At 42.5% G+C, this 288358-nt stretch overlaps 1 protein-coding gene across 1 annotated transcript; it reads left to right on the top strand.

The window, feature by feature from the left end:
* Positions 1–52136: 52136 nt before the first annotated feature.
* LOC124594675 (Down syndrome cell adhesion molecule-like protein Dscam2) lies at positions 52137–228016 on the top strand. Its single transcript, XM_047133043.1, has 8 exons — positions 52137–52162; positions 81996–82252; positions 84511–84674; positions 117117–117222; positions 123918–124069; positions 142654–142843; positions 216613–216897; positions 227817–228016. Exons 1-8 carry the CDS (start codon positions 52137–52139, stop codon positions 228014–228016), a joined length of 1380 nt encoding a protein of 459 aa, XP_046988999.1.
* The last annotated feature ends 60342 nt before the right edge of the window (positions 228017–288358 follow it).

The raw sequence follows: 288358 nt of genomic DNA on the forward strand, positions 1-288358 counted from the left end.
TTCCCCCAATGAACCTAAGTCGACCACTCGCCTTTCCTACCAGTCTTCACATGTTCGTACCCTATGATATCGCTTTGCAACGTTACGCTCAGATATTTAAACGATGTGACTGTGTCGAGCCGGACTCTACAACGCTACAAATGCTGTATCCGAACATTACATTTTTTTTTTCCATACTCATCCACATTAAATTACATTTTTCAACATTTAGTGTTGTCATTCACGGAATCAACTTTCATCCCTCTATAGTCACTGAACTTCGACACCTTACCGTACACCACAGCGTCATCAGCAAACAAACGCAGACTGCTGCCCACGCTGTCCACCAGATCGTCTATGCGTGTAGAGAGCAATAGCGGTACTATCTCAATTCCCTGTGGCCCTCTTGACGATACAGCTCTCTCTGATGAACATTCGCCGTCGAGGGCAGCACAGTAGTGCCAGAAAAAGGATGACGGGCGTGCTGAGAAGATAATCAGCATCCGAAGAATGAAGTCAGCCGCTCACCTGAATCTCTTCTACATATGTAGATGAACCACACTTTTAGTGTGATGTGATTTTGTTTGCTCTCGCACATTTTCTGTCGGTGATTTTTCAGTTCCTCGAAGTCCTCCCCTGTAGTGGCCTTACTGGTGGTGTCTGCCTGCAGGCGGCCGGTACTCGGTGTTCCCGTCCGGAGAGCTGCACATCCGGCACGTGACGCAGGCCGACGGCGCGCTGCCGTACCGCTGCGAGACCAGGCACCTGCTCAGCGGGGAGACGCGGCTCAGCGCCGTAGCCGGCAGGTGGGTACGCTGTCACTTCGTCCTATTGTTCACACCATCCTGCCAGCACCGTCAATCGTTTTATTTCATGGTCAATTTCAATGTTTCTTTACGGCCCGTTTCGGTGTTTTCCTTTCTCAAGTTCACCGCTGGTCTCCTGTCAGTTACCTTTTTTTTTGCCAATTTCGGAGGCAGTCGTTTGTCAATTTAGATGTTACCTTTTTCCCAATTTTGTGCTATTCCTTTGCCGTTATTCTTTTGCAAACCTCGCTGTTATTCTTAAGTCAGCTTTGGTGTTACTCGTATGCCAATCTCGTTGTTATTCATTTGCCAAATTCGGTGTTGCTCCTTTGCCAACTTCCATATTATTTGTAGCTAATTTTAATACTAATTTCTGACGACTCATTTTAGAAGAACCGCAAATTCTTTATTTTTGTCTTATAGTTTTACAGTTTTAAGTTGAAAATGAAAATATACCAACCAATTACATTAGTATTTAAATGCTATTTGATTCGTGTCAGAACTTGTGAACTCCGCCGCCGTTAAAGAAATTTCGTGAATAGCGCGGCCACCCATACGTGCTTTTAAAAGTACTTTTATTTTTGAGCCATAACCAGTTTCAGATATTCATGCCCATCTTCTGATGGCCAATGTTTCCAGTTACATAGATGTTTTCAACAGCAACGTCTCGTCAGCTCCAGCGGCGAACAGGAATATTCGAGTACTTCATTAGCGTCGACTGCTTCACTCGCATAGACTGTATGGTCTGCACAGATTTTTTTTTTGTTTGTCTTTAATCGAATTTTTACGTTGTTCGCTGTTTGCAACACCTAAACTTTTCACGATAGTTAAGGCCTTAAAATCCTGGCCTTTCGCGAATGTACTATTGACCAAAAAGCGATTGTCGTACCTATAGTCAAGGTTTTTGTTAATCATGGCTTTTGAGTTCTTGTGGTAATGAAGATGAGCGTTTCGCGTCATTGGCTGCAAGGTCCCTTATGGGGCAGCTCTGGCCGCCTTGGTGCAGGTCTTATTACATTCGACACCACATTGGGCGACCTGCGCGCCGGATGAAATGATGATACAGACAACACAACACCCAGTCCCTGAGCGGAGAAATTCCCCGACATAGCCGGGAATCGAACCCGGACCCTTTAGGATGGCAGTCCGTCACGCTCACCATTCAGCCATCGGGGCGGGCAGTTCTTGTGCTGATATTTCCATAGAAACTATCATACCCTAGCACATATTTTATATCTCTTCTAGAGGTGAAATAAGAGTTTTCATAGATCTGCCTTTAAAATCTTTTTGTTGTTGTTGTTGTTGTTGTTATTGTGGTCTTCAGTCCTGAGACTGGTTTGATGCAGCTCTCCATGCTACTCTATCCTGTGCAAGCTTCTTCATCTCCCAGTACCTACTGCAACCTACATCCTTCTGAATCTGCTTAGTATATTGATCTCTTGGTCTCCCTCTACGATTTTTACCCTCCACGCTGCCCCCCAATGCTATATTTGTGATCCCTTGATGCCTCAAAACATGTCCTACCAACCGATCCCTTCTTCTAGTCAAGTTGTGCCACAAACTTCTCTTCTCCCCAATCCTATTCAATACCTCCTCATTAGCTACGTGATCTACCCACCTTATCTTCAGCATTCTTCTGTAGCACCACATTTCGAAAGCTTCTATTCTCTTCTTGTCCAAAATCTTTTTAATATATCGAAATATTTTCTTAAAAATTTACATGTCCTATTTCAGCCCCCTTAGGTGTTGATTTCCAAAAACTATTTGTAACAAAGAAGCCAAAAACGAAGTTTCGTAGATTTAGGTTTTAAAATCGCTTCAAAATCAAACATTTCATAAAATATTTCATCCTCTATTTCACCCCCTTAAGGTCTTGTGGTGTCACAGCCAGACACCACACCTGCTAGGTGGTAGCCTTTAAGTCGGCCGCGGACACGTGTGTCGCCACTGTCAGTGATTGCAGACCGAGCGCCGCCACACGGCAGGTCTAGAGAGACTTCCTAGCACTCGCCCCAGTTGTACAGCCGACTTTGCTAGCGATGGTTCACTGACAAATTACGGTCTCATTTGCCGAGACGATAGTTAGCATAGCCTTCAGCTACGTCATTTGCTACGACCTAGCAAGGCGCCATTATCATTTGCTATTTATCTTGTGATGCATGTGCCGCAGACCGATGTTCACCAATTATGGATTAAAGTTAAGTATTCCAGCAGCTATGTACCTTTTTTCCTAGACTCAATTCCTTTAACTGTTCCAGACCTCACGCCAGCCTGCGTGAGCTTAAACGCGTGCCTTTCGGCTACCCGTCACAGTGGATTGGCTGTCTTGTCAGTCCACAACAGGTCTGAATTTCCAAAAACACTGAAACACGTATATTTTTGTCTGTAACCTAGAAGTCAAACTACAATTTTCGTAGAAGTAGCTTTGAAAATTCTTTAGTAGTTATTTAATAATGATTTATTTTTAAAAAAAAATTCACCCAGTATTTCACCTACATAGGTGTAGTGTCGGCAAACTTGCCAACACTACGCACACTAATTGAAAGAGGAGGCCAAGATGCACGCGCTAACTCACGCAGGCGGGCGTTAGGTCTGAAACAGGATACGAAATGAATGCTATAAAGAAAAGTACGTAGCTGCTGGAATACTTAACTTTAATCCATCATTTGTATACAGCGTTCTTGATGATACAAGTGAGACTCTCTAGATAAATGCAATATAATGCTAATGGCGCCTTGCTAGGTTGTAGCCATTGACTTAGCTGAAGGCTATTCTAACTATCTGCTCTGCAAATGAGCGAGGCTTCGTCAGTGTGCATCGCTATCTAAGTCGTCCGTACAACTGAGGCGAGTGCTAGTCCGTCTCTCGAGACCTGCCGTGTGGCAGATCACTGACAGTGGCGACACGCGGGTCCGACATGTACTAACGGACCGCGGCCGATTTAAAGCTACCACCTAGCAAGTGTGGTGGCTGGCGGTGACACCACAATAGGGATTAAATTTCAAAAAACGTTCAAAAATGTGTTTCTTTATTTCTGATCTGGAAACGAAATACTAATTTTGTAGTTCTAGCTTCAAAAATGCCTTAACCCCTTAATGCCGATTGTTGCAAATTCGTACCATACCATTGTGACACTTTTATTGGAAGAATAAACGATTTCGAGCACCAGTACCTGTTGAAGCAGATTCAACACGATTCATCCCAGTGCGTGTGATACATATTGTTACGTACTCAGCGTTGGTTGTACTAGCACAACGACCTTCATTTATCATGTGCATGTTGCGAACAGAGTCCCAAGATTGTGTTCACTCCTTCGTGACATATAGCTAAATACAGAGGTAAGTTTCACTCTGGAAAATACATGCTGTTTTGATAATATCTATTAGGTGCTGTAATACGAGGTGCATTCAAGTTCTAAGGCCTCCGATTTTTTTTCTAATTAACTACTCACCCGAAATCGATGAAACTGGCGTTACTTCTCGACGTAATCGCCCTGCAGACGTACACATTTTTCACAACGCTGACGCCATGATTCCATGGCAGCGGCGAAGGCTTCTTTAGGAGTCTGTTTCGACCACTGGAAAATCGCTGAGGCAATAGCAGCACGGCTGGTGAATGTGCGGCCACGGAGAGTGTCTTTCATTGTTGGAAAAAGCCAAAAGTCACTAGGAGCCAGGTCAGGTGAGTAGGGAGCATGAGGAATCATTTCAAAGTTGTTATCACGAAGAAACTGTTGCGTACGTTAGCTCGATGTGCGGGTGCGTTTCTTGGTGAAACAGCACACGCGCAGCCCTTCCCGGACGTTTTTGTTGCAGTGCAGGAAGGAATTTGTTCTTCAAAACATTTTCGTAGGATGCACCTGTTACCGTAGTGCCCTTTGGAACGCAATGGGTAAGGATTACGCCCTCGCTGTCCCAGAACATGGACACCATCATTTTTTCAGATCAGAGAGCTGTTCCCAGAAATGCAAGTGCTAACAGTGCAGTGAAGAGACGGCTGCTGTGGAAGACAGTACGAGCTACTCGGAGCGAAAGAGTTACATCTGCTTGGAATAAAGAAGCACATGCTGTGTAAAACTCCCACAGAGTCTTTTCGCGGCTTTTTTGATGACTCGCTTTTTTAGCATGTAGTTGAAGAGACTAATATATTTGATGAAACTTCCTGGCAGATTAAAACTGTGTGCCGGACCCAAACTCGAACTCGGGACTTTGCCTTTCGCGGGCAAGTGCTCTACCAACTGAGCTACCCAAGCACAACTCACGCCCCGTCCTCACAGGTTTACTTCTGCCAGTATCGACTCCTACCTTCCAAACTTTACAGAAGCTCTCTTGATGTTCCGACTGACATAAATGGGCCACTAGAACTCACGAAAGATGAACTTGAGCAGTTTCTTGACACAGTTTTATGTATGTCAATGTATCGTCTCCCCCGCACCCGTATGTACTGGACAATGGCACGTCGACTGGGCCATGTTGCTGATGTTATGTCACGTAATTTGTGGAAAGACATCAAGAGAAATTTTCATTTCAGCGATAATGACGAAATGACGAACACTGATGATTCAAACAGGGATCGACTGTTCAAAATGCAACCAGTAATTGACTAACTGCTTCCAAAATTTGAAGCTAAACCTCAAACTCAGATGTTGTTTGTTGATGAGTAGGTGTTTCCATTCAAAGGGCAGTCTGCATTGAAGCAACATTTGCCCGAAAAAGGCCAATAAATGGGGCTAAAACATTTATTTTATGTGACTCAAAAGGAATGGTGCAAAATTTTGAGATTTGTACAGGCAAAATTATGTCAGTGGCAGGTTGTCCGAACACAGGGGCAAGTGGAAATATTGTGTTGCACCTAGCACAAGTTATTGAAGATGGCCAGAATAATCTTTTGTTTTTTGACATGTGGTTTTCATCTACAAATTTCAATGTTGCATTGATGAAAAGGTGGATTTATTCAATGGGAATATTCCGCTCAAACTGTCTTCAAGGTGGTACGTTTTCAACTGATAGCAACCTGAAGAAGGAGCCTTTCGGACAAAAGGAGGTTGCGGTTTAAGGTATAGAGGTCAGAGCAGTAAACTGGTTTGACAACAGATGTGTGATTCTTGCCAGAATATTTCCATCTGCTCATCCAGTTAGCACAATAGAAAGAACACACTCGGATATCATGCACTAGCATTGTTACAAACTACAATAAATCCATGGCAGGAGTGGAATTGTTTGATGCTCTAGTTTCATATTAGAGAATTTTCATAAAACCAAGAAAATATTATCAAACATTGTTTTTTTCAGTCACCGGCTTCTTGTAGTGAACCGTCGCTTGTTGAATAGAAAGGACTTTGATAATTTGGGAATTCTTCGTCACAAACAAAATGCAAAATGATCTTTTGGAATTCAAATCGAGAATAACAGATGTTCTCTGCAAGCAAGGGAAAGACAACACACGAGCAAATGGAGGTGGGCCCTCACTGAGCACGTAAACGGAAATTCAATATAAGAAGCGTCGGGGTGGACCAAAACCAGTACCAGATATGTCTACCCCTACTGATGGAGTAGGTCATTGGCCCTGTGTAACAGAAAGACAAAGATGCAAATGACCCATCTGTAAAGGGCAGACAATCATAATGTGTACAAAATCCAAGCTTCGCCTTTGTCTAAATAAAAATTCAAATTGTTTTCGGCATTTTCGTAAGTAACCTTAATGTCATGCATTGGCTTTAGACATAAACACAAATGTAATTCAAACGCATGTAAATTATTTTTTTCTTTTGAGTCTTATGAGAAAATTCAGTTAAACAATTTCTCTCAATGAAGAGTTGTAAGTCTTTTATTTCTCACACGTCAGTTGGCGCAAATTTTACAGATACCTAATTATACCAATTTTGTATAACATTTCTTACATTTGATATTATAAATGGTCTGACATCTCAATACTGAGCAAAAAATATGATTTTTGTTTCTTTTTTTTTTCTATCAGTAGAAATTAATTCAGGCACTAAGGAATTAATAGCGACATATTTTCAAACAAACCTTTCATCCTCTTAGGGGTGGAATTCCGAAAAATCCTTTCTTAAACGACGCCTATAGTATACGATCAATACCCTCTTCAAACTTCAAGTTCCTGTCCTTAGCGGTATAGACTGGGCAATGGTGAGTCAGTTAGGACATTTCCTTTAATAGACGTATACATATGAGAACTAATTCTTTAGCATTATGTTACTTAACACTAGTACCCTAGATTTTTTAAAAGCGTCGGATTCCCGTGCACAACACAGACTCAAACGTCTGATTACTTTACAAATGTGTTAATATGTTAATTATTTGACGATAAGGATACAAAAACTTTATAGGTGAAGGCGAAAAACCACATTTGTGTTGGTTTTACTAGATTCGGATCATTCAGTAGGTGAGTACAGTCTGGGTTATTTGTGCTCCGTTTTAAGGAAAGCTAACTTTCCACAGATATCAACGTTTATGATGTACCTCCTGAATTGTGTGACGTACAAAGATATAATTTTGCACACAAATACAGTGATATTTGCGAATACTTTCTGCAAAATATGGTGCGAATAGAGTTAATAGTAAAGCAGTAATAAATTAAAGCGTCAGGTCTGATGTTGAAGTTTTCCTAATTGAGAAGTGAAAATTTAGTAAGGGCCTTTATTATTTTTTGGGGAGTGACAGCGAGGAAAAGGTCTGATTATTATTTGAAATTATGTGTACAGTTCTCTAATTGTCAAATACCGGTTTGGGTAATTTGTGCACGGCGAGGTGCGCTGCCTCAATACGTGTACACAGTTTCTACCTTCAATACTTGGAATCTAGTTTCAAACCTGTAACGTAATATTATACCTGTTAATCAGCAGACCACGGCAGCATTTTAAAATTTTAAATTATGTCAGTAATATAAATATACGATATTTGTAATCAAATTTTCAAAACGCCCTTTGTCTCCTGATCCACCCCCTTTAGCAGTGGAATTTCTAACGATCCCTGGGCGATGATGAGTCATTGAGTGAGTCAGGCAGATGGGACATTGTCTCTTATAGTAAAGATTTCAGGCCATCTTTTACGTTGTTTCGATGGTAAAAATCGTGCTTACACGCCAGCTTCTGAAACTTCGTGGCAGATTAAAACAGTGTGCCGGACCGAGACTCGAACTCGGGAACTTTGCCTTTCGGAGACAAGTGCTCTATCAACTTTTTTTCGGTATTGTTCGTTGCGTTTGGTCTTGGCGGACGTTTCAAGACATCCGTTCACGTTGATCGTTGATTCCTTTAACTCAGTTTCTTTATTACAGAGGGTGAGCAGCCCTCCGACCGAACTCGCTGAGCTACTGAGGTACGCAAGCACGATTCACGGCCCGTCCTCACAGCTTCAAATCTGCCAGTACCTCCTCTCCTACCTTCCAAACTTCACAGATCAAGCTGCTGAAAGGACGAGGGAGAGTAGAAATCCTTGGGTAAGAGAAGAGATGTTGAACTTAATTGATGAAAGGAGAAAACATAAAATTCAATAAATGAAGCAGGCGAAAGGGAATACAAACGTCTAAAAAATAAAACAACAGGAACTCCAAAATGGCTAAGCAGGAACGACTAGAGGACAAGTGTAGGGATGTAGAAGCATATATCACTATGGGTAAGATAGATGCTGCTTACAGGAAAATTAAAAGAGACCTTTTGAGAATATCAATAACGCAGATAGAAAACTAGTACTAAGCAAAGAAGGGACAGCAGAAAGGTCGAAGGACTACATAGAGATTCTATACAAGGGAAATGTACTTGTGGGCGATATTATGAAAATTGAAGATGACGTAGATGAAGATGAGAAGGGAGATATGATACTGCTTGAAGAATTTGAGAAAGCACTGAAAGACTTGAGTCGAAAGGAGGGCCTCGCGGAGTGGCCGCGCGGTTTGAGGCAGCATGTCACGGACGGCGTGCTCACTCCCGCCAGAGGTTCGAGTCCTCCCTGGGGCATGGGTGTATATGTTGTTCTTAGCGTTAGTTTAAGTAGCGCATAAGTTTAGGGTCCGTGACCTCAGCAGTTTGGCCCCTTAGAAATTCACACATTCGAAACAAGGCCCCAGGAGCAGACAACATTCCGTTAGAGCTACTGATAGCCCTGAGAAAGCCAGGCATGACAAAAATCCTCCATCTGGTGGGCAAGATGTATGAGACAGGAGAAGTTCCCTCAGACTTCAAGAAGAATGTAATAATACCAATTCTGAAGAAATCACTTGCTGGCAGGTGTGAAAATAACCGAACTATCAGTTTAATAAATCACGGTTGCAAAATACTGACACGAATTATTTACAGAGGAATGGAAAAACTGGTAGAAGCCGACCTCGGGGAAGGTCAGTTAAGGTTCCGGAGAAATGTAGAAACACGCGAGGCAATACTGACACTATGACTGCTCAAAAAAGATAGGTTAAGGAAAGACAAATATACGTTTATAGTATTTGTAGACTTAGTGAAAGCTTTAGACAATGTTGACTGAAAAACTCTCTTTCAAATTCTAAAGGTTCCAGGGGTAAACTACAGGGAGCAAAAGCCTTTCTACAATTTCTACAGAAGCCAGATGGCAGTTGTAAGAGTCGAGGGGCACGAAAGGAAACCAGTGGTTGAGAAGGGAGTGAGACATTGTCCCCTATGTTATTCAATCTCTACTTTGAACAAGCAGTATAGGAAACAAAAGAAAAATTTGGAGTAGGAGTTAAAGTCCAGGGAGAAGAAATAAAAACCTTGAGGTTTTCCGATGACATTGTAGTTCTGTCAGAGGTAACAAGGGACTTGGAAGAGCAGTTGAACGGAATGGACAGTGTTTTGAAATGAGGATATAACATGAACATAAACAAAAGCAAAACAAGGATAATGGAATACAGTAGAATTAAATCAGATCATGCTGAGGGAATTAGATTATGAAATGAGACACCTAAAATAGAAGGTGAGATTTGCTATTTGGGAAGCAAAATAACTGATGATGGTCGAAGTAGGTAGGATATAATATATAAACTGGCAATAGCAAGAAAAGCGTTTCTGGAAAAGACTAATTTATTAACATCGAGTAAAGATTTAAGTGACTGGAAGTACTTTCTGAAAGTACTTGTATGCAGTGCAGCCATGCATCGAAGTAAAGAGAACACAAGAAGAGAATAGAAGCTTTCGAAATGTGTTACAGAAGAATGCTGAGTATTAGGTGGGTAGAGCACTTAACTAATGAGGAGGCACTGAATAGAACTGCGGAGCAGAGAAATTTGTGGCGCAACCTGACTAGAAGAGGGCATCGGTTGGCAGGACAAATTCTGAGTCATCAAGGGATGACCAGTTTAGTACTGGAGTGTAGCGTGGTGGGTAAAAGTCGTAGATGGAGGCCAAGAGATGGATACATTAAGCTGATTCAGGAGTATGTATTGCAGTTGCTACTCCGAGGTGAAGAAGCTTGTACAGGATAGAGTAGCATAGAGAGCTGCATCAAACCAGTCTTTGGACCGAAGACCACAACAACAACGACAACACTGTGTTCGAACATTATCAATTACCTCGAAGAGAGCGGTCTATTGACACATAGTCAACGCGGATTTAGAAAACATCTTTCTTGTAAACCCAGGAAGGATTGAGCGCTATTGCCAAGGGATTTCAAATTGATTCTGTATTTGTAGATACCCAGAAGGCTTTTGACACTGTACCACACAATCGGCTTGTAGTGAAATTGCATGCTTACAGAATATCGTCTCAAGTTATATGACTGGATTCATGAATTCCTGTCAGAGAGTTCACAGTTAATAGTAACTGACGGAAAGACATCGAGTGAAACAGAGGTGCTTTCTGGCGTTCATCAAGGTATAGGGTCTCTGCTGTTTCTTACCTATACAAACGGTTTAAGAGACAATCTGAACAGCTCTCTTAGGTTCTTTGCAGATGATGCTGTCGCTTATCGTTAGTAAAGTCATCATAGGATCAAAACAGATTACAAAAATATTTATAAGAGATATCTGTAAGGTGCGAAATTTGGGATCTGACCTAAACAATGAAAAGTGTGAAGTCATCCACATGAATGCTAAAAGGGAATCGTTCAACTTCGGTTACACGATAAATGAATGAGTCAAATCTAAATGCCGTAAATTCAACTAAATACCTAACACTTACAATTACGACCAACTTTAATTGGAAAGAACACATAGAAAATGTTGTGAGGAAGATGAACGAAAGACTGCGTTTTATTGATAGAACACTTAGAAAATGTGACAGATCTACTAAATATATGTGTACACTACGCTTGTCTGTCCTATTTTGCGGTACTGCTGCGAGGTCCTGGATCCTTCCCAGATAAAATTAGCAGAGTACATCGAGGAAGTTCAAAGAAGAGCAGCACGTTTTATATTATCGCGAAATAAGGGAGAGAGTGTAAGGGAGAGAGTGTCACTGTCACGATACAGGATTTTGCGGTGGACATAATCAAAACGAAGGCATTTTTCGCTGTGGAGGAATGATAATGATGAGATTCCATACTCCGAGGAGCCTAGGGAACGATGCTGGAGACCCGCACCGCCAACTAGGCAAGGACGTAGCGGAGGTCGTTTACCATTGTATTCCTCAGACCGTAAGGGGGATGAATGATGAAGACAACACAATAACACCCAATCATCTCGAGGCAGGGAAAATCCCTGCCCGCTGGGAATCTAACCCAGGACCCCGTGCGCGGGAATCGAGAACGCTACCGCAAGAGCACGAGCTTCGGACTGTGGAGGAATCTTCCCACGAAATTTCAGTCACCAACTTTCTGCTCTGAATGCGAAAATACTTTTTTGACCCCGACCTACATAGGAAGAAACGATCATATTAATAAAATAAGGAAAACCAGAGGTCTCTCGGAAATGCATAGGTGTTAGTTTTTTCTGTGCGCTGTTCGAGACTGGAACAATAGAAAAGTATTGTGAACGTGGTTTGATAAACCCTCTGCCAGGGTCTTAATTGTGATTTGTGGAGTATCCATGTAGATGTAGATGTACACTCCTGGAAATTGAAATAAGAACACCGTGAATTCATTGTCCCAGGAAGGGGAAACTTTATTGACACATTCCTGGGGTCAGATACATCACATGATCACACTGACAGAACCACAGGCACATAGACACAGGCAACAGAGCATGCACAATGTCGGCACTAGTACAGTGTATATCCACCTTTCGCAGCAATGCAGGCTGCTATTCTCCCATGGAGACGATCGTAGAGGTGCTGGATGTAGTCCTGTGGATCGGCTTGCCATGCCATTTCCACCTGGCGCCTCAGTTTGACCAGCGTTCGTGCTGGACGTGCAGACCGCGTGAGACGACGCTTCATCCAGTCCCAAACATGCTCAATGGGGGACAGATCCGGAGATCTTGCTGGCCAGGGTAGTTGACTTACACCTTCTAGAGCACGTTGGGTGGCACGGGATACATGCGGACGTGCATTGTCCTGTTGGAACAGCAAGTTCCCTTGCCGGTCTAGGAATGGTAGAACGATGGGTTCGATGACGCTTTGCATGTACCGTGCAATATTCAGTGTCCTCTGGACGATCACCAGTGGTGTACGGCCAGTGTAGGAGATCGCTCCCCACACCATGATGCCGGGTGTTGGCCCTGTGTGCCTCGGTCGTATGCAGTCCTGATTGTGGCGCTCACCTGCACGGCGCCAAACACGCATACGACCATCATTGGCACCAAGGCAGAAGCGACTTTCATCGCTGAAGACGACACGTCTCTATTCGTCCCTCCATTCACGCCTGTCGCGAGACCACTGGAGGCGGGCTGCACGATGTTGGGGCGTGAGCGGAAGACGGCCTAACGGTGTGCGGGACCGTAGCCCAGCTTCATGGAGACGGTTGGGAATGGTCCTCGCCGATACCCCAGGAGCAACAGTGTCCCTAATTTGCTGGGAAGTGGCGGTGTGGTCCCCTACGGCACTGCGTAGGATCCTACAGTCTTGGCGTGCATCCGTGCGTCGCAACGGTCCGGTCCCAGGTCGACGGGCACGTGCACCTTCCGCCGACCACTGGCGACAACATCGATGTACTGTGGAGGCCTCACGCCCCACGTGTTGAGCAATTCGGCGGTACGTCCACCCGGCCTCCCGCATGCCCACTATACGCCCTCGCTCAAAGTCCGTCAACTGCACATACGGTTCACGTCCACGCTGTCGCGGCATGCTACCAGTGTTAAAGACTGCGATGGAGCTCCGTATGCCACGGCAAACTGGCTGACACTGACGGCGGCGGTGCACAAATGCTGCGCAGCTAGCGCCATTCGACGGCCAACACCGCGGTTCCTGGTGTGTCCGCTGTACCGTGCGTGTGATCATTGCTTGTACAGCCCTCTCGCAGTGTCCGGAGCAAGTGTGGTGAGTCTGACACACCGGTGTCAATGTGTTCTTTTTTCCATTTCCAGGAGTGTAGATGCAGATGCATGTTCAGACGTAACTGACTGACATACAGGATGATTTCAGTTCTTGTGGGAAATCTTTCAACGTTGAAACTGCTTTCCTCAGGTTGAGTTTCCAAGTCTCTACAATGAGACTGCAAATGTGCACCAATATTTCGATGGACTTATTTGTGTCTAAGACCTCTTTTCAAATGGTTCAAATGGCTCTGAGCACTATGGGACAACACCTGAGGGCATCAGTCCCCTAGAACTTGAAACTACTTAAACCTAACTAACCTAAGGACATCCTGCCCGAGGCAGGATTCAAACCTGCGACCGTAGCGGTCGCGCGGTACCAGACTGAAGCGCCTAGAACCGCTCGGCCACAACGGCCGGCAGATGTCTTTTCCATTATAAAAGTAAATAAGTCACACTTAAGTGGTAATTTTAGTGCAAAACTCTGCGAAATTGTCGGCGTCTTTCTGTATAACGACAGTTTGTGCCAAATAAAAATTACATGATGTCTTCAGCGCGCCAGTAATAATTAAATAACACTAAACATTTGTTTTGTTTGCTATCTATGTCATTGAGAAACGTGAAATATAAAACCAAGTGGAATCAAACACTGTTGCGCTGGCATTTAAATGCGGCACGTTTTTCCCCTCCTCCCCTTTCTCGCGATCAGACAGTGTGGTGTGGCGGTGAGGGAAATGTGCAGCGAGGGTACTGTAACCGAAGTAACGGCATTAGCTAAACAGGGGCAGGGGGTCAACATTGTGCAGACAGGCCTGTGCCCACAGGAATTCTACAGTCCTGGCCACGTTTCCCCACCTCCCTGCCGAACACGGCGCGGTATGGCTGCCGCTGGCTGCGCGCTGGTATGGTACTCATTCTGTCTGCACGGCGTCCTCTGCAGCGGCGCAGCGCGCCACGTCAACGTTGACGTCGCCGCCGTTATCTGACAGGCGCCGATCGTCGATACGGGACGATACAGCGCGGCACGAGCCGACGGATGCGCAACCCATTAGCACGGCGGCGAACTCTGGTTCGTGGCTGCAGTGCAACAGCACAGCACACTATGGCGTAGTGGGGAGCGAGCAGTGGGCCGCGTGTGTACACTGCACACTTTACGATCAACATAACCTGCGCGGCCGTTTCCCTGCCTCGTATTTAACGCTCAGGGGCAATTCTGCTCGCAGCGACGCTTACAAATTTTCAGAGTTAATTGGAATCGTTTTTCTCGATGCAAGCGTTTGTTTGCTCGCTCTTAAATTCAAAGGTTTGCTGCTACATATGAAACCTGTCTGGCTATGTTGATGCAAGGTTGTTGCCTAACTGCTCAGTTATTATTCTTGGACACGCTTGGAAGAAGTACAGGGTAAGCCAAAAAGGACTTTACAGCTTCGGAATGCTGTAGAAATTTAGTAAAATAAGTTGCAGAATCGGTAGATGTGTCATTTTGCAGCAAACAGCCTCAAGTTTCACATAAAAGTGTCAAGTGTAATTTTGGTTCGATGTGACTACCATTTGTGGTATGGCAAACATCTCATCGGTAATCCATTTTTTGCCACAGTCCGCAGCTCGTGGTCGCGTTCTCGCTTTCTGAGCACGGGGGTCCTGGGTTCGATTCCCGGCGGGGTCAGGCATTTTCACCTGCCTCGAGACGACTGGGTGTTTGTGATGTCCTCATCATTTCATCCTCATTTATGAAAGTGGTGAGATTGGGCTGAGCAAAGGTTGGGAATTTGTACGGGCGCCGGTAACCGCGCAGTTGAGCGCCCCCCAAATCAAACATCATCATCATCATCCCACAGATGCGGCAAGTCGGGCGTAATTTTTGAAACGGCAGCGTAGATTCGATTTTTTAGGTCGGCTAAAGGAGGAACATACATACGGTCTTTAAAGAAAACCCCAGAGAAAGAAATACAGTAGTGTCAAATCTTGGAAGCTAGGTGACCATACTATCGGCCCTTCACTACCAATCCACCGATCTCTGGAGCGATTATCGAGAAAACCTCTAACATACTCGAGGAAATGAGGTCGTGCACCGTCTTTCTGGTAGCACAAAAAATGGTTCAAATGGCTCCAAGCACTATGGGACTTAACATCTGTGGTCATCAGTCCCCTAGAACTTAGAACTACTTAAACCTAACTAACCTAAGGACATCACACACATCCATGCCCGAGGCAGGATTCGAACCTGCGACCATAGCAGTCTCACGGCTCCGGACTGAGCGCCCAGAACCGCTAGACCACAGCGGCCGACTTTCTGGTAGCAAACCATCCCATCACGGTCATCTCCATCGACCTGTGAAATCAAAATTTTTTCAAGCATATCCATATACGCAATACCAGTGGCATTTTCCCCCGTGAAGAAGAAAGGACCATACACTTTCAGTTTCCTAAAGGTACAAAATACTGTAACTTAGGACCGGTCACGGATGTGTTTCAGGGTTGCATGTGGATTTTCGTTACCATATATATTACAATTGTGAGTTTTCACCATACCATTGATATGAAATGTTGACTCAACGCTGAAGATTATTGTGTTAAGGAATGTCTCGTCGTCCTCTATCGCATGCAACATTGCCGCTCAGACTTCCAAACGAGCAAACTTGCCTGCATCCCCAATGTGCTGTGCCATTGTGAACCCGTATTGTTTCAAGTATAAATGTCTACGCAGTACTCGCCAAACAGTCATTTGTGGAGTGTCAGTCTTGCAAGATGAACGACGCGTTGATTTTTGTGGACTGCGGGTGAAGCTCTCCCTAATCAGTTCGACAATCATCAACACGCGGGCGACTTAGTGATTTATCACGAACAGCCCATCTCAACAAAGCTCTTGTGGCAAGGGTAAATTGTAGACATGCTTGGAGGTTTTATAGCGTATTCGGTTCGAAACTTACACCGAGCACTTGTTGCAGATTTAGTTCCATGAGACCAAAACACAAAGGAGCACGCTATTTCTAGAGAACGTAGCAATTTTAACTGTACACTACGTTGGCGCATTTAGTGGTGGAATGGGGTACTGACGCACTATTTGAATCAAACTTGAGTTTGTTTTCTACAAACTGACGCATCTACCGATCCTGTAAATTATATCAACAAATCCAAAATTGTGAAGTCCTTTCTGATTCACCCCGTATTTAATGAGCAGAGTAATTCTGTGCACAGCAACGCTTACAAATTTTTACAGTTAATGGGAACCGTTTCTCATGCTGAAAGCGTTTCTTTGCTTGTTCTAAAACTCAGAAGTGTGTTGCTACATCTGTAATCGTGCTGGCTAAGTTGGAACGGAACTGTTGCCTAAATGCTTAGTTATTATTCGTGGATATGCTCAGAAGAAATATATGTACACAAATTCTAAATTTTTTACTCTGTAATTAGAATTCATCCATGTTAAACAATTTTTTCGTACAGAATTATCGTTGTTTACTATTACATTACAATATTTTTTATACTCTCCTTTCACAAGAAAATTATAATTATTTGTCATACATTTGCACATTTTTTTCTTTATTAAAAATAGCTACAAATCTTAAGTTGCGTCTAAATCTGGTAAATGATAATGTTCCTTTTTAAGTTCTTCTAAACTTTCTTTAAATTCTCTTAAAAAAGTATCCAATTTAACATCAGCTAATTCTGCTTTGTAAGGACTAGTAATCTTTTATTTCTGTTTTATAATTTGCTAGTAATTTGTCTAACACTTTTTATTGTTTGTGTATTGGAATCTAAAAAATAAGAAATTTTTGCTTTAACTCCATGTCTTGCCAAATTAAATTTAGAAAATCTAGATGTTAAACTGTTAACGCTGTCACTGTTCTTACTAAAATTCGTAAAATTTGTTTTCAAAAAGCGGTCGAAACTGGGTAGTTAAATGCATAGCACTGTACTAATCTTACCTACATGAAAAAGGGAATTAAGAAGAAAACATCCTCCTCATTTTTCTCTTACAATTTTATGCACATTTTATAGTAAAATTTATATTTTTTACAATTTCCATATGAAAAAGTGAGCCAGATATAAAAATTTGGGAAAGTAGGATAAAATTGTTGGCTCAGCCTAAATTTTTTTAAAAGTACACAAACTTTTTTACAAATTAAAAATGAAAGATTTTTAAAATGTTGAGCCGAAACCCGCAATTTTACCCTGCTGCTTTATTTTAAAATAATGGAAGCATATAAAAACAAAAGAGATTACTAAATATCGAAACACTTTATAGTCTCTTTATAGTGTCTATTAAGTACACAATTATCTGCAGTCAATATATTCCAGATAATCTCAAAATTTTATTTAAGATGTTACGTTTTAAACTTTATTATTCAGTCTCCTGATTGCAATACTGTAGTTATTTTTATTAAAAAATTATGTACAGAAATACGAATAAGTTATGGTACCTACGAAGTACCTGTTGCCTAAAGTTTACACACTATTAGCCTTGACATACCTCAATTAATTTTTACGGTAGTCCACTTGTGAAGGAACAATGGTCCCATATCATGCACTTACAGAAGATAAAGACGATAAGGAAAAAAACAGTTTCTACGAACACATAGAATCAATATATGATCGTAGGTTGTGAAAGAGTTCCTAGGTGATGCCAATGTGGAAGTAGGAAAAGAAGGCTTTCTGAGACCATCCATTGGCCCCCAAAGTCAACACGATTCCTCCAACAACAACAAAATGCGACTAGCTTCAAAGACGTAGGGGCTATGAGTACCTACTTTCCTCGCAAATTTATTTATAAGGTGGAAATCACCAGAAAAAACACACAGAACCAAACAGACCAGATATTAGTGCATGATCGATACAGAAGTATTATTAAAAATGTAAAATCTTAAAGAGATACAGCAATACGATCATACCACTATCTTCTGCTGACAACTGTTCGTGAAAGATTAGAATGCAGAAACTGCAGGAGAAGAAATGCTGACACGCAAATAAAGACATACCTACTGAAACAGTACCACATTTAGGGTGGATATGCAAATGAAATTTGAAACAAGTTTGCTGCTCTGGTAGAAGAGCGAGATGATGTAGATAAGTTATGGTCTACGTTCGAGATCGAAGTCAAACACGCAGCTGATGAAGTGCTGCAACCATTTGAGAGGAAGAGGATGAGCAGAAGATGGTTGAACGATAAGTGTAGACATGCAGTCCAGAGGAGAAAATCGGCTAAAATGTTATGGCTGACAAATGGACAGTGTGAATGATTAAGGCTGAGATACACTACTGGCCATTAAAATTGCTACACCACGAAGATGACGTGCTACAGACGCGAAATTTATCCGACAAGAAGAAGCTGCTGTGATATGCAAATGATTGGCTTGTCAGAGGATTCACACAAAGTTGGCGCCTGTAGCGACACCTACAACATGCTGACATGAGGAAAGTTTCCAACCGATTTCTCATACACAAACTGCAGTTGACCGGCGTTGCCTAGTGAAACGTTGTTGTGATGCCTCATGTAAGGAGGAGAAATTCGTACCATCACGTTTCTGACTTTGATAAAGGTCGGATTGTAGCATATCGCGATTGCGGTTTATCGTATCGCGACATTGCTGTTCGCGTTGGTCGAGGTACAATGACTGTTAGCACAATAGGGAATCGGTGGGTTCAGGAGGGTAATACGAAACGCTGTGCTGGATCCCAACGGCCTCGTATCACTAGCAGTCGAGATGACAGGCATCTTATCCGCGTGGCTGTAACGGATCATGCAGCCACGTCTCGAACCTTGAGTCAACAGATGGGGACGTTAGCAAGACAACAACCATTTGCACGAACAGTTCGACGACGTTTGCAGCAGCATGGACTATCAGCTCGGAGACCATGGCTGCGGTTACCCTTGACTCTGCATCACAGACAGGAGCGCTGGCGATGGTGTACCCAACGACGAGCATGGGTGCACGAATGGCAAAACGTCATTTTTTCGGATGAATCTAGGTTCTGTTTACAGTATCATGATGGTCGCATCCGTGTTTGGCGACATCGCGCCGTGAACGCATATTCGTCACCGCCATACTGGCGGATCACCCGGCGTGATGTTATGGGGTGCCATTGGTTACACGTCTCGGTCGCCTCTTGTTCGCATTGGCGGCACTTTGAACAGTGGACGTTCCATTTCAGATGTGTTACGACCCGTCGCTCTACCCTTCATTAGATCTCTGCGAAACCCCACATTTCAGCAGGATAATGCACTACTGCATTTTGCAGGTCCTGTACGGGACTTTCTGGATACAGAAAATGTTCGACTGCTGCCCTGGCCAGCACATTCTCCAGATCTCTCGCCAATTTAAAACGTCTGGTCAATGATGGCCGAGCAACTGGCTCGTCAGAATACGCCAGTCACTACTCTTGATGAACTGTGGTATCGTGTTGAAGCTGCATGGGCAGCTGTACCTGTACACGCCATCCAAGCTCTGCTTGACTCAATGCCCAGGCGTATCAAGGCCGTTACTACGGCCAGAGGTAGTTGTTCTGGATACTGATTTCTCAGGATCTATGCACCCAAACTGCGTGAAAATGTAATCACATGTTAGTTCTAGTATAATATATTTGTCCAATGAATACCCGTTTATCATCTGAATTTCTTCTATGTGTAGCAATTTTAATGGCCAGTAGTGTACATGGAGGTAGCTAGAGAAGCAAGAAAAGTCGTCCGAATGGAAAAGCGAGATTATATATACAGCAAGATAACACTGACAGAAAAGAATCGAACAGCAGGCAATACAAGAGACTTTTACAGGACTGTCTTCAAGAAAGGACGTAACGCTAGGATTGACGTGATCAAAGACCAAAAGGACGAATGGTAATAAATTAAATGAAAGCTGTGGAGGAATGGAAAAACTATTTCGAAAATCTCTTTAATGTGGACGACACGATCAACAGCGTTGTGACAGCAGCATCAGAAGAAGAAGAATTGGACGGAGAAGATAGAATAGCAATACCAACACTGGAGAATGAACTGCCGAGCATGGAAGACGTAGCAGAAGCCATAAAAATTCTGAAGAGAGGAAAGGCACCTAGAATAGATGGCATGCCTGCAGAGATGCTGATGGAGGGAAGAGATATCCTTGAAGAGAGATAATACCACGTAATCAGCTTAATTTTGAGGAGACAAAGGATCCCAGCAGAATGGAAGCAGTTTGTCATCTATCCAATACTAAAGAAAGTACACCAAATGAGTTGCAGCAACAATACAGCAATTACCTTACTATACACAGCTTATACTGAGCATGTTGTTGCTGAAGCGGCTAGCTCCAGCAAGTAGGGTTGAGAAAGGAAAGATCAGCCATAGACCAACTACATGTAATAAGGCAAATGCTACCAAAGAGATGGGAGTTTCGCAGAGATGTGCACTGTCTTTTTATGAACTTCTAAAACGCGCACGATAGTGTGAAGAGGCAAGTAATATGGCAAAAACTGGAAAGGGCGCAGGTTTCTAGAAAACTAATAAAAATACCACAAGCATGAATACAAGAGAGAACATGCATGGTGAAAGTGAAAAGAAAGATGTCAGAGAAGTTCAAAGTGAAGACTGGAGTGCGACAAGGGACTGCCTCTCCCTCCCTCCTCTTCCTTTTAATCTGGTTCTGGAAAGAGTACTGGCAAAAGTAACAAGCTTGGAGACAAGACTTCGGCTGGATAGAAGAACCAACACGCTCGATTATGCAGATGATGTAGTTTTAACAACACAGAATCAACAAGATTTGGTTCAGATGGCAAGAGTGTTAATGGAAGAGGCAATGAGAGCAAGCCTAAAGATAGATAAGACCAGTTACCTTGTTGTGAGCAGAGAGCACGATGACAACCCTTTAAATGTAGATGGTAAAATCTTTGGAAGGGTAAGAGAGCTGAAATGTCTTGGGACAGTAGTCAGTGAAAGGTTTACATTCCAAAAGTTGTTGAAGTCCCGGATTCTATCGATATCCACAAAGATTAGGAACTACTGGACTGCAATACAACTTGCCCTATACAGAGCAGAGACATCGACTTTGACAAGATCGAAAGAAAACTCATGACACTTAAGGATGCTGTTCTGAGACAAATTTATGGGACAATGCCGTATGGATACGACTGGAGAAAAAGCAAAAAACACGAACTGCTGGAATTGTGCAAGTCGCTCGACATAGTGGCTTCTATCGATGTATACAAAGAATACGAACTACAGGACTGTAATACAACTTGCCCTATACAGAGCAGAGACACTGACTTTGACAAGATCGAAAGAAAACTCATGACATTTAAGGATGCTGTTCTGAGACAAATTTATATGGCAATGAAGTATGAATACGCCTGGAGAAAAAGGAAAAACCGCGAACTTCTGGAATTTTGCAAGTCGCTCAACATAGTGGCTACGATTAGAAAAGACTGAAGTCGTACGGGCACTTAATGCGGCGAGAAGGCCACCTCACGAGGTAGGTGGTGGAAGAAGATATCAGAGGCAATAGATCGAGGGGGAGACCGCGGCTGAGATGGACTGACGACATCAGAGAGGATATGTGTAAGATGGGACTAGCTGGAGAGGACTACATGGACCGAGGAAGATGAAGGAGGCTGATCGGTGAGGGCAAATACCGAGTACGGTTTGTGTGAGCAACCTAGTAACTAAGTTGCTCTATAAATCTTGAACAAATAGTGCTATCACTAGCTGTAATTATCTCATTCCTTACGTCTCTTCGAGATTTAAATAAGAGTATCGCGTAACTTTGTGGGTTAGTATGTCCGTGTTGTGTGACTGGGTCCGCTTGAGGACGGTGACTGGCTGGAGCAGAGCACCCCCACACTTTCTATCTGGCTCATTCTGTCTGTCTGCCCACCACTGTGTCAGAGATAGCCGCCTCCACCTGCCGATCAGACGCTCGTGTGCGCCGCTACACGGGGGAAATAAACAGCGGGAAATGATAAGCAGACATAAAAAAATCCTAACGACATACGGCCAGAAATACAAGGGAGGTACACTCACTTGAAGACAGAGATGAAACATCTTTGACAGTGTAGGTTTCAATGGATGAAAGAAGACGCGAGAACGCAGCGCGCGAGTGGGAATGTTTCTTCTGTACTAGTGTTCTAGCTCCACTCTGAAGAAGGCAGCAATGCTGTCCACGATGGTAGCGCCTTCACGCATCCGCTTCACTTCTGTTGCCGACCCTGGTATGGAAGTGTGTTGTTTATTACTGAGCTGAGAGATAATGTCCCGGTATATTAACGGAGAACAGGGTGATATCATCTTTACACACAGCGTGGCAAATGACAGTGGGCGGGCGGCAGCATGACTTTACGGAGAATAGTACACCCGCCACTAGGAGTCCAACCACAAACAGCTTCCAGCGGTGTTCCGTCATCTGTGTGAGACAGGCTCACTTACGGGAATGGTAACCAAGAATAGCGGGTGCACCTGGTACATACAAAGTCGGAGGAACAGGTCTTGAACAGTACAGAATATGACATATGACCCCGCTGTCAGCATGTTGTAATACTTCCAGTTTCACAGCCAACATATTCAGCTACAAGAAGCTCTTCTTAGACCTGTTGAGAAGACTGCAGTGGGAAGATGATGTAATGAGTGAAGTATCGGTGACAGATGGTTTATTTGGTAGGTGTATCGTGAGGAAGACCACCTAAGTTGTGGTCCTTCTCAGCGACTGGCTGCTGCGTTCGGAAGTAGCGCGCAAAATGATAAACATCTGTTATTAACACTAGAAAAACTAAACAGTCAATTCACTTGCATTTCATATAAAGGTATCTCCCAATAGCAGACTATCCTCTCATTATTTCAAAAGTGTTAATTACGAGCAGAATAAGAAACAGATGCTAGACGAGAAGGTAGACTGTGCACTTCGGAGGTCTTTGGGTCGCACCCAACTTCGATGGCGGGCGAGGTGGCTAGGCTGTCATATCACGGCGCGATCAGCAGTCTTGGAGGACATACACGTTGTCTGCCGCCGTTGGTATCAGTTAAGACTTCAGTTGCAGTCTTTAGTTTGTAAATGTAAGAGCTCGATCGGTAGTCTCAGAGGACAGACATGTTGTCCGCCGCGGTCGGTAGTGGTGAAGAGCTTAATTAGCAACTTCTGGTGTTCTCGACACGTAATTGAGAACTAGTTTGATAGCAATAACGCAAAAACACAGGCAATCATTTTGTTTATTCTTTGTGAAAGTGAGAAGACTGTAACTTATTTGTGATTCGTAAAAAGGACTATAATTGTGCAGTACCTCGTATGATGCTAATAAAAGGCGAGTGGAATCACATTTAAACGAATGAATTCAAATTTTATTATTTATACGATATCAGTTCCTCGCTTAATGTTCGTTAAGCCTCAAGATAACATACGTGCTGTTTTCTGCGCAGGGGAGAACTACTATGGAAGACTGCAGGTTGGTGAACATCATTTAGAACTTATGCATTCCACTCAGAGCGGTGGAAGCAACTAGACACCTCGCGCGTACTGCAATCTTAATACAAATGAGATCAGAGCCACTGCATCCGTGGCAACGCAGAGGAGGTATTAAAGAAGAAAATATTCGAGGGAAGGAATTTATCGCATGCACACATAAATCCCCCTCGCTACATCTCTCTCTTTTTCTCTATTTTCCCTTTGCCGGAATATGTTGTGTGGCCCGCCAGCGTTGGGGAAGCCAGGCGGACATATGAAACATTCTTCACAAATACCACTATCCTTAGCAGTTATCGTGCGCAGACCTCATTGTCTACGGACTTGCTTCTACAGCGACGATTTTCTTGCTGGTTCGTCACATATTCCACCACGGTGCTTCGATTTCTGTCAGCCATCCTATTCACAAAAAAAAAAAGGTTCTTATGGCTCTGAGCACTATGGGACTTAACATCTGAGGTCATCAGTCCCCTAGAACGTAGAACTACTTAAACCTAACTAACCTAAGGACATGACACACATCCATGCCCGAGGCAGGATTCGAACCTGCGACCGTAGCGGTCGCGCGGTTCAAGACTGAAGCGCCCAGAACCGCTTGGCCACACCGGCCGGCCTGCACCTGAAAGATTTCGGGTATATGGATCCCACCTTGGACGTGAAGAGACTGTAACAGTGTATTCATCCTGTCTCTTACACCATTCGGCTGCAGGATACCACATTTAATCGTGTGTGTCAGTGGCCCTTTGGTCATGTTATTACGTTATTAGAGGCTCAGAGTCCCATTGTGGCCTCTTTGTACACATTTTACAGTCGACTCAGCACAGCATGCCGAGCACTGCATTTTACTTTACAGGCACGGAGAATTAATAAATACCTTACAGTAAAGAGAGCAGGTATTTCTGGTCTTATGTCCGTATCCTGTCAGGGATTGTTTCTGAAGTTGTTCCCCATTTAACAAAATCACCCTGTATTTATTGTGTGGCTGGCGCTTTCTCAGTGGTAACAGGACATCGCCAGACCAGGACACGTGACCTGCTGACAGACGATGGCTGCGTTCCACACTTCCGGCTGAAGCTGATCAGTGTCCTCGTCTGCTGTAGTCGGCTGGTGGAGAGCTGCTCCTAGGGGCGTGCTTTCACAGGACATGGCAGCGTTCGCGGGCTAGTACAGCCTTGTGACGTCGCAGCGACGAATTCCACTTCACACTATACTAAGCATAGAAGGAACAATATGCCTACTGAGAGAAACGCGGCCAGTGAGATGCCACATTTGTTTCACGTCAAACTAGAACTTAGGAGCTGCCATATTGGATGAAATAATATGAAGCTGAACTGTGTACTTGGCGATTTTTAAATTATAACGTATGCGCTATCAATCTACGCTGTTCCAGAGCACTGGCACTCTCGAAAACGCGCCGTTTTTTGGTACGTTTTGTTTCAATATAGTGACAGAAAACTAAGTACGTCAAAAGTTTCTCGTATTCGATGCTTTTAGTATTATAAAGTTCGTGCTGTAATTGTATCATGTTTCAATGCTATGGCGTATTGATGTTACATCAAAAGCGCGTCTTTTTTTGTTACAGTCTGTGGCACTTACACATTAAATAATATCTGTAGTTACAGCCTTCAAACATTTGTGTAAGTTGTATGTGTCCATGTAAATACACCGCTGTTTTAATTAAACTGTAGCGTAATAGATAGCGCCCTGCTCGTATACAGGGTAGTCCATTGATAGTGACTGGGCCAAATATCTCACGAAATAAGCGTCAAACGAAAAGCTACAAAGAACGAAACACGTCTAGCTTGAAGGGGGAAACCAGATGGCGCTATGGTTGGCCCGCTACATCCTGCTGCCATAGGTTAAACGGATATAAACTGCGTTTTTTTAAAGTAGGAACTCCCATTTTTTATTACACATTCGTGTAGTACGTAAAGAAATATGAATGTTTTAGTTGGACCAATTTTTTCGCTTTGTGATAGATGGCGCTGTAATAGTCACTAACATATGGCTCACAATTTTAGACGAACAGTTGGTAACAGATAAGTTTTTCAAATTGAAATACAGAACGTAGGTACGTTTGAATATTTTATTTCGATTGTTCCAATGTGATACATGTACCTTTGTGAACTTATCATTTCTGAGAATGCATGCTGTTACAGCGTGATTACTTGTAAATACCACATTAATGCAATAAATGCTCAAAATGATGTCCGTCAACCTCAATGTATTTGGCAATACGTGTAACGACATTCCTCTCAACAGCGAGTAGTTCGCCTTCCGTAATGTTCGCACATGCATTGACAATGTGCTGACGCATGTTGTCAGGCGTTGTCGGTGGATCACGATGGCAAATATCTTTCAACTTTCCCCACAGAAAGAAATCCGGGGATGTCAGATCTGGTGAACGTGCAGGCGATGAAGCTGTCATGAAATATGCTATTTGTTGTGGGTTGGGAAGAGAGCCAACACCGGGTTACAAGAGGAAGCCGAAAGGCACGCGTTTTAGCTCACGCAGACTGGCGTGAGGTCTGCAACAGGACAAGGAAATTATAACTTAGAAAAAACGGACGTAGCTGGTGGAATACTTAACTTTAATCCATAATGGTGAACGTCGGTCTGACGGTACATGCATCACAAGATCGATAGCAACTGATAATGGCGCCTTGCTAGGCCGTAGCAAATGACGTAGCTGAAGGTTATGCTAACTATCGTCTCGGCAAGTGAGAGCGTATTTTGTCATTGAACCATCGCTAGCAAAGTCGGTTGTACAACTGGGACGAGTGCTAGGAAGTCTCTAGACCTGCCGTGTGGCGGCGCTCGGTCTGCAATCACTGATAGTGGCGACACGCGGGTCCGACGTATACTAACGGACCGCGGCCGATTTAAAGGCTACCACCTAGCAAGTGCGGTGTCTGGCGGTGACACCACACTATTCAGTACCGTTCAACCGCACGCGAGCTATGTGCCGGACATCCGTCACGTTGAAGTACATCGCCATTCTGTCATGCAGCGAAACATCTTGTAGTAACATCGGTAGAACATTACGTAGGAAATCAACATACATTGCACCATTTTGATTCCCATCGATAAAATGGGGGCCAATTATGCTTCCTCCCATAGTGCCGTACCATACATGTTCAATTTGTCGCAGCCATTTTTCCGGTGCCTAATAGTACATACTATGCCGGTTTACGTTACCGCTGTTGGTGAATGACGCTTCGTCGCTAAATAGAACGCGTGCAAAAAATCTGCCATCGTCCCGTAATTTCTCTTGTGCCCAGTGGCAGAACTGTACACGACGCTACACGACGCTCAAAGTCGTCGCCATGCAATTCCTGGTGCATAGAAATATGGTAAGGGTGCAATCGATGTTATGTAGCATTCTCAACACCGACGTTTTTGAGATTCCCGATTTTCGCGCAATTTGCCTTCTACTGATGTGCGGATTAGCCGCGACAGCATCTAAAACACCTACTTGGGCAGCATCATTTGTGGCAGGTCGTGGTTGACGTTTCACATATGGCTGAACACTTCCTGTTTCCTTAAATAACGTAACTATCCGGCGAACGGTCCGCCCACTTGGATGTCGTCGTCCAGGATACCGAGCAGCATACATAGCACACGCCCGTTGTGCATTTTGATCACAGTAGCCATACATCAACACGATATCGACCTTTTCCGTAGTTGGTAAACGTTTCAGTTTAACACTGGTAATGTATCACGAAGCAAATATCGTTCGCACTGGCGGAATGTTACGTGATACCACATATTTATATGTTTGTGACTATTACAGCGCCATCTATCACAAAGCGAAAAAAGTGGTCCAACTAAAACAGTCATATTTCTTTACGTACTACACGAATATGTAATAAAAAATGGGGGTTCCTATTTTTAAAAAACCCAGTTGATATCCGTTTGACCTATGGCAGCGCGATGTAGCGGGGCAACCGTAGCGCCATCTGATTTCCCCCTTCAAGCTAGACGAGTTTCGTTCTTCGTAGTTTTTTCGTTTGACGCTTATTTCGTGAGATATTTGGCCCGGTCACTATCAATGGACCACCCTGTAAATGCGTATGATCTGCAATACTCGATGTTCTTTATTATAAATAATGTATTGTGCCGCTTCTCCTGTCGAGATGCTTGTAGTTGTCAGTGTGGCGTTCTACCTATCACGAAATGTGATTAAGTGATGTTCTTGTACAGTCTGCTTCCTAACACATTTCCGGTCCTGAATGCACAAAGCATATCAGTCCCGTTCCAGGTGAGACCACCTGCGCTAGTGGCCTAATATTAAATCCCTAAAGTGGCCCCAAATAAAATGGACTGCATTTTAGTTTACGTTCTTCCCTGCACGCCAAGTCTTGAGGTTGCACTTCACTCCGAATATTTGTCTCGTCTAAAAAGCAAATGCCCACATTAAAATAAAACTGTTCGATAATGAACTTTAGAAAGCACACTACAACAGTGTCGCTGAAACATCTTCAAACTACAAATCATCAGCAAAAGAACTGCTGTAATACAGATCCAATTATATTCTAAGACTTTCCATAATGCCTGCATTGCGCCGTGTATTCTCTATCATTGATTATTTAGTTGAAATTAAATTCAACCACAAACAAAACATAATATTGGCCTGGCACAATATCGTTACAGCGCCGAAGCGCTCTAACAAATATGCCTGAAAAGGCCGTCCGCGGAATCGCGTTTTCGGGGTTCTTGGTACTTGGTTCCTATTTGAGCTAGGAACGTGGGGCAAAAGGTTTTTGGTTTATCCGAGACCAGCAGCCATTTTTATTGCCATCTGTCGTACTATAGCTATGTGACAGTATACTCCAGTATAAAGCAAGGTTTCAAGGTTTGAAGGATGAACCGGAGCTGGCGGCCAGGCAAATTGGGGGAAAGGATTAATTCCTCTCGACAGAGGTTTTAATTTGGCTGAAGTTAATGCTCAGTTAATGGCACCATTTTTATACGCACTTTATATGCAGATTTTACATGCATAAACAGAGTCATTCGTTCGAATTTAATGCAAGATTGTCACCATGAAATAGTTTAGGACTGGAGCGAGACTGATGGCTCCAATTTGGTTCAACGGTGTATTGGGCCTTGGTCTAATGAAAGTTTTAACCGTCTGAAAATAACTCTTGCTCTTCTTTTGTATTTTAAAAGCAATAAACAAGCTTTTCTGGGAGGTTTTTGAAGTGTGCCACTAAACTTGTACGAATTGGTTCAAACTTTGCAAGATGGTAGATAAACAGATAAAATCAAAACGAAATATTAGTTCTCAAGGAACCTTTATCCGCTGTCGAGGTGGGATGTTTTAACTTTTTTAGGAAGTTTTTGAAGCGCGCCTCTTCTGTACTTCAAATTTGTACAAATTGGTTCAAGCTTTGCACGAAGGTAGATAAATCAGACAAAACGATTTTTTTAAAGAATAATTGTTGTCTACATAGTTCCGTGCAGTCAGCATGTACATAACTTTCCCAATAGAGCGCGCCCCGGTAAGCACAACAGCGCAGGCACAGCGCTCGTCCGTCTCCGCACTACGAGATGGCGCTGTCTTAGAGACAGACCAAATTCTGCTTCCGCCGATCCGCGTATTAATATACACTCCTGGAAATGGAAAAAAGAACACATTGACACCGGTGTGTCAGACCCACCATACTTGCTCCGGACACTGCCAGAGGGCTGTACAAGCAATGATCACACGCACGGCACAGCGGACACACCAGGAACCGCGGTGTTGGCCGTCGAATGGCGCTAGCTGCGCAGCATTTGTGCACCGCCGCCGTCAGTGTCAGCCAGTTTGCCGTGGCATACGGAGCTCCATCGCAGTCTTTAACACTGGTAGCATGCCGCGACAGCGTGGACGTGAACCGTATGTACAGTTGACGGACTTTGAGCGAGGGCGTATAGTGGGCATGCGGGAGGCCGGGTGGACGTACCGCCGAATTGCTCAACACGTGGGGCGTGAGGCCTCCACAGTACATCGATGTTGTCGCCAGTGGTCGGCGGAAGGTGCACGTGCCTGTCGACCTGTGACCGGACCGCAGCGACTCACGGATGCACGCCAAGACTGTAGGATCCTACGCAGTGCCGTAGGGGACCGCACCACCACTTCCCAGCAAATTAGGGACACTGTTGCTCCTGGGGTATCGGCGAGGACCATTCGCAACCGTCTCCATGAAGCTGGGCTACGGTCCCGCACACCGTTAGGCAGTCTTCCGCTCACGCCCCAACATCGTGCAGCCCGCCTCCAGTGGTGTCGCGACAGGCGTGAATGGAGGGACGAATGGAGACGTGTCGTCTTCAGCGATGAGAGTCGTTTCTGCCTTGGTGCCAATGATGGTCGTATGCGTGTTTGGCGCCGTGCAGATGAGCGCCACAATCAGGACTGCATACGACCGAGGCACACAGGACCAACACCCGGCATCATGGAGTGGGGAGCGATCTCCTACACTGGCCGTACACCACTGGTGATCGTCGAGGGGTCACTGAAAGTGCACGGTACATCCAAACCGTCATCGAACCCATCGTTCTACCATTCCTAGACCGGCAAGGGAACTTGCTGTTCCAACAGGACAATGCACGTCCGCATGTATCCCGTGCCACCCAACGTGCTCTAGAAGGTGTAAGTCAACTACCCTGGCCAGCAAGATCTCCGGATCTGTCCCCCATTGAGCATGTTTGGGACTGGATGAAGCGTCGTCTCACGCAGTCTGTACGTCCAGCACGAACGCTGGTCCAACTGAGGCGCCAGGTGGAAATGGCATGGCAAGCCGTTCCACAGGACTACATCCAGCATCTCTACAATCGTCTCCATGGGAGAAAGCAGCCTGCATTGCTGCGAAAGGTGGATATACACTGTACTAGTGCCGACATTGTGCATGCTCTGTTGCCTGTGTCTATGTGCCTGTGGTTCTGTCAGTGTGATCATGTGATGTATCTGACCCCAGGAATGTGTCAACAAAGTTTCCCCTTCCTTTGACAATGAATTCACGGTGTTCTTATTTCAATTTCCAGGAGTGTATAACGCAGCCAATGAGGTTGCTGCTACTGTAGAACCTTTTCTCCTCGCGTATCACACTCGCGCAGTTATACATGAATGCACGAGGTATTATAACGAGTGTACAGATCTCCAATTAGTCACTTTGTATTAGCCTGCATTAGTCTATAGTCAAGTTTCAGTCTGCGCCTAGTAAGAATATCATATTCTTGTACATAGCCATGAAGAGAAATGTATAGACACTTTGTCAAGTATCGGAGATATGTGAGAATAAGATTAACGTACCAAGACCAATGGAATTTCAGATTGTCAATTGTAAACAGCATCCAGAATCAAGTTAAGTAATTTCTATGATTTTTATTATTTTAATAGATGTGTGTGAAAATTAATCAAGTTCTGTTTAAAGTTGGTCACCGTCAATCTGTTACTCTAAGAGTGCAAGTGGCATTTCTATCGTCTGACCTAACGGCAGAAGTTAAACACTCCATGATAAGACTACGAGACATATTGTTGACACTCGCCTACTTCGTTAGAGCGACAAGTCAAATAATCTGATGGTGTGTGTACCGAAGGTCTTACAGTATGCACACGACAATAATCTTTATCCGTTTCAAGATACGATGGTTTAAATTGGAGCTAAATTTAGCACGTAAAATTTGTTGGTATGTCAACTGAAAGTACGGAAACGGTTTAATGTCAATCAAACAAATAAAAAATGCACTTTTAGGATAAAATTTACAACAAACTTTCAGTAATCTACCAAAAAAACACGTTTTTTGTGATTTTTTTCTTCTATATATATATATATATATATATATATATATATATATATATATGTGTGTGTGTGTGTGTGTGTGTGTGTGTGTGTGTGTATGTATGTATGTATATATATATATATAATGGGTTATTTCATGAAAGCCTTATACTTCGCCACGATATAAGCAACATGGTTCGAAAGACAGTCAAGGTAGCTCTGCCGGATCAATCGTCATCCGAGTCATCAAAAATCTATATCGGTTGCCAAGCTATGACGGTCTAATATGCAAATTATGGTAGAGTAAAATCTGGAAACCAGAATGAATAACGCTCCTTTCGTAGCACAAAAAAGGCGAATATGTCCTGGGCAGAGATGGGATGTAAAATGAGACGTATCTGGCAGCTTCAAAGACATTTAAATCAAAACATCTTGACGTATTAGCGCTTTTTTACGAGTTAACCCTACTCCTCCAGCACAGTGGCTTCTCTTGGACCCATCCCCTGTTGAGGGGTGTAAGACCAAACGCACACAAATTTATGTGCTTCTATAGGAAGTGTTGTAGCTACAATAGGAAGTACCTTGGAGTGGGGTGCATTTATAATACGAAGAACCCCAGAGGAGGGATGCATACATCCTAAACATTAATGATATGTTATAACATATTACACGACATGTTGGATGACATGACGACATATGTTACGTCATACGACATGACATCTTGTATCAAGTTCTGGGAGTTTTAGCTCTGCAGTGTACACAGAGAGTGAGCTTTACAGACCTTAATCAGATGGTCATGTAGGGGTATGAGTAGGGTTTATAGGGTGTACAGGAGACTTAGTGGATGAAGTTTTGATAGGGAAAACATCTCTGGAAATGAGTTTTGATGTAAAGTAATTTTGGAGGTCGGATGACATTCAGGTCTTCCACGTTACGGCACACAGACACTGTAGACGATGAGTTCTTACCTGTGTGCTCTACAGGAGCCCAGTGTATGGGCAATGTTTAGAATACTCGTAGTCAGCTTCTCTTCTACGTAATAAAGTACATCCTCGTCAAAGTTGAGAGTTTGTCGTGTCCATGGTATAACACAGTCAACCATTCTAGTCGTGGATATGCACTACGTGATCAAAAGTATCCGGGCACATGGCTGAAAATTACTTCGTGGCGGTCTCCATCGGTAATGCTGGAATTCAATAAGGTGTTGACCTCCCCTTAGCCTTGATGACAGCTTCCACTCTCTTAGGCATATGTTCAGTCACGTGCTGGAAGGTTTCTTGAGGAATTGCATCCCGTTCTTCACTGAGTGCTGCGGTGAGTAGAGGTATCGATGTCGGTCGGTAAGGCCTCGCACGAAGTCGGCGTTTCAAAACTTTCCTAAGGTGTTCTGTAGGATTCAGGACAGGACCCTGTGCAGGACAGTTCAAATGGTTCAAATGGCTCTTAGCACTATGGGACTTAACATCTGAGGTCAGCAGTCCCCTAGACCTAGAACTGCTTAAACCTAACTAACCTAAGGGCATCACACACAGCCATGCCCGAGGCAGGATTCGAACATGTAACGGTAGCAGCAGCGCGGTTCCGGACTGAAGCGCCTAGATCCGCTCTGCCACAGCGGTCGGCGGCAGGCCAGTTCATTACAGGGATGTCACTGTTGTGTCACCACTCCGCCACAGGCAGTGCATTATGAACAGGTGCTCGGGCATATTGAAAGAAGAAATCGCCACCCCCGCATTGCTCTTTAACAGTGGGAAGCAAGGAGGTGCTGAAAACATCAATGTAGGCCTGTGCTGTGATGATAGTGCCACGCAAAACAACAAGGGGTACAAGCTTCCTCCATGAAAAACACGAGCACAGCATAACACCACCGCCTCCGAATTTTACTGTTGGCGCTACACACGTTGGCAGATGACGTTCACCGGGCATTCGCAATACCCACACCCTGCCATCGAATTGCAACATTGTGTACCGTTGATTGTCACTCCACACAATGTCTTTCCATTGTTCAGTCGGTCCGCAGCTCGTGGTCGTGCGGTAGCGTTCTCGCTTCCCACGCCCGGGTTCCCGGGTTCGATTCCCGGCGGGGTCAGGGATTTTCTCTGCCTCGTGATGACTGGGTGTTCTGTGCTGTCCTTAGGTTAGTTAGGTTTAAGTAGTTCTAAGTTCTAGGGGACTGATGACCATAGATGTTAAGTCCCATAGTGCTCAGAGCCATTTGAACCATTTGAACCACTGTTCAGTCGGCCAATGTTTACGCTCCTTACACCAAGCGACGCGTTGTTTGGCATTTACCAGCGTGATGTATGGCTTATGTGCAGTCGCACGACCATGAAATCCAATTTTTCTCACCACCTGTCTAACTGCCATAGTACTTGCAGTGGATTTTGATGCAGTTTGGAACTCCTGTGTGATGAAAAATGAAATGATCGTCTGGCATATATAGGCCGGGATATTCCCTTCGGGGTTCGGCCGCCACTTCGGCGACTTGCGTGTCGATGATGATGAAGAACACACATCACCCAGTCCCCTGCCGGGAATCGAACCCCGGCCCTCTTGCGTAGTAGGCGGTAGACCCTCTTCCACCGTCAGCGGTCTCTGTCAGTCAACAGACGAGGTTGGCCTGTACGATTTTGTGCTGTACGTGTCCCTTCACGTTTCCACTTCACTACCACATCGGAAACAGTGGACCTAGGGATGTTTAGGAGAGTGGAAATCTCGGTACGGACGTATGACACAAGTGGCACCCAAACACCTGACCCCGTTCGAAGCCCCATTCCGCTCTCTCACAATGTCTAATGACTAATGAGGTCGCTGATACGGTGTAATTGGCATTAGGTGGCAGTACACTGCACCTAATATAAAAAACGTATGTTTTTGGGCGTGTCCGGGTACTTTCGATCACATAGTGTGCTAGTTTCTCCCATCGTTGTTGTAGTCGGACGAACGTTGTATGTGATGTAATAATTACAGCAGGAACTGATTGTGGCACCCCGTTCTCAATTTATGTACATACCGTGAAGTGGAAGATTTGATAGTGATATGCTCTTCAAAACTAATTTTATACGCAACTGGTACATTTCTGGACATGTGAACCGTATGAAAAGTTTATCTACTCTCTGTAAACCTCAGAAGCCTGTGACTGGAGTTGTCAAATACATTGTGTTCTATTTAAATGGATTTGGTTTCGATAACCAACATTTTTGGGCTGCTGAGATTGAGGGTAATATGTGAGGCGGAAAAGAAATTTGGAAGCTGATGGAAATGGAATCCAGGTGTCACTATGTGCTTTTTTATGGGATGGGTGTGATATCACTGTCATATCTTTGACAGATACTTTTCTATGTAGGTTTATATGTGTTTGTAGATATGGAGTAGAGGTTGATAGGAAGGATGATCAGGACGAGAGGCGGATGTAGTGAGAGCGTTAAACACATAGTATAATGAGCTACAAAGGTTTCAGGAGGCGAGGCTGGTTTTGACGAACCAAACACAGAGACTTTGGCGGCCTTGAGATCAGACACAAATGAAGGTTGATGAAGTACTCAGCAACACAGATAAGTGACGTCACAGACCACAGGCGGTGGTGGAGTTGGTGGCACAGAAGACAGGCAATGGTGGTGATCGATAGCTGTGGCAAAGAAGCAAATGATGACGAGTATATTGATTAAAATGGATCACGTAGTTTCAGTCAAACATGAACATGATCCTAAGATGTTCATTCACTCCAAGAGTGAAGGAAGGACTCTTATCACTGGGATGTACAGTTGTACTAGGCAGTGCTTTGGCACAAAAGCTGAGCAGTACCGCAGGTTCCATTCAGTAAGGACAGTGGCGGCGCTGTCGTCACCGTCTATCGCTGAGTTGGCCTAAGTCGATCCCTGACAGTTGCAGTGGGCTGGGTGCAGCAGCTTCGAGCGCTTCCCTCAGTCAATAGCGTAACGTGATTTTGTGAACCTCTCTAAGGCAATGCCCCAGTGTTGTCTCAGCTTTGCTGACGATTGTTATTTTCGCCTGCAGCCATTTGCGATTCACAGTTGAAAGCTGGCAACGTCACTGCGAGCTGTCGGCTATCTTCTCATGCTGTCCCGGCTACAGGTTAGTTTATGTCAGCAAAGGCTCCAGGAGTGCGTCGCTGGAATCGTCAGACTCCCAGTGGGGCACTAGACCGTAACTTCTGTGTTGCCACTAGCTCTAGATTTTGGACATATATCGACTGCAGGGGAACGGTCTCTCTTCGGAAGTTTTGGTATTAAATATTTTCGATGGTACAGGGTAGACAAAGTTTCTTTCAAGGTAGATAGTCCAACTTACAAAGGGGACAGATGATCCTGTAGTTTGGTCCCTTTATACCCCAAACCAACCAACCAATCAACTTACATGTTGGGTTGCCTATCTTGAGGGGCACGAAATATTTTCGGACCCACTTTGAATCTGCGCACCCTGGACAAGAGAACATTGCAGCTGAGTGTGCCTCGTCGTGTTCCAGACTGTTGGTGACGTCACCGCAGAGCTCGGTGCCGCCGCGCATCACGGACTCTCGCAGCCACGTGCAGGCCCGCTACAGGCAGCCCGTGGAGCTGCCGTGCGCCGCCCAGGGCTTCCCTCTGCCCTCCTACACGTGAGTACCACGTGTGCCACTTCTCCCACCATTACGAAAGTTGACATCAAGAGATGCGATAACATACGCCATCTGCACTACAAAGAAGGTAGGACATGCTGTTAAATCCTCTCTGCTCAACGCATTGCGATGTACATTGGTTGCTCTGAAGCCAGCCCTTATATTAGTGGCCTAGGTGCTACAGTTAACCTGTATAAAAACCATCCAACAAAATGTGTAGTTAATGCCAGAGACCTCAACCACTACAGTAAGACCAATGACCATAGGCAGGTACTATCGAAGCACATAGGAGCAAATGATCTCAGAATACACAGCGAAATACAAAACTGTCTTATTTTCGCACTATTATAACACGATGACGCTCTGATAGGACTTCGCCCAAGTGATCAGCACAGTGGGTTGGGTGCCCCACCCTGTATGTGCCAACGCAGAGAGAACATTTACTACTTGTTCTAGTTTCGCTTACAGATGTGCGATCCGAGCCTGCCACGACTGGGGTGGGTTGTAGATTATTCGCAGGAATTGTGCACTCGAGGTCCTAACATCGTGTCATGGAATAGGCTCTTAAATTATTATTCACATCAATATGGCGCACACGTTTGCAAACACACTACTACTAACGATTTCGGGGCGAAATTGTACCCATTTTTTTTTCTTTCATCCGGGGGTATAAATATTAATATTTTTATTAGTGACTGAGGAAAGTGTACTGGACAACATTATATTAATATTTACTTTATTTGTAGACCAGTATTTAATAACCTTTACACATTTCTCGTACATAAAATGAATGCAAATCTGAGATGCAGTGCTACCAAACGTAGCATCCTGACCTCCACCAACAGCAGGCACTGTAGCCTTACCTTATCTGTTGGCTGAAAATAACACCATGCTAGTAGCTTATGCCACATTGTTTTCTCTCTTTCCATCCTTGTCTCGTGGCACGTTACGCTGATCGTCAAACTCAGTTCACTTCCGCCACTATTCACCTACCTCAGTTCTGTAAGGTCGTGGCATCCTACATGCCCTGTACTTACGCGAAACATGAATAGAGCAAATGATGTAGCTGGAAGTGACTGTTCAAGACGTGTAGCTGGAATGAGTATATTGACCTTCAGCGAAATGAAACCACAAGATTACAGTTTCACTGTAAAAATTGAGCTCGTATTCAACTTTATATCATCGGAAGCACAATCCTACGTCTCGTACAAAGTCAACCTTCTCTTGCTCGTATAACTTAGCACATAAGAATTGAACACCAAATAAATGATATAAAGTTCAAAAATAATGCGGCATCCAGTCTCTCAATATTTGATAATTCACAGCCCCTTAACCTACACCATTTCATATAAATAAGCGGTCGTGAGATCTGGTGCGTGGAAGGATACAAAGTCGTCCAGAATTCGGCACAATAAATTTGGTTGGAACTGCCTTTCCGGTACTAGCAGCGGTACAGGAGCCGTGTTTGAAGGAACGATGCAGTGGGTATTCAAAGAGTTTACAAACGTAACCAGCCTCGATAAATAACGAAGCTATCTAACTTATCACAAGGTTTGGACAAAAATATGGAAATTCCGCGATAAATTCGTGCTTGTACATAAACATGGATGTTAATCAAGCCTGCAAGTTCCGACATTGTATTAGACCACGAACACCACGTGTGCAGTGTCATCAGTATATTCCAAGTGTCAGTTGTGATCAGAACAGTATTCTGTTTAGCCGTAACTGAATTACATCGGAGCTAAGTGAAACACAACGTGGGCAAACTGTTTGTGCGCGTATGGTCGGTGCCTGCATAACCAAGGCGCCATATCGAGGATTTATACCATACACAGAGAAACCGGAAAAACACCCGCTGACGAAATTGCGTGTTGAGTGATCGTCGCAGACGGTCTAGAATAGGTTGTGACAAGAAATAAGAGGACGGCAGCTGCAGAACTGAATGTCGCACCCGCGAACCCTGCCAGCACCAGAACAGCACCAAGGGAGCTCCGTAAGCAGGCAATCTCAGGGCAAGCTGGAATTCCAAAACAGGTCATCAGAGATGCAAATGCCTGTTGCAAGAAAACCCGCTGCCGAAGCCATGCAGCCTGAGCTACAGAGCAATGGAAGGACGTCATTTTGTCAGATGAGACAACTGGAATAGTCACTGAAAATTTTATGTATCTGCTAGGATGTGGGAGGGGGAGAGGCTGAGATAGACAGGGGAAAGGAGGGACGCACAGGGGACTCTGTTATTTTGCTGCCCAAATACCAAAACTCATCGACTATTTTATCATCTCACTTATTAATCCAATAACCTCAGAATCGCCTGATTTATTTCGACTACTCTCCATTACACTTGTTTTGCATTTGTTGATATTAAATTTACATCCTCTTCTGAGCATAATTTTCTGATTATGAGCTGTAGACGGTGATCGAGGAATTTGCAAAAAGGTAAGAAGTTAAGAAGATGGGAGCTGTATGAGTTTCAATGGAAGCATCAGCAACTGTGGAATGAAACAGGAGAATGGAATACAATAGAAGACAAATGGATAACTTTGACAGACGAAATAGTGAAGGCAGCAGAGAATTAAACAAGTAAAAAGACATGGCCTACTGTAAATTCTTGGATATCACAGGAGATGTCGAATTTAACTGACGAGAGGAGGAAATAAAAAAAATGCTGATCGTGAAGTAGACGAAAGCAAAAACAAACGTCTAAAAATGACACTGACAGGAAGTGCAATGTGTCTAGGTAGGAATGGCTAGAGGACTAATGTAAGGATTTAGAAGCATATTTCACTAGGTAACAGATAAGATATCGCCTACAAGGACATCAAAAAATGTTCAAATGCGTGTGAAATCTTATGGGACTTAACTGCTAAGGTCATCAGTCCGTAAGCTTACACATTACTTAACCTAAATTATCCTAAGAACAAACACGCACACCCATGCCTGAGGGAGGACTCGAGCCTCCGCCGGGAACAGCCGCACAGTCCATGACTGCAGCGCCTTAAACCGCTCGGCTAATCCCTCGTGGCCTATAAGGACATCAAAGGGGCCTTTGGAGGACTTTGAAGCAAAGAGAAGCAGCTGTATGAATATAAAGAACTCGGTTGGGAAACCGTTCCTGACTAAAGAAGTGAAAGCTGAAAGGTGGAAGAACTATATATAGGGCTGTACAAGGAAGATGAACTTGTAAGGCAATATTATAGAAATGGAGGAGGACATAGATGAAAATGAACTCGGAAAATGGTACTGCGAGAAGAATTAGACAGATTACAGAAAGACCTAAGCCGATAAAAGACCCGTGGACTACACGAAATTCGCCGGCCGGTGTGGCCAAGCGGTTAAAGGCGCTACAATCTGGAACCGCGTGACCGCTACGGTCGCAGGTTCGAATCCTGCCTCGGGCATGGATGTGTGTGACGTCCTTAGGTTAGTTAGGTTTAAGTAGTTCTAAGTTCTAGGGGACTGATGACCTTAGAAGTTAAGTCCCATAGTGCTCAGAGCCATTTGAACCATTTTTGAAGTACACGAAATTGACTCAGAATTGCTGATACCTTTGGAAGAGCCAGCCGTTACGAAACTATTCCACTTGGTGTGCAAGATTACGGGACGGAGGAAACACCCTCACACTTCAAGATGAATATAGTGATTCCAATTCCAAAGAAAGCAGGTGCAGATAGATACTATATTACCAAACTAACATGAATTACACTGAAGAGCCACAGAAATTGGCATACCTGCATAACGTCGTGCAAAGCTTCCGTGAGCACACAACGTGGCGTGGACTCGACTAACTTCTGAAGTAGTGCTGGAGGGAACTGACACCATGAATCCTACAAGACTGTCCATAAATCCGTAAGAGTACGAGAGGTGGAGATCTCTTCAGAACAGCACGGTGCAAGGCAGCCCAGATATGGTCAATAATGTTTATTTCTGGAGAGTGTGGTGGCCAGCGGAAGTGTTTAAACTCAGAAGACTGTTCCTGGAGCAATTCTGGATATGTGGGGTGTCGCATTGTCCTCCTGGAATTGCCCAAGTCTGTCGGAATGCACAATGGACATCAATGGATCCATTTGATCTGACAGGATGCTTACGTATGTGTGACTTGTCAGAGTCGTATCTAGATGTATCAACAGTCCCATATCACGCCTACTGCACACGCTCCACACCACTAAAGAGCCTCCACCAGCTTGCACAGCCCGCTGCTGATATGCAGGGTCCATGGATTCATAAGGTTGTCTCCATACCCGTACACGTCCATCCGCTCAATACAATATGAAACGAGACCCGTCCGAGCAGGCAACATGTTTCTAGTCATCAGCAGTCCAATGTCGGTGTTAACGGATCCAGGCAAGGCGTAAAACTTTGTGTTGTGCAGTCATCAAGGGTACAATTCAGAAATAAAATGGTTCAAATGGCTCTGAGCACTATGGGACTTAACAGCTGAGGTCATCAGTCCCTTAGAACTTAGAACCACTTAAACTAACTAACCTATGGAAATCACACACATCCATGCCCTAGGAAGGATTCGAACCTGCGCCGTAGCGGTCACGCGGTTCCAGACTGAAGCGCCTAGAACAGCTCGGCCCCACTTGCCGGCAATTCAGAGATCAATCGGACTGTTTGCCGATGACAGCATTCTTTACCGTCCAGTGAAGTAAACAAAAGGTAAAAACTAATTGCAATGTGATTTAGATAAGAAATCTGAATGATGCGAAAAGTGGTAACATTGAACAATGAGAAGGGTGAGATCATTGACATGAGTACTGAGCGAATTTTACTGACTTTCTGTTACAGAAGAAGTGACACAAATTTATTCTCAAATTATTTAGGAAACTACGCTATATCGTTCCCAAGCCGGAGACTCTAGTGATGAGGAAGCAGTGGATGAGTAAAAACGTAATGAAAATCTCTCCAACTGGCCCAGGACAGAGCTTGTTTCTAAGGTGAGAGTGACGACCTCAACAGAAGTGGAAGCCTAGAGAATGGACGTCGAGCCGAAACTCGAAACTTTCTTTGTCACAATCGTTCTTTAAAGAAGAGAAACTCTGCGACTTAGAAGGAACACTTAACATTTTGAGAATACTGTACATTTTGGAAACTGCTGATTGGTCAGCAGTAAACCAGACAAAATAATCCTTTGAACCACATCCCGTAAGGCTGTTTCAATGCAATTTCGCAAGGTATTGTTGGCTCCATTACCGTGGTACACCCTCTTTGCAACGTGAAAATAAAATGTACGCAGAAAATAACGCATATAGGCCAATAAACCAATAAGTACTGACATCCAGAAAAACTAAATAAGTCGTGAAAAGTTGTATGAAATGTAATGTCCGAAATTCCCCGAAATTGTCTGAAAATTTTAATCAGCACAGGTAGGTAAAGAGAGACGATTCAATAAACGGAATGGTGAATATCCTTCGCACAAATAGACTAGTGGAAAGAGACAGACAAAACCGATAAGAAATTTTTGTCTCAACACTATTTCATCTCATGTTAAGAAAAATCTTCCGAAACTAGAAACATGCAATTATCTAACAAACTGATCGTATAGCAATCTCGTAACTGATTCTCCAGGACTTATTGGATATTGAAGCTCACAAAGGAGGAAATATTGACGAGGACCACCGCCTAAGCCGTATGAAATTAGATCTGACGCCTCGACTTCTCGAATGTGTCATGGAAAAGTACTCCAAACATGGTGAAAACTGTTTTCAGACCTTAAAATTAGCCCTTTAATCACTAAATAGAATTAATTTTACGATAATATGCTTATATTCTTGGAGACTACATGGCGATTCTCTGTTATGACGCTGAACAGCAAGAAGATGCTATAAATTCTTAAGGAAACAATCGAAAGAGTAGGTCTCAAAACATCATAAGAACCTTTGCACCCAATATTCATGAAACTATATATAGAAAATTCGACAGAGTTTTTCATTTCACATATTCAGACGATATCATTCTGGAGTCAAGCACTTGAAACATTGATTACAAAGCCTACTGGCTTTCAGAAGACATCTGCAACAAAAAACGACTACCACACTACACAAATAATTGGACCATTACTACACGGTCGTCATTTCATAATCTCTTAATGAGGTTGAAACACGCAGTTTAGATGGGAAGAGAAACATTGACGTAGTCTAAAACACAGTGAACGGAAAGCAATCAGGAAGGTTTTGTGTCCAAAATACTCAGAGGAAGGAACATACCGACCAAGAGCAAAAACTTAAATTGAGAAGTTTATCGATATTTCTTCAAACATGAAAAACTTAGGTGGACGCTTATTAGGCATATTAAAAGAATAGAACAATCACTTTAACATGATAATTTGCGCAAAAAGCAGTAAACCTAAAACTGAGATAATAAAATAGTCTGCAGCAATAACAGAAGACTTGATAGAAACAGGAACAACGCAACAGAGACCACAAAAAGATGTAGGTAGAAAATTCACAACTGGACTCTAGGCCAAGCAGAAAAATTTAGGAAGCCAGGAAGCACGTAGCGTAGGAGGAGAGATCTCATGAGAGAATGAAGAAAAGGAATAAAGAAAAGGCAGAGATGTTCTTTGTTGTACTTGGCACGGTCGAGTAGGGCGTAAACGTGATTAATAATAATAATTGTTTGGCATTACAGTTAGGAAGGAAATTGGATTCGTCATACAGAAGATACTATTTTAGAATGTGCAAGAAATTCACCAATGTAACTGGTTACACTACGTTTGCTCGACCTCATTTACAGTATAACTGCGCACTGTTGGGCCCTTACCAGACTGACACAAGACATGGAAGAAATTCACAGACGGGTAGCTCATTTAATGTTATCATGAAACTATCTGAGTTCCCAGCGTGGCCCGGGTATGTATTTATTCCAGTATTCCATTAGAGATCTCCTCCTTTACATCCTCTCTGTCCGTCTCCTCCTTCTCTCCCTCCCTCCTCACCATGGTCATGTGTTCTTACTTCTTTTCTCTGCCCATCTTCTTCCCACTCCTCTCTCTGTCCATCTCCTCCTCTTCCCTTTCTCTGTCCATTCCCTCCTCCCCCTCCTTGTGTTCGTCTGCATGTCCCACCTCTCTCTGCCGATCTCTTCCTCCCCTCCCATCTTGTCTACCTCTGCCCATCTCCTCCTCTACTCTGTCTCTGTCCATTTCTTCCTCTCCTTTCTCAGTCCATCTCCTCCACCCGCCTTTTTGTGTCCATATGCTCCTTGCCCCTCTCTGTCTGTCCATCTCCTGCTCTCCCCTTCTCTCACCACACTATCACAATCACGGAAATAGGAGGCTGCTTGTTCTTACCCCCACAGTATTTCTTTCCAGATCGTCACTACGAGGGTGACCCAGAGAGTAATGCATCGCATTTTTTTCTTCAACAATACAATGAGAATTACACATATGAAAGAATGGTGTTTTACCTACACACCCTATTTTTCCACGTAATCCCCAATCCGTTCTATGGCCTTTCTCCAGCGCGAGGCAAGGACGTGTATGCCCTGTCGGTAACAACCCTTGTCCTGGTGGCGGAGCTAGTGCTTCACTGTGTGAATCACCTCCTCGTAGTCCTCAAAATGTCTTCCACGAATGGTATCCTTTAATGGCGCAAATAAGTGGAAGTCCAAGGGGGTAACTCAGGGCTGTACGATGCATGGGGCAACACTGTCCAACCCTGTTTTGCGATGTGATCAGCAGCCCTCAGACTTGTGTGGGGCCGAGCGTTATTGTGTTGCAACAAAACGTCTCCTGGATTGCTGTGGTGCCGAGGTAGCCAGAAGCGCGTGTTGAGTTTTGTTAATGTGTTGACATATGCTTCTGAATTAATGGTACTGCCTCTTGGCATCACATAAATGAGAATAACACCTTCACAGTCCAGAACACGGCGATCATGACCTTACCGGCGGAAGCAGTTGCTTTGAAATTTTTCTTCTGTGGGGAGTGAGAATGGTGCCATGCCATCGACTGTCGTTTTGTTTTTGGCTCAAAATGGTGAACCCAGGTTTCATCACCTGTCATAATCCGGAACAATAAGGCGTCACCCTCACTTTCAAAACGATGCAACAAATCAAGACAAATGTTTTTTCTGTGCGATTTGTGATCCACCATTAGACACCGCGGGACCCATCTTGCTCACACTTTTGAATATTCTTCCTCTTTCTATTGTACATATACAACCCACAACCTTACATAATTAGTGGGTCCTTAAATATTGCAATATTATTAGCAGCTAATTTACAATGTTTGCAGTTGAGCTACTGTAGTGCTACAATGGGCAATTTAGTTGCTATTATTATTACTCTACTTTTTCCAATGGTGTACTTAATAGCTAACCCTCTACATTGCCAGCAGCATCACAGGTGTCAGTGAAGTGTATAAACCTACTGCACGGCCTTGCCCACCGAGCTAATCCAGAGAGCGTTCTGGAACCGCGCGACCGCTACGGTCGCAGGTTCGGATCCTGCCTCGGGCGTGGAGGTGTGTGATGTCCTTAGGTTGGTTAGGTTTAAGTAGTTCTAAGTTCTAGGAGACTGATGTTCTCAGTCCCATAGTGCTCAGAGTCATTTGAGCCGATGAGCGTGCCCGTGACAATAGGCAAACCAAGGATGACTTGAATATCGCTGCAGGTTCCTGTTTCTTGTTTCCTAATTCTAAGTCCTACTTATTAAGATTCTACTCTACGTCAATTCCGGTGCTTGTCTTAGTTCGGTATTGTTGTACCCCACTCCCCCTAGTCCTGCACGTGGCGGATTGCAACTGTGATGGTAGTTGACCTATCCACGCACAGGCGATACGGGATCGGGGTCTGGGACACATATGGTTATTTGTTACTACTCACGATAGTCCCTCAGATATCCCGATAGAAATTTTCGTGATACCTCGTTTGCTAGGTTATTTAATGTTCGAAACGTATCCCCTCGTCTTAGTAGTATCTACGTGTCGTTGTTCGGTAGTTGATGTTCTAACGCGGCTGCTACATCATTTTAAAGGTGCCATTCGTAAACCAAATGCTCAGGAGTACCCTCCGATGCTCCACAGTCACACGCAGGCGTAGTCCTTCTCCGAAACCGACATAGATATGTCGGATAGGGCACATGACCAGTGAGAAAATGGAACAGTCCCCGAGTTTGCTCAAAGCATTTCATTCCTAACCGTTCTTTCACATCTGGTAAAAGTTGGAATGTTCTTCGGCTAGTGTCATCAGCTTCCCATGACTCCTGCCATAGCTCTTCGCCTCTTGTCCTAATCGTAGTCTTATCCCCAACCCAAAAACCCAGAATGTCCCCTGTTTTCCCGATGTCCCCTTCCTTGGCCCAGAGCCATGCTGCTTGCTCTCTGATTTTGATGTCAAGAGGACAGAGCCACATTACTAGTAACAGGGCCTCACCTGGAGATGTCTATATCGTGTTCCTCTGCACACTTCTCACCGTCATGGCCGGCACCACCCTCATGAGCCTGTGCGCCCAGACTCCCTAGCCATAACCCACCATTCATGTTAATATACTGTTGTGGTATAATTTTATTAAATGAGAGGGAAGATGGAATCCCTTATGACCAATGGAAATGAGGTTATTGAGTACTTGTACGGCTATTTTGGTTACGCTTTCGATGTGCTTTGCAGAGTTCCACCTTTCATCAATGACGTCTCCCAAGTAGCGAGCCTCACGTCGCCGAAGAACTGGTGAGCCCTCAATTCTCACTGTAGGGTTCCTTACGAGTTGGCCTTTTAGTAAAAGATATGTCGACTTATTTGGTGAAATTGTCATTTTTGTATTTCGACACCACAATTGTAGTTTTCCCATAGCCCTGTCTGTCTGAGGCTCAATATCTTCGCGGCTACGGCCGCCAACCAACAGGAGGAAGTCATCTGCGTAGGTAATCACCTCTAGCACCACTTCGCTCTGTCCTAGGCTATCTAATAATGGCTCCTTGTGGATGTCCCAGAACAGGGGGCCTAACACAGAACCCTGGGGGCATCCCTTTGCTATCAATTTTCCAACTTTCCCTCTAAGGGATGCTACCCGACACTTTTGAATATGCAAGTGTGCGGATAATTGTATCCACACTTCCTTTGCTGACTGACAGATGCAGCGCCACTGCCGATTGGTAATGCGTCTGTCCTCGCGAATGACAACATCAGCTCGCTGCCACATGTCAGGTGTGAGGGGCGCGGAGCTCCGCCACCCTCGGTGCCCACCGACTAACAGTACTTCTGTCGACAGCAGATGCTCCATAGACATTGCACAAGAGTTTGTGAATATTCCTCACAGTGTCTTTCTCTGTAGTGAGAAATTCAATGACGCCACCTTGATTGTAACGTACATCATCTACAGATGCCATTTTGAACTGTCCTGCAGCTACGCTATCGGTCGGAAGTGACGGAAACATGGCGCGCTCACTCAGAAGCCTTCAAATAATACACACGTAACGTTTCGCATCAGTAGCACTGTTTTCGGTTGAGAAAAAACTACGATGCATTACTTTCTGGGCAACCCTCGTAATATGTATACCAACTTTGGTTGAAATCGTTCCAAGTATTTAGGCTGAGCTTTTTACTTTAGATCTTGCCTGCATACGCACGTGTCAAATATACAGGATGATTATAATTAAAGTTAAACTTTCAAACAGCTGTACAAATACCACCACTGGTCAGAATGACGTCAAATTGAAACGGAACATTGCCGGAGAACCGCGCAGTCAGAGGAGCGCCATGTCACGGAGTGCGTGGCCCCTTCCGCCGGTGGTTCGAGTCCTCCCTCGGGCATTGCTGTGTGTGTTGTTAGTTTAAGTTAGTTTAAGTGTGTGTAAGTCTAGGGACCGATGATCTCAGCAGTTTGATCCCTTAGGAATTCACACATATTTGAACATTATCGGAGAAGGGGTAAAAAGTATGGCAGAAGAAGAATAAAAAGTTACAAACTGTAGCGATAGATGGCGTTGTAAGCATCATAATGTAATAGTGGTCGCCTACAAATGACAAACGAATCATACATCAATGCCAAAGGTGTACGTTTGACGTTAAACAGACTGTACTACTCAGTGTGCATGGGCGTACAGGTGTGATACTGTTAGTCACGTAAGCCCATCCACCACGGCAAGGTCATATCACATCGGATTGGAAAAATCGGTTTTTAATTGTCCTGAGGCCAAAAAGCGCGTAAAAAGCATGAATCAAAATCAAATCGAATTATTAATTTCCGTGTGACTGGCGCAAAACATGTTCAATATGCTATGTGCTGTCCACCGTTTACTGCAACAAATTGAAATCGAGAAACAACATATTCCACAACTGATGGAAGTATTTCCGGGGTGACGTTCTGAATGTGTTGCGCAATGAGTGACTTCAATGCAGCTAAATTTGCAACTGGAAGACTGAACACAACATCTTTCAGATAGCCCCACACCCAGACGTCACACAGGTTAAGATCATGTGATTGGGGCGGCCAGGGTGTAGAGAAATGGCGGCTGATAATTCTAGCATTTCGGAAATGGCGCTTCAGCAGCTGCTTAGCTGGATTTGCAATTTGCGGAGGTGCACCATCTTGCATAAAAATGTCCCCATCCACACATCCACGCTGTTGGAGAGTTAGAATGACGTTGATGCGCAAAAGACACTCATAGCGCTGACCAGTGACGGTACAGGTCACTAACAGGACCGGAGGCACCTGTCTCTTCGAAAAAAATATTGCCTTATGATAAATGGTGCCGTAAACCCTCGCCACACAGTGATCTATTCGGGGTGAAGTGGTACTGGTTGATTTGCGTGTGGATTTTCAGTTGCTCATATTTGACAATACTGTGTACTGACATATCCTGTCAGATGGAAGTGGGCTTCGTCTGTCCACAAAATTTTACACGGTTAATCATTGCTCACTTCCATACGAGCAAGAAATTGCAAGGCAAAGGTCTATCTTGCTCGCAGGTCAACAGGAAGCAACTCGTGCACAGGCGTAATTTTGAATGGATACCAAAGAAGGATGTTTCGTTCGATTTTACGCACCGTGTTCACGAGTATGTCCAATGTTCGGGCAATTTTCCGTGCAGTACACGTTTGCCCGCCACCACTCGTCTCCTTCTGCATTGCTGTAGCCACTGCTTCCACCGACGTCGAATCAATTCGTTTCCTTCCTCTACCAAGGTGCACGCCAAAAGAACTTGTCTTTTCGAATTTCCGAATCATTCTCTCCAGACCCACAGCAGTCATCGGACCAATGCGTTTTTTCAAACAGTTCAGTCTCCGGAACTTCTGCAGAACGACGTGTGCAAAGTAGTCATTCTTGTAATACAGTTTTACAAGCAGAGCGCTATCCTGCATTGAGACAGTCATGGCGAAGGCGACAGACGCGAAACGGGAAAAAGCCGTGTACGCTGCGTTTTTATACCAACTTCAATGGGTCGTGCGCATGACAGGTGTTTTCTGACACATACAGCGCCAGCTACTAGTCAGTTTTCACACTGTTTATTTTTCTTCGTTTTTCCCCTCTCCGATAATATTCCAGTGCGACTAGACGTCGTTCTGACCAGTGGTGTTATTTCTGCAGCGTTTTTAAAGTTTAACTTAAATTATAATCACCCTGTATTTCACACACATTTAACAAATTTCACACGTATTCCTACACATATTGCAGCCGTATCTCCAGCGAATTTTGCCTTGCTGTTTCATTTTCTCGCAGCTCAAAGTTTATGACGTCGTACGTCCTGAACTATGTGCTGAGCAATGATACAATTGTGCAGGTACGTCCAGTGATATATGTGGCTACTATCTGCGAAATGTGTTATGAATAGAGTTAGTAGTAACGAAGTAATAAATTAAAATGTTATGCATGATGAGGCAGTTTTTCACGCATCTCGTTGTGCGTGACGTCATATCCAGTGAATTATGTACTGTACAATCATATATTTTTGTAGGTACATTCAGCAATATATGTGGATACTGTTCTGTGAATATAGTTAGTAAAAAATAAGTAATAAATTAAAACGTCAGCCATCATGCGGCAGTTTATTACCCATATCAGTATTTGGCGTCATATATCCAGAAATATGTGTCGCACATTGAAATACTTTTTCTGGTGCATTCAGTAGTATATGTGAATACTGTCTGCAAAATGTATAGCGAACACAGTTGCTTGAAATGATGTAATAAATTAAAACGTCATGCTACGTGTGGTAGTCTTACTGCTCGAACAGCGAAGATGTAACGGAACAAAACCACAGGAGAACTTGGATCAGAAGTCAGAGACCAGAACTTCATCGAGGCCACAGCCAGACATCAGACGCTGGTGACTGAGCTACGCGACCGGCTCCCCTGTCGTCGGACCACGAGCGCCGAAATCAGCCCACAAGCCACGGACATCGGCTAAGGCCGTCGCCCCTGCTTGATCAGCGTCCCTCAGCAGCAGCAAGACTTCCGTGACACCGTCCCGGGTGACAGTGCCCTGGGGCCAGCCTTCGAGAAGCCACTCCGGCTCGACTGACTTCCGCGTCGTCGACCCAGACCCCGTCATTGTCATATTCCAGATGGTTCACCGTGGCCCACAAACGCAGCGCCATGACCCAACATTTAAGCGCTGGCTCAGCCGAGTACGCTATGTTCGGGCACAGCAGGGCCACGCCCGGTGCCTGCCGTGTGTCAGCCGGGAATCCTCGCTGTGGACTCTGGCGCCACCGGACGCGAACGAGGGACCTTTGCCTGCCTGCCTGCCCCGGCGGACAACACGGCGCCACCTGCCCGTCCCTGCTCCTCACCCTCTGTCCAGACTTCGACTCCGGGCAACGCCATCGCCGTGGTATTAGAGAAGACCTGGTGGCCCGCAGTGACCACAGCGCGACCACATCCTGCCGTCTCAGCTCCCCACGCATACCGGAGACGCCAGCGCAGCGTTCTGTCTCCACAACAGCGTGCTCATGCCGCCCGCCGTAGTCAACGTCTGAGCTACGAACGCAGAATATTGCAAGGGAACTATAGATCGCTCCAGAGAATTGAGCGTAATCAGAGGAATATCTGAACTGTATGAATTAGAAAAGAACTAATTAAGAGTTGATGTATCTTCACCAGGACCCGCCTCCGCTGCTGCCTACATCCCCGTCTTCGACAGAGACCACAGTCCACAACCAAACAGCCTACCTCTCTCACCTTAACATTAAGCAATGTTGTTTTTTTTCTTTCATCGTTCTGAGGCGATCGTCAGCGAGAAAAAGTTTCATAAAGGTTTGAAAATATGTGTAAAGATTTTTCAAGTCTCAGTTTTAGTGCTCTCATTTGCATATATTGGATAACTGAAGTATGAGTATTCGTGCGTCGTGGATTACACTGCTCCATCATCCCACTGCCACCCCCACTACTTTGACAGATATGGATTCTCACCCCAACAACGATTCTTCCCAAGACAGTAAATGCTATGTGTACCAAGTGTGGTTGAAATCGGTCCTGTGGTTTAGGAGGAGATATGGAACATACATACAAATATACTTGCACCCATTACTATAATTTTTGTGGATAGGAAACAGTAAGAAAGATTAGGGTTTGCGATTCAGTCGACGGCGAGGTCGACAGAGGAGCGCTAATCGATTTATCGAAAACACGAAAAACATGAATTTGGATGACGGCCGAACGAGCATTTGAACTGCCATCCTCTCGAAGTATGGGAAAGTGATTCGCGAACACACAGGCGAGTTGAGATAATGGTCACTAAAACAAAAGAGTAGAAAGGGAGGAATGGGAGTGACGAGAAAATAAGAGCAGTCAGACCTCACACACAAATACAGTGTGTCTTTAAAGTCACGTACCATTTTCCAGTTGAAGAGTTGATTAAGGACTATAAACAAGATTAACATACATTCAAACATTTCTTACTACAAATTCAGTGGATTTCATTGCGATGACATTTCAAAAGTAAGCACATTTCCATTATTCCTACGTAACCAGCAACATCCTTGTAGCATATCCGGCGTTATATATCCCACAGCTGCCAAAATGCAGTTTCTTTAGTTCTTGAAGTTTACTGATTATCACTTGATTCACCTAGATTTGATGAGTTCCCAGATGAGAAAATCCACATACTACAAATTCAGTGGATTTCATTGCGATGACATTTCAAAAGTAAGCACATTTCCATTATTCCTACGTAACCAGCAACATCCTTGTAGCATAGCCGGCGTTATTTATCCCACAGCTGCCAAAATGCAGTTTCTTTAGTTCTTGAAGTTTACTGATTATCACTTGATTCACCTAGATTTGATAAGTTCCCAGATGAGAAAATCCACATTCGTCCGCCCTAATCCTACAGTTATTTCCGTCCACAGACGTGAAATGTTGCTCATCACTGAACAGAATGTGCAGCATTAAATTTGCATTTCTAACAGCGTCCAATAAGTCACAGCACATAGCCCGTCTGACGGCATAGCCATCATCTTTAAGTTTATGGAAGATTTCATTGTGTGTGTGGGTGGTGGGGGGGGGGGGGGGGAGGGGGGGAAGGGGGGGCTATTACTTAGATAGTTCTTTGTTTAGTCTTCTGGTTGTTGCTGCGTGGCTGCGAGTAAGTTTCTTCTGCCCCACCTGGGCTTCCTGGATGCTGACCAGTTCGCATGAATTTCTTGACCATGTTCTTAATCTCACCTCTATTCGGAAACGGTTTGTGAAATTTAAGCTCCAAATTGTTCCACGCCTCTTCGCTGTTCTTCCGCAGCTGTTGTTCCTTCTAGATTACCTGAAATAAAGTCAAAAATTTTAAGGTTAAGGCAGAAATGGCAAGGAACTTTAAGAACACTATATTTACGCGTACATTTTCCCACCCACTACTCACACGAGTAGTTTAAAAATTGTCTCTTGAAACTTTTTACAGGAACTTAAGTTTCATTAGCAGACTAATCATATAGATCTAGATGTAACAATGTTTCTGTTTCCTACAAATGGAATACTGAAGAACACAGCAACGTTGACAAAGAAATAGATTTGAAGTTCAGGAGGGAGGTAGTGGGGAATTTTATCCAAACTAAACTTTAACAATCGGCTACCGATAAAGTGACTGATAAAAATATTCCCAGTTAGTATTGAGAAAAAAGCGGTACGTCCGTAAAATATTTCTATTCCAAGATAATGTGAGCGTTAAGTTTCATACTACTTCCTATAAAATGAAAGTATAAGCCGTACATTTGATGTCACTGCGTGGTAAAGGAATTAAAGTGAGCCTGACTATGGCGACCGTGTGTAACCGTAACTGGTAAGTGGTACGGTTACCAGATAAAGTATCGCAGTTAATTGGTCTTAAAGGTAGGAAGTAATCCGACAAAGGCTGATTGGTGTCTACGAATGAGTTCTGACTCTTTTCGGTGAAAGGAGGCAGAAAATTGGGCGCTCCCGTGGCGAGGAAGCTGTGAGTGACGGGGCGAATCACGGCGAACGTGGCCCGGAAAATTAGGTGGGGAACCCACCCGCATCGCTTTCCTTTATCGCCGCTGTGATAATTCGCTCAGCATGGAGGAGGAGAGCGAGAGTGAGTGTGTGTGTGTGTGTGTGTGTGTGTGTGTGTGTGTGTGAGAGAGAGAGAGAGAGAGAGAGAGAGAGAGAGAGAGAGAGAGAGAGAGATTCACTGAAGGCAACGGTACACTTGCCTCTTACGTGAAGCCGCACAGTAACAGCGTCTCCAGTTTTTGATAAAGGTTTCATTTTTTTTTTCATTTCATTTACTGCATTTTTTTGAAGATGCGTTACCTATAAAGTGCCGTCAGATTAAAACAAGACAAATGGATAAAGGTAAGTAAACTATTATTTCAAAACTAATCGTCATAACTGTTAATTCATTTGTCCCACTGTGACACTAGACGGTCAGTGCCTTCATAAAAAAAAAAAAAAAAAAAAAAAAGTTTGCGGTTACCTATGGAACCATGACTGTAGCCATACCTGAAGTCTTTCTTCAGGGCTCGAAATATATGGAACATTCCGGTAAGCGCACGTGTTGCCAAGGTTGTTTCGTCTACGCTGCACAAATTTCGCAGGGAAGCTCTTACAAATCCTCCACTCATTCCCGATTTCTTCCCATGCGATTTCCATACTATTGGAGCCCTGAAGAAAGGCATTTGTTACCGTCGATTTGCTTTGGACGAAAAGATGGATGCCTGGGTGTCATCATGGCTTCGTAGGCAACTAAACATTTTTCCATGAAGTTATTGACCGTCTTGTGTCAGGTACTTTTTTCCATCACTCTCGTTTTCAATTGACTACCCCTTATAGTATTTTAAAACAGTCCGTATATTTTACAGTTCTAATCATATAACTGCATAATTTTACCGTTATAGAAGCAAATTTCGTTTTCAGCGAAAGAAATATATAGATAATATCAATAAGTCAAAATAAAGTTGAACGAAATAATAACTGCACATTAGTTTAAAGAAGCCGAATGCATTAAGCAAAAATTTAATAATTTATAAGAGAGTAAAAGGAGGAGGAAGAGGCCTTTTTCTTTCGATTTGACTCTACAAGTAATATTTTTACTTTGTAGTGTATGGGTCGGTTTCCAAAATGAATTAATTAGCTTCGTATGCAAATTTCCTAAACTAATTACACTCTGTAAGCGACCCTTAGGCAATAGTAGGGGGTCAGTGCTTACAGATTATAGCGACACTCAATTCAAGGACAATTATTGTAGTAGTTAGCACTGTCAGTGCTTATGAGGTCTGTCAGGAAGATGCATCTCCGAATGGGGCCATCGAGTTATGCATTTATGACCAGCATTTCCTTTATTTGTAAAATTCTGTGTAGCTCTGTTCGTAGGTATTTCTTTCTCTATTATCTACGTATGTACGTTTGTCTTACGTGTTACCTTGTCTTAGTGCGTGCCCGCTTCATATTCTGTCTCTGTATCGCTGTTGTGTGACGTTTCATTTTATCCGTCATCACTGCTGTCGTTTAGTGTTATAGTTACCTGATGAATCACTACAACGTCCGCCGTATAGCCCGCATCTTTCACCGTGTGGTTTTCGTATCTTGGCTCACCTGAAGAAAGACGTGCGTCAACGTCCGTTTCAATCGGACGAGGAAGTGCAAGAGTGGATACGGTTGTGGATCCGTAAGCGGCCGACGGCGCTCTACGAAACAGGAATTGATAGTCTCGTCTCCCAGTGGGATGTAAATCTTTGTGGTGGTTACTTTTGAATGGAAAGTTTCCATGGTCCCGTTGTGGCGGCTGATACGACCGCTAAACCCGCTGGGCAGAACAGGTAATAGTATTGTGGAAAGAGCCAGTTTCTGCTTATAATTGTCATTTATTGTAATTTCAAAAAATGGTTCAAATGGCTCTGAGCACTATGGGACTCAACATCTGAGGTTATCAGTCCTCTAGAACTTAGAACTACTGAAACCTAACTAACCTAGGGACATCACACACATCCATGCCCGAGGCAGGATTCGAACCTGCGACCGTAGCAGTCGCGCTATTGTAATTTAATAACCTTTACAACCAAAGCGGCACATAGCCGGATCTTTACAGAGTGCAACTCTTTCACGGCTGAAGGCCTCCAACAAGAAATCTTAACAAGATAAAAATCCAATTAAGATATCAATAAAATAATTCAAAAAAGCAACATACGCAAGGTGCAATACAAATGGCTGAGGACCTAAATTAAATTCCAAAATATCAGAATATATTATAGAGATTCAAAGGCAGAAGGCCAGCATGTTTAACAACAAGAAATCTTAAAATCAACAAGATAAAAAACCAATTAAGATAGTAATAAAATAATTTAAAGAAGCAACGTATACAAGGTGCAATACCATTGAATGAGGGCCACAATTAAACTTCAAAATGCTTAAAATATATTACCATAATCTTTAAAGGCAGAAGGCCGCAGTGTTTAAGCTTGAAAATTAATTTAGCAAAATTTTAAGGAAACCAAAGAAATAACCATAAGTCTAAATTTTACAATAGTTGACTACAGATAATTAAACAACGGTGGCATTCAGAAAGCCTCCAGGGAGGTCGGTCTACCCTCGTTCACTTAGGTGAGACAGGTGGTGAACCCAACTATACTTGATCCGTCGGAAACCAACCAGGGGACAGTCGCGGACCGACCGACACAACAGCGGCAACAGGTGAGGAAAGGACGCTGCCTGAAATTACGTTAGTGGCCAGGGCAAGTAATCGGAACACTAACGGCCACAAGGCAGAAAATTCCGCTGGTGCACTTGAATTTGCCTGCTCCGCAGCAACCGACCGACTCCCTCAGAATGCCGACAACATCTAAAATAGTTGCCAGGAAATAACGCCAACTACACACACAACCCGACAAACACTGCACGAAGACATGAACGACACCCAGCAGTAACTAAACTCACACGCAGACAAGTCGGGAGTCGATGCACACACACCCAGCCGACTCATGAACGATCGGCGAGCCAAAACTCATCGTCCGGTAGGACGACCGACCGACGATCCACCAAGACCGTGGCCCGGCTCAAGTGATGCGTGGCGGCACTTGGCGGGCGAGCCCTGTCGACGCAGAGCTCACTGCTGTTCCAACCTGACTGCACTAGTGCCGCATTGCAACAGCCCGACTGGCAGGTCCGGACTGTGCTCCGGACACGTTCCAATTGACTGGCATACCTGAACTCGGGACGCGAACTCCCGATCTGAACTGCTTACGACAGACAACCAGTGGGAAGTAATAGCAGTCGAGCAAAGATACTACGAGTGCGGATATATCGATACTCGCTGCTAACGCCGCTCACCGTCTGGCAAATCAGCAACTCAGTGACAGTAGTAATTCAAATTAATGTAGTGAGATGGAAGTACGTTAAAAACAAGGTGTAAAATACATCATGGCGGGAACACGAGCCACGCACGGCTCAGCGGGTGTTCGATTTTCATTTTACTGCCCCTTATAATTGATGATGCTGTCGTTTGGTCAACATAGGAACACGTACAGATCGTCTGCCGCAGATCCACTGTTGAACACTGTGTTCTGCACGGTGAACTACGAAACACTTGTACCTGAACGACCACTGCGGCCTGTAGTCATACCTGCCGCAGGTCGCTGCCTATTCTGCTTCACAGAGCGGTAAGTCTCCTACCTTTACGCTCTGTGAAAAAGCGTATGAATCCAATAGTTTGTCGGCCACTCGTGGTTTCATCGTCCTTCAACTACTTTCCTGAGATGCTCACGCAAGCAGCACGCGAACAACATAAACAGATGGTGGTGGTATCGCGTACGCGAGGTATAAAGGGGTAGTGTATTGGCGGGGCTGTCATTTGAACTCAGGTTATTTATATGAAAAGGTTCCCGACGTGATTGTGGCATCGCGACGGGAGTTACCACACTTTAAACCCGGAATGCTAATTGGAGATAGACGCATTGGAGATAGACGCATTTCGGAAATCGTTGAGGAGTTCAATATTCCGAGTCAAGAGTGTGCCGAGAATACCAAATTTCAGGCAATATCTCTCACTACGTACAACTCAGTGGCCGGCGGCCTGCATGTAACGACCGAGGCAGTGATGTTTGCGTACAATTGTGACTGCTAACAGAAAAGCAACGCTGTGTGAAATAGCCGTAGAAATCATTCTGGGACGTTCGGTGAATGTATCCGGTCGGATAGTGCGGCGAAATTTGGTGTTAATGAATATGGCAGCAGACGACCGACACGAGTGCCTTTGTTAACATCACAACAACAACTGCGGCGGCTCTCCTGGTTCGTGACCGCATCAGTTGGATGCCAGACGACTGGAAAACATTCACCTGGTCAGATGAGTCCTGATTTCAGTTGGTAAGAGGTGATGGTAGGATTCGAGTGTGGTGCAGATCCCACGGAACCGTGGACCCAAGTTGTCAACGAGACACCTTGCAAGGTGGTGGTGGCTCTGTAATGGTGTGGTTTGTGTTTACATGGAACGGATTGGGTCTCTAGTTCATCTGAACCGATCTTCGGCTGCAAATGGTTGTGTTTGGTTAAGCCAAGCGGTCTAAGGCGCTGCAGTCACGGACTGTGCGGCTGGTCCCATCGGAGGTTCGAGTCCTCCCTCGGGCATGGGTGTGTGTTTGTCCTTAGGATAATTCAGGTTAAGTAGTGTGTAAGCTTAGGGACTGATGACCTTAGCTGCTAAGTCCTATAAGATTTCACATACATTTCAACATTTTTTTTTTTTTGTTCGGTTACTTGAAGACCATTTCATAGACTTCATGTTGCAAGAAAAGGGCGAAATTTTTATGGATGACAGTGCGCCATGTCACTGGGTCACAGCTGATCGTGAATGGTTTGAAGAACGTTTGGCAGTTCGAGCGAATGATATGGCCACTTAGATCACCCGAAACGAATCCCATCGAGCGTTTATCGGAGACAATCGAGAGATCATCTCGTGCACAAAATCCTGCATCGGCGACATTTTCGACGGCTGTGGGCGACATTTTCGACGGCTGTAGGCGATGCATGGCTTAATATTTCTGCAGAGGACTTTCAACTACTTGTTGAGTCCATGCCACCTCGAGTTGCTGCACGTCAGCGGGCAAAAGGCTGGCCCGACAGAATATTAGGAGGTATCCATTAACTTCTGTCACATCAGTGTATCGTCTCCCTATGTCGTATGCCCGCAACCCCACCAGTACTCACTCAGTGTCGCGTTGGGTGGTGGCCAGAATGCTCTGCCTCGTCAGCGTTTCGTTTCGTTAATGGAGGGAGCGTCGATGTTATAACAATGGTTAAGTTAGGCTTACTCATTCCCTTCCCCCTCTTCATTCGATTTTCTTGCGTCGCACTTCCCTAAATCTACCTCGTGGTGTTCGATAATGACTGCCATTGATCGAGGCGGTGCTCGAAACAGTACCTTGTGGGCCCGCTCAGTATCACAGGCGCTGCTGTCGCCTAGAGACAGGCGTACCCTCACTCTGCTCGCCACCACACCTCCCCGTTCATCAAGAGTGTGCGATGTGACGTTTGTCTGATACGAACCTTCAAGGCGAACCAGTGATTCCGTGAGGACATTACAAACTAACAGGGATGATAGGGAGGGTTAAGGGTGTCACTTTAAGCTAAGGGACCGGGTCAGAGGTTACAAGCAAAAATGTCTTGACACCTCTGGCATGGACCTCTTCTAAAGCTTTCCATACTTGGAGAAGTGTCAGTATGGACCAAAATAAGAAAAAATTGTCTACTAAACGTGGGGTCTAAATTGCATACCTTGAGAGATTACGAGCACGTCTTCATCTTTGCTATAGTGAAATACATTTCTTTTGCTGAACAAGTGGGGCGGTCCGGCCACGCCGTGCCACACTGTGCAAGCCGCGTGCGGGCCGACCTCCGTGCTGTCTCAACTTTGCTCGGACCTTCTCGAAATTACCCGCTACAGCGCGACATTCTATTTAGTATTCCGGAGTGGCATTTTTCGGTCGTCTCTTCTGATCTACAGAATGCTGATGTCCCTTCGCTATTTGCCCGTGGTATGACGGACGTTCAATGGCCCAGTGGCTGTCTGCACAAAAAGAGGCAGTCTAGCGATCTATCTGCACAAGTCTTTAAAAATGTATGCGAATGACAGAAGAAAGGGATAAGAAATATCAATATCTATTATACAGTTGCATGATCGACTCGCACTGCAACTTTGCTGTGAAACGACATTACAATATCATGCAGAATGAATTTAAATACTTATTTGACAATGTAAGAGCAACCAACTACTACGATCGACAGACGGTATTCATTCCTCTGTACACCAACTTTGTGCTGATCTGCAGGCATGGAGCACGTAAGGAAATTAAACTGGATTTTTGAAGTCGACACACTATTCCACTGTCTGTTGCAAACAGTTTTCGATGGAACTCAACGAAGAATATGAAGACGTTACATATTAGTGCAAAGTAAGCCCGGCCGCTGTGGCCGAGCGGTTCTAGGCGCTTCAGTCCAGAACCGCGATGCTGCTACGGCCGCAGGTTCAATTCCTGCCTCGGGCATGGATGTGTGTGATGTCCTTAGGTTAGTTAGGTTTAAGTAGTTCTAAGTTCTAGAGGACTGATGACCTCAGAAGTTAAGTCCCATAGTGCTTAGAGCAGTTTGAACCATTTTTCCAAAGTACGTTAGTTACGTTAAGGGGGAGCCCGTTGTTGCTGAATTTCTGAAGGAAAAAGAGTGCAGAAACGAAAATTAGAAGATCCGGAATGGATTTCAGATGTCGCGTTTTAAGTCCACTTGACTGCACCCTGCCCACTCTAAGATTTTGAAAAGCGACAAACAACTTCATTCTGATGTGATGAAAATTAATTTAAAAATAAATTCGCATTATGTGAAGGGGCACCTTCTGACAAACACAGTCTATTTCCCTAATCTCACTGCCGTTAAAGAAAACTCAGGAATTCATTGTGGCCTTAAAAGAACAGCTTTCTTAACATTTCGGGGACGTTGCCAACCTTACATCTGTTTTCGGCCCATTTAAGAGATTGTTCGTCGTTTCAGCTGAGAGCCGTGCTGTTAATGTGCAAATGGAATTGGCTGATCTGGTATGTAATCCCCGCCTTAAAGACAAACTTTGTTTCGTGAAAACTGTGCAGGACATTATTTTTCTGAGGAAAAGTTTCCACGTCACCGTAATGAGCCTGCAAACATGATAAAATACACTCCTGGAAATGGAAAAAAGAACACATTGACACCGGTGTGTCAGACCCACCATACTTGCTCCGGACACTGCTAGAGGGCTGTACAAGCAATGATCACACGCACGGCACAGCGGACACACCAGGAACCGCGGTGTTGGCCGTCGAATGGCGCTAGCTGCGCAGCATTTGTGCACCGCCGCCGTCAGTGTCAGCCAGTTTGCCGTGGCATACGGAGCTCCATCGCAGTCTTTAACACTGGTAGCATGCCGCGACAGCGTGGACGTGAACCGTATGTGCAGTTGACGGACTTTGAGCGAGGGCGTATAGTGGGCATGCGGGAGGCCGGGTGGACGTACCGCCGAATTGCTCAACACGTGGGGCGTGAGGTCTCCACAGTACATCGATGTTGTCGCCAGTGGTCGGCGGAAGGTGCACGTGCCCGTCGACCTGGGACCGGACCGCAGCGACGCACGGATGCACGCCAAGACCATAGGATCCTACGCAGTGCCGTAGGGGACCGCACCGCCACTTCCCAGCAAATTAGGGACACTGTTGCTCCTGGGGTATCGGCGAGGACCATTCGCAACCGTCTCCATGAAGCTGGGCTACGGTCCCGCACACCGTTAGGCCGTCTTCCGCTCACGCCCCAACATCGTGCAGCCCGCCTCCAGTGGTGTCGCGACAGGCGTGAATGGAGGGACGAATGGTGACGTGTCGTCTTCAGCGATGAGAGTCGCTTCTGCCTTGGTGCCAATGATGGTCGTATGCGTGTTTGGCGCCGTGCAGGTGAGCACCACAATCAGGACTGCATACGACCGAGGCACACAGGGCCAACACCCGGCATCATGGTGTGGGGAGCGATCTCCTACACTGGCCGTACACCACTGGTGATCGTCGAGGGGACACTGAATAGTGCACGGTACATCCAAACCGTCATCGAACCCATCGTTCTACCATTCCTAGACCGGCAAGGGAACTTGCTGTTCCAACAGGACAATGCACGTCCGCATGTATCCCGTGCCACCCAACGTGCTCTAGAAGGTGTAAGTCAACTACCCTGGCCAGCAAGATCTCCGGATCTGTCCCCCATTGAGTATGTTTGGGACTGGATGAAGCGTCGTCTCACGCGGTCTGCACGTCCAGCACGAACGCTGGTCCAACTGAGGCGCCAGGTGGAAATGGCATGGCAAGCCGTTCCACAGGACTACATCCAGCATCTCTACGATCATCTCCATGGGAGAATAGCATCCTGCATTGCTGCGAAAGGTGGATATACACTGTACTAGTGCCGACATTGTGCATGCTCTGTTGCCTGTGTCTATGTGCCTGTGGTTCTGTCAGTGTGATCATGTGATGTATCTGACCCCAGGAATGTGTCAATAAAGTTTCCCCTTCCTGGGACAATGAATTCACGGTGTTCTTATTTCAATTTCCAGGAGTGTATTTCGATCAACGTAGGTGTGTGAGAGACGTTTTTCGATTATGGAACTAAATGAGCTACAATTATGTGGTAACCTGAGAGTAAGTATTTGTTTTACTGTCGCCGTTTGTCCTTATTCGGACAATTTGTACCAGACAAAACTATAATACTTACGTCTTCAGCGCGCCAAAAATGAATAATACTGAAACTTTGTTTCGTTTCTGATTTGAGAAATGAAAGCAAGTCATCTTCAGTGCGGCAGCATTGTCGTCTAAATACGGTCCGTTCGCCTTTTAGCCCTCTTCCCCCTCCTTCGGCTCAAACAGCTTGGCGTGGCAGTGGGGGAAGTATGCAGTTAGACGGAGCGCTATGGCGCGGCTCTCTAGATAAGTTCTTGGCCACCCCTAGGTTAAGATTTACATCTTAGATCCCCTACTTATTATACAATTTTTGCTTGTTTAGGCACGTACTACCTTCTCCCAAAATATGGAGAGCAAAGACCTTGCAGTATAAAAGGTCCACTGTCAGAGGAATCAGAACAGTCTTCGGTTGTAACTTAACTTTCGACTCGTTGGTTTCCGGACCAGAGTCACTTACCCTAAATTGGTCCATTTGCTCTTCCCCATCATCCCCCAGTCCGCAGCTCGTGGTCTCGCGGTAGCGACGTCTCTCGCTTCCGGAGCACGGGGTCCCGGGTTCGATTCCCAGCGGGGTCAGGGATTTTCTCCTGCCTCGAAATGACTGGGTATTGTTGTGTCGTCCTCCTCCTCCTCCTCATCATCATTATTCATCCCCATTACGGTCGATGGAAGGGAATGGCAAACCACCTCCGCTGGGACCATGCCTAGTGCGGCGGCGCGGGTCTCCCGCATCGTCCCCTAAGCTCTGTCAAGGAGTATAGGACCTCATGTTCGTCATCATCCCTCAAAGTTTTTAGCATCATCACAGAGAGGCCTCGTATAATGCAGACTACATCACTAGATGTCATGAGCGGAGGATCTGGCAGCATAAAAGGAGGGGGGTATTAGGAGGTCAGTAGAGAAGTGGTAAGACCAAACTGCCTCGGTCAAGAGCGCTCAGTCATGTTTCGTTTGTGGGGTGCCCAACTGCGCGATCATTAGCGCCCGTACAAGGTCCCAGTTTCTTCACAGTCCAATTGTTTTACAGTCCAATCTAGCCACTGTCACAAATAATAGGGATGATGATGAAATTACGAGGACAACACAGAAATCCAACCCTCGGGAAGAGAAAATCCCCAGCTCGACCGGAAATCGAATCTGGGACCCCGTGATCCAGATGTAGCAACTAGACCACGAGCTGCAGACGGAGAGCTCAATGACTTCGAACACTGGATGTCACCCGAATAACAACTCCATCACACACACTTCAACCTTTCTACAGCTCAGCAACTCCCCTGTTAGTAATGTGATTGTGAAGTGGGAATATGAAGGAACAGTCATGTCTAAACGAAAGCCAGGTGGACCACGTGACCTAACAGAGATCGTCGAGTATTTCGGAGAGTGTTTGCAAAAAAGAACGCTTAAAATCAGCGGAAGGAGTCGCTTTTGGAGCAATGACTGTGCTTTGAACATTAAGAAGAACGGTGTACAATGGTCGAGCGTCTCCTCGAGAGCCACACATTACTGTCGTCAGTACTAAACGACACTTGAGTTGGTGTAAAGAGAAACGTCAATGGTCACTGGAGAAGTGGAAGCGAGTGGTTTGAAGTGACGAATCAGGCTATAACCTGCGGCAGTCCGATGGAAGATTTTGGGCTTGGCAAATGGCTGCAGAACGTTGACTCCCATCGTGTGTAGTGCCACCAGCGAGATACTTATGAGCTGATGTTACCGTATTGGGTCTCCTTATTGAGCTTAAGACAACGCTAAAATCGGAGTGATTTGAACACGTTTTAGAGCATTTTGTACTGTTTACAATAGACGAATAGATTGGAGACGATGATTGTATCATCGTGTCACCAAGTCATAAAGCAGCATCTTCGCGGCAATGCTTTCTGTAAAGTAACATTGTTGAAATGGACTGGGTTAATTTGAGCCGCGACCTGAACCTACCGTCCAGCGTAACACCTTTCGGATGAGTTACGAAGTCTACTTCGCTCCTGACCCCAGCGTCCTGCAACAATGATCGGGAAGTGTAGCAGCTTTCGTCACAAATCCTTTCTGCAAACAGCGCTGCCACGCTGTGTCGAAGCTTCGACGCCTGTTTCCATGCCTTCCTAACGCCCGTTTCATGTGACTGCTTATGTTTCTGTCCACTGGCCATATCACAAAGCCAGCGGGATAACTCACTGCTGCGGCTCTACAGACACCCTCGCAATCGTAACGCGTTATTTTCCTCACTAAAGCGAGCAAAATTCGCGACGTATCAATTTCCAGTGGGCAAAACGAGAAGCAAATATCAAATGAAAACAGTAATTTCGCTGCGCGTTCCGGTTTAAAAGTACCATATACAGCTCGTTGGTCGGAATGATCGACTTTTCATTTGGCTCCTTGTTGACGTCACCGCGGAAAAACAAAAGTAACGCTCAGCGCATTCGACAAAACAATTTAGACAGCCAAACCGAGAGAGAGATGTCGCTTCGACCACTCTATTTGCAATATCAACGCAAATGTTTTCAATATGGCTTTTATTGCTCTCTAAATGGGATATCATTTTTGTTTTATTTCCGTTGGAACAGAACTGGCTTTTGTTACCACAGCTCTGAAATCCAGACAATTTCCCGAAGAAGATTTTGCGGCACTCTGGGTTCGTCAATTGAAATTTTTGTAGTCCGTAGCTGATTAAACGCTTCAATAGTCTCGTGAAGGAGGTATGTTTCGTCGCTAAATTTGTCACCGGAGATTTAGCTCTGTTTATTGGGACTTTTAGATAGATTCTTCCATCAAAGCCTTTACTGAGGTAGTGCAACAACGGTTTGGCGGCAGTACACTTCATTGGAGTGGGCTGGTCATTCATCTGTGGCACTAAATACAAAAATTCCTGTGGTTACTGTTGCAGATTGAGTGACACCGAATCCTTGGATCAGTATCTAATTTTTACTCTATTGAATAGCTTGCGGCGTTCATTGAAAGGTATGTGGGAACATGGGAGTAGCGAGTGGTGCGTGCTTCGTTTACTCCATGCAAGTACTGCGGACGTTAGATATACGTTTTTACTCTTTGACTTCTTTTCCGAGTTTGGAAAATAAAGTATTTTTTGCAAGGCTGTATGAGGGTTTAATTTGTTGCCTACAGGTACATATTCTGCAAGAAATTAACCCCCTCCCCCCCCCCCCTCCAAAATAAGTCGTGACAGAATGTATACTTAACACAAAAAGTGGCAATGGTTGAAATTTGATTTTTCCGCCATGTTACACAGGATTCAGTCATATCACAGTGTGTAGAGTACTGCCAATAAAATTGAAGGACACTTACAAATGTTAGTTTTTGCTTTCCGGAAACATCATCTCGATCTTCGAATGGACTTCACTACTACCATTCGTATTCCTGTTTCATACGGGTGTTGACCACGTGGGAAGCCTCTGAGCACCTTTCTAGACATGTGGAAATGTTGATTTTTTTTGGGGTACAAAACACAAGTCGGGGTTGTGCTCCAATTTTTCTGCATTTTGTGAAAGTGCTCTTGTTTCTTGCATCAGATATAAGGTTTAGATTTCTCTCTTCAGCCCATTATACAAGTTTATCTCCGTTTTGATCACTGTATTGTTAGGACTTCTTCTGACCACTTAAGAAGGTTTACCCACATCACTGTTATTGACAGCCTTTCAACGTTTGTGGTGATACTACGGGTTCGCTTTCGGTACAGGTATTCACCAAACAGACGTCCTGTATGTCATTGCAAATAGTATGTCACACGTTCATAAACATGATGAAGTGTGGCTCCTAGTAGTTTATATCCCGGTATTCTCCCTCTTGACTTGAGTTTGCCATCGATGTTCATATGAGTCTCTTGAATGGCGACTATGTCAGTCTTGTTGCCTACAAGGATATTTGATGCCTGGTCACGTTTTGATCCACTACACTTAACTGACAAATGCGAAGACAGAGTCCGATGTCTCTTGTCTGATGGTTCTGATATATGCGTATGATAAAAAGGAGAGCTCTCTCTCTCTCTCTCTCTCTCTCTCTCTCTCTCTCTCTCTCTCTCTCTCACACACACACACACACACACACACACACACACACACATACAAGGAGAGAGAGAGAAAGGTATTGCACACACATTTCACAAAAAAATGGCTCTGAGCACTATTGGACTTAACATCTATGGTCATCAGTCCCCTAGAACTTAGAACTACTTAAACCTAACTAACCTAAGGACGTCACACAACACCCAGTCATCACGAGGCAGAGAAAATCCCTGACCCCGCCGGGAATCGAACCCGGGAACCCGGGCGCGGGAAGCGAGAACGCTACCGCACGACCACGCACATTTCACAACAGGCAATATTGTTCCGTAATTGTAAACAACATTCTAAACATAACATGAAATAAACAAGTATTCATATTCTTAGTGCAGTAATAAAAGCAGATTGCACAAAGCAGAAGGACAGATCTAAAGCCAAAATAACGAACAAAAACACATTTAGAGCAGCATAAACAAAATTTGTCAGCAGAAATTTGAATTATTGTAATGTTATATAAAATCAGGAAGGTGCCATAACTGTTTATAATCTCAATGTACAGGGTCTATTATCGAAAGGTAACTAGCGTGAACCCAAACATGTATAAAAAAATAAAAAAACACGCACCACGAAAGAGTTATCCGAATGGGAGCAAACCGGGATATCATGCCAAATTCTATCCAATAGGCGCGTTATATCGTCAAAATCTCGATCTGGTTGGAGAGACCTACGTTTACATCAGCATGGATACTCTGGAAATCACATTTAAGTGACTGGCAGAGGGTTCATCAAAACACCTTCACAATTCTCTATTATTCCAATTTCGTTAGCGCCCGGAAAGAATGAACACCTATATCTTTCCGTACGAGCTCTGGTTTCCCTAATTTTATCGTGGTGATCGTTCCTCCCTACGTAGGTCGGTGTCAACAAAATATTTTCGCATTCGGAGGAGAAAGTTGGTGGTTGGGATTTCGTGAGAAGATTCCGTCGCAACGAAAAACACCTTTCTTTTAATGATTTCCAGCCCAAATCCTGTGTCATTTCTGTGACACTCTCTCCCATATTTCGTGATAATACAAAACGTGCTGCCTTTCTTTGAACTTTTTCGATGTACTCCGTCAGTCCTATCTGGTAAGCATCCCACACCGTGCAGCAGTATTCTAAAAGAGAACGGACAAGCGTAGTGTAGGCAGCCTCCTTAGTAGGTCTGTTACATTTTCTAAGTGTCCTGGCAATAAAACGCAGTCTTTGGGTAGCCTTCTCCACAACATTTTCTATGTGTTCCTTCCTATTTAAGTTGTTCGTAATTATACCTAGGTATTTAGCTGAATTTACGGCTTTTAGATTAGACTGATTTATCGTGTAACCGAAGTTTAACGAGTTCCTTTTAGCACTCATGTGGATGTCCTCACACTTTTCGTTATTTAGGGTCAACTGCCAATTTCGCACCATTTCTATATTTCTTCTAAATTGTTTTGCAGTTTGTTTTGACCTTTGATGACTTTATTAGTCGTAAATGACAGCGTCGTCTGCAAACAACCGAAGACGGCTGCTCAGATTGTCTCCCAAATCGTTCATGTAGATAAGGAACGGCAAAGGGCCTGTAACACTACCTTGGGGAATGCCAGAAATCACTTCTGTTTTACTCGATGACTTTCCGTCAGTTATTACGAACTGTGACGTCTCTGACGGGAAATCACAAACCCAGTCACATAACTGAGTCGATATTCCATAAGCACTCAATTTCACTACGAGCCGCTTGTTTGGTACAGTATCAAAAGCCATCCAGAAATACGGAATCGATCTGAAATCCCTTGTCAATAGCACTCAACAGTTCATGTGGATAAAGAGTTAGTTGTGTTTCACAGGAACGATGTTTTCTAAACTCATGCTGACTGTGTGTCAATAGACCGTTTTCTTCGAGGTAATTCATAATGTTCGAACACAATATATGTTCTAAAATCCTGCTGCATTTCGACGTTATTGATATGGGCATGTAATATAGTGGATTACTCCTACTACCTTTCTTGAATATTGGTGAGACCTGTGCAGCTTTCCAGTCTTTGAGTACGGATCTTTCGTCGAGCGAACGGTTGTATATGATTGTCAAGTATGGAGCTAATGCATCAGTATACTCCGAAAGGAACCTAATTGGTATGCAGTCTGGACCAGAAGACTTGCTTTCATTAAGTGATTTGAGTTGCTTCACTATCAGGATATTCACTTCTACGTTACTCATGTTGGCAGCTGTTCTCGATTCGAATTCTGGAATATTTACTTAGTCTTCTTTTGTGAAGGCATTTCGGAAGGCTGTGTTTAGTGAATCTGCTTTGGCAGCACTGTCGTCGAAAGTATCTCCATTGCTATCGCACAGAGAAGGCATTGATTGTTTCTTGCCGCTTACATACTTCACACACGACTAGTATCTCTTTGGATTTTCTGTAAGGTTTCGAGACAAAATTTCGTTGTGGAAATTGTTATAAGCATCTCGCATTGAAGTCCGCGCTAAATTTCGAGCTTCTGTAAAAGATCGCCAATCTTGGGGATTTTGCGTCTGTTTAAATTTAGCATGCTTGCTCGTTGTTTGTGCAACAGTGTTCTAACCTGTTTTGTGTACCAAGGAGGATCAGCTCCGTCGTTTGTTAATTTATTTGGTATAAATCTCTCAATTGCTGCCGATGCTATTTCTTTGAATTCAAGCCACATCTGGTCTACACGTATATTATTAATTGGGAATGAGTGGAGATTGTCTCTCAGGAAAGCGTCAAGTGAATATTTATCTGCTTTTCTGAATAGGTAAATTTTTCGCTTATTTTTCGAGGGTTTGGGGATTACAACATTCAGTCTCTCTACGAAAACTCTGTGTTCACTAATCCCTGAATCGGCTTTGACGCTCGTTATTAATTCAGGATTATTTCTTGCTAAGAGGTCACGTGCGTTTTCACAACTGTTTACTATTCGCCTGGGCTCATGAACTAACTGCATGAAAATAATTTCCAGAGAATGAATTTAGCACAATTTCGGATGATATTTTATGCTTACCTCCGGAATTAAACATGCATTTCCGCCAGCATATCGAGGGCAAATTAAAGTCACCACCAACTATTATCGTACCTGCCCATTTCCCTACAGACGTACGCAAATAGCGAGAGATACAATGACCTTGCTGGCCAAGGTAGGATTTGGAAGCATGAACACAAATAGTAGAAACTCTGGCAGCGTGCGGACGGGCATTACCTTGTTGAAATGTAAACGCAGGATGGTTTGCCATGAAGATCAACATAACGTGTCGTGGAGTATCGTCGACGTACCGCTGTGCTGTAAGGGAGGTGCGGATGACAACCAAAGGAGTCCTGCTATGAAAGGAAACGCCATCCCAGACCACCACTCCTGGATGAAGGCCGCACGGCGGGCGACAGCCAGGTTGGTATCCCGCTGCTGTCCGTGGCGTCTCCAGAAACGTCTTCGACCTGGAATCTTATTCACTGGAGTAGTATTGTCATGAGTGATGAGTTACGCTTCGGATTGAGCTCTGATAACCAGCGAAGACGTGTCTGGAGACACCCCAGACAGTTGTGAGGCGTCAGCCTGACTGTCACCCATCATACAGCCCTACAGCCAGGAGTGATGGTCTGGGGTGCCGTTTTCTTTCATAGCTGAACACCTTTGGTTGTCATCCGCGGCGCCCTTACAGCACAGCGGTACGTCGACGATATTCTGTGCCCCGTTTTTCTTACCTTCATAGCAGGCCATCGTTGACATTTCAGCAAGACAATGCCCGCCCACAGGGGCGAGAATTTCCAGTGCTTGTCTTCGTGCTGGATAAATCCTTTCTTGACGAGAAAGATTCTCGGACCTCTCCCCAAATGAGAACGTCTGGGGAATAATGACCAAGGTCCTATAGCCATCTCCGGATTTTGACGGGGTCAATTGCACAGAATTTGGCACAATATCCGTCAGGAGGACATCATACAACTCTATCAATCGTGTCAAACACGAATAACTGTTTGCGTAAGATCCAGAGGTGGACCAACACGTTAATGACTACCTCAATTTGTGAAGTTTTTTCTCTTGAATTAATCATCCAATTTTTCTTAAATTGCAACAATTTGTTTGTCTGTGCACGCACATGGTACCCACTGATTTCTGTTGCGTTCGAATAATTTCTTCGGTACACTTGATTTTATATTTAGTGTATTTAAGGTCACTGATGATTCCTTTCAAAAAATTCAGGCGAAACGGGTTTGCTACGGGCATTATATAGACGGATTTGACGTGAAAATTATTAACGTAATGCTGTTTAAGGTATCTAAATCCGTTTATCTAGGTTTAATAATGTGTACTTGTTTTACAACATGCGTTTCGTTTACTTCATTTAACTGTCAGTGGTATGATTTTTGTGTGACTTCCGCTTACATCTGGAAGTGTTGTTCACTTACATTTTCCAGGTATTCCAGCTTGGCACGTATGTTCGTGGGCTATGTATTTCTTGACGTAAAACATGAAAAAAAACATCGCATCACTGGTATGTCTTTGAGTTTTCCTGGCTAATAATTCTTCGGGAAGGCTGAAAGGATAAGACGGTGATTGACATATTATTTTCTGTCCAATTCGCGATCTTACCTCCAAGATCACGTAATGGGCAGAAAATAATATGCACTACTTTTAATTCAGTCAACGTTCCAGGTAATCAGAATATAACACAACGAAAGTTGTACACCGATAAGCAGAAACATTATAACCACTTCCCACCGCGAGGTCGGATGCAGCTTTCTGACGTTTCAGGCACGTGACGCGCTATGAAAAGTATGTAACTGCAGCAGAGGTGGATGGGGGATCACCCTAGTGAAGATATGGACTACAGATGGGGAAGTGACTTCGTCAAAGAACAGATTATTATTATGCAAAGCTTGTGAACGAGTATCCCGGAAACGGCGAAGCTGGTAGAATGTTCATGTGTCATGAGCACCTATCGAAAGAGGTAGAAGGATAGTGAAACTACCACTGGGGGATAATGGTTGGACGTTCACGACTCTCCACAGAACGTGGGGTTTGGAGGCTTGTCTGCTCTGTAACGTAGGATAGATGGTGATCTGTGGCACCTCTGCGGGAAGACCACAATGCTGGTGCACGCACAAGTGTCTCGAGTACACTGTGCATCGAACACTGTTGAACACAGAGCTATATGTTCACACGTTGACCCAACGATGTCGTCAGTTATGACTGCAGCGGCCATGGGACCATCGGGATTCGACCGCCGATCAATGGAAACGTATCGGCTCTTTAGACGAATCACATTATTTTTGCATTACGTTGATGGTCGTCTCCACAAACGTCGTCATCGAAGTGAACGGCGTCTCAAAATGTGCAGCGTGCCACGGACGCGGAGTAGCTGGAGTAGTATTACGCTACGGGAGACGTTCTCCTGCGCTTTCATAGGACCTGTGACAGCATTCGAAAACACGCGGACAGCTGCTAACCACCTGCCTCATTTCATGCTTAATATGACGGCGAAGTCATTTTTCAGGAGCGTAACTACAGTGGTTTGAGGAGCATTAAATTGAACTCACGTTGATGTCTCGGAAACCAAATTTGCCTGATGTAAATCCTATGGAACCCATGTGGATCGCTATTGGGCGCCATCACCGCGTAAGGAAATCGGCGGCCCCTTATTTACGCAAATTACATGACCTGCGCGTAGATATCAAATCCCATACGCCTTCAGAAACCCACCAACAAACCATCGCATCCGCCATGAGCAGAATCGGTGATGCATTTTGTTCCAAAGACGGACAAACAAGCTGTTAAGCAGATGGCCGTAATGTTTTGGCTCCACAGCGTACATCTGGTGAGCTTTCGGCACTGCTTCAGGAATGTTACACGAAGAAAGTAGACAGTTACTCTACTAACGCTGTAACTTACGAAGTCCCGTCCAAAACTGAGATTGAGGAGGCTCCTAAACATCTATTTGCTTATTGAAAACTGTATGAATGGCATGGTAAAATTTCTATGCTCGACTCACTGTAGGATGGCGACGGTAATGAAATGAGTGCTAGGGCAGAACATTATATTACACTTCTGGTTTTGTGGTGTTAACAGTTCTTGCTTACAACCTCGCAATAGTGGTCTGAGGATCAGTTGAAAACAGTCTACAAGCACTACTTATAATCGTAAGTCCACCTGTTGACATTTCAGCTCAACCTCATGAAAAATTCTGTACTTAATGCAATACTGTTTTGATCAATAAACCATTGCCGTATGGTTTTGAGTCTAAATCACTTTCCTTCTCTATTCTCATTACTTTACTGCCTTTGCGAATGTTTTCCCGCTATTTTACTTCATTTCAATGGCAAAATAAAAAATGAGCCAGAAGCAGAAGTTGATCCACAAAGAGAAAGTTTAATTAAACAATTTAAAAGTAATCATGTAACATTTTTAAAGCAACTAAAGCCTACATTGATTTTAAAGGTAGAAGAATAGTAGATATAAAAGATCAGTAAATGGTTATGATGCTGTTACTAAACAGTACACAGAAAAAGAGTATGTTACAAAACCTGATTATACAAATATTTCAATGCAGTTGAATAACTATGTCAGCAAAATGGATTTCAATCAACTTAATACAACTAATCTAACTAATTACATTACAAGAAGAGAAATAGAAAAAGCTTTTTCAGATTACCTCTCAAAACCAGGCTTAACTCCATTTCTAAGTGGGTTAAGTAATATTAAAGATAAAGTATATGATAAAACAGATAACTGAATTTCCTTTTATGACTGGTGGTGAATAAAACTGCACAATTTCACTGAGTATGATTTTATTCTAAAAAAAGTTGTTGTTTCTGGTAAGAATATAAACAGAGGTCTAAAAATTAATGATTTTGTTTTTTTGATGAGTGTTTTGACAAACTTTACAAAATAATTCCTGAATACAGTGAATCAATTTTGTAACTGTAAGATAGAGTCTCTTAAAACTGTTTCAGTTGATTTAAAAGTAATTGTAATTGGTACAGTAATTTAATTATTTTATGTCAATAAAGATTCATAATCATATTTACTCTTTGAAGTGTAAAAATTTTACTGAAAGACATTATCATCTTACATTAACAACAAAAATGGATTACAAAAAACTGAAGGTATTTGCTAAATTTATAAAACTAAAAAAAGTAAATTTGTTACAAAAACATTGTATTTAATGAATTAAATACATTCATAGAAAAGAGCTAAGTCCTAAAGGACATATTTGTGGAGGAATTATTAATTAATTACATAAACCAATGGGAAAATAAATTGAAAAGGAAAAATTTAGATTCTTTTGGAAATACTGACTTTATGGCTAGCTGATTTACCTGACATGAATTCTGGAAAATTAAAAGGAATTTCAAAAATAAATAAGGGATTAAATACTTATTAACTGTTATAGACGTTTCTTGAGAATTTGGTATGGCTATTTCACCTACAGGTAAAGCAGGTAAAAACGCCTTTGAAGAAGTATTTAGATACAGAAAATATAAAAAAGTTTAAAACAGATAATGGGAAAGAATTGTATAATACAGAATTTCAAGAATTAATGAAAATGTAACAATAATCATTATTCAACTTTTATTCAATTAAAATCATCTGTTGAACGATTTAATAGAACATTAGAAGAAAAAGTGTGGAAAAAATTTGCTCTTCAAGGAACTTACAAATGGGTGGACTTAGTTTCTAAGTGAATTGATTAATATAACAACACAAAACATTCAACAATAAAAATGAAGCTGAAAAATAAAAACAAAGAAAATTAAAAATACTTGCATAAAAATTTTGGTAGATACTAACAGTAACTATAAAATTGACAATAGAGCAAGAATAAGTAAACTAAAAGCTGTTTTTGAAAAACGACATACTGCCAACTGGTTAACAGAAATTTTTGAAAATGATGATGTTATTCATTCTAATACAATTACATATTAATTGGAAAATCAGAAAGGTGAACAAACAAAAAGCAATTTTCATGAACAAAAACTACTCAAAACGAATTTTCCTGATGTTTATAGTGTTGAAAAGGTTTCAGGTAAGAAAGGTATTAAAATACATGGTAAATGTTTGAAAATTCATACAATAGTTCTGTAAATAAATGTACTTTTTTAAATTTAAATAAAATTTTATATATTAATGAAGTTAGTTACTGAAGATTTAAACATGTTTGATATTGAATATAATTTTCATTATGCATAGTCTTTTATTATTGAAGATATTTAGATATTGAAATGATGGTCAACAAAAAATGATTTAATATTGGAATTAATTGAAAATTATAATTAATGGAAATCGATAGATTTAAAAGAAAATGTTTTATTCGATTTGTATAAAAATTGTTATAAATGTTATTTGAAATTTATTAAAAAAGTACTTGGAAATTTAGTTTTTTTAATTCTAAGAAATGCTTGTTGTATTAGTTATATCCTATGGTTGCTCTCGTAAATATACATTCAAACTACAGCAATAATTTCCATGACAAATACTTCTTAGAGTTTCTTTCATTCATTGATGTAAATGTACTGAATTTTGGACATAAATGATTCTTTAAAATTTCCAAAAATTCTTCACAATTCGTATTTCCATTTCTGATAACATTTAATCATGGTTGTAAATTGTTAAACTGTGCTCGAATGACATAATAATCATAATTATAATCATACAATCTTAAAATAACAAAAACAGGTCGTAAATTTTGTCATGTAATTGAGGAACAACATGAAGTAAGAGCCTATTTATTTTTGTATTTCTTTTGTTTACTACTTCCAAAACAATATTAGCTGTTTCTGTTAAATTTTGTATTTGTTTCCCATGCAATTTAGTGATTTCTTAATTTCTTGTACATATTTTTCCTAATTGCTCTATACAGTAATTTTTGTTATTTGTCTGCTCTTTATATAAGGTTATTACTTCTTTTCTAATTTTATATTCTGCGTGTTTTCGAATGGATGGTAAAACTTCTTCATAAAACCACTCTTGAAAATTTTTTGCAAATGGTATTTGTGACCTCTTAACTAAAGCATATAAACCACTGTGTGCTGGACCGAGACTCGAACTCGGAACTTTTGCCTTTCGCGGGCAAGTGCTTTACCAACTGAGCTACCCAAGCACGACTCACGCCCCGTCCTCACAGCTTTACTTCTGCCAGTAGCTCGTCTCCTACCTTCCAAACATTACAGAAGCTCTCCTGCGAACCGTGCAGAACTAGCACTCCTGACAGAAAGGATACTGTGGAGACATGGCTTAGCCACAGCCTAGGGGATGTTTCCAGAATGACATTTTCACTCTGCAGCGGAGTGTGCGCTGATATGAAACTTCCTGGCAGATTAAAACTGTGTGCCAGACTGAGACTCGAACTCGGGACCTTTGCCTTTCACAGGCAAGTGCTCTACCAACTGAGCTACCCAAGCACGACTCACACCGCGTCCTCACAGCTTTACTTCTGCCAGTACCTCATCTCCTACCTTCCAAGCTTTACAGAAGCTCTCCTGTGAACTGTTCAGAACTAGTTTACTAAAAGAAATATATTTTTGTCCATTACTTTGAATAGAATGAATACCTCATGTATCTATTGCTAATTCTTTAATAAACAAATGAACATTATAATACAAACTGGAACATATTTAGGATTTTGATAATTAAGATTGCAATCTTGCTGTGCAGCTCCTTTTTATTTTCCTGTTAAGTGATCATGATCTCTTGCTTTTTTCCCATTAGAAAATTCTTTTTCACAATGAAACAAGTTTGTAAATTTATAAAGCTCATTTCATCGTCTTTAGTCATTATAATTGGAATATTTTGTCCATATATTTTACTACTATCTCTAGATTCTTGCTTTAACATTTCAAGGAAATTTTTTGCTGAATCTTTACCAGCACACACAGCAGATCTTTTATAATAACCATTAGAATATTTAACGTAGTAACTAAATGAAATTGGTAGATGTGTTTGGTATTTGTTAATATAAGCTTTCATGATTTGGCTGACAAGTGTTAACATCTTTCAAATCTGCATAAAGTACGGAAGTTAGCTTTCATGAATAATTATAACTTTAAAATTAAATTTCTTTACCTTTAAAACGCTTACTTAGTTTTACTTCTTTATGTTTTTTGCAGTTGTTCTCATGGTTGTCTAATTTTTTATATGATTAAAAATTTCTTAGACATCTATCACAAGGATACATTTTATGACCATTTTTAGTTGATAATGAACTAATTAATCTACATAGATCTTTTATCCAACAATAATGTGAATTTTTTAAGCTGTAATTAAAAGAAGATTAACATATTTTTCTTGTTTATTTATTGTATGGTGCAGAGGATGTACGATAAATGTTTCTTCTTCATTATCACTTTCATTTGTAAACATTAAATGAAGTATTTAATCTCCTTTCAAATTTTTGAATATCAGTTAATTGAACTGGAAAATTGATTTTCTCTGTTTCAAACATTTCATCTAATATTAATTCAACATTTTTGTAATTATTAGCTCTATATACATGATTATTTGCTGGATGTAAAGCTGATTTCATTTTTAAAAAAATATTTTTTATTTCTGTTTTTACATTAATTACCACTTTTTATTTTTCATTCATTTTGGTAAATCGATATAAGAAGAATCAGTAATTGGTTTGTGTCTATTAACACTCCTTTGTAACCTATTTATATAAAGTAAAGGGCATCCAGATTTTTCCTTTACCTTTATTCTATTTCAGTTAATAGTTTTTCACTGATCTTTCATAATACTATTCAAAATCATTTGTTCTCAAGAATATTATTTGCTTTAAAGTTACGTTCCACCTTGTCTTTTTTTAATATCAACAAAATTTCATATTAGCTTTAATCCCTCTTCCTTGTATATTCTTTAATGTATTCCTTAATTTGATTGAAAAATCTTGTTGCTCAGTATTATAATCATTATTATTGATTACATAAGTTATTATTCTTGATATAAAAGCATACGTTTTTCTATAAAATCCTTTAGGTGATTTAAAAAAGTCATCTTCACCTAGTAAAGTGTAGCCTGAAGAACGTATGAATAGTTTTTTGTTTAATTTCTTCATATTTGCCTTCTAGAAGCTTTTGAAAATAATTCTCATTATCGACAATATGCATAAGATCGATTAACTGTTGGTTTTTAAGATTTGAAAAATATTTTAAATATTTTGTTTTACAGATTTTACAAATACCATTTGAAGATTTTATACTGAAATTGTTAGAGCTGTTAGTAATTTTATCTTCCATTCTTTTCATAAAAGCTATTAATTGTTATAAGATCAGATTTATATTTTAATTTTTTCATTTAACAGATTTCATGAAGTTCTTTTAAGGCTATTACATTCAATTCACTATCGTTAATGTTGTTATTATTATTGACAATAGTATTTAGAATGAGATCGATTAATTGTTCTTTGCTAAATTTGGAGTAGTTCTTTAAATTTTTTGTTTTGCAAAGTGATCGAAGTTCTTTTATAGTTTCGTATATAAATTATCAGTTCTTAATTTCTTTCATATTAAAATAATCAATAAATCCCAATAGATCTTGCCTAGTTAAATTGAATAGCCATATTCTTAGCAATAATTTTCTAAATCATTATAACATAAATCATGTTTTTCTGCACAATAATTTTCTAAGTTTTGAAGTAGCTCAACTGTGGAGTACGTTTTGTTTTGCTTTTATTTATGTGGAAAAATGTAGGTTTCTAAAAATTCAATGTGTCTTTAAGTTTTTTATTTAAATTTCAATCGATGATACACAGGGTGTTACAAAAAGGTACGGCCAAACTTTCAGGAAATATTCCTCACACACAAAGAAAGAAATTATGTTATGTGGAGATGTGTCCGGAAACGCTTACTTTTCATATTAGAGCTCATTTTATTACTTCTCTTCAAATCACATTAATCCCGGAATGGAAACACACAGCAACAGAACGTACCAGCGTGACTTCAAACACTTTGTTACAGGAAATGTTCAAAATGTCCTCCGTTAGCGAGGATACATGCATCCACCCTCCATTGCATGGAATCCCTGATGCGCTGATGCAGCCCTGCAGAATGGCGTATTGTATCACAGCCATCCACAATACGAGCACAAAGAGTCTCTACATTTGGTATCGGGGTTGCGTAGACAAGAGCTTTCAAATGCCCCCATAAATGAAAGTCAAGAGTGTTGAGGTCAGGAGAGGGTGGAGGCAATGGAATTGGTCTGCCTCTACCAATCCATCAGTCACCGAATTTGTTGTTGAGAAGCGTACGAACACTTCAACTGAAATGTGCAGGAGCTCCATCGTGCATGAACCACATGTTGTGTCATACTTGTAAAGGCACATGTTCTAGCAGCACAGGTAGAGTATCCCGTATGAAATCGTGATAACGTGCGGCATTGTGCGTAAGTGGAAGAACATGGTGCCCAATCAAGACATCACCAACATTGTCTGCCCAAACGTTCACAGAAAATCTGTGTTGATGACGTGATTGCACAATTGCGTGCAGATTCTCGTCAGCCCACACATGTTGATTGTCAAAATTTACAATTTGATCACGTTGGAACGAAGCCTCATCCGTAAAGAGAACATTTGCACTGATATGAGGATTGACACATTGTTGGATGAACCATTCACAGAAGTGTACCCGTGGAGGCCAATCAGCTGCTTATAGTGCCTGCACACGCTGTACATGTTACGGAAACAACTGGTTCTCCTGTAGCACTCTCCATAGAGTGACGTGGTCAACGTTACCTTGTGCAGCAGCAACTTCTCTGACGCTGACATTAGGGTTATCGTCAACTGCACGAAGAATTACCTCGTCCATTGCAGGTGTTCTCGTCGTTCTAGGTCTTCCCCAGTCGCGAGTCATAGACTGGAATGTTCCGTGCTCCCTAAGACGCCGATCAATTGCTTCGAACGTCTTCCTGTCGGGACACCTTCATTCTGGAAATCTGTCTAGATACAAACATACCGCGCCACTGCTATTGCCCCGTGCTAATACATACATCAAATGGGCATCTGCCAACTCCGCATTTGTATACAATGCACTGACTGCAAAACCACGTTCGTGATGAGCACTAACCTGTTGATGCTACGTACTGATGTGCTTGATGCTAGTACTGTAGAGCAATGAGTCGCATGTCAACACAAGCACCGAAGTCAACATTACCTTCCTTCAATTGGGCCAACTGGCGGTGAATCGAGGAAGTAGAGTACATACTGACGAAACTAAAATGAGCTCTAACATGGAAATTAAGTGTTTCCGGATACATGTCCACATAACGTATTTTCTTTATTTGTGTGTGAGGAATGTTTCCTGAAAGTTTGGCTGTACCTTTTTGTAACACCCTGTAGATAGGCGAGGTTCGACGGAGTTTATTTATAAAGAGAAAAGTTTATTATATTTTAATATTTTTAATAAATAAAATTTGGGTCAACATTATAAATAAACGCTATGTTGGAGAACTTCTTCATAAAGAAACAAATTTTTAGAGTTTTTAATTTTTAATTACATGAAATTTTCGTTTGTATTTACAGATAGATGAGGTTTGGCGGATCTTATTTATAAAAAAAAAAAAAATTATTAGATTTCTAAAAACTGAGAATTTCATTTGTAGGTATACATAAATTTTGCTTGGGGGATGCAACAAAGCTAAATTTTGGATTATATTACGGAATTTCGAAAAAACATGCTCTTTAGTCCAGAACTGGCACAGATATATTAGTCACAACTGTTACAGTTCCTTTAATAACAATGATAGGACCATTGATAGCCAAACTGAATTTCATCCATGGCATGATGCCTGTTTCAAGTAGATATTTGCCTAGATGAGAGCATATCTGGACACGACAATAAAAGATGTGGTTAATCTGAGCAGGTGATCGTTCTGTCCAGTGTAATCGTAACTGATGATTTCGTTGGGTCAACATGACACACTTAGGTGTCATCTGTTGTAGAGAACCATGTTCAATTATGAGTGCACTGTATTATATGCTATTATATGCTATCTTGCTTTACAGAGCAGGCAAGCCTACAAACTGAATGTTGTACTATAAGGGGTGGACGTCCAGAAGTTTCTCACCTGCTGGTGTTTTCGCCATTAAGCAGCCACTTTTCATAGGTGCTCATGATAGTAGCACATGAAAAGACGACCAGCCTTCGAGATGCTGATCACCAGACACTGGGCAATAGCAGTTGTATCAATCTGTCCTTTGGAAATTCAGTTGTGTAATTTGATTTGCCCATAGGTCCGCTGGAGTCATGCCCCAATTGCCTCTGCTCCTCCTGTATACTTTCCTTGCCCCATCTTTTACCGACAGTTCCACCAGACGACATTCAAGTGTGTGGTAGGCTGTTGCCATAATGCTTTGGCTCATCAGTGTTTACAGGGTGAATCACCTAAAACTCTCACCTCAAATTTTGAGAAAATGGTCAATGCTATTGATGTATGGGTTTCACAGAATGAGTTGGCGGTCAGTGGTTCATATTGATACCCAGTAAACAGATTGTATTAATACTTAGAAAGTTTAAGTTTATGCAAACATTCATTCATTTAAATGAAACAATGTCTAATGCCGTTAATAAACTAAATGTAGGGTAAATGAGAATGTCAGTGGTGTTTGCTGCAAACTCGTAGTGGGAGTCGTTTATGAGACATCTCATTTTGAAAGATTGCCACATCAATACTTGAACAATATCTGTTGTACAACACATTAAATAACGACACAGCTGCATACTCTAGTTATGTGGATTCTTATGAATAACAAGACAACTGACCATCACAAGCTGCTGGGTAGTGTGGCCGAGAGGTTCTAGGCGCTTCAGTCTGGAACCGCGCGACCGCTACGGTCGCAGGTTCGAATCCTGCCTCGGGCATGAATGTGTGTGATGTCCTTAAGTTAGTTAGGTTTAAGTAGTTCTAAGTTCTAGGGGACTGATGACCTCAGATGTTAAGTCCCATAGTGCTCAGAGCCATTTGAACCATCACAAGCTTCGTACAAAATTACCACAGGCAGCGGCAATATACGCTTCCAGTCTAGTATGGAACGACTGCTGCACACATTCTAGCATTTTAACAGAGATGTCAAAGCAGGCTGCAGTAACATGTCGTTGCTTATCGTCGGGTATAATTGGTGTGTCCTTGACTCCTCAGAAAATATTTACAGGCGTCAAATCCAAGGTACGGGTCCTCTGCGTCCAATCCAGCCATTTGGAAACAATTCGTGAAGATATGCCATTGTACTTCGTGCTATGTACTGGACAGCCGTCTGTTGGTACTACAGGTCCTTCCTTATCTGCAAAGGAACGTCTTCGGGGAGCTGATATGTTAGGAGGCTGCAATACTTGTGAGCATTCAGTGTTCCATCTATGAAAAATGGTCCTGTGAGCTGATGGTCTACTATCCCACACCACACATTCACACTTAGGGTCGCTGAAGGTCCAGCTGACAAAGCCAACAGGGATTGTCAACAAACCAATAGGGCGTGTTTCAGCGGTTTACTTGGCCATGATTGGTAAATTCGGCTCCATCACTAAACAAGATACATAGTTCAGTGTAAACTTAGACTTCCGCGGCCATTGTCCCATTCATTAAAATTTTTCTGGGTTTGTCACCGCATTGTCAATATATATAAAACTACCAACGTTTCGGTCCCTGTGTTTTTGTTTACTGCTGAATGAGAAAACTTTGTTTCATATATACCTGCAGAAATGGCTGCTATCTAATTCTGATAGGTTGGTTCAAATGGCTCTGAGCACTATGGGACTTAACTGCTGAGTTCATCAGTCCCCTATAACTTAGAGCTACTTAAACCAAACTGACCTAAGGACATCACACACATCCATGCCCGAGGCAGGACTCGAGCCTGCGACCGTAGCGGTCGCGCGGTTCCAGACTGTAGCGCCTAGAACAGCCCGACCACCCCGGCCGTCTCTGATAGGTTGTTTAAGATGAAGGGGAGGGAGGTTAGAAGTCTTTATTGGTGTTTTTATTATTTCTTTTCATTGGTGGAAACCCGACTTTTCCACCAATGATCTGCAGTTTGCAGTCTGCTCCGATATCTCCGCTGAAATACTAGTATGTTTGCAGCAGTCGTTCCACACCAGACCGGAAGCGTGTGTTGCCGCTGCCGATGATCATTTTGGACAGAACCTGTGATGGTCAGTTGTCTTCTTACCAGTAAAATCACACTTAACTAGTGTATGTAATTGTGTTGTTCAAATGGTTCAAATGGCTCTGAGCACTATGGGACTCAACTGCTGTGGTCATCAGTCCCCTAGAACTTAGAACTAATTAAACCTAACTAACCTAAGGACATCACACACATCCATGCCCGAGGCAGGATTCGAACCTGCGACCGTAGCAGCAACGCGGCTCCGGACTGGAGCGCCTAAAACCGCACGACCACCGAGGCCAGCAATTGTGTTGTTCTTTATGTGTGCTACCGCAGGTACTTTACAAGCATCGGTATGGAAAGTTCTCAAAATAAGATGCCTCGTAAACAACTTGCACTAGTATCCAGCAACAAACACCACTGACCTTCTAATTTATCCTACTTTTAGTTTGTTAATGTCGATAGGAATTGTTCTGTTTAGTGCACAAACTTACCCTTTCTAAGTATTATTACAATCAGTTTATTGGTTAACAATACGAGCCCCTGGCTACGGATCCACTCTGTGAAAACCGCACGTCAACAGGAGTTTCCAATTCTGCAATATTTGTGGTGCAAGTTTTAGGTGACTCACCCTGACGACAGGTTTACGCGTCACATGTCTGGTGAGTGGCTTACCGTTACTGTTCGCATTACCTGCATTCCAGTAAGGCGTTTCTAGTACTGTGCTACTGTGCTGGATGGAGCTGTGGCCTACGACGCCAGTGGGCTGAGTCCCCGTCGTGCTCGTGCGTGCAGGTGGTTCCATAGCGTGGACGGCCGGAGCGCGCCCGTGCCGCTGCCGGGACAGAACCGCGTGCGCCAGGTGGGCGGCAGCCTCTACGTGGACGGCGCGCTGCTGAGGGACTCTGGCCGCTACGTCTGCGTCGTCAACAACTCGGTGGGCGCCGAGCGCGCCTCCACCGCGCTGCTCGTCACCAGTGAGTACCACAGCCCACTCGCCGCCGCGCTGCGAGTAGACCTGCTGCGCCACGGGTTGCCAGTTTCTCTCTTTAGTATTACCAGCCGTTTCGGCAGTCTGATGTAGCCCTCCGCGATTACTTGTCCTGTGCCAACCTCTCCATCTAAAACTGTGCTGACGACACTACAGAACTAAAATGCCAACATATATGTTATGGTGTGGTGTCTGTTCTGACAACACACACACACAGACAGACATAATATGTAAAGACGAGGCAGCCAATGATCTCTTCAAACCACATACACATCAGGCTCGAACTAGTACAGGAATCGGCGAGATACCACGAGTAATGAGATAAGTGGGTAAGGGACACTACACTTGTAGTGTGCGAATAAGTTGAGAATTTGGGTCCGACAGTAGGCTTGCAAGAGTAGTCCGTGCAGTTTCAGTGTGTCTGGCTGGCTCAGTAGTCAGAACATCAGCCTAGTAACCAGGATACATGGGTTAGAACACTAGTCTGGCACAAACTTTCAACTTTCCGCATTGATTTCAATGAATGCCCACTCGCAGCCAAGGTAATTACTTTGTGTAAAATAGCTACATACTTAAGCCACGAGAACTCGAGCCTTTAAAAGTAAATCCGCTGGTAAATAGCTGGTAATAATCGTGGGACAAATAAAATCGCCAGACAGCCACTAATAAAAATAATTATAAAAAACAATTGTTTCTTATTACTTAATTTTTGTGACTTAATCTTTGCCATATATCTGAGATTCGCAAAATATCTCATAACGTTACATCATTACACAAAAATGTTTGACAATAAAAACATGCATTTTTTGTATTAAGATTTTTTTGTCTTGCACGGAATTGTCACATATGCCACTGGGTTCTTCAGCATCTGGGACTTCACTTTCATTGGTAAATCAATTTAAAACTTGCTGTAGAGCCTAAGACAAGATTTTGGATTCTACTCCTAGGTACATCTTCCAGCCATGCGAAAATTCTTTCTTCTGTATCCACCTATAAAAATACAAAATAACATTATTTTACTCATATCATATATACGTAGCCACCGTAAATAATAAAAAAACGAAATAAACTAAGATCAATACACATAAAATGACATTTTGAAAATTTGAAAAGCGAAATATACACTTACGTCGACACTCGTGAGATGAGCTAAATGCCCAAGCAACTGACCTCTGCGAGCGACTCACGCATACTGACACAATGACAACAGTTTGTGCACGTCAGGGGACATATGAAACCTAGCTACTGACCGAACGAGAACCTTGTAGACACTGTTGACAAAATGCCGAATGTTTTAAAATTTCTGTGAGAAAAATGCTCATAGCACGACTGCTCGCGGGTTAATTACACTGACTGACAAGAGAAAAGTGAAGCACCCAGAAAGGGAAGGGGATATGAAATGAAATTTCGTGCATTGGGAAGGTATACCATGTTATATCAGTCATTATAAAATCGAGTCAAATTTACAAAGAAGTTGAAACTTCCAGGCAGATTAAAACTGTGTACCGAACCGAGACTCGAACTCGGGACCTTTGCATTTCGCGGGCAAGTGCTCTACCAACTGAGCTACCCAAGCACGACTCATGCCCCGTCCTTACAACTTTACTTATGCCAGTACCTGGAAACATCCCCCAGGCTGTGGCTAAGCCTCGTCTCCCCAATATCCTTTTTTTCAGGAGTGCTAGTTCTGGAAGGTTCGCAGGAGAGCTTCTGTAAAATAATTGCAGAAGTTATTCAAACCTTATAAACCTAGTGGGGACGACTGTATTGCTCTCTACCAAATCTAATGAAATGATCTAAAATGAATCTTTGGAAAACTTTCAAAACAGAAAAAGTCCCAGGAGTATGGAAGGTGACCTCGATACATCCACTATATAAGCAAGACAATACACGACACGTTAACAGCAAGAGAGGAATTTCTTTGCAACCACCTGCATGCAACATATTTTCCAAGTTTGTACGAAACAGAGTAGAAACAAAAAGTAGTGAGTACTTTGGGTGAATATCAAAGTGGTTTTGTCAAGGCCAGATCATGTCCTGCACAAATATTTAATCAGAAGTTAATTATTTTCCACAGATTACTGAATTCAAAAGGTCATATTCTTAAAGCACCATTATAATGACTCAGCTGTTGGCCGAGTGGAGCGATACTGGTAATTCTTAGACTCTTGCTGTAGACAATGATTGGTGCATTTCATTTGATAGTTTCCTGTTTTAGGATTTTTAGCAGTGGACATAGAGTGAGAGTTATTCTCTTCAGCAATGCGTAAAGTGCAGAGGCCTGTTGGTGTAGCACATGTGCTTTCTCCGTGGTTGCAGCGCCGCTATCAGCATACATGGTGCCACAGCAGCAGACGGTGGACGTGGGCCGGACAGCACAGCTCAACTGCTCCACTGAGGGTCATCCTCAGCTGGCCATCTCTTGGCTCAAGGATGGCCAGCCGCTACACACCTCTGGCAGGATCAAGCTGGTCACCCCACAGGTAAGGACAAGTGGACCTCTGTCACGACCCTCCCACCTGCCTCCCAGCCAACACCTCCACTCTGCAAGTTGCTCTAATGTGGATCTTATATCCAGTCCTCGTGAACCGTATCTCCATCACAGTCTCAACCACATCCTGCTGCAATACCTAAACCCTAAGAATGCAATATGACAGATACTCAACACCAACCACACACATTAACTCCTCACTTAGATAATCTCATCAAAAATATCTGGACACCTAGCAGGAGCCATCCATCATCTTCATCGTGGCTTGAATCGTGCTGGAAACACGTTCAATAAGGCGAATGAAAATCTGAAGAGAAATGGCAATAAGTTTCTCCTGAATAGCAGGTAATAGCGTTGGACGCTGGGGTGTGGAGTGAACTCCACTTTCTAACTCGTACCAAATGTTTTCCATTAGGTTCAGGTCGGGACTGTGGGCAGGCCAGTCCATTCCAAGAATGTTATTGTCCACTAGAGTTGTCTCGCAGATGCTGCTTTATACCAGGGTGCACTATCATACTGATACAAACAACCGTCGTCTCAGAACTATAATTCTTTTATATGTTGAACACTATGCTGTAAAATGTGTTCGTATCCTTCCCATTTACTGTCTTCTTAAGCACACCATATTATAACCACGAAAAACACCGCCATACCATAATAACACCTCCCCCATACTTCACTATTGGTACTACGCATGATGACAGCTAACGTTCCCGAGGCATTCCCCAAAATCAAACCCTTGCATTGGAATGTGGCAGGGTACAGTGTGGTTCATCATTCTACATCACTCGTTTCCAATCATCGACGTCTAGCGCCCAGTCTGTTTACACCACTCCAAGTGTAAGCTAACATTGGCTACAGGAATGTGTGGCATATGAGGAGCTGCTCAACCATTGCACCCCATATTTCCTACACATAGTCTTGGTTCTAGCTGGGCTGCTGGTGGTACTTGGGATTCACGAGAGATTCCTTCTCCTGATCACATGCGATTTTTACAACCATCCACCACAATGCTCGATGTCCCCCAACCCTCAGTACATGAGGTCTGCTTGATTTTGGTTTTGCTTCTCATTCCTAATTCACAATCACATCACCAGCATTCAGCGTGGGCAGCTATAGAACACTTGAAATTTCTCTGATGGACAGTGGCTAGTGGATGTTTGAGGCCATGAGCTATCCTGAAGAAGCCTTCTACTGTTATCGCTTCTCTACTGACAAAAAAAGTACTTCCCAGCTGTGTTTATACTGGTGGATCCATCTCTCATAACACACAGTCATCATTTCTGAGTTACATATGGGTGTACTAATACTTTTCGTCACTAGTGTATGTTTGTCTTCTATTTCTCTGTTTTTGACTGCATTAGTAGTGGGACAGCAGGAGCATCAGGGCGTTTTGTTAGTGCATGTTGCCTTCATCATGAGCAAGTAAGCACTAAGGGGGAAACCCATTGTCCCCTTCTGATTGACAGGTCCTTAACCTATTGTTTTGCTAATAGGATGAAGACCCCTTGGGGATAATACATCCTTTTGATTGACAGATCCTTAACCTATTGTTCCCCCACCTCTCCCTCTTCCCTTCCCAACCCCTCAGGAAACCTCCAACCCTCTCGCCTACCCCTCAGTGATACAAGTATACTTTCAGGCCTGAGTTATTCGAATAGCCTCCTCTCACTCTATCAGTTTGATTGACTACTTAATTAAACTGATCAATTAATTAACCTCTCCCCCTATCGTAGCCCCCCCCCCAACAACCCTCCCCTCTCCCTCTCCCCAACCTGGACATGGGGGGCTGTGTGGTGGAGAAGAGGGATCTCATGACAGGAAATTCAATTACATAGCAGAGGGTATACTGTTTATTTATAAAAAATTCAGTTTACAGGAGATGGATTTCTCTTGCTCATAATTTTCTGCTGTTTGGAAAGATGCAGGTCTTGTAAAGAAGTAATTAAATCAATCGCTTTTTTTTATTCCGATTGTGTAAAGAATAATGTTATGAAACACCCACCAGACGTAATTATGCTGTTAAAAACCGTTCGCTCGTGAAGCATGCGCCGTCCACTAGACAGCACAGAATGCCACCTGTGCAGGCCTCCCAGTGTCGGGGTAGACCAGCGAGAGCCTCAGACGCGGCCGCCACATACAGGTGTCAACTAGGGCCCCGCAACTGACAGACCAGATGTCACATAAATCCTCGAACAAAAGCATCCGAGAAATTCTTGTCGTAACATGTGCTCTTTCTCTATTTCTCTTTGTGTCCTTCCGGGCCTGCACACGCCTTCAGTCGCAGTCGGACCGAATCACAAAGAAAGCAGATTTACCCGGTAAACGCCTGTGGAATGCCGACGCATGCGAGAACTCTGTCCTTCCAAGGCAAATGGCTGATTGGGAATCGTTGCAGAAATACTGCTTAAGTCAATAAATAGTTAATTTCTGATGACACCATCGTGATGTAGGGGATGTGAGGCGAGTGCAATAGCTCACAGCTTCCAGTCCCAGCCAGTCTCTGGAAGACGAAGAACCATGAAGCATCACCAGAAGTCGAAATCCTCATCTGCCTCTTCATTACAGAAGATGAGTAAACGTAAGTAATCATTGCTTGTCATTGCTACTATTACTGCATATAGCAGTTCCCTTTCTTTGGTCATTTCTGTCATTGTTTGTGGATTCTTATTGTTTTTTCTTCTTTTTCTTTGATCAGCGACTTCTAGGGTGTCTGGATCACCAGCAGCCACCATCGCCTCGTCAGGACTTGCAGCGAACTCTGGCCTGTGTGGATTAGCAGTGGTAATAGCACTGTGGCCTCCAGTAGCCCACATAGCCCACCTCCTGCAACAAGACAACGAGCTGCTGTTGTCCGTCCTACTCATTAATTTAGACACCCAGAAATTCCCTGACTCTCAGAAGAACTCTGCAGGAGGCCCTACACCACGAACAATTATTGTAGGTCCATCCAGTCGTGACAAAATTAATGTCCTCGTGACGCTGCTAACATGCTTCGATGGAGTCCGGTTTGAACATGTTTGCGCATTTTCAAAACCACTGTTTCAACCCAAGTATCAGCTATTACAGGAGATATTGCACGGTGTAAGAGGCATTACATACACGCCATTCACTGGAACCGTTGATATCCCCCCACCGAAAAAGTTAGCCGGCCGAAGTGGCCGTGCGGTTAAAGGCGCTGCAGTCTGGAACCGCAAGACCGCTACGGTCGCAGGTTCGAATCCTGCCTCGGGCATGGATGTTTGTGATGTCCTTAGGTTAGTAAGGTTTAACTCGTTCTAAGTTCTAGGGGACTAATGACCTCAGCAGTTGAGTCCCATAGTGCTCAGAGCCATTTTTTCGAAAAAGTAAAGTCGAACACTGTATTTATATTTGACAATGTTGCTATGGAAAACCAAGACCAAATTCGAAAACATTTCAGTTTCGGTTGTCATATGGGTGCTGATATATTTTATCTAAGCCATTCCAGAATACCGAAACAGTTGATCAGGGATAATGCAAGCCTCATTATAGCCTTCAAATAGGAGAATCTGAATTTAAAACCTACGTACCACGCACATTTAGGAACTGACATGTAGATCAATGACTTTGTAAAGATATGTGCCGATTGTGGAATCATTCACAGTATGGATTTCTCGTTATTGGTAGAACAAGACAACTGAATGATGGTGGGTACAGGCGAAAGTTCCAAGAGTTTCCGTATATATAGTCCGGTAAGAGAGGTGAATACATCAGTATACGCTGCACCATGGACAAATTAGCGCGCACGTCTAGCTCTTAACCCAAGAGAATGGATGTACGAGTGCATAGACAGAACACTCGCTTGTACATGGATGCGGAAGCTCAGGTTATCGTGCATAAAGTTGGAGGTATGCGGAGGGAGCTAGAGACGTATTACCGGACTCTTCTGAGAATGATCAATCCATTAAATGAACTAGCTAATGAAATCGTAAATAAAGTAACCGACAACTGAAAAGGTCGAGCCTATTAAGGGGAAAATAGATGTAGAGGCCCTTATTGTTGAGTAGGGGGACCAGGCACATAATAAGAGGAGGAAGAGCGGACATATAAAGCATCACGCTGCAGAGACGTCTGATTAGTATACACCGAGGAGTCGACGAAGCAGAAAGTCATTGAGGCGCGGAAAACAGTTCGAAAGAAATTACTGTTAGGGCATATGAATAGACAGCAAATATTGAGAGAGGCCCTTAAGCCGGTTGCTGAATCTCTCAGGCAGCTCTCAGCAAAAACAAAACCATACGATAACGATGGTGCTGGCATTGATGAATTCATTATCCGTCACGCCCCTGGACAGATAGATAGGACATACGGGACTAACAGGGGAAGACTGCAGATGTTCGGTATGCAAGGTAAAAAACTGAATACAGATTGGTAATAGACGGTTTGAGAGAACATCCAGCTTAATAAATCTTGTTTTCCTAAGATCCATGAAAAAACCCAAAAATTACTCAGTTAATGATGGAGAAATGTACCGTGAAATACTGTATTTGGCTGCAGTACATAAGATCGCGAGAAGCCTGAGCAGCAAGAAATACAGAACCATTAGAAAACAAATACTTGAACGCGAAAACAACAGCAGCAGTGCGATGGTATTGACATTGAGCATAAAGCAGTGAACAATCGAATCCCGCAGTGTATATATTATGACGACCCAAACGAGCTAATTGATCGATCACTTTTGCTCATGGCATTAGCTGCTGCTGGTAGTACAGCTCATTCGAATAAGGTTGTTCCAGTAATCTCTGGCCTTAGAGAGAGAGAGGTATCATCGAATAAGTATGGAGACACTAGTTCGAGATCTGCACAAAGCAGCATGCAAAACATACCCTCGTAGGCATGTTACGATTAAATGTTTCGATAACTTATGGCAGACTGATCTTGTAGATATGAGAGAATATTCACATGAGAATAATGGAATCAAATATATTTTAATGGCTATTGGTACATACTCTAAATTTTCCTGAGCGTTACCTGTTAAAGCAAAACAGTGAGAAATGTCCCGATGTGTTTCAGCGTTTGCTGTAGACAGAAACGAAACGATGCCAGGGCAATTTCCAAACTGATCACGGTGGAGATTTTTACAATAGGTATTTGAAGACCGTGATGCAGCGGTATGGAATACACCACTACTCAAAATTCACCCACCTTAAGGCGAGTATCGTGGAACGTCTGAATACAACAATGAAAGCTCAATGTGAATGCGTTTTAATCTTCGCGGCTCACACAAATGGACAGATATCCTCCCGTAAATAACTGCTCAGTATAATAGAACCAAGCATAGTACAATAAAAATGAGACCAATCGATGTCCGTGAGAATGGGCTCATGGATACGGAGTACTATCGCATTAAAATGTTGGATCCGCGTAAACAGAACTTTAATGCAGGCGATGTGGTACGTATCTGAAAACACAAGACGGTATTTCAGAAATCATACTTAGCGAACCAGCCAACAGAGATGTTTACAATTTCCAAAGTAGAAAGAACAAATCCTAGAACTTACGTCTTGAATGATAGTAAAGGTGAAGAAACTGCAGATCGTTTCTCACCAACGAAATGAAGAAGGGCTCTGAACCGGATGTGTTTCTCGTGGAGATAGTCCTCCCACCTGCCTTCAAGTCAATAGAGCACTAGTTAAATGGCTTGGTTTTCGTGCAGCAATAAACAGCTAGACTGACGCTTATGATTTGCTGTATAATAGGGTACATAGACCAGGAGTTGCACAGTAGCATAACATGCGTGCTGGGAGACGCATTAGAGGTGGTATTTTAGACAAACTGCCAGTGGAATTACACATAACGGGATATAACTCACATTCCGGGATATAACTACTGTGGATCTGGAACAAAGCTTCAAAAACCTTTGGCGCTGGGTGATAAGGAGATTAATCTGTTCGACGAAGCGTGTAGGGAACACGACATTCCATACGCTACAAATAAAGATCTCCCAAATCGTCACATTTCAGATAGGATTTTAGCTGATAAGGGTAAGGCGGTACCTAGAAGCAGGCCGGGGTGGCCGAGCGGTTCTAGGCGCTACAGTCTGGAATCGCGCGACCACTACGGTCACAGGTTCGAATCCTGCCTCAGGCATGGATGAGTGTGATGTCCTTAGGTTAGTTAGGTTTAAGTAGTTCTAAGTTCTAGGGGGCTGATGACCTCAGATGTTAAGTCCCATAGTGCTCAGAGCCATTTGAACCATTCTTTTTTTTTATTTGATACCCAGAAGAAAGGACATTGGTAGATGCCAATTGCAGCATTTCTAATTGATAAAACCATGCGTGGAAAAATTAAGCTGGGATTAGGAGTGATGAATCTCAAGCGAGTTATTAATGTTGCAGGTCGCGCACTGAAGAAGAAGAAGACAACGATGAAGAAGAAGAGGGGGTGTTTGAAGAACTGTTTCCTGACAGTGGTGTATGCAGCTAATGTGCTATGAAGTAGAAAGGTGCGAGAAGAAGAAGAAGAGGATCGGTTAAAGCAACTCGAGTTCTACCAGTACAACAGACATCAGGTTTTCTTCCATTCCTCATCCCAGCCCTCTCTGCTCTCTCGGCGGTCGAGTCCCACGCTTCTGGTGCTGCGGCTGTTGCTCTGTTGCTCGAATAGTCAAGGACGCCCACAACTTCCAAGCGCAGTTAGAAGAAGCAAGAAGACATAACCACACGATAGAAGCAGCCACCGGAAAAGGACTATACTTGAAACCATAGGGAAAGGGCTTAGTGTATTCATAAATAAAAAGAATACCCATTAGCAGTCCTACCAGATCGACCACTCACAAACACTGATCTTCTTAAGTTTGTTAAAAAAAAAATCAGCATTCCAAGATTGCATGGTGTGTTCATGCAGGATACGTTATCGAAGACTATGTGGAAAGCTGGTGAACGTGGTATTGTGAATTTAGATGTCGCTGGAGATCCTGGGACCAACAGGGTTCATATGTTGTGAAAAATTCAGATACCGTATACTATTTCGACTCATTTGGTGACCTGTAAGCGCCAGAAGAATTTGTACGATACTTCACTCGCAGAAGACGTGTGTTCTACAATTTTTGGAGCTATTAGGACTTTAAGACATACCTCTGCGGACGTCTATGCATCATGTTTCTCTTAACGTTTACAAAAAACAAGAAGGATATATGAGGAAGAGCTTTAAACATTCCTTCATCAGTTGACGTTCAGATGCAAATTACTTCCCACCAATCGATTTGAGCATTGGTGAATGTAGTATTGCATTGATTGGACTGGAGACGTACATCATCATCCAAAATATCAGCGAGACTAAAAACAAACTGGATCTCCTTATTAATGGTGAAAAATACGTTGTGGAAATAGAATCTTGTGCATACGATATCGACAATTCAAACGATGTCTTAAAACAGCCTGGAAAAGGTATTGAGCTACTTGCAAGTATTAATATACTTAAATCTGAAATAAGGACTGTGAATGCAACGATTGAATTTAACCAGAAAGGTTCAATAGGGCACCTACTGGTTTTCAGAAAAGGACAGGTTTTGTAGAAGGATCCTAATAAATTTTACAAGTCAGATCAGACTGTAGACATACGTATTGCCCGTCAGCAAAGTGCGAGTCGAGTGTAACATCGCAACGAACTCCTATCTCAGCGACAGTCTGATTCATATTATTTACGGATTTTTCCCCTCAGCTGCAAGGGGGTGTAAAGTTGTTGAGATTCCCACCAGTACAATATACCTTCCAGTGGCAGTATAGACATGGGACTACTTGGAGTTGCGTATTGTGGACTTGATTTTCATTGCTAGGAAATCATTGTATGATTACATCTAAGGCAGGATCGCCGTACTGTATAAAACCAGTGCACAGCAATCCACAGCACGTCACTTCGCTGCCGAACCTGAAAGTGATAACACTAGCGAACTACGAGTTAAATCAGTTGACTTGAAACCTCACAATGACTTCCTCGCTCAATATAACCAGTCCAGCAGCGTATGATGAGCGAATTATACGTCAGGAATACTTCTCACATAAGCGTTACGCTTCAACCACCATTAACAAGAATGATGAAATTAGGATTATCATCTGGCATCAAGATGCGTTGACGCTTCCATGCAAGAGTTGCATAATTTGGAGTGATCATTCAATAAAACCGAAGGCAGCGCCACAGTGGGATCCCAGCTTCCTCGTAACGCTGTAGTCTTCCTGGTTCAAGAGATACGCTATTAAATCAATGGGTCTAAGATAGACCGTACACTCAATGTCGGCATAACATCAACCATTAAAACATAGTCTCTGTATCACCCACAGATTTGAATGATTTGGAAAGTACGGGATGGTTCATAGACGATCCGACGGATAGAACAGTAGCAGAATACAAACGATTTACTGCATGCATACCTCTAAAAATGCTTATGGGCTACTTTGAGGGCACGAGGCAGATTATTATAAATGCTAAACAGGAGCTCATTTTGGTACGGATTGCGACGAATAATAAATCATACCTTCAAGGAGCTCAAGAGGGGAAGATCATCGCAATCAGCAAGACAATATTAAAAATGCCTCACATCAGTGTATCAGACAAGGAGCGTTGGAAGCTTTTAAAAGTTCTGAATTCTGGCATCTATTCTAATATTTCACTCTTGGGAGGTGTTCGAGTACCCAGTGCTACCGACTGCAAGCAGACAAACGTGGGCTATTAAAACCTCTTCGCATCTAGAGAGGCCTAGATTTCATCATACTTGCGTTTCAGACTGATAGAAGAGTGACTACAGAAAATGATTCCACTGTACTCGACAACTGCAAGATGACTAATGCCAGAGTGTACCTGAATTCAGAATTCTACCCATATGCCAGTTTACACCTGTAGTGGGATGAAAATGTAAACAGTGTAGCGTATGACATGTACGCGTGGTTTCATGCTTCTCACTATGAAAATGCTGAAGAAGAAGGAGAAGGGTGTGTACTCAGTCCATGGAAATACAAGGAGCTATCAACTATCATTGTAACAGACTGCTCGAAGCAGAACTAGATAATTAATTATGGACCTATAGATGTACGAATTGAATTTTAATGTTCGACAAATTTCCTGGAACACACTGCAGCGTATGCTCTAGTTCTACATGACCGTGTGATCAGCTGCTGCCCGCTCACCAGTGTTGTGCATCGAGGTGTATAAATGAACAGGTGCTGCGCCATACCCAGAGCATTCAGCAATGGCATCTCAAGGTGAGAACATCATTGCAGACGCTCAGGGCTTCTATAACGGTGGGTATAGACAGTTTATATTTAAAGGTGCTGCATTCGTAGCGTACACAGGAGATGGCGGAATAATAGAGACATTCTCAGCAAACATTTCATCACCGAGGTCTTTCAAGGACGTAAAGTGCGCTAAAACGCAGTTGAGTGCAAAGTGGTTGACCCATTTCTTCCACAGAATTCACTGGGATAATCCTGGTATACCCTATAACGATATGATGACTTCGCCTCGACTATTCTTCCACGCGAATACCATCATCCACGTGAAGGGGAAGGAGAAGATCTCATAGATGCGTCCATTTTTCAAGTCTGCTGCTGTTCAAGTCGGAATTCTGCGGGTGTCCTGCTCTCCATCGACCTAGGAAGGAGAAGACATGTGAAAATAGTGTTGATGTATCAGCTTAAGAAAATGTAAAATTACTTTTAAGTTGGATGAGAAATAAATGAATTTGTGCCTCATAACTGCTGTGATCTTTTTCAACCCTGTTCCCACTTTGACAGTGTACTGTTTTATACACATACTATGTCTATGGTTTTCTTCACGCACAGGAGATATAATTGTAGATGTGTTTGCTGTGTGTCTTTGGAAGCGGACGCGGTCACGTGCCTCCTGCTCCCATAACCCAATTCGTGCTGCACGGTAGACGTAATTCCGTGCAGGGATTCTATATATTTCATGATCTTCCATCTTAAACGTCACCTCCATAACAGCACACGTCTTCAGGAAAACTAATGTCATTTGAGACCTGCACAGCCTTTATATATATTTTTGTAAGTAATAAAAACAAAGGCGTATGGTAACGAATCTTATCGTTTATTCAGTTCACATAAATACAATTCAATTCTTAAGATTACAATATAGTATTCTCGAGGTACAATTTGACTCTGCTATTCCAATACAGAGATACTCTTAACTTATACGCAACACCAGTTACACTGGTCGATAATATTTTTTCAATTTTTCTTCCAGTAGCACTGGTTTCTTTTTACAAATCTCCGCTAAAAACTAATGCAGAGAGGCTTTCTTTACTACAACTAAATTCCACTGTCTTAGTACATACCTTTAACAATAATTCTGATGGACTATGTACGCTTAGAATCTAATTTCAACAGCCCCAATAGCAAAGGTTTTTACAGTAATAATAATTCTGATGGACTATGTACGCTTAGAATCTAATTTGAACAGACCCAATAGCAAAGGTCTTTACAGTAATAATAATAATTCTGATGGACTGTGTACACTCAAAAACTAACCTGACTTCACTGACTAGGGGCAAGTGAAAAACTTAAAAATTACTGTATTTACAAGATGCACATTGTGAGTAGATATATATTTACAGGTTGCACATGCGCTATGTATGAATAAATAAACAAACAAATACATTTTTTCCGGTTTATGCTTTGTTAATTTTTTTGCTTTTTAAGTTTTTTAAAAACTTTTTACTTTCACAGACATGGTGCGCATATATAAACATGTTTTTCTTTTTCTCTATCTTTTTTCCACACATTATCTATGTATGTATATACAATGTAAATAGGACACATAAATATTTACACGACACACACGCACACACACACAAAATTACTTACGCTATGATAAAAGGGTCATACTAATATTCTGCAGACAAAATTTCTATCTCTCACACGCTTTCTCTCCCTCTCACTCATAGTCCCCCACCCCTTCTCTCGGTACAAGTGAATAGTGTGAGTACAGGAGACTTTTAATCCCGTCATCACAAATGACCCTTTCATTGCCATGAGGTGACAGTCCGATTTTAGAGTGCAGCACGGTGAACACCTCGTGTCCTCTCGATCGAATACTGGTCTGCCGTACCATATGCAGCGGCTGCGGTGCAGCACCGTCAACACTGCTGACACGCAGCGCAGCGCAAATAGTCTAAGGTAGAGAGGGCTCTCGATGTCATACGACGCAGATCCTTAGCCTGGCTCTGGGTGGCACCTTCCATTGTGCAATACTCATATATTTTTGATCGTAGACCTACAAACTCCACAATCGACAATCCATTCGACTCGTCCGTTATAAAGCCGATAACCTACTTGTTCTGTAGAACAATACCGTAAGGATTATCGGCCGTGTATGAGAACATGTCGAATTCATTACCATGGTGCCTCATTTCTTCATATGGATCGCAGTTCTTCACCCAGTATATGAAGCTGTCTATACCCATATAAAACAATTTAGGATCGGCAAAATGAGTTTTCGCAAACTTATAATGGAAGTGGTACATGTGGAGTTTGGATAGGTCTGGTATGCACATCCCCATATAAATACATAGATTTCGTAAACTCTGCTGCAGTCTTCGCCATCTCTACAGCAACGAAGTTATTGAACATGGTGACCTGCTTAAAATTATATCTGGCAATGCGTTTTCTTACGCCATAGCGCCCATTCCAGTCGGTTCTAATCAAAATTTCACATCGTTTCCTCAAATTCTCCATTGTTTTTACCAAAAATTGAATTATTTATTGATTTGTAAAAATCTTTCTCAAAGTCACACATCGTGGAAGCTCTCTGTCTCGTATTCAAATCAATATATTCCTTCAAACAGGGGAACTGCTTGAAGGAGATAGCCCAGATGATTATAACCAGCTCCATACTTAAGCTGAGCTAATAAATAACGTATCTCATTCCCCAGCATTGTCATCAGTTTTTGGGTGGAGCTTCCTCGCAGAACTAGTTGCTCTGGACACAACGGCAAATCAGCGTGTGCGTCATACAAACTAATAGGATATGTGTGTTCTGCCTCTACCACATACCTTACATCGGAATCAGCTGCCATACACAACATAATTTTTCCATGTAATCCCTTGTATTCGTCTTTGGGTACCCATCGAATCTCACCAACCGGCAGTAATTGCTGCATGGCGGTCCTGTATATGTTATTTACATCCAGATACATTATGTAGCTCGAATCAATGGTTGCATTGAAACTGTCACACATCCGTGGATTATTTGCCTTCATGTGCTTATTGATACTTTGGCAAATTCCGTCACGGCTCCCTCGCTCAAAGAAAAGAAGCATGCCAGCGTCGGTCAAAAATTCGATGCTGCACTTCGTTTCCTTGAGCATTGCGTCCCACGGCAACACCGGTGCCGTGTATCTGATACCGCGCACCGCGGAATTTGAATCCCCGCCAGGTGTGATGGACGTCGAAGACCCCTAGAGGTCTCTGCACCATCGCGCCGTAAGCTGTTGCGGCGCGCGCCTCCTGGCCCGCATTTAGAGTGAGGGCGCCACAGTGGAACACGTGGTTGCAGTGGTCAATAGCGATGTCCCCGATAGCGTACTTAAGCACCTGCTCTCGCTCAGCTTGCCAGTCTAACCTTGCGTACGTCTCAGGACATATAGCCTCGCCTTAGACAGCGTATTTACTTTCATGTTTTTTTAATGAGTGGACGTGGTTGTCTAGTTAGGTTTTCTTGACTCTGTTGTTTCGTTCTTGTTGTTGTCGGAAGGTCCTTCGTTGGTCGTGTCCGTCCTCTCCCGTTGTGTTGTTGTTCGCGGGCAGCTCCGCGGGTCCCGCCGCGTTTTCCGTCATTTCAACCTCCCGACTGTTCCTGTCGCCGTTACATTTTGGCGACGAAGTAAACGGTGGTCGTTGTTGATATGGTGGCAAAGATGGTCTGTCTGCTGGAGCAACAGCAGCAGCTCATGCAGCAGCAGCAGCTCCAGTTAGACCTCTTACAAAAGTCGCTCCAGTTGCTAACGGACAAAGTCGATGCCCGGAACGCATTACCACAACAGCTCCAGAGTCCTCAGGTGTCCGGTGCTTTCCCACGTCCGCCATCGTTTCCACCCTTTAATGACGCTAACGAGGACGGGAAACCTACGTACATTGGCTGAAACAACATTTCACGGCTTTTCAAGTCATGAACGACTCCTTGCAGCGGTCATTGTTTTTGTCTTGGGCCTCCCCAGACACGTTCTTTCTTCTCCGCAAGTTGGCACCGTTGTCCGATCCTGTCGCTCTCTCTTTCCAGCAGATCTGCCTTTTGTTGACAAAAACTATTATTCCCAGCGCCTCTCGGCTGGAGTTCCACCAGTACCATAAATAGCCTGGCCAATCGTATCGTTCCTGGGTCACGGACTTGCAGGGTCTAAGCCATCGATGCGATTTTACGTGCACCAATCAGCAGAGTAAGGCTTCGTATGCGGACTCCCTGATCCGGGATGCGGTGGTTCAGCTGCCTCCCGATCCTAAGGTCCGTACTGCGGCGCTGAAACTCGATATCCCCTCCTTGGAAGAGATTCTCCGCATTGCGCACTCCTTTGAAATTGCTCAAGAGGCTAACGAGCAAAAATGGCGCGACCACACGTGGCAGCGATCGCAGCATCACGGCGGGTTCCGCTCTCGCGACATCGACGTGGCCCGGCCGACAGAGGCCAGCGCCGTCGGGACTCCTCGTTGTCCGACGTTTCTATGGCATCGGCGCCTTCGGTCGCCCCTCGTCGCCGGTCGCGCGGACCGCTTCCCTCTTGCCCACAGTGCTTTACTGCCCATTTGCGGGCTGATTGTCCCCACCGCTGGAAAACGTGCACGCTGTGTAACAAGGAGGGCCACATCCGATTGGTTTGTCGTAGTCGCTCGACTCGCTCCTGTCCTGCCCCTCCTGGGTCTCAAGATACAGTCCATGCTCTGCAATCGGTCGTCCCACACTATGACCCATCAGCGTGGAAGCTTTTCCTCGTGCTCCGCATTTTCGCTGAGGATGTCGACACTGGGGCCACTGTCTCCCTGATTAATATGGCGACATATACCCGGCTGGGCTCTCCTGCGTTGTCACCTCCCTTTCGCCAATTTGGTCGCCTGCGGAGACGGTTACATTCCCCTTCGTGGGCAGAACGTCGTCCAGGCGACGTACAAGCGTGTTCCCCGGCTCCTTACCCTCTTTGTCGTCGACCATCCGTCAGCTTCGAATATTTTTGGCCTGGATGCGTTTCAACGGTCTGGCTTTTCAATTTCCGACGAAGTTAAGGTCATTTCCACGGCTGTTCCCTTTCATGACTTGGACGATCTGTGCTCCGCTTTTGCGTCGTTGTTTGCACCGGATCTTGGATGTGCTTCTGGCTTTCAGGCGCACATCACCCAACGGCCGGATGCACAGCCTCGCTTTTTCCGGGCTCAGCCCCTTCCGGTGGCCTTACAGCCAACGGTCCAGCATGAACTTGATTGGCTCCAGGCCGCTGGCGTGCTGGAGCCTGTAACTTACAGTGCATGGGCGACACCACTGGTGGTCATACGGAAACCCAACGGGTTCCTTGGCTGTGTGGGGACTTCGGCACTACAGTCAATGCTCAGTCCCTCGTTGACACTTACCCCATTCCCCGACAGGAAGACCTTCGTGCCAAGCTTGCCGGGGGAGAGTATTTAATCTCAGAACATCATGGTTATCAACTCGCCTTTCGGATTGTATAAGTACAAGCGCCTTCCCTTTGGTGTCTCTTCGGCGATGGCTATTTTCCAGCGATTCCTGGAACAGCTTACGCAGCCTATCCCTGCCTGCGTAAATTATCTGGATGACACCTTGGTCACCGGGTGTTCCCACCAGGAACATATGCCAAACATCAGCACCTTATTTCTCGCTCTGCAATCTGCTGCTTTACGCTGTAGGCTGGACAAGTGTTGTTTTTTTCAACCAGAAATGGAATACTTAGGCCACTGGCTTAGCAAAGGTGGCATTCGCCCTTCAAGTCGTAATGTCGCGGCTATTGCGGCCCTTCCTCGTCCCAAGGACTTACATGAACTCCAGGTGTTTTCGGCAAGGTTACTTATTACTTAAAGTTCTTGCCCCAGGTTACCTCCGTTGCTCAATCCCTCAATCACTTGCATCGCAAAGGGGTACCTTTTGATTGTACTCCTGCCTGTAACCATGCTTTTCTCCATTTAAAGGTGATGCTGAAGCCCGCCCCTTGCCTTACTCCCTTTTCTCTGGACTACCCCTTGGTTGTGGCGGTTGATGCATCAGCACACAGCATTGGGGCCATCCTTGTGCACGAGGATGCCGATGGCTCCGAACAGCCCATCGCTTATGCCTCTAAGACATTGACCCCAGCACAACGGAACTACTCCCAGATTGAAAAGCAGGCTCTGGCGATCGTGTTCGCTGTCCAAAAATTCCACACTTGTGTCTCTGGGGCAACGTTCACCCTACTGATGGACCATAAGCCCTTGGTTACACTTTTTGGACCCCACTCTCACCTTCCAGAGTGGGCGGCTCAACATCTCCAGCGCTGGGCATAGTTTTCATGTAATTACGCTTACACCATCCGGTATTAGCCCACCGCCCACCATGCTAATGCGGACGCTTTGTCACGTCTCCCAGCAGGCCCCGACCTGCCTTTGACCAACAGGAGGTCCTCTGCTTTCACATTGATTCCGCCCGCCGGGATGCGCTGGACGGTCTGCCTCTTATGGCTGCTCACATTGCTGCGGCTACCCGCCGCGACCCTGTCTTGTGGCAGGGTCTCAACTACATGGTCCACGAGTGGCCGTCCTGCGTTACTCGTCATATGCAGTCCGATTTCAACCCCTGGCGCCACCAGTCCCACAGGCTCTCCGTGATTGATGATGTCCTTCTGTTGGCCATGGAGTCGGATGCCCATCAGGTGGTCATCCCTCCGGAACTGCGGCTTCAAGTGCTCGGGTTGTTACACCACGGGCACTGGGGTATGTCCTGTATGAAAGTTTTGGCTCGCCGGCATGTGTATTGGCCTGGCATCGATGGCGATAGTGAGCGCCTGATCTGTGGGCGCAGTGTCTGTGCGTGTAACCAGGCGAGTCCCCCTCAGTCATTTGCACCATGGCCTGTGGCTCGCTGGCCCAGGGACCGCATCCATATTGAATTTGAAGGCCCATTTTTGGGGTCCATGTGGTACTCATCGTTGATGCCTACTTCAAATACCCATATGTTGTCCCAATGGCATCCACCACCATGGAGGCTACACTCACGCCCCTGGCCCAGCTTCTTGCCATAGAGGGTCCGCCACACACATTGGTCTCCGACAATGGTCCCCAATTCACGGCGTCCTCCTTCCGCGACTTCTGTCAGGCCAACGGTATCAAACATATGCGTAGCCCCCCTTTCCACCCTTCATCCAATGGCGCGGCGGAGAGGCTTGTTCGCACTTTTAAACAACAGTTGACTAAGATGGTCGACACATCTCCAACCATGTCGGTCCTCACCCTTTTTTGAGCTCCTATTGCACTGCGCCAATTGACGGACACAGTCGGGCAGAGCTCCTTCATGGGTGACACCCGCGGACTCTGCTCCATTTGCTCATGCCATCCTCCTCCTGCCCCCACTCCCAGCCCTCGCAGCAGTATGCCCCTGGCACGGCCGTGTGGGCCCGCGAGTACGGGCGCAAGGCGTGTTGGACACCCACCTCGGTCTTCGCGGCCCTCCACACACGGCGGCATTTCATCCTCGCCTGAATTGGGGAGCACCCATCGATTCATCTCCCGTATATCCCTTGCAAAATAATGATCTAATAGTAAATAAACATGCACACGCAAAAACTACAGGAAACAAATTATGTTTTCTTAGAATATACACTCACATTAGATCTGCGATGGCTCCAGCACATAACCCTCCCTGCCCCCCTTCTTCGTCTTCCAGGAAATCACCTACAACAACAAAGAATATACACTATATTAAATATCTGATAAAGTTTAATTACGTGTACACAGTGCTATGGATATGAAATAAAATTAATGGCTATATATACCCAAACAATACGAAATTTTTGGTGAAATGAAAAAAGAAGTAACGTTTATCGATTTTGATCCTCGAAATCATCTATAGCAACAACATCATGTTACGTAAACGATGAAAAATACATATACTACTTACGATGATCCTGGTGCCGCTGTTGGACCTCCGCCTCCAGCTCATCCACTGTTTGGTGTATGTATGCTGAAACAACAAGGAAAACATTAAGAGCTAAATCTTAGCTTGGTACAGTGAAACGTTTTACGAAAATACACACTGCGAAATCCGACCTCATGCTATGAAATTAAATATATGCTTACCTGGTAATTCCCATTGCCTCGGACGTTTACCGCCAGCAGCATTGCACCTGCCGCTTTTTTTTTTTTTTCAAATAAACCGGTAGAGCGCGCGCGCACACACACACACACACACACACACACACACACACACACACACACACACACACACACACACACACGAGTGAGAACAACGCAGTCGATCTGATCCCTTAGCGGTCGATAGCAAAATGAGAGCGAGTGCACCATGACGTGGGCTTATACACTGTAGCGTCAAAGAAACTGGTATAGGCATGAGTATTCAAATACAGAGATATACAAACAGGCAGAATACGGCACTGCGGTCGGCTACGCCTTTATAAGACAAGAAGTCCATGGACCCTGCATGTCAGCAGGGGACTGTTCAAGCTTGTGGAGGCTTTGCAATGGTGTGGGGTATGTACAGTTTGAGTGGACCCCTGTTACATCTAGGTACGAGTCTGAAAGGTGAGATGTACGCAACAATCCTGTCTGTTCACCTGAATCCATTGAAGTCCATTGTGCATTCCGACGGACTTTGGAAACTCCAGCAGGACAACGCAACACCCCACACGTTCAGAATTGCTACAGTGTGGCTCCAGGAACTCTCTTCTGAGTTCAAACACTTCCGCTGACCACCAAGCTTTCCAGACATGAACATTATTGAGCATATCTGGGATGCTTTCCAATATGCTGATCAGAAGAAATCTCCACCCCCTCGTATTCTTTCAGATTTATGGATTTATGACGTCAGTTCCCTCCAGCACTCCTACAAACATTAGTCGAGCCCATAGCGCTTCGCGTTGTGGCACTTCTGCGTGTTCACAGGGGCCCTACACGATATTAGGCAGTTGTACCAGTTTCATAGGGTCTTGACTGTATGACCTCCACCTCCTCCACCCGCCATTTTACCCAGGGAGCCCACAGGAGTGCAACATTCTAACCCCTCTGCAGATGAGTGCTGGTCTCAGCTCGCATGACAAGTTGGTGCTGGTCTGGCCGGTTGCGGTTTTCCCGCGCTCTTGGATTTGGTCGGGAAAACCCTGCTTCCGGTCCACACAACAGTCTGTGGTGGGCTGCGGCTGGGGCGGACCTGCCGCCACTTTGCAGTTACAACGATGTCTCGTGTAGCAAATTACCGTGACGGTAATTTTCAGCATCGTCTTCAGAGTTTCGAAGCAGTGTATTTGCGCTCTTTTATTTTAGCGATGTATTTACTTTTTGCCGTAATGTATCTCCGTTCCACGTGCATCTGGGAAGACAGTGCAGTGTTTTGTGTGCAAGTGTATTTGAAGCAAACTGTTTAAAGCAACATTTGCAAATGAATTGACGCATTAAATACTATCCCTTATTTGTTTGTGCACGCAAATTTTTCGGAGTAGTGGAGGAAGACAGAGCCATAAGTGTGCCGCAACCAATGGCGGTATACATCGCAAATCTGACGCTGACTGCTATGCAGCGATCTTTTTGAAAGGGCAATTAGAGCCATATTCAGTTGGATTTAGTAGCTCCAGAGGTAGCTTGTGCTCAGAGACAAGGGCATTTCCCACAAAAGGGCGCAAAGCGTCTCAGGGACTGTTTCACAAGTGTATCGCGATCTTTCAAAGAGTATGTGTTCAAATGTGGCGGTGGAGATATTCTTCGGAATTATTTAAATATTTTCGCGTCGTCTGCCAATCTCTCTTTCTCTCTCTCTCTCTCTCTCTCTCTCTCTTTGTGCAGTGGTACATCTAATTCCCGGGATATCTTCAGGTTATGTATGTGACGATATTCCGCAACACCATATCTAATAACTCTCAAAGCAGTTTGTGAAATGCAACACAAGAAAGTGCGCCTGAACAGCTGGGGCAGTTCAGAGTTCATGGTGGATCGATTCTCAAACAGGCATATGCCTTGTAATGACGGTATTCTAGCGTGTGTCCGTATTCCACAGGCGTTTATGGGGTAAATGCTATTTTGTTTGCGGGTCGTTGCGACCATGACCGACAGCGCGTGCCGGCCCGGCAGGACACGAGGAGAATCAGAGAAAGACAGGAATTTCTCAGATGCTTTTGATCAAGGATTGGTGCCTCATTCGGTCTGTCAGTCACAGGTCTCACGCGGACACTTGCGTGTGATGTGGGAGCTTCTCAGGCTCTCAACGGTGCATCCTGACTCTGGGAGGAATACGGGGGTGGCATTCTGTGCCGTCCAGTGGATGGCGCACGCTTCGCGATTCAGTGGTTTGCGCAATCGGAGTAAAATAAAGCGATCGATTTAATTACTTCTTTACAATACTTGTAACTTCCCAAGCAGCAGACAATGTTGAGCAAGAGAAATCCAATCCCTGCAAACTGATTTTTTTTATAAACAAACAATATACCCTTCGCTATGTAATTGCATTTCCTGTCAAGAGGTCCTTCCTCTCCAGCACAGAGCCGTCAATTTACAGGTAGCGAAGGGTGGGGTGCGGAGGGGAGGGGGTGATTTCCAAAGAGGGAGGAGTTAATTGATCAATTTAATTATGTAGTCACTCAAATTGATAGAGTGGAAGGTGGCTATCCAAATAACTAACGCCTGAAAGTGTACCTGTACCAGTGTGGGGTGGGGGAGGGTATGGGGGAGGGTTGGAGAGTTCCTTAGGGTTTGGGAGGAGGAGCAGGGGAACGATGAGGGGGAGGGATGGGGAACAATAGGTTAAGGACCTGTCAATCAAAAGGAATGATTGTCCTCATGGGGTTATAACCTGTCAATCAAAAGAAAACAATAGGTTTCTCCCTGAGTGCATACTTGCCCCCCATATAAGCAACCCAAACTGACAAAAAGCCCTTATGCCCTTGTTACCCAATTCCTTGCGTTCCATTCATTCATCGACCTGGAACTGGTCATTGAGCCTCCAAACGTCGCCATCCAGCTGACCCAAAGGTTCATCAGTGTCCCCATCCAGCACACCACACTGCTCACCTGGAAATAACTGTTATCACATTAGGATTACCTGTTATAATCTATATCATCTGCACTTTTTTACCTTTTAATATTTGCTTTTAGCCATATTGTATCTTAAAAACCTGATGGCGTAAGGGCAGTTACCTACTGTTGCTAGGCCATTCCACTTTGGGGGAATGAAACACCAATAAAGAAAAGAAATACTACAAGCTGACTAGCTGAGGAACCGTTTCATTGCACCACATATCGCGCTTTTTTCCTGTTCCGTTCGCAGATGGTGTGTGGGAGAAATAGCTGATGTGGACTTCAGACTCAACTATTATAAGAGCTGCAATTTTTTTTTCTTTTATACATTGGCCCTTGGCCTGCACAAAGGCATCTAGACATGAAAAGTCACAAGTCTTTGAGTAGCCCGTTGGTACTCCTGTAAAGCAGATGACGTTAGCAACATGCCATACCGTTCAGCTCTGAGTAGATAGCGTAGGACAAGCATCGCCTTCATTCAGACGTTGCCTCCTCCAGTGCGCATCGTTCCTTTCGTCTTCCTGGACCTCTTCAGTTTTCCACAGGGAGTCAACAGAGTTACACACAAATCACGTCGACCCTTGATCCATTCAGTATACTGTAGCATTTAAGAAAAAGATAAAGAAAGTCATTTCAGTGAAGTGCGTTCTTTTCGTATCTATCTTTCACTTGTGTATTGCAGAGTTGAAACAGCCATTGTGCTGTATAATTTTAGCGTTGTTTCCTTTCTGGTCTTGCTCTTTAGAAACTTTTACATTTATCCTCACATCCGAATTTATGGGTCTTTATCGTACTGTGAACATAACTTCAGCAACGGTTTAACTTTTATTCTGTACCGTTCAAGGCTGTTACCAAGTAACAGAATCAAGCTCATGAATACCGAAAAGGGTGGCTTCACGCGCTCTACTGCTATCACTAAATAAGTTCAACCCGGAAGTTGGATCCTGAGAGCGGCTCTGCGCATTGTTGTCAGTGCTGATGGCCAATGCATCCGCCGGCAGAAAGGACTTCCCCCAGCCAGAGCAGCCAACCTAGCGGCGCGTCACGCTTACAGTCCGCTTAGGCCAGTTCAGCTGCTGGGAGGACTGAAGTGGCACCAATTCTGCGAAAAATGGCAGGGATTGTATCCTTGCACATCGAGAGAGGTTGCTGTGGCTTGAAATTTAATGTAACGGCTCGGAACCACTACAGAATTTCGCCATCTTATCCATAATTAACAATAATTAATCTATGCCCCGAAACCGCAAAATTTCTCCATCTTGTCCGTAATTAATAATAATTAATCTATGGCTGTGAAAATTTCTCCGGCCCCGCCAATTTTTATTCGGGTTGGCCACCAGTGGTCTCAGATTGCTGGGAAAATTGATTCAGTATAATGTATTCATTCATTTTTTCGTTGACCATCGAATTAATAACTCAGTCAATCCCTGATTAGTGTCATTTGATTCGTAATTGTACAAGCAATCCGGATCTGCGATCGGAAATGTAATTTAATTAGCGATGCAGTTTAATCAGCAGCTCTTCCTGCTGTGACTTCTCTACGGCTCGTATACGTCAGAGAAAAGCCCCTGAGTTACTTTGTGTACAGAAAGCACACAGAAACACGCTTTGACACTCGCGCAAGGAAACTACGAATATCACAAACAGCAGTTCTTTCTGCAAATGGTTTCGTGTACTTAATGTGTGCACTGTAAGAATCGATAATTTTTTGCACTGGTATTCCTGCTTTTCCGAAATAGATAACCACTTTCCGAACAGCTAGTGGGATACTTCGATTCACAGTTACTTTACATTCCCGCGAACTGTGAAAGAAACCATTAACACCGATGGCATATTACTTCCAACATATTACTCTCAGTTATTTCCTGCGAATACGAATAATGTTACTCACTGTACCTGCGTGCCTCATGCGAATCAGCCACTGACCACGTGGCAGGTAGATCATCTGGCAGTGCCGAGTGTGAAGACATTAAATCCCGATCACGCTACGTAGGCCCACTGCGCGTGCAAAGAAACGGGGCACTGCTAACATCGGAAGTTAACCTGGTCTCACCTACACCACTTCTATTGCAGTAATAGGTTTTGTGTCTTTATCGTCCGCCACTGGTAACTGAGTGCTGCCGGTACGGTAGCTCAGCGTGTTTGGTCAGAGAGCCGGTAGGTTTCTGTAATAAAAAAAAAGTGAATAAAGGAATCAACGATCAACTTGAACGGATGTCATGTGATGACCGCCCAGATCATACGTAACGAACAATATCGAGCAAAATGAAAAAGTGGTCAGCGCGACAGAACGTCAATCCTAAGGGCCCGGGTTCGATTCCCGGCTGCGTCGCAGATTTTCTCTGCTCAGGGACTGGTTGTTGTGTTGTCCTAATCATCATCATTTCATTCCCATCGACGCGCAAGTCGCCGAAGTGGCGTCAAATCGAAAGACTTGCACCGGCGAACGGTCTACACGATGGGAGGCCCTAGTCACACTACGTTTACATTTTAGTCTTTATCTTGCTCTTTTTCACTGTTTTCGTGGTACGAGGTTGCACAATGGCCTATTTTTGCTAGAAGTCTCACAAAAAAAAAAAAAACGAAATATTTGAAAGCAAAAAGGTATTTGCGTTTTGTAATACTTGGACAAAGAAAACGTTTAGACCAGGCTGGTCCAGACCGTGCCCCTGGGGCGCTAGCGCCCGCGATCGCCCGCGGCCAGCGCCCCGGGCGAATTCGTATGTTGCTGCGGTGGCCGAGCCGCGCCGCTTAGCTGGCCGTGCGGACCGCCCGAACGCCAGCCGATGGATATACACTCCTGGAAATTGAAATAAGAACACCGTGAATTCATTGTCCCAGGAAGGGGAAACTTTATTGACACATTCCTGGGGTCAGATACATCACATGATCACACTGACAGAACCACAGGCACATAGACACAGGCAACAGAGCATGCACAATGTCGGCACTAGTACAGTGTATATCCACCTTTCGCAGCAATGCAGGCTGCTATTCTCCCATGGAGACGATCGTAGAGATGCTGGATGTAGTCCTGTGGAACGGCTTGCCATGCCATTTCCACCTGGCGCCTCAGTTGGAACAGTGTTCGTGCTGGACGTGCAGACCGCGTGAGACGACGCTTCATCCAGTCCCAAACATGCTCAATGGGGGACAGATCCGGAGATCTTGCTGGCCAGGGTAGTTGACTTACACCTTCTAGAGCACGTTGGGTGGCACGGGATACATGCGGACGTGCATTGTCCTGTTGGAACAGCAAGTTCCCTTGCCGGTCTAGGAATGGTAGAACGATGGGTTCGATGACGGTTTGGATGTATCGTGCACTATTCAGTGTCCCCTCGACGATCACCAGTGGTGTACGGCCAGTGTAGGAGATCGCTCCCCACACCATGATGCCGGGTGTTGGCCCTGTGTGCCTCGGTCGTATGCAGTCCTGATTGTGGCGCTCACCTGCACGGCGCCAAACACGCATACGACCATCATTGGCACCAAGGCAGAAGCGACTCTCATCGCTGAAGACGACACGTCTCCATTCGTCCCTCCATTCACGCCTGTCGCGACACCACTGGAGGCGGGCTGCACGATGTTGGGGCGTGAGCGCAAGACGGCCTAACGGTGTGCGGGACCGTAGCCCAGCTTCATGGAGACGGTTGCGAATGGTCCTCGCCGATACCCCAGGAGCAACAGTGTCCCTAATTTGCTGGGAAGTGGCGGTGCGGTCCCCTACGGCACTGCGTAGGATCCTACGGTCTTGGCGTGCATCCGTGCGTCGCTGCGGTCCGGTCCCAGGTCGACGGGCACGTGCACCTTCCGCCGACCACTGGCGACAACATCGATGTACTGTGGAGACCTCACGCCCCACGTGTCGAGCAATTCGGCGGTACGTCCACCCGGCCTCCCGCATGCCCACTATACGCCCTCGCTCAAAGTCCGTCAACTGCACATACGGTTCACGTCCACGCTGTCGCGGCATGCTACCAGTGTTAAAGACTGCGATGGAGCTCCGTATGCCACGGCAAACTTTCTGACACTGACGGCGGCGGTGCACAAATGCTGCGCAGCTAGCGCCATTCGACGGCCAACACCGCGGTTCCTGGTGTGTCCGCTGTGCCGTGCGTGTGATCATTGCTTGTACAGCCCTCTCGCAGTGTCCGGAGCAAGTATGGTGGGTCTGACACACCGGTGTCAATGTGTTCTTTTTTCCATTTCCAGGAGTGTATTTGTTCGCCCGTTTTCCCTTCGGGCAGAGGACGTCCCAAAAGTGCTTCAACTAGAGCTGATTGACCTACAGTACCATATCCGCCTGAAGGACCGCTTTCTTATGTGTAAAACTTTGGATGACTTTTGCAGCTGTCTTCCACGAGAGAAATATCCTCTTTTGCACAAGCACGCCGTCAAAGTTCTCTCAATGCTTGGTTCCACGTATATTTGTGAGCGCTTTTTCTCTCTTTTAAAGCTTGCTAAAACTAAGAACCGTTCATTCCTTGGCGATAAAAATTTGACCAATTCTTTGAGGTTAGCAGTCTCACGGATTATTGTTCCAAGTCTAGAAAAAATCGTTTCCTCGAAAAAGAAAAACGTGTAAAATGTTAATTGTCTTCTTTAACAATGTTGACTGTAAGAATTAAAGAGCTTTATAACCTTAATTCTATTTTAATAAGTTTTCCAAATTTGTCAGTTAAAATTATTACGAACAAAACATCAAACTACGGATCCGATTTCTAAACTCCGTAAAGGGATACAAAAAAATGTAGCACGAAGTATAACAAAATATACTTACTTGTAACTACTAACAGTAAGAATGAGACTTTATATCCCTTACATAAAATTAATTCTAAAATAGAATATTTTGTTTACGTTAGATTTGACCGCGGGACAGTCCAGATCAGTGCTGTGCGGTCTCACTCGCTCTGGTGCTCTCTCCCTCTCTCTCTCTCTCTCTCTCTCTCTCTCTCTCTATCTCTCCCCCCCTCTCTCGCTCCTATGGCGACACTAGCGACACACGGTCGCGGACGGGACGCTGAACTACAATGCCTATCAAAAATTGCTTCAAAAAAGTGAAACAGTCAATTGTATTTAAATGTGAATATAATTCTCGACGTTATTTGAAGCTCACTAAGAAAATAAGACACAAGCGTAAAGTTAAATGGCTCTGAGCACTATGGGACTCAACTGCTGAGGTCATTAGTCCCCTAGAACTTAGAACTAGTTAAACCTAACTAACCTAAGGACATCACAAACATCCATGCCCGAGGCAGGATTCGAACCTGCGACCGTAGCGGTCTTGCGGTTCCAGACTGCAGCGCCTTTAACCGCACGGTCACTTCGGCCGGCCGTAAAGTTAAATTTCGCGCTATTTGCTGTCTTATGCATATTGTTTCATGTGTTTGAAGGAAGGCGTGAACAAAGTAATGCCTCCGAATTTTTATTATGGTCTCAGTGTCGGTTAAGGTATTACACGGCATCCATATCACTCGGTCAACTTTCCCACTTCACTGACAGTTTCTCGCTGGAGGGTTCCGCATTGTAGCGTGTGACTTGGCGGTGTGTAAGTTGACTATGTCGGTTCGTGTGAAACAGCGAGCTGTAATCGAGTTTCTGATGGAACACCCTCTCCTTGAGCATTACTGTGCCAGACCACACGCGAGCGCTGCGACATCCGACTCCTTTGATTTACTTCATCAAACATCTTCCGTACCGACCCGACTTGGCGTATCCCATTTTTATCTGTTTCCGAAACTTACGGAACCTTCGACGACTTCGATTTGGTAGTGATAAAGCGGCGCAAGCAGAGGTGAGGTTGTAACTCTGTCAACAAAGTCAAACGTTCTACAGCGACGGTATCATCAAACTGGTCTCTCGTTTGGAGAAATGTGATTGTAATGATAATTAAATCAAAGCCCTGTCGAAAGGCGTTGATGTACATCAACGGGGACAGTTTGAAAATGTGTGCCCCGACCGGGCCTCGAACACATCCACTGCTTACATGGCAAACGCTCTATCCATCTGAGCCGCCGAGGGCACAGACAATAGTGCGACTGCAGGCAGTCATCCCTTACACGCTCCCCGTGCGACCCACATTCCCAATTTAATTTCCACACACTACATTCATAGTGCCCCTGCCCATTACACTCATTACAAGCGGCAGACAATCTTAACAAGTCCAGCCGGCCGCGGTGGCCGTGCGGTTCTAGGCGCTTCAGTCCGTAACCGTGTGACTGCTACGGTCGCAGGTTCGAATCCCGCCTCAGGCATGGATGTGTGTGATGTGCTTAGGTTAGTTAGGTTTAAATAGTTCTAAGTTCTAGGGAACTGATGACCTAAGATATTAAGTCCCATAGTGCTCAGAGCCATTTTTTTTTTTTTTTTTACCGAGTCCCGTAAGAGTTCGGGCAATGCGTGTGCATCCAGCACAGAAGAAGAAAGTCAATGGCCGGTTAGCCTTAACTATATGAAGATGGTATCTGTTTTTTGGGACATGTTCGAAAGAACAGATACCATCTTCATATAAATGTGGTTGTGGTTTACGGTGACTATGTTCAGAAATAAATATGTAGACATAAAGAATAAAGACGTAGAATGCTAAAAAAGTTTGTTTTATTTGAATATTTTAAGAGTGTTCTCATAAAGAATTCGAAGGTGTCATTTTCGGCAGCCTATCGTAAGTATATATTTCCTCGAGCGATTAAATGTAGATGTTTTGAAACGTTTGGACGACAGTTCTTATTCTTTCAGTTGCCAAGAGCGTGAAGAATTTACTATATCACCTCTGTCAAGAACATTCGCCATGAATTTTGCTTGTGTCATTAACAAACGCTATTAACATTGCTTGTTCCTGGATTCTGTTACTATATTTCGGCATTTTGGTGAAACGCATGTTGTCTGAGGACGTCACTCTCACAGTTCCGGTGACAAACCGCACAACAGACAGCTCTCCTAACACATCCAGTTTTGGCGCTGACGAGTGCTCGTGATAGGCATGACTCAGTGCAGGAACAAATAGCCAGGAGTGTTGCTGTAGACTCACATTGCACTTAGCCACGGGCAGTCAACTAAGCAAGGAAGTCGCTCGTGTGAAAGGGACCCTACCGGCTTACGGAGCGCGAGGTGAAATGGCGCGATGCATCGCCCGGCAGACTTGCTCGGAAACGTCCGCTGTCTCACCCTCCTTAAATCGCAGCACTGCTGCACGTATACTATCGTGCTAAACATGGTCGCCAGTGTCGCTCTAAACCGCGAGACAGGGTTCAGATACTCACTTCTTCCATACCACTAATCACTGGCGTGAAGCAATCCATCTACCTTCGAAAAGCTCTCAGACACAACCACTGGACTGGTAAACTGGCACAATAAAAACTCACAACGCCGTTTCCACTGGTTTGTTATATCTCCTCTACAAGCAAAATAGGAGAAGAGTGTAGAGTAAAAAAGGGAGGACACACACAAAAACAGCATAGGTTTCCAGAGGAACATATGGAATTTATTGTCTTCCATAAGTTCTCACCAGATCCGCCTTGTTGCCTTCAGACGCTACCTGATATCCCACGTTCTAAGACATCAGCCGATTTGGCACGGGTTCGCTCCCCTTTTCACAACCGAGACTCCCTCACTGCCCACTTCATAAACACTCGAGTTCCGCCCCACAGTGCCCACGACTCCTGTCCCACCCGGTCGAGAATTGCCGGCAGATTTCCAGCAAATCACCCTTCAGAGCAGAATGTATGTATCTCAATTGGCCATTTTTTGGCAACGCACATAGTACTTGCTGTAAGGCGTTGCTTTCTGCCACCCCTCGGAGAAGTTTCTTTTCCAAAGGGCATTACCAAATACAAGCCATCTTGCAGGGTCCGTCTAGACTACCACAATTTATCAGGATTAAGCCACAGAACAGACAGTTTAAAGAAAGGAAAGTAAAGGCGGCTCCTTTGATTTTTATGAAGTCGAGCGTTGCGCTCAACGACATAATGAACCGAGTAAACGCGAAACGATAGCTCCTTACTACTACGGCTCGAAATGGGCACACTTACGAAACGGAAGAAGTTAACCGAATAAACGAAAACTTCTGTGAAATGAAGCGCTAGTAAAACAAGCTGCTGTAAATCTTTAGTTAAAAACTTGTCACATAAGGTTTCCAATTCATTACTATTCGTATTGGAAAGCTGTGACTTATCTCTGCTTTTAGCTTCAGACGACAATGTAACTACTTTTCTCGTTAAATATCGGTTTTTTCCTTGCAGAAATTTTATTTTGCTTCTTAAGACTTCTTTTCTGGGACTTTGAGCTGATAAATCAACTTCACTTCCAACACAACCAACTGTTATGGGACGCTCTTGAAGAGTTTTAGTGTTTATATCAGTGCTGGATTTTTCATTCATGTTTTCAACCTGAAAGTACCACATGGGAATTATTTACTAGCACGTCCGGATGGACAGTCATTAATGACGATTGACAGCCGTCCGAAATTTATTTGAAATAAACTGGTGTTCACGGGTGGCAGAGGTGGTTAAGGCGACTGCTCGCGATAAACGAGAGATCCGGGTTCAGGTCCCAGCTCGGAACAAATTTTCGCACGTCACTAATGGGTAGCATATTTGAAGCTAACACAGCTGATGGCATTCGCAGTCAACGAATTTGTTTCGAATTGACACTGATATTACTTTAAATAAAGACAGTAAGTGGCATTGAAATTTAATTTGTACGAATGGTTTGAATTAAGCCCAGACCTCTAACATGTTATGTAATATCAAAAATATTTGTATGATAAATGATGACTAATATGTGTTGCAAAATAGTTTTTGTCAAGCTTTGTCCTAAATATGAGATGTGTTTCAGCTTTCCGTCATGTAAAGTGTTGCTGTGGAATGTCTCCTCCTTCATTCTCTTCAAGCAGTAAGCAGAAAATAAATTGCGTTCATTAATTTGAGAAACGTTGATTTACTTGCAGGAATTATTCACCACTGAACTGCAGGCTACATTCACCTGGAGCCACAGGTAGTGCGCTCAAATAAATTCCTCTGACTTCTATTTTCTTCATGCTGTTGTGAAATGTGGCTTTCCTTCAAATTTCAAAAAAAAAAAAAAAAGAAAAGAAAAGAAAATTCGATATGTTGGCTACATTTAGTACACAGCAACGTATCACTTAAAATGAACCAAATGTAAAGTAGTGACCACATTTTTCACCGCAAACCTTTCAAATTTTATGCACAGTAACTATGATCAATACCGAAAAAATAAATACTTCGTCATCGAGCTGTGATATGAAACTATAAGATACGAAAGGACTCAGTTTTGTTCGCCAATTAGTTTCCTCACAATGGGAACCGAGATATTACATACAGTAGTGAGAAACAGCGCAAATTATAAACAAGCCTATTTTAAATTTTTAAAGGAAAAAGAGAACTTCAACAGAAAAACTAACTCCAATATTTGATCTAATTTTGTTTCATTTACATGCAGTATTTTTACAGTTTAACGATATTTTATTGTTTCCACAAAGAAAATCGGAAAATTCGTTGTTCTCAAGTACTGGTATCAGCTGCTTTTCGAAAACTGCTCGTTTACTTTCCTATGTGGTCCTTTCTCTTGCTACTTTTCATTATATACTTCTAACTTTAACAGTACATGAAACAACCGTTACTTTTAGGTAAGTCCAGCAGCTAAAACACGCAATTGATAGTTAACAAAACGTATGCGTTCGCTTTTGGTGTCAGAAACAGTTGTTTACTCGGTTTCAGTATGGTAGACTTCGTGTATGCGCACTAAAATTTGGCGCATGGGCTGCAGCCGAGTTTCCATTCTGTATACTCTCTCGACTGTGGTTAAGCTAAGAGAGATCCGTCCCCTCCAGGCTGGAAAACAGTCTTCATCCTCCATAAACCAGGAAACAGATACTAGAGTCCACAATAGCGACCACCACTAGCTGACGGACATGACCAGGAACTGATACGTCTTCTGTTTCCTTATCTATTATTCTGGACGACAGTGTTCAAGCCCGACTAATAGTACGATAGATTCCAAATGTCTCCACATCTGCCTTCTTTCGTAATTTTATAACAATGCCTTTGTGGAAATCTCATGAAAAATGAAACGTTTCACTAGTTTACGGCAACAGCTCAGACAACAATCTAGACTCTCTGACAAAAAAGGAAAGCATCCAGAAGAGATTTTCGAATGTCAATGTACCTTCATTCACGCAAACACCATTGGCGGGTGTGTAAATGGTAGGAGTTACAATTCTCTGTGGCAGGCAGAATGACCACCAGAGTACATTACTGTAGTTATTGCACTGTCTGTATTTTACGCTGTCTGTGTAGTTCGGTCCAAATGTCCTTCAGCGTGTCGAGGACATTTGCATCCAACAACACAGACACTGCAATAGCTGTGTTTCATGCCAAATCAAGGCAAACTGACGAGCTAAACATTGTCTCTCCCTGTTGAGGGAATCCCATAATGTGCCATCACTAAGGGCACGGGAGCATTCTCGGGTAGCCGAAGTGGTTAAGGCGATCGCTCACGATAAACAGGAAATCCGGGTTCGACTCCTGGTGCAGCACAAATTTCCATTTGTGTCCAGTAAAATGTATTCGCAATCTGTGGATACATTTTATAGTCTAGTAGTGTATATAGGGGGCGTGAACAGCGTCAGATTTTCCGTGATCACTGTGAAAGAAACGAAGATGCAGCGTACTCGTGTGAGACAGCATTATCAGTACCTGACTGTTTGAAAGGGGACTCATTGTTGGTCTCTATTTGGTTCGTCAGTCGAATCGATTAACAGAGCATTCGGATGTGACATAGGCCTGATGCAGATCAGACATAATCGTTGTCAATGTTGCAGTCAACCACATCTGACCACCAAAATGGAGGATCGTCGTGTTGTTTGCACAGGGGCAAATCCTAAATCCATTGACATCTGCGGCTGCCATCTGAAAAGACCTGACGGAGTTCCTGCAACATTCTGTCATCCTGCACCATTGCTCAGAGACTAGCAGCAGCCGGACTAGCGAATTACCGTCCCATGCGTACGTTTCCGTTAACAGCTCAACAGAAACGGCCGCGTTTGCAGTGGTGGCGTGGCACGGAAGCGTGGACACCTGATGAAGGGCGTTGCATCGTGTTCCGCGGCTGTGCACTACTGCGGATGATCTGGCGGTGTCCCGGGGGGGGGGGGGGGAGGGGTGAGAGATCCCATTGTTCCAACGTTTTAGTAAGGGACAGCTGTGTGTCACGGTGTGGGGAGCAGTGAGCTGTGACTTACGGTGACAACTGCTAGGAACTTTGTTCACACAATGGTGCGTCACCAGAATGCTGCGTCCTCGTGTGTTACCTCTCATGCGACAGTATTGTGGTTCCATTCTCCAACAGGACCGTGCTCGTCCAGACATGGCGCGCTCCTCTGTGTACTGTCTGTGTGACTCTGAGGTAGTCCTGTGGCCAGGAAGGTCCCCGGACCGGTCCCCGATGGGTCACGTGGGGGACCAGCTCGGACGTCAACTCCGCCTCGGTGCCAGCACCCAGGATGTCTAGGACCAGTTCCAACAAGTGTTCGCCAGAAAGCCTCAAAAAGAGGATACAACGGCTTTGTGACACTCTTCCCAATCGAATCAGAGCATCCATACAGTCCAGAGAGGAGTCCAGCGTCACACTGACGACTACATCCACACTGCTAAGTTCTTTCTAAATTTGACTCGACATTGTTGTTACTGAAATAAAGTGGAATTCTCCAAAAACCAGTTAGATTTCATTTAGTTTCCTCCTGAAATTCTAGGTGTTTCACTTCTTTTTGTCAGGCAGTGTACATAAAATTTATTACCTGTCCCTTTATTTTATTACTGTTTGAAAGTTTTATTCTTGAAATTTAATTTTCCAGTTTCTGCCTTTGTTTTAGTTTCTGATATTTTCACATTGCACTTAGTGAGAATTTTTGAAGTTTGTATGCAGATCTTTACAGATCAGCTTCTCTTTCAGACATTAGTCTGGTCGTCTGGACAGGGGAAAACTAATTGTCCTTCACATTGTCTTTGTCGGTGGCAACTAAAGTAAGCTTTCGACTTAGCACATAAGCTTCTTGCCTTCCTATTTATGCAAAAGTAAATGATGTAATGGAAAATATTAGTGAGTTACGATAGAAATTTAGTAGTACTAAGATCTTTTTTGGTGCCTGTGAACTTTTGACGCTGTGCTTGTTGCAGACGCTGCGCATAGAGCAGGTGGAGCGGTCGGACCTGGGCATGTACCAGTGCATCGTGTCCAACAACGACGAGACGGCCCAGGGCACCGCCGAAATCAGTCTGGGCGGTGAGTGACATGTCCTAGTCGATGGTGGCACAACGTGGGTCTGAGCTGCGCGCCATTCTGGCTGTCACGCACGATTCGATAAGTCGATAATCTTGACAGGTCGGTGGCGCTGAGGAGTTAGTAACACGGAGCGTTCCACGAAACAACACGTCCATATTGTTAAACATTACTATCAAAATAGTTCAAGTTTGGTTCCTACGAACCGTAAAGTGCGTCCACTTTCCGGTAGACATAATGCTCCAAATTACTTAGTTCTGAAAATAATGAAAAAACAGAAGTAAAACTCCAAACAGCCAAGATCGCTATTGTGTGTGCAGTATTTATTTTGGATGACCGAGTTCAGATCTGTAATTCATGGATCAACATATTCAAGCACACCGCAATCAGATGTAAAGGGTCGTAATACAATTTTACACAAACGAAGAATATAGCATCGAATATAACATACATTTTACTGAATCTTCATCAAATGCATATTGTACCATGTCATATCATAGAACGATACTTCATGAACAAGAAGACGGTAGCATATCAGCAATTCAAGCATAAAATAACCATTACACAAAACAATGTACATACTGTATTGAATGTACAAGCTCATGTTCGTACATTAGCAGAAAGAAGACTGAGATTCCCAAGTTAACATCATACATGTTACAACCAGCCAACAGGTTGCACTGTAGTAGCAGTTACAAACAAAAATATGTCGCCTCATATAAAGCATAAAGACAAGCCAACGATCCAAGGATGTTACAGTGCAGACTTACAATAAATAATCCAAATCAGAGTACATTACACTTACTTCGTTGTAATAATTTTAAATTAATTTATATAAAATTTAAAACCACTTTAAAAATGTAACAGGAAGCACTTTACCTTCAGTATATTAATACGCAAGCAATGAAGCCAGTCATATGGCATACGCGTATCATAAAAATAAATACAATATGCAGGCAGCACAGTTGTTCGGTACCTCGCTATAGTTAAGTAAACATGAGGGAACTACAAACAGAACATCAGGTGTTCCACCTGTAACTACCACCAACACGTCATTACCAGTACAGTAGCCATACAACGAAATCACAATATTTACGCTATCATCATGTAGCTCGACCTTTACGTTTTAACATAGTGTTCGAGGTCTTGGTGTGAAAAACACGTACGACTAGGCCACAGGAATAAATAGAGTAATCCTGAAACTCGCTATGAAATACAATAAAAATAGACACGCTATATAATATAGCCAATCATTCTAACCATAAAATTCCTGAACAAGCCGTTGAAGTCACAAAAGCTATACAAACAGGGCCATGTACACTACTACACGCTATCGTACACAGTTTATACTACAATGAAGCGCCAAAGAAACTGGTATATGCACGCGTATTCCAATACAGATGTATGTACACAGGCAGAATACGGCGCTGCTGTTGGCAACGCCTGTGTAAGACAAGAAGTATCTGCCGCAGTTGTTAGATCGGTTACAGCTGCTACAATGGCAGGTTATCAAGATTTAAGTGAGTTTGAACGTAGTGTTATAGTTGGCGCACGAGCAATGGGACGCAGCATCTCCGAGGTAGCCATGAAGTGGAGATTTTCCCGTACAACCAATTCACGAGCGTACCGTGAATATTAGCAATCTCGTAAAACATCAAATCTCCGATGTCGCTGTGGCCGGAAAAATATTCTGCAAGAACGGAAGCAACGGTGACTGAACAGAATCGTTCAACATGACAGAGTAGCAACCCTTCTACAAATTGCTGCAGATTTCAATGCTGGGTCATCAACAAGTGCCAGCGTGTGAACCGTTAAAAGAAACATCATCGATATGGGCTTTCGGAGCCCAAGGCACACTCGTGTTCCCTTAATGACTGCACGACACAAAGCTTTACGCCTCATCTGGGCCCTTCAACACCGACGTTGAACTTTTGATGACTGGAAACATGTTGCCTGCTCGGACGGGTCTCGTTTCAAATTGTATCGAGCGGATGGACGTGTACGGGTATGGAGACAACCCCATGAATCCATGGACCCTGCATATCAGCAGCAGACTGTGCAAGCTGGTGGAGGCTTTGTAATGCTGTGGCGCTTGTGCAGTTTGAGTGGTATGGGATCCATGATACATCTACATACCACTCTGACAGGTAACAGGTAACTTAAGCATCCTGTCTGATCATTTGCTTCCATTCATGTCCATTGTGAATTCCATGGACTTGTGAAACTCCAGCAGTAAAATACACACGTACAATTCACTTCTTTGCAGAAGCACGTGAACAAAAACAAAGACTAAAATAATTTACAGTTTATCGCACAAGTGCTGCTGCTGCTCTGCTACGCGTCCTCTCGGCTCGGCGGCTACCGCTGTATCAGCCTACTATATTTATGTTGCGTGTACCGCGAGCATAGTGGATGACTTGTTCAATATGTGTGCACCAAATATGCCTCACATAAAGGTGTATTGGCTTGCTGTATATATATGTGTATCTGTGTACATGTTGAACAAGTCATACAACATGAAAATGCTAGATTACTTGTTCAACATGTGCACAGAATGCCGGCCCTAGCACCGGGTACTGAAACTACTCGTGTTAATATCGCTCTTGCGTTTTTCAACTGCAAGTAATCATTTCGTGTCTATAGCACTGGTCAGAAATGCTCATCCCTTTAAATATCGCGGTACATTCACAGTTTACTCTCGGTCGGCGTAAACCCATTGTCCGCATTAGTTGAAAAAATGGTTCAAATGGCTTTGAGCACTATGGGACTCAACTTCTGAGGTGATTAGTCCCCTAGAACTTAGAACCAGTTAAACCTAACTAACCTAAGGACATCACACACATCCATGCCCGAGACAGGATTCGAACCTGCGACCGTAGCGGTTCTAGACTGCAGCGCCTAGAACCGCACGGCCACTTCGGCCGGCCGCATTAGTTCAATTCACGCTGAAGTTCTCCACATCTCGGCAGGATAGCGCCACACATAATAAATCCATGACCCGGCACACTATGCTACGGCCACACAAGTGCACCGACACCAGCTCCCCATTATCGATAGTTCATCTCGACACACGATCAACTTTTATCACGAAGATTACATACTAATACATCGATTATACGTAGAGGAGATTTCGGTATTATGGAGTAGTCGAGTCATATGGAATACTGGCGTTTCCGCTCTGTTAGATATGGCTGCGTCGTTAGAATACAGTACAATACTTGTGATGCATTCCATAATGCTCTGTACTTGTAGTTGACCAATTGCAAACATTGCTTTGTTCACTATTCAAGGAAGTTTTTGTTTGCGTTTTGTGAAATTGCTGCATGTAATTTTTCATGAATTTGTTTTAATTATTAAATGTGTATTTTAGACATAGTATAATAGATTATGAAAACAGTCCCAACATGCACTGCTTTAAAATATCACAGTTCACAATTTATCAACCTACAATGATACCTTATGGACTGCTATACACTCTTCAATCTTTGTCTTACTTAAAGGATGATAAGTCAATACAAGGAAATTCTCAAAAAAGTCGAAAAAATGTCTTTGTAAATTAGGTCTCTGAGAGTATTCAGTGAAACCATTTGCAAAATATTAAAAGCAAAGCCGGTAGCTGAATGTGTAGCATGTACGTCTTGTATTTGGATGACTTAGTTTCGATTCTCTCTGTCAGACTTTTTTTTCATCTATTTAGCAATGATAAATTTATTATGAACTGGAATTGTTAAAAAAACAAATATTGAGTCATATTTTAATAGAAATTTTATCTTTTTAATTTTAATTACTAATTACATGAAAGCACGAATACTTAAAATAAATAAAAATTGGCTACAGAGATGCGAAACATCCAATAGAAAATAAAATATTTCTCTATCGACTGAACAATATTGTCGATAAACATAAATTTTTGACACAAGAGTAAGGCCTTTCGTATATCTGTTTGAAACTGCTGTTTGTTTTCTCACTATTTGTGATTAAAAGCGAAAATATGTTATTTTTACTAAAATCACTGTTTAATAACTATTAATTATGATTTCACCAGGCGAACTATAAGATTGCACGCTAATTGAAGCAGCTGATAAAGAGACGAAGTGCAACATTGGAATAGGAATTTATGGTCTTGGAAGTGAAAGCTTTGCATTGTCAACAAGAAGAAGAACTATGAATGCACACACGGTCTGAGTCAGGAAAGATAGTATACTGTTTATTCAGCAATGTTGTACAATGCAGAAGGTCTTCAAAATGGCGACCACCACATTTAATACAGGCATAATATCTTCATAGAACATTCGGATGCACTCTAACAAGTGCACAAGGCATTGCTCGAACATCATCAGGCGCTGCAAGTATTGTGGACTGAACTGGTAGTAGGTGTAGTGCTTAACATGTGTCGTCAGATGTGGATGGAGTAGATGGATCATTTTCTGTTCGAGTACATAACATACTCAGTGCCACATATCCCAGGTGGTGGATCGGAGAGGAGGTCCAAATGCATGGCCAGTACAGTCCCTTCATTTGACGCTTTCTTTTTCCTGTCTCAGTGTGAGCTCATGTTAAACATCCCGTGTACGTGACAGCAGAAGCATTTGTTGGCTGGACACAAGCAGCAACTGACGAGGTTCGCCCCATATCTGTTGTACGGTACTTGGTGGAATGCAGCAGAATTTTCAACAAAGGTGTCATGCCATGGTGGTCGTCATCTTCAACACCTTCTGCAATGTACAACATTGTTGAGTGAACAGCATAGTACCTTTGATGTAATGAAAGTAGCGTGTACACTGATTATCCTTGTTGCTGACGTTCCAAAGCCTTCACTGGCTCACGATTACTTGAAAGACCGTAAGTTCCTATTCCAAAGTTGTTGTATTTCGATTTCTCCATGGGCTCCTTCAGTCAGTGTGTAACTATTTTATCACTCTGTGAGAAGTTAAGTAACAGTTATTACATCGTTGAATTATGTAAATAAATAATATTGTTCAGTCTCTCTGTTTCACATTTTTGTACCAAATTTTTATTTTCTTTTATTACTCACTCTTTCGTGTAATAATTTGTTTAAGTTAGAAAGATTAAATTTCTATTAAAAAGTTGCGATTTAATATTTAAACACTGGAAAATCCAGGGTGGAATAAAGACTTAATACAAAAAGGATAATTGCTACTCACTATATAGCTGAGATGCTGAGTGACAGATAGGCAGAACAAAATATTGCCAGTAAGTAAGATTTCAGCCACAAAAGCCTTCATTTGAATTAGACAACATACACGAACTCGCTCCTGCAATCGCAACTCACACACACATGGACACAGTCTCTGGGCTGCCAAGGCCAGCTGGCCTCAGCAGCCAGAGACTGTGGTCATGTGTGTGTGCGCTGCGTTTGCAGGAGTGTGTGTAAGTGTGTGTGTGTGTGTGTGTGTGTGTGTGTGTGTGTGTGTGCGTGTGTGTGTGTGTACGACGAAGACGATTTTGGCCAAAAGCTTACTTGCTGACAGTCTTTCCATTGTGCCTAGCTGCGACTCAGCATCTCCACTGTACGATTTAATTGGAATGAAGTTTTTCGCGACGGCACTTATATATAAAACATTCTCGGTTTTCTTGCCGCGTCAATTCGGGATAAAATCTCAAGCTTTCGACGATATCCTCCATCTTCTTCGCAAGGAGCAACTGACTGTCTTCACTGCTGCTGTGATGGCCTTTTTATAGCCCGTGGACGGCTTTTGCTTGGTCGGCTTGTGATTGGTCGGGCGATTACGTACTGCTGTCGCAGATGGTGTCACTGTGTGCGCCAGTGGCGCCACCGGTTCCGTTGGAATGTAAACCTTGGAAGCAACGTCTCTGCTGCTTGTCTGCATCAAGCGCTCGTTTCCATGCACAGCTCAGATGGTATCCGCTATCGCGGTTAAAGTTCTTCTGGCTCATTCTTATTTCAACAGCCTCCTTAATAACAGAATCCCGGTACGTGGAGGCATGGGACAGAATTTTTGTTTCATCGAACAAAATTTTATGTTTGTTCGTGAGGCTGTGCTCCGCAATTGCCGATTTCTCCAGTTCTTTGTTTTTAATATGGCGTTGGCGTTTTTATCCAGAACTGACGCGGCAAGAACGCCGAGAATGTTTTACATATACGATTTAATATTTGTCATTTACCACTCCCACTGTATAATACTATATAGGGTGACTGAGCCGCCCCTAGCCAAGAGTTTTGTGGAACTTACAACGCCTTCAAATACCACGTGCAGAATTTTCATATTCATTTAGCTACTACATACTAACTGTGAGTCCTATAGAAAAGATCAACAGATCAGCACAGTCCAAAATTCAGCTACATTAAAATTCCTACAAAAAGGTGCTGTTCATTTTTCCTGTAGGCCTTATAGTTTTGCGCATGTGGAATGAGAGAATATGAAAATCTCCTGCGTGGATATTGGACAGGTTGAGGATTGCATAAAACCTAAATTAAAAAATAAAAGTAGAAAGTAATTGCTACTAGAGCCAAAGACCTCCAAATAAAATAATCAGGTGCTACAGACTCAGCTGCTGGCAATCCTTTGATTTTTTTAAAGAATTGTGTTGTACTGCTTTAGGAAATTGAACTGATGTCCTGGTAGTGACCTTCAAATGCTGTAAGCAGAAAGAAAAGTCGGGGAGATTGAGTTGGTGAGGCGGTCATTCAGCTGAGCGCCTAAACTGTGTTGCAGACGCGGCGCCCGTCCTGTTGTCGACGTTCCGTAGCGCCGTGGTGCGGCCCGGCGACGCGTGGTCGGCGCAGTGCGAGGCGTCGGGCTCCCCACTGCCCTCCGTGTCGTGGCTGCTCGACGGCCACCCACTCACCTCAGAGGGCCACGTGCAGGTGCGTGTGCGTGCGCGTGCCGAACACAGCGGCGCTGCGGCAGCTTATGCTGAGGTTGGATGCGGGGGTGTGCAGGGGGGCGCGACCCAGCACACAAGAGGCCCCCCTGTCATCTAATGGGGCGCCAGGGTAGCGGCGCCGATTGGTGTGGCCTGGCGCCTACCGGAAAGCCAGCATGTACGAGACATTCTTTGCCCACTTCCGGCGCGTCGGTTGGCTAGAATCGAGGCGCACACCTCCACGACTATTAGAGAGGGTGAGAGTTCCATATCCGACTTCAAAAAGCAGCCCTCTGTTCGCAAAATATCCTAATGCCACGAGGATTCGGCGCGAACATCACCAGCATAGGAAGAACTTAGGTCAGATGGAGGATGCGAGAAGCTAGACAACTGTTGGTAAAGGCGACCTTTGTCTCATGTCTAGAGCCCTTAATCTGTGACTTCGAACACCCGCACGAATTGTTTGCGGAAGATGTCTGTATCTGTGTGCCGCCATGTGTCGATCATCTGTAGTGAAGATAATTCCCAAGCACTTCATCTTGTCTGTCGGCTCTAATGGTGCCACACTTCTCGCCGGGAGTCCTCTCCAGATGTTCATCGCTCTCGACTTTGCCATGTTCATACGACCAAACCATAAAAATTTATCCAATGTAAAGCCACTCTTGCCTCGTCGCTCGACCTTGCTAAAAGCACAGGGTCATTCGCGTTATGTTGTGCATGTAAAGTAATGGTGCCTTACCGTAATTCCCTGGAGTAGGGTCCGGAGCCCGCAGAGCAGCGGCTCTATAGTGATGGCATAAAGTCGACAGTGGGCACCCTTGTCTGGCCGATCGTGAGATGGTGATGGGTCCCGCCATGCGTCCATTGATGAGCACTACGGATGAGGCGCCGTGGAATTGTTGCATCATGACGGTGACTAAACTCTGTGGAAACTTCATTTGCATCTTCACTTCCACACGATAGGAGTGGCTCACCCTGTCATGGGCACGATCGAAATCTATCGATACCAGTGCATCCCGGAGTCGACATGTGGTTGCCAGCGTGATCACGTCGCGGTTATTCGCTGAGTGCCGTTTGTATGTTGCTGTCCCTTGCTAGCTGGCTTTGGTCGAGTGATATCACTTGGCGCAGTACGCGTTTGAAACGTGCTGCAAGTGTCCTGGTGTAGATCTTGTAGTTGCAATTAAGAAGGGTCAGTGGTCGGTAGGCATTTATCATTGTGGCGCCAGATGGTTTGTGGATAGGGATGACCATTCCTTCCACAAAGGCGGGCGAAAGTAGCACATTGGGAGACATCAATTCGCTGTAGTTGGTGGTCCATCGCGGACTCATGAGAGCTTTAAATTTCCGATGAAACTGTAACGGAAACCCGTCGGGCTCCGGCGACTTTTTCGACGCTCCTTATCGAGCGATTCTATTACGTTGTCGTTTGTGACTTCTCCCGTTAACTCTCGCTCGACCGTCACGGATAGCATTCGTGGGATATCATGGAAGGCTGCCTCATCGTGTTCCGCTCTTCACAGAGGTGACCGTATTGCTCCACGAAGGCGTTGGCAATGTCTTTTTGCTTTGTCGTACGGTGACCGTCTGTATTAAAGCTCTGCGGCTACGTCGTTTTTCTCTGATAACGTGATACATCGACTCGTTCAAAGGCCGTTGCGCGGACTGCGAGCTCCAGACGGCGTCGCGTTATGGAAATGATTTGGGCCTGTGCTCGTTTTATAGCAACACTGCGATCCTGTAATGGTGCGTATTCTGAAAGTTCGCGGAGCACCGTGAAATAAAATTCCGTCGTGTGGCGCCTCCACATCATCTGCTCCCTTCCGTATCCAATCAACGCTCGGCACAATACATGCTTAACGCATTCCAGCCACTATTGCAACGTCGTCGGATACGGCGGGAGGCGTCATTCACATATGTGCCAAGTGTCCTCGATTAAGTAGCTGCCCTCAGGTTCTCTGAGGTGCACCGTATTCAATTTCCAGACATCTCGTTCACACTCGTTGACGGGTTACGGGAGACCGTGCATATGGATCGCAGGTTCGAGAAGACATGTTACGTATATTCGATCGAGGTGACTTGCAGAGTGACTTTTGACATATGTATAACCGCGTCTGTCTCCATGTATAGTCTCCCATGTGTCAATTAGACTCATGTCCTGTATCAGTTGCCGCAGCTCCTGGAATCATTTATGGCGTGGGTGCTGATCCTTTAGTGCGAGCACGCAGGTGAAGTCGCCTCCAAATAAGGCATGTTCATAACGGCCTAAGAATAGTGGCGCAATGTCCTCTGCGTAAAATCGGGATCGATAGCGCCCTCTGTCGGACCTCGACGGTGCGTAGATGTTGACAATCCGTACTTCTAGCTCTGTAAGCGCCATTCCTCGCGGTGACGGCAGGTACTCCACATCCTCTGCTACTATGCCTTCACGTAGGAGTATCGCTGTCCTGCTGCAGCCCGTCTGTAGCGGGTGCAATGTCTGTATCGTACCCATAGAGATCGAGGAAGCTCTCGGTACGTACTTCCTGTAGAAGGACAATGTCGGCGTCTGACGCCCGCAGCATGTCTCGCTATAATTGCAATTTGACCGGTGTTCGAACTGTATTAATGTCAACAGGGGCCGTTCGATACACACGCCGCTGTTCCTCAGGGCGTAAAGCGCACATTAACGCTTATGTCGACTTGTGTGCTGCTGCCCGGCGACATGGTGTCTGTGCGCCCGTCTGCATCTTCTACGTGGTTAACATCCGGTGGACACCACACCGGTCATTGCGGCTGCGTCGTCGATCTGTGGATCAGTATCCGATTCAGCGGCCCAGTTCCTATGCTGAAGGTCCATCTTCCGACGTGTTTCTCCCGTCGGGCTGATCGAAGGCAAAGATGTTGCTGCACTCGCTGGAGAGACATTTACCGGCGGATCTCCGTCCAGTGGGTCTGTATTTTGTCCCTGTTTCGTGTGATTCACGTCTTATTGCTGTGGGGGAAGAAGAACCTCTCGATTTGCATCCAGATTCACTTTGTCGTCGTCACACGCAACTCAATCTGCCGTGGAGTGCATTAGGCAGGTGTCAGACGACGCTAGCCGTCATTTCTTTTGTCGCTTAGGCGGTCGTGTCGAAGCGCGGAAGTGACTCCCGGCGCTCAGGGGCGAAAGCAGCTGTCGGATTAACCGTAGGATCAATTTCCATCCCTCTACCGATTCTTACCCATTGGTCAACTGCGTCGCCGACTCCGGAGTGGCAGAAGTGGAAGTCGTTTCTTCGCAGGTGGCTGTCTCTGTAGCGGGCGGTCGCCGTAAACTGTGACGATTGTGGACTCGTCATCATTCAGGATGGGATCTGCTCGAAACGTGTCCACATACGTGAGCTCCGCGACGTCGGCGTTGGCGCAGGCACGGTTTTGCCGGATGGAACTCGCACAGTCCTCCGCTGCACGCATTCGGAACGGACGTGGCCTTCTTTTCCGCGTCCAGAACATGTTTTGGGTTGTTAATCGTAGATGACTATTGCTCTGCATCCGCCGATGAATAAGAGTACATGTTGTTTCAGTTCTATTCTGAGCTGACGCACCCCACTGAGAACGGGGTAGGTCGTGGAAGTTGGACCATTTTTCCTCCACGTGGTTAAGCATTGTTCCATAATCGCATAGGGCATCAATCACCAGGTCAGACGAAACCTCGAAGGGAAGTTCGAAGATGAGTATACTTCGTAATCCTAGTCACGCATGATCAATAGTTACCTCTTCAACATGTCCATCGGAGCGACGAAATTTGAGTCCATGTTTAGTATCTCGAATGATTCTGTCACATAATGCATAATTAATCAGGTTGGACACTGCTCACTATGGAGAGATGTATTTCAATAAGTTCGTGGTAATCAAGCTCAACTTCGTCTCTTATCAACCTTTCAGTTTCATAGGCTTTCGGTCGCGCATATTCATTCGAAAAACAAATTTTGAAAGTCGACTTCCGGTATACATGTGCCATTCTACATCGATGTTTTCAAAACTTGCGAGTGCACCAGATAGGTACACAACAGCGCGCGTGCGCACGCCTGAAGCAACTGGTTTTCAAATGGGAACCACAAACGTTTGATGACAACACGACATGTCAACCGAATCATCCACTGGAAAACACTTCTCATGTGTCATACATGGCATTAGTGACAGTACGTCTGTCATATGATAGAAATCGATGCACCTAATTTGTACGCCTGGTGAGTGAGTGAGATATGCCCCCTTGCCCGATTTAGGTGCTCGTATGAATATGAATGTGATCACTCCCAAGGAAATAACGAAAATCTAATAGTTTGTCACATAAGCTGCAACAAATGAATGCAACAGTTTCACTATCACATAGTTTCTTTGTGCTCTGCCGAAACATACGTTTTTAACGTTCTGAAGTTGCGTTCCGATTCGGAAGTTTTGACTCTTGAATTCCGTTGTTGTATCACATTTTACACCCGCTTATTTGTTGTTTTCATTTCTGTGAGACGTCTATGCGGTATCTTGCCTGCTCACATTGTTAGTCATATTTACTTGCGACGGTAACGTATTCTACCGCACGACTCATATTCTACAACCAACGTATAGAATGACAACTGCCAAGACTGCGCTAAGAGAATAAACATTTCAGTGAACGGACAGACAGAAAAAGAAACCAATACATTGCACGAGGGAGTCCACCACCTTAACAACTTCTTTTTTACTTTTTTTTACCTCATTTTGTTCGTTATTGGCCGTTGTATTTGTTGAGGGCGGAAGTCCAATGACCCTTTTTCAAGTTCAACGTTGATCCATTCACTCGATATTTTGTTACAGAGGGCAGCTATCCCTCTGGCCGAAAACGCTGAGCTACCGTGCCGGCGGAAGCCACGATGCCGCAGGTATTCAAATTTCGCTCAACATTGCACTTGTCAGACTTGGTCCATTTACTGTTTCTATTTTGCATTTTTTTCACAGTACAGTACACCTTCCTCACGTTTTCATGTTTGATCTGTGTTCAGTTTTTGACGGGATATCCACTAGGCCATCTTACCACAAAATCTGAGTGGGGTTCGATGTGGAGTTTCCCCTGTAAGTATAGTTGCACCAGCCGCCAAAAATTTGTTTGGTCAGCGTAAGGGCGTCACACAAAAGGTTTGAAGCGACAGATGTCACATTTTCTGCCACGGATAGCCTTATAACTAAATTCCGTGAACCCACGTTCCAAAACGAGTTCAAGATACATACTACTTCTTCCAACATGAGCCTAGGCACACCAGTCATGCAGTGGGGGAATTTTGGTCAAGGAAAGTCTGGACGTTATTTCCATAGCGACAGATTTCTAACTTGTTAGAAATCGTACAATTGCGTTTGAGTGTGGCTTTTGCGTGATAATAGTGGATGAATGGATTAAGTGTGCCAGCTGCAAGAATGTACGAGTAAATAGATTATGTTATAACCGGTAACCCCGTTCCGACCAGCCGACTACTTAAAGAATCGAACAGCCATGTGTAAAACAGCTCGATACTGAAGTGTATGCATTTAGTAAGCGATGTACTTTTTTTCTTTCTTTATTTTGTGAGGGTGTCAACGAGAGGAAGTTTCCTAAAGGCTTGACGCTAACTGCTCTCATTCACAAATACTGTATGAATACAGTCTGGGTGACCTGCGCGCCATGTGTTACGGTGCATGAAGATATATAGAGAGTCTCTAACTTTAATGCTTGGCTAATCATGTAAACCTTCCACGTAACATTATACCTCTTACCGAGCGGATCAGGTCAGCACTACAGCTTTTTAAATGTGGTAAATAATTATATAAATCCTCAAAATCTAATTTCTGCTTCCCTCGGAAGCCGTTAGACAGTTTTATTGGTACTATAGGCAACTATTTATTTATTTATTTATTTATTTGCAAGACAGGCCCGTCTTGAAAACACCCACAACTGGTAATAATTTACATTTAAACACCCCTATTAAAGACTGAAATCACCACTGGTATTAGATTACATTGAAAGAACAAGTACTGAAATGATTAGACTTAATATCAGTTTATATTACTACGAGCAAACCTTTATAGAAAATAACTAGTTTCTAGCTTTAACCTGACTCTTGACACTTTGGTAGGTCACATCTGCAAGATCTATGGAAGTGAAATTCCATTCTTCTCTCCAGGGAAGCAAATTTGGTAACCGCTTTCTCAAAGAAGTACTCCTTCTTTCTGAGTTCTCCTAGTAGGCAACCTTCAATTGAAATACACACACCAAAAAAAGTTTTGCATCATCTAGGTTCCGAGTGTTCCGGAACCAGTACAGAAAATTGTAATAGAGATCAACATAAAAATCATTTCCGCCATTTTTATTGCTCATGAAAACCACACATGGCATGCTATACAGCCATACAGTGAGACCTTCAGAGGTGGTGGTCCAGATAGCTGTACACACCGGTACCTGTAATACCCATTAGCACGTCCTCTTGCACTGATGCATGCCTGTATTCAACGTAGCATACTATCCACATGTTCATCAAGGCACTGTTGATCCAGATTGTCCTACTCCTCAACAGCGATTCGGCGTAGATCCCTCAGTGGTTGGTGGGTCACGTCGTCCATAAACAGTTTTTTACAATCCATCCCAAGCATGTTCGGTAGGGTTCATGTCTGGAGAACATGCTGGCCACTCTAGTCGAGTGATGTCGTTATTCTGAAGGAAGTCATTCACAAGATGTGCACGACGGGGGCGCGAATTGTCGTAGATGAAGACGAATGCCTCACCAACATGCTGCCGCTATAGTTGCACTATCGGTTGGAGGATGGCATTCACGTATCGGACAGCCGTTATGGCGCCTTCCATGACCACCAACGGCGTACTTCCGCCCCACATAACGCCACCCCAAAACAGCAGGGAACCTCCACCTAGCTGCACTCGCTGGACAGTGTGTCTAAGGCGTTCAGCTCGACCGGGTTGCTTCCAAACATGTCTCCGACGATTGTCTGGTTGAAGGTATATGCGACACTCGTCGGTGAAGAGAACGGGATGCCAATCCTGAACGGTACATTCGGCATGTTGTTGGGCCCATCTGTACCGCGCTGCATGGTGTCGTGGTTGCAGAGATGGACCTCACCATGGACATCGGGACTGAAGTTGCGCATCACGCAGTCTATTGCACACAGTTTGAGTCGTAACACGACATCCTGTGGCTGGACGAAAAGCATTATTCAACATGGTGGCGTTGCTGTCAGGGTTCCTCCGAGCTATAATCCGTAGGTAGCGGTCATGCACTGCAGTAGTAACCCTTCGGTGGCCTGAGCGAGGCCTGTCATTGACAGTTTCTGTCTCTCTGTATCTCCTGTATGTCAGAACGACATCGCTTTTGTTCACTCCGAGATGTCTGGACACTTCCCTTGTTGAGAGCCCTTTCTGGCACGAAGTAACAATGCGGACGCGATCGAACCGCGGTATTGACCGTCTAGGCATGGATGAACTACAGACAACACGAGCCGTGTACCTCATTCCTGGTGGAATGATCCCCTGCGTCTAATAGGGGCTGCTCATGCATGATTGTTTACATCTTTAGTGACTTCTCTGAACAGTCAAAGGGACTGTGTCTGTGATACAATATCCACAGTCAACGTCTATCTTCAGGAGTTGTGGGAACTGGGGTGATGCAAAACTATTTTTGATGCGTGTAATTCCAAGATGAGACAGTCTCACTTCTCCAGTAGAATTTCGATATTATCTCATGTTTTTCTTCACCGCTAAAAGCAACCTTTCTACTGAAGACATATTCAAAGGAGTTGTATACAGTAGTGACCCTGACCTAAGAAACTGGTGAAAATTTTTGTTTAGCTCTGAATTAGTGCTCAGTAGTTCTGCAAGTTCACGCACGTTTTTATTGAAAAACTCTTCGGTACTGTAAACTAGTGAGCTCGTTTTTCAGTCGAATGGCGTCAGAGAACTTTCATATATCTTTAAGGAACTTTTGAAGCTGCTTTCGGAGACCTAGTTAGATTATTGTCCACAGTTTTCATGAGGCAGTTCATTGAAAAAATTTAATTTAGAATAATCTTGAAATTCTAAATGCAAGCAGCTACCAATGTTATCAAATACTTCGCAATAGATGTGTTTGTAGTTGCTATTCGTCCTATTTGAGACACGGTTTCGTGGAAAACTTGTTCACAGCGCGGCTATGGAGTGGCGAGTTTCTTGCATTTTTTGTTCGTAATACAAAATGTCTCTTACTTGTTCCTGCAGGAGGCTGTACAACACATCAGTACAGGTAAACATTTGGTCGGATCTGTTCAAGAGAAAAACAAATTTGAAATCTTCTAAAAATGCCAAAAAATTGTTACATGTTGCTAAAATATCAGAGTCAGTTTCTTGAGTTTGTTCTAGCATGATACTAAACCAAACACATAGTTTAGTTACTTTCGTCAACACAGCGATCACCAATCTTGATGAGTAAATCGATGGCATTGGACAGACGTGTAGAAGACGACGTTGCAAAAGTTTATCCAAAAATTTAACACTTTTAGGAGATATTTTTTAAAAAAGCTGCCAGTCTGTCAAGTGAATTAAAAACTATTTTACGCTCCGTTATTGGGCTGGTGCTTTGAGAGAAAACAAGGTTTAGTACATGGACATAACAGTGAAAAGATATGGCTTCAGAGCTTGTGTCTTTTGTTATTGCGTGAACTCCTTTCAGATCTCCCGCCATAGTCGCCGCACCTCAATCGTTGAGAAGTTAATTTTTCATTACATCCGAATTCTAATAAGAAGTGTCGGATAAGTTCTCCTATTGTCTGAGCATGGTACAGAACCTCAAGAATCTTTATCTCTTCTTCGTACTAATAACCGAGGACAATAGAAAACTGTGCTTCATTTGCCACATCTGATGTTTCGTCGTCCATGACGGCTACGAAAAGCACAGCCAACCTAAGGCTTACACTAGAGAATGTTGAACTCGATTAGGAATTTCTTTAATCGCAGTAGAGGTTTCTATCTGCTCCGCCAAGAGAGGGTCATCCTGTGCAATGTACTTCAACAATTCCACGTAATTTCCCTGATTAATAGAATTTGTTGTTTCGTCATATCTCCGAAAGGCCAATTCCTGTTTTCCAAAAAAGACTTTGGATTAATAAGCCTTTTAATGATGTTCCTGTTCCGCCTTACTTTTTATTAGGTAGAGATATTTTATTTTTAAGCTGCTCATCAAACGCAGTTTCTATTCTAGGAAGAGGAGGAGGAGATTATCGTCTAACGTTCCGTCGACAGCGAGGTCATAGAGACGGAGCACAAGCTCGGATTAGGGAGGGATGGTGAAGGAAATCGGCCGTGCCCTGTCAAAGGAACCAGAGCGGCATTTGCCTGAAGCGATTTAGGAAAATCTACATCAGGATGGCCGGACGCGGGTTTCAACCGTCGTCCTCCCGAATGCATGTCCAATGTGCTAATGCCACCTCGCTCGTTTTTCTATTCTAGTTTCCCCAAAAGCAGCTATAGCTACAGACGATCGCAGATGGTTAATAGATAGTACGTGCTTGGTTATCGACTTCAGCAAATTTCCCATGTGCGTGGATTAAGTTTTCTTATACCTAGTATTTCTATCATTTCGAAACACCAGACAATATTAGCAAAACACCACATTTAGACCACCGTTACCGGCTAGCCAGACAGATTTGGTGTAATATTACACTTAAAATGTCTAGTGACTTTAAAGGTCTTTATAATCAACTTCAGTAGTCCTGGCATTGGCCGTCCGTTTTTAATTACCTTACACTTTTCTGATAAAGAATGGGCAGAAAAAGGCTTAGACAAAAGCTCTCTATAATACATGTAGACATAGTTCTATATTAGACACCGGCAGCAAAAAATCACAACATAGGGAATGTATTTTTCTAGGTAACATATGCAAGTGATTAACATTTCAAGATCACAGCTTAATGTAAGAGCGAGATAGGCCATTACAAATATGAAATGCTGGTACATTAAAAACCGGTGTAACAATCAGAATGTTGTAAGCAAGCATGCAGGCGTGCATGCATTGTGCTGTACAGCTGCCGGATGTGAGTTCGTGGCGTGGAGCTCCATGCATGTTGCACTTGCTCGGTCAAAAAAGGGACAAAACGCTGTTTGTGGATGACGCGGGAGTTGTCGTTCGATGGTGTCCCATACGTGCTCGACTGGAGACAGATCTAGTGATCGCGTAGGCCAAGGCAACATGTCAACACAGCATGTCGACACTCTGTAGAGCATGTTGGGTTATAACATCGGTATGTGAGCGAGCGTTCTCCTGTTGGAAAATACCGCCTGCAATGTTGTTCTTGAATAGCAGCACAATATTTCGAATCACCAGATTAACCTAAAAATTTTCTTGCAGTCAGAGAATGTGGGATAATCACGAGAATACTCGCGCTGTTTTACGAAATCGCACCCCAAACCGTAACATGGGTGTAGCACCAGAGTGTCTAGCACGCAGACAGGTTGGTTGCTGGCCCTCAACTGGCCACCTCCTAACCAACCCACGGCCATCATTGGCACCGAGGCAGAACCAGCTTCCATCAGAAAACACAACAGGTCTACACCTTGCCCTCCGATGAGCTCCAAATTGACATTACTGATACCGCAAATGGCGGTGGTTTGGGGTCAGTGGAACGCTCGCTACAGGGCGTCTGACTCGAAGTTGTTCTTGAAGTAACTAATTTGTAACAGTTTGTTGTGTCACTGTGGTGCCAACCAATGTCCAAATTGCTGCTCCAGGTGCATTACGATGCGCCATAACCAAACGCTGACAAGATGGTCTTCCCTCTCAGTTGTGTCGTGTGACCGTCAGGAGTCTGGTCTTCTTGAGAGCGTACATTCTCGTGACCACCGCTGCCAGCAATCATTTACTCGTACATTGGCTCCATCCTGCCAAGTCTTTCTGCAGTATCGCAGAAGGAACATCCAGTTCCTCATAGCCCTATTACACGACCTCGTTCTAACTCTGTGATGTGTTTGTCTTCTATTTTTCTTAAAATTGTAAGATTAACATACTTAATTAATTAATTATATATTTATAATTAATATATCATGTAATTAATAATGCAATTATAATATTAAATGCTTCGGCTGTCTGAATGGTCATGGCACACCACTGCGTTTTAATTTGTTTCTTCATTACTATTACTCACAACACATTTTGCAGATAGTATACACATATATCACTGGATGTACCTCCAAAATTGTATCATTGAGCCACACGTATTTCTAGAGATATGACAACACAACCACTGAGTGACGTGAAAATGAAACAGTAGGGTGAAATTCGTCAGAGATTCAAGTGGAATATGTATACAAACATGTGTTAAATAGGTGAAATACATGTGATGTGCATGTACATGGGGAAAGTCACAGGTAAAGAGCTCCTTCTAAACCCCTAGAGTGGTATCAACCAAACTTGGTACAAATATTATTTGCTATCTGAAAAGAAATACTGTAGGGAGTAAGAGCCATCACCCTCCTACTGGGTGGGGGAGGGGGCTGATAATGTTTGGAGAGAAGGGGGAGGATGAGGTGGACAGAAAGCAAAAAGGTACAAGGAGGATGTGGAGTAAGATTGCGAAGGAGGAGATGTACAGAGAGAGGGGAGAGGGGGAAATGGACATAATGATAAGAGAAGGAGATGAACATAGAAAGGGGAGAAGAAGATGTAGACAGAGAAAGAAAGGGAGGAGATGGAATGAGAGAGGAAGGAGGTGGAGATGGACAGAGAGAGGTGAGAGAAGCAAATAGACAATGAGAAGGGTAGTAGAAGAGTGGGAGGAGGAGATGAACTTAGAAGGGGGATGAGAGGATGAATAGAGGGGGAAGGAGCGGAGAGGCAGGAGGAGATTGACAGAGAGTGCAAAGTGGAGTAGGTGGGCAGCGAGAGGAGAGGAAAAGGAGTTGGACAGAGTGCAGGGGAATGAAGAGATGAACTGATATAATTATGAAATAAATTCATACCTGCGCAATGCCAAGTACTGTGCTAGTAACAAAATTATACTATTCCTATTATACAGGGTGTCACACTCAAACCTCCTTGATTTCAAGGACCCAGGAGGAAAAAACCACAGTAGATAAGACAATGAGAAATGCACCACATTGCAAAGTATCTCAAAGAATTTATTTACTTATCATCAATACACATCTACATGTGAACTATTTGTAGCAATTTCTTGCCAAGTTCTTTGTAACATTTCCCCCTCTCCTGCTCGCCCCTCGGCACAACACAGCTCACGGCACCGATGCGCGTACCGCCTCACGTCTACCACTCTTTTCCCGCACCGCAGCCATTCCGAGGAGCAGGAGGCAGACGACCCTTGCTCCCCACCACACCCCCGACTTCTAAACCTGCAGTCGCAGTGACGTGGCCGAGCCGTTTCCCTTTCTCCACCTCGGCCGTCGCCCTGGTGCAGCTTAGGGCCAGCTGGAGTGGGCCCGGTGGACACGCCACTTCACCCATACCCCTCTTTTTCTGCAACCCAGCAGATACCTCCCTTCCTGCCGCTTTTCCACTCTCCTACCGTCGACCACCTGTTCACAAGTCTTCGTGATGTTTGGAGCCAGCCACTTTGGGCCCGCAGCACTTAACTGCAGTTGCTGCCACGTGCCTTACTGCACTCCACCCCCCCCCCCTTCCTACCGTCATTCATCAATGGGAGACGTGGAAAACAGAGAACGACACAACCTCTCAGTAGTGTCCGATATTCTGGAGCTGTGTGGCTGAAACTTGAGTGTTCGTACAGTGATTTTAAAATGAATAAACTACATTGTTTGTTTAAAACGCCCTTTCGTTTATTAAGTATGGAAGAGAGCTAGCAACCAATCGGTTAGGAGCACTTCGACCCAAGGATTTCTCGGTGTCTCCACTCGACGGAAAGAAGAATAGAACTTTCTGCATCACATGGTTCTCTAAAATGTCTTGGATAACAGCGAGTGAAACATATTTTGTTTCTATTGTGCCGTATTTAATGGTGAAGGACTGTGGACAACAGGGGGCTGTAAGAATCTAAAGAATTTTAGAGTGTGCATTAAGAAACACGAAGAAAGTGGACAACATTTAGAAAATGAACGTAAATACAAAAAGGCTAGCACACTTGACATTGCTGTTCGGATTGATTCGGCGTGTATAATAAACATAATAAATTAGTTACAAAGAATAAACACATATTAAACAGAACAGTAGAGAGTTTAATGTTGTATGCAACTCACGACTTCACACTAAGCGCTCACTATGAAAAACGGGAGTCAGCAAACAGTGGCAATTTCTTACATCTCTTTTAGGAAAATATTACAGACTGTTAGATAAACACCTGAGCAGTTCTAGCACTTCTATATCTAAATATACGAACATCACATACGACACAAATGAACTTCGGCACTATACGTATCAAGTTTGCATTGAAGAAATGATTAAAGATAATAATTCTGCCACTTTTATTTCAGTGCAGGCAGATGAAACAACAGATACACGGAAAGATATAGGTGTTAACTCTTTCCGTGCGCTATACGAGATTGGAATAATAGAGAATTGTGAAGGTGATTCATTGAACCCTCTGCCAGGCACTTAAATGTGATTTGCTGAGTATCCATGTAGATGCAGCTGTAGATATTACCTGCAGAAGTCAATTTAAGGGGAAGAAACCTGTTGAAAGATTCCTTTCCTTAGAAAATGTTAGTAATGGGACAGCATGTGGGCTTAGTGAGGTTTTAAACAGAAGTCTGGAACCCTTCAACATTAAAGAAAAACACACTACTTAGGCATACAATGGCGCCCCAGTAATAAGAGGCAGTCATTGTGGTTTAAAGACTCTGATGCAGAGTACACTCCTACATAACAAGCATGTTCATTGCTATGAGCACCAAATGAATTTGGTTATTCACAATGCTTGTAGTAAAAACAAAGTCTGTTAGGTTGTTCTTCGCAAATTTTTCTGGATTTACAACGTTTTTCTCTTCATCGCCTAAGTCAAGTGGTTTGTTGGGGACACTCTGCAACAAGAGAATTCCTTCCGTCTCTTCAACTAGATGGGACTTCCAGTCTCGTGCAGTAACTAATGTTCAAAAAAACAAATTACACCCATTGGAATGTTTTGATAAGACTGAGGAAGAAGATTCTTGGGATGACATTACAATAAGAGCAGCATTTTCTTTAAGAAATTTACTTCACAATCGAGATTTTTTGTTCCTTCTAAATTTTTTCTACGAGATTATGAAACATATTTATATTTTGTATAATACAATGGAAATGCACAGTACATATGCCATTACCATATCCAATGAATTATATTTTGAGTCAGCTATTTCGGAAACACGAGAGAACATTGATAATTTTCGAGTTTATAAAGATGAATGTCTTGCTTTTTTCAAGAAAACGTTCCAAATATATCACAGAATTTAATCTGACAGTAGATGCTAAGGAAGTGTGCGACTTGTGACCAGCCAGCTGAAAGGAAGATTCCTAAACTCTCATGCATCCAGTAGCGAAATTATTGATCCAAAGAAGTTTGCTTCTTCCAAAGAAGATTTCCAAACCACTTTTGTCAATACTTTTTCATTAAGTTACAGTCCCTTTATTTTACATGATGAATTGAAAAGTGAATTTTCAGTGAGATATCACAATGCTACATTTAAAGGCATTACATCAGTTTCTCAGCTGTTCACCTTTCTTGTGAACATTTCTTTGAAGAATCGTTCGCTGAAATGCACAAACCATTGCAAATTGCACTAAATACATCTGTTTCAACAGCAGAAGCCGAACGCAGTTTCAGCACTTTAAAAAGAATTAAAACCTTCTTCAGGAGCGGTATGGGTCAGAAAAGGCTGACCACGCTGGCTGTTTGTTCCATTCATAAGGGGGGATCAGTGAAACTCCAAACTTCAACAACAGAGTAATTGATATGTCTGCCGGTCAGAAGAATAGGGGTGCACAACTATTGTATAAGTATATGAAGATAGTTAACGGTAAACGATGACAGCCAAAACAAATCTTGAAATATGAAGATAGTATCTAGTTAAGTCTCACCGGCCATTTGACCATCTTCTTCTGTGCGGATGCACAGACAGTGCCTGAACTCTTACGGGAATTGGCAGCAAGCCGCGAGTAATAATGGACAGGGGCACTATGAATATAGTGCGGGACAATAATCTGGGAATGTGGGTCTCACAGGAACTGTGCCAGAGATAAGTCCCTGCAGTCGCACTATCCTCTGTGTCCTCGGTGGCTCAGATGGATGCCGGCACGGTAGCTTAGCGTGTTTGGTCAGAGGGTTTAGCTACCCTATGTAATAAAAAACTGAGTAAACTGATCAACGAACAACCTGAACGAGTGTCATCGGACGTCTGCCCCGAACCAATTCAACGAACAATGTAGAACAAAATGAGATAAAAAAATAAAAAATTAATAGAGCGTCTGCCATGTAAGCAGGATATCCCGGGTTCGAGTCCCGGTCGGGGCACACATTTTCAACTGTCCCCGTTGGTTTGTATCAACGTCTGTATACAGCTAGGGGTATTCATTTCATTGTAATTACTGTATAAGTATTTTGCTATAGTAGAGTTCGTTAGTTAGCGTGCGAGATGGATAAAACACCCGTGAAACCATTCCTAGCTAAGGTTTCTCCCAGAGTATTTGCCCTTGTCCATAAGGCAAAAGCCAGGAGGGTCCCTATATTTGGTCTCTGGTGCATTTCCAATGGGGAAGAAGTTCCAAGCTTTCTCCCTCGATTACATCATTTTTTTCTTATTACACTACAATCAGATTACAGAAACACAACTGGAATAATTATGAACATGAGCAAAGGGCGAGTTGGCGACACACACACACACACACACACATACATACATACACGCACCCCAAAAAGGAAAAAATGGTCAGGTAACATCTGTATACCGGATGATTCACGAAGATATGCAATATTTTGATGTGTTATTCTACAAGTAAAACTAAAGAAAAAAGCTCATATAAACGTAAGTCCGCAAATGTTTAGTTAGCGACTTACGGTTAATAAAATATTTTGCCTGAAATTTAGCAACTTCGCTGATATGAAGCGATCGAGGTTTGAGTAAAGCACGATTTCCATTTATTGTGTTGTTAATTATCTGGTGAATCTAATAAAACATTCCCGATACGTGTATCTGCAGTAGTTTCCAGAACATCCAGAGGAACAAAAGAGTAATTTCGTAAAATTTTTAATTTACTAACTACTTGGCCCAATTTGTTTTTTTTTTTTTTTTTTTTTTTTAAATCGAGACAATTGCAGAAAGTTTTCAGTAGAAGTTCCAAGGTTAGGAAACGGCTGAAATAACTCACTAACGGTTGCCAACAACGGCATAAACGTTTCTACATTCTGAATGGAAAGTAAACAAATTTACTTGTATAATAATGTTTGCGTCTCTGTATGTTCTGCAAAACTATTGCAGATAATGTCTGGGGCATGTTTTATTAGATTCATCAGACCAATAACAACAAAATAAATGGAAATTATGCTTTACTTTAACCTCGTACAGTTTTGTGATAGCTTCATATTAGCGAAGTTGCTAAATTTCAGGCAAAGTCTTTTACTAGCCGTAACTCCATAACTAAACATTTGTTTACATATGTTTACATGAACCTTTTTCTTCAGTTTTACTTGTAGAATAAAATTTAAAAAAATTTGCATATCTTCGTGAATCATCCTATATCTATATTATTATTTCGTGAATTATATTTAAATTTTTAAATTTTATCATATTGACTATCTTAAGAACATATTTAAGCAGTCAGACATAAATGCGCACTTCTTAAAAATGCCAATACACAGTTTACTAACCAAAGAAAGTGAGAACGAGCCGCCACTACCTGCTGACAAGCAAAGATCACCTAGTTTGTACTGAGAATCTCTGTGGCGTGACACATCGACCATCAAAGACATTGTCTGAAAAATATCCAGCGTACAGATATGAAAATGAAACTACAGAGTTCGCGTCACATTCATCGGAAACCAAAAATAATATAAAACGTTACAAGTTTCTTCGTGTCGAAACTTGGAAGATGATGTTTTTTCGCTTTCCTTGTATGCAGAATAAGTCGTCGATGACAGAAAACATTTCGGCCTCTAATATCAGACCTGGTGCAACCAGTGGCTGCTGAACCTCAATCCTTTCAAGACCCAGGCAATCATTGTAGGTCGTACCACTCGCTCCTTCCGGCTCCTTGATTTCTCCTTTACCATCGCACACGTCCTGTCCGCCCCCCCCCCCCCCATCCTCACCTACCTTGGCCTCGCCATTCACTGTCACCTTACCTGGATACCTCATCTCTGCTCTATCCAATCCAAAGCCCACAACCGCCTCTGACTCCTCAAACTCCTCTCTGGCTGGTTATGGGGGTTGAACCCCTCTACCATCCTCCACACCTACAAATCCTTAATCCATCCCATCCTCTGCTATGCCAGTCCCACCTGGATATCCGCTCCCCCCCCCCCCCCCAAATTCTACAAGTCCCTCCAGATCTTCGAGCGCCATGCACTCTGCCTCGCCTTCTGTATACGCCTCCCACCCCCACGCGAATCCTCTATGACCTGATTCCTTTCCCCAATTTGCTCTTTTTCCTCGAACATACCCATGTCCTCTACACCTCCCGCCACCTTGATCCCCCTTCGTCTGGTTGCTCATGTCCTCTCCAACCCTCCCCCCGCACCCGCCCCCCCCCCCCACTCTGCCGCGCCTTTACCGTTGTGTCCACCCTATCCTTCACCTCTAGACCCTTCTCCTTTCCCATGATGGCTTCCATCAACTGCCCCTCTCGGATGATGCCCTCTCTCCGTCCATTTATACATCCTATCAACTCTGATCCTCACTTCCCCCTCCCTTCCTGCGTCCTTTCCCCGGGCTCCCTCTTCCTTACCATTCCATCCTGTTTTTTCCCCGTCTACCCTCTCTCTGCCTCCCTTCTCTCCCCATGAGTCAATTTTGCTCTCCCCTCCCCTGCCATTCCCACTCCTTCTCGCCTCTGCCCAGCCCCCCTTTTTCTATGCCCCCTCCCTCCCTCAGCTCACCCTTTTTTTTCTTTTCTCTCCTCCCTCCTTCTCCCCCTCATAGGTTCGGGTACCACCCCCTCCCCATCTGTCACCTGTATAGTGCTGTTTTAAGTGAGTGTTCAGTGTTATGCATCCCCTGTCAGTGTTGCGAACAGCCACCATACTGTCGCTAGTTGTGTTTTTTCTCTTGTGCGTGTTTTTTAATTGTGCCTGTCTCCTTCTTGTGTATCTTCATCCGCCTCGTCGCCGCAGTGTTTATATATTTAAAATTCCATAACTTTCCACCATTTTACAGTTTTTTACAATGTCACCGTTTTTATCACCTGTTTTCCTTGTTTGTTTATCTTCTCATTATGTTTCTTAACTTTTCTCTAGGCTGTAGAGCGGCATATTACGCTGCGGCCAGTCCGCCGCCCTCTCTGGGGGAGTGGGGGGAACTGAAATCCAATAAAGGAAAATATAATAATATCAGGGTGTGCCCGTCGGCACTGAGCGCAGGTGAGCGTGGAGGCGGGCAGCGCGGCGGTGTCGGGCCGCGTGCGGCTGGCGGCGGCGGCGCCCGAGGACGCGGGCGTCTACGAGTGCGTGGCCAGCTCCGCCGGCGGCGTCGCGCGCCACGCCGCGCCCCTCCACGTGCGGGGACCGCCGCGCGTGCGGCCCATGGCCGACCGGCGCGTCGTCGCCCGCACCGACGCCGCCTTCCACTGCCGCGTCACCGGCTACCCCGTCAGCGAGATCCGCTGGCAGAAGGCAGGTCAGTGCCCGCGCTGCGCTTACCAGTACTCACAGCTTCGCCGCCTCTTCTCCACCCACCGTTTTGGTTACCTCCTCCGACGGCCGACGACTGTTCGATTGATAATCTCAAGTTTGTAATGGGATCGTTGATACTTAATGTTCGATGATCAGCTGTGTAAAGTAAGTTCCATCGAATGCTCCGCCCAAATGTAGAGTTATAAAGTATTTTGTTATTTCGTCGGTGGGACCATTCTCTTCTGTGGAATACGATGCTACCTCTAGTCTCACGTCCTACTTCTGAGGAGAAGAAATACGTGGTGAGTCAAAAAGGACTTTACAGCTTTGGAATGATATACGAGGGGTGTTTGAAAAGTCTGTGCAAAAACAAAAACTACTTACGTATTTGGAGTAAACCTTTTTTATTTTTCGACATACACACTTCGTCCAACGTTTTTCTAATTTGTGATCACTTCCAAATAACAGGAATTGTCCAAGTCTGCAAAATAGCTATTAGTTGCTGCAGTCACCTCCTCGTTTGAATAAAATCTTTGTCCCACCAGCCATTTCTTCAAATTGGGGAACAAACGGCAGTCCGAGGAAGCCAAGTCTGGAGAATAGGGGGAATGTGAAACGAGTTGGAACCCTATTTCCATTAATTTTGCGACCACAACTGCTGAGGTGTGTGCTGGTGCATTGTCGTGATGGAAAAGTACTTTTTTGCGGTCCAATCGCCGGCGATTTTCTTGCAGCTCAGTTTTCAAACGGTCCAATAACGATGAATAATATGCACCTATATTAGTTTTACCCTTTCCCAGATAATCAATGAGGATTATCCCTTGCGAATCTCAAAAGACAGTCGCCATAACCTTTCAAGCCGAAGGAATGATTCAAATGGCTCTGAGCACTATGGGACTTAACATCTGAGGTCATCAGTCCCCTAGAACTTAGAACTACTTAAACCTAACTAAGCTAAGGACATCACACACATACATGCCTGAGGCAGGATTCGAACCTGCGACGTTAGAGGTCGCGCGGTTCCAGATTGCAGCCTAGAACCGCTCGGCCACAGCGGCCGGCCGAAGGAATGGCCTTCGCCTTTTTTGGTGCAGATTCTCCCTTGGTAACCCATTGTTTAGATTGTTGTTTGGTCTCAGGAGTATAGTACTGTATCCATGATTCATCCACAGTGACGAAACGATGCTTAAAGTCCTGCGGATTCTTCCTGAACAGCTGCAAATTATACTTGCAACACTCCACATGATTCCGTTTTTGGTCAAGCGTGAGCAGTCGCGGAACCCGTCTTGCGGATAGCTTTCTCATGTCCAACTGTTTATGCAAAATATTATGTACCCGTTAATTCGAGATGCCCACAGCACTAGAAATCTCATGTACATTAACTCTTCTGTCATCCATCACCATATCATGGATTTTATCAATGATTTATGGAGTCGTAACCTCCACAGGGTGTCCAGAACGTTCAGCATCACGTGTGCCCATATGGCCACTCCAAAATTTTTTAAACCACATATAAACTGTTTTAATCTAAGGTGTAGAGTCACTATAATGTTTATCAAGCTTCTCTTTAGTCTCCTGAGGTGTTTTGCCTTTCATAAAGTAACGTTTAATCACCACACGAAATTCTTTTTCGTCCATTTTCTGACAATCACTCGACTTCCTTGATTCACACGAATGCCAAACACAGAGAAATAGACCAATATGGATGAAACTTGGTGTGCGTTCTTTCCAAAGATGCTACTAACTAAACATGACCTCGATACGCGCTGGTGGTGTCATCTCTCGGACTTCGCACGGCCTTTTCAAACGCCCCTCATATGAATTTATTGAGATAACTTACCAACTTACAAAATCGGTAGATTTGTCATTTTGTAGCACACAACCTCAAGTTTGATTCACGAGTGCATCAGTACACTATTCTGCCACCAGAAGCACCAGCGTCGTGCAAAATCAAAATGGCTTCTTTCACTGGTGCTCGCTATGTGCTTTGGTTTCATGAAACTAACTCTGCAACAACTAACTGTAAAATGTAAATTTTCAGCGTGGTCCAATGGATTTCACCTTAAAACCTGACGTTTCGTCCCTATCTGCGACGGACATTTTTAAGGGGGATCGTAGCTTTTGTCGAATGTCCGATTCACACCCTGGCTCGCTACTGGTTACAGCAAAATTCCGCTTCCGCGAGCTCCCGCGCAGTTGTCGTGACGTCACATGTTTTGAATACGCGAGCGCAGTCAGGCGTTGTCGATTGTCGTCGTCCGCTGTCGCTATCATCCCACGATGGAAGTCTGGTACACGTCTTCTTCAGCACCGGAATCCAAATTTCATTCAATTTCAAGCCCTCCTCCATCCTAATGAAATTCCTGGGGTATTTCGCAATTTCTGCAGCCTCCCTCTATGGCCTTTCGAGGTATCCGCTCGAGGCTGCTAGTACTTAGAGTCCTACTGAAATGAATGTGGTGGTATCCTGGCTGTAAAGCATGTTCCACAACAGCTGCTCTGTCAGTCTCCCCTCTTCTGTAATTGCCCCTGTGCTCATAGAGTAGTTTCTCTTTTTGTAGTACCCACGTATACCTCCACACAACTACACGCAATCATATAAATTCCAGTTTTTGCCAGCGGTTGGCAAGAATCCTTGGCTGATTTTAGGTGATGTCCGTAGATAACCGCGATGTTCCGCTTTCCCAAGATTTTTTCTATCCGGTAAGTCACATCCTTAATGAATGGCAGGAAAACTTTAGATTTTACCGACGCTTCAGCATCACTTTTAATTTCTACGCGGTGAGCTTGAAGCTCTTTTCACCTCAGCGAACGAATAACCATTCTTGACCAATGCATTGGTGAGATGTTTTAATTCTACGTCAAGTAGCTCTGGCTCGCAGATTTTCCTTGCTCTATCCGCCAACGTTTCTATGATGCCTCGCTTTTGTTGCGGGTGATGGTTCGAATTCTGTTGTAAGTAACGGTCTGTGTAAGTGGGTTTTTGGTAAACCGTGTGGTCCAAGCTACCATCTTCTTTCTTGAAAACTAGCACATCAAGAAAATCTAACTTTCCGCCTGCCTCGTCCTCCTTGGTAAACTGAATCTTCAGACTTATCCCGTTCAGATGTTTGTGATACCGATCCAGGTCCCCCTCCTGTCATACTGTCACAAAACAAATGTATCAGCCACATAACGGAACCAAACACTCGGTTTCTTGTTCGCAATTTCCAATGCCTCCTCCTAAAATTGTTCCATAAAGAAGTTTGCTTTAACCGGGCTTAAGCGGTTCCGCGTAGCCACATCATCTGTATGCTCATAGAAGTCTTCGTTCCATTTGAAATACTTGCTTGTGAGCAATATTTAAACAGTTCTGCAACATCGGGAGGAAAAACCCGGTTCAGCTGTTGCAACATTTCATTGAGTGTAACCATAGGGAATAGCGACATCACGTCAAACAAACTAATATATCCCAGGGCTGTACCATTATGCTGTTTAATTTGCTGATAAAATGTGCCGAATTCTTGATATACGAATTAAATCGCCCCCCATGTGGTCGTAATAATATTGTCAAGAACTTGGTAATCGAATAGGTGGGAGAACCAATTGCGCTCACTATAGGCATTAGAGGAACATGTTCTTTGTGCACCTTCCGCAGTCCATAAAGTCTTCGTGCTAGCGCAACAGAATTGAACAGATTTTTCTGAACGCTCTGTTCGACAGAGGATTTATTTATCAGCCGCGTAACAGTTCTAAGAACTTTGTAAATGGGGTCATTACTTAGTTTCCTCTCTGTTTGTGGAACTAATAAGTCGTAAATCGTACTATAATAGTCGGTCGCATTCAAAATAACTTTTCCATTTCCTTTGTCAGCGGGGAGAATGATAACACTATTGTCCTTATTAAGGCGTTTTATGGCATTCCTCTTATCCACAGTTAAATTACTTTTTGGAGGCTTTGCTCGAGACGATACTGTTACAGCTTCTAAACGGATTTCTGCAGCCGTAACCTTGTCCACAAGATAAATGCCTGCTTCTACGCTGGCTATTATTTCTTCCGTGGTCACAACTCGCGGGCTAATGGCAAAATTACCGCCCTTGGCAAGCACATATCTCTAATCATCTGATAAAGAATGTCCGGACAAATTGATAACCGTGCGGGAAGCGTCTAAATATTAGATCCTCTTATTAGGTTGCAAATTGTCAAATTTCTTCTTCTGTCTGTTAGACGTTGTCAACATTCGCTTCCTAAAAATACTGTGCAGTATGTCAGTTCTATCCCAGTCACCACTACACAATTTATTGCTGATGGTAATATGGAGAGACATTAACTAACAGTCTGTGCTTGCCAGGTCCCGGTGGATCTGGTGAATCCGCTCTTTAAATAAGCCTCTTCCGTCTGTTTGAAAATTCCCTGCCCCTTTGCCGAACTGCGTAGTCGCTTAATCCTCAAAAACTTCGGAGCAACACTGGTAGCGCTGCCACGAGACAGAAATGTGAGGGAACACAAAAGCTGCGCTCTCTTCTTCTGGAGACCTATCACGCGTCGCAAATTCTTGACATTTCCTCCCAGTAGAGGGGTCTAATTCACGGCCGGAAATGTCATAATTAATCAAATGCTCTGGGTTCTTATGACGTGGTCGAATAGGGACGAAACGTCGGGTTTTAGGGTGAAGTCCATTCTACCACGGCATAATAGTCCGGAACATTTTATTAATTCTCCAACAACAGTTGGGAGTAAATTCCGCACCGAGTACTCTAAAGAGTATAATTTACTCTTCACACAAGAACTTTGTTGAGACGGGTTGTCCACTACGACATGATAAATTACCAGGTGGCCCACGTATTGAAGGCCACCTCGCTCCCCAGACTCGACGCTACTGGATTTCTTTCTCTGTGGTTTTATTGAAGCCAGTTTGTATTTTCCTCCCCTGCCAAGCAATTTAGCCGACCTGAAAAATCGAATCCACGCAGCCGTTGCACAAGTTACGCCCGATTTACTGCAACGAGTGTGGGAAGAAATTGGATGCCGTAGTGTGTTTGCTGCAACACAAATGGTAGTCACATCAAACCAAAATTACACTTGACACTTTTGTGTGAAACTAGAGGTTGTTTGCCACTAAATGGCACATCTACAGATTCTGTAAGTTATCTCAGTAAAGCCGGCCGAAGTGACCGTGCGGTTAAAGGCGCTGCAGTCTGGAACCGCAAGACCGCTACGGTCGCAGGTTCGAATCCTGCCTCGGGCATGGATGTTTGTGATGTCCTTAGGTTAGTTAGGTTTAACTAGTTCTAAGTTCTAGGGGACTAATGACCTCAGCAGTTGAGTCCCATAGTGCTCAGAGCCATTTAAATTTAAATATCTCAGTAAATCTCTATATCATTCCAAAGTTGTAAAGTCCTTTTTGACTCACCCTGTATTAACTGATGAAAGTACTGTGTTACTGAGGCAGCCTCCAACCATTATTCGATGAAATGAAGTTTCTGAACTTTAAAGCAACTATATTCACTAATATTTGCAAATACTGAACTACTAAAAAGTTACTCCAGCCAAGAGCAGTATTACAGTAACATATTAGCTCTATTTACAAAAGCTCTACCTCCAAGACAATTCATTTCACATGACATTTCCGTCAAGACTGTGCATGACGAAGGGTAACACTCATCTTACGAGATTTCCTACAAACGTGACGACAATCTGACGTCACACGCAGTATCGGCAATCGATGTGCCAGGAGAAAGTTACTAACGCATTAACGATACAAATCTTCAATACATGCGATAATAACGAGACATTAGACAATGACTAAGACCTAGCGTAGGGATAATGTCTTAGTTTACAGATTTCAAGGCCTTAGCTTCGAATCCCGCTATATCCTTAATATTTATTTTTCTTGGCGTTGTTAAATATTCTGGGATTAACTTATGAAGCTAATACAAGTATTTTCTGTAATATTCGACGTTATTTAACATTTCCAAGTGATTAAAGACAGAAGGATGAAATGATACTTCGCTGTTTATTTCCGTGTATGTGGCGATTTCCGAGTGCATGGTTACGCATGAACCTAAAGGACAGCTTTAATTCTTGCGAGTGGAACCAAAAGAAATCATTATTAGGAAGGTCTCGTAATTTGCCTGTCTGCAGAAACAAAATGGCGGACATTGCTCCCACGCCGGCAGCAGCAGCTTGGCACGAAAATTCAGTAAGAGCCAATCAGAATGCTCCATTCGTTCGGAAGGCATCCTCTATGCAGGTCAGATTAGCTTCTCCTAATAATTAATGTTTATCAACGATGGACTGTTTCGGCATTTAAACTTGTTATCAAGTACTTCTAAAATGATGTTACGTCCATATTACGTCGTTAGTGGACTGTTTTATATCTGTCAGTGTCTTGATTAGACGGTAAATGACGTAAATACAGGTGAGAAGTCGTATCATAGTTTTAAATGTCAAATCAATTTTTTATTATTGAATATACAAGTTGTAGTCGTTTCTAAGTGCCTGCCAATATGTGTACTGTACTATAACCCCACATATGTTCCTTTGTTTTCGACAGTAGTAGGGCAAAGTATGTATGGCCCCACGTTGCACTGTTGCCAAATTGATTCAAGATGACAGATCCAAGATGGCAGCCATAGATGTGGCAACATCACAGTGACATCATGACATGAAGTTGAAATTTTGGCGGGAAAATAGGTCAATTGGGCTACCTCCACTAACCTAACCCCCTCCTCACCCCTGACCTTTCCCCCTTTCCCCAACCCTCCTATTCCGTATCTGGAAATTGGCTGGAAGTGGACTCAGTCAGTGCTGGGCTCTTGGTTAGGATGGACATAAGTCTTTATTTTGTATGCATTTCTCCCCTCCTATCCACTCACCCATCAGGAAATTCGCAGCAAAAGGACCCAGTCTGTGCCGGGCTGCCAGATAGGACAGATGTAAGTATGCATTGTTACTTAAACAATTCGAGCTATCGTTGGCATTAACTCCATCCATAGTGTTCACCATGAGATCTGGAATCCAACTGATCTAGTTAACAACACAACAGAGGGCGCTGTGGTGCCTCCCCCTCACCCCTCCCATGACATAATCCTAGATGGCAGTCTGGGAAAAAAGGCTGGCAAAGGACTCGATCTGTGTCTAGCTACTGAAATTGGGAGGACGGGCGTAATTGTGTACTTTGTTCAATGTGTACTGGAGTAGGGGGAGTGTTTTAGCATCTGAGGACTGTGTTGATAGCAACGGTATTTGGTGAAGATGAATATGCTTCATGAAATAATAAATATGGGTCTCAGTTAGACTTTGTAACTCATAATGATAAATGATTCTGCTGTAAATGTAGGTCATTCGATAAAAGTCCAATCACTCAGTTTTACAAAGCACAAGAGGCAAGACATTCACACCAGTCTTCATGCCCCACTTTAAGACAGACAATGCATTGGCTCACAGCATTGCCAGGGAGCATCCCGGCTTACAGAACGGTCACGCGTTAGCTGCTAAACATTTCCTGTCACGTTGGAAATACCTGCAGTCTTATTCCTTCCCATCCCCTCTGCCATTGAACACGAATTGCTTTAGGAGTTATTACGAGGGTAATCCCAAAAGTAAGGCCCCCTACTTTTTTTTATCAGTACATAGACCTCTTTATTTCTTCAGTGGCTTACATCAGTTTACAGCTTGAACATTTAGCCATTTTTCGACGTAATCACAATTTCTGCCGATGGATTTTTGTATACACTGTGGCAGTTATTGTATGCCAATGTCATATCAGCTCACTGCCATGTTGCGAAGTAGGATGCCGCCACTGCCGCGATTGTTGCTTGGTCTCAGGTATAAAGTGGTATGCCCAGGTTTCGTCACCCATGACAATTGAGTTCAGAAAGTTGTCCTGTTCGGCTGCAAGGCGATGAAGAAATGAGCGGGAAGCATCAACTCGCTGCCGCACGTGGTCCTCAGTCAGCATGCGTGGCACCTATCTTGCACAAACCTTCCGGTAGTTCAATGTTTCCGTTAAAATTATGTGAGCGGTGCTTCGGGAAACCTCAGGAACCAACGTGCAGAGATCATCCAGGGTGATCCGCCGATCTTCACGCATGCTTTGCTCAACCTTCAACACTGTCTCCTCAGAAATTGACTGTCTCCCTCTCCTTTGTTCGTCGTGAATTTCGGTCCGACCAGCTGCAAACTCTCTACACCACTTACGAACATTTTTAATATCCGTGCACGACTCACCATACACTTCCGTCAATTGGCGATGGATTTCAATCGGCGCAATGCCCTTTGCGTTCAAAAACCGAATAACTGCGCGCAATTCGCACTTGGCGGTAACATCTAACGGGAACTCCATTCTCAACGGCTGCCAAGCCAAGAGTGAGTGCCTGAGCGCGGCGTGCGCATGTTTACACACAGCGCGTGAAGCACTCTTCATAACAGTATGACCAACTGCCATACAGACAGAGTTCTGTACTTATAAAGAAATACGAGACCTTACTTTTGGGATTACCCTCGTACATCTGATGTAGCAGAATACTGTCACATACATAACTTGAAGATATCACAGGAACTAAATGTACCACTGCGCAAAGAGAGAGTGAGAGAAACAGAGATTTGCAAGTACGTGAGAATATTTAAACAATTACACATTTTATTCCGAAGAATACCGCCACCGCCGCACTTGAACAAAGTGTCTAAAAGAAAAATCTCGCGACATAGTTGTGAAACCGTCCCAAAGACGCACCGCGCACTTTTGCGTGGAGCAACCTTGTCTTCGAGCGAGAGGTACTTCAGGAGTTACTAAATCCAACCGCCACACTCTAACATGGATCTAAATAGATTGCTGCACGCTAGTGAGACCTCCCTGAGACACTTCACACGCTTTTGTGGGAAACAGATCTAGAAACCAATATCAGCTACAATATCGGATTTAACACGCCAAAACAACGATATCGGGAAGTCGAAACAAATATCTCTGTAACTCTAAAAACAGGAAGCTCACCGCTTTTCAAGTTTTAGCTGCTTGTTTGAAGGCACTCCCAGTGACACAGAGAAAAATTTCTGAGTCCTACAGCTGCTGTGGTGCTCACTTTTCTGAAACGGTTAGTGGGCTTAGTTTTTAATTGCTGCTAATGGAGTCAGGGACGTTATTTTCCCCAATTCTCAAAGCGTACACTGGTGTCTAAGAATAGATGGGAAAATCAGAACAATTACACAAACAGAATTCGAAGCACTGCCCTACAGACGAGAAAAGTGGTTGGAATTTTCGGTGAACTTTCGTTGTGCTACAGCTCATGGTCTGGAGATTCTCTAAAGCCACAACGGCGGATGAAGGACAGCACCCCACCAGAGATGGATATAATAATAATGTCGTGTGACGAGGGCCTCCGGTCGAGTAGACCGCTCGCCTGGTGCAAGTCTTTCGAGTTGACGCCACTTCGCCGACTTGCGCGTCGAACCAGAGATGGATGTTCTGCTTGGATGTGTCTCTGATCACTCAAAGAAGACACGACGTTGCTCTTAGATGTCACAGAACTTTCCCCTGTCTTGTTTGGACCAGTCTGTAGAAGCTTCTATGACCCGCATAGAGGGTACCTTTTGAATGAATGGAGCATTCTGGCTCTTACTGAATTTACCTGCCAAACTGCTGCTGCCGGCGTGAGAGCACTGTCCGCCATTTTGTTTCTGCAGACAGACAAATTACGAGACTTTCAGCGGCAAAAACAATTCGAAAACAACATACAGCAGCCATATTGCACTGACAGCTAAACCCAGAAAAAGTGGTAGACAGATCATGAATACAGAAAGACACTTCCTCAATTACACTGGTCTGCTACCGTCGAGGCAGGCTTGAATTTATCAGTGTGAAACTGATCTCCAACTGGGCTGTGTCACCACATACCATGCCGATGTAGTAAACACAATTAGTATCCTGCGCCATACAGAATCATCACTTCTGCATCCTGTGTATAGCTATCGATCATCAGATACTCGCACATATATTGCAAAAACAGACAGATCAAGAAAAAAAGGCACATGCAACACATATAGTCCTTGCAGCACTAGAAATTTCCCACGAGGTCGGTCGGTCATCCACTTCAGCCAACAGTCATAGGTCAACTGTCCCCCTTCCCCATCCCCCACACATGCATCCCTGATATGTTATCAGAGTGCCCTTCACGGATAGTGGTCACTCTCCAAACCATGTAAAAAGCCTGAGCTGGTTACCCATGGCACAGAGATGTTACTGTTTCTGGCCCCGACCTGCTTGCTTGCCCACCTCCAGCTTCAGAGATTGCAAGAACACACGTATTGTCACATAGCATGCTAGAATATCATACCATTTACGTGATAATTCTCGATATCAAGCACGAGGCACAATGCTACCAATCGTTTGCGCAGTATAATTACAAAGACAAAGACTGGAAATTATTTCTCTAGAAACACGAAACTTTCACAAGCTGCGACATCGTCGCGAAAAAACTCAGTGACCCGTATATGTAATAAGTTTCCTTTAATTTCCGTCAATTTTGTTCTGTTTGACAGATTACCGGTTTCGGTCTTTAATGACCATCATCAGATCTCGGTACTGATTTGCTGCTTCAGTTTACAGAGCCTTTTGACTCTGCCGTAAGCCAGACATGGCACTAGTATCACAAGCTGCGACACGGAGCATGAGACGGATGGAGTCTGAAGAAATTTACGTAAATCTACTGTGCTATCAATTCTATAGTATTGTTCTAGTGTCTGTGGTCAGTACCAAGAAGGTACTGGTAAGATAGAACATAAGCACATGCACTCCTAAGGCTATACTGTTAAATTATAGCGGTTTCTGACCTATTAGTCATGTGTAATGCAACACTATTAATATTCCAATGTTGGAAATACATTTCCAGCGCATGATACAGATTCTCCTTGCAAGTTTCTCTACGATAAACCAGTGTGACAAACAGTAAAATGACGAAACTATTTCCTTAAAACACAGAGTCTTTGTGATACATACACAATACAGCTTTGCAGAGGTGTATAGCACAGACTGTTCACATCTGATCACTGTTCAGAAATCATACTATGCTTACATCAATCCTATAAAATGATCGTTAGTAATGGATAATACCTTTTACAAGGAACAGGCAAACACACAGCAGCAGTTCTTACCGCCACATAGCCTGCGCCGCCTAGCGCGGCGTTTCCGCACATAGAGGCGGAACGGAAACGAAGCGTGGGGAGATGAGAACGGTGTAAGTGCGGCAGCAGAGAGCGGACAAACAAAGTCAACGTTGCCGAACCGCATTGTTGCGGACAAGTCAGGATCATTTGTCTACCGTACATTGTATTATATGTTAAAATCTATGAGGGGGAATAATAATTGTTAATACCAATTTCGATCAGTGGTCATGAGAGAAATATTAATTCACGTCTTGACGACATTGCGTCCACTGGTCCACAGGTTTACTCTGAGTGAGGTCGGGAGGCGAGAACAGATGACACAGCTTTGAGAAGACTTGAAGTAGAATTTTTGTCAAAACGGCAATTGTCTAACGACAAGGTAATTGTAACTGCTTGCAATAATGACCATTTATTGCGATTTGAACTGCATTAAAAGTAAAAATTTAACACACAACAAAATTAACTTCAAGCACAAACCGAAATAATTATATTTGCTTGACAACTGCTTCTGCTCAATAGCATTCTTAAAAATGTGTAACGTGTGTGTGTGTGTGTGTGTGTGTGTGTGTGTGTGTGTGTGTGTGTGTGTGTGTGTGTTTTGATGTATTTGACTACAGTTAAGTGTAATCACTACATGTAAAAAAGAATTAGTGGTAGAAAAGATTAATGTAAGACTATCGTAAAAATGGTCAGTAAGTTTCATATTTTTCGTTGTTAACAGACATTATGAGTGTAAACTAACACGTTCGTTATTACAGAGAGAGACCGCATTTCTAATCCACTGAACAAGCAAACAATTAACCATCATGTGCGAATAACTCCAGGGAATTTGACCGATTACATCGAAAACCACTGATATCTCGACAAGTAACAGTTACTGTCATTTTACGGCCTTATCCAGTTCGTGCCATGAAAATGACGGAAGTTTACAACATGGTGGGAGAAGCTTAACTTCTCCATAGGCAATACATTGAACATCGTGGTCTGCATAATCAAAAGGTTACAAAGTCCTAATCAAAAAGGCTAGGAAGTTCTCATTATTGCCGGCCGGAGTGGCCAAGCGGTTGTAGGAGCTACAGTTTGGAACCGCGCCACCGCTACGGTCGCAGGTTCGAATCCTGTCTCGGGCATGGATATCTTTGATGTCCTTAGGTCAGTTAGGTTTAAGTAGTTCTAAGTTCTAGGGGACTGATGCCCTCAGAAGTTAAGTCCCATAGTACTCAGAGCCATTTTCTCATTATTATGTATGCAACTGATATGTTGACAAACACATTTTTTAAACCATGAGTCTTTAAAACTAAGAAATATTATTACTTTGTTCCAAAGTCTACATCCTAATACCATTGTCACTTCTATCTGAGTCTGGTTCCGAATAATCTGATTGTAAATTTACGATGATAGTTTCAAGGCTTATAGCCATCATCAATTCACTGTCAAATTCTCCTTTCTGAAGCTTTTCAGCATGCCACACAGAATGTGCCCACGCAACAGGTGGGATGTTGTCTGTTACCTCATTGTGCATTGCCCCATGAACAAGCGATTCGCTGTGTGTTACCTTGAATGCTTTTTTTTTCACATAGCCTTAAAACACTTTGCCCAAATTAATTCCGTGGAGATACAATGACAGTGACACGTGGGTAAACGCAAAACTGTGTGATCCCATTCACGTGCATTCTGTTACGTGACTTGTATAAATTAACGGACTGCAGGAAGCCGGCACGAGTCTGGTTTATACGGTGCTTTTTATTTATTTTTATTTTTAAGCCGGGGAAAAATATCCGCTTTTCTGGTGTTTGTACTTGATGTTTTCTCTATAACAGTTGAATTATAACTGGCAATGATCGATGTCGAAGCAAGGTGTGACAGGAATTGTGAATCACGTCACGAAACTGACAGCGTTCATTGCCGAACGCTAACCAGTGCTTTTTTCTTACACGTAAATACAAGTTTATTCTCACAAGTAAAACCAGAAGAAGAGTCACCATGCAGAATGATTATCCGAGAACCTATCCCGGTGAGAAATTTAAAACCGCCAGTACTATTACTCATTTTCCAGCAGATCTTCTTGGAATGATTCTAATTGACCCATGTTTCGTCAAGGTAATACCTGTTGAATTACCTCCTTCTCTAGTATCACGAATCTTTATACGGGATATAGTTTATGTTGCACCTATGTCACTTTTGTGAACTAAAAGCTCTCTTCTTAACAACTTTGGAATCAACGTCTTTTAAAAATTTTTACCTTGACAATGTGCTTACCATTGAAGCCTGCGTAACTGTAATACATTGTTGTTATGTCGGGCTTTCATCATTCACATGGAGCACTTTAAAACATCGTTGTTAAAACCATCCATTTGTGTTACAGGTTCCTTGCGATTTCGATGCTTTCCAGGCGACACGAAACCACTTGTTTCTACGCTTCCTACAGCTCTGACACTTTCGTTTACAATTCGCTTTACAGTTCTCTTGCCAACACCATATGGTTCTGAAGTCTGTTCTTGTGTTTCCCAATGTCAACAGTAGGAGACCTGCTTTTAAATTCACGTTTGAAAAAGTAAAAATGTGGTAAATAATCCGCCTCTCCTGCTTGTGAAGCACTTCGCATTTATTGCCGTCACCTGACTTTTCTTTTAGTCGCACTTAAGCAATTTACAAGATATACATTCACAGCTATACTGCTACAAGAAAAAAAAGGAAAAAAAAATTGATAGTTGAATGAATAATTCGGCTGTCGCGAAGTAGAGCAACAGTGCAGCATATAGGAGCGAGATTCTCTATCTGTAGATGTAACTCTCTGCTAGCAGCTCGGACAGAATGAAATGAAGTGAAGTGAGTGTATGGCATCGTTGGCCGGGAGGCCCCATCTGGAGAAGTTCGGCCGCCAACTGCAAGTCTTATTTCAGTCGACGCCACATTGGGCGACTTGCGCGCCGGTGATGAGGACAACACAATACCCAGAATGAATATTATTGGCCAATAGTGGAGGGGGATGCGCAGAACGGCTGAAAATTGGGCCTACTTCTTACATGACGCTAACTTTAACTCTTTCAAAAGGACATCTGTCTATCAGGTGTATGCATGAGGATTGCAGTACCTCACAGACACCTGTCGCTAAATTAGAATCGCTGTAGCTATGTAACTGAAGACTTTATTTTATGCCCAAGATGCTTCAGAAGAATGGAGTACGTCGTACAAATCTTCGTTTGTCTAGACCAGTGGTTCCCAACAGATGGTCCGTCGACCCCCAGGGGTCCGCGAGCTATGCCAGCGGGGTCCGCAAACTGCTATTAGAACAAAAAATATATTAAATATATTTCGTATGATAACAGATTTTTTTGTTTTGGCCGCATCCTGCATGAGTAGAGCTTTAGCAAACGCTAACTTCTGCGTCTATCGTCTTCCTAGAGCCAACTGACACTAGCAGACTCTAGCGCAAAACTAGAATCAGATAGAGGCCAATAGTTAATAACAATTATGGCTAAATTGAAAAAGCTTTAAGCTCAATATTTTTTCAATAATGAATATGTCAATGTTTTTTCTAAGTACCAAAAATAGAAAACGTATAAAAAGACTCTTAATTTGGCTTTTTTAGGTACTTGATACTGAGATATGACAAGGTACCAATCATGCTCGATGAGGGGGTCCTCGACAAAATTTTTTTGGGAACCCCTGGTCTAGAGGAAAGTGTCGAAACAGGATTGACATGTTTCATCATCATAACACAAAAGATGGAAGTCCTCTGATGACTGACAGGTTGGCTGTTAACGATCGCAAGTACATAGTGCTCTAAGTCACATGCAGAACACTGAGCTGTATATGAGTGGAATCCAGGTTACGCCACACAACTGATGCACTCCGACAGAACAACGGAAAAAATGGTTAAATGATCTGCAGAAACATCTCTCTCCCTCTCTCTCTAGAATTCATCATCAGTCTACCATTAAATCATACCTCGTTACAACTCCATCTCAACCGATCGCTGCATCCATTTTCTGTCAGCCTTCAATGTAAGTGCAGATAAGTTTAGAGACAGATGGTTCTCTTTTGACCAGAAAAATATCAAAGACAGCAGTAAACTCGTGTGTATCACTGTTACCTTAATAGAAATACAGTAGAATGTTACCATACAGCAACTTTTTGTTAACTGACACCACAAGTTTGTTATTTGCGGAGAGTACAGAGAACATTGTAAACACTGTTTGTTAGGGTTTAAATCACCTAATCTGTCCTGCACAAGTTCAAAAATACGATCCATTCTGTAGCTGTATATTGCAGTCACCCCAACTCGTAACACAACAGTCTTTAGCCAAGGAGACACAGCATCCCGCCATCTGCCGGCTTGCAACACGCGTCTTTTGCCGGGGCACTCCACAACGGTCAGGACGCGTGCTCAGGGAGGCGCTAATTCTAGTCATACTTCCTGTCTCTCGGGAAATACCTCGGCCTTCCTTCTTTGTGACCATATGAATCCAGCAGCAGACCTGAAGCCACACTGCCTTCCTCCCTGAACTCCGTGATATGTTGTTGTTGTGGTCTTCAGTCCTGAGACTGGTTTGATGCAGCTCTCCATGCTACTCTATCCTGTGCAAGCTTCTTCATCTCCCAGTACTGACTGCAACCTACATCCTTCTGAATCTGCTTAGTGTATTCATATCTTCGTCTCCCTCTACGATTTTTACCCTCCACGCTGCGCTGCAATGCTAAATTTGTTATCCCCTGATGTCTCAGAACATGTCGTACCAACCGGTCCCTTCTTCTCCCCAATTCTATTCAAGACCTCTTCATTAGTTATGTGATCTACCCATCTAATCTTCAGCATTCTCCTGTAGCACCACATTTCGAAAACTTCTATTCTCTTCTTGTCCAAACTATTCACTTCCATACATGGCTACACTCCATACAAATACTTTCAGAAACGAATTCCTGACACTTAAATCTATACTCGATGTTAACAAATTTCTCTACTTAAGAAACGCTTTCCTTGCCATTGCCAGCCTACATTTTATATCCTCTCTACTTCGACCATCATCAGTTATTTTGCTCCCCAAATAGCAAAACTCCTTTACTACTTTAAGTGTCTCATTTCCTAATCTAATTCCCTCAGCATCACCCGACTTAATTTGACTGCATTCCATTATCCTCGTTTTGCTTTGGTTGATGTTCATCTTATATCCTCCTTTCAAGACACTGTCCATTCCGTTCAACTGCTCTTCCAAGTCCTCTGCTGTCTCTGACAGAATTACAATGTCATCGGCGAACCTCAATGTTTTTATTTCTTCTCCATGGATTTTAATACCTACTTCGAATTTTTCTTTTGTTTCCCTTACTGCTTGCTCAATATACAGATTGAATAACATCGGGGAGAGGCTACAACCCTGTCTCACCACCTTCCCAACCACTGATTCCCTTTCGTGCCCCTCGACTCTTAAAACTGCCATCTGGTTTCTGTACAAATTGTAAATAAACTTTCGCTCGGTGTATTTTACCCAGTCAACATTGTCAAAAGCTTTCTCTAAGTCTACAAATGCTAGAAACGTAGGTTTGCCTTTCCTTAATCTTTCTTCTAAGATAAGTCGTAAGGTCAGTATTGCCTAACGTGTTCCGACATTTCTACGGAATCCAAACTGATCTTCCCCGAGGTTGGCTTCTACCAGTTTTTCCATTCGTCTGTAAAGAATTCACGTTAGTATTTTGCAGCTGTGACTTATTAAACTGATAGTTCGGTAATTTTCACATCTTTCAACACCTGCTTTCTTTGGGATTGGAATTATTATATTCTTCTTGAAGTCTAAGGGTATTTCGCCGGTCTCATACATCTTGCTCACCAGGTGGTAGAGTTTTGTCAAGGCTGGTTCTCCCAAGGCTATCAGTAGTTCCAGTGGAATGTTGTCTACTCCCGGGGCCTTGTTTCGACTCAGGTCTTTCAGTGCTCTGTCAAACTCTTCACGCAGTATCAAATCTCCCATTTCATCTTCATGTACCTCTTTTCCATTTCCATAATATTGTCTTCAAGTTCATCGACCTTGTATATGCCCCCTGTATAATCCTTCCACCTTTCTGCTTTCCCTTCTTGATATTCATACAAGTGGCTCTCTTTTCTCCAAAGGTCTCTTTAATTGATATTAATACAAGTGGCTCTCTTTTCTCCAAAGGTCTCTCTAATTTTCCTGTAGGCAGTATCTATCTTACCCATAGTGAGATAAGCCTCTACATCCTTACACTTGTCCTCTAGCCATCCCTGCTTAGCCATTTTGCACCTCCTGTCGATCTCATTTATGAGACGTTTGTATTTCTTTTAGCCTGCTTCATTTACTGCATTTTTGTATTTTCTCCTTTCATCAATTAAATTCAATATTTCTTCTGTTACCCAAGAATTTCTACTAGCCCTCGTCTTTTTACCTACTTGATCCTCTGCCGCCTTCACTACCTCATCCCTGAGAGCTACCCATTCTTTTTCTACTGTATTTCTTTCCCCCATTCCTGTCATTTTTTCCCTTATTCTCTCCCTGAAACTCTGCACAACCTCTGGTTTAGTCAGTTTATCCAGGTTCCATCTTCTTAAATTTCCACCTTTTTGCAGTTTCTTCAGTTTTAATCTACAGTTCATAACCAATAGATTGTGGTCAGAGTCCACATCTGCCCCTGGAAATGTCCTACAATTTAAAACCTGGTTCCTAAATCTCTGTCTTACCATTATATACTCTATCTGATACATTCTAGTATCTCCAGGATTCTACCATGTATACAAATTCTTCTTTTATGATTCTTGAACCAAGTGTTAGCTATGGTTAAATTATGCTCTGTGCAAAATTCTACCAGAGGGCTTCCTCTTTCATTTCTTACCCCCAATCCATATTCACCTACTATGTTTCCTTCTCTCCCTTTTCCTACTCTGGAATTACAGTCACCCATGACTCTTAAATTTTCGTCTCCCTTCACTATCTGAATAATTTCTTTTATCTCATCATACATTTCATCAATTTCTTCATCATCTTCAGAGCTAGTTAGCAAATAAACTTGTACTACCGTAGTAGGCATGGGCTTCGAGTCTACCTTGGCCACAATAATGCGTTCACTATGCTGTTTGTAATAGCTTACCAGCACTCCTATTTTTTATTCATTATTAAACCTACGCCTGCATTACCCCTATTTAATTTTGTGTTTATAACCCTGTATTCATCTGACCAAAAGTCTTGTTCCTCCTGCCACCGAACTTCACTAATTCCCACTATATCTAACTTCAACCTATCCATTTCCCTTTTTAAATTTTCTAACCTACCTGCTCGATTAAGGGATCTGACATTCCACGCTCCGATCCGTAGAACGCCAGTTTTCTTTCTCCTGATAACAACGTCCTCTTGAGTAGTCCCCGCCCAGGTATCCGAATGAGGGACTATTTTACCTCCGGAATATTTTACCCAAGAGGACGCCATCATCACTCAACCATACAGTAAAGCTGCATGCCCTCGGGAAAAATTACGGCTGTAGTTTCCCCTTTATTTCAGCCGTTTGCAGTACCAGCGCAGCAAAGCCGTTTTGGTTAGTGTTACAAGGCCAAATCAGTCAATCATCCAGACTGTTGCCCCTGCAACTACTGAAAAGGCTGCTGCCCCTCTTCAGGAACCACACGTTTGTCTAGCCTACGGTATGGCCATCTGTATCGCTGAGGCACGCAAGCCTCCCCACCAACGGCAAGGTCCATGGTTCATAGGGGGGGGGGGGGCGATATAGAGTCGTACAGAAAACAGAGAAAATACACTGCAGCTGCATTAGAGCTCAGTGCAATGCCTGACCAGAAAAAATAGTTCATTTGCTCTAAGTGTTGACGATTGTTAATATTTACACTCAGTTTTGGAATACGTGGCGAGAAGTGATGTCATGGTGGCGTGGGTAGAAGTGACATAAAATTACGAAAAAATTGACGAAAAAAATACGTATAAATTGAGGGTAGAAATACGCCGGAATGAGGAAGTAATTGCATGTTTCCTTCTTGTTGCCACATACAAGAATTGTCCTGCACCACAAAGAGGGAAGGCTGAGGCATTTCTCGAGAGACAGGAAGTGTGCCTAGGATTGGCACCTGACCGAGTGCGCGCCCTCACCAGTGTCGCGCGGCCCGACAAAAGACGCGCGTTGCAGGCACGCAATTCGGGACGCTGTGTGTCCTTAGCTAAAGAGCGTTGTATTACGACCGGGGGTGACTGGGTGTCGTGCATTTTTCGCCCTGTGAATTTTCCGCCCTGTTAAATTTCCTCCCAGAAAACGTCGAGGAAGGGTCCACTAATCCCCGTGTGTTCTCCGCCCTGTGAATTTTCCGCCCAAAAAAGGTCGAGCAAGGGTCCACTAATCCCCTGGGGACGCGAGCTAGCATGCACAAGCCGTACTATATGTTGTATGTAACAATTTCAGTGTTACTAGTTCTGATATTTATATGTTTTTACGTAGAGAGTTCTTACTGATTAAAAGTAAAAAAAAAATGATTCTATTAATTTATGCAGAAATTTGGTTTAGAACAAATACACAGTGACGTTGCCCAAGTGGAGCACAAAATAAGTAAATCAATAAATAAACAAGTAAATTACGGTCAAGTTTTTGAAGGGCCATTTGGTGGTTGGTTCAATGCTGACATTTGTTAAACTTATTGCGTCAGAGAAGCACTCGACCCAAATGATATGAAAGAAGGCGCAAAAATATTATAGTTCAAGAGTGCATTTGTAGATCAAAAAACTGACGAGACCAACAAAAATGAAGAACCTATTAAGGAGGCCGTTCTTGATAAAACTGAAGGACTTAAAGAAAACGTAGAAAATTATGCACATAACTGTAATGCAAAAGAAGACAGTGTATTAGCTGAAGAAAGAGCAGATGAAGAAGAATCCAATGAAAGTAGTAGTAATGGTTTCTTTTCTGACATCTGTTAGTGACCTTTGACTGTCTTGGAAATCTAACAGTTGAATCATCAAAATAGTGACAAAAAATTTAAAAATGAACATTACTCATTAGTTCCTGTTTAATAGACAATGAGTTAAAAAAGAGCGTTAACTAACAGTTAAGGTCTCACTCCTTCTATATCAGCCACAGCGTGCGAATGTTTTTAGAACTTGGATGGCACATTCAACTAAAAATCACAATTTGTACTATTTTGTTGTAGTCTCTTTACCACAGGCATGAGTTTGAACAACACATATAAATTTGTTAAATGTTTTCAAGCGTGGAACAAGTCTAACCGTAAACAGAAGCGTGGAACAAGTCTAACCGTAAACAGAACTACCTTACCTGCCTCAAACGGAAGAATGGTCCTATCGGAATTAGTAAACAAATAAATGATTTTGTGAGGATGGTAATTGGTAAGGATGACAGAAGTCCGCGTTGAGTTCCAAAATACATAGCTAAACCACTGCGTAAATGTCAGTCTGCAGTGGAACAAAATATTCGACGGGTAAGGATCAAAATAGGAAATTAATACAATTCTGTGTGAGCTCGAAACTGATCACGGCAAATATCGCCAAGTCATTCAATAACTTAACATTTAAATACCTCAGGAATCTCATCTTTGCATCATTAGTGCGCGTATTTCTAAAGTGAATGGGAACTCACAAAAAGCAAGTTTACGTTCCAAAGATTTGCTTAATTTTAGCTCAGTAAATGAACATTCATAATTACAACCTAGAGAAAACCAGTTTTGCGTTTGGTGTTTCATCTAACGTCCACAGTTGTGGTCATTGGAGACTTAGCTTTCGCTCGGATTGTTGGTTACGGGAGAGGTGGGGGTGGGGGGGTGGGAAGCTACCACGACCTCTTTAAGGAATCTTCACAGCATTTGCTTATCAAGGAAACCAAATACAGTAGACTATGGACGGCCAGATGACTGAGCCCTGGTTAGCCACTGCGCTAACCTCGCTTGGTACGATAAACAACAAATAGACAGTAGATACAACGAAATAAGACTTCACAGAGATTATAGAATATTTCAGTACAGAAAGAAGATTCGGTTCTTTTCCAGCACCGGACAGCAGTCATTGTCAATAGACATATTTTCATAAAAGTGCACTTATTAAATACACGGAAATACACTCCTGGAAATGGAAAAAAGAACACATTGACACCGGTGTGTCAGACCCACCATACTTGCTCCGGACACTGCGAGAGGGCTGTACAAGCAATGATCACACGCACGGCACAGCGGACACACCAGGAACCGCGGTGTTGGCCGTCGAATGGCGCTAGCTGCGCAGCATTTGTGCACCGCCGCCGTCAGTGTCAGCCAGTTTGCCGTGGCATACGTAGCTCCATCGCAGTCTTTAACACTGGTAGCATGCCGCGACAGCGTGGACGTGAACCGTATGTGCAGTTGACGGACTTTGAGTGAGGGCGTATAGTGGGCATGCGGGAGGCCGGGTGGACGTATCGCCGAATTGCTCAACACGTGGGGCGTGAGGTCTACACAGTACATCGATGTTGTCGCCAGTGGTCGGCGGAAGGTGCACGTGCCCGTCGACCTGGGACCGGACCGCAGCGACGCACGGATGCACGCCAAGACCGTAGGATCCTACGCAGTGCCGTAGGGGACCGCACCGCCACTTCCCAGCAAATTAGGGACACTGTTGCTCCTGGGGTATCGGCGAGGACCATTCGCAACCGTCTCCATGAAGCTGGGCTACGGTCCCGCACACCGTTAGGCCGTCTTCCGCTCACGCCCCAACATCGTGCAGCCCGCCTCCAGTGGTGTCGCGACAGGCGTGAATGGAGGGACGAATGGAGACGTGTCGTCTTCAGCGATGAGAGTCGCTTCTGCCTTGGTGCCAATGATGGTCGTATGCGTGTTTGGCGCCGTGCAGGTGAGCCCCACAATCAGGACTGCATACGACCGAGGCACACAGGGCCAACACCCGGCATCATGGTGTGGGGAGCGATGTCCTACACTGGCCGTACACCACTGGTGATCGTCGAGGGGACACTGAATAGTGCACGGTACATCCAAACCGTCATCGAACCCATCGTTCTACCATTCCTAGACCGGCAAGGGAACTTGCTGTTCCAACAGGACAATGCACGTCCGCATGTATCCCGTGCCACCCAACGTGCTCTAGAAGGTGTAAGTCAACTACCCTGGCCAGCAAGATCTCCGGATCTGTCCCCCATTGAGCATGTTTGGGACTGGATGAAGCGTCGTCTCACGCGGTCTGCACGTCCAGCACGAACGCTGGTCCAACTGAGGCGCCAGGTGGAAATGGCATGGCAAGCCGTTCCACAGGACTACATCCAGCATCTCTACGATCGTCTCCATGGGAGAATAGCAGCCTGCATTGCTGCGAAAGGTGGATATACACTGTACTAGTGCCGACATTGTGCATGCTCTGTTGCCTGTGTCTATGTGCCTGTGGTTCTGTCAGTGTGATCATGTGATGTATCTGACCCCAGGAATGTGTCAATAAAGTTTCCCCTTCCTGGGACAATGAATTCACGGTGTTCTTATTTCAATTTCCAGGAGTGTATTAAGTGGCATTATGTTCACACATGTGTAGTGTAGCTTAATTTAAACTGTTAATTTGTAAACACTACTGAGGCATGGGACTAGTGGCGCTTTGGGTTTAGATGTGTTAGAAATCACATACCTAAGTTTTTTAAAATAATCTGATTCCCATCGCACTTTATCCAGGCTTTGGACTGGCTAAATGACAAAAGTAATTTTATGGTCATTTAGGCGTGTTTAAAATCAGTTTATAAGCTTCGTCAAATTTTTTATTCATTTTTTTGTTTTTTTTTTGTATTTTTTAAGATTGCAATTTACATTTCATATATTTTTTATTTATATACATATTCTGATACATTATTTAGACTAGTTTTTGAAGGTAGGAGATAGCCTTCAAGCAAGCCCTTATGTCACCATCCTCCTCGTACTTTTTCGGCATTTTATCCAGCCTTTCATCCCGTTTCATGTACACTGTTTTCTTTCTTTTACCTTCCTTACTCAGCTTTGTTCTCATTAATGCGCACGCTGTATTTTCTGCTTCTGTTTTCATGCAAGTGATTACATCACTAATTTTAGGATTTGGTTTGGAAAGAGTATTATTAATTTTGTTATGCCAGCCCTCTATGGAGTTAGTTTTACGATGGAGCCATTTGTAGCAGTTCCAAAGGCTGATAGGGTTTTCTTCATTTTCCAACCATCTCTCTACAAAATAGTCGAAAAAGTCAGAAAGCCTAGGAACATCCGGTGTCTGTGAATGTACCTCCAGCCACCCATCACATACATCTTCAGGCCGTAGAAACGCCAGCGCAGCACACATGCGAATTTGTTGTCTCACTTCTTCATTTTCTTTATATTCGCGAGTGAGTCCAAGTTCCTGTACTTTCTGCCAGAGAGACTTTCTCATGTGGAAATAGCATCCATGCACCGAGGAAGTTGGTAACATATATATAATTGCAGAAATCGCTGCTGACTCAAAATCTACAGTTACATTTGCAGGGTTCCATTCTGGAATATTTTCCAGCACATTTCTGAAAAGTCGGATGTATGTCCCTTTCCTATTATTTGCTGATATTAGTATCATTTTTATTACTTCCAAAATCTGCATTAATTATATATATATATATATATATATAATGCAGATTTTGGAAGTAATAAAAATGATACTAATATTACCATATATATATATATATATATATATATATATATATATATATATGTATATATATATATATATATATATATATGTGAAAACTGTTTGCTACAGCACTTGATCGTACCATCCATAAAAGGTTTCGTTTACTTCTTAGAGCCTCCCACCCTGCTCTTCCACAGAAAACTATTATCCTGTCTCCTGATTTATCGTCGCTTAACAGGAAACTACTGCTATCATTCATAGTTAATAGCTCTGCTTTAAGTTCAATCTCTACTCTTGTCTCTGGACCCCTCTCACTTCCCTGCGACTTTGCCCTTTGTTCGTATAACGTCTTCTTCGTCGTTCACTGCTCTGGCTTTTCTGTCACAAAGTCGTACCCTCGATTATGCAAGCTACCTAGCTCCTCTGAATAGACTTTGGAAATAGACGTTTTTTCCTCCCGTGCGCTCTCGGCCACAGCTGCCGGCGGGGCGGAGTTCGGCAGAGTCCAGGGAACAGGTAGAGCGAGGTGATTAGGACGGTCCGGCTGCAGGTAGGACGGGACACAATTGACGCGGGTACGAGGTGGAGAGTTCACAGATTTCTGGTGGGGCGGATAGTTCGCAGGGTGGAGAATTCATATATTCGGTGACTGCAGTATACGAGGGTTGCCCAGAAAGTAATACACTGCTTTTTTTTCTCATGCAAAAACAATGCTACGAATGACAAACGTTACGTATGTAGTATCTGAAGTGAGTGCGCCACGTTTCCGTCCCTTCCGACAGATAGCGTAGCCGCAGGACAGTTTCAAAATGGCGTCAGTCGGTAATGTAAGTTACAAGAAACAGGCCGTCATTGGATTTCTCACTGCAGAGAAAGAAACTGCGGAGAATATTCACAAAAGCTTGCGCAAAGTCTATAGAGCATGTGCTGTCCGACAGAAATGTAGTTAGTCGCTGGGCACGGAGGGTGAGGTCATCAGAAGGCGGTTCGGCGGAGCTCTACGATTTACAGCGGTCAGGGAGACCATCCACGGCTGTAACACCTGACACACCTGACGTAGCCCCCCCTGAAGCACTGGCTCTGCCACCAAGACAAGCATTGGTGCCGACAGGGCATACACACCCTTGTTTCGCGCTGCAGACAGGCCATAGGACGGGATGGCGATTACGTGGATAAATAGGGTGTGTAGATGAAACACCATTCTTTCGTGTGTGCATTCGCATTATGTTCAATAAGGAATTGTTGAAGAAAAAATCTCATACAACTGCAGAATGGATCACGTGTTTGACGCTGTGCAGAACAGATTAGGTGTTTTAAACCCTAGAAAATCGTATTTACAGTGTGGTTCTCTGTACTGTCCGCCAATTACAACCTTGTGCTGTCAGCTAACAAGCAGTTACTATATGGCAACAGTCTACTGTATTTCTATTGAAGTAATAGTGCTACGCACGAGTTGACTGCTATCTTTGATGCTTTTCCGGACAAAAGAAAACCGTCTGCCTCTAAACTTATTTGCATCTGCGTTGATGGTTGACAGAAAGTGGATGGAGTGAGGGGTTGAGATGGATTTGTAATGAGGTATGATTTAATCATAGACTGATGATGCAGTCTAGAAACAGATGTTTTTGCAGGTCATTTAACTATTTTTTCCGTTGTTCTGTCGGGTGCATCAGTTGTGTGGCATAACCTGGGTTCCACCCGTGTTCTGTATGTGACTTAGAAAACTATCTACTTGCGATCGCTAACAGCAAATCTCTCAGTCATCAGAGGACTTCCATCTCATGTGTGATGATGATGAAACACGTCTATCCTGTATCGACACTTTCCTCTAGACGAACGAAGATCCAAGCGACGTACTCCATTCTCCTGGCGCATCTAGGAGATGAAATCGAATCTCCAGTTTCATAACTACGCTCATTCTAAACTAGCGACAAGTGTTTGTGAGATACTACAATGCTCATGTATACATCTGCTAGACAGATGTCCTTTTTACAGAGTTAGTGGTGGTAAGACTGCTCCTATGTGTTTGCATGTTTCCTTCTAAGAGGTACTATCCGTTACTAACGGTCATTTTATAGGAGTGATGCAAGCATAGTTCGAGTACAATTTCTGAACAGTGATCAGATGTGAACAGTGGGTGCTACACATCTTTGCAAAGCTGTATTGTGCATGTATCACAAAGACTCTGTGTTTGAAGAAAGTATTTTTTTCATTTTACAGTTTGTCACAGTAGTCTGTCGTAGAGAAACTTGCAAGGAGAATGTGTATCATGCGCTGGAAATATATTTCCTACAATGGAACATTAACAGCGTTGCATTCCAGATGACTAATAGGTCCGAAACCGCAACGATCTAACATTACAGTATGTTTTAAGTCCAGAACCATGTAGTCTTAGGAGGGCATGTGTTTATGTTCTCCGTTACCAAAACCTTCCTGGTACTGACCACAGACGCTAGAACACTACTTTAGAATTGATGGCGTAGTTGATTTACGTAAAATGCTTCAAACTCCGTCTGTCTGGTGCTCAATCATGCATAAAAACTACCAGTTTCTTTTTCTTAACCTTCTGTTAAATCATCACAACACTTTCATATCTAGTATACACCGATTAGGGATGCTAAACTCCTCGACGTGCACTCATCTGGAGAAATCTTGTGCTCTTGGATGGATGGCGTGAATAAGATTGGTGCGGAACAGCATATGTGGACGGCTCGCTCTGCTTCTCACGAGACAGGGAATATATCGTCTACTTCCAGTCAGCTGCAAATTTAATCAATGGTAGTGTTGCAGGGAGGGTTGGTCAAAGACAATGCCAGGAGATCTTCCAGTATCTAACATTATCCTACGAATGCGAGAATGCTTTGTGACTCCCAGCCGCATAGAGGAAGATCGTAAATTACGCGCTGTTATCGAAGTGCTAGAAATAGGTAGGACGCTGCCTGGTATACTTTGGCGTATATGTTCGAGAATTAGCAATGAATGGACGTCATCTATCTACATTCGTAATCAAGTGTATGGTACTCGCAAAGTACCGGAGCGGCGGTTTAGCGATGATATAGAGATATAGAAATTGGGAAGCATGCCGCCACGTCATTGGTCAGTGTTGAAATTATGGTAAAATTGCTAAAATTGATGGCACTATCAACTGTGATGCTTATTATTACAGTACATCGACGGTGTCTTTTACATCCCATTTGTTCACTGATATTCTGTTGATTATGACATAATGACTGACTGAAATCACTTGATTGGGATGGAGAAAGTGTTTTGGTGGAGGGCAACACCTTTCAGTGATGGCTAGCACCAAAACAGTGATCGCGTACATGACTGCAATACGAGGAATAAGTCGAAAGGGAACACTGAGCCATCAGCTATCCCGACACTGTGAAACATGAGTTTAAATGTAGAGGCCATCAATCAGCTTCGGAAAGATATTCAAAAACGCTCCACAATGCCCCAAAACTATTCCAGTTTCCATATGTTGTGACTGCCTTTTATTTAAAATCATACATATTGTGTGTTGTGGGAGCAACAGCAGGATAATTTACACTGTGCACTGTCTAGTTTTCTGCGAGAGTGAATGGATCAAAATGTGTTAATGTCAGTTTAGAGCTGGACACAGAGCCACAAGTCGTGGTAGAGAAAACAAAGTATATGGTGGTGTCCAAAGATGTGTTATATGGTGCTTTGATGTCTTACAGCAGAAAATACTAATTTACCAAGCAACACACCACCCTCTCTTTGACTTACAGTGTAGTCTGTGGGATATTGTCCTTTTCCTCTTTACATTGGTTTGTACAGGCGTCTGAGCAGATCAACACCTGTATATTTACTGGGGATCAGCGCATATGGTCGATGCCAGCGAGCAGATGGTATTTATTTTAGATATACACACACACATCAAAAACAGTTTTGCACCACCCCAGTTCCCAGAACTCCTGAAGATAGACGTTGACTGTGGATATTGTATCGCAGACACAGACCCTTTGACTGTTCAGAGATGTCACTAAACCTGCTGAAAGATGTAAACAACCATGCATGAGCAGAGCCTATTAGACGTAAGGGTCCGACAGCCGATCAACTCCAGTCATTCCACCAGGAAGGAGGTACACAGCTCGTGTTGTCTGTAGTTCACCATGCCTAGACGGTCAATACCACGGTTCGATCACGTCCACATTGTTGCTTTATGCCAGGAAGGGCTCGCAACAAGGAATGTGTCCAGGCATCTCGGAGTGAACCAAAGCGAAGTCGTTCAGACATGGAGGAGATACCGAGAGACAGGAATGGTCGATGACATGCCTTGCTCAGGCCGCCAAAGAGCTGCTACTGCAGTGGATGACCGCTACCTACGGAATATGGCTTGGAGGAACCCTGACACCAACGCCACCACGTTGAATAATGCCTTCTGTACAGCCAAAGGACATCTTGTTACAATTCAAACTGTGCACAATAGGCTACATGATGCGCAATTCCACTCCCGACGTCCATGGTGAGGTCTATCTTTGCCACCACGGCACTATGCAGCGCAGTACAGATCGGCCCAAAAATATGCCTTATGGACCGCTCAACATTGGCATCATATGCCTTCAATCAGACCATAGTGGGAGGCGTGATTGGAGGCAATCCGGTCAGGGTGAACGCCTTAGACACACTGTCTAGCAAGTACAGTATGGTAGAAGTTCCCTGTTGTTTTGGGGTGGCATTACGTGGGGCCGACGTACACCGCTGGTGATCATGGAAGGCGCCGTAATGGCTGTACGATACGTGAATGCAGTCCTCTGACCGATAGTGCAACCATATCGGTAGCATATTGGCGAGGCATTCGTCTTCATGGATGACAATTGGCACCCACATCGTGCACGTCTTACAATGACTTCCTTCACGATGACGACATCACTCGACTAGAGTGGCCGGCATGATCTCCAGACATGAACCCTATCGAACATGCTTGGGATAGACTGAAAAGGGCTGTTTATCGACAAGGTGACCCACCAACCACTCTGAGGGATCTACGTCGAGTCGCCGTTGAAGAGTGGGACAAACTGGACCAACAGTGCCTTGATGAAAGGTATAAGAGGTACCAGTGTGTACAGCAATCTGGACCAACACGTCTGAAAGTCTCGCTATATGGTGGTACAACATGCAATGTGTGATTTTCATGAGCAATAAAAAGGCCGGAAATGAATGTTCATGTTAATCTCTATTCCAATTTTCTGCACAGGTTTATATATATATACATCGGAAAACGCGATAAAATCTTATTGAGTACTCTTCTGGATGACATGTTAGAGGAGGTGTTTTTTGTAGTTCATAGTTTTCCTCTGTTGGTGATACAAAACGATGATAGAGAGGATGCTTGAGTGACAGACGTGAATGCGCCTCAAGGGGCCCCGATCTACTTCGGACTATAGTACCTGTAAGTAGTTTGGAGACATACAGCAATGCAGTAGCAAAATCCTTGTTCTTTCAGGCCCAGTATTGTCTTTTATACTACCTCGTGTTGCAGAAAAAGCTGCGTTTTTGCGCTGGCCTTATACATCATACACCATTGGCACAGCTACGACGAAATGACCCCATTTTCACTAAATGGTTAAAAAAGACGATCCTGTCGCTTTAACTTAGATCCACATAGTTCTCCACGGGGTGCAGAGGGTAGCAGATATAGCGCTCCCGGCTTGTGTCAGTTCTGACTTAAATCGGGATGACCACATGCACTAAGCTGCAGGGAAGGCGGGGTAGAGACTGGATAACAGTTACGAGATGCATAGGGACTGTCTAAAACCGCATTGCAGTTTTATTGTAGCAGAAAGTTTCGAAAAAAAGATGACTTGTTTCGAGATGTGAGAGTGCAAGGAATGTGATTCACTAGTTGCTGTAATAATTAAAGGATATCACCATAGAACCCAATACACATATGTAGTTGAATGGTAAGACTTGATTCCAAATCGGAGACAGCATTTCTACCACAAAGCGTAACACTGTATATCTGAAAAGCCAATGTACATATCTTACGGCCTTAATGTAGAGTTGCATTTTTGAAGTGTTCTGTCACATAGCACACCATCCACTGTATGTGATCATTCTCAATGAACCAATCTCCTATAAACCAGTGGATATATCGCACAACTTGTTACATGGCATCAAGATAGAATGCGTTACAAATACTGGAGAAGTATGTGGCTGCGGTGTCAGGCAGTTGCAAATACTGGTTCCATAACACGTTTCTTAGCCGAATCACTTTCTAAATTCGATGATTTTATTACAAGCTTACACCACCAGCAACGTGCGACGGCACTTTCGGTGCGTTGATACACACCCCATGATCACCATCTATATTCAATGTCGCCGCATTTGTGTGGAAAATCACTTCGTTATCGATACACCAAGCAGATGGCATTTGTTCCCGATATATAGAACGGAAGATGGAGTAAAATCTTTTAGAGTTCTCTGCCAGATGACATTAGCAGAGCTTTTTTCCATAGTTCGTAGTTTTTTTTTTTCAGTTGAATGGTACAAAATAACGACGATAGGGAGAATGTTTTGGTGACAAACGTGAATGCACCTTGAGGGATGCAGATCTCCTTTGGACTGTAGTACCTGTAAGTAGTTTGGAGACGCACAGCAATGCAATAGCAAAATCCTCGTCCGTCTTTCAGTTACTGTACTGTCTATTCTAATTTCTTGAGTTGCAGAGAAAGCTTCATTTTGGCATGGCCTTACACGTCATACATCCACTGGTGCAACTACCACAAATTGTCCCCATTTCCACCGAGTGTTCAAAAAAGACGGTCCTGTCGCTTTAGCTGAGCACAATATGTTTCTCCACACGGAGCAGAAGATGGCAGGTATAGCGCTCCCAATTTGTGTTCAGTGCCGGCTTAAATTAGAATGGTCACATGCAAAAATCTGCAGGGAGAGTGAGGCAGGGACTGGGGAACAGTTACGAGAAGCACAGGGACTGTCTAAAACCAAGTTGGAGTTTATTGTAGCAGATAGGTTCAAAAAAAGATGACTTGTTTCGAGATGTGAAAGCGCCACGATTACGATTCACTAGTGGCTGTAATCATTAAAAGACATCGCCATAGGGCCCAACACACGTATTTGATTCCAAACTGGAGACAGCATTTCTACCAGAAAGCGTAACTCTATAGACCTGAAAAGCCAGTGTACATTTCTTATGACCTCAATCTAGCATTGCTTTTTTAAGCGATTTGTCGCATAGCATACCACCTACTGTATGTGATCATTCACAATCAGCCATCACCTATAAAGTAGTGGATATATCACACAACTTGTTTTACATGGCAACAGGACAGAATGCGTTACATATACAGAAGAAATATCTAGGGGCGGCGTGAGGGAGTTACAAATACCAGTTTCATACCACGTTCCTTAGCCGATTCACATTGTAAATTGACTTTATTACGAGCTTACACTGCCGGCAACTTTCGGTGTGTTTATAAACACCCAGCTATCGTCATATTTGTGTGGAAAACCACACCATTCGGAAGCAATATCATACTTCGATTAATAAAGCTTGTTTAGGTTTTAGCACGGATATTTTCAGTGATACTTGTGTGCACATGTGGAACTGAGACTGCTTGTGACAGTATCATTGCATCAGGTTTTTTTAATAGCTGGTCACTTATAAGATGATTATGTCTCTCTTCCTAACACATACTGGTACCACTCCCAAGAAAAACAAATGAGACATGTCCACCTTTTATGGATTTTTCCTCAGTATTCTTTCGTATCTCCAGGATTCAGTTGTTGATGAAGTATTATACTTCGTTGTAGTAGAAGATGCGTGATAGATTCGCTGTGAACAGCAGCCTTCTGAAGTATGTGTGTGTTCCTACATGTGCAAAGAAATTGACTATGTCCTGTCGCAAGGAAGATATGGATTGACGTGGATAACTGCAATAGCCGTAAGGGGAATGAAAGACGTTGTTACTTGCAAAATTATGTCCAGTCATAAGAATGGTACAGATATTTCTACTTCCAGAGCCGCAATCCGTAGGAGGAAGTATTTCCAACATTATCGAATGTCGTCCGATTACGGTTGCAATCGTAATATTTATTCGTAAGTACAGTGATAAAATATGTGGGGCAGGTTTCCTAGGATGATTCTGTCTGGTGTGTGGGGAGTACGTGGTGGTGATGGCCTGTGGCGGGAACGATTGACGTTTCTGGCTTATGGTGGGAGCCATATGAATGGAGAGTCCAGCTGGGGTACAGGAATGTAGCTGACCTAACCATGTCGCCTTCCTGATGGCTGAATAGCGAACTAATACTCAGTATGTGTTGGCGGGCATCGTGATCAAGTGTGTCTCTCTGTGGAAAACTGAGAAGATTCAATATGGACGTGTGTTTGCATTGGACCATTGTTCCCTATCATGCAAATTGTCCCATTGGCTGCTTCCGCACATTTCCCATCTTTATTTGGTTGAGAGAACATCGATTGTGGTGTGTGTTGTGTGCATCTAGACAGTGAAAAACGGGTTGAAGATACGTTTGCTGATTCTCTAGCCACGAGAAAAATCTTGTTTGACTTTGTAAAGTAGAAGGATGATTTGGAATCTGATATCATAGACTCCAGTATTCGCGAGTGGAACTATCAGTTTCCTCTATTGTTTCATGTTTGCGCATAAAGATCTTTGCAGATGAGAGAAGTTTCTAGTTACTCAGTGGTTTGCGGTATGTTCCACAACGCTGAACCTCGCTAAACTTTCGGGTTTCTAGAGAAATAATTTCCAGTCTTTATCTTCGTAATTATACTGTGCAAGCGACTGATAGCATTCTGCCTCGTGCTTGATATCGAGACTATCACGCCATGTGAAAATACATACGTTCTTGTAATCCGTGAGTCTGGAGACGGGCAAGCAAGCAAGCAGGTAAGGCCCAGAAACAGTAACATATTTGTGCCGTGGGTAACCAGCTCAGAGTTTGTACAATGGTTTGGAGAGTGACCACTGTCTATTGAGGGCACTCGGATCACATATCAGGGAAGTCAGGGAAGCATATGGGGAGGGGGGGGGGGGGGACAGTTGACTCGTGGATGTTGGCTGCAGTCGATGACCGACCGACCTCGCAGGAAAAAGCCAGTGCTGCAAGGACTATACACGGTGCAAGTGCCTATGTATTTTTTTTTATCTGTCTGTCTTCACAGTATGTGTACGAGTGTATGGTGATGAATGGAAGTGATGATTTTGTAAGGTGCAGGGTAAGAATTGTGTTTACTACATCGGTATGGTATGTGGTGACATAGCCCAGCTGGAGACCAGTTTCACATCGAAAAATTCAAGCCTTCCTCGATAGTAGCAGAGCAGTGTGACTGAAGGAGTGTCTTTCTGTATTCATGTTCTGAAGCCCACTTTTTCTGGTTTTAACTGTCAGTGCAATACGGCTGCTGTATGTTGTTTTCGATCTGTACAAAACAGTTTTGCAGCTGAAAGTCTTGTAATTTATGTCTGCAGAAAAGAAATGGCGGACAGTGCTCCCATTCTGGCAGCAGCAGCAGCAGTTTGGTGGGTAAATTCAGTAAGAGTCAATCAGACTGCGCCATTAATTCACAAGGGATCCTCTGGGAGGGTCATAGAAGCTTCTACAGACTGGTTCAAACAAGACAGGGTAAAGGTATCCACAGAAATTTCTGTGACATCTGAGAGTAATGCGATGTCTTCTTTGTTTGAGTGATCAGAGACACGTCCAAGCAGACCATCCATCTCTGACAGAATGCTGTCCCACATACGCCATTGTGGCTTTAGAGCATCTCCAGACCATGAGCTGTAGGACACCGAAAACTCACCGAAAATTCCAGCTTTTTTTCTGGTCTGTAGGACAATGCTTCGAATTCCGTTTATGTAATTGTTCTGATTTTCCCGTCCGTTTTAGACACCAGTGTATGCTTCGAGAAGTAAGGAAAATAACGTTCCTGATTCCAGCAGCAGCAAATACAAACTAAGCCCGCTCACGGTTTCAGAAAACTGATGAGCACTACAGCAGCTATATCATTCAGAAATTTTTTTCTCTTTCCCTGGGAGTGCCTTCAAACAAGCAGCTAAAACTCTGAAAGCGGCGAGAGTCCTGTATTTAGAGTTACAGAGATATTTATTGCGACTTTCTCATAGCGTCATTTTGGTGTGTAAAATCTGATGTTGCAGCTGATATAGGTTTCGGGATCTACTTCCCACAAAAGCGTATGAAGTGTCTCAGAAAGGTCTCACAAGCTTGCAGCGATCTATTTAGATCCATGTTCGAATGTGGCGGTATACATCGCAAAATTGACGCAAACTACTGTGCAGCCATCTGTTTTGAAGGTATATTTAGAAACATATTCAGTTGGATTTAGGAACTCCAGAAGCATCTCGTGCTCGAAGACAAGGGTGCTCCCCACAAAAGCGCCCGAAGCGTTTTTGGGACTATTTCACAATTGTGTCGCGATATTTTTCTTCTAGAATCAGTGTTCAAGTGTGGCGGCAGCGATATTCCTCAAAACAAGACATGTAACTGCTTAAATATTCTCGCATCATCTGCAAGGCTCTCTCCCTCCCTCCCTCCCCCCCTCCCTCTCTTTGTCTCTCTCTCTCTCTCTCTCTCTCTCTCTCTCTCTTTGGGCAGTTCCTGTGACATCTTCAAGTTATGAATGTGACAGTATTCCGCAACATTGTAAGTACAAAAAATGTTTCAAATTTCTCCGAGCACTATGGGACTGATCATCTTAGGTCATCAGCCCCTAGAACTTAGAACCACTTAAACATAACTAACCTAAGGACATCACACATATCCATGCCCGAGGCAGGATTCGAACCTGCGACCGTAGCAGTCGCGCGGTTCGGGACTGAAGCGCCTAGAACCACTCGGCCACATCGGCTGGCCATTTTAAGTACAGTGATAAAATATAAGGGGCAGGTTTCCTAGGACGATTCTGCCTGGTGTGCGGGCAGTATGTGGCGGTGGTGGCCTGTGTAATAACTCCTGAAGCAATTCGTGTTCAACGAGAAAGGGTATCCATGTGCAAGAGATGGGGAAGAGGAAGGTAGGGGGTAGTCCCAATGTGACAGGAAATGCTTAGCGGCTACTGTGTGACTGTGGCGTAAGCCGGCGCGCTTCCTGGGGATGCCGTAAGCCAGCACGTTGCTTTTCTTAAAGTGGGGCGCGGACTGCCTCTTGCGATTCAGAAGACTGACTGACTGGATTTTCATCAAATGATCTACATTTACAGCACACGCATTTATCAGCGTGAGTTGCAAAGCGTAACTTAGCACCATATTCATTATTTCATGAAGAGTATGCATCTTCACCAAATAGCATTGCTATCAATGCAGTCTAATATACTCCTCCTTCTACAGCAAAGACATCTCGCTCATTGAACATAATACACAATTATGTCTGTCGTCCTAGTCGAGTAGCTAGACAGAGATAGTGTCATTTTCCGCCATTTTCCCAGACCTCCATTTTGGATTACATCATGGGAGGGGAGGGGAAGGGACAACAGCACTCTCTGGTGGCGGTGTTGTGAACTTGGTCAGCTGGACTCCAAACCTCATGATGAACACTCTGGATGGAGCTGCTGCCTACGACAACTCAAGCTGTTTAAATAAACAATGCATATTTATGTCCATCCTATACGGCAGCCCAGCACAGAGTCCTTTTCCGGCCAATTTCCTGATGTGGTAGGGGATAGGATGAGAGCAATGCATACAAAAAAAGGCTTATGTCCATTCTAAAAGAACTCAGAAGGGATGAGGCCAGGACTCTCAGAGGTCATTCATGAGGTCTTTGCATTCCTGGCAATGTCCTCGAAAGTGCTCGTGCAGCCAGTCACGAACAGTGTAGCCAAAATGATGTAGTACTCCGTCTTGCTGGAGAAGGATGTCTGAACATTGTCCCATTGTGACATCAGTAGCTACACATATTCATTCAACATATGGCGATACCGCTCGCTATTCACGGTGTCTCGCAATTTGAATGGACCAATGAGACCATCTGCAGTCATACCACACGAGACTGCAATTTTGGTCGACTTTGTGATTTTTCAGTTGTCATTCCTGGATTTGCTTCTGTCCAATAATGGCAATTGTGTCGTCTGACGAATTCCCCTACGGCAAACACCACCTCATCGCTTCAAACAATGAATGAATATGGCCAATCATTATGCCATGGCAGCATAATTTACCCACATTCCATCTTCCTGTCACAATCCCCCAACGATAACACGTGAACATATTGTGGTTTCCAGATCAGGTCCTTCTGTAACACAACACGCACTGTGTGCCTGCCGATTCCACTCTCACGAGCTGCCGGGCATGTTGATTTAGCAGGACTACACGTTAAAATGTCCCTCACTGCCGCTACATTTTCTGGAGACCGCGTCACCGTAGATCGCACTCCGTGTGGTTTATCCGTAAGTGATCCAGTTGTCATTGGCTAGGTGTGACAATTCCTAGTGGTTTTAGCATCGAGTGTGGCTGGAGGGCCATGAACACACAGCCGCCATCACTGAACATAGGCTACAGATCGCCACACTTCAAATCACTAAGCGACCTGGGCACGCTCTTGCAAAGGCAGCTTCCCTGACATCTCGTCATTCAACAAAAAAAAAAAAAACGGTTCAAACGGCTCTGAGCACTATGGGACTCAACATCTTAGGTCATAAGTCCCCTAGAACTTAGAACAACTTAAACATAACTAATCTAAGGACATCACACACACCCATGCCCAAGGCAGGATTCGAACCTGCGACCGTAGCAGCCTCGCGGTTCCGGGCTGCAGCGCCAGAACCGCACGGCCACCGCGGCCGGCCCGTCATTCAACAAGATGTTACAGAGGGTCAAGATATTGTTAGGAACACTGTAACAAAACGGAACGACGTTCATAAATAAATATCAACAATCACAAAACTAGTAGACATTCAAATCTAGGAAGCGACGTCTCATCCACCACGGATATTAAAAAATAATACGTTAAGTATGGTTTGACAGTAGTTCGACAGTTCTGCTCTTAAGACGTTGTACATTTACCAGTCGTCGTCACATCATTCTAGACATGCTTTACAATGGAGATTAATGCCAAAACGTCTGTCGTTAATAAAGATTAATTATTATAAGCAACTATTCTGAGCATTTTTCCAATACTCGCGCCTTTATCTGACTTGCATTATGCTGCTGGGCTCAAAGACGACAAACCGAGAAGTAATAACATTAACATTCTTCCTTGTCACAGATATTTTGCTGTTTATTTAGAAATGTGTAGCAACTTCTGTGTGTGTGGTTAGGAACGAACCTAGGACAGCTTAAATTACTCTGACTGAAACGAGTAGCAATAACATTCTTACTCTTCAGGCCTGAACCCATCGTCAGATGGCAGCGTTGACCTCTTTTACATTTGTGTCCTAAAATATAACATCAGGCCTGAAACTAGTAATGGTATAATAGAATAACTCCAAGAAAACTTGTGGCTGATTACAGAATTTCCTATAGTTTAATTTACGAAAGCAGCTGCGGTGTTCTCCAACCAAAACCGATTTCCGAGTGAGTGGCTAGGCAGGAGCTTAGGAGTACAGCTTTAATTGCTGCGACTGAAACGAGAAGCAATAAAATTCATATTCTGCCTTTTCATAAATTTTTGGTTCTTTATTTCCGAATATGTGGCGATTTCTGAGTATGTGGTTAGCCATTAACACAAGAGGACTGTTTGCATTGCTGCGAGTGAATCGAAGAGCAATAACATTCAATGTTCTTCCTTGTCACAAAGACGATAACCGCACAAGCTGTCGTTGATATTGCACGTGACTCCAAATGACGTCACGTTTGTGGGAGGTCTTGTGAAATGAGCATTACCCCGATAATAATGACTGGTACATATTTGAAACAATTAATAAGAATGAACTTACAGAAATTTCAATAAAATTCCGAAACGCTAATTCAAACATACATAACATGAATATTTACATGTGAAACAACTAACTTTCATAAATGGCTCTCTACAAAGCTATTTGTATCCGGCTGGGTATATCAATACTCAAGGGAACAGTACATTTCTTCTTGTGTTATTAATTTGATTGCATTTCAAGTTTCTCCAGCACATGTGGCTCACACTGCTAGTGATCCTCCTTTGGTCATGCTTGGCTTGTAGTGCAACAGATCTTTAAATATTATGGTGCCATAGCTGTTTCATTTTGAATGTACTCACTTACAAGAATATCTTCTTGCTTACGTCGATTCTATGTCACCTCTGTTGTGTCGAACTTGGTCACCGAGAATTTTCTTCACCTTTAACAAATTATTGAATTGGAATAATAGAACATATCGTCTTCTGCAGTCTGTAGTAAACTAAAATATATTTTCTCCGTAACACCACACAATACCATTCACTGCCAGTCTGCTTCCTAACAACATGACTATCTCTTTCGCATTTCCACGTCTAGATTTCAAACCTCGTCTAAAGCGATTTGACATTATCGCAAAATTTGTTTCTGCTTACGAATTCAGGGTTCTTTTAATCTCCAACGTCATATTTGAGGTAGGACACAAACGTAGGGGCCTGAAGGCGACAATGATACAAGCCGGTATTCCTAATAACATCACTAACATATGACCCAATCTTAAGTGTGTCACAGTGACAACTTAAAATTTGTGGAAAACCACAATGTAACTCCCACGCCATCAGTGACAGTAGAAATTAGATTTTCATGTGGAAACTCTTGACGAAAACACGAGGTTTTTAAATTACTCATTGCAGCCTTGAATATACTTCAGCTGTCATGCATTCTGTTTCAGTCAAATCCAGGAATATATTAGTTGGTCCCGTCATTTTAGGTAGCATTTCTTGAATCCAAATGAATGAACGCAGTTGCCTGATTGTTGAACTTTCATCAAGTATCAAGGACATTTTGCTTTGAGATTCAGCTATATTTTTGATTACTCTGGCTTTCATTTCTGCAACAATATGACTTAATACGTTGACACATGCAAACCTGGAAAGAAGAATACGGCTCATATCCACTCCTTTTAACTTCTGACTCAAAATCCTGTAATGGTTGATTCCTTTTTTTCAACTTTGTAGGTATTTCTAAAAACAATAGCTGTTACTGACTTGTGATTCTACAGTGCTTTAACGCAGACAGATTGCAAAGATTTTTCACCTTGAAGAAAACACTACAGGCTGATATAAAATCTTTTTCCTCTTTTCCCGCTTTATCTTCATCATTCATTGAAAACGTTGTTTCAGAATGAGTTTTGTAAAGTTCATTCTTGGTATTTTTATGTTTCTGTTTACTTAGAATCTTCGAACATGTTACGTGAAACGAGGTGTATGAGCGATGTAGAATCATTTCGATAGGTCGAAAGAGAAAACATCAACAAGGAGTCAGGAGTGGGAAGAAAGAGAGTGGAGGTCATTGTCGTGACGGAGTGTTGGTGAGTGGTGAGAAACGTAGTATCTCTGGTCGGTGAAAAACGTCAATGTTTGGAAAGTGCTAGATTTATGATCTCAGTGTTTACCGGGGTAAGATCTAGTAGCTTCACGTGTCGTGTTGCTCATTTGCCGGAACTGTGGTCTGACTCATTAAATGCAAAACACTTTGATATGTTGATCGGTAGGCTACGTGTACGCCTTTAAGATACTGTTTTCGATTGTAGGCAGCATAAAATCTTTTGTGCATACCACGGACTGTAAAATGAAACATAATATGGTTACACATTTTCGTGTCGTGTATTGATACGAATTACGAAGAACTTTGAATGTATGATGTGCTGATTACCGCGTAATTGAGGTGATTGTGTTGACACGTGCTTGCGGTACTTATTGTTATTCTTAAACAACGGACGAATGATTTACAGTACAACTGATTTACTTTCGCAGTGCGGAGTGATATAATGTGAAAAGTGCCGCGACGTGATCCTAAACCATAAATATGAGAACTGTGGCTAATATGTGCAACAAACATTATGACGTCAGGTTACGCCACGCGATGATGGCAAGAAGGGTATCTTATGTTCGTTGTTGCATTCACTCACGATCAAGGAGCTCAGTAAGGCAATGCCAGTTCTTGGATTACCCCCTCGAGGATCGTGGGCTAGTCTATTCATAATTACTTTAGTATTGACAGCTGTGACGGAAGTGGTAGGGAGAAGGCCGCGCCGGAGGCACAGCTCTGAATCAGCCAATCCCGTGATGGCTGTAGCAGCAGCCTAGCGGGCACGTGCATCCTGAGTTGCCAAATCTCAGTCCACAACACTCCCGCTTATGCCACGATTTAGTTGCATTGAGTGAGTGTGTGTGATCGCTGCGCGCTGTGTTTGTTTCGTTGCAGTTTGGGAGTTACCGTATTGTTTCTGTGACAGTTATTTGTTGTGTATTATTTAACATGTCAGAAGAAAGTACATCGAAAGTTAGAAGTCGAAAAGTTCGGCGTCGTTCTCGTGGACAGGGGATTGCTTTGCGAGGACAGGTAGTGAAATGGTTTGTTTGTTAAGAGCTTACTTTGAGAGTGAAAAACTTTATGGTGACCCACTACTCTGCGTTAGCAAGGTAGACCGGCAGCAGCCGTGAATAGTAACAAAAACACTGTCTTAAAAATTGGGAAGGAATTGTTTGAGACAGAAAAGCAAGTTTGAGAACCATCCAAACTTCGTACTCCCGGGAAGAAACGTTCAATGGATAAACGCGTTACGAATTTAGATTCATTTGCAGAATATGCAATTCGCCGACATGTTTACGATTATTATCGCAGAAAGGAACATCCCTCACTTTCAAAGTCATTGGTGACACTTAAAGAATCAGGGCAGTCGAACATCGTTATTTACAGTTTTGCACAACGTAGGATTTCGCTACGGAAAATTTTTCGGCCGTAAGCTATTGATGGAAAGGGAGGATATTGCTGCATGGCGATATGACTATTTATAATATTAATGAAGTGGTTTGTCTCGATGAAACGTTGGTTAATTCTGGTCACTTAGTTATCAGGGGTGGACAGACAACACGATTAAAGGCACAATGCAGATGCATGCAGGCACCTCGCAAGGTTTCGTACCAAACTGTCTCCTCTTTAAATTGAAGAAGACAGGAGATTATCATGAAGATATGAACCACATTACATTCACAAAGTGGTTCGTTGAAGCACTAATACCCAATCTAGATAAGCCGTCAACAATTGTTTTAGAGAATGCTCCATATCAATCACTTGTTGTTGATAAAGCACCTACCATGGCAAAGCGAAAGGAGGAATCGTAAATGTATCTGATGACCTTACGAGCGTCGAGCTTATGGGAAAAATAAATTTCCATAAACCGCAATTTCCAAAATATGAAATCGACGAATTGGCAAAAAAATATGGGCATACAATCGTCAGGCTGCCCCTGTACCACTGCCACTTCAACCCTATAGAGTTGATATGGGCCCAAATTAAAGGTTACGTTGCCAGGAACAACCAAAAATTTACGATCTCCGCAGTAGAAGGACGCACTAAACAAGCTACTACTCACATTACCTCTGAAGACTGGAAGAAAGCTGTCAAACACACACACAACATTATGGAAACAGCATGGCAGAATGAAGATGCTTTGGAGACTTCAGTGGAAGTGATGGTTATCTCTTTAAATGACAATAGTGACAGTGAAACTTCAAATGTCTGTAATAGCGACGAGAGTGATGTCAGCGTTTTACCATTATCCAAATAGAGATGCAGCACAAACGGATTCAGCTACAGGTTTGGAGTGCGCAGTTTGCACTTGTAAGTACTGGCATAACAAAATTAATTCACACTAAGTTTTGAAATTTTAATATGGCGGCATTATCAAATATTAATTCCTAAGAAAGTACATTTCTAGAATTCAATCTGTGCATACATATTACAGTATACAAAATAATGTCTGCTATACATTGGCCGTTTTTCTATTGTTTTTGTTTCTCAGAATAGATGTTGCCGAATTTAAGATACCAATCGAGCATTATTTTATTTTATGTTGTGTTGGAAATAAGGACACATATCAGAAATATATCAGGTCTTTACAAATTTAGAGATCTGTTGCCTATCGCTACTGTACGCGAGCAGACGATTGCGCGTCATATTATTTACAGTCCTCTATCTCGCGTTAGAGATCTTCGACACAGCTAAGGTTTGAAACAGATGAAAATTTGATGTTTTCTTGACATTTCATTTGCATAACGTGTTGCAGATAACTTCAATAATAAAAAACTTTCTCGCATGTCGAAAATTTGATAACGTTGTCGGAAAGTTGTTTCTTGAAAACTGTCGTTTTATTGTCTACTTAACCATTAAAAAAAAATAAAAATGAAACCATCACATAGTGAAACTATTTCACAACAAATTACAGTCGGCTCCACATTTAAAGATTTAATAGTTAGCGTGTGTGAGCGTGTTGAATGAAACATGAGATTACGCGCGAGTTCCATGCGGGACTTACAACTCTGTTCCGCGCTCACCTGTGCTACTTCCTGTCAATCCTAAAGTACTTCTGAATGCACATATAGCAAGGCGGACGTCGACAACTCGTCAGCAGCATCAGCTAAGTGGAAACTATTTTGATTGTATTGACTAAGAGACACCAGGGACTCTATTGCTCTAATCAGTGATGTAAAAGCTCAGTACGCAGAAGCAAGAGTAACTTCTCATGGTGATTTAACTTAACGTAATTGTAAATTGTCATATTGCAATGCTATTTTGTTGTCTTTTCAGTAATAACATTCAGAATAACTTTTGAAACCTGGTTTCGTCCATTACCTTTTTCCATAACCATAATAATTTTGCAAACTCACTAACGTACGACTTGTTCCGTATTATTGCAAAGAATTGTCAATACAGATAAAATTGGTTAATCAGTTTTATTCCCGCTTTTAATTGCTAGTGCTTCTTTTTTTTGTTTATGTGCTTACGTTCACGTTTTACTGTTTCACATTTCATCTCATGCGAATTATTGTGCTGTACTAATGGATTAAGCGCCCTGTGCATCATCCGCCATTGCATTGTTAGGTATAATTCGTTCATCATAAGAATAAACCTGATATAAACAAACACAAACGCGATGATTGGCCAGAAGAGGTAGCACACGTACATGGGTGATGTTACGCTCTTGGAAGTAGGCCCCACTTATGTATTAGATATCTTATTACTAAATTACGTTAAATGAAACTTTAACCCCCGAGCAGGCGCGCCGATTTTCGTAACACGAGAGGGCGTGCGGCGCACTTTGTGCACATGTAGTCAAAAGCTGTCATTATACTACCAAGGGAATCATGTATATGCTAAATCACATTTTAATTTTAGTTTATTTAAATAACAATGCAAGAAACTTATATTACATTGTCAATTTACTATTTGATTAAACAAATAAGAAATTTTCGTATCATTCTATTGCCATAGCTGACATATCAATTTATTCCAACACTTTTTTAAGCACATACTGAACAAAAACACTCTTTCATTGCAATACTAAAGGAAAAAGCCTTTATATATTGAAGAAGTATCAGTTATCACAAGGTTTCTTCCATCGACATAGTTAATTGTCGTCCGCATTTTCGGAAATGCTTTACACTTCTCACGTGTATGCAATGTTTTACATGTCCTTTGCAAACAAAGCTATGACATGAGTTACACCTTACGGTAGTAGATGTGTTTGTTGCTCGTCCACAAGTCACACACCGACCTTTTTTCTTGGTGGTAGCAGGGTTGTGATATCCAGACAGCGCTATTCTCGTACCAACCTCATGAAATTCTCATGAAATTCTCGTATTTTAGTAAAAATTCTCGTACGTTTTGAAAATTTTTTATTCGTAGTATATATATATACAGCTTTACAAAACCTTATTTACAAATGAATAAAACTATGAACAAGAATTTGTAATTATGAAACAAATTCTATGTCTACATCTTCTTCTTCCTGTTTCGTTTTATAAAGAGTGTCCGACGTCATTTTCTCGTACATTTCGTGTGTTGGCTCAAAAGTTACACATGTTCCGTTGTTTCCTGGTCGTTCTTTAATGCATTCAGAGGCAAGAAGTGCTCCATTCAGTGTACTGGTTTGGAGTCTGTTCCTAATTATGGTTTTCATGAGGTTTACCTGAAGTTGAACATGAAACTTCAATAACCTGACAAGTATGAAATCATATTATTAACTAGTTAGTAGCTTCATTGCTTTGCATACCTTAGAAAAAACTCTTTCGCAGTCTGCATTTGGATGAGGTAAACTCAAAATTGAGAGAGCGAAAACGCTCAATTCCTTAAATTCTTCAGATTCGTTATTTACTATATTCCACATTTTATCCGGTGATTGATCCTTTTGTAGTGAGTCTGGGAGACAAGCCAAAACCAGAGGGAGACGCCTCCACTGGTCATCTGTACTTTGTGCTAAATCGAGATCTGAGGAGTAATTATACGTGACAATAGTTCCATTAAAGGCATGAGTGAAGGTGTTGTATCTCGGAAACTTTGTGACAGGGCATTTGTAGGTTTGAGTGCCGCTAGTTTGGACAGCACTTTATCTTCCGTATCATACCGTAATTTGATCTGGCACGAAGGTGTCTGTAATATTTAAGAATTAATAGCTCTCATTAGGTATGCCACACATAAACACACAAATGTATAGAAAACAATAAAGCACAAATTATATATGATTTCAGGCAAACGAGGTGTACTCACCACAAGAAAGTTCCTGCATCGATGATAAAAATCCTTGATAAGATGTGGGTGATTCTTTATCTCCGGTGTGCCAACGTTCTTCAGAATTTTCACACACAAATACAGTTGTGAATCTTCCAGATGATGAGCTGCATTTTTTGGGTCAACAATACTGAGATTTTTTCCCATGACATAAGTGCGTTTCGTGAAATACAGAAGTATTTCTGTATAGAGAGCTCTAATCTTGTCATGAAGGTCAACAATTACTACTGCTCTAGACTGGAAGTACTCGTTGAAAGTAGTAAATTTTGGTAGAATCCACTCTAAGAACATATAATAAATTTTTGCAAAGGAGTCTTGTAAACAGTTAAAAAACTTGTTCAGCACTTAGAACTCGCTCAGAAAGCCATTTTTGGTTAAAAAAAAAAAAACAGCATTAGAGCATCCCAGTTTTCCAGCACTGTCCTAACAACCGCGATCATTGACAGCCAACGTGTCTGAGAAGGATGTAGTAATTTGTGTGGTTCCAAGTTCAAAAATACCTGGAATAAAACACAATGTTAAGCCTATTTCCACACGATGGGACGTAAAATAAAGTCTATGACATATAAAATGCTACAATACCTGAAATTCTTTGAACTCTGCCTGCCTCTTCGCACTGAGTTTGAAAAAACCATAAATATTCCTCGCGAGGTCCTCACAAGCTCTTAAAAGGTTCTTGCACGCCTCGCTTGCTAATATATGCACCGAATGACAAACACACTTCATTACAAAAATTCCCGGCCACCTATCTCGGAATCTGCTTGCTACAGAATTACGAACTCCCCTTATAGTATTGCAACCATCTGCTCCAAAGCCAATAATATTGGCAAATGGAATGTTATGCTGTTGAAACGTTTTTACTACACCATTGTAGAGATTTTCTGCAGTAGAAGCTTTCTCAACGTTTAAGTCTCCATCCTCATAAACTTTATATAGCTCCCACAACTTACCTTCAATACAACCTGTAAAAGGAGAAGTGATACAAAGTGGTAACTTAACAGGAAACTTTATTTTAGAATTAATTTGGTTATTATTTCAATTATTACTCACCTGAATCTTTGTCATAAAAGCGGATCGCCACGCAGGAATTTTTCACAGTTCCGATATCGGTGGACTCGTCCGTCATTATGCTAAATTTGGCGTGTTGTAGTTTTTCGCCAACACTTCTTTGTGTGACGTCCCAATAACAATAGAAACAATGGCACGTGCTTTGTGCCGTTTAAGAGTCATTGCCCTTGCAATATCCGAGTCTGGAAAAATATCTTTTAACAAACCAGATAAATGGTCAGCAGCTAAAAATGCCACATTATGTTCTGCTAAGAATGCTGATAATTTGATTTCAGCTTTAGCAACCTTCCTCTTAGCTGGTTGTGCGTTTGTGACAAATTGAGCAACTGAAGGCTGTCGCACGGTAGCAGACTGCACCATGTTTAGGTGCTTCTTACTTCTGGAATGGTTTTTAATGTTCTGGATTTCGGAAACCATGCTGGTATTGCTGCAATATCTGCATCGCGCCCTGAGCGGATCGCACCAGCCAATTACGTAAACCTGGCATATGTAGCCACTTATCACGAAATTTTTGTTGTCGGTGGACAGGCCGTTCTGTCTTCGAGATTTCACCTCTTTTTAGACGTTTTTTCTCCGGCGTGCACGAAAGTTTCGTGCTTGTGTTTTCATATTCACTGTCACTTCCCATTCCTCCACTCACAGTTAACACACAGCAACCCGAAACACATACAAAAAGAAACTACACAGTAAATGAATTCAGCTAAACGTACTCGTAATGACTATACGCGAAATACGCATTGTTAAGAGTATTAAAGTTCCATTTAGTGCTTTGAGAATCGTTGGCCGCTCTATTTCTGAAACTTAACAATTCGAACTGAGTGAAATATGTCATGCAAAGCAAAGTAATTCGTCATTGTTAGCTTATTTAATTTATTTTCCAGGGCTAGGCTTTGAACTAAGCCTCATTCTCGACTTTTAATCGTTTTGTCATGTCCGTAGTTTGGCGCTCTCTCTCCTGCTTGAAATTTGTTGATTGACAGAGATTGCATGGATTCGTAACAGTTTCTAATCATTTTTAAAATATAACAGATGAATTGATTATTTTCCAAACAAATGTGTATAATGTATATTTGGTAAAAAATTTGGACCCGCCTCCATAGCCACACTACTTGGTGTGGTGTCACGAGCCACGAGCCCGCAACTACTAAGGTTCGAGTTCCCCCCCGGGGCATGCATGTTTCTACAGAATAAGTTAGGATAGGATACGGTAGAGTAAGTCGTCTGTAACGACTAAAAAGTTTTAGGCAAAATTCTCTTATTTTCGTGTACGATATTCACTTTTGCCTCGTACATCGTACAAATGACGAAATTCTCGTATGCGTACGAGAATTCTCGTATGTATCACAATCCTGGGTGGTAGGCTCCTCAGCTTTTTTAACATGTTGATCTTTGTATTTCACGAGGGAAGTTGCAATGGCGGCAGGAAATGAAGAAATATTAGCTCTTTCCACTAGTTGAGGATTCATAAGAGACAGTGCTAAATATTTCAAGAAAATTATTTGAGCATTGATTGCTGCTATATCCATTAGAGCATAGAATACAACCGATGGCCATCTTCTTGTCACCCGTGCGACGGAATACGCACCTCGCAGTTGATCGATTGTGTCGACTCCTCCCTTTGTTATATTGTGATTCAAAACTATCTCTGATTTTGTAACTTCGTCAATGGTTCCAAAATCGAGCGTAGTTGGAAATAATATAACTGCCTTGTTTTGTTTCGACACATACGAAACAAGCGTCATGTCATTCTGAAAACCAAATAAAGAGGAGTGGATAGCCCTACATTTCCCAGGTAAAAATTCTTGTGGGATCTCGCTTTTTTTTCCCAACGTACCGATGCATGTGAGTCGCTTTTACAAAGTGGAGTTGGCTAAGGAATAGCTAGTGTACCAATTATCCATTGCAACGTTTCTTCCGGAGTCTTCAGTGTACGTAGCATTCCTACAATATCACAGGGAGAATTACAAACATCGTATGGTCCTTTAGGTCGTTTTCAACAATATACTTCCAATATTACTAGTGTAGAATGTTTTAGCATGTGCTAAAAGAAAAATCTGTATCCCGTACTTCGTCGGTTTGTTCGGGATATACTGAACAAAAGAACAGAAACCCCGGAAAGCATGTAACTTTTCGTCTACTGTGACAAATTGTCCTATACTGTAAGGGTTCTTTTCTTTCACCGCAAAGGCATCCAATAATTGCCTTATTGCAGCAAGTTTATCAGTTACTCCTGTTACTTACCTTTTACTCTTGTCGTACATCGTAAAAGGATCAGAAATCTTCCGTAGCTCATCACAGCTCTCATGATCTCTGTTCTAGTACCACCTGCTGTCCACAGTTCAATGACATTTGTGTGGTTTGGTTTCTTAGTCCTGATGAGACAGCAATCTCAACAATGCCATATTTTACGCCTTGTAGTTTCCGTAGCGTCCCTTTCTCTGGAATATTGTACACATTCTTCCGTAGATTGAATGTATATGTGCTTTAATTTACAATTTCATCAATCGTTTCCAGGCTAAGTATTGTCCATAAAGCCTCTGTTTCACTTGTGACCCCCCTGGCAACACGTGTGGGCCCAGGGAATATTTTCACGATAGTCTATCTGGCAACACGTGTGGGCTCAGGGAGTATTTTCACAATAGTCTTTCTTTTTGTTTTCGAAGTCACATTAGAACATATTTTATTCAAATTACATATTTTGCCCCTCCCAATAAAAATACCGCCAGTGAAGAATGGCTCTTCACAGTCATCATCTGAATTGTGGACTTGATTAGAATCTGAACCGTGGTCACTTTGTGTGATAAATTCCTCTTTTTCTTCACAGTCGTCATCGTTTTCGTTGTCTGGTACAGGGTTGAAGTCGATTCCGCATTGAGTAACCAGTCAGGCTCGCCGTCTGTCAGCTTTCATCTCTCCCTGGACAGTGATATAACTGCTTGTTACGTGTCATCTTTTCATTCGGTTAAAAAAGAATGAATTAAAAATTACGTACATGACCGGGCGCGTGGCGTACTTTGTACACTAAGATGACACACTAGCAGTTTATTTTAAATTACTGTAGCTCACATGAACCTTTGACAACACAACTTCTCACTGTGCTAGCTGAAATAATAATGCAGGAATAGGTATGAGCTTGCTATTGTAAAACAACACTGGACCTGTGCACGACAAAGTTATTTGCGGTTGGCGCACTTATACATTCGAGGGTTAAGATGTTCAAATGCATTAACACCCATCAACGTTTTTCTTAATCACGCTTTAGCTACGTAGTTTTCATTTCAAAAATCGTTTACGGTCACAGCCTCTGCTGCGTTGTGCTCTGATTGTCGCACTCTTAATGCGCAGTATGAAAATGGCTGAGCCTTCTTTTCTGTCCCGCAGTGAAACACCTGGTTCAGTGTGGGGCGGCGATAGGGTGAGTGTAGCTACTGCTGTGGCCTGTTGTGTGGTTGTGAACAGAAAAAAGATTTATGTAAGAAGAATGAGTGGTTGATAGTAAAAACATGCAACTGGGGAGCAAAAGTTGTAAGAATGTTGGGACAGTGAGGCCAGAAAGAAGTAAATTGGGAATGAATATGTCGCAACATTGGTCAACAGTTTCACTGTCAACGCTTTGGAGAAAGCAAAGCAGACCAGATGACATGTCTTCGAAAGAAATACCCTTAATGAGAACGGAAGTCCAGCCCATGGAGCTTTGGGTATATTGTCTGGAGGAAGCTGTGCAGATCAGAGGCACCGAAGGCTACGGCGGGGACGAAACCTCTCTGTCGTTTCTAGATCCCCGGTTCCATACAATACAATACCTTCAGTGGCTTCAATATTTAACTATACGGTGAAATCCTTCAATACTTCTTACGTAACACACAGCTTATGCAGGAAAATTACCCTGTGGTTAAGTCAGGAATTTTCATCATTCTTGTTTTTAATTACAACAGTACATTAGCTAAAAACGATAAAGTGTTGTGGTTTTCGTCTAGTCGTCTAAAGAGCGTATTGTGGGAGATTTGCAGTGTATGATTTCATTCTGCTTAAAAATTAAATGACACTCGAAGCTGTATTGCTCGTCTCTTTTTACGTGTGAGCTGCAGCTGGCCACGTCACTGCAGGCTAGCTGTACGAGCTGACCAGCCAGTGCTGTCCAAGTTATATGCGCTGGTAAAGCTGTTGTTCCGTATTGTCGCTAAGTCGATGTGCGCGTAACACACAACACAAAACGAACCCTTATTATCGTACTTGACAGTACTCGAGACAGCTTGGCTACAGTCGCACGTGAAACGGAAATCCAATGAGGCTCCAGCAAACGCGAAAGAATACATGGTGCAATGTTTATATTAGGTTTATTCTTATGGTGAACGGATTATAGAAACGCGTCATGATCTGTTACGTTTGTTTAGGAAAATATTTTATCACTGGTAACTGCTTGATTTGTAATGTTATTGGGTGATTACTAGTATGGGTCATTCCACGTCAAATCAACAAATGAAACCTTCGTTTTCAACCTTACCCTGTTGGATTTAAATGAGATTAAGTATGCCTGTAGTACTCATAAATAGTACAACAAATTAATTTTTTCACATTTTTCTGATAAAAAGTTACCGAGTAATGGACTTTTAAAAATTGAAAAAAAATGACAAATTTTGACTCGCAGAACAATGTTGTTTTCGTTATAATTCGTGTTCTAATGAAGCTAGAACAATAAAATTTACTTCATTGGAAAGCTCTTTTAAAGAGCTTTTATATGATACCAAACATCAATAGTTTAATACATATATACACATTGTTCATAAAAACAACATTGTTAAATTTATCGAATTTTGAAAAACTGTATTTTTAAAATTCTCAAAAAAATATATGTGATAGGTACGCTTTACATCTACATATTCTGAAAGTTTCAAGTTGGGATGAGCATGGGATCACTATCAAAAGCAATTTTATGTTTACCACGATTCTCCAAAATCAGTCAGATAGGTGAATTTCTATTATGTTGCTATACATGAAAATATTACAGTGTTAGATATTGTTACATGGTCCAAAAAATTGTACTTTTGAAATGAATAACTGATTATTAAACTTTAGTGCTAACTATTTATTAATAGCTGTAAAACCTCGGGAAAAAAAGAAAATAAGGAAGCTATCTCTCATTTTAAAGATTTTATATAAAATGATTCTTTGGTGTTACTATCTGCAATCTATTCAGTATTTTATCTCTGGTTAATATTGTCAGCATTTTTCACCTATTGTTGAAAGTGACCCATACATTCTTTTGTTGTGAGGCAGCTGTAGTGAAATTATGTGATTAACTCTGAAATGTGTTTTGAATCTAGCTTAAAGGTACTTTTGTACAAACCTCACAAGAGTCTGTAAGTTTGTATGCCTACAACCAGTTAATGTTTGCATACTATTAACATAATCAAATATTTTTTTACAGGAAGTGAAAGAATAGAGGAGTAATATTGTGTAGTATTGAATATAGAAAGCTGGGGCATTCAACTTCAAAAACATTTTTTTAAATTAGTTCATTCACTTGAGAAATATAAAATGCCTAAAATTTCAGCTTTGTGCTGTAATCTATTTAATGAAAAGGGCCACAATAACCACAAGAAAAACTTACGGCCTGTTTCACAATGGATGATAGCAAGAAAACCTTTCTTAACTTTAAATCAAAAAGTGTATGACAACTGCTGTAAAAAAAATTGCCCGAGTACAAATTTGTGATATATCTAGCACAGAAAATGATGATGATCTACTGTATTCTGTGGTGAAACAAGAAAGTGAAAAGGTTTTATGTGATAGTGACTTACAAGACATTGCAGCAAGTGAGGCCTTAGAAAGGCTGAATGCTTCTTTGCAGTCCATTGTTGAATCGCCAATTAAGCAGAAATGACTGTGTGAAGCAAAATATCCTAAGGAAAAACAAATTAACTTCAACAATTCAATCAAAGGTATTATTGCTTCCTTCCGAAAAAGAAGACGAGGTACATGATCATGCAGAATCTGAGATGATCAGTCAGCTAAAAGACAAATTTCGTACGTGTATATCTCGAAGTAAACAGATGGAAATTCTTACCATTTTACCCAAAAGCTGGAGTGTTAAGAAGCTTCATGATGAATTTAACGTAACAAATTACATGGCTCGAAGAGTCAAAGATTTGGTGAAGGCCAAGGGAATTTTGCCTTCACCAAACCAAAATCCTGGAAAGACTCTTGATCAATCAACTGCTGATTTTGTTAGAAACTTTTATTGTTCTGATGAGATAAGCAGGGCAATGCCTGGGAAAAAAGATTTTGTGCTTGTGAGAGATAATGGAGAAAAACTGCAAGTACAAAAACGGATAGTTTTAAGTAATTTGAAAGAAATTTTCGCTAACTTTAAAGACAACCATCCAGAGCTCCACATTGGATTTTCGAAGTTTGCAGACCTACGTCCCAAAAATTGTGTTTTAGCTGGAAGTAGTGGCACACACAGTGTCTGTGTGTGTACTACCCATCAAAACTTCAAACTCATGCTGACTGGATGTAACATTCCTCAGCTGACAAAGGATGAAGATAATCCAATAAAAACTTACAAAGACTGCATTGCCAATAAAAACTTACAAAGACTGCATTGCAAGAGTTGTATATAATCCATTATTACCTGCTTGTCATTTTGGTGAATGTAAATTCTGCCCTGGCCCAGAAACATTTAAGACATATTTACAAGATTTGTTGAATACTAATGTGTTGATAATATAACTTATCAGCAATGGGTTTCTGTTGATCACACATCTCTAGAAACAATCATAAAATCATCTGACAACTTTATTGATTGTTTTTTTGTTAAATTAAAATTGCTTACACGACATTCATTTGTTACTAGTCAACAATCAACCTTCCAAAAGAGACAGAGAAATGAACTTAAAGAAGACGAGGTCTTAGCGATCTGTGACTTTTCTGAGAATTACTTCTTTGTCATCCAGGACAAAGTTCAAGGCTATCACTGGACAAACATGCAAGCAATGATTCATCCCATTGTTGCTTATTACAAGGATGGAAACAAACTTGAGCACACAAGTCTTATAATCATATCAGAATGCCTAACACATGACACTGTTGCTGTGCATTTGTTCCAGTCGTACTTGGACTTCCTGATTGTTAAATTCGGTAGAAAACCAAGAAAAATATATTATTTCTCTGATGAAGCAGCAGCTCATTATAAAAATAGGAAGAACTTTATCAACCTGTGCCAACATGAAGATTGTTTCCAAATTGAAGCTGAATGTCATTTTACAGCCACCTCGCATGGGAAGGGAGCTAGTGATGGTATTGGTGGAACAGTTAAACGACTTGCAGCTCGAGCAAGCCTGCAACGGCCATACAGTGATCAAATAATGACACCAAAACAATGTTTGCCAAGGATAACATAGAAGGAATGAACTTCAAATATGCTACTAAAGATCACAAAAGTGAACAAATGAAACTTATGGAGAGATTTGAGAAATGCTCCAAAATTGTAGGGACACAAAAACTTCACACTTTTATTCCTGTTACCAGGGACAAAATAATAACAAAAGTGTATTCAAACTCTGATGATAGTAAAATTGAACTGGTGACAGTTTCTGACAGTGATACAATACCGTTCCCAGACATAAAAGGATATGTTGCTTGTGATTATAATGGACACTGGTGGTTAACCTGTGTACTTGAAAAAAATCAGAAGGATGAAATCACAGTTAGTTTCTTAGGTCCACATGGACCGTCACCATCTTTTACATTTCTGAGTCATCCAGACGTTCCTTCCACAAGCAGTAGGGAAGTAGTGGCAATCGTGAACCCTCAAACTGCTACAGATCGAACATATAAGTCATACAGTGCATAAATGTTGATGTGCAACAGACTGATTAGTTTGAAGTATGAAGAAGTGGACTAATAGGATGCCTATTTGTAAATAATAGTAATTACTAACTGAATTTAGGTCTGATCTCAGGTATTCATCTTTCTGTGTTTATTTATTTATATATTTTTTTAAAGTTTTCATTTTATGTTTATTAATTACAGAAGCATAAAACATATGTTCTTTTGTCAATTATAAGTTATTTTTAATTTCCAAATTTTACAACAACATACAGCTGGTGAGAAGTAGGCCTAATATCTAAAATAAATTAGTTTTTACAAATTTTTAAAGCACCATCCTTTACGTGAAATTGCTTTTGATAGTGATCCCATGCTCATCCCAAGTTGAAACTTTCAGAATATGATGTAAAGTGTATCTTTCCCATATATTTTTTTGAGAATTTTAAAAATACAGTTTTTCAAAATTTGATAAATTCAACAATGTTGTTTTTATAAACAATGTGTTTATATGTATTAAACTAATGATGTTTGGTATCATATAAAAGCTCTTTAGAGAGCTTTCCAATGAAGTAATTTTTTTTGTTCTAGCTTAAGTAGAACACGAGTTATAAAGAAAACAACATTGTTCCGCGAGTCAAAAATTTATCATTTTTTCAATTTTTGAAAGTCCATTACTCGGTAACTTTTTATCAGAAAAATGTGAAAAAATTAATTTGTAGTACTATTTATGAGTACTACAGGCATACTTAATTTCATTTAAATCCAAGAGGGTAAGGTTGTAGCACTTGTTGATTTGACATGGAATTGCCCATATGTGTGAATGTAGTGTCCAGCTAAATTTGAGAAAAATAGATTTTTCCTGGTTCCATTTAACTCAAAATTTCTGGGTGCAGTAAATTTAGGGGAGACGGATCGGAGTACTCTTAGTTCGAGAAATGATCACGGCCGGTTGTAGCTCAGTCAATGGTTCGATAAGTGTTGTTTCTGACAATACATTTTGTGATAACCTCTGATCCGCACAGCTTTCACCAGACAATATATCCAAAGCTCCATGGGCTGGACTTCCTTTCTCATTAAAGGTATTTCTTTCGAAGAGATGTCATCTGGTCTGCTTTGGTTTCTCTAAAGCGTTGACAGTGAAACTGTTGACCAATGTTGCCACATATTCATTCCCTATTATTTCTTTCTGGCCTCACTGTCTCAACATTCTTACAACTATTGCACCCCAGTTGCATGTTTTTACTATCATCCTCTCATTCTTCTTACATAAATCTTTTTTTTGTTTCATTGTCTAATAGTCAGGAAGATCGCAATAGACAGTGTTTAAAGAAGTAGTCTTGCACGCAAGTGACACATTTGTAGCACAAGCGAGTTCATTTCCACTTTTTTCTTTACCTTCCTTACCTCTACCATTTTCTTCATCACCCTTAAACAACTTAATCTTTTTATTCGCTGGAGATGAAATTACTGGGTAATCTTACTATTCACTTAGACTCTGAAACTCTTAACTCTCTAATGGTAAGGTTGGGGTTGGATGCGACCCCCGAGAGTCTATTTTGTTTATAACTCCCCACTCCCTTTTCTGGGAGCGCTGAGGTTCCAGCTACCCTACCAGCCAGTCATCCCGAGAACGCCGAGGAGGCCACGTCAGTCTGGTGAGTGACCTGCAGCTATCCTCTCTAACCGAAACCAACATTACCCGCTTTAGGGTTGGATCCGACCCCACCTTACTGTTTACGACACACTTATTAGTTTCTTTTGTGGGGAGGATTCAACCCCATATTGATTTTTATGTTACATCTAAGTTTTGTTTTCTCTTCTAGTATCTTACTAAAATGGCGCATAAACTCCTTAGAACTCCTGAGGAGATATACAAGTTTCTCCAACAGGAGGCTGAGTCAGGGGATGGCGACAACATCTATGCAGAAAACTGTTCAGAAACCGAGGATGATGTATTATCTAATACTGATGATGAGGATGATATATTTCATTGTGCGGCAGGAGTAGTCGAGTTTGATAATTCTCAGTCAGATGTAGATGATAGAAATTTTGAGCTAGGTAAAGACTTAGAGACAATATGGACCAACAAACCCATCCATTCAAAATTTTCTAGGACACCAGCATCAAATATTATTACTCATCTCCCTGGTCCATGTGGGGAATCAAGGGGGGGGGGGGGTCACTAGTGAATTGGAAATATTTTTATTATTTATAGATTCGAAAATTATAGGAAAAATTGTTCTGTACACAAATCTTGAAATAGAGAAATCTAGGCAAAAGTACAATACAGTCCAGTGGTTTCATTCACCAACAGAGAGCGTTGAAATAAAAGGGTTGATGGGCCTTCTCTTCATGAGTGGTGTCCTAAAAAATTCTATGCTCAGTGTAGATGAGATGTTCTCAGCAACCTATGGACCTCCGGTATTCCGTTGCACTATGTGCAAGAAAAGGTTTGCATTTCTTCTAGAAAACCTCCGCTTCAATGATAAAGCCACCAGAGAGGCCAGAAAAATCAACGACAAATTTGCGGTTTTCAGAGAAGTGTGGGACATGTTTGAATCTAAATGTAAAAAAAATTATAGTCCCATTTGAATATGTCACAGTAGATGAGACTCTACTGAGTTTTCGGGGTGCCTGTCCATTCAGAACGTATATCCCATCGAAACCCGACAAATACGGGTTGAAAATAATGTCACTATGCGATGCAAGAACATTCTATTTTTTGCGTGGCATTCCATACACTGGCAAGGACAACAGAATAAAGAGGAGACCTGGACACTTGCCTTTACCTGCCCAGTATGTTTTGCGCCTGACAGAATATATCAGGGGTTCTAATAGAAACATTACCGCGGACAATTGGTTCTCCTCACTGGAGATGACTGACGCCCACTTCCAAAAGAAACTCACATTTGTAGATACACTGAGGAGGAACAAACCGCAAATACCACCATCAATGCTGCTTTCCACTTCAGTAGGCTCTTCAACATTTATGTATCAGGACGACAAAACTTTGGTGTCATTTACAACTAAGAAAAATAAAAAAGTTTTACTGAAGCCTGAAATTGTGGAGTTCCACAATCTTAACTAAAGGAGGGGTCGATGTATTAGATATGCTTTGCCACAGCAGGACCACAAAAAGAAAATCGAGAAGATTGCCCATGCAGTACTTTTATGCTATTTTAGACATCCTTGCTATAAATAGTTTTATCATTTACAAAAGCAATAGCAAAATGACGCAAGAATATCATTTCTCAAAATTCTTGCGCTCGCTTTGACAAAACCTCCTATGGAAAAGAGGTTGAATAACACACATCTTCCCCGTGAGCTCCGTTCGTCTATTAAAAAACTTTTAGAAAAAGAACCAATCGAATTAGACAAGCCTACCCAAGCACAGCCACTAAAGAAGAGAAGATGTGATTTTTGTGACAGACCAAAAGATAGGAAGGGGAATGCTTTTTGTAGTAAGTGTAATCATTCTATATGTGGGGAGCATAAAGTTATTATATGCCCTGGCTGTAAAGAAACAGATGTGATAATTGGTGCCAAATATGTATTTTCAGGGCTGTATGTGATCGTTCCCAGGATAACATTATACATTTATTATTTTTTCCTATTACATTATGTGTACAAAGACATTTATTATTGAGAACTTTATATTTCGAAATTGCTGACACTATAATTATTTTCTACAATTAGTAAGAGATGTTCTTCATTCAGTTCCTATCTTTAGAATTTCTAAAGCACTCATGTTCCTAGTTGATGACTGAATCTGTTGATTTTTACTATGTTTTCAATAATTTTATAGAGAATATTTCTATTAAGGTATTTTTTGTTATCAAGTTCCTATTTTTTTCCAAAGTACTTTATATTCTTACTTATTCAATATAAAAATGAAAAAACTTGTTGTTATAACAAATATTATATGTGTTTAATTGTTAAAAAAACTTTTTCCCAGTATTCATTTTTTATTTTGCCCCGAAAAATCAATATTTGGAGGGTGGGGTCTGATCCAATCCCACCTTACCATTTATGTCAGGAAACTTCACATTACTTCAACACCAAATACAGAAGTGTACAGACGACGCTATGACATCATTGCATACCAAAAAAAAGCAGCGCCTTCTCGAAATGTATATTAAAATCTGCCTGTATATGACTATAATTTATTTCCGTAGCTCTTAACATTGACGCATGGAACAATTTCAATAATATTGTACAGTTTGGTACTCACATTCAGTATATATATAATGATTATGTTCAACGTGAACCATCCCCATGTCTTCCAGTTTTACTCCAAAATTGAGAAAAAAAATAGGATTTTGATATAAATAGAAAGATGATGCATGTCTAAAAGTTTATTTCATTGCAGGGAAGCCGCTTCCGGAACACCATCGGCAACAGGTCTTCCCGAATGGGACCCTGATTGTGAAAGACATACAAAAAGTCATAGACGAAGGTGGTTACGTATGTATAGCGACAGATCCCGATGGAAGCACTGCCAGGAGCAAACTTAATGTCCAAGTTACTGGTAAGAAACAAGCAGCTGCTGTTTGCTTTCCTTTCCTGGTTGACAGTGGTAGAACCCATTTTATTTTTATCTTATCTATTGTAAAACAGAATCTCTTTTGGTCTGAACTGCAGCTACATACCTATTGGACTAAAGGTATGCTATCGCAATCTACATACTTGGGACTGTACGACATTGCACCACTACTAAGTTGCAGTACATTGCCTGGTGATCGCAGCTTCCTGTCACAATAAATGCAATGGTCTTTTACAGTCTTTTATATTTCTTAGGATGGTTTTAAAGAAAGAAAAAAGAAATACGTCAAGTTTATCTAGTACTTGAGAACTGGATTCATATGTGGCAGAAAAAGAATTCAACAGTTACTTCACCCTTCCTGATTTATGTTTCTCATAGTTTCCTTAAAATATTGTAGTGCCTGAAAGGAAGTGGCTGTGGATTATGACATGGGCTTGTGCAAAATATATGAGTGTTCTGCATATGTACAAGTCTCATAGTTATGAGTCTGTATTAAGATTCTGGATCTGTAGTGACAACACCCAAAAAGATAGGGTCCATTACAAAATATAATCTCAAATGGAGGGAAAAAAATTGCATCATGGTTGGGTTGGAAACAGAAAGGAAGGTCCTTATTTTGTGTACTGCTGTGCTTGTACTTGTGACATACAAGTGACGTTCCTGCAAGTGATATAGTATTCTAGTGGATAGAGCACTCATTGAAGTAGGTGCCCAGCAAGGGCAATCTCAACTTACTAATATCACGTCAGTTAGTAACAACCGAAGGTTACAAGACAAGGCCAGTGAAATTTGGCTTGCATATTTTGCTGCAGAGCATGATTTATCTCTTCATGTTATTTAACTCTAGCTGTACCTGGTCAGACATTACGTGTCTCACTGTCAATCTGCGTAAATGAAAAAGGAGGAAAAGAGAAACCACACATTTATAATATGTATGGGAATTGGGTACACATCCTCCAAACATCGCACCCTGTCTCTGTCCAATCTCCTCCTCCCCTCTCTTTGCCTATCTCCTCCTCCTACCTCTCTCTGCCCATCATTTCCTCCCCTCACTCTGTCAATATTCTCCCTCCTCTCTCTCCAACTCCCTTGCTCCCTCTCTCCAGCCATCACCTCCTTCCTGCTCTCTGTGTCCATTTCCTCCCACCCCTTTGTATATCGCACCCCCTCCCCCTCACATTGAACCTTGTTCATTGTTACTGTAAGTTCACGTTATGTAGTAGTATTCTAATCATACACCAGTAAACCAGAAATACAGCTTTCCTGTTTTCTGTAAAAATGTCTGTGGTGAAGAAAACAAATCAGTACGTTGTTGTTTATACAAATTATGTTGAAAAATATACATAGTGGGAAAGAATATAGTGCATCTGTAGGGGAGAAACAATCTTGTCTAATAGCTTAAATGCCCTTCTATCATAGTTAAAGGCCCAGTGGTACCAGCCAGCCACCGTGTTATCCTCAGACCAGAGGCATTTGGGCCTTCATGGCCTGTTTGGGCAGAGTTTAGTTTTTTATCATAGTTAAGACTGCCTGTGACCAAGGAAGCAATATATATACAGTAAGTAGTCTACATCCATCTGAATATTTTATATGGTATTGTTTAAAATTAGAACTAAATCGGTCAAGCAATTTCAGATATTATTGGCTCGGCTCTGAGCACTACGGGACTTAACTTCTTAGGTCATCAGTACCCTAGAACTTAGAACTACTTAAACCTAACTAACCTAAGGACATCACACACATCCGTGCCGGGGCAGGATTCGAACCTGCGACTGTAGCGGTCACGTGGTTCCAAACTGAAGCGCCTAGAACCGCACGGCCACACCGGCTGGCAGATATTATTACTAACATTTCGATATTACACATTATGTACATCTGTCTATTTACATGTTGTTTACATTTAAAAATATATATCCTACAATCGTCCAAATGTTCATTAGAGTAATGTGTAAAAATTAGAACTATATTACTCAAGTATTTGGCAACAGTGTTTACCCTGTATTTATTACTTAAGATCTCGATATGATAGTAACGGATTTACTTTAAAAAATGAATATTCATCGGAATGTTGTGAAAAAATTTTAATTAAAACTCTCAAGATTGTATCGAGGTTCTTGGTAATATTTTCTCTATGTTTGAAAAATATGTATGTAAAAACAAGTGCCCATTCACGTGCAGTGTTGTGCCTAAATTTCAAAGCAGTCACCTTTTCAAATTTTGTGACCGTAAACATATGCATACTGAGATTTCATTTACAAAGCATTTTTGAAACTCACATGTGCCATGTTTCTTAACTCACAGATCAGAAAACATGTTCATTGTGGCTAACTGAAAAAACAAATTTAGCCTCATTGTTGTACTAACAGATAAGGGGTGCATAAACTATTTGTTTGTGACAGTACGTGTTCAGAAAGAAGGCACCAAAATACGTGATGCTTTTGTAGAACTGGTTTTGCCTCCTGACGCTACGTGGGACATTATATCAAGCAATTCCTTACAAAATAGGGTATAATAAGTTTCACAGTGGATGGAGCATATGCTAGGTTTGAAGCAGAGATGTGATGTTATCTCCACTTTTGGTCCTAGACGTGCAGTGAACCAGCTTTACTGCCACACCTATTCACTATGTCCAAGGAAGAGGCTTGGTGATAGGAACTGATAAGAGTTGTATTGTCGGTGACTTGCATTTATTTTGCTATACCTCACTAAATGCTACAAACAAACTCTTTTATCTTTAATGTTCGTGCCAGTGTATTGCACTCGTGGTGCAGCTTGATCTCCAACCCTGAAGGATACACACTCTGGTGATAAGCAAATTGCGCAACCATGTGAACTGTGTGAAACAAAAAGGTCTCACCTCCTGACAGTTACCAGTGTAACCTGTGGAGTGTAGTGTCTTTCGTGGATGGATGAGACGGATGAGAGAGCACCAAGAAATGAACGAATGAACAAAAACTTTTCGTACATGTCTGTGGGGGAGTTGTGTTAACCCAACCCATGAGGTCCGTGGCGAAAAAGATAGTAACTTAGGTGTGTGTTGGGGTTGCCTTGTCCAGCTTGCACTGGCCATGTGCCTTCTCTCATGTGGCCCAGTGCCCGTCTAACAGTTGTCAAAATTTGGCATAATGGTAAATTCATTGTGCGGGCCAGCGAATGCTGGGCACTGCTTGCTTGTGTTGGCTGTTACCACGATCCATCATTCACGTGTTTCTGTAGCACAGCCGTCACACACATCCCCCTCAGAGAGCAGAGCTCCATAGCTGCAAGAAAGTGTGGCAATTGGTCTGTGGTGCATGTGTGTTAGAGTTCGCACGCTGTGTGGTGATGTCAGTGTGAGTGGGATGGTGGTGGGTCAGTCAGCGGTTGAATGGTGCCAACCTGTGAGGTCAGCGTGTGGTCAGTCGAGTGTGTGATGGGCGTGTCCTCGCATGATCGGCTAGTGACAGCAGCGGCAACCAGTGCTGGTTACGATCTGTCCATAGCCACATGCAATGTAGGCACACGGCCGTGAGTCACTTGGAAGGGCGTGTTGAAGGCTGATGCACTGATAACGTAATTATAATACAGTGTGTTCAATAGTGATATAGTTAACACACTAAAAAAACAAAAAACAAAAAAAAAATGAAGTTCGCTATTTGAATTGTTCAGAATGACAGATCAAAGGTTCCTGAGTTACATTGTCTCACAAGTTTGCCAATGGACTCAGTCGCAGAAGTGCAGTGTGGCACTCGATCTGACCTCAACCTTCGAATCAGCGGCATTATGGAGATTGCATTCTAAATGTAAACTTGAGTGAGTACTGTGTCTCCAGGACTCGAATGTGGGTTCTAGAGCTGTGATGGACGAGCCCAGCAGCATGGAGGCATTGTCTGGAGCTTTCCAAAGCGTGACCAGAGAGGTTGGGTTGGGTTGGGTTGTTTTGGGAAGGAGACCAGACAGCGAGGTCATCGGTCTCATCGGATTAGGGAAGGATGGGGAAGGTAGTTGGCCGTGCCCTTTGAGAGGAACCATCCCGGCATTTGCCTGGAGTGATTTAGGGAAATCATGGGAAACCTAAATCGGATTGCCGGACCCGGGATTGAACCGTTGTCCTCCCGAATGCGAGTCCAGTATCTAACCAGTGACCAGAGATACCGGCTGCAAGCATGGTCAGTTGGAGACAGGATCTGTACAGCAGACGGTGGCTGGAGGGTGCCAAATTCTAACAAGATATGGTGGCTTGGGTGCATGCTTACTGTGTCACACAGTGTAGCATTTTGATGATGCAGTATAGACTTTTGGAGCAGATGTGGCGGCCGGTCATGTGATGACTGCAGCTGTGCATCATCGTTGGCTAAGGGTGTGGGACCTGCTTGACTTCTGGCAGAGGGAATGTTGTATTTTGTCAGATCTTCCGCTGGGTCAAAGAAGTGGATGGCTGCTACATTGGGGAAAGCATAAGCCACATTGACGCAGTCAGTTGACTCTAGACGGCTTTCCATTGCACTCAGTGTCCAGCATTTCTCTCCATGGGTGATCTATGATGCAGTCTGGAGTAGGGCAACCAGAGAGGTGCACAACGTGACATGCATGTAGCGCTGCAGGTCGGCACGCGTGAAGACTTTCCTGGTGCCAGTTCGTGTCAGCGCATGTGCTCAGAGGCCAGTCACATAAGGTGCGCAGACACTCTGCCAGGGTGGAGGCGGCAGTGTTGTGTGTGAATGGTACTTCCTCTACAAATAAATCTGCGACTGCGAGATGTTGTCTGTAAACAAGATTGGCGCAAGTCACTTATATCTCCTCCGGCATTACTTGCAGGCCCAGCAGCACCAATGGTAGTGCCTCCATCCAAGCAGTGTCGTCGCATAAGAGGCTGGCATTCATAGTCCTGTGGAGCTGTTTGACCATGCCATTTGACGCCAGCTGCTAGGTTGTGGTCATGTGTAATTGGACATCACACAGTCCGGCGATGTTCGTGAACTGTGTGTAGTCAAACTGAAAGCTGCGATCTGTTATCTTGTGACTGGGACATTTGAAGCGTACCATCCAAGTGTCAATGAAGGTGGTGGAGATTGTCTCAGTGGTTATGTCCACAATGGGAATTGCCTCCAGCCAGCAAAGTGACACAGTCCACTGTAGTTAGTAAATACCACTTGCCTTGGGAGAGAGGGAGCGGGCGAACAAGACCCACATGGAAATATCCAAATTGGGATGTGATGTCAGGAAGGTGTGCACGGGTGTGCCTCCCGACTTTGGCGCACTAGCAAGCACTTGTTTGCCTTCAACTCGTGGGTGGAAGTATTTAACTGCCACATATACTGCAAGAAACTTTCAGTCATAAGCACTCGAACTGCATTATGATTCCAATAGTTTCTACAAGAAAAAGTGAAGCGGCTGCCAGCTCCTATTGACATGTTGTTGTAGTGCCACACCAATGGCAGTCTGGCTAGCATCCACCTCTACGGTTGTGTCCATGTTGTGTAGCAGGTGCAAGAGCAGTGTCACTTATGGGAGATTCAGTTTCGACTCCGTAAGGTTCTGCTCCAGTATGTCCACCAAAGGTCATAAACAGACTCTCAAAAAGACCAAAGGTCTTTACGATAGCCATTTTCTGAATGTCTTTGGGTGTTACTAGAATTTGTGTGTATGGCTTTGTGCAGTCTAGTCAAGGCATGGCTAAAATCTTGAAGGTTTGGTACCAGATATTGATCTGGCACTGTTTGTGAATTATGGGTGTGATAGTCCTCTGAGGGCCACCACAAATTGTGTGTTTTTGGAACTAAATGTAATGCAGATGGCAATGGGCTACTTGATGGCCAATCAATGGCTTGTCACAGTGTGGCCTCGAACTCTGTCTTTGCTACCACGAGTCTATCAAACACAAGTCGATGTAGGTGGACCAGGCATAGTCATTGTGTCATCCACCACTGAATGCTTAAGGTCCAGAGCACTTCACAGGTTTTACACTATATAATGTGGCTTGCTGGCACTGTCCTGTTATCTTTAAATTAGGTCTTGCATCAGTGAGCTGGGGATTTGAGATGTCAGTTAGCAGCATGTAGTGGCTGAGAAAGTTGGCCACCACGATTGGCTCACTAACATCGGCCACCATAAATTTCCATGAGAATGTGTGGCATAGTCCGAGATCTAAATTGCAGTTCGTGTGCCATACATTTTAATGCCCGAATTGTTCACTGCAGTGAGAGTGCCTCAACCCACCTGTGGTCTCAGCACAGAATTGGGGAATATCGAGAGATCCGAACCCCTGGCACGAGGTACCTCATGCCCTCCACCTGTTGTGCTGTGAAGGGATGCCTAGATACTGAACTGCAGCAGGGTACATACTAGCCTGGTTGCAGCTGGTGTCCAGCTGCACCGAGGAAGGATGGCACTTTATAGCTTCATCGTTGAAGTATGCGTGGTGGCAGCAGAAGTCACTCGGTGACTGTTCTGCTATGAGCGCATTACTGTTAGAATGGCTGCAGCTGCATTGTTGGTTGTGTGAGCCGGCCCTGTGTCTGTGAAAGCTGCCAGTTGTGAGGCCAGCTTGTGAACTAGCTGATGCAGGTCATCGTCCCTGAGAGGGGCTGCAGGATGTGCGTGCCACTGTGAGGAGTAGGAGAACAGTTTCGTAAGCTGCCGCGGCAGAGGTGCTAGGTGCCGTGGCCAGCATGTCATGCACCCAGGTCATTATATTTACAGTGGCAACAAGCTGCTGCTCTGTCTGTGCTGCTATTACCACCAGCTTCTGAGCGGGAAGGCTGCACACCCAGATAGTGCATAGCAGTGAGTCTGCTACCATGTCATATTGCACGAGGTTCTGCAAATGGTGGAGGAACTGGGAAGCTCTCCGGTCACTGCATTCCTATTGGCACAGTAGTTGGTGTGCCTGTTGTTCCTCGTACTATGAAGTCTGACAAATCAGTTCTTCCTTCAGTCATTTATAAGAGGATTGCATCAGTGGGGCAGTGATTATATCTCGTACTTCGGTCACATAGTTTTGGTCAAGCTGGCTCACTACATGCCTGAATTTTGCCGGGTCACGGGATATGTATCACTCACAAAGGCCACCTCCACATAGGTGAACCACATGAGTGGCTCACAGAGCCAAAAGGGAGGCAGCCCGACCAACAATCATCCAGTGCTTGCTGCCACTCCAGCAATAGTAGGAGACACAGGTGTGGTGAGGTTTTGCATGTTGAAATTCTCGCAAGCTGTCAGTGGATTTACGGAGTCCACGCATCCAGAGTGCACCTGTGACTCACTCTCTAGCTTCTGCGCACAAGCAGGTGTTCTATAGTCTTGAACCATCTTAGCTCAGGGCCAAGTTCTCATACGAGGGGAAAACACACAGTGGACATACCACAATTCTGACCACAAAAAAAAACAGGAAAAAAAAAGATGCTAGAAGTTCCTTGTGCAAATCAGGCATACAAAAAAGGAAAAAAAAAACAATATGTGTGTGCGACCAAAAATGTCAAAAGTTTGTCTACAGAATACTGCTACATTTTAGCCTCAAATCACATAGGGGTCACCACTGAAGAGGGGACATGCTGTTATCGCTGTGTAAGGTCCTATCACATGCAGTGAAGTCGTTTCGCTGCCACACCCATGCACTGTGCCCATGGAAGAGGCTTGGTGATGGTAATGTGATGGCAATCAATGAGAGTTGCTTGGTCAGTGACATACAATTATTTTTCCATACTTTGCTACATGTTCTAAGCAAACTCTTATCTTTAATGTCCGTGCTGATGCATTGCACTGGTGAAACAGCTTGATCACTGATCCTGGAGGGTACACACACCGATGATAAGCATGTTGCGTGGCTGTGTGAACTGCTTGGAACAAAGGTTGCATCTTCAAATGTTCGGTTTCCGGTGCAACCCATGCAGTGTTCTGTCTTTTGTAGACAGATGAAAGACACCGCGAAACAAACGAATGAAACTTTGTGTACTTATTTCTAGGGAGTTGTGTTAAAATGACTCACGTGGTCCACAGTGAGAGAGGCAGAAGGTGTGTGTCACACTGCCTTGTCCAGATTGCACTGGCTGCCTTGTCTTGTGCAAGCCGCTGCGCCTCGCACTGTTCCCAAAATATATTGTAACAGTAAGTTAACATTCATGGGCCGCGAATGCCGGGCACTCTTTACTTGTTTGGCTGTGACCACAGGTCCTCTGTTCTGTGGTACAGAACAGTTAGGTCATTCCTTGTATTGCTTTCCTTAGGTAACATAGCTCAGGACTGTTCTTGATGAGACGTAGATGCCATTCATGTGCAGTATGCACTTCTCATGCTTGCTTAACTCTTACTAGAGATATGGAAGTCATAGGTAGGAATGCATGTAAATATTTTGCAGTGCAAAATGTCTCTGTGAACTGAGTTACAGAACGCTGTAACAGTGAAACCATACAAATTACTTCATGCCAGCTAGAAATCCCCTCTCCCTCTCTCCCCCTCCCCCTCTCTCCCCCTCCCCTTCTCTCCCCTCTCTCCCTCTCTCCCCCCTCTCCCTCTCCCCCTCCCTCCCCTCTTTCAGTCCAGGCTTCTTGTGCAGTATTATGCCCTGAAATTTTTTTATTGATGTTGTGACTAATGACACACTTCTAGAAAATGAGACAGTATTGTAGAAATTAAATTACAGTACTGTGATGCTCTTTCTTATCTTTCTGGATTTTGTGTTGCTTATAGCCAACATACTTTCCCTTCAAGATGCAGTCAGAATCCCCTCAAACCCACAGGGTGTATTGCGACATTAAGGAAACGGTGGTAACTGTATTATAATGTTACATGAAGAAAAATCGTGTAAAACCAACACCCCTGAAAGTTATTCATAACCAGTATCGAAATCCCTCTCATTACAAATCTCTTGGTTAATTGCATGTACTTGCAGACATTTGACCCAATTTGCATTAGGACAAAGAGAATTCCATCAGTTTTCAGACTTTCCTCAGAGTTTCTAAGTTTAATTAAAAATGACATTCAAGAAATTGACACTAGATGGAAGCTATTGGAATATTCATAGACAGAAATGAACAGTAATTATGGGGCTGGATCCTGGAATGCAGTCCCTAAGTCAAACCAGGGAGGTGGTACACCTATATCTTCCAAGTTATCAAGCATGATGATGCATTTGTGGTATACCCAAATTCCCCAAGTTATCAGGCATGATGATGCATTTGTGCATATCCCACTTATCAGCTAGTGTGGAGAGACTGTTTTCAGTGATAAACGGTATAAAAATTAAGCTAAAAAACAGATTCAGCTTGAGAATAATTACAGGAATTTCAGGAATGAAAAATAAATGGGATATTTGTATATTGCTATGTTTTACCTACTAGCACATAACATCTACATCTGATGACTAATGACATCTACAAGAAAGTTGGGCACAAACAGGAAGAAGGCTACATTTGTGAGACAAATTACATAACTTTTTCTTAATCTTCTCTGTTATATTCAAGTAAATCATCATTTTATATTATCTGGTATTGCACTCCTATCTGCTGAAATGTTTAATCTAACCAAAAACAAAATAAGAGAAAAACAGTGCCTGTTTTGTGCATTCACCTTCGTATGAGAGGTGTATTAACACACTGCAATATTCTGTGATAGTGAATCACTTTTAATGATACAATCGGTTTACTCTTCAGCCTGTCTCCCCAATTTTGTGCATTCTGATAACTAGTCTGACTAAGCTTTTTAATGCATCAACAGATACGTAAGAAATGCATGTCGAACTGTCAACACCGTTAAAAAAAGTCCTATATTTTGCTCTTCATTGCAGAAGACAAGGTGACAGGATGGACTTTTTAAACATTTCTAACAAAAATCAGGTATATTTTATGAAAGATAGCATGTCGGCTGTGTATATTTCACTTTTTCCCCTATTAGTATGGAAAATGAATCTAAAATCTAATCTCTGTACAGCTATTTTTAGGTTTCATTTCCAATGATTGGAAACAAAAGTGATATACATACAGTCTATGGACTTTTATGTGCAAAAATGTACAGTCTGAGAAACTTGTAAGGGTTTTTCAGGATAGGTTGTGCTGAGAAATAGTTTTTAAGTAGAAATTCAGTACCTTTTGCTGTTTCTGAGTTAATTAGCATTGAAATTAGCCAATCAGGCTGTTGTGCATGCAAATTAGTGGCACATGAGAGACAGTGGTGCCAAACTTTTTCTTTGTGTGTTTTCCTCAAACCGAACAAGACAGTGTTTCATAAATTGGACATGGGTTGGTAGTAAGGATCAAGCCCAAGCCAAAGTCTGAGCCGTCTCGTGCACTATCATCTATGCTATGAGAACAACTGCCACTAACTGTATCTGCTGGGCTCCATGAACTTGTGTGCACAATAGCCTGATTGGCTAACTTCGATGCTGATCAACTCGAAAATGGTGCAATGTATCAAATTTTTTCTTAACAATTATTCTTCAGCATTGGCTAACTTCAATGCTAATCAACTTGGAAATGGTGCAATGTATCAGATTTTTTTCTTAACAATTATTCTTCAGCAGAACCTATTCTGCAACAGCCTTACAAGCTTTTGCAAACTGTTTCTGACCAACTTGTATATCTTGCACTGTTTCTTGTACACCGCATAAATACATCATGGATCTGTTAAAAATGTGACAAGCTCTTCATTTCTTGCATCTCCATTAACTATACTCCTTGTATGATGTGTCCCACAGACATCTCCAGTCTTTAAACTTCTCTGGAAACTCTGTCATCAATGTTTTTGCGGCCTCACTCTGTGTCATCGTAGCTGTATTTGAACAGCGTGTAATGGCATGCGCATTGAGAAGAAGTGGAACCTTTGTCAGGTGCTTGGCACATTATTGCTACAAACTGCACAATTTGTCGGGCTGAAGTGGAGTGCAGATTGGCTGTCAGGTGGTCACATGCAAGCAACCACGCAACAACAGCAATAATAATAATAATAATAATAAAATTTGTCAGTTGGCTGGCCAACAACCTTACACATGTACAATTTATCTGTTAGTCAGCTGATGAATTGGTAATTGTGTAGGACCTTCTAAGTACAAATTCTTTCAAGTTTCCTGTGTGCATGGACAAAATTTCTGTTTCCTCCAGTAGATAGCATAGCTGTAGTGATGTTTCAAAATCGCATCTCCAAGTGATGTACCCTACAAGCATCAAGTCGTTATCAACTTCCTGATTTCATAGAAAGAAACTGTGGGGAATATTTGCAAATGTATGTGAAGTCTATAAAACACCTGCAGTCAACTGGAGTACGGTTGGTTGCAGGGAATATCAGAAAGGGTTCAGCAGCACCTCGTGACTACAGAGAGCAGGGAGACCATTGCTGCTGCAAAGGAACTGTAAATGCAGCTATCTATGATCTTGAGAACTTGGGAGTGCTTTCATGATGGTTTCCAAGCTACCTTACAGTGGAATGCAAATCTCACAGAAAAACATTTGTTCTGAGATGTTGCAAAACTTTGAAACATTGGGCGAGGTCTTTTTATTGCAGATTGTGACAGGTTATTTTTATTTATTTAGTGTATGGCTCATAACATCACAGTAAAAATTACAGAAGCAACACGATAAAAAAAAAATCGCATATGTATAAACAGAACAATAAATAACAGTTTGTATATAAGGACACCACCAATTGTAAATTTACACTCACAGAAGAGCAATCACAAGCAGACATCCAGCTTAGCTAATATATAGTCGATTGCCTCTTGGGTCACCATTAGGAAATCCTGTGGGTCACCCTCATATGCCCTTAGTGGGCATTCCTGCATGATGTGTTTGACCGTCTGTCTCTCAGCGCCACAGTCGCAAGCGGCTGAAAGAAGTTTACCTTATCTGTGTAAGGAGTCGGCGCATCTCCCACAGTTGGTTCTGATGCGATTAAGAGTTGACCAAACTTTACGAGGGCAATCAAATCCATTTGGTTTACTAAAGATGCATGGCATACTGTGGCAGTTCACTGCTGTTCTGCTCTCCCATTCCTCTTTCCATCGGTCATTTATTTTAAAGTTGGTTTGGTGCAGAGCCTGTGCGGTCTTTAGTGGAGGATGCCTAGAACGGAGTCGGTTTCCTTGGATGTCATGAGTATCTTCATGGATTTGTAATTGAGGGTTGGTCATGATTTTTTGAAATTCTCTAACCAGAGCATGTTCTCAGCGCAGGTTAGGAGGGGCTATGTTACTGAGAATGGGCAGCCACACTGTAGGAGTTGGCCTGATTGTGCCTGATATAATACGCATTGTTGCATTAAGTTGGCTATCTACCATGTGTGTGTGTTTTCTGTTGAGCCACACTGGGGCACAGTATTCTGCCACTGGATACACCAAGCCAAGTGTGGATGTTCTTAAGGTAGATGCTGTGGAGCCCCAAGTGGTGTCACAGAGCTTCTGCAATATGTTGTTACTTGTTTTAAGTTTCGCTGCAGTTTTCGTCTGGTGTTCTTTGAATGTTAGTGTCCTATCTAGGGTAACCCCAAAGGTACTTCAGGTGTTTGTTGTAATTTTGTAATTTCCCGTCTAGATGTACATGTAGTACTCTGTTGGCCATTTTGTTGTTCAAATGGAAGGCAGATACTTACGTCTTTGTAGCACTAGGTTGTAGCCTCTATTTTCTGAAGTACTCGCTGAGAATCCCTAGGTCACTCGTAAGGATATCTTCGGCAGTTTCGATATTTCTGTGGGCTGTTGCTAGAGCCCAGTCGTCAGCATAACCAAATTTGCACGATCTGGTTGCAGGCATGTCAGTGATGTAAAGGCTGAAAAGAAGGGGCGCAAGGACAGAGCCTTGTGGGAGTCCATTATTGAGTTTCATCTGTTTACTTCTCTCATTCCCCATTACTACTTGGAAGGTTCTATTTGACAACATATCGTCAATGAGGTTGGTTATCTTCTTGCAGGGGACGGCACAGATTAATTTGTACATGAGCCCCTGTTTTCAAACTATCATAGGCTGCCATTAGGTGTATGAATGCTGCAGCTACTTTATGTTTCTTCTGGAACCCCGCCTCTATATATGTTGTCAGTGATAGGACTTGATCTGTACAGCAGCGATAGGAACAGAATCCTGCTTGTTCGATAGGGATTTTTTTGTGTGTAGTTTGGCCTATTCTGTTGAGGAGCAGTCTTTCTAGTAATTTATAGACCATACTAAGAAGGGCAATGGGGCAGTAACTCTCTGGTCTATTGCCTGGTTTACCAGGTTTCAGGACTGTGATGATCTTTGCTCATTTAAGTGAGGGAGGAATGTTACCCACTTGGAGAATGTCCGTAAAGAACTTAGCTCTGACATGTATGAGGAACTCAGGGTGGATACCATTGAAACCCGGAGCTTTGCCTGATTTAACCTTCTTCAGGGCATTGGTAACCTCCTCGATACGAATATCTGATGAATATTCTGAGTCCATTGCACGGGTCCTTTTTAATGTTTCTAGGTCCTTCTTCACTTATGTTGTGTGCTTTCTATCTCGTGGGGTTCTAGATGCAGAAAATATGTGGGATGCAACTTTGTTGGGAGATATTTCATCCTTTCTATGTTCAGGTGGATTTGCGCCTCCAAGTTTACGCAGTATGGACCAGGCTTGTTGGCTTGACTTTGAAAAGTCTAGATTTTCAACAGTATTCTCCCGTTTATGCCATCTAATAAAGTCGATGTTATGTAATAGTTCATCTGCTATTTCCCGGTCCCCATTCTTGAGGAACTCCGCATACAGGTCAATGCATATTCCTGTCCAACCAGGAATGAATTTTTTGCAGTACCCTCTTGGGATCCCTGTTTTCGCAGAGCTAATGACCGCTCCCACAAATCTCTCATAGCTCTTGCTGGTTGGAGGGATCCAGCTCAAGGTATAATCAAGTTGTTCAGAGAATTTTGTCCAGTCAGCTTTTGTAAAATTCCACCTTGGTCGAGGGTAAGACCTTATTATCGGGATGGATATACCGATATTAATAAGCACAGGGCGGTGCTGGCTATGAGGGAAGTCCGTCAGGACCCTTCTAGAGGCTGCCAGTGGTTTATCATTTGTATCCGTCAAAACAAAGCACAGATCCGGGTTATAGTCGCAGTTCCATGCGGCTGATCTGAATGTCCCTCGGTCCTTGGCATCAAAGACCAGATATGTACTTTGTTCCTCAGACCAATCGACCAGCATGGCTCCATTGCTATCATTCGTACTATATTTCCACATTTTGTGGTGACTATTATAGTCCCCAAGGTATACGCTTGGGTGTGGGTGGATCTTTATCGCTTCAGCCGGCCATGTAGTAGCAGGATGTTTATAGTTACTGTAACTTCTCCTATTTTGATGACAACTTCATGGATATCATTTGCAATGGAGGCTTCAACTAGAAAGGCGTCCTCTATGTCCCCACGCACATATGTCGCAATGCCATAGTGTCTGTCATACGTGGCTCCAAGTAGATCATATCCCAGTATCCTTCCTCTAGCTTCAAGTTGGACTCTATTTTCAGCATGAGTTTCCTGTATGGCTACCAGGTCAATGTCGTTATTGTGTAAAATTCTCTGCAATACTTGACATTTTGCTCTGCTTATGCCCTCAATGTTGAAATGGCAGATTCGGATGCATGGTCTGAGATCCTTTGTCAGTTGGTCCCTAAAAGGACCGTTGTATGTATCTTGCATAGCACTTTGTCTGTCGTTCTGTTTCACTGTGATGTGGGGCAGGAATTCTTCGTTCGGTGTGCCGCCAGTTGTGTTAGTTCATTTAGCGTTACCCAGGGTGCACCACATGGAGGCGAACTAAATTTACAGGGAATGAAACCATACTGAGCAAATGAAAGGAAAAAAAAGTTATGATAACATCATTCTCATGCATTGGAGAAGTGGCTTTGCGACCAGAAGGACTCTTGCCAACAAGGAATACTGCACTTGGATCTCACTGGAGGAGTTCCGTAAGACTTGGAAGGAGATTATATGGAAAAATAGGGTGTCTAGTTAAAACATCATTCTTTCATATAATTTTCATTGCGAGAAATAAATAATTGTTGAAGAAGAAACTGTTGAGCATTACTTTATGGGCAACCGTCTTATGTGTAAATGACCAGTATAATGATACGTGAATAAATATATTTTTAGTAAATTAATGCAGGTACTGGTACTATATTCCTTGAACAACATGATCCACATCATAATGTGTTTGCTTATTTGATTATTGGATTACATAAGCAAGTAAAGACATACAGGTTTGTAGATTTAGATAACGGGTGATACTGTGAACAATACATCGCACTGACACCATTGTGAATATTTCTAGTTAAATACAACATACATTCTATTCTTCCAAGAAGAACACCTTCGGTACTCCTAACTGTGGAGTCAAGCATATTCTTCACTAAGCATCACTAGTAAGATTGTTAATATGTATTGAATGTAGTAGTTAATGTTGTTTCAAATGAAAAAAAACACTATTAATCCTATTATGTTTATTATGTAGATTAGAATACATATTACCTATCTTTTGCAGCTAAAATTTTATTATTGGTTCAAAAAACATGTATTATTATTTCAAAAAAATATGTTTCCCCTAATCATATTAGAAAGCAACAGTAGTTTTTATGTCTCCCATTGTTTTGAGTGAGGTCAAGCACTACACGCAAGCAAGCAAGTGAAATTCAAAACTGTGACATGTAATTAATTTAAAATTTTTGTGTCCATCTTGTGCTCAAACATTGCACAAGGACCAGTAAGCACACAAAAAGTATAGAAGATATAAAAAGCAACAGATGAAGTCTAGTACAATTAGATGAACAGTGTTTGGCTGAAAACAACACGGGTAGTAAATGTTCAGTTGCAATAGACAGATAATATCTATTCTCATCTACATAATAAATGTAATTGAAGTGTCAACTGTGGTAGAATTTCTGCACATATTAGCAACACAATTAATTCTTATTTTCATATTTCTTCCAGAGGTGCCAGAAATTGATCCAATAATAGTAAAACCAGACCTCCAAGAAGGCATGCGGATGAATCTGATGTGTGTCGTCAGCAAAGGGGACTTCCCAATTGCTATACAGTGGCTAAAAGATGGAGTAGCAATAAATTATGAACAAGGAGTGTCTGAGAAGAGTTTTGATGAGTATTCGAGCACCCTCAGTTTCAACAGCCTTATGATGAAACATACCGGAAATTACACTTGTCAGGCATCAAATGCTGCTGCTTCAAGGAACTACACAGTGGAAGTGGTTGTTAATGGTATCATGTTTAGTAGCAGTTTATAGTCTGCAACTAATTTCTCTTTAAAATTATCTCACTTTAAAATTATCTCAGGTAATTCCAAAAACCGTTGTGTTGAGGTCAAAATATTAAATCTGCTGAAGTTTTGTTATAGCACAGTATATTGATAATTTTCACTTATGGACCGTCTGACAGCAACTGAATAAAACACAATTTTAGTGCCATACGCATTTCGCCTTTATTTTCTGCAAGGCATCATCAGTGGCAGGTTGCGTAGACAGTTTCTTACATATTATGCTCCTGTTGCATTTTTGGTGTTGTTCTTCTTCCTATGAGCGCCAATTTGCTGTTTTTTCCGCATTCCACAGCACTATGCACTGAACGCTTGTTTTAATGTTAATAGGTGGTAAATTTGTCTCCCTTCTTCTTTTTTATTAATTTTTTTCTAGATACAATGTTATTCCCATTATTAAATGATTTATATATCTATGCTATTATAAAAGTGTACGTAAGTTCCACATCTCCTAATCCATTGAACTGATTTCAACCAAAATTGGTACACATATCACTGTCTTACATGAACCACAGTGGTGGTAAGAACCACACATCTCACAAAAGAGTGGGGCTGAAAAAGAAGTGTAACTTTCGACTCAAATAGCCAGACTATCTTCATCTGGTATTTGAGAATGAAAGCCCTCAGTGACTTACAAACAGATTTACACATACTTTCAAAATTTTATATTTGTTTCCAGCTGACACCCCTCCACTAATTGATTTAAGCAAAAACATTTTATAACTTGCTCATTTTCGCAGTTTGAGAAGTACGACTGTTGCATAAGGATGGGCAGTATGGCTTTACTTCTAACTCTATTCACAACACATTCCACAGATGGTATCCACATATTCCGTTGAATGTACCTAGAAAAATTTATCATTGTATGACACACAGTTCAGGAAATATGACATCATAAACACTGAGATGCATGAGAAACTGCCGAATCATGCATGATGTTTTAATTTATTACTTATTGACTACTAATTCTATTTGCTGGATGTACCAGCAAAATTATATCATTGTACAATATACAGTTCAGGAGGTACAATGTCATAAACATTGGGATCCATGAAAACGAAACTGAATTGTGAAATTTGCTAGAGATTAAGGAGAAATATTTATACAAATACATGTGAAATATGTTAAATATATGTGGCATTGATGTAAGTGAGCAAAGTCACAGGTAATAAGCTGTTCCCAAACTCCTGGTTTGATTTCAACGAAACTTGGTACACATATTACATACTTTTTGGGTAGAAATATAATGGGGTAAGAATGAGCAACCTTCAGTGTGGTGGGGTTTATGATGTGAGGAGAAAACTCTGGAGGAGGAGGTGGACAGACAGAAAAGGGGGGGGGGATGGTGGGCAGAGAGAAGAGGAGATAGAAATGGTCAGAAAGGGGATAGGAAGATATATACGGACACAGAGTGAGATGCTAGGAGATGGGCAGAGAGACGGAATGAGGAGCAGATAGACTTAATGGAGCCATTGGATAAGCAGCTGCCAGCAGAAAGTGTATACTCCTAGCTCACTTATTTGTTACATAGTTTAATTCTTAATTTCTTTGTGTGTTTTTGGTACTTGCATTGTTTCATTCGTAAATTTCGGGTGTATTATAGTATTTGAGAGTTGTAGAATCGTGTTTTAGTACCTGAATAGTGTAAAATCCCGTAGTCAGCATTACTGCATTTACTAGGCAATCTTGTATTTTAATAACCGTTTAAATTTTGTGTCGATTTCTTTGTGCTCTCTGTAGATTAGTTCAGACGTTCTTTGCACAACAGTTTTTAGCGTGGATAGTGACTGCAACTGCTGTGTTCGGATGCAGGCTGAGTTGGCATCCCTTTGCTCCCAGCTTCAGGCAGTGTTGGCTTCGGTCACACAGCTTGAGGCTGTTGCCAATGGGCATCACTGTGGGGGTACGGATGGGGGTTTGTCGGGGATGGCCAGCTCGTCCCACGCATCCCCCGATTGGACTATGACTGTGGCTGCCTGGGATACTGCCCACATTGAGGCTGATCCCTCACCTGTGGTAGAGTGGGAGGTCATCTCGAGGTGTGGCAGGGGGCAAAAGACATTCTGGAGGGCTGAACGGAAGGCCTCTCCAGTTTGTCTGACGAACCGGTTTCAGGCTCTGTCTCAGGCTGATACTGATCTTCGGCCGGACATGGCTGCTTGTCCTGTTCCGGAGGTTGCCCATCAGTCTGCAAGATCCGGGCGGTCGCAGAGGGTGGGCTTACTGGTAGTTGGGAGCTCCAACGTCAGGCGCGTAATGGGGCCCCTTAGGGATATGGCAGCAAGAGAGGGGAAGAAAACCAATGTGCACTCCGTGTGCATACCGGGGGGAGTCATTCCAGATGTGGAAAGGGTCCTTCCAGATGCCATGAAGGGTACAGGGTGCACCCATCTGCAGTTGGTCGCTCATGTCGGCACCAGTGATGTGTGTCGCTATGGATCGGAGGAAATCCTCTCTGGCTTCTGGCGGCTGTCTGATTTGATGAAGACTGCCAGTCTCGCTAGCGGGATGAAAGCAGAGCTCACCATCTGCAGCATCATCGACAGGACTGACTGCGGACCTTTGGTACAGAGCCGAGTGGAGGGTCTGAATCAGAGGCTGAGACGGTTCTGCGACCGTGCGGGCTGCAGATTCCTTGACTTGCGCCATAGGGTGGTGGGGTTTTGGGTTCCACTGGATAGGTCAGGAGTCCACTACACGCAGCAAGTGGCTACACGGGTATCAGGGGTTGTGTGGCGTGGACTGCGCGGCAAGTACAGAAAGGGCAACAGCCTCAAAGGGTGCGGGGCAAAGTCAGGACATGCAGGGACCAAGCAGCAATTGGTATTGTAATTCTAAACTGTCGAAGCTGCATTGGTAAAGTACCGGAACTTCAAGCACTGATAGAAAGCACCGAAGCTGAAATCGTTATAGGTACAGAAAGCTGGCTGAAGCCAGAGATAAATTCTGCCGAAATTTTTACAAAGGCAAAGACTGTGTTTAGAAAGGATAGATTGCATGCAACCGGTGGTGGCGTGTTTGTCGCTGTTAGTAGTAGTTTATCCTGTAGTGAAGTAGAAGTGGATAATTCCTGTGAATTATTATGGGTGGAGGTTACACTCAACAACCGAGCTAGGTTAATAATTGGCTCCTTTTACCGACCTCCCGACTCAGCAGCATTAGTGGCAGAACAACTGAGAGAAAATTTGGAATACATTTCACATAAATTTTCTCAGAATGTTATAGTCTTAGGTGGAGATTTAAATTTACTAGAAATAGACTGGGACACTCAGATGTTTAAGATGGGTGGTAGGGACAGAGCATCGAGTGACATTATACTGAGTGCACTATCCGAAAATTACCTCGAGCAATTAAACAGAGAACCGACTCGTGGAGATAACATCTTGGACCTACTGATAACAAACAGACCCGAACTTTTCGACTCTGTAAGTGCAGAACAGGGAATCAGTAATCATAAGGCCGTTGCAGCATCCCTGAATATGCAAGTAAATAGGAATGTAAAAAAAGGAAGGAAGGTTATCTGTTTAGCAAGAGTAATAGAAGGCAGATTTCAGACTACCTAACAGATCAAAACAAAAATTTCTGTTCTGACACTGACAATGTTGAGTGTTTATGGAAAAAGTTCAAGGCAATCGTAAAATGTGTTTTAGACAGGTACGTGCCGAATAAAACTGTGAGGGATGGGAAAAACCCACCGTGGTTCAACAACAAAGTTAGGAAACTACTGCGAAAGCAAAGAGAGCTTCACTCCAAGTTTAAACGCAGCTGAAACCTCTCAGACAAACAGAAGCTAAACGATGTCAAAGTTAGCATAAGGAGGGCTATGCGTGAAGCGTTCAGTGAATTCGAAAGTAAAATTCTATGTACCGACTTCGCAGAAACTCCTAGGAAGTTCTGGTCTTACGTTAAATCAGTAAGTGGCTCGAAACAGCATATCCAGACACTCCGGGATGATGATAGCATTGAAACAGTGGATGACACACGTAAAGCTGAAATACTAAACACCTTTTTCCAAAGCTGTTTCACAGAGGAAGACCGCACTGCAGTTCCTTCTCTAAATCCTCGCACAAACGAAAAAATGGCTGACATCGAAATAAGTGTCCAAGGAATAGAAAAGCAACTGGAATCACTCAATAGAGGAAAGTCCACTGGACCTGATGGGATACCAGTTCGATTATACACAGAGTACGCGAAAGAACTTGCCCCCCCTTCTAACAGCCGTGTACCGCAAGTCTCTAGAGGAACGGAAGGTTCCAAATGATTGGAAAAGGGCACAGGTAGTCCCAGTCTTCAAGAAGGGTCATCGAGCAGATGCGCAAAACTATAGACCTATATATCTGATGTCGATCTGTTGTAGAATTTTAGAACATGTTTTTTGCTCGAGTATCATGTCATTTTTGGAAACCCAGAATCTACTCTGTAGGAATCAACATGGATTCTGGAAACAGTGACCATGTGAGACCCAACTCACTTTATTTCTTTATGAGACCCAGAAAATATTAGGTACAGGCTCCCAGGTAGATGCTATTTTCCTTGACTTCCTGAAGGCATTCAATACAGTTCCGCACTGTCGCCTGATAAACAAAGTAAGAGCCTACGGAATATCAGACCAGCTGTGTGGCTGGATTGAAGAGTTTTTAGCAAACAGAACACAGCATGTTGTTATCAATGGAGAGACGTCTACAGACGTTAAAGTAACCTCTGGCGTGCCACAGGGGAGTGTTATGAGAGCATTGCTTTTCACAATTTATGTAAATGACCTAGTAGATAGTGTCGCAAGTTCCATGCGGCTTTTCACGGATGATGCTGTAGTATACAGAGAAGTTGCAGCATTAGAAAATTGTAGCGAAATGCAGGAAGATCTGCAGTGGATAGGCACTTGGTGCAGGGAGTGGCAACTGACCCTTAACATAGACAAATGTAATGTATTGCGAATACATAGAAAGAAGGATCCTTTATTGTATGATTATATGATAGCGGAACAAAAACTGGTAGCAGTTACTTCTATAAAATATCTGGGAGTATGCGTGCAGAACGATTTGAAGTGGAATGATTGGTAAGGCGGGTACCAGGTTGAGATTCATTGGGAGAGTCCTTACAAAATGTAGTCCATCAACAAAGGAGGCGGCTTACAAAACACTCGTTCGACCTATACTTGAGTATTGCTCATCAGTGTGGGATCCATACCAGATCAGGTTGACGGAGGAGATAGAGAAGATCCAAAGAAGAGTGGCGCGTTTCTTCACTGGGTTATTTGGTAACCGTGATAGCGTTACGGAAATGTTTAGCAAACTCAAGTGGCAGGCTCTGCAAGAGAGGTGCTCTGCATCGCAGTGTAGCTTGCTCGCCAGGTTTCAAGAGGTCGCATTTCTGGATGAGGTATCGAATATATTGCTTCCCCCTACTTATACCTCCCGAGGAGATCACTAATGTAAAATTAGAGAGATTCGAGCATGCACGGAGGCTTTCAGACAGTCGTTCTTCCTGTGAACCATACGTGGCTGGAACAGAAAAGGGAGGTAATGACAGTGGCACGTAAAGTGCCCTCCGCCACACACCATTGGGTGGCGTGTGGAGTATAAATGTAGATGTAGAGGGGGATGTTGACAGATGGGGTGGAGAAGATAAGACAGAGGTGGGAGGAGCATGTGAACAGGGAAAGGAAAGAGGAGGAGATGGACAACACAGGTGGAAGAAGAAACGGGCAGGAGGAGGGGGAAGAGCAAATGGACAGAGAGGTGGGGAGGATGAAATGGACATATGGCTCTGAGCAGTATGGGACTTAACATCTGAGGTCATCAGTCCCCTAGAACTTAGAACTACTTAAACCTAACTAACCTAAGGACATCACACACATCCATGCCCAAAGCAGGATTCGAACCTGCAACCATAGCGGTCGCGCGGTTCCAAACTGAAGAGTTTAGAACCGCTTGGCCACTGCGGCCGGCGAAATGGATGTGGACAGAGAAAGAGAAGAGAGGGAGATTGACAGTGAGAGGGAAAGAAGAGATGGAGAGAGAGTGGGAAGGAGGAGAAGGACTAATACAAGATTTGAATAAGTTCATATCCAGAGAACACTGGGTACTCAGCTACACGAGTTTCATTAGAAAACTAGTTCAGATGCACTTGAATGCTGTTGAATTTGTCAAAATTCTGTGCTCACACTGGTAGGCCATAAAGAGTGTGTGTGTGTGTGTGTGTGTGTGTGTGTGTGTGTGTATGTAAAGATCTTTCTAAACTCGCTCCATGTGAATTGATTATTTCGATCTGGACCCTTCTCTGTCTTTTACCTCCACCTCCTCATCTTAGTAGTAGGATGAATAGAGTGAGTAAATTCTGTGTGCAGACACAGGAGATGATGACTGCAATTTGTGAGGAGCTGAAGATGCTGTTGACTGTGGTCAGACATATTCAGGCTGCTGCCTGGGGTGTAAGGTTAGCAGAGCAACTAGGGCATCACATGGAACAGCTCAGGTGTTGAACGTTTCATCCAGGGGCTCGGCTGCTGAGTCACCTTGCAATGTACAAGGTGCACAGCAGCTGCCAGATTGTAATGTGTGTGCATCACTCGATGTGGAGAGTTAGTGTGGGGATTGGTCATCTGGCCACACCCATTCACCCTGTGAGTGGACAAGAAGCTGTTCCTTCAGCAGAGTCAAAGCAGGCGCATGGGGGATGTGTTAGCTAGCTATTGAGAACTCTAATGTAAGGTGTATTGTGCACCATCTTAGAGTCAAATGTGCACTTGGAAAATCGGCTGGGGCCCCTCATACTGTGAGTGGACAAGTGGCTGCTCCTTCAGTAGGGTCCAAAGTGCCATGCAGAGGGAGGCATTTGCTAGTTATCGGGAGCTACACTGTAAGGTGTGTTATGGACCACCTGAAGGAAACAGTGTTCATGGCTGGAAAGAAGTCTATTGTGTACTCGGTAAACCTGCTGGGTAACCTCATCTGAGGTGTGGAGGAAGCTCTGCCAACAGCTGTCCAGCGTACAGTAATCTGCAAGTTGTGACTCATGTCAGTGCCAATAATGCCTGTCACTTAGGTTCTGAGGCTATCCTTTGTTTTTACGGATGGCTAGCAGAAATGGTGAAGAATACTTCGTTCATGGGGTGTAAGCATAGGTCACAGTTTTCAGTGAGTTGATCAGGGCCTGCTGGTTTGTAACCGAGTGAAGGATCTCAACCAGAAGCTCCATCAATTCTGTGGCAGCCTTGACTGCAGATTTCTGGACCTGGATTATGGAGTGGTGTGTCCGGGGTGCTTTACAAAGAAGAAGCAGCTACTCAGGTAGTGGAGCACTTGTAGAATGCACATGTGGCTTTTTTGGGCTAGGTGATAGTTTGAGGTCTCATGATGGAAGTTCACCAGCCAGTACGAGAAAATAAGTGATAGGTTTGAGGTCCTCAGTCAGTACACAGATAATTAAATCAGGTCACATATAAAGTAAAGGTACTTTGAATGTCAAAGTTTAAGTTGAAACATTTGTAACAGTGTTTCAGAATTAACTGCCCTCCAGAATATCTGTTGTGCTCAAATTATACTTTGAACTAAGAAGTGAATGAAACCCAAAGTAGAATGCTCCAAAGTATGAAGTGGAGCATGGAATATATATTGAAAAGACAGGTTAGACACCATGGGAAAGGAGGGAGTTGTTCATTGCAGTCGACAAAAATATTATGTGTATGGAGGCCAAAATCGATTCTGACTTCACATTTATCTGGACATAATTAACTATGTAGGTGAGATCAAGTTAATCATTCAAAGAAAGTGTACACTCAATTGTGCAGAAATACCCTGATCATACAGTATTAGTTGGAGGTAATTTTGACCTGCTTGAGTGTAGATGGGGACATTTATGGTTTCATTGCAGATGGTATGGGCAAGCAGTCTTTCCGTAAACTTTCTTGAACAGCTAGTTTAATAACACACACACGGTGGAAATATTTTTGATACTGTAGTTACAAACAGGTCTGGTATTACTGGCAGTGTCAGTATAGAGACAGAGATTAGTTATTGGAGTGATGATTGTTACCCAAGTTAAACCCACAAGTTGGCTAGGAGAGTTTTAATACTGAACAGAACAGATAAGAAGTTGTTAGCCTTGTACTTAGATGAAGAATAGACATAATTTATTTTCAATATGATGGATGTCAAGAATTATGGGCAAAGTTTAAACTGATTGAAATTCTTGCTTGGGAAGATGCATGTGCCAGTAAATGGATTAAGGACTGAAAAGACCGACCATAACAAAATTTGGAAATTACTATGGAAGCAGATACTGTTGCACTCGTGGTTAAAAAAGTATATAGAAATATTGACAGGAAAAAGTTTGTAGAAATTCATCAATCTAAGAGTGATGTGCAAATCGTATAACTTTCACCGTCATACCGTAGGGAAGGATTTTTCCAAGAACATGAGAAAAGTCTGGTCTTGGGTGCAATCAGTAAATTAGTTGAAAGCTTCCGTTCAGTTATTCATAGACTAGTCTGGTGTGCCAATAGAAGACAGCAAAAGGAAGGATGTTTCAAATTTCATGTTTCAAAAAATAATTCACACAGGAACATCATACAGGCATAAATGATTTGAACATTGCACAGACTCTCATAGCGATGATGTAGAACTAGGCATCCCTGGCATTGAAGAGCAGCAAAAGAGTTGAAACAAGTAAGTCATGATGTCCATATGTAATCCTAATTTGGTTTTACTGATTTTGCAATGCCCTCTTACTTAGCTTGCATTGATCATGAATGTGTCACCCACTGCAAAGTCCCAAGTGACTGGAAAAAACAATATCCTTAACATCGGTTTGCTGCAGAATTCTTGAGCATACAATAAATTTCATTGAGACAGAAGAGCTGGTGTCCATATATCAGGATGGATTTAGAAAGCTTCACTTGTGCGAAACCCTGCTTGCCTTTCCATGCACAATATCCTGTGAAACATGGATGAAGGGCAACAGGCAGAATCCATTTTCTGAGATTTCTAGAAAGCATTCAACATGGTGTCCTGTTACAGACTGTTAATGCACTTCAAGAGCATGTAGAATAGGTTCCTGGATACGTGAGTGGCTTGAAAACTTTTTAAGTATTTGAACCCATTGCATTTTTCTGGATGGCAAGTATTCATCAGAGACAAGTGTATAGTAGGGAGGGTCCCATTGAAGTGTGATACGACCACTCTTTTTCTCTGTGTACATAAATGATCTGATGTAGAGAGTGAGCAGCAATATGGAACTGTTTTGTTATGATGCCGTAGTGTGGGGGAACGTGTCATCATTGAGTGACTGTAGGAGGATGTGGATGACTTACACAGAATATCACTTTAGCATGATGAATGGCAGCTTGGTCTAAATACAGAAATATATAAGTTAATGCTTGTGAATAGAAAAACCAATCCTGTATTGCTCAAATACAGAACTAGAGCTATGCTGCTTGATACTGTCATGCCAATTAAGTGTACTAGGCAAATAATTGGAAAGCGGTATAAAATGGAATGAGCACATACACTTGGTAGTAGAGAAGTTGAATGGTAGACTTCGGTTTATTGGGAGAATTCTAGGAAAATGTAGCTCATCTATGAAGGAGACTGTGTATAGAACACTGGTATGATCCATTCTTTAGTACTGTTGAAGTGTTTGAGATTCCTAACAAGTTAAAGGATGACATTGAAGCAATTCAGAGGTGTGCTTCTATATTTGTTACAGGTAGGTTCAGTCAGTAAGCAAGTATTACGGAGATGATTTGTGAACTAAAATGGTACTTCTTGGAGGGAAGACGACGTTGTCTTCACAAAACACTATTGAGACAATTTACATAATCAGCATTTGTGGCTGTCTGCAGAACATTTCTACTCCCGTTAACATACATTTACCATAAGGACTATTAAGACAAGGTAACAGAAATTATGGCTCATATGGAGGCACGCGGACAGCAGTTTTTCTACATCTACCTCTACAACATACTTCACAAGATACCTAACAGTGTGTGGCGGAGGGTCTCCTGGTACCACTAATTCGATTCCCCCTTCCCTGTTCCACTCGCAAATGGTGTGTGGGAAGAAAGATTCTTGGTAAACCTTTGTATTAGCTCTGATTTCTTGCATTTTGTCATTGTGATCATTTTGCAAGATATGTGTGGGAGGAAGAAATGTCTTGTCCACTCTTCCCAGAAAGTGTGCTCCAAAAATTTCAGTAGTAAACCTCATTGTGATGCACAATACTCCTTTTGTGATTGGAGCAGGAAAGAAAATGATTAGTAGCGATACAAGGTGTCCTCTTCCTTAGGTTGCCTTGTGCAGTATGTAGCTAGGTGAAGATGTAGGTCTTAACTTGAGAAAAAAATGAGACTGAATTCTGAAATTGGTTTAGTGTTGGTAAATGTTTTTTGTGTTGATTTCACTTATTGTGCTGTTTGTGACATCTGATTGTAGAATGCAGCTATATTATTTAAGCAACTTGATCATGATTTCAGCATTATTCTTTCTTTGGTTTTCAAGCACATAACAGTTTCAGCACCCAAGGAAAAATAACATTTTGCAAATTAAAAAGTCCCAGTGAATGGTTGTAAGTCTGACATAAAATAAATTGCCCTAGTCAATGAAATGGAGTACTCTTCTTACAGAAGATGACAGAAACAGCCACTGTTGGCAGTCTGTAGTTAACTGTTCTGCTTAGATTACATTGTCAAAATGATTGTAGGCCAGTTTAATTTTAATCTCAATACACTTTATAATAACCTCTTTTCAGTTGAGTTTATTTGTGTTGTTGCATACTGAATTCTTTACATGTGCTTTTCTGACATTTAGAATGATATTGTAAATACTTGCAGATGTCTGTAATAGGAAACAAACTTTCTTGTGTACAGTTCCCCCTTCATGGAGAGCAGAGCCCGCTGACACAGAAACCACAGTTGGAAGAACAGTATCATTGTCATGTGCTGCTGAGGGCTACCCTGTCCCTAGAATACAGTGGAAGAAAGACAGCGGCTCCCAGCCACCTGTGTATGAAGAGCTTGATGTTGTGATGAGCAATTACAGGTGTGTGAAGCAACAGGAAATTCTATGATTCAGCATCATTATGATTTTTACTGTAAAATGCATTTGGTTTAATTCTGTATGGTGACATGACCAAGATGACCATTTACTAATAACAGAGGCATCGAGCAATAAATATACACTCACCTTACAAATTTCATGGTTCTTCAGAGAATGTCTGCAGGAATGTATAAACATGTGCACGTGAGCGCATGCACGTGCCCCCCCCCCCCCCCCCCCCACGCACACACACACACACACACACTCACTCACTCACTCACTCACTCACTCACTATCTTCACAGATCCGAACAGACTCAATGTATCCACACAATGGTGTTGATGTGATGTCATCAGACCAATGTCTAAGATAGTGGAGTCATACTGACGTCTGCTATGGAGCTTGTAGTGGTAAAGGTTGGCATTATTTTATTTAGCAATAAGATCTCAGCTTTCTAACTAATTGCAGTCCTTCTTTTCTTTGCAAATTGTTTTTGTGCTTTTGAATTGCTATGGCCTCTCTGTACATCCTAGCATAGTAGTTTTTGGGTACATTAGAGGAATGAATTTGGTGGTTTCTCAGTCCTAGTGCATGATGCGCTACTGCTGATTTATCCATCTTGCCCAGGTGACAGTTGCTCTTGTATTCCTTAGGCCAGGTGCTAATGCTTGTTTTTGTAGTTTCTATTTATACTTGGACCAAGTACAAACAATTTTATTTGGTTTAAATATTGTATCAATACTCTAACATGTTTTCTGAGTGCTTTGGTAATGCAATCTGTGACAGTTTTGACAAATGTAAGGAAGATATTCCACTTAGTTGGTTCTTTTTCATAGATAGGGCACTACATCCTAAAAGGTCTAGAACTTCCAATGAAAAAGACCCAACTAAATGTAATGTTTTCCTTCCGTTTGTAAAAACAGTCACACATTGAATTAGCATAATACTCAGTAAACATGGTATTGATACAGTGCTAAAATCAGCAAGAAATATGAATGAATATTTGAACACTGCAAAAGATCTATACCAGCCACTTGCCATAGCAGGAGTACATAAAATACTTTGCACTTGCAACCAAGTGTGCATAGGAACTACAAGAAGAAGCATTGATACGCGTCTTAAGGAACACGAGCAGATGTCGCCTGAGTGAGAAGGATAAATCTGCAGTAGCAGATCATGCAATAAGACCAGGAAACCACCACATTCATTTCCCTGGGACTGTGGCTTTAGTAACAACCAATAGTTACTATGCTAGAATGTACAGAAAGGCCATAGAACTTCAAAAGCACAAAACCAATTTGAAAAGAAAAGGAGGAGGATTGAAATAGGCAGTGCTCTGATGATGCTTGAAGAGACCGTTGCATGGATACATATAAACAGTTTGGCTTGCTGAGCTTGTTCGGATCTATAACTGGATCTTGAGTTGTTAGAGCCTCTGATGATGTCTCAAGCATTGCAAGATGAAATGTTAGGCAGGAAATTATGCCTTATGCTCATAAAACAACTATCAGCAATTACTGAAATCCCGTCCATGAAAGTCTGCTTTCTGTGAAAATTTATTTTAATGACATTAAACTGTATTTAGATAAACTCATGAACTGAAAATACTTATCAGTTAAGAATATTTCAGTTTTTTGTTGTGTTTGCTCGTGTTGTCCATCAGCACCTTTAGTTCACAGGTGAAATGGTTGCATACTTTTATGGCAGAATAATTCACCTCTTTCTGTCCTATAGCCAGGTTAGTGAAAGCTTTTGTTGTTTGTGCTGTTACATCTATGAATGCTACTGTTTTCAAGTTTTGAACAGGTGTTAATGACAAAACTTTATAAGGAAGCAAACTATTGTTAGAATTCCCAGTTGCTGAAACAATTGTATCCACTAGGTTTTGGGGTGATACCAAAGACAATATTCTGTGTAGGTTTTTGTACAGTGAGTACCAGTGAATCAAGAACCCTCTCTAGCTTGAGCAGAAATGTTCTGAAGTCAGAGTTAGGGGACCTATAAACAACAACAATTAGAAATTAAGTTTCACTAAATTCAACTGCCCCTGCACAACATTCAAATACCTGTTCATTGCAGTACCGAGATATGTCTACAGATGCAAATGGAATACTGTTTTTTTACATTAGTGGCCACTCCCCCACTCCCCGAAGAACTCCTTGAAAAATAGCCAGTTAATGTGTATCCTGGTAAAGGAAGCCTCTGAATGTCAAATTATTTAAGTGGTGCTCTGATATACCAATAATGTCAGAGTCGACATCTATAAGCAGCTCACTAACGTATTCTGTAGTACCTCTTATATTTTGATGAAATATGCTAATTCCTTTTCTACTTGGATACATGACCTCTGAAGATGATTCCTTTGTTAGAGGTACTTCCTTTAAGCTGGGGTAAGTGTCAGCTGACTTCATTCTAAAGAAGGTGCAGCTCTAACACCAACTACTATTTGAATTTTTCTATGAGTGATCCCTCCACCACCCACTACACTATCATCTATAGGCTTTGCCAGCCTTCCTTTCCCATACCTGCTGACATGCGGGCCATGCCTAGTGAAACCCAAACTGTTGATAGACTCAGCCAGCACCACTACAATATGAGCCATGCCCTCTGCCATCAGTGCCTTCTCCAGCCCCATGTTAACAAGCCTAACAGCAGAATTCAGATGAGGCCGATCAAGATGCTGAAACAGTTGCACAAAATACATATCTGTGCCACCAGTTTTAAGTAGCTGTCTTTACCAGGTCATCACCTACATTGTATTCTGCATCCCTATGAAGACTGTTCCCTGCTCCACCCACAATCACTACCTGATCCTCTCATAAAGTTCTTACATAACTCCCCTATGTTAACAGTCATATGAGCCAACCCTGCACTAGGCTTCACAATGCTGGTGACTTGGTACTCACTCCTCAACACTTCCTGCTATCCCACACCTCTGCCATGTGAACTACCTAGCAGCAGAACCTCCTTCCTTCTGTCACAGTTTGCAGGTGAATTAGGCCCCCTAACTGCTGAGGACTGCTGCCATGTTTCCTACACCTTCAGCTATAAGAGGCTCCTCTCCACCCAACTCTTTAACAGTTGGTCATATCTGCTAGTTATATGCAAAGACCAACTGTCTGAATATCTCCAATGTATTTCTGACTGGTTCATTGTGGACCTCACGTACACCATTGTGTATTAAACCGGGGACTGAGAAACGATGGAGAGGCTTCATCCCACTGTAGCCCTCAGTGGTTCACAACCCCACAGCAGTCCACCCACCCCACCCTACCCCACCGCCACCCCACACTGAACCCAGAGTTATTGTGTGATTCGGCCCACAGTGGACCCCATGGGGAACGTCTAATACCAGACGAGTGTAACCCCAAATGTTTGTGTGATAGAGTAATTATGGTGTATGCATACATGGAGACAGTGTTTCCGCAGCAATTGCTGACATAGTGTAACTAAGGTGGAATAAGGGGAACAAGCCTTCATTCACTGAGTTGGATGGGAAACCGCCGTAAAAACCATCTACAGGCTGGGCGGCATATCAGACCTCAACACTAATCCGCCAGGCGGATTCATGCCAGGGACTGACACGTCTTCCTGCTTGGGAAGCAGGGCATTAGACCATGTGGCTAGCTTGGTGGGCTGCACTTAACACCATAGTATGTCCTTTCTTGGACATATTTCAGTCTTTATTTTATGGATGATAAATGCTGGCGTCTTACTATTTTCGTCCACTTAATCTGTGTTTATTGTTTACATTTATTTGCAATCAATTTCAAAGAAACTAGGACTTCATCTCCAGGCACTTGAGCAACATACACAAAGTACAACTGTCTGAATATCTCCAATGTATTTCTGACTGGTTCATTGTGGACCACACGTACACCATTGTGTACCCTTTTCAGTCTGAGTACTTCTCTCATGATGTTGCATTCTTATTGTTCCCTCTTGGTTCATGTATAATATGTATTACCACTATTTGCCTTAAGCTTGTATCTGTTTATCTGAGAATTCTGGACATCCTTCACCATTTTAGATTATTGAAAGCTTTTTATACACTCCTGGAAATGGAAAAAAGAACACATTGACACCGGTGTGTCAGACCCACCATACTTGCTCCGGACACTGCCACAGGGCTGTACAAGCAATGATCACACGCACGGCACAACGGGCACACCAGGAACCGCGGTGTTGGCCGTCGAATGGCGCTAGCTGCGCAGCATTTGTGCACCGCCGCCGTCAGTGTCAGCCAGTTTGCCGTGGCATACGGAGCTCCATCGCAGTCTTTAACACTGGTAGCATGCCGCGACAGCATGGACGTGAACCGTATGTGCAGTTGACGGACTTTGAGCGAGGGCGTATAGTGGGCATGCGGCAGGCCGGGTGGACGTACCGCCGAATTGCTCAACACGTGGGGCGTGAGGTCTCCACAGTACATCGATGTTGTCGCCAGTGGTCGGCGGAAGGTGCACGTGCCCGTCGACCTGGGACCGGACCGCAGCGACGCACGGATGCACGCCAAGACCGTAGGATCCTACGCAGTGCCGTAGGGGACCGCACCGCCACTTCCCAGCAAATTAGGGACATTGTTGCTCCTGGGGTATCGGCGAGGACCATTCGCAACCGTCTCCATGAAGCTGGGCTACGGTCCCGCACACCGTTAGGCTGTCTTCCGCTCACGCCCCAACATCGTGAAGCCCGCCTCCAGTGGTGTCGCGACAGGCGTGAATGGAGGGACGAATGGAGACGTGTCGTCTTCAGCGATGAGAGTCGCTTCTGCCTTGGTGCCAATGATGGTCGTATGCGTGTTTGGCGCCGTGCAGGTGAGCGCCACAATCAGGACTGCATACGACCGAGGCACACAGGGCCAACACCCGGCATCATGGTGTGGGGAGCGATCTCTTACACTGGCCGTACACCACTGGTGATCGTCGAGGGGACACTGAATAGTGCACGGTACATCCAAACCGTCATCGAACCCATCGTTCTACCATTCCTAGACCGGCAAGGGAACTTGCTGTTCCAACAGGACAATGCACGTCCGCATGTATCCCGTGCCACCCAACGTGCTCTAGAAGGTGTAAGTCAACTACCGTGGCCAGCAAGATCTCCGGATCTGTCCCCCATTGAGCATGTTTGGGACTGGATGAAGCGTCGTCTCACGCGGTCTGCACGTCCAGCACGAACGCTGGTCCAACTGAGGCGCCAGGTGGAAATGGCATGGCAAGCCGTTCCACAGGACTACATCCAGCATCTCTACGATCGTCTCCATGGGAGAGTAGCAGCCTGCATTGCTGCGAAAGGTGGATATACACTGTATTAGTGCCGACATTGTGCATGCTCTGTTGCCTGTGTTTATGTGCCTGTGGTTCTGTCAGTGTGATCATGTGATGTATCTGACCCCAGGAATGTGTCAATAAAGTTTCCCCTTCCTGGGACAATGAATTCACGGTGTTCTTATTTCAATTTCCAGGAGTGTACATGAACGAATCTTATGAAAGTCTTTTGATTTTTCTAAAGTCTTGCCTCCATTATCAAGCACAAAATCAAAACTGCCTCATTGCAGCTTTTACGTTTCCTAAAGTCAAACTGATTGTCATGTAACAGATTTTCAACCTGTGGCCTCATTATTCTTGTGAGCAATTGGATGCATGAGCTGTTCAGAATAAAGACACTTCGACTGTCACAATTTTATCAGTAAACTGTTGAAGAATTCATAATAAAACTCCCAAATTTACTGCCCTCCAGGAAAGTTCTTGCACTCAAATCATTCTTGGGACTGGGAGCTTGCTGAAACTTGAAGTGGAAAGCTCTGAGATATTTAGTGAGTCATGGAACATACATCGGAAAGACAGATTAGAGGCCATAGGAGGGCAAGCTTTTATTGCAGTTAACAGAAATATTGTCTCTATTGAGGTCAAAGTTGAGTGTGACAATAAAGTCATCTTGTCACGTATAACAGGTGTAGGTGAAAATAAGCTAATTGTTGGATGTTTTTACCAGCCACCCAATTATTCCCTGGCAGTTCCAGAAACATTCAAAGAAAGTCTACAGTCAGCAGTGCATAAGTACACGAATCCGGCAATACTAGCGACTTTAATCTACTGAGAATAGACTGGGATGTCTATGGATTTATTGTGGGCTGTACAGACAGACAGTCAGGTGAAATACTTTTGAACATCTTTTCTGAAAAGTGTCTTGAGCAGCTAGCTCAGCAGCCTACACGCAGTGGAAATATCTTACCTGTAGCTACAAATAGGCTGGACCTTACCGACAATGTCAGTTTAGAAACAGGGTTTAGCGATCATGATGCCATTATGGGAATTATGATTACAAAAGTTAATAAATCAGTCAAGAAAGCTAGCAGAGTGTTTCTGCTAAATAGAGCAGATAAGCAGTTATCACGACCTCACTTAGACAGTGAATTGTTCCAGTAAGATGGATGTAGAGGAATTATGGACAAAGTTTAAACAGACTATAAATTGTGGTCTGGAGAGCTACGTGCCTAGTAAGTGCCTAAAGGATAGAAAAGACCCTCCGTGGTTTAATAATGAAATTTGTAAGATGCTGAGGAAGCAGAGGCTGTTGCACTCTGGGTTCAATAGGGGACGCACAAACAATGACAAACAAAGGTTAGTAGAGATTCATGCATCTGTGAAACAATGTATGCACAAAGCATACAACAACTACCACCATCACACCTTAGCAAAAGATCTGGCAGAGAACCCAAGAATATTCTGGTCATATGTAAAATTGCTAAGCAGGTCTAACGGCTTCCATTCAGTCCCTTGTTGACCAGCCTGGTGTGGCAGTTGGAAGATACCAAAACGAAAGATGAAGTTTTAAATTTCATGTTCAAGAAATTGTTCATGCAGAAGAACCTAACAAACATACCGTTATTTGACAGATACACAGACTCCCTTATGGACGACATGGAAATAAGCATACCTGGTGTAGAGAAGCAACCGAAAGATTTGAAAAAATAAACACTAGGTCTGGATGGAATTCCAGTCTGATTTTACAGAGGGTGCTCTATGGCACTAGCCCCTTACCTAGCTTGCATTTATCGTGAATCTTTCACCTAGTGCAGGTGAAAGTAGCACAGGTGACTCCTTATATAAGAAAAGTGAAGGAACAGATCCGCGAAATTTCAGACCAATATCCCTAACTTCTGTTTGCTGCAGAATCCTTGAACACATTCTCAGTTCAAATATAATAAACTTTCTTGATGCTGAGGAGCTTATGTCCACGAATCAGCATGGTTTTAGAAAGCATCACTTGTGCAAAACTCAGCTTGCCCTTTTCTCACATGATGTACTGAGAACTATGAATGAAGGGCAACAGGTAGATTCCATATTTCTAGGTATCTGTAAAGCATTTCAAATGGTGCCCCATTGCTGGCTATTAACAAAGATATGAGCATATGGAATAGGCTCACAGATATATGAGTGGCTCAAAGACTTCTTAACTAATAGAATCCAGTATGTTGTCCTCAAGGATGAGTGTTCACCAGAAACAAGGCTATTGTGAGAAGTGCCCCAGGGATGTGTGGTAGGACCACTGTTGTTCTCTGTATACATAAATGATTTGGCAGTCAGGGTGGGCAGAAGTCTGGAGTTATTTGCTGATGATGCCATGATGTATGGTAAGGTATCAAAGTTGAGTGACTGTACGAAGATACAAGACAACTAAGACAGAATTTCCGGTTGATCTGATGAATGACTGCTAGCCCTAAATGTGGAAAAATGTAAGTTAATGTGAATGAGTGGGATACAATAATACTATTGTGCAGCTTGACACAGGTTGTTTAAATATCTTGGTGTAACATTGCAAAGAGATATGATGTGGAACGAGCATGTGAAAACGGTGGTATGGAAGGCAAATGGTCAACTTTGGTTTACTGGAAGAATTTTAGGAAAGAGTGGTTCACCTGTAAAGGAGACCATATGTTGGATGTTGGTTCAACCTATTCTCGAGTACTACTCGGGTGTTTGGGATCTGTACCATGTCGGATGAAGGAAGACATTGAAGCAATTCAGAGGAGGCCTGCTAGATTTGTTACCGGTAGGTTCGAAGAAAGCTAAAGTGTTATAGAGATGCTTCGGTAACTCAAATGGGAATCCCGGGAGGGAAGGTGGTGTTCTTTTCGGGAAACACTCTTGAGAAAATTTGTAGAACCAGTATTTGAAACTGACTGATGAATGATTCTGCTCCCACCAACATAATCGCGTATAGGGACCACAAAGGTAAGATATGAGAAATTAGGGCTCACACGGAGGTGTGCAGACAGTAGATTTTCCCCTTGCTCTATTTGCGAGTAGAACAGGAGGGGAAATGAAAAATACATGGTACCTTCCACTAGGCGCCTTATGGTGGCTTGTGGGCTATCCACGTAGTTGTTGATGTAGATGAAAACTCTGCCAGGTACATAATTGTTAACTGCAGAGTACATGTAGAAAGAAATAACTAAGGTGATTGTGCGACAGTTCTCACATAAGTTATGTATATGTGCCTTCTCTATAATTGAGATTATGTGGATGATATCCTTCTGATAGTCCATTGTAATATAACTAGTTGTGTTGATTATACAAACTAACTTGTATAATGATTTGGTTGGCAGTTCCCCCCAGTGATTTTAGAAACTTTGGAGGAATTTTATCTATGTCTTCTACCTTATTTGATCACAAGTTTCCCAAAGCTCCATCAAACTCTGACTCTAATAAAGTATACCCAGTGTCATCCAGTTCTTCATCTGTAATGTCTGCAGACAGTTTCTCCCCCTCATCGAGAGAACAGGGTACTCTTTCCATCTGTACATCCTTTCATGTGCTTTTAATAGTGGAATACTGTCTGCATTCTGAATGGAAATGGATTTGATTTCAGTTTCATGAAACGTTATGGAGACTTTTATATATGCTGGAAGCAGTCTTCCTGACACCTGTTTCCTTCTTTGTTCTTCACAATTTTCTTGCAGTCATTTCTCCTTAGCTTCCTTGTACATTCAACTGATTTCATTCCTAAGTGGTTTATATTTCTGTGTACCTTTCTTTCCCTGAACATTTTTGTATTTCTTTCTTTTATTGAGCAGTGGAATTATTTCTTTACAGTTATATCCTTCTACATATATATGTCTTGTCCAGCTTCTGTGACTGTCCTCTTCAGTTGAACCGCCTTCTGTGGTATCCACATCTGCATGACTACTCATTTACTTGGTTGGGTAAAATATCTATTCAGCAAGTGGTGGCAGAACACACCCATGTAACTGTTGTGATTGCAAGCTTTTGGAGCCAGTGGCTCCTTCTTCAGGCAGAAGGGTTGAAGGGGAAGGAAGAAGTGCAAAGGAAAAGGACTGGAAAGGTCTAGCTAAAGGGGTAGGTTTTGGGGAAAGTCAACCAGAACTGCAGGTCACAGCAGACTTACCGTACTTCTGATCCCAATCGGTAAGTCTCCTCCGACCTGCAGTTCTGAGTGACTTTCCCAAAATCTACACCTTTTCCTAGACCTCGCCAGTCCTTTTCCATCACACTTCTTCCTTCCCCTTCAACCCCTCTACCTGAAGGAGGAGCCATTGGCTCCGAAAGCTTGAAAATCACAACAGTCTTCTATGTTTGTGTGTGTGTGTTCTGCCGCCGCTTGGTGAGTGGATTTTTTTATCTATCCAATTAAATAATTTCATCAATAATTGATTGTTTTCATCAGTCAGCATTTGCCAACTAAATAGGGAATGAATTATCTGAGCTAAAGTCATTACTTGTCAGAATTTCATTTACAGAATAATATTTACATGGCTTTAATCCAGGAAACCTATGCATCAAACAAAGAAGATCTTCATAAAATCTGCCACAAGCAGGGGAAGTATGCACAGAACAACAACTGTGGTAATGCACTTGTTGACTGTGCTGAAAATAACAACCTTTATCTAATTTTTGACATCAAGGATTTGCGTAAATTTAGATCAGCTGCTGGTAGAGAGGCTATAATCCAGACCTCCTACGATCATAAAGACCAATTAGTTCCTACAACAAGAAAATCTTGTCAGATTTCACACATAGACAAAACAGACCTGTTATTCTCAGTATTGGCTTATCCATCCCATTGGTTACATCAGTGCCCAGACCTAGGCAGAATTTAAGAAGGGAAACTGGCGGGGTTTCTTGGACCACATGGAAAAATATATAAAAATATACTTGTTCATCCCACCAGAACTCCAGAGCTTCATTGGAATTGTTCTTGCATCTGCTAAGAAACATATTCCTCGTGGATATAGGATAAGGATGTATTCCAGGGTGAGATGAGAGACATGAAAATCTGTATGAACAATTTAACAGAAGTGAAGACAGTGACATTGCATATGAACTTCTTCCTAGTGTTGATAATGCAAGGAAAATGTGCTGGTCTGAGATGGTAGAAAACTTGAATTTCAAACATTCAAGTAGGAAGGCTTGATCCTTGCTCTGGGTGGCTCTTTAATAAGTGTGACCTTGTATTTCAGCCAGTCATATTGCTAACCATATAGTAAAAATGTCAGTCAAGATCATCCTGGGATAAACAGTGTACTTCCAGGGTAAAAAAAAAGAGCTAACAAATCTAAAAGCTCAGACCCCAAGTGATTCAAAATTTTCTTCCCCATTTGCCCTAGATGAAACAGAGGTAGCTTTAGCAGAGCTGGGACCTGATATAACACAACCAGAATTTTTGCCCAATCTTGTGGAAAAAGCCAAACACTGGCTGACTTGCTTCTTCTGTATTTTGCTGAAGATGGAACACTTCCCAAGGAACTGAAAAGTACAGAAATTGTGGCAATCATAAAACCTAACAAATCACTGGATCTCTTCCAGAAATTTCTTCCAATTTTCCTTCTTACAAGGAACATCTTTGACCTCAAATAACCACATGAAACCATACGAGGTGTGATTGGAAAGTTTTAAGACTGAGCTTGTAATTGTACAATGGTGGTACTTACGTGCTACTGTGACACATCTCCTTTAAAATAGTCCCCTTCTGACTGAACACACTGACTCCAGCAGTGTTTCCACTTTTGGATACATTCTTGAAAATTTTTTTCCTGGAGTGTGTTAGGGATGCTCTCTGTATTTGCGTGGATGTCGTCAATCGAGTCAAATTGCTTCCCTTTCAGTGAAAATTTCAGTTTAGGAAACAGAAATCCACAGGGGCCAAATCAGGGGAATATGGCAGTTGTGGAAGCACAGGAATTTTGAATTTGGTCAAAAATTCAATGATGGAGAAGGCACAATGAGCCAGAGCATTGTCATGATGTAGCACCCAACTTCTGTCTTTCCACAATGCAGGCCTTTTCGTCTGCATCTTTCCATGCAAATGCTCGAGGACACATTTGTAGTATTCCTGGTTAATTGTCTGTCGTCCAGAGGTAAATTCATTATGCACAATACTGATAGAATTGAAGAAAATCACCAACATTGTCTTCACCTTTGACCGACTTTGCCGTGTTTTTTTCGGTCGTGGTGAACCTGGAGTCTTCCACTGTGCAGACTGCATTTTGGTTTAGGATCATGTACCCTTTTTAACAAATCTGGGTCATTTTTAGCCCGATTAATCAATTCTTGGCACACTTCAAGTTGGTATTGTCTCTGGTCACTTGAGAGCATTTTTTAATGAATTTTGCGGACATTCGATGCCTGTTTGGATTGTCAGTTAAAATTGACTGAACTGCATAGAAACGTAAATTAAGTTCATCAGCCATCTCCCTAATTGTAAGTCTACGATGAGAGTGCACTAAGTCACGAACTTCCACAACATTTTAATTTGTTTTTGAGGTGGAAGGATGGCCGGACCGTGGTTCATCTTCACATGATTCATGGCCATTTTGAAATCTGTTTAACCAGACAAAAACATTTGACAGGCTCATACAGTTATCTCCAAAAGCTGTTTTTAATAGTTTGTAAGTCTCGGAAAGTGATTTTCCATGTTTAAAACAAAATTTCAAACAAACTCGTTGCTTCATTTTTACATCCATTTTCACGTAGATAGAATCCGGCAACAAGCTCTAACAGACCGGCACTCAACCAGCTCCCACAATGAACTGAATAAAGAAAACACAGTTTCCTGTCAGAGGGCATTCAACGACAAGGCAATGGCCCACTCCCCGTTCCCCGTGTACCTGCCCGCCAAACCAGTAAGCCGTAGCAGATCCATTCTTAAAACTTTCCAGTCACACCTTGTACTTAGACTAATCTCAGTAGTAAAAATAATGGTGATCCGTGCCATTGCCATGCAAAACCCCACACTTGTCTGCTGGTGCCATCAGACGGTAGCATTTTGTAGTGGCATTAATAAGTGCTTGAATTGCATGAATGATATAGCTGCAGTATGAATGTGTCTCTTAGAATGTTCACATGTCATTGTTTAAAATGTGTACAGTGATATCATGGAGACAGTTAATCATACCAATATGAGGGACAAAGTTGTGACCTGCCAAATATAGAATGAAATTTGGGTCGAGGATAGACTGTTAATGGATATATAACATAATAATTCAGAAATATAAAGTGGATGACACAAAACTGTGACGTTGCAGTAGGCAGATATATTGATTTTGAAGGACAGGAAGAGCCTGAACCTGAATATGGCTGTTTGAGCAGTACATGATATTCATCTCCAGAGCAACAGGAACAGTCCAGTCCAAGTGAGTATGAACTATCTCCACCAAAAAAGTTGAAGTCCATTTTATTACAAGATATGGATGACAGTGTAATAGAGAACATTTATGAAGATCATGGTTTGTCGTGGTTTCAGTTCCAACAGCAAAATAATGAGGCAGCATAAGTGTATTAAAGTGTGTGTCGTGTAGGAAGGCGGCCCAATTTTCAGCCATTTTATGCACCCCCCTCCATTAACTACTGAAAGCCAGTAAGATTCATTCTCTTACTGAGCGGCTTGCCGTGAGTTACAGCTATACAGCATGCCGTGAGTTACAGCTATACAGCAAGAATCTGTCCCCTGCATGCTGCACTCTTACTGTGCCTTGCGACAACCATATTATTCATTCACTCTGAACTCCTGCAGCTCATTAATTTATAGAAGTCACACGACAAAATGTACAAACTTGACTTTCTTGCATGTGAATGTGGTCACACAGTTTTGTATTTACCCACAGATCACTGTCAGTATAATCCGATGGAATTAATTTTGGCGAGGTGAAAGGCTAAGTGGTAGGGGGGGGGGGGGGGGGGCATTCGAGATAACAGACACTGAATTGCTTGTTGCATGAAGAAATAGACTACATCCCCCCTTTCAGTGAGGGCACTGTCGGCATGTCATGCTGAAAAGCTCCAGGAAGAAGACAGAAATAAGCCTTGAACCTATCATAAATTTACAATCAGATGGTTCGGAGACAAGATTCAGATAGCAGAGACAATGGTACTATGATGTTGACTTTGGAACAAAGTAAAGAAGAATATTTATTACATTTAAAGATTCATGGTGTAAAACGTTTGTCAGCATTGCAGTTACATACATAGCAAATGCAGCGTGTTCTATGCCCTAAAATCTAGTGAGAATGTGGCCGGATACGTTTGTTAAAAGTTTTGATATTTCCAGTTTCAAGACACAAATTCAAGAATGCTTTGAAGTGACAAGGACAGTTACCTGTCAAGATATCAATGGTTTTCGATATTATAGTCAACATTTGAGTTTTTCACGGAAGATGGTTAATTGATTGCTTTTTCAATGGATTATAAATGCGGCCTCCCACTGTAATGTTAAATAAGCTAGTTTATTCTCATAACACTCATTGACAGTGAAAAATGAGAGCATACTGACCATTTTACAATAGTTTTGTGCATTAGTCTTTTCCATCAATAATTCTTTCACACGAAGGGTGATTACACTTACCTACAGTCAGACACACTTACACCTAACACAAATATTTAAAAATTCTGTGGAGTAGAAGCAGTTGTCAAGCAAATATAATGATTTTGGTTTGTGCATGAAGTTAATTTTGTTGTTTATTAAAATCTAATTTATTACACAGTCCAGATTGCAATAAATGATAATTTTTGCAAGCAGTCTCAATGATGTTGTCATTAGACAATTTTCATTTTGAAAAAAATTGTATTTCTTGAAGCTGTATCAGCCATTCTTGCCTTCCGACGGCACACGGGCTAAAGCTGTGGAGTAGTGGACACAACATCGTCAAGAAGTGAAGTAAGATTTTTCTCATAATGTTTGATCAAAATCTGTTTTAAAACAACACAGTTCAGCAACATGGACTTTTTTGTCTATTCTCTGCTGTCATGCATTGGTGCTTCTGGTCCCCTCCACACTTCCCTGACGCTTCACCTCTGTGCGCGGAGGTGCCACACTATGTGATGCGGGCTATAAAAGTACATCAAATTGCAGATTAATTCTAAATTATGTGTCTAGCAAAAAAGCGAGCAGGAGCTCATTTCAAAGGAAACAGACTGTTACAATTACAAACTATGAAAGAACATTTAATATCATAATTTGCAAATAGGGGCGCTAGACTCAAAAACACATGAAATGTTTTCTGACTTCAGTCCTTGGCAACTATAATAACAAGCCTGTTGCCTTGTGATTCTCGTCAGATAAATGCCACATAACACAGATCGTACCCTTGCAAATGCGTATTTTGCAAACAAGGATGTAATGCTGAAGATATTGTCATTGTAAACAACAAAATATTGTCAACCCCAACTCATTTTGGCAATATAAGCTCTACATCAGAAATATTGCTGATGTCTACATCTACATCCACAGCTATTGTGGTGTCACCACCAGACACCACACTTGCTAGTTGGTAGCCTTTAAATTGGACGCGGTCCGTTAGTATACGTCGGACCCGCGTGTCGCCACTATCAGTGATTGCAGACCAAGCGCCGCCACACGGCAGGTCTAGTCTAGAGAGAATCCCTAGCACTCGCCCCAGTTGTACAGCCGACTTTGCTAGCGATGGTTCACTGTCTACATACGCTCTCATTTGCAGAGACAACAGTTTAGAATAGCCTTCAGCTACATCATTTGCTACGACCTAGCAAGGCGCCATGTTCAGTTACTATAATCACTTCAAGAATGTATTCTGAACAGATAATATTGTGAATCATGTACCGTCAAGAGCAACATTCATCATTAATGGATTAAAGTTAAGTATCAAACTAATTACGTCCGCTTTCTGAATTCTCATTCCTTGTCATGTTCCAGACCTCACGCCAGTATAGTTATTCCCTCCTCACGCTAGCCTGCTTGAGCTAAAAAGCGTGCATTTCAGCCTCCAATCATAACATGGTGTTGGCTCTTCTGCCAACACAAAAGCTATACTCTGCAAACCACGGTGAGGTGCATGACAGAGGGTATGTCCCATTGTACCAGCTATTAGGGTTTCTTTCCTTTCCATTCACATATGGAACAGGAGAAGAATGATTGTTTGAATGACTGCATGGAGTAAGTATTCTAATCTTATTCTCGTGATCCCTATGTGAGTGATATGTAGGGGATTGTAGTATATTCATAGAGTCACCATTGAAAGCCAGTTCTTGTTAACTTCATTAGTAGACTTTCTTGGGATAGCTTACATCTATCTTCAAAAGTCTTCCAGTTCAATTTCTTCAGTATTTCTGTGACAGCGAACATTTTTGCTTCCCTTCTCTGTATAAATTCAATATCCCCTGTTAGTCCTATGTGGCGCAGATCACACAAACTTGAGCAATGTTCTAGAATTGGTCCCACAAGTGATTTGTAAGCAATCTCCTTTGTAGACTGATTGCACTACCCCAATGTTCTGCCAATAAACTGAAGTGTACCACCTGCTTTACTCATGACTGAGCCTATGTGATCTTCCATTTCATATCCCTACAGATTGTTACAGTCAGGTATTAATACGAGTTGGCTGATTACAGCAGTGATTCATTGAAATTATTGTCATATGATACTATGTTTATTTCATTTTATGAAATGCACAATTTTACATTTCTGAACATTTAAAGCAAGTTGCCAATCATTGCACCACTTTGAAACCTTATCAAGATCTTACTCAATATTTATGTAGCTCTTTTCAGATAGCACTTCATTATGGATAACTGCATCACCTGTGAAAGGTCATTAATATACAACATGAATGACAAGAATCCTAACACACTTCCCTGGGGTCACCCGTAGTTACTTCTACATCTGATGATGATGACTTTCCATCTGAAATAACATGCTGTGACCTGCCTATCAACAAGTCCTCATTCTAGTCACAAAGTTCACTTGATACCCCATATGATCGAACTTTTGACAATAAATGTAGATGTGGTATTAAGTCAAATGCTTTTTGGAAATAATGAAGCACTGCATCTACCTGAATGCCTTGATATAAAGCTTTCGTTATGTCATGTGAGAAAAGTGCAAGTTGGGTTTCACATAATCCATTTTTTTGGAATCCATGCTGGTTGGCTTTGAGGAGATCAATCTGTTCCAGATACCTCATCATGTTCGAGATCAGAATATGCTCTAATATTCTACAGCAAATTAATATCAGGTGTAATGTTGGGTGGTAATTTTTTTGGGTCACTTCTACTACCATTCTTGTAGATGGGTGTGACCTGTACTTTTTTCCAAGAACTGGGCAGGTTTTTTTAAGGGATCTATGATAGATTATAGTTAGAAGAGGAAATAACTCAGCTGCAAATTCAGCATAGAATCTGATGGGATTCCATTAGGCCCTAAAACTTTGTTCAACTTTAACCATTTCACCTGTTTATCAACACCACTGACACAAATACTTATATCATTCATCTTTTCAGTGGTATGAGGGTTAAATTGGGGCAATTCTCCAGCGTTTTCCTTTATCTAGGAACATTTCAAAATGGAGTTAAGCATTTCAGCTTTTACTCTGCTACTCTCAGTTTCAGTTCCCGTCTCATGTGCTAGGGACTGGAAACTAATGTTGGTGCTGCTAACAGCCTTTACATGTGACCAGAATTTCTTTGGGTTTTGTTAAATATCATTTGACAATGTTCTGGTACAGTAGTCATTGAAGGCATTACATTCCCTCCCATTATTTACTGCTCTACTGTGTACATATCTTTCCAGTGCATGGTCAACTATTCTTTTAAACTTGAGCCGTAGCTCCTCTCCATGCTCCTGCCCTGTGCTGAAAGTTTTGAGTTCGCCATCAAGATATGACACCACTGATTTTTTATCTAGTTCACTGGACATATATAACTTTGTGCTTGGTTTAGTTGTCCTTTGTACCTTGGTAATCATTCCCATTTGCATTGTGGTCACTGAAACCAGTTTCTATGTGGATGTGCTTAGAGAGGTCAGGTCTTTAAATTGGTATTAGATCCAGTATGTTTTCATCATGAGTGGGGTTCCTAACTATCTGTTTTAGATAGTTTTCAGAGAAGGCATTTAGCACTGTTTCACAGGATGTTTTATCATGCCCACCACTAGCAAAACTGTAATTTTGTCAATTAATTGTTGGATGATTAAAGTCCCCACCATTGATTACAGTAAGGTGGGGGAATGTACATACAAGTGAACTATGGTTTTTTATGAAGATTTTAGTTACATCAGGAGATGAGCCTGATGAGTGATAGAAGAATCCAATTACCATTTTGTGCACATCCCTGATACTGAGTCTTTCCCAAACAATCTCACATGCAGCTTCAATTTATATATCGGTGGAGTTGAGTTTCTAGTCTACTGTGACAAATACATCACCTCCATTTCCTTCCCATTTGTCTCTCCTTTAGATGTACATCTAAATTTTGGTGCTTTTCATTAGTACTTCAAACTGGCACTTTGTTGTGAATGCTTCGGCAGTTTACCATTAAGATTTTAATACCTGTGGGAGGCATTTCTTTCAATCTTACACTTACATTTTCCTGCACCTGATTCATTTACGGGGATCCTATAGTTCTCAACCCTATGGTGTAAGTCCAGGAAGTCACAGCTGAGCTTGTCACAGAACCTTCGAATTCTCTGGTTCAGTTCTTCTTGACTCAGAAGCAAAGGACCACTATCAGTTGTGGGGACAATGCTGCAGATTGTGAGCTTCCTCGAAACTCAGTGTGCATTGCTGCTCTTATCAACCTTCTCTGCCAGTCCATGGAACGATCTAAATGATTAATAGAAAATCTCATATAAAGATGTGAAACAAATAGTAACAAAGAGATAGAGGGGCTGGCCAGTACTTACCTCAGCCCAGTACAGCCGATAGATAAACAAAAAACAGAACCGAAAATTTACGTTCCTAGCTTTCGGAACAAATGTTCCTTCATCAGGGAGGGGAGAGGGGAAAGAAGGGAAGAAGGGAAAGTAGATTCAGTTACTCACAACCCAGGTTATGAAGCAACAGGGAAAGGAAAACAGGGAGGGTAGCAAGGATTTAGGCATGGTTGTTAGAGGGATGCCAAAGATATTCTACTGTAAGTACTGTGCCAGCTTCAAACCAAAGAGGATGCATACAGAAGTAAAGAGGTATATAGTATAAAGATAAACACAACTATGTAGGATGAAAAGATGCATGAATGGCTAAAGAAGAAAGGGAAAAGAGGAGAAGACTGAAGAGTTAATGGGAGTGAGGTTATTTAACGTAGGTTCAGTCCAGGGGGATGGCGGGATGAAAGGATGTGTTGGAGTGCAAGTTCCCATCTCCGCAGTTCGGAGGGACTGGTGTTGGGTGGGAGAAGCCAAGTGGCACATACGGTGTAGCAGGTTCCAAGGTCCCTAGAATTATGCTGGAGGGCATGCTCCGCTACTGGGTATTGGGCATCTCCTAGGCGGACAGTTCGTCTGTGTCCGTTCATGCGCTCAGCCAGTTTAGTTGTTGTCATACCGATGTAAAAGACTGTGCAGTGCAGGCATGTCAGTTGATAAATGACATGTAGTTTCACACGTGGCCCTGCCTTGAATTGTGTATGCTTTACCAGTAGCGGGGCTGGAGTAGGTGGTTGTGGGGGGATGCATGGGGCAGCTTTTGCAGCGGTGTCGGTTACGGGGGTAGGAACCGCTGGGTAGAGAAGGTAGTCTGGGAATATTGTAGGGTTTAAAAAGGATGTTATAGAGGTTAGAGGGGCGACGAAAGGCAACTCTGGGTGGTGTGGGGAGAATTTTGTCAAGGGATGATCTCATTTCGGGGGTTGACTTGAGAAAGTCATATCCCTGGCGGAGTAATTTGTTGATGTTTTCGAGGCCAGGATAATATTGGGTGACAAGGGGGATGCTTCTGTGCGGTCTGGGGGTAGGAACATTGTTGTTGGATGGGGAGGAATGTATTGCTCGGGAGATCTGTTTGTGGACAAGGTCTGCAGGATAGTTGCGGGAGAGGAAAACACTGGTCAGGTTATTGGTATAATTGTTGAGGGATTCGTCACTGGAGTAAATACGTTTGCCACGAATACCTAGGCTGTAGGGAAGGGAGCGTTTGATGTGGAATGGATGGCAGCTATCAATGTGAAGGTACTGTTGTTTGTTTGTGGGTTTGATATGGACAGAAGTGTGGATGTGAGCTTCAACAAGATGAAGGTCAACATCCAGGAAGGTGGCTTGGGTTTTGGAGAAGGACCAGGTGAAATTCAGATTCGAAAAGGAGTTGAGGTTATGGAGGAAATTAAGGAGTGTTTCTTCACCATGAGTCCAGACCACAAAGATGTCATCTATAAACCTATACCAGGCCAGGGGAAGCAGCTGTTGGGTCTTCAGGAAAGCCCCCTCCATGCGGCCCATGAAGAGGTTGGCATAGGACGGAGCCACCCTGGTTCCCATGGCCGTTCCCCTGATTATGGGTGAGGATGAAGTTGGTAAGTGTGATAAGGAACAAAGTTTTTGGAAGATCTTCGGGTGGACTTTGGGAGAGGTAGTGCTCAAGGGCAGAGAGACCATGGGTATGTGCGATGTTTGTGTAAAGGGATGTAGCATCTATGGTGACAAGAAAGGTTTCAGGTGGGAGAGGAGTGGGAATGGATTTGAGGCGTTCTAGGAAGTGGTTTGTGTCTTTGATGTAGGATGGGAGTCTGCGGGTGATTGGTTGGAGGTGCTGGTCTGCCAGAGCTGAGATACGTTCTGTTGGGGCTTTGAAGCCTGCTACAATGGGACAGCCAGGATGGTTCTCTTTGTGGATTTTTGGTAATAGGTAGATGGTAGGGGTACGTGGCTCAAGTGGAGTGAGTAAGTCTATGGAAGCCGTTGTGAGGCCTTGTGAGGGACCTTGGATTTTTAGGATTTTCTGCAGCTCAGTCTGGATGGAGGGAATGGGATCCTGGGTAACAGCTTTGTAGGTTGAGGTGTCTGAGAGTTGACGCAGTCTTTCTGCCACATACTCCACATGGTCAAGTACGACAGTTGTGGAGCTTTTATCCACCGGGAGGATGACAATAGAGCGGTCTATTTTCAGCTCCTTAATGGCACGGGATTCAGCTGGGGTGATGTTTGGGGCTGTGGGGATGTTCTTCAATAAGGACTGGGAGGCAACACTGGATGTGAGGAATTCCTGAAATATCTGCAAGGGATGGTTTTGGGGGAGGGGAGGAGGATCCCTTTGAGAAGGCGGTCGGAACTGTTCTAGACAGGGTTCAACACTGGGTCTAGTATTTGGGGGCTGTGTTTGGGTAGTGAAGTGATGTTTCCAATTGAGGTTCCGGGTGAATGAGAGGAGATCTTTAACCAGGGCAGTGTGGTTGAATTTAGGTGTGGGGCTAAAGGTTAAGCCTTTTGATAGAACAGATGTCTCTGGAGGAGAGAGGGATCTGGATGAGAGGTTTAGAACTGAATTGGGACTGGTGATATGTGGCATTTGACTATGGTTATAGTTGAGATTTGGTCTGTGTGGGGTATGTGTTGGGATGGGGAGATTGAGTAGGGTGGCTAGACTAGGTTTGTTGGCTATGAGGGGGGTTTGTTGATGGTTCTGTTGTGGTTGGTGTTAGTGAGGGATAGGGAGAGGGACCCCACTTTTTAGGTGTTGCACTAGCACTGTGGATAGTTTTTTCAGGTGGTGTGTGGCATGGAACTCAAGTTTGCAGCTGGCTTCTAGGATGATGTTCCTGAGTGTGTTCTCCAAGCAAGGGTTTGAGAGGTGGAGGACTTTGAAGAGAGATAGGAGCTGTTGGGAGTGGTGGTTACATGAAGTAATGTAGAGATTCAGGACAAGTTGGGTAATGGCTAAGGATTGAAGGTTCTGGAAGTCCAGGAGAGACTGGTGGAAGGAGGAATTGCACCCAGACATGGGAACTTTTAAGGTAAGTCCTTTAGGGGTAATTCCAAAGGTTAAGCAGGACCAGAGGAAAAGTATGTGGGATTGCAGTTTGGCTACGGTGAATGCATGTTTCCGGAATGAATGTAAATAATGTGGTATAGGATTAGGGTACATAGTGGGTAACTGGTGGATAGGGAAATTAAATAACTAAAGTTGAAATAGTAATCATAAGAAGGAATAAAACACGGAGAGAAGGACAAGAAAGAAAGAAATTGTGTTGGTAATGTTCAGTACCAAAGGCATGCCTGCACTGCACAGCCTTTTACATCGGTATGACAACAACTAAACTGGCTGAGCGCATGAACGGACACAGACGAACTGTCCGCCTAGGAGATGCCCAATACCCAGTAACGGAGCATGCCCTCCAGCATAATCCTAGGGACCTAGGAACCTGCTACACCGTATGTGCCATTTGGCTTCTCCCACCCAACACCAGTCCCTCCGAAGTACAGAGATGGGAACTTGCACTCCAACACATCCTTTCATCCCGCCATTCCCCTGGACTGAACCTACGTTAAACAACCTCACTCCCATTTACTCTTCAGTCTTCTCCTCTTTCCCTTTACTCTTTAGCCATTCATGCATCTTTTCATCCTACATAGTTTTGTTTGTCTTTATACTATACTCTTTGGTTTGAAGCTGGCACAGTACTTACAGTAGAATATCTTTGGCTTCCCTCTGGCAGCCATGCCTTCATCCTTGCTACCCTCCCTGTTTTCCTTTCCCTGTTGCTTCATAACCTGGGTTGTGAGTAACTGAATCTACTTTCCCTTCTTCCCTTCTTTCCCCTCTCTCCTCCCTAATGAAGGAACATTTGCTCCGAAAGCTAGGAACATAAATTTTCGGTTCTGTTTTTTGTGTATCTATCGGCTGTACTGGGCTGAGGTAAGTACTGGCCACCCTTCTATCTCTTTGTTAGTATTTGTTTCAAGTCCATGGAATGACTCAACTATGACCTCAGAGCTCAGATGACAGGCATCATTTGTTCCAACAAGTGCCACAATCTGCAGCTGGTTGCACCCCTTCCCTCAGTGGCTGTTCTTTGGGAGTCAAATGATGGTATGTTTGTACAGTCCTCCCGTGTGAACAAAATTTCTTGCACATTATATTTAAAACTCCAGCTTTTATTTTGCTATCTTCAACTTACAACATAAGAAATTATTATGAGTTGTCATATTCCATTTGAACCATAGCTTGCCATGTGTAATCTCCCCCATCTTCCTACTTGTAGCTATTGTCCACAACAAGCAAAGTCTTTTCTGAAGATTTGAGAGGAGTAAGCTTACAATAAACTTTTTAGTTTACTTAGATTTTCTTGTAGTGTTGGCTCCAGTTTTTCTTGTCTAGGGGTCTAAGTCTTGAAGTTGAAATTCTCACATTTTAGGTCCTTGAGGTTGAATTGATCTGAATTTTTGTTTTTACAATAGTATATTTTGTCACATATTATCATTATTATTTCCTTCCTTTCTCAGACGTTATTTCTGGTTAAAAATGGAAAGTGATGCGGACCTTGATCAAGCGTGACTTCCTTTTAACTGTCCGGTATATGTTACATTGCATTTATGAACTTTCAGGTAATTGTACATGTATCAATAATTACAGATTTCTGTAGTTGTATATATAAGTTTGGATGTAGCTGTATTGCATTGATGCACTGGTGGATGTTGTGTGGTATGACTCCTGTAGTAGATAGTATAATTGGTATGATGTCAACTTTATCCTGATGTCACATGTCCTTGACTTCCTCAGCCAGTTGGATGTATTTTTCAATTTTCTCTCTTGTTTTCTTCTGTATATTTGTTGCATTGGGTATGGATATTTCGATCAGTTGTGTTAATTTCTTCTTTTTATTGGTGAGTATGATGTCAGGTTTGTTATGTGGTATTGTTCATCACTCACAGGAGCTCTTCTAGCACACTGATCACAGCAGCTGTCAAAAGTTTGACAGTGGTCATGACGATTTTCAGCTGCTTAATAACTTCAACCAATTCATTCCATGTTTGAGAATAGCATTCACAGTGGGGCTGCATTTTGGCTGGTGCAACATATTACAAGACAGTGAAAAAATAACTTTTAGTAAAATTCTCAAAAATTTTAAAAGAGCACAATTAAGTTTAAGCCTATAATTTACAATATCAATACGAGTTTATTGTAGCAATCATGATTATATGAAATTTCACAGTGTATCACCATACAAACTGATATTGATAAAATCAGTGAAAGATTATGCAGAAGCTACAGGATCAGTAAAATACGTAAATCTAGAAATTCAAATTGGCCCATGGTTCTTGTACAATCAGTCTCACATAAAGCAAAATTCTGACATGGTGTTTCATACACAAGCAAATGTGTGTATTGCACAAATTTTTCACTTAGCTGATTCTGTGCCCACTTCTACACTGGCATGCTGACAAAGACCACGGCAGCATGAGTGTATCTCAGTGAAAATCGCTAAAATGTGCAGCACCAACAAAGTACATCTTCTGCTGTTGCAGCTAACAGTGCAATGATTTTGTAACACTACAGTGTACGAAACTACAAGTGAAGATACATAATTATTATTTAATTACCAAACTTCACCCTCAAGATTTACGATCAATTTTCTGCACCAGAATATTGCAGAATGCTTGGCAAAAGGCAGCTTAAGATAGTGATTACCCATATCATCATTTTAAAATGTAATTTGTGTGGCTTTATTTGTTCATGAGACCCAGAAAATATTAGATACAGGCTCCCAGGTAGATGCCATTTTCCTTGACTTCCGGAAGGCGTTCAATACAGTTCCGCACTGTCGCCTGATAAACAAAGTAAGAGCCTACGGAATATCAGACCAGCTGTGTGGCTGGATTGAAGAGTTTTTAGCAAACAGAACACAGAATCTTGTTCTCAATGGAGAGACGTCTACAGACGTTAATGTAACCTCTGGCATACCACAGGGGAGTGTTATGGGACCATTGCTTTTCACAATACATATAAATGACCTAGTAGATAGTGTCGGAAGTTCCATGCGGCTTTTCGTGGATGATGCTGTAGTATACAGAGAAGTTGCAGCATTAGAAAATTGCAGCGAAATGCAGGAAGATCTGCACCAGATAGGCACTTGGTGCAGGGAGTGGCAACTGACCCTTAACATAGACAAATGTAATGTATTGTGAATTCGTAGAAATAAGGATCCTTTATTGTTTGATTATATGATAGCGGAACAAACACTGGTAGCAGTTACTTCTGTAAAATATCTGGGAGTATGCGTACGGAACGATTTGAAGTGAAATGAGCATATAAAATTAATTGTTGGTAATGCGGGTGCCAGGTTGAGATTCATTGGGAGAGTCCTTAGAAAATGTAGTCCATCAACAAAGGAGATGGCTTGCAAAACACTCGTTCGACCTATACTTGAGTATTGCTCATTAGTGTGGGATCCGTACAAGGTCAGGTTGACAGAGGAGATAGAGAAGATCCAAAGAAGAGTGGCGCATTTCATCACAGGGTTATTTGGTAAGCATGATAGTGTTATGGAAATGTTTAGCAAACTCAAGTGGCAGACTCTTCAAGAGAGGCGCTCTGCATCGCGGTGTAGCTTGCTGTCCAGGTCTCGAGAGGGTGTGTTTCTGGATGGGGTATCGAATATATTGCTTCCCCCTACTTATATCTCCGTAGGAGATCAGGAATGCAAAATTAGAGAGATTTGAGCATGCATGGAGGCTTTCCGGCAGTTGTTCTTCTCGCGAACCATACGCGAGTTGAACAGGAAAGTGAGGTAATGACAGTGGCACGTAAAGTGCCCTCCACCACACACCATTGGGTGGCTTGCAGAGTATAGATGTAGATGTAGATGTAGATCTACCCATCCAATCTTCCCCATTCATCTGTAGCACCACATTTCTCTTTTCGTCTTCACTGTTTATTGTCCATGTTTCACTTTCATACATGGCTTCACTCCATACGAATACTTTCAGAAAAGACTTCCTGACACTTAAATCTGTACTCAAATGTTCCCAGATTTCTCTTCTTCAGAAACGCTTCCCTTGCTATAGCCAGCCTATTTTTTATAATCCTCTCTACTTTGACCAGTATCAGTTATTTTGCTCCCCAAACAGCAAAACTCATTTACTACCTCAAGTGTCACATTTCCGTATCTAATTCCCACAGCATCACCTGATTTAATTTGATGACATTCCATAATCCTCGTTTTGATTTTGTTATTGTCCATCTTATATCCTACCTTCAAGATGCCGTCCATTCCGTTAAGCTGCTCTTCCAGGTCCTTTGCTATCTCTGGCAGAATTACAATGTCGTCGGCAAAGCTCAAAGTTTTTCTTTCTTCTCCATCGATTTTAAATCCTATTCCAAATTTTTCTTTTTTTTCCTTTACTGCTTGCTCAATATACAGATTGACTAACATCGGGGACAGGCTGCAACCCTGTCTCACTCCATTCCCAACCACTGCTTCCCTTTCATGCCCCTCAACTCTTATAACTGCCATCTGGTTCCTGTACAAATTGTAAATAGCCTTTCGTTCCCTATATTTTACCACTGCCACCTCCAGAATTTGAAAGAGAATATTCCAGTCAACATTGTTAAAACTTTCTCTAAGTCTACAAATGCTAAAAACGTAGGTTTGCCTTTCCTCAACCTATTTTATGAGATAAGTCGTAGGGTCAGTATAGCCTCGTGTGTTCCATTATTTCTACGGAATCCAAGCTGATCTTCCCCAAGATCAGCTTCTACCAGTATTTCTATTCATTTTTCAAGAATTAGTGTTCATATTTTGCAACCATAACTTATCAAACTGATAGTTTGGTAATTTTCACACCTGTCAAACATCTGCTTTCTTTGGGATTGTAATTATTATATTCTTCTTGAAGTCTGAAGGTATGAAACCTGTCTCATACATCTTGCTCACCAGATGCAAGCGTTTTGTCATGACTGGCTCTACCAAGGCTATCAGTAGTTTTAATGGAATGTTGTCTACTCCTGGGGCCTTGTTTCAACTTTCAGTGCTCTGTCAAATTCTTCACGCAGCTTCCTATCTCCCATTTCATCTTCACCTACGTCCTCTTCCATTTCCATAATATTGTCCTCAAGTACATCGCCCTTGTATAGACCCTCTATATACTCCTTGCACCTTTCTGCTTCCCTTCTTTGCTCGGTACTGGTTTTCCATCTGAGTTCTTGATATTCATGCAGGTGGTTTTCTTTTTTCCAAAGGTCTCTTTAATTTTGCTGTAGGCAGTATCTTTCTTACCCCTAGTGATACATACCTCTACATCCTTACATTTGTCTTCTAGCCATCTCTGCATAGCCATTTTGCACTTCCTGTTGATCTCAGTTTCGAGACATTTGTATTCCTTTTTTCCAACTTCATTTACTGCATTCTTATATTTTCTTCTTTCATCAATTAATTGCATTATCTCTTGTGTTCCCCAAGTATTTCTACTAGCTGTTGTCTTTTTTGCTTGTTCCTCTGCTGCGCTTACTATTTCATCTTTAAAAGCTACCCATTCTTCTTCTACTGTATTTCTTTCACCTGTTCTTGTCAACCGTTCCCTAATGCTCTCTCTGAAACTCTCTACAACCTGCATGCAGTTCTTTCAGTTTATTCAGGTCCCATATCCTTACATTTCTACCTTTCTTCTATTTCTTCAGTTTTAATTTACAGTTCATAACCAATAAATTGTGGTCAGTGTCCACATCTGCTCCTGGAAATGTCTTACAATTTAAAACCTGGTTCCTAAATCTATTGTCTTACCATCTATCTGAAACCTTCCAATGTCTCCAGGCCTCTTACACATGTACAACCTTCTTTCATGATCCTTAAACCAATTGTTAGCCATGATAAACTTATTCTCTGTGCAAAATACCAGGCGGCTTCCTCTTTCATTCTTTATCCCGAGTCCATATTTACCTTTTAGTTCTCCCTTCCAGTCCCCCATGACTATTAAATTTTCATCTCCCTTCACTATCTGAATAATTTCTTTTATTGCATCATACATTTCTTCAAGCTCATCATCATCTGCGGGGCTGTTTGGCATATAAACTTGTACTACTGTGGTAGGCAAGGGCTTCATGTTTATCTTGGCCACAATAATGCATTCACTATGCTGTTTGTAGTAGCTTATCTGCATTCTTTTTTTTTTATTCATTATTAAACCTACTCCTGCATTACCGTTACCGTATTTACTCGAATCTAAGCCGCACTCGAATCTAAGCCGCACTTGAAAAATGAGACTTGAAATCAAGGAAAACAAATCTTCCCGAATCTAAGCCGCACCTGAAATTTGAGACTCGAAATTCAAGGGGAGAGAAAAGTTTTAGGCCGCACCTCCAAATCGAAACAAAGTTGGTCCGTTGTAATATGAGACACAATTTAGGTCGAATGAATGACGATACAGCCACAGTAGTTTGGTTCGAGTCGTAAGCTTAGCAGTTAAGCTTTACCAGGTAGCCATTGCTATGCGTCAGGCGCTCCGTCCGTATTTATACGGGTACCCGTCCTTTTTCACGTGCTTCGTCTGGTTTGAATTGATTGCTTATTTTTCTTTGACCTGATAAGTGCCGTTCTCTTTGTTTTAGGTGTATATGTCACTCTAAGCTGAAATGCATTACTGTACTGTCTCATGCATTGTTTGTCGCACTCTGATAACGTGTGTTTATGACCTGTCACCACTCGCGGCATGGCTTGCTTTTGTGCACTCTACCGCCGCTTACAATTAAAAAAACAAAAGAGAGGAATCGTCTCATTAGCGAAACAATGGCAAGATACTGCTATTTGTTGTTACTTACACTGCTGCTTTCTTCGATAATGATCAACATTAACCAAATAATAGACTGCATATGATAGAAGATGTTCTGAACGAGAGTTTAGCGAAAATTTTTCTCCGTTTGAAAATCTTTGCAGACACCTCTTTAGTACATTACATTCTGCACAGAAATTAGAGTCACCTTAGATTCAAAAATCTAGTCAATTGCCGTGCTTCATTTCTGACTGTACCACCATTAGGCATAAGAATAATACGAATATAAACATTACATGTTATGTATATTCTTCTGCGTTTGCTGTTGCCTCACTCAAGTTTTGTAGTTTATTAGGCAGACAAGATTTAAATGAGATAGAAGCAAACACGAAACTGTACATGGCAAAATGTTTATATTTGTATTATTCTTATGGTGCAGAGAATACTGCATGTGATTCACAATACATACAAGTCCCTAATAGCAGCCATCTCTTCTCACAGGTAGAAAAAAATTCAGAACGTACAGTTGGCCATATTGACAAACATCCCAAACAGTCTTTCCAGTTGGATTTTCGTAGTACATTGAAATGCTGCTACATTCGAAGATGAACAATACGGAACGTGTATTTACTTCGTTGGATAATGTATGAAAATGCAGTGGTCGAAACTCAGGGTGGAGAAAAAAGCTCAATTTCCACCTTTTTTTTAAATTTATTTACTGACGCAGAGGTTTTGGCGCCAGTATTTATCTTTGTGCCTACAAAGCATGCCTGTGTAGCGCTACATATATTCGACGGCGGAACTTAGTTGTGACGGCACCTACCAACATTTCTCAGAACTTCCGCTTACTTTGCACTCAATTCTAAGCCGCAGGTGGTTTTTTGTATTACAAAAACCAGAAAAAAAGTGCGGCTTGGATTCGAGTGAATACGGTATTTGATTTTGTATTTATAACCCAGTATTCATGTGACCAGGGGTCTTGTTCCTCCTGCTGCCAAACTTCACTAACTCCCACTATGTCTAACTTTAATGTATACATTTCCCTTTTTAAATTTTCTAACCTACCTGCCGATTAAGGGACCTGATATTCCACACTCCGATCTGTAGAACACAGTTTTGTTTCTAGTGATAATGACATCCTCCTGAGTAGTCCCCACCCAGAGATCTGAGTGGGGGACTATTTTACCTCTGGAATATTATACTCAGAATACTGCTATCGTCATTTAATTGTACAGTAAAGCTGCATGCCCTTGAAAGAAATTACAGCTGTCTTTCCCCTTGCTTTCAGCCATTCATAGTACCAGCACTGGAAGGCTGTTTTGGTTAATTTTACAAGGCCAGATCAGTCAATCATCCAAATTGTTGCCCCTGCAACTACTGAAAAGGCTGCTGCCCCTCTTCAGGAACCACGCATTTGTCTGGCCTCTCAACAGATACCCCTCCGTTGTGGTTGCACGCACTATACAGCTATCTGTATCACTGAGGCATGCAAGCCTCCCCACCAACGGCAAGTTCCATGGTTCATTGGGGGGATATACAGAATATAGAACCATTCGTCATGATACAACTTTCTTGCGAAGAAGTAGACTTTGTTCAAGACACCTGCCAGTATTATATGCTGAAAAGCTGTCTCCAAGTAACACGAAAGTAAGAGATCTCTGGAACAAGAACTGCCAGCGCATTGGAAATTACCAAGAACGAAAATAGTTTCGAGAAATATAAGTGTGATACTGTGGGTGTCGAACTGGACAGGAAAGTATGGGTCAAATAAAGTGCCCTGACACTCTCTATAAATGGTGTATTGTGGAGTCTCTTGAGTTGTGACTGTGGTAGACTGAAACAATCTATCAGACATATAAGAGAACATTGATTGATATATAAGAGAGGAATGCCTCCTATGATGCTACAAGGGCACATGGAATGATTTTATGAATGCTAATGCCACAGTGGTGGAGTAGATTAAAAAGCTGATATTAATATTTAGGCTATTTATTTTTTTAATGCAGTGGTGCCCATAGCATATTATAAATGTATTGCATGTGTGTACCGTATGACAGATGATGACTTTAAGAGCCTGGCAGAGGGTTCATCAGACCACATTCAGACTATTTCTCTACTGTTCCACTCTTAAGCAGAGTGTGGGAGAAACTAACACTCGACTCTTGATGTGTGAGCTCTGATTTCTGTTATTAATTAACAGTGATCATTTCTTACTATGTAGGTGGGTATCAACAATTAATTTTTGTGTTTAGAGGAGAAGTTAGTGTTTGAAATTTCATGGAAAGGTCTTACCTCAAGAAAAACATCTTTTCTTTATCCCTGCCAGCCCAGTTAGTTTACCATATCCATGACACTCTCTCCCCTACATTGCAATAATACAAAACAAGATGCCCTTCTTTGAACTTTTTTGACATTCTCTCTCATCCTACTTGGTAAGGACCCATATATATGCAACCTGCCTGCGTTAACTTTGTCATTTCAGAGAAGCTCCTATATTCACCTCTAGTACCATTGGTATTCTTCCTTCATGTGTTGTATCATTCTGTCTCTTCTTCTTGCCATTGTTTCCCATATGTTCCTTTCATTGCCAATTCCATAGAAAACCTCCTAATTCCTTATCTTATGAGCCTATCTAATTTTCAACATTCTTCTATAGCACCTCATCTCAAACTCTTTAATTCTCTTTTGTGCTGTTTTTTTTCCTCCATCCATGATTCACTACTATACAAAGCTGTGCTCCAAAAATACATTCTCAGAAATTTCTTCCTGAAATTAAGGCCTGTGTTTGATACCAGTGGACTTCTCTCAGCCAGGAGTGCCCTCTTTGCATGATCTAGTCCACCTTTTATGTCATCCTTGCTCCCAAACCTTCCTTAAGGGTAGATTGTACCTTGTATAACCATAATGTTAAATTTGTCAATTTTAGATCCATTTTTCTCAAAAACTGTTCATGATAATGTTATAAAATACCTGGCAGAGGAAGGTTTTCCCTCCCTTGACCTATTTTTGTACATAAGTATCTTTCATAATTCATTTTTAGAAAACGTTTTGCAAGTTGTAAAAAGTTTCCAAATATTTCAGTTTTATTAATTCATAATTTCTGAAATATTAAAGTTACTTTCTTTAAAAAATTCATCAATGATGCCCAGCACAGTTTCTGTTAAATGTTGAAGTTTTACTGTTCTACAATAGTAAGTTCCTGAGAAAAATGTACCTAAATGTTTCCCAACACCATATCATGGGTCATCTGCATTTTCTTCATCCTCCCTCGTCCTCCTAGTATTCCTTGTGTGCACTCTTGCATTCCAAGCTATCACAGTCACTTCATAATCTGCTTTCTTCACACAAACAGCATCCAACTCAGAACATGGCATTGCCATATTTTCTCCAGGTTGTGTGCCTTACTTTTGAAGAAGTCTAACTATCCCCACATTGCCATCATTAAATGAAAGAACTGAATCATAAACACACAAATTCAGCATGTCCTTACATACAAATACTGCTTTAGGAATTGTAGACCATATGACACTGTTAAATGATTCATTTAGTTTTTCCATGCAAACTCTTCTGTGACAGGTTTTGATCTGTCAAACTCCTAAAAATGGGCTTAATTTCATTGCATACTTCAACAGGTAGTGAGTGCCTATGACTACACTGTTCATCAGATGATAGTGCGTGGTTGCATTTGTACCATTGGTCCTTTTGGGCACAAGGCATGACAAGGCTCCTTGTCATTTGATACTTTATGAAAATAAATTGTCCAGATACCCTGCTACATTTTCATATAACTGTCACAATCCCTTGTAATTGCCATGCCATAATTGTTCCGTAAATTGTCTAAAACCTTGCCTGTGAGCCTACCTGTCTGAAACAGTGGTTTTCCATCTGGCAGTTGTATGCCTTTCATATCTTTCCTCACCTTGTGAAGGTGGGTTTCCATTCTTTTCTGGGTATGCCCAATACATTCCAACTTTTCCATACTGATATCTTTATATGGCTTCGCTTCTACCATGCTCTTGAAGCTCTTTTTTATCTCCATCCCCTACATATTTTACATACCTTACCCCAGACATATCACCTGAACTGGAAAACACGTTTACTGCACCTGAAGCTTCCATGTTTGCACTGGACCCTTCAAAATGCACAATACATTCAGAACTTTCTTTTATATTTAAGCTTTTCTTTACCCTTTGTAAATGTACATTTATGACAGTACTTACTCAGTAGCTCTACATCTAGCACTGTGCCGTTATCCATGTTTGTTACAGTTACTAAATCATTCAGACTTGTATCCCATCTATGCTGCCATGTCCCATTGAAGCCACAGCAAATCTATAGAATTATCATTAATTTCAGTTGCCTCATTGACAGCAGCATTCATAGAGGCAATAGCACAATGCTTAGCTGTTTCATGTAATGTAACTAAGAGGTATACTCAAAAAAATCTGGAACTTTGTCCACCTATTTTTTTCTATGCTTACCTTTCACTTATTGTGCAAGGTCTCCTTCAAACTACTCTTCACCACAATTGATACACCACTCCCAACTCCGTTTCCACTTCCCAGAGCAGTCATTTGTATGCCTCTTGATGTTTCGCATGAAGCGCCGTGTGTGAAGTTTCTTTTATCTCATCTACCATTGCAAACCTTTGTCCTTTAAACAGGGTTTTCAACTTTAGAAAGAAAAATATGTCTGCGGGAGCCAGTTCTAGACAGTATGGAGGATGAGGCAGTACAGTCATGAGTGACTCATGAGCCGTGGGACAAACTTGGCGGCAATGTTATGCATTCCAAGACCCTGTGTCAGGATTTGATGACATGATCCAACTGAAATGTTACATTCTTCTGCAATCTGTCAGACAGCCTGTCTTTGATTGGCACACACAATTTTGTTGACTTTCCTGACATGTGTTCCCTCTTGGTTCTTTTACATTTTAGATTAGATTATATTTACTTTCATTCCAATTGATCAGTAGTGAGGAGGTCCTCCAGGATCGAGAATATGTCAGAAAAACAATAATACATGCCAAATATTACAACTAAAACATATAAGCTAATGTTCCTTCCACAGCTCCCAAGTGGAATGATCACTGTCTCTTTTTTATGAATTATGAAAGTATCATTTTACAACTCTCATTTACTGAGATCACATTAATGCACTGAATTTAAAATTTAAAAGAAAATGTATTTTTTATTTGTAAGGTAATAAACATATAATAGAACTACGACAATACTTATTTACAATGAACACATTACTGCACTGATATGGTATGGAAGTTAGATTGTACCATATATATATTGTTGCAGAAGAATCTGAGTAGCACTGTGGTGTGGTGGTTAGTGGTTATGATACTAAACTGTTGCATGGAGGGTTGTGAGTTCGAAACTGTATTCAGTTCAAGTACATTCTAGAAGTATCCACAAATGTGAAGAATCATTGTGCTGGAATGTTCTGTATGTGTTCTGGCCAGAGGCAGTTCGCTCCGCGCTCTTGTATGTGCAAGTGCTGACTAAACCTTCGTTAAGTGCCTTCTGGTTTCTCTGGTGACAATGGCCAAGATCCAAGCAAGTGGCTGTAGGTATATGAGTGTACAGCCAGATTTAACAAATGGGTTGACACGGTGTGTTTGGCTAACGTATTTTTCTACTTGGAGGTCACTACCAAGCAATGGTATGAGAACAACAAGGAGAAGTTCACAAGCTGGGAAGTATTCCAGGTGGAGCTGCGCAAGTATTTCGGTGACACAAGATGGCAGAAGTGCAAGGCTGAAGAAAAATTAAAGTGCAGGGCACAGCGTCCAGGACAAACTACAGCATCCTACATTCAAGATGTCTTGGAGCTGTGTAAAATAGTGGATCCTAGAATGAAGGTGGAAGATAAGGTTGCACATCTCATGAAGGGTGTTGCTGAGGACATGTATCAAGCCCTACTCCTGAAGGTGGTTTCGACAGCATACGACTTCAGAAAATGGTGCCAGTATATCGAGACAATGCATCAAAAAAGAATTACACGCATGAAGTTTGAACAGCTTCCAAACATGGTATCGATGTCTATGATGGAGGAAGCAACTGATTTCACAAGTGTTCTTCATCCGATAGTGAGAGAGGAAGTTCAGAAGGCACTTGGATTGCACGGCAAGCAAAAAACTGAGATGCTTCAAGGGGTCATAAAGGAGGAAGTGGAAAAGACATTGAACCCAATCTCTTGTCCTCCATTTCCCTTTAAAATGGTAAAAAAGTTGAGACCCAGGTGGAGTTAAGTTTTTACAATGCCGCATAGGGAACCTGTTTGGGCACCAAGGAAGACTGGCATCTGGAAGACCCAAGATAACCAAGCATTATGTTTCCACTGTGGACGACCGGGACATGTGGTGCACTATTTTTGAGAAAGTTGGTGGATATTTGATGATGCTCGCACCAGAAGACAGCAGACTGATCTTAGCTGACGCCAACTCTGGGACGACGAATATGAACAAGATGTGGGTGCAGGATGACGTAGGTCACCATCGCCGCAAACTAACTGCTGGAGAGGATGCTCCTCAACATGTCAATCAAGGTCTCCATCGCCATTTAGAAGCTCCAGCCAATCACCTAGCCACCGCAACCGGGAAAACTAAAGGGTGCGACCTTTCTTGGTGGTGAGGCTGCCGAAGAGAAAAACCCTCCCTCGTCAATCACTACAAAAATGATAGGAAACTACATCGATATCCTCATGGATGGCCGACCAGCCCAAGCTCTTGTGGACTCTGGAGCATCATATTCAGTCATTTTGGAGCAGTAACATCGCCAGTTGCAGAAAACCGTATTCGTCAACAACAAAACATCTCTGCTGAAGGTGGCTAATGGGAAATATGTAAAACCTACAGGACGATGTACTATTCGTGTGGGTGTAAGTGGGCATACACAGCCCTTAGAATTCATCATCTTAGAAGAGTGTAGTCATGATGTCATTCTCGGATGGAACTTTTTGAAAGCTTCTCAGGCAATTATAGATTGTGGTTGCTTGAAGATTATGCTAGACAAGATGAGATACTGTGGACAGGAAGATGCGCATCTGAGTGTGTGGAGACTGTGTACTGGATGAAGTGATCATTCCTGCAGTCAGTGCTAGAAAGGTACTGTCATGTGTTGTGCCATGCATCAATCCGTGGATCTTGTAGTGCAATGTAAGAGAAGCATACCACTGAAGAATAACTTGGTCATCCAGCCTTTGTCATCTCATTTAAGAACAGATTCAGTGAATTGTGGATAGTTAATTGTCGTCGAGAACTGCTGAGCCTTCCAAGACGCATATGCATAGCAAGCGCTGTCTGTGGGAGAAATTAGTGCTACCATTACGAGAAAAGATCTAGCTCGACTATCACCAAATCTCACTAAGGAACAACAGAAGAAGCTACATGCCATTCTTCAAGAGTTGCCTGAATGCTTCAATCCACAGGTGAGGAGCAAATTAGACAAATCAACGATGAAGTACCGGATTAGCCCTGGAGACCATCAACCAATTAGCCAGAGAGCATACCGTGTGACAGCTACGGAACGTCGAATAATTCGTGATGAGATAGAGAAAATGATGGAGAATGACATCATTCAGCCTTTGCAGAGCCCATGGTCGTCATCAGTGGTCCTCATCAGGAAGAAGGATGGCAGTTGGCACTTTTGTGTTGGTTACAGGAAGCTTAATAAGATAACTAAAAAGGATGTTTACCCTCTGCCAAGAATTGACAATTCACTATTTCTCAACCATGGACATGTACTCTGGATACTGGCAAACTGAAGTAGATGAGGCTGATCGTGAGAAAATTGCATTCATTTCCCATGAAGGCCTGTATGAGTTTAAGGTAATGCCGATTGGTTTGTCTAATGCCCCAGCAACTTTTGAATGGATAATGGATAATCTTCTTAGTCACCTGAAGTGAACAATGTGTGTTTGTTATTTAGACGACATTATAGTGTTCTCAGAGACATTTGATGAACATATAAAAAGACTGAGGGCAGTTCTTAAGTGTCTCCAACAAGTTCGACTGAAACTTAATTCAAGAAAGTGACTCTTTGGAGCAAAATAATGCTCTAAGGCCCCCATATTAATGTCACCATCAGCAAACACTGGAACACATGCTACTGAAGCACAGTGATTTTTTTTTTAATTTGACATTTACATTTTTTTATATTTACCAGTGTATTTTTGTAGAAAAATGAAACCTTTTAATGTTAAGTGATGCACAAAAAGGAAAGAAGAAGCAAGAATTAGAAAAAGAAACAAACAAATTCATGAAAACAAGTAATTTTTTCTCTTTCGCAGCTAGTGCAAGGTCAATGGTTACAAAAATTTGCAGAGTCACAGGTGAGTGTTCGAAGCAAAAAGTGATAACAGCAATTGTGAAATCGAAAAAGAAGATGGTAACAAAATCTCCACAAATATTATTTGGCCTATTAATATCACAGACTGTTCAATAGTCTCACAGATTATCAGTAGGACGTAGATGATGAAACTAAAAAATTCTTTGTTAGACAAAATCGTCACCAACCAGTGGATCCATTCCCCAAAGATGCTAAGCAGGAAAACAGGTCCTTATCCACTAAACATTATGAAAAGTTTATATTGACAGAACGTAGAATTTGAAGGGTATAGTTGTGTTATTCTTTTAAAAATAACTCCGATTACTGTAAACGATGTTGTCTCTTCGGAGGACTGAAACCGTCATCAGCTCTGAGGGAAGGGTTTGTTTGAAATAGAAGGTGGCTAAGCAAAAGTGCAATATGACATGAAACTAGCTAGTACGTTTAAGCATGTGCATTGTTTTCAATTCATAGTGTAAGAAAAACATAGTTGATGTACATAATGAATTCAGAACTAAAGAAAAGTGAGAAGATATGGAAACAGGTCCTCAAGCATGCTGTGAATGTGACATTAGCAATAGCATCCAGTAATGTAGCTGTTCAGCAACACAGGAAGGAAACTAGAAAACGAAACAATGGGAACTATTTATTGATTATCGGACTTCTCTCCAAATACAAACCGGTATTATGCAAGCTCATAAATAAACCAAAATATACACAAAAGCACCATAGGCCTTCAATTCAAAAGGAGTTAATAAGTGTCCTAGTCTGTGCAGTTGGAAAAGAAATTATTAATGACATTTTAAAGCTTCCCCATTATTTTATATTATTACAGATACAATACAGGACATTATAAAAAGTCATCAGTTAAATCAGACATGCAGAAACGTTACGGTTTCACATGGTATCACTGGAAAGCCTTGTGATATGAGGTAAAGGGAACCTTTTGAGGTTTTCATGAAATAAAAGATCAACATACATTAGGTACAGAAGAGGAAATACTAAGTGCAATAGATGAAAAAGGATTCACTTTAACCAAATGCCATGGTCTGGATTAAGATGGTTATGCAGAATGATGGGCATCTACAAAGGTGTTAAACTGAGAACTCAGCAAATAAAAATAACTACAAAATGTGTGCATTGTGCAGAACATAATTTACATCTCGTCTTATGTGATGCTGCATATGGAATTCAATATGTCAGATCCTTTCATAACACAGCACAGATCGATGCATACCTGTGTTGATCATCTGTGCCTTCTAGAAAGATGGAATCACCCAAGGAGTACCACGAAAATATTCCCCAAAACTGTAATGTTGGTGCAGTTGTGGCAGGGTGTCTGCTTTCAGATGTTTCATGCCGTACATGCCAGTGGCCAACTCTCTGATGGGACATAAAACGGGATTCATCTGAAAATGCCACCTATCAGCAGATATCCAGTTGCAGAATTAGCATGAAAATTCAAGCCTTTGTTGCCAATGAACAGCAGTCAGTGTGGGTGCATGAATCAGGCACCTTCCACGGAATCCTGTATGCAGCAATTATTGCTGAACAGTTATTTAGGAGATGCTGTTAGTAGCCTCTTTGTTCATCTGGGCAGTCAGTTGCTCAAGAGGTGCCCATCTGTTCGCCCGTACACACCTCCACATCCATTATTCAACCCTGTCATCTCATTTTGCTGTGCAAAGTATACTTTAATTGCAACAGCACATACACAGTTCACAAACTTAGCTGTTTTGGAAGTGCTTCCACCCTTGGCCTAAAAGCTGATGATTGTGCCGTTTTGAATGTCAGATAAGTTGCTCCGCTTCAGCATCACGCCAATGTCTGCACTGTTTCCTGCATCCCACTAACACGCTTTATATACCTTCACTGCTACTGCTGGCACCTGCTGTCTGTGAGTGATTATTGGATGTTGATGTTGAAAATAGGCAGTGACCACATTAATGTGATTGGAACATGTAAAAGATGGGAACTTTTGGTATCTTCTTGTACCTAAAAAAAGGCTTTACCAAGACATTTCTCTCCAAGATGCTAGCCTGTTAAAGCCTTTCGTTATGTTTATGTCAATGTACTTGTATCTCTCTCAAAAACAATATTGAAATCTAATAAAAGAGAAGAAAGAAAACTGTTTTTTGAAACACTTATTAAGAAAGCTAAGTGAAAAATTCATGCAATATGCACATTTATTTATATGTAAAAGTCAATTCAGAGTTTTCCTCTGTTTGAGATCACATGTATAAGAGTCATGTGTGGATTTGAAGTTCTAGATTTATATATTTTACTGTTTGCATTGCTTCTGCATACTTTTTCACTTACTATATCAATAACCATTTGTATTGTGATACATTGTGAAATTTTAAACATTTGTGAGTGCCACGATAAACTCGTACTGTTAATGTCAGTCATAGGCTTAAACTTAATTGTGCTATTTAAACTTTTTGAAAATAATGGGCCTATCCTTATTCAAAACAGTCGTTCTCTAATTTCATTGTACAGTTATGTGAGAAATAGCTTAGTTTAAAAATTTTGATACACTTATAAAACTCTATTTTCATAAGTTACCAGTAGGAATGTTTTGTGTACATAACTTATTTCATAGCAAATTAGCATTTGTAGTTCACAGTTCTGCCAGAGAATACATCACCCCTGAATTTAATTTTATATGAACACAAGTAAATATGTGCTTTTGAGAATTTTCAGAAGCTGCCATTGTACTTCACATAATCTATGAGCAGTTGGTAGTAAACCGGCATTTGTGATTTAGTTGCTGTAGCACATATCCTAACATATTGTGTTACATCTAGTTTTCCTTTAAAGAGAAATAGCCCTATGGATTATCTGCATTTCATTGTAAATTTTATGTTGTTTGTTCACTGTCCTGTAATACATTTCTCTGTCAAAATGCAGCCCCACTGTGAATGCTGTTCTCAAACACAGGATTAGTTGATTGTTCTTTGTAAGCAGCTGGAAGTTGCCCTGACTACTGTCAGACACGTGGCAGCTGCTGTGAATCAGTATGTTGGAAGTGCTCTTAAGGGTCGTGTACTTGTGATACCAGTACCAGAGGTACCCCAAGTACTATTCTCTCCTGTGGGACATGTATCTGCAAGTGATACATCATTGGTAGATCTAGGTGTCCTGTACAGAGTGGCTGGGAACCAGGGAGAATTTAGGGACTTGTACTGGTCCCCACAACCAACAAGTTTTAGGTGTTGTCTTTCACTGAATCTGAAACTGAGTCAGTGGGTCTCACTTCACCAGTTTTGGGGAAATATGTTTTCTCTGGTGTCAACTGGAGGTAAATGCAAAAGGGTAGGGATTTGTTAATCGTCTGCAGTTCAAATGTGTGGTGAACAATGACACCGCTTAGGGAGAGAGTGGCAAGGGACAGGAAAGGACACCAAGTGCACTCAGTGTGTATGCCTGGGAGCCTCGTTCAACATGTTGGAGAGGCTATTCCAGCAGCCATTGAGGGAACAGCTGCAGATTCTGGTGCACATTGGAACAAATTATAGCTGTTGTCTGGGCTCCAAGGTCATACATGGGTCATCTCAGCGAGTTGCAGAGAAGGTTGAGACGACCAGGCTTCTGCGTGTAGTTTCAACAAAGCTTAAAATTTGCAGCATTGTTCCAAGAACTGGTTGGGGCCATTTGGTTCTGAGTTGAATGGAAGGACTGAATCAGAGTCCTCGAAGGTTCTGTGCACTAGACATCAGAGGATACTACTCAGGTAGCTGACCAGGTGTCAGATGCACACAAGAGTTTTGTGCCTCTCCTTCCAATCCAGACAGCTGTAGAAATCTCAGAAGTATCAGTGTAAGACTGAAAGAATTGCCTCCCACAGCTGGCAAAAACTAAAATCCTAAAGATTAAGTGCTGAGGCATATCCAACAAATTTCTGGGGTTTCAAGTACTCCTGAAAAGCAATGATGCTCACATAATACTAGGTACAGAAAGCTGATTGAAACCTGTAACTGATAGCTGTAAGAGATTTGGGAGAAATTTAAGAGTATATTAAAAGGATATGCAAATGAGAAATGGAAGTGATGTATTAGTCACATTAGACAAGAAGCTCATATCTGCCCATATAGAAGCTGAAGCTACAAGTGTGATTGTTTGGGCAAGACTCACTATCAGGGGTGGAAATAAAATGATAACCGGATTCTTCTGTTGACGACCAGACCCATCTACCAGTGTATCCAAGAATTAAATCTCAGTTCACTTGTTTGTAGGTTCCCCATTCATACCGTAATCATTGCTGGAGACTTTAATCATACAACAATTAATTGAGAAAATTACAGTTTTGTTCATGATAAGACAGGCAGAGAAACATTACTAAATGCCTTAGCTGAAAACTGCTTGGAATAGATAGTAAGGAATCCCACTCATGATGGAAATGTATTGGATCTGATGGCAACAAAAAGACCTGACCTCTTTGAGGATGTCTACATTGAAACTGGTATCAGTGACCATGACACATCTGTGGCAACATTGGTCACCAAAATACAAAGGACGACAAGAACAAGTAGAACAATGTAGATGTTCAGTAAACTAGATCAAAAAATCAGTAGAATCATATCTCATTGAGGAACTTGAAACTTTCACACAGGGCAGGAGAATGTTGATGAACTATGGCTTAAGTTTGTGGCGTAGAGCGCCATAAAAATCGATATTTGTTCTGTGCGTAAGTGTGCTATCTTCGAGAAGAGGGCTTTGGGAGAGCATGTTGGACGCTAACGGCAGTTAGCCTCCGGACTTGAATCTGTGTAGACGCTAAGTGTGAATAAATCTGTATATGAGAGAATTCTAGTTGTTTTCCTACAAATATACCATATTCCCTCACTGGTGACCCCGACAGCTCTTTGTCACGCCGTTCAACTCACGCTGGCTCCTCGTTGCCTTCGGTCACACTCCCTCATCTGTCAGCTGATCGCCCGAGGTTGTCTCCTGCACAGTCTAGTGCACCTGCCACCCCCATCTTGGCAGATGCTTCCCCCTGCCATGGCTTTCCCACACCTCCCTGCCTCCCTATCATTGCTCGTACAGGTGCCATCCAAGAATTCACAACACATGTGCACCCTGATGACATACATAAATTATCTGTTGTCGTAGATGGCGATACAGTGTGTGTGGTACTCGCGTGTGACAATATTGAGGGAGGAAGTGCAGAATCTCGTGTGGTGCGCCGCTTTAAATTGAGCAGAAGTGCTGTGTGTGGCAATTTGCGTGCCTTTGTTAGGCCTTCTGGCAAGGTGATTCTCTGCCTGCCGGCTGACGAAGTGCTACACCTTCACTCCAGGACGGGACGTCGTCTTCAGCCGCCGGCGTCGCTTGCTGACTTCACTGTTGACATACCGGGCTTCATCACCCGGTCTCCTACCAGTCGACCTCTTCCGCCTGACGCAGAAGAACTGTGCGTTACCTTCCTAACTTCTCACCCCCCCATTCACAGGGACGTACTCCATACTGCGCAGGGGGGGGGGGGGGGGGGCTATGTGGCGTAGAGCGCCATAATAATGGATATTTGTTCTGAGCGTAAGTGTGCTATCTTCAAGGAGAGGGCCTTGGGAGAGCATGTTGGACGCTAACGGCAGTTAGCCTCCGGACTTGTATCTGTGTAGACGCTAAGTGTGAATAAATCTGTATATGAGAGAATTCTAGTTGTTTACCTACAACTATACCACATTCCCTCAAGTTTAAAAAAGTAGTTGACCATACGCTGGATGGATATGGATCTAGTAGAACAGTTCTTAATGGTCTGCAGCCACTGTAAAGAAACTTCTAAGGAAACAGAGATTATTCCAGAGTAGTTTTAAAACAAAACAAAGGATGTAGTTAGAGATATGCTGAATGAAACATGCTTGGCTGCCAAGAGAGCAATGCTTGATGTCTTCAGTGACTACTCTAGCAGAATTTTGTCAAATGATATTTCACAAAACCAAAAGAAATTCTGGTAGTATGTAAAGGCTCTTAGTGGCACTAAAGTTAGTGTCCAGTCCCTAGCAAATGAGACAGGAACTGAAACTGAGGGGAACAAAGCAAAAGTTGAAATGTTTAACTACAATCTGAAAGGTTCCCTTACAAATGAAAATGCTGGTGAATTGTCCCAATTTAAACCTTGTATCACTGAAAAGATGATGATATCAGAATTAGTGTCAGTGGTGTTGAGAAACAGCTGAAAGTGTTAAAATTGAATAAAGCTCCAGAGCCTGATGGAACCCCTGTCTGATTCTATACTGAATTTGTGGCTGAGCTTAGACCATCTTTTAACTATACCCTATCGTAGATCCCTCAAACAAAAAAGTGTTCCCAGTTCCTAGAAAAAAACACAGCTCACACCGTGTCTACAAGAAGGGTAGCAGAGGTGATCCTCGAAACTACCATGCAATATCCTCCACACTGGTTTGTTGTAGAATATATTTTGAGCTCAAACAAAGTGAGATTCCTTGAACAGTATGACTCCCTCAACGCCAACAAGCATTGAACATGGGAAACACGACTCACACTTTTCTCATGTGACATACTGATGGCTTTGGATCAATGCAATCAGATAGATACAGCATTTCTTGATTTCCAAAAAGCATTTGACTCACTACCACACCTGTGCTTATTGTCAAAAAGTACAAGCATAGGGTGTATCAAGTGAAATGTTTGACTGTACTGAGGCCTTTTTGGTAGGGAGGATGTGGCATGTTATCTCAGATGGAGAAACATTGTCAGATGTAGAACTTCAGGTGTGCCCCAGGGAAGTGTATTTGGACCTTGTAGACAACATTAATAGTAACATCAGGCTTTCTGCAGATGATGCATTCATCTGTAATGCTGTCTGTAAGAAGTTGCATAAATATTCAGTCAGATCTTTATAAGATTTCAAAGTGGTGCAAAGATTGGCAACTTTTATAAATGTTTAGAAATGTAAAATGGTGCACTCAATAAAATGAAAAATCATAGTATCCTATGACTATAATGTCAATGTGTCACAGTTGGAATTGGTGAACTCATACAAATATCTGGGTGTAACACTTTGTAGAGGTATGAACTGGAATGATCACATAGGCTCAGTCATGAGTAAATCAGGTGGTAGACTTCAATTTATTGGTAGAACTTTTGGGAAGTGTGATCAGTCTACAAAGGAGGCTGGCTACAAATCAATCATGTGATCGGTTCTAGAATATTGCTCACATGTTGCCAAATAGGACTAATGGGATACTGAATGTGTACAGAGAAGGACAGCACGAATAATGATAGGTTTGTTTGATCCACTAAAGGGTGTTACGAAAATACTAAAGGAACTGAACTGAATGACTTGAAGATAGAGGTAAACTATCCCAAGAAAGTCTGTTAACAAAGTTTCAAGAACTGGCTTTAAGTGATGGTTCTCAGAATATACTACAATCCTCATGTGCCTCGTGTGTTTCAACATTTCTACAAAATCCAAACTGATCTTCCCCAAGGTCAGCTTCTACCAGTTTTTCCAATTGTCTGTAAAGAATTCATGTCAGTATTTTGCATTTGTGACTCATTAAACTGATAGATAGGTAATTTTCACATCTGTCAACACCTGCTTTCTTTGGGACTGGAATTATTATATTCTTCTTGAAATGTGAGTGTATTTTGTCTGTCTCATACCTCTTGCTCACCAAATGGTAGAGTTTTCTCAGGACTGGCTCTCCCAAGGCTATCAGTAGCTCTAATGGAATGTTGTCTACTCCCGAGGAACTTGTTTTGACTTAAGTTTTCCCGTGCTCTGTCAAACTCTACACACAGTATCATACCTCTTATTTCATCTTCACCTACATCCTCTTCCATTTCCATTATATTGCCCTCAAGTACATCACCCTTATATAGATCCTCTATATACTCCTTTCACCTTTCTGCTTCCCCTTCTTTGCTTAGAACTGGTTTTCCATCTGAGCTCTTGATATTCATACAAGTGGCTTTCTTGTCTCCAAAGGTCTCTTTAATTTTCCTGTAGGCAGTATCTATCTTACCCTCAGAGATATACGAGGCCTGTCTAAAAAGTATCTGACCTTTGGCCAGGAAAAATATTTTGAATACCTGACGGGATTGGGACCACAACCCTCTTCAAAGTACATTCCTTGTGCTTGCACACACTTAGCCCACTGATCCTTCCATTACTGGAAACACCTCTCGAAGTCTTCTTTTGGCATGGAGTTTAGCTCAGTCATCGTGTTCTGCATTATCTCTTTTCTACTCTCAAAACGGGATCCTTTCATTGGCGTCTTCAATTTAGGAAACAACCAGAAGTTGCAAGGAGCCATGTCTGGAGAGTAGGGAGGTTGGCGAACGGCTGTAATTCCATGTTTGGCCAATAAATTTTGGATCAAGTGGGATGAATGTGTGGGGGCGATGTCGTGATGCAGTTGTCAGTTTTTCGCCGTCTACATGTCTGGTATTTTGCACCGAACTGTATCACGGAGTCGCCGGAGAATATCTTGATATAACACCTTTGTCACTGCTTGCCCTTCAGTGTGTATTTGTGATGTACAGTTCCACTGACATCAAAGAAGACAGTCAGCATCACCTTGATTTTGCTTCACACCTGTCACACTTTTTTTCGGTCTTAGACACTCGAAATACTTCCAATGGAATGACCGTATCTTTGTTTCTGGGTCGTACCTGTACTCCTATGACTCATCTCCAGTTATCATGGTGTTCAGAAACCCAGGAACAGTGTTGGTGGTGTCCAGAAGGTCCTATGCAATGTCCAAATGGAGGTCTTCTTGTTCCGAGGACAACAACTTGGCACAAATTTCGCAGCCACTCAGTGCATGTTCAAATAATCACGCAAAATTGCATGTGCAGAATCTTAACTCACTCAAACTTCTTGGACAATCTCCCGCATGGTCAAACGACAATCTGCCATCACCAAATTTTACACCCTCTCAGCTACAGCAGCACGCCGAGCAGTTTCGGTTCTGCCGGAATGCTGGACGCTCTCCATTAATGTGCGGTCATTTTTTGAATCAGTTGATCCACTCATTAATTGGTGTTACACCCATCGCATCTTCTCCAAACACCTGCTGAATCTTACAAATTGTTTTGCTTTGAGAATCATCAAGCTTTTGACAAAATTTGATGCAGTATCTGGGCTCAACACATTTAGTCATCTTGGAAGATCGGTAATCCGATGAACACGTTGTGTAGCACCTCACTCCGTGAACGCCAGGCAGTGACTGATGTGCTGGAAGGTGGGGACAAAATTCACGCATGCACATAAATGTCTCTTCCTTTACTGAGTAAACCAAGCGAGGTGGCGCAATGGTTAGACACTGGACTCGCATTCGGGAGGACGACGGTTCAATCCCGCATCCGGCCATCCTGATTTAGGTTTTCTGTGATTTCCCTAAATCGCTCCAGGCAAATGCCAGGATGGTTCCTTTGAAAGGGCACGGCCGGCTTCCTTCCCTGTCCTTCCCTAATCCGATGAGACCGATGACCTCGCTGTCTGGTCTCCTTCCCCAAAACAACCAACTTTACTGAGTAATGTGGTGTCATGCTATCATCTCTATTTTGCGCGGGATGCTTTTTAGACAGACCTCGTATGCCTCCACATCCTTACATTTGTCCTCTAGCCATCTCTGCTTAGCCATTTCGCACTTCCTGTTGATCTAATTTTTGAGACATTTGTATTTCATTTTGCCTGCTTCATTTATTGAATTTTTATATTTTCTCCTTTCACCAATTCTTCTGTTACCCAAGGATTTTTACTAGTCCTTCTCTTTTTACCTGCTTGATCCTCTGCTGCCTTCAGTATTTCATCTTTCGAAGCTATCCATTCTTCTTGAACTGTATTTATTTCCTCTGTTCTTGTTAGTCATTCCCTAATGCTCTCTCTGAAACTCTATATAACCTCTGGTTCTTTCAGTTTATCCAGGTTCTATCTCCTTAAATTCTTACGTTTTTGCAGTTTCTTCAGTTTTACTCTGCAGTTCATAACCAATAGATTGTGGTCAGAATCTGCGTCTGCCCTGGAAATGTCTTACAATTTAAAACCTGGTTCCTAAACCTCTCTCTTACCATTATATAATCTTTCTGAAACCTTCCAGTGTCTCCAGATCTCTTCCACATATACAACCTTCTTTTATGATTCTTAAACCAAGTGTTAGCTATGGTCAAGTTAAGCTCTGTGCAAAATTCTACCAGGTGACTTCCTCTTTCATTCCTTACCACCAGTCCATATTCACATATTACTTTTCCTTCTTTTCCTACTATCAAATTCCAGTCCCCCATGACTATTAAATTTTCATTTCCCTTCACTATCCAAACAATTTCTCTCATCTCATCGTACATTTCTTCAATCTCTTCATCATTTGCAGAGCTAGTTGACGTGTAAACTTGTACCACTGTGTTAGGCATGGGCTTTTTGTCCATCTTGGCTACAATAATGCGTTCACTATGCTGTTTGTAGTAGCTTACCCGCAGTCCTTTTTCTTTATTCATTATTAACCTACTCCTGCATTACCCCTATTTGATTTTGTATTTATAACCCTTTATTCACCTGACTGTATGTCTTGTTCCTCCTGCCACTGAACTTCACTAATTTCCACTATATCTAACTTTAACCTATCCATTTCCCTTTTTAAATTTTCTAACCTACCTGCCGATTAAGGGATCTGATACTCCACACTCGGATCTGTAGAACTGTAGTTTTGTTTCTCCTGATAACGACATCCTCCTGAGCAGTCCCCACCCAGAGACTCAAATGGGGCACTATTTTACCTCTGGAATATTTTACCCAAGAGGATACCATGATCAGTTAACCATGCAGTAAAGCTACATGCCCTCAGGAAAAATTACAGCTGTAGTTTCCCCTTGCCTTCAGCTGTTCACAGTACCACCACTGGAAGGCCGTTTTGGTTAATGTTACAGGGCCAGATAAGTCAATCATCCAGATTGTTGCGTGTGCAGCTACTGAAAATGGCTGCTGGCCCTCTTCAGGAACCACACGTTTGTCTGCTCTCTCAACAGATACCCCTCCATTGTGGGGGGGAGGCTGCATTTAGTAACCTCCTTTAATTTTGTTGCAGTCTTATCTGCTTTCCAGTCGTCATTACAGTGTGTATAATGACTCTCTCTTGTCTGTTTTTTGCACATTCTTTTGTTTTCTAGTTTGCCAATGTCAGAAACCCTTTTGTTTAAATAAACAAAAAGTTAGTCTGTCTCACCCTGGGATTGGAGTAGCTCACCTTTCTTTTTCTTAACCTTCATCAACCAACAACTATTCCCTCCCCAAGGAAGGGAATAATACTTGTGAAAGACAGGATAATTTCATGTAATTTTGTTGTCACTGTCAACAGTATTAAACCTTTAATTTTGTTGCAGTCTTATCTGCTTTCCAGTTGGCATTACAGAGTGTATAATGACTCTCTTTTGTCTGTTTTCTGCACATTCTTTTGTTTTCCAGTTTGCCGATGTACAGAAACCCTTTTGTTTAAATAAACAAAAAGTTAGTCTGTCTCACCCTGGGATTGGAGTAGCTCACCTTTCTTTTTCTTAACCTTCATTAACCAACAACTGTTCCCTCCCCAAGGAAGGGAATAATACTTGTGAAAGACAGGATAATTTCATGTAATTTTGTTTGTCACTGTCAACAGTATTAAAAATATCACCTCCTGGCCATCAGTTCTGCCTCCTAATTTTATAGTTTTTCCGGGTGAATTTTCCTTTTGATACAGTTATATAATTTGTGCCAGTTGACTGTACAATTCAGGAACACATCTCATGCTCAAATTTGAAGATTCACTGCTGTTTATCTGCTAAATAAGAATAAATGTAACTCATCTTTTGCAACTGAATTAAATGTTTGTTGCAGAGGACACTAGTAATTATTCTTATCTACAAGTTAAATAGTATTGAACTAACAACTGAGGATGAATAGTTACAAATGTTAACTGCATGATAGTTCTCCTTTGCAGACACCTGCATTGAAAATGTCATCTGTATTAAACTCAATCTCCCTCTTGGCTTTAGTCAATTTTATTCATTTGGCTACTGCATTTATTGGACATAATAATTCATTCTATATAGTTCCATGTCATTGCAGAAAGCAGGTTGAAATTCATAGTATATTTTTAAGTTGAGACATCTTTCTTAATTTTGCACTTTCATCACACAAAATTGACTTATGTTGCTTGTTGGCCTCCTTTTCCCTCTCTGTTATTTATTATTATTATTATTGATATTTTACACATATTTTGAACATCATTTACTCCCTGTTACATTGGCAAGAAAATTCAAGAAAATTCTGTACGCCCACAAATTCATTGAACATCCTGGAATTAATTTATGTGCTTCAGTTTTCTTCTCATTGCCTAGAATGAATAAACATTCTATGAATACAAACTCAACTTCACTTAGCACCTATTTCTTCTGTTCTTTTGTTCCCTTGTATATTATTGTAGTCAGGAGTTGCATACTGTCTCACTTACAATTACTCCTCACCTTTCATTCTTGTAATTTCCTTTTTGAATCATCCTTCATTTCCTTTTGGAAAGGAGAGAGTGGGCCCTTGTACAATCTAGTTCTTTTGAGAATACAGTTTTGTATTAGATTTGTTAAATAAATTGACTTGCTGTGATGGGCCACAGCTCACTGTATGAGCAAGTCTGTCCATCACTGTTCTAGAGTCTTAAGGATATATGATACTTTGTGTCTTGTTTCTTGCCAGTACATTATGAAAATCACATGAAGTAATCTTTTGTTTACTGTACCTTCACTATATTTCATAAATGCAAACCTCTCTCATTTACTACCGATCATGTGAAAATTTTTTGTTTTCTGCACCATCACTATATTTCATAAATGTAAAGCTCTGCCATTTACTCCTGATGAAGAGAACTTTCAGTTCAAACCATCAAGTACCCAAGTAGATTCTGATCACATAACTGCATCACCTGTCTACAGTAGAGATGTTTAGTTCTCTCCTGTCATTTGTCATACTTAAAAGAGGGTTCTCACTTGTGGTTTGTACAGAGTGGCGCACATAAAACCGGACTATGCGCTCAAGAAATATGAATGAAGAAAGTCAATGTACTCACTGTCTTACATTTTTATTGTACAGTTCCATTATTAACTATGTAATTAATAGTTTAAGTAGCAGATTTACTTTTATTAGTTTAATAAGCATATTTTAGAAAGGAATTTAAAGTCTGTGTTCAACATGTTCTCCGCCAACATCCAAGCAAAGTCGTGCACGTCGAAGCATGTTAAGGAAACCACTTTTCAGTACTCTTTGAGGAATGTTCAAAATTTCTTCACACATGTTGTTTTTTAATGTGTCAAGTGTTCTGATATTGCTGCAGTAGACTCTAGCCTTTAGAAATCCTCTGAGGTAAAAGTCACATGGTGACAAGTCGGGAGAGCGGGTGGCCACAAGCCCATACTAATGGTCCTTTCTTCTGTAAAATCAGTATGTATATCAACTAAGAACAAATCTGACGCATGAAAAGTTGCTCCATCTTGATGGAAATTTGCACAACATTTTTCATTTGGAGTAAACAGAGTCGATAATTCATTGTAAAGTTGCAAGTAAACATGTGTATTGACAGTATCAATGAAGAACAATGGCCCGATAATTCTGTTACCAGATACAGCACACCATTCACCAATTTTTAAATCATGTAACGGCTTTTGCAGTATGCCATGGGGATTCTCTGTAGCCCAGTGTCTTGTGTTTTGTGAATTAATGTAACCCGACAGATGAAACCAAGATTCATCCATTGGAAAAAGGAGGAATGGATCAAAATGTCCCCCAGCGACATTTTCCAGCAACCTGTTCCAGTAATATGTACACTTTACCCATATCTACTTATTTTATTTGCTGAACAACACTCACACGGTAATGTTTCATTTTTAAGCCATGAAGGATGCATTGACAGGACCTGCGAGATATTCCACATTGCTGTGATAATCGTAGTGTTGACTTGTAGGGACTTCTTTCAGTGTGTGCTGTCACGTTTGCCACAACTCCAGGTGTACGTACAGTCAGTGCCTTATTTCTCTTTGAATTAACAACACTGCCTGTTGAACACCACTTTCTCACTAGATCCTGAATCATTGATTTTGCAGGAATATTACTTTCAGGAAACTTCTCATGAAAAGTGTCACGAACAACTTTAATGAATTCAAGCTGCACATATTCTTCAACAATGAATGCATGTTCTTCAGTGCAGTAAGGCATGACAATGAAGTACACGGTTTATAACAATTACTTTCCGTATGAACTACTTACACACTACTGCTGTTGTAAGATAGCAAAGAAACTGAAAAGTGACACTACTGGCCATTAAAATTGCTACACCAAGAAGAAATGCAGATGATAAACGGGTATTCATTGGACAAATATATTACACTAGAACTGACTCGTGATTACATTTTCACGCAATTTGGGTGCATAGATCCTGAGAAATCAGTACCCAAAACAACCACGTCTGGCCGTAATAACGACCTTGATACACCTGGGCATTGAGCCAAACAGAGCTTGGATGGCGTGTACAGGTACAGCTGCCCATGCACCTTCAACACGATACCACAGTTCATCAAGAGTAGCAACTGGCATATTGCGCCGAGCCAGTTGCTCGGCCACCATTGACCAGACGTTTTCAGTTGGTGAGAGATCTGGAGAATGTGCTGGCCAGGACAGCAGTCGAACATTTTCTGTACCCAGAAAGGCCTGTACAGGACCTGCAATATGCGGTTGTGCATTATCCTGCTGAAATGTAGGGTTTTGCAGGGATCGAATGAAGGGTAGATCCACGGGTCGTAACACATCTGAAATGTAATGTCCACTGTTCAAAGTGCACTCAGTGCGAACAAGAGGTGACCGTGACCCGTAACCAATGGCACCCCATACCATCACGCCGGGTGATACGCCAGTACGGCGATGACGAATACACACTTCCAATGTGCTTTCACTGCGATGTCACCAAACACAGTTGCGACCACCATGATGCTGTAAACAGAACCTGGATTCATCTGAAAAAATTACGTTTTGCCGTTTGTGCACCCAGGTTTGTCACTGAGTACCATCGGAGGCGCTCCTGTCAGTGATGCAGCATCAAGGGTAATTGCAGCCATGGTCTCCGAGTTGATAGTTCATGCTGCTGCAAACGTCGTTGAACTGTTCGTGCAGATGAATGTTGTCTTGCAAACGTCCCCATCTGTTGACTCAGGGATAGAGATGTGGCTGCATGATTCGTTACAGCCATGTGGATAAGACGCCTGTCATCTTGACTGCTAGTGATACGAGGCCATTGGGATCCAGCACGGCGTTCTATATTACCTTCCTGAACCCACTGATTCCATATTCTGCAAACAGTCATTAGATCTCGGCCAACACGAGCAGCAATGTCGCGATACGATAAACCGCAATCGCGATAGGCTACAATATGACCTTTATCAAAGTTGGAAATGTGATCATATGCATTTCTCCTCCTTACACGAGGCATCACAACAACATTTCATCTGCTGTTTGTGTATGAGAAATCTGTTGGAAACTTTCCTCATCGTCAGCACGTTGCAGGTGTCGCCATTGGCGCCAACCTTGTGTGAATGCTATGAAAAGCTAATAATTTGCATATCACAGCATCTTCTTCCTGTCGGTTAAATTTTGTGTGTAGCATGTTATCTTCATGGTGTAGCAATTTTAATGGCCAGTAGTGTAGTAATGCTACTCACGCGCGTTCGCATTCCAGTTCAGGCAGGTTTAATGTGCGCCACTCTGTAGATTAGTGTACTGTGAATTTTTGAGACTGACTAATTCCTCAACTGGCTTGTGAAGTCACTCGAATTAACTACTCTTGTATGGGAAACCAAATTTACATTGGCTGGATCATTCTAACAGTACTTCAAATTATTGTTATTTCCTGATTTGTAATTTTAACAACACCGTGAATCATATCTAAATTATTCGTATCTGAATAATTACATCTAATATTCTATTCATTCACTGATAATTATCTGACAAATATGGTTAAGTGGACCTAAATTAGGGATTATTTGTAGAACACAACTAAGTGGATCTAAATTTTGTTTCTCCCCGTGAATCATGGATCTTGCTGTGGTGAAGTGTTTTTCCATGCTTCAACAATACAAATAGGCTTAGATGCAGCCACATTGGAGAGCTATCTGTGAAAGGGCTAGAGTATCATGATTCCTGAAAGGGGCAGCATCATTTTCAGTATCTGCAAAGACAATGATGATTGGCTAATTGTCCTTATAAAATTAACTGGAGTGGTCATGGTATATATGGGTTCTGTGAACATCAGAAATAAACAGGAAACTACAGCCATTAAGTTTCCTGAGGACATGCAGTTCTACTGTATGGTTTAATGGTGATGGAAGCCACTTGAGTAAAATATTTTGGAGATAAAATAGTCTCCATTTGGATGTCCAGTGGGGCCTATGTGGGAATATGTTGTCATTAGGAGAAACACATCTGCCATTCACAGGTTGAAGTGTGGTCTGTTATCACCATTAATTTGGTTGCCGGTTGTAAAAGAAGAAGTCAGTACAGAGTTGATAATGCAAAATGGGGGTAATGCAAGAGTAGGTTTAATAATGAATAAGAGAGAGAGAATGTGACTAAGCTACTACGTACGGCATAGTGAATGCATTATTACAGCCACAGTAGATCTAAAGCCAACACCCACCACAGTACTACAAGTTTATTTGCCTATTAGTTCTGCAGTGAAATAATGTAATTCATTGCTTTTGTAGGCTAAAACTGAAGAAATTGCAGAAACGTGAGGAATTAAGTGGCTGTGACCTAGATAAATTGAAGGTACCACAGGTTGTGTACAGTTTCAGAGGGGGCGTTTGTAGTCAGTAATACTGTAGGGGACAAATGGATAGAGATGAAATAGTGAAGGCAGCAGAGTAACAGACAAAAGAGAAGACAAAATATAAATATTAAATTTAATTCAATAAAAGAGAAAACATAAAAAATATTAAATGAAACAGGCAAAGGAATTACAGATGTCTAAAAAATGATAGTGACAAATAATGTTAAATGGCAAAGCTGAAATGGCTAGGGGATAATTGGAAAGCTGTAAAAGCATGAAATACTATGGGAGAGATAGATGCCACCCATAGGTGAATCAAAGAAACCTTTTGAGAATAGATAAACACCTTCATGAATACGGGGTGTCCATTATTCTAAGTTCCAGTTTCAAAACTGTAGAAAGAGAACCATTGCTCAGAATCTCAGTATAACATTAAATATAAAATTAGTATTATTTAAACAGGAGGAAATGTCGGGGGGAGGAGGGGGGAGGTACAAAAATTTTACCAGTAGATTACACTGTAATCATCTTAATGTAAATGGAGTTAGCTACAAATGACAGATGAATTGCAATAGGATGGCTATGGTTTGAGTTGCATATTACACCAGCCAAAGTATTCGGTGTGCATGACTGCACTAGCTTAGCAGTTATAGGAGTTATGAGACTGGCACAAGACATGTTCAATATGCTGTTCACCATTTTCTGCCATAAGCTGAAATCGGGGAAAAACATGTTCCAATACAGATCAGAATGTCTTGGGAGTCATGTTCAGAATGTGTTGCACAATGCAAGCAATCAATTAAGCTATGTTCGTAACTGCAGCATTGAACACAACATCTTTCAGGTAACCCCACAGTCAGAAGTGATGGGTATTAAGATCAGGTAACCTGGAAGGGAAGCGACAGTTGATAATTCTAACCTTTCCAAAATGCAGCATCTGCTTCACTGTCTGTGCAATGTGCAGAGTAGCGTCTTGTGTGATCATGATCGTACTCACAGACATCCATGCTCCTGAAGGGTTAGAATGACATTAGTGTGCAGTAAGCTATAGCATTTACTAGTGACTGTGAAGGTAACAGGACCCACAGGACTCATCTCGAAAAAATAAGGCACTATGATGAACGATGTTGTCATACATGCACCACACAGTCACCTTTGCAATACGAAGTGGTACTGGTTGATGTGCGTGCAGATTTTCTGTTGCCCATGTTCTGCAACTGTGTGTATTGACATGTCCTTGGAGACAGAATGGGTTTTGTCTGTCCGCAGAATGTTCTATGGCAATTCATTTTGCATGTTCATGCGAGCAAGAAAGTTCGTAGGTAACATTTGTCATGCTGGCAGGTTACAATGTTTGTATTGTTGGCATGTCAGCAGGAAGCAACACCTGAACGTGGGTAGATGGTGTATGGATAACATTGAAGGCTGTTTAGTGGAATTTTGTACACCGTGCTTGCAACCATGTCCAGCATTCAGTCAATTCCTTGTCCACTGCATGTTTGCACATTACCTCTTGACCCCTCCCAATGCGGTGTCACATGTTTGACAGACATTGTATCTGCTGCTTTTCTGCCTCGGCCATATTGCACTTCAAAAGAACCTGCCTTTTTGAGTTTTGTGATTATTTTCTCCAGACTCGTAGCAGAAATTGGACCAGTACTTTTTCTCATACACTTGCATGTTGGGAACTTCTGCAGGGCTAATGGCACACAGACACTGTTAAAAAGAAAGAGCTTTACAAGTAGCACATAATCCTTCATGTAAACAGTCACGTTGGGCATCTCGGATGCAAACTGAGGAACAGCCATGTCCTGCACATCTGTGGGTGTGTATTCTGACTTTTGCAGTGCCATCTATTGTTCAAAGTTTTAATGTTCTGACTTTTACAGCAGCATCTGTTGCTCAAAGTTTAAACAAATTTTCTTTTTTGTTCCATGACATTTCACTCTGAATCAATAATATGCTGTTCAAATTTGACATACTCTGAGCAGTGGTTCTCTTTCTACAGCATTTTGAAACTGGAACTTAATTATGGACACCTTTCTTTAAGAGCTCAGACAGAAAGTCTGTATTTAGCCAAGAAGGGAAGATATATATGTGGAAGCAATATGTAGCAGGACCAGACAAAGGAAACAAGATGAAGTAAATATTGTGGAATGGGAAGCAGAAGTAGATGAAGATGTGATTGTAGGGACTGTACTGTGGGAAGACAGAGCATGGAAAGATGTAAGTTGAGGCAAGGCACTGCCAGGAGATGACATACCCTCAAAATTGCTTGGATCTGTGGAAGAATTCAACATAAGAAAACAATTGTAGCTGGTATGCAAGACCTATAAGACAACTGAAATAGCCTCAGACTTCAAAACTAATTTAATAATCTTAATTCCATAAAAGACAGGTGCTGACTGGTAGGAATCTTACCAAGCCATTAGTTGAATAGATCATGGCTCCAGAATATTGACAACCAATGCTGGTCCTATGAGTTACTTTAGAAGATAAGTTAAAGAAAGACAAGTCTACATTTATTGGTTTAGAGAAAGCTTTTGACAGTGTTGACTAGCATACACTGTTTGAAATTCAGAAGGTGGCAGGGACAAAATACAGTGATTGAAAAATAATGTACAATCTGTGGAAAAGCCAGACTGCCTTTTACAGAAGTGAAACTTCGACAATAAACTGCTGAGCCAACGAGATGGGTAGCTCAAACAATGGAAAGTCCAGCCTGAAGCACCAACAATATTATCAAAGGATGGATTGCTACTCACTGTAAAGATTGTGCGTTGAGTTGCAGACAGGCTCAGCAGAAAGGCTGTTGCATATTGAGCTTTGGCCGAATAGTCAATGTGTAACAATCTTTTGGTTGTGCAAGTCTGTGACTAAATCCATAATCTTTATGGTGAGTAGCAATCTATCCTTTTCATAAGTTGAAACAATGGAATATGGATTGAAAAATGATAATATTATGAAAAGGATAGATTTCTACTCACCATATAACAGATATGCTGAGTTGCAGATAGGCACAACAAAAAGACTGTCAAACAAGTAAGCTATTGGCCAAAAAGGCCTTCTTCAGAATTAGACCACACACACACACACACACACACACACACACACACACACACAAAAATACAACTCACGCATAAATGATAACAATCTCTGGCTGTTGAGGCCTCTCCTTGGCAGCCAGAGACTACTGTGTCTGTGTGTGTGTGTGTGTGTGTGTGTGTGTGTGTGTGTGTTTTGTCTAATTCTGAAGAAGGGCTTTGGCTGCATCTATCCTTTCATAAGATGGCTACATCAGATAACTAGTACTGAATCAAATAGGGCAGAAAAGAAGGAATTGAACACTGTTCTCTTACTGTTTTTGCTCCACTCACTTATTTGCTATTAGTTTCAAAGAAACTGTAGATTCATCTTCAGGCACTTAAGTTCTGTGATCAATGTGATATACCACACCAAGCATATCCTGTTTATGTGCACCAGATGTCTATGGTGTTGTATAATGAACTAGCAATCCAGTGTTAGGAAGCTAAGGTGAAATGCCTGTTGGAAAAAGTGGAGAAATTGCAAACGGAATGGGTTTCACAAGGTCAAGGTTCCAGTCCTAGTCCAGCACACAGTTTCAATCTGCTAGAAACTGTCAAATAGGCATTGCATTAATTTCAAGCTTTGTAGCATTAACTCATCAAATCTGTAGATCACTAAACCTATCATCTCACTACAATTAAAAAGTGGTTCTTACTTTCAATAAATGTTACTGACATTATCATAATTTCTAAAAAGGGAAGCAAAAGTGAAAACTTGAATCACTTGAAGGTAACTGATAGAGTAAATTTAAGTAAAATGGTTGGTATAAAGGGAGACACAAATTTAAGTAAAATGATTGGTATAAAGGGAGACAGATAATTTGAAGTGATTTCATGTCATAGCTATAAGTGTATATTATGTAATGAGGGTAGTCTGAAAAGTTCTCGGAATGGAATAGAAAGAAACAACTTACCTCAGTGAAGCTCTTTTATTTTTCAAGGTAGTCTCCCTGTACAATAGTGCACTAGCAGTGTTCTAGTGCCTTGATTCCATCTCAAAAATTTGATTTCCCCGACCTGCAAGATATCCTTGAATTTCAACTATCAGTTCTTTGTCTGAAGAGATTGTCTGTTCACTGAGGAATATTTTGAGCTTAGGGAAGAGATGGAAGTCTAATGGAGCCAAATCAGGTGAATAAGGTGAGTGTGGCAACAATTTGTATCTTAGTTGATATACTTTAGCCATGGAAACAACACTTACGTGTGGGTGCGCTTTATGTTGATAAAAGGTGACTTTCTTCCTTGTCAAACCAGAACTTTTTTTTACAGATCTTTTGCTGTAGTTGGTCCCAGAGGTTAGTGTAGTATTGTTCCATAATTGTATGACCAGTGGGAAGATAAAGTCTATCAGCAAAATCCCTTTCACATCCCAGTAAACTGATGCTGTGACCTTCTATCTGACTGTATTTTCTTTTCTTCCTGTGGTGGTAGTGAATCAACATGATGTTTCCACTGATTTGACTGTTGTTTTGTGTCTGTGATACAATAGTAGACCCAAGTTTCATCTGTAGTCACAAACTGGTGCAAAAAATCTTGTTGATTGCTCTGAAAGCAGGTCAAATATTTTTCAGACATGTCAATTCTGATACGTTCCAATTCTGTGTTACGAGTTGCTGCACCCTTCTGGCAGCTAATTTTCTCATATCAAGTTCCACTGTTAAAATGCGATATGTCTGCTCACATGACATCCCTACAGCTTCAGCAATTTCTAGCACTTTCAGCTGGCAATCCTCGATGACCATTTTATGCCCTTTTGCAGTAATTTCTGGAGTTGTCTTACATTGTGATCGACCACTGTGTATCATCATCTAAGCTACCCTAACCAAATTTAAATCGTGTGTCCACTTGGCAGCAACAGTTGAATGTGAAGACCAGAGTCCCCCAGTGTGTTTCCAAAACTGGCATGAATTTCCTGTGGGTTCATATGTGATCTTAATGAAATACTTAATCAGTGCTCATATATCAATTTTTTCCCATCTTCTTATATCACTACATGGGAACAACAATGGAAAGACATCTGGAATATAGCCGGACGGGGTGGCCAAGCGGTTCTAGATGCTACAGTCCGGAACCGTGCGAACTCTGCGGTCGCTGGTTCGAATCCTGCCTCGGGCATGGATGTGTGTGATGTCCTTAGGTTAGTTAGGTTTAAGTAGTCCTTAAGTTGCAGGGGACTGATGACCTCAGCAGTTAAGTCCCATACTGCTCAGAGCCACATCTGGGATATGGATCTCTACATAGAGCACTGATGTGCCATATGTTTACTCATAAAGGATGACACATACGTCAGAACCTTCTTTTAATACGTGGAAATTCAAGTTAAAGGGTTAAAGAGATGTCAGTTGGATCATTCATATATATGTAGACTGAATGCTTGCAACCCGTCTTAAATCATTGAAGAGAAGTGAATTCAACAGAATTATAACACAAGTGGCATACAGTAAAACTAGCTTTTCAATGTGACAATTAATTTATTTATTATATTAAGAGTATTCCATCATAAAGGGATATGAACTGAGTGAAGTTATAAAGTAACATAAGATACATTTTTTATTCTCTTCCAAGCTATGTTAGTTTCCATGTTTCTGCTGTACACCTAAATGTGTTGAATGTGCATGGACAGAACCAAACCTAATTCTATGGTAAAGATATAGTAGACAGGGGACTTATTTGTTGATCATAATGTAAGTAAATAATTTCCAGGTTACTGCGAAATGGTAGTCTTGTGATATATAATACCCAGGCAAGCAACAAAGGATTTTACTTATGCCAAGCTACAAACGGCATTGGTGTTGGACTTAGCAAACTAGTCTTCCTCACTGTCCATGGTTAGTATGGATCTTTTCTTCAATTCTGTGTTATGAAACAGACACTCCAGAATTTATTTTGACATGACATTATGTCTGCATGAAATATGTTTGTTCATGGCATGTGTTAGCTGTCCTGTGCCCAATTGAACACTACTGTGTGTAGATACAGATTTGTTATCATTTGATCAATGCATGTACTCTATTTTCTGTGTTAAATGTATATATCAGTTTTCTAAAGTATAGAGACCATTTATTGGGAATAATTTTTTTAAAATTTATTTGTAGCATCTTACTGTACAAAAATTTTTCATGCTTTTCATTTAATTTATGTATTAGTTGCACCTTTACCAAGTAAACAAATTTGCATAAAGAAAAGAACATTTAATTCTAAGAAAAAATTGACTGTTCCTCAGTAGTAATGTGTATTTATCTGTTAATGACACAATTTTACAAGTTGTTTCATAGGTGTAGAAGCACCCCTCTAAACCAGAACAGATGGATTACAGAAATTTAAATTCAAGTAGTATTAGGTAGGAGAAACTTGTAAGGTTGTGTTACCAACAGGGCTGACATTTTGGAAACTACCATCCTGGATGAAACTCATAATTTTCAAGTGGAGGAAGCTTCATGAGGAATATCAAGCAGAAATACATGAAAAAATGTTTCTTTTTATTGGAAAATAGCTTATTCATTCTCACGTTTATCGCATTTTGTATGGAACAGAGCAAATTCTGGTGATAACACACAAAAGCTATACCATGTGCTCAGTGTGCTGTCCAACACATTGTAATGTTGTTATGTGTTTCATCCATTCCTCATGTACTTAAATGAACACATGTACCAGAGAGTGAGCTTAGTGTGTTGTCCAGTACATGATAATGTTGTTAGTATCGGCTTCATCCTTCCATCATGTACTTCAATGAACACGTATACCACAATGAACACATGTACCAGAATGTGAGCATGAGCGTCAACAATCCAGACCCTAAACATGCAAAATTTCTGATGCTCACCATATGCAAAGTTACCTTTACATGTCTGCACAGACAGAAATCTAATGAACTTAAATCTGAGGAATGTACCCGTAATTTTGCTGACTAAGTAATCGCTGAAATTCAATACTTTCTTGCATTGGAACATCTCTCTCAGAACAGAAGAATTCAGCAGACCAAGACCTATGCCAGTAATAGCCTGATACAAGTGTGGCAAAACTTGTCCTTGGAGCTGGAGCTGATCTACATCACAAATATTGCATGTTCTATGTAACCTTCAGTGACCACTGTCACAGTGTTGCATTATGTATTTTGTGTGGCAGGCATCTTGTCTTGACAGCTCAGATCACATGGATAGTACCAATTGAAATATCC

Source organism: Schistocerca americana, chromosome 2 (genome assembly GCF_021461395.2).
Source record: "Schistocerca americana isolate TAMUIC-IGC-003095 chromosome 2, iqSchAmer2.1, whole genome shotgun sequence".
Classification (NCBI taxonomy): Eukaryota; Metazoa; Arthropoda; class Insecta; order Orthoptera; family Acrididae; genus Schistocerca; species Schistocerca americana.

Coding starts and splice junctions, on each gene's coding strand:
- LOC124594675 (XM_047133043.1), top strand. CDS start 52,137: ATGGCGACCGTGTGTAACCGTAACTG. Junction 117,223..123,917: donor CGCCGAAATCAGTCTGGGCG/GTGAGTGACATG, acceptor ACTGTGTTGCAG/ACGCGGCGCCCGTCCTGTTG. Junction 124,070..142,653: donor CCTCAGAGGGCCACGTGCAG/GTGCGTGTGCGT, acceptor GCGGCGCCCGAG/GACGCGGGCGTCTACGAGTG.